The sequence below is a fragment of the Pan paniscus genome, chromosome 4 (assembly GCF_029289425.2).
Source record: "Pan paniscus chromosome 4, NHGRI_mPanPan1-v2.0_pri, whole genome shotgun sequence".
Lineage (NCBI taxonomy): Eukaryota > Metazoa > Chordata > Mammalia > Primates > Hominidae > Pan > Pan paniscus.
In genome coordinates, this window is record NC_073253.2 from 73242152 (window position 1) to 73530509 (window position 288358).

A 288358-nucleotide genomic window follows, 5' to 3' on the forward strand; every position below is an offset into this window, starting at 1 on the left:
TTCCCCAGAGGTGTTGTTTCACCTCATCCCAACTATGCATTGATTGATTCCATGGTAGAGAAGTGACACAGATATGCTTATGCTCCCAGTTGCAGCTTAATTGCTGTTGGAATGCCAGTGCATCTTGTGGCTCCCCCACATATTTTAAAGCAGCCTCAAGGGCTTGCAGACGTGCAAGAATTTTTTGATCTATACTCTGCTATAAGAGAAGTTCATTAGACACGTTTTTGGCCAGATTATCTACAAAGGCAGCTGTTTATACTGACTCAGTAATAGATGCCACAGCAATGCTAGCAGTTGCTAGGATGACTATGGCTGAGACTATAAAGGCCATAAATGTAACTATGAATCTTTTGTGTCTGACCTGGGACAGGGTACGCTCTAAGGTGGCAAGGGCAGAGGATCCTTGCCAATCACATGTCAAATTGACTGGTAGGAATGCCTCAGATTATCTCCTTAGTACCATGACACTAGTAATATTTAGATCAGATATATTGTAATTAGTGATACATGAGGTGAACCAAGTCTGTCCCTGCACCCGGGTCACAAATGTGGAGTTTTGGGGTGAAATAGAAATATTGGTTCCCATAAGGAAAACATGGATGGGTAGTGCAAATCAGTTACTAATCAGCGTAACTGATCAGTATGAATAAAGGTTATAGTATAGTTGTTACCGGAATTATGATATGTTCCATGCCAGGTGTCAAGGGAGGTGCCAAGATGTCCCAGGTGCCATAAAGTGTCTTGGGGTGGCATGGAATTTACTTGGGGTCTGGGATATTGCATCGCCCCATTGGCCCAAATCATAGGGGAATGGGACATGGCTACAAAACTGTGATTGATGCCTTGACAGAGGAGGACATTAGTAAGGCTGCCCTGCAAATGGCCATGGGGACTCCAGTCTAAGATGTTATAATTGCCTAACTGGAGGCTATGGGCTTGTCCCCTGTGACAGACCTCCCAGCTGAAGTAAAATCCAGTACTTTCCCAGTTTTGTCCTTTAGCACAGGAAGGAATGTTTGGGAAAGTGGCATTGATTGCATTACCTGGTTTGAGGCTACCTGTAGCTAAGGCTGTTAAGGCATTTTCTTTGCCATGATATGGTCATAATTGTGTTTGGGCAGATACACAGTAAGTGTTAGAACCTTTATAACTTACACACAGTGGGAAGATAGTGGAGTGATATGTAGTGTTATCTGGCACCTTAGTCCAATGTATGCCATTACTGAGGGACCCCACTGGGGGTAAATCTATCCCTCCTAGCCAAGCACTTATGTTATTATAGGCTGGGAAGGGGATGTCTGCCCAGGTGACAGGGCGAAAGAAAGGCGGGTCTAAGATAAGAGCCAGTAGAGTGTAGCAGGTACAGTTTGCAGACAAAGCAAGAGCATAAAAAGGATCAATACCCTATGTGAGTTGCAATGTACAACAGAGAGCATAGGAAGGAACAAATTATCTGAAGTAAATGGTGTCTGTGTCTGGAGCAGAATTCATTCAGCCTCCTGAGTTGTCCTCTTCAGCATCCCCCAGGTGACGTCCGGGGCTTGTGTCATCCATGGAAGCCTCATCGTCTGGGGCTGTGGATCCTGTAGGGTCAGTTCCTTCATCTCCGGTACCAGGTTGGATCCTAGCCACACCATGGTATGGTTTAATGCATCATGCTGGAATTCAAAGAGGACCTGAGGGGGTATGGACACAAGCCTACCCTCTTCCCCACATTAACAATTCATTTGGATCACACCATTCATTACTGTTTACATCTTTCCATAAAACTGCAGGCTTTATGTCTTGAGAGGTTTTAGCAAAGTGCTTTTCTACAGCTGATTGAAATTTGTCATCTAAATTTAGAAAATTAAGGGTAAATAAGGCTTGTGCCAATAGTGTTGGAGGGTGTTTACTCATACTCCCCCTCTTCTGGCTGTTTTCTGAGCATATTTTTAAGGGTGGAGTGGGCACGTTCTACTATGGCTTGTCCTTGGGGGTTATATGGGATGCCTGTGGAATGTTGGATATTCCACCTGTGACAAAATTGTTGAAATTGTGAGCTGGCATAAGCTGGACCATTTTCAGTTTTAATTTTTTAATTTTTTAATTTTTGTGGGCTGCCCCATAAATGCAAAAGTTAAAAGATGTTTAATGATATACCAAGTGGACTCTCTAGGAAGGGTGTGTGCACTAATTAGATGAGTGTTGGTATCAACAGATACATGTACATATCTAAGTTTTCCAAATTCAGGGACGTGTGTAACATCTGTTTGCCATAACTGATGAGGTTCTAATCCTCTAGGGTTAACACCTGTGGAAGGAGGCCAGGGAGCTGACAATCTGGGCATTGTGGGATAATTTGTTTAGCCAGCCCCTGAGTAAGTTGAAATTGTTTAGATAAATTTCTCCAATTTTGGTGGAAAGATTGATGCAATTGGGTGGCTTGGTCAAGCAGTGATGTCATAACTTGTAGGTCTTGTTCATTGCCATAAGCCAATGGGCCAGGCAGAAAGCTGTGGCCTGGAATGTGTGTGATAAAAATAGGATGTGTACATTGATCTAGGAATTGCTGAAATCAAGGAAAAGAGCACACAGGGTGGGCTCAAGAGCGGACTTAATTAAGGCTGTTTTGAGGGTTCTGCAATAAATAAACAGTGTAAGCCAAGTCATTTACAATATTTATGGGCTGAGTGGAAAAAGTTTCTAAGGCTAGTATCAGGGCCCCAGTCTCAGCTCTCTAAGTGCTAGTAAACCCAGATCAAGTGATTGAATTATGTGGTCTCTACCAAACTGCTGCTTTTCCATGTTTACCAGAACCATCAGTAAACAATGTTAAAGCATTAGGTATGGGGGAGTGAACTATTTTTGTGGGTAAGATTACCAGGGTATGAGATAAGAAATAAAGGAGTTTATCAGCAGGAAGTATGTGCTCTATTTGTCCTGTGTAATCAGAGAAAGCTATTTGCAGATTAATAGATACTGGCAATACTGCTTTGAATTGCTTTTTACTTAAAGGAATCCTGATGACATCAGGGTCATAACCTAGTGACTGATTGCATTGTTTGTGGCCTGAATAGATGACTTTAGTAAGTAACTGACTATAGGGAGATAGTGTTTTAGTCCCGGTATGTGAGCAAAAAACCCATTCTAGGAAGCATAGCCCGGGGGCCATCTGTCCTATTAACCCTGTAGGGGAGTGTTTGGTGAGAAAGATAAAACAATTGGATTGAATAACGTGGATCAATGCGATCTAGCTGCCCCTGAGAGACGGCTTGTTCTATTTCCTCAATTTCCCTTTTTGCTGCAGGGGTTAAATATCTGGGAGAATACCGGGCTGGTTTGCCTTTTAAGATAGAAAACAGGTTTTGTAGTTTATCAGTAGGAATCCCCAAAGTGAGGTGGAGCCAGTTAATATTGCCCAGTAATTTCTGATAATCATTTAAGGTGTGTAAGTTGCTAGTCTTTAATTTAACCTTCTGAGGTCTTACTGACTGGAAAGTTAATACGTACCCAAGATATTTCCAAGGAGAGGACATTTTTACTTTTTCAGGTAAATGATTAAATCTCTTAGCTGTGTATTTCTTTACGACAGAGGAATGTAAATTTAAAAGTATTGGCTCCGTTGGGGCTGCTAGTAGAGTATCATCCATAAAATGAATAATCTTGCAATCAGGAAATTATTTTCTACTAGGGAGCAAGGCTTGATTTACATGATACTGACACATGGCAGGACTATTTAGCATTCCTTGAGGAAGCACTTTCCAATGAATTCGACAAGCTGGCTTTTCTTTATTGATAGCTGATATTGTAAATGAATTTTTTCTCTGTCCTGTTCTGCTAGGGGAATCATATAAAAACAATCTTTTAAGTCAATAATGATTATAGGCTAATCTTGAGGAATTGCCGTGGGGGAAGGGAGCCGCTGCTGAAGTGGTCCCATAGGTTGCAAATTGGCATTAATAGCACGTAGGTCATGCAAAAGTCTTCATTTCCCAGACTTTTTGGGAATGACAAAAATGGGCTGTTAGATAATTCGACATGCCCAGCTTTCAATTACTCTTCAACTAATTCATGGGCCCTCTGTAATTTCTCTCCCTTCAGAGGCCACTGTTCTACCCAAATTGGATCTTGAGAGAGCCACATCAGGGGTAGGGGAGGAATAATAACAGTGGCCATTGTTTGAAAGGGGTCTGCAGAGTAACCCCCCATTGGGCTAATAGGTCCCATCCCCAAAGATGAACAGGGATGGCCATGATTAGAGGTTGTATAACTGCCTTTCTTCCTTCTGAATCATAGCATGTTAAGGGGGCGTGTGCTCTGCTTGGCTGTGTGTGCTCTGCTTGGCTGTGTGTGCTTCCATGATGCTGACAATTTTCTGTTTATGACTGACCCAAAGCCAAGTTTCTGGCCAGTTTTGATCACTAATGATTGAAATGTCCGCCCCTGTGCCCAGTAAGCCAGTAAAATTCTTATTTCCAATTTCTTCATGGGTCCTTGATCAGTGATTAATTGATTCCAATATACTCCTGTGGCTCCTGTGCTCCCAAAACTTCCCTTTCCCCTTTCCTTTCCATACAGACTGGGGACCCAGTATGATAAAATCAGTAACTGAGCTATCTTTGATCCAGGGGGAAGAATATGCAGACCTTTACAGTCCATCATAACCAATATCTCTCTGTGATAATCACTATCAATTACCACGGTGAGCACATTAATTCCTTTACTAGATAGGCTAGACCACCCTAGGACTAATCCCACTGTTCCTGGAGGCAGCAGGCCCCAGATCCCGGTTGCAACCCTTTTAGGGCCTTCTCCTTCTTTTAGCATTAATTTGTTGAGGCAGAGTAAGTCCAGTCCTGTGCTCCCTGTGGTGGCTGCTCCGAGAGAGAGGACTGTGGGCTTCCCATCTGATCGAGGAAAGCTGCTGGCATTGCCCCAGTTGCGAGCAGGGCCTGGGGCTTGCTCCTACTGAAGTTGCCTGACTGGTTTTTTATGGGGTTGGCGTTTTTATCAAATTTACACATGCACTGATTTGCCCAGTGTTTCCCCTTCCTACATTGGGGACATATAGAAGAGGGTTCTTTCCCTGAATTACCTTGGTCTCTACTATGGGAGCATTCCCTCTTCATATGACCTGGATCTCCGCATAGAAAACAATTTGGGTTTCTCTCCCTTTTCACTTTAGGAGGCCTTAATGCCATAGCCAATATTTTGGCTTTGTTTGTCTCAGTTCCTACCAGCTGACACGCTCATAGAAGCTCCCCAACTGTGGCTGCCTTTCCTTTGATTGCCTGCATTGCCTGCTGCACATTAGCGTTTTCAAAAGACAGTTGCAACGATAAGATATCAGCAGCTTGGGTGTGACTAGTATGTCTCTTAATTGCCTGGGTTAACCGATTGATAAACTCAACAAATGGCTCTTGAGGCCCTTGTCAAACATTTACGAAAGATCCCTGTTGAACTCCACTTTTGGGAATTCCGTCCCAAGCCCTGAGAGCACACAAAGACACTTGAGCATAGGCCTGGGGATCAAAATCTAGTTGTTGTACATTGGCATGAGGACCCCTCCCTTGGAGCATATCAGCTGTTATGTCTTGGCCGGCCACCTGATTCTGGTTGGCTTGTTCGTACAACTCATTGTATTCTGCCTTCCAGAGGAGGTATTGGCTAGGCTACAAAGTTGTTTTAGCTAGCATTGACTAGTCCCATGGGGTCATATGCAAGTGGCCTGCCAAGGCCTTAATCATTCCTTTCGTAAATGGGCTAGCGGCTCCATTTTCTTTAACGCTTTTTCTTGGCTCTTTATAAGGTTAAAAGAAACAAGTTGTGGCCAGGTGCGGTGGCTCATGCCTGTAATCCCAGCACTTTTGGAGGCTGAGGCGGGTGGATCACGAGGTCAGGAGATTGAGACCATCCTGGCTAACATGGTGAAACCCCATCTCTACTAAAAATACAAAAAATTAGCCGGGCGTGGTGGTGGGCACCTGTAGTCCCAGCTACTCGGGAGGCTGAGGCAGGAGAATGGTTTGAACCCAGGAGGCGGAGCTTGCAGTGAGCCGAGATCGCGCCACTGCACTCCAGTCTGGGCAACAGAATGAAACTCCGTCTCAAAAAACAAACAAACAAACAAACAAACAAAAAAACGAGTTTATGTACCTGATTGCTATGTCGGTCTTGCATTACCGGGCAGGCTAAAAGCTCCCCCTCTAATCTAATGCTGCTTGCTTAAGACAAGGCCCCATAGCTGGAGTGTGTTTCTTGTCTTTTTTCTTACTTATTGGAGGAGGGGGCTCAGGCAAAACCTCCATTTCCTCTTTGTTATTTTGGCCCGGTGATGGTGGGGCTGAGGGAAAAGGAGGCAGTAAGGTAGGCGACATTTCCTCCTCCTTCCCCTTTTTAGGCTTTTCTGTGTATAATGGGACCAAAGCTGTCCTTACTAGAGCCCATAGTGTTAAAGATGATGCTGGGACCTGTTGCCCCTGTGCATAATGCTGTTCAAGATTTCTCCCCACTTGTTCCCAGCATTCTACATCTAGCGTGCCTTCTTTCGGGAACCATGTGTTATGGTTTACTACAGTTTGCATTAGGTCTCTTAACTGAGCCTGTGAAACGGGCTCCACTAGCCTTAAGCAGCTGTTTCAACACTTTTATATACTGTTTCTGTTGAGCTAATAACTGTTGTCCCATGATGAAACCTCAGCCTGAACTTGGAGATCCCAAGCGGGCACCAATGACTTACTGATTACTCACTTGACCACATGGTCCTTTTCACTTTCATTTCAAGGGGTCCGTCATGCTTCCTTTGCAGTGTTGGTCACATCGGGGTCACCACCTGTGGGGGTCTGTCCTGCAGACCCTGACTTAATGACAGATGAATAACGTACACTGACACAGATATTATGCTTGTCATTCCAGCTTGAAGGTCCAGGCCACTTACAGACTCTAAGAAGAGTGCTGTCAGCCCCGGCCCTGACTCGCTGGCCCTCCCAGTATTTATTCAGTACACATTAAATGACAAAAGTCTCAAGTAAACACCATTAGAGAGTAATCAACCTGGTCGCCTTCCTCCACTCCCCTCCCCACAGAGCGTTATCCTGCCCACAAATGATCAAAGGTTAGTTTTAGAACCACATGAGTAAACAAGCTATTTAGATAAACTACTCTACATTCCTGTTAATTACCCTTGCTATAGCTCAAAGAGGATTAGGCTGCCTTCAGCCATAACTCTATAACCATAACCTTTTGGCCTTCCAAGAAGGTTTGTGTTTTATTTTATAATTTTCCCCACCATCCTGACTGAACCCCTGCAGATTTCCAGTTTTATTCCACTGTGGTCTGAGAGAGTGCTTCATATAATTTCAATTTTCTTAAATTTATTGAGGCTCGTTTTGTGGCCTATCAATCATATGGTCTATCTTGGAGAAAGTTCCATGCACTGTTGAATAGAATGTTTATTCTGTGGTTGTTGGATGGAATGTTCTGTATGTATCTCTAAGTCCATTTGTTCCAGGGTATAGTTTAAATCCATTGTTTCTTTGTTAACTGTCTTGATGACCTGTCTAGTGCTGTCAGTGGAGTATTGAAGTCCCCCACTATTATTGTGTTGCTGTCTATCTCATTTCTTAGATCTATTAGTAATTATTTTATAAATTTGGGAGCTCCAGTGTAGGTGCATATATGTTTAGGATTGTGATATTTTCCTGTTGGACAAGTCCTTTTATCATTATATAATGTCCCTCTTTGTCCTTTTAAACTGCTGTTGCTTTTTTTTTCCTATTAATTCCTGCCACATTATTTTTAATTATGTACAAAGATTTAAGACGTCACCCAGGGACCATTTCACCCACTGCTCTGTTTGGCCCCCAGTCTTTTGTCTCTCTCTTCAGCAATAGTGAGGCAGATACCCTTTCCTTGGGGAAGAGAAATCCATGGTTTGTTGCCCTTGCCAATAACAAAAATGTTGGAAAGTTGAGTAGCGAAGCTGTTGCCATTGACATCTTTCATGTGAACCACGTCAAAAGATCCAGGGTGCCTCTCTCTGTTGGTGATCACACCAGTTATTCCCAGGTTAGCACCTCCAGTCACCATACACAGGTTACCAGTGTACCAGTGTTGAACTTGATGAAAACAGTAATCTTACCAGTCTCCAAATCAGTCTGAATGGTATCATTTACCTTGATGAGGGGATCAAGGTAGCGGATGCTGTGAGCATCATGAGTCACCAGATGAGGGATTCCTTTTGTGCCCACAAAGATTTTTCTCACTTTGCCCAATTTGTACTTAGCCTCCTCGGGTGTAATACGATGTACAGCAAAGCGACCCTTGGTGTCATAGATCAGATGGAAATTATCTCCCGTCTTGTCAATGCTGATGACATCCATGAATCCAGCAGGGTAGGTTATATCAGTTCGTACCTTGCCATCAACCTTAATGAACCCCTGCATGCAAATCTTTACTTTATCTCCTGTCAGGGCATACTTAAGTCTGTTCCTTAGGAAAATGATGAGGGGGAGACACTCTCTCAACTTGTGAGGACTGGTGGATGGACAAGGAGCAAACACACTGGTCAATTTATCCAGCATCCAATGCTTTGGAGTTGCTACCTACTTCAGATGCTTCTTGGGACCACCAGCCATGGCTGCATTAGGCAAGGAAAGAGGACCTCTCTTCCGGTGTGTGTAAGAATTCTAAACTGCTGTTGCTTTAAAGTTGGTTTTGTCTGATATAAAAATAGCTACTCCTTCTCACTTTTGGTGTCCATTTGCATGAAATGTCTTTTTCCACCCCTTTACCTTAAGTTTATATGAGTCCTTATGTGTTAGGTGAGTCTCTTGAAGGCAGCAGGTGATTGGTTTGTGAATTCTTATCCATTCTGCCATTTTGTATCTTTTTTTTTTTTAAAGACGGAGTCTCGCTCTGTTGCCCAGGCTGGAGTGCAATGGCATGATCTCAGCTCACTGCAACCTCTGCCTCCTGGGTTCAAGCAATTCTCCTGTTCAGCCTCCTGAGTAGCTGGGATTACAGGCGCTTGCCACCACGCCTGGCTAATTTTTGTATTTTTAGTAGAGACGGGGTTTCATTATGTTGGTCAGGCTGGTCTCACAAACTCCTGACCTCGTGATCTGCCCGACTCGGCCTCCCAAAGTGCTGGGATTACAGGTGTGAGCCACCACACCTGGCCCATTCTGTATCTTTTAAGTGGAGCATTTAGGCCATTTACATTCACTGTTAGTATTGCGATGTGAGATACCATTCCATTCATTGTGTTATTTGTTGCTTGTATGCCTTGGTTTTTTGTTTTTGTTTTTTAAGTTGTATTTTGTTTTATAGGTCCTGTGAGATTTATGCTTTAAAGAGGTTCTGTTTTGATGGGTTTCCTGGATTTGTTTCAAGATTTACAGCTCCTTTTAGCTGTTCTTGTAATGGTGGCTTGGTAGTGGTGAATTCTCTCAGCATTTGTTTGTATGGAAAAGACTATCTTTCCTTCATATATGAAGCTCAGTTTCACTGAATACAGAATTCTTGGCTGCTAATTGTTTTGTTTGAGGAGGCTGAAAATAGGCCCCAATCCTTTCTAGCTTGCAGGATTTCTGCTGAGAAATCTGCTGTTAATCTGATAGGTTTTCCTTTATAGGTTACCTGGTGCTTTTGTCTCACAGCTCTTAAGATTCTTTCCTTCATCTTAAATTTAGATAACCTGATGGCAGTGTGCCTAGGTGATGATCTTTTTGCGATGAATTTCCCAGGTGTTCTTTGTGCTTCTTGTGTTTGAATATCTAGGTCTCTAGAAAGGCCAGGGAAATTTTCCTCGATTATTCCCCCAAATATGTTTTCCAAACTTTTAGATTTATTTTCTTCCTCAGGAATGCTGATTATTCTTAACTGTAGACTTCTTGGAGGCTTTGTTCACATTTCTTATTTTTTCTTTGTCTTTGTTGGATTGGGTTAATTTGAAGACATTGCCTTCGAGCTCTGAATTAATTTCTTCTACTTATTCGATTTTATTGTTGAGACTTTCCAGAGCATTTTGCATTTCTGTGTTTCCATTGTTTCCCTGCAGTTTTGATTATTTTTTATTTATGCTATCTATGTCACTGAATATTTCTCCCTTCACTTCTTGTATCATTTTTTTGGTTTCCTTACATTGGGCTTTGCCTTTCTCAGGTGCCTCCCTGATTGGCTCAAAAACTAAACTTCTTAATTCTTTTTCAGGTAAATCAGGGATTCCTTCTTGGTTTGTGCCCATTGCTGGTGAGCTAGTGTGATTTTCTGGGGGTGTTAATGAACCTTGTTATGTCATAGTACCAGAGTTGGTTTTCTGATTCCTTCTCATTTGGGTAGGCTCTGTCAGAGGGAAGGTCTAGGGCTGAAGGCTGTTGTTCAGATTCTTTTGTCCTGCAGGGTGTTCTCTTGATGTAGTACTCTCCCCCTTTTCCTATGGATGTGGCTTCCTGAGAGCCGAGCTGAAGTGATTGTTATCTTTCTTCTGGATCTAGCCACCCAGCAAGTCTGCCAGGCTCCAGGCCGGTACTGGGGGTTGTCTGCACAGAGTCCTGTGATGTGAACTGTCTGTGGGTCTCTCAGCCAGGGATACCAGCACAGTATTTGGGGTGTCTCCTGGGTCCTGCAGGAGTAATCCGCTTCCTTCAGAGAGTCTGTGGGTCCCCTTGGGTTTCCTGATTTAGTTCTGCAGTTGTTCTGGAGCAAAAATTAATAATCCAAGCCTCCACATGCTGCTCTGTCCATCTGATCGGAGCTGCAGTCTAGTGCTACCTCCCATCTGCCACAATTCCACAACTCCACCCTTTGTTTCTTTTTAAAGTTTTTGACTTAATGTCTATTTCATCTAAGTATAGCTACTCCTGCTTTTTTCTTTTTTTTTGGTTTCCATGTACATGGAATTTCTCTTTCCATCCCTTCACTTTCAGTCTGTGTGTCATTATAGGTGAAATAAGTTTCTTATAGGTAACATATAGTTATGTTGTAAAAGTTATTAAGAAATTATTTTAGGCAGATAGAGAGGAAAAGAGGTCCTTGGGAAGTTTTCATTTTTTATTAAGGAGATTATCCTTTCCTAGTGGTGTCTTCTTGGTTGAAAATTAGTTGACTGTTATATACTTGGGTTTACATCTGGGTTCTGTTTTGTTCCATTGGTCTTTGTGTATGTTTTTATGTCACTATCACATTGTTTTGAATTACTCTGGCTTTATAATGGATCTTGGGATCGGGTAGTGTGATGCCTCCAGCTTTGTTGTTTTGCTTAGATTTGCCTTGGCTATTTGTGGTCTTTTGTGACTCCATATGAAATTTTTGATTTTTTTCTATTTGAAAAATGTCATTGGAATTTTGACAGATTGCATTGAATGTGTAGTCATCCATTTTTGAATGGTATTTTTGCTTGATGTAAAATTTGAGGTTTTTATTTCAGTATTTGAAAAATGCTGTTACATTGTCTTCTTGCTCCCATTGTTTCTAACTGGAAAGTCAGCCATTACCTCTGTTATTTCTCTACATTTAATACATTGCATGTCACTTTTTTTTTTTTTTGATACGGAGTTTCACTCTTGTTGCCCAGGCTGGAGTGCAATGGCGCGATCTTGGCTCACTGCAACCTCCGCCTCCCAGGTACAAGTGATTCACCACGCCCTGCTCATTTTTTTGTATTTAGTAGAGACAGGAATTCACCATGTTAGGCTGGTCGCAAACTCCAGACCTCAGGTGATCCACCCGCCTCGGCCTCCCAAAGTGCTGGGATTACAGGCGTGCGCCACTGTGCCCGGCCAATGTCACTTTCTTCTGAGTATTTTGAGTATTTTCTATCTTTGATTTTCAGCAGTTTGACTATGATGTGTGTAGGTTTGAGTTCCTTTTGATGTATTCTTGTGGAAGTTCCCTAAGCTTCTTGGATTTGTAGGTTGATGTTTTTCATGAAATACAGGAAAATTTCAGGCACCATTTCTTAAAGAACTTTTTTTTCTGCCCTATTGTCTTTCCATTCTCCTTAAAACCGCATTTTCAGGCCGGACACAGTGGCTCACACCTGTAATCCCAGCGCTTTGGGAGGCTGAGGTGGGTGGATCACTTGAGGTCAGGAGTTCGAGACCAGCCTGGCCAACATGGTGAAACCCCATCTCTACTAAAAATACAAAAATTAGCCAGGTGTGATGGTACGTGCCTGTAGTCCCAGCTACTCCGGAGGCTGAACAAGGAGAATCACTTGAACTCGGGAGGTGGAGGTTGCAGTGAGCCGAGATCGCACCACTGCACTCCAGCCTGGGTGACAGAGAGAGAGAGAGACTCTGTCTCAAAACAAACAGAACCATACATTTTCCTTTAATTCTGTAAACACTTTTGTTTCTTTGTACATATTTAAAATAGCTGCTTTAAAGTCTTTGGGGCATCTCAAGGTTAGTTTTTGTTGACTTTTTTCTCTGGACTCTGGGTCATAGTTTCCTTTCTTTGCATGTCTAGTGGTTATTTATTTATTTATTTACTTATGAGACAGGATCTAGCTCTGTTTTCCAGGCTTGTCTTGAACTCTTAGCCTCAAGTGATCCTCAGGAGTAGCTGGGATTACAGGCATGAGCCATCACACCCAGCTTGTAATTTTTTACTGTATTCTTTATATAGTGGGTGAATTGTAACAGATTGTGAATTCTGTTGGCTTGTTCTGAAAAGTTGATAGTTTTTATTCATGTAGGCAGTTCAAAGATAATCATCTTGAATATGTGGTAAGTGCGTGCCAGGTTTATTCTGAGTCTAATTTAGTAGAACATAACCTCCATAATTTCCCCCTGTGCATCGTATGGGTTTAGTTTTATGCTTTGTGGGCCTTACTCTAGGGCACAATTCTTCATTCTCAGGGGGCCTTTCTGGTGTCTAAGCTGGATGTCTGGAGTATCAGGTGTTGGTGCTCCACTCTAGCTGGGCTGGGACTCCAGCATCCTTCAGCACTTCTTAGCTTCTAGTATCTCTGTTCTCTTTCAACTTAGTAGCTACTGCTTTCTGGCAAATTGCATCTAGTGTTGCACTGTACATAAGCCCTTGGCAAAGACCTCACAGGGAACTCTCTCACATGGGCTTTTGCAAGATAATGTCAAGCCTGACAAGAAAAAAATGTGTCTCTTTTAAGACCCAATTTCAGTGTATCTGCATCTACCATGCTTTGAGTTATTATGAAAAAGTGTTGGAAAAAAAAACCCCAAATTATGAGCTAGCCTCTGTACAGCTTTTTCCCTCTTGATCTTGTAGATTCCAGCCATTGTGACTGCCCAGAACTCTGATCTCTCCCTGCTCAGCTCAGTGGGAGCACTGTGGTCTGCCTGGATGCCACTCACTGTGCTAGAGTCAGGGTAATGTCCTTAGGCAGACAGCCAGGCATTCATGTGACTTACATCAGGAACTTTCCCTCTATTGGGGGTGACTGTCTTGTGCTGCATTTTGTCTAATGTCTAAAAGAAATTGCCTTACATATATTTTGTCCAATTTTACGGTTAAGGCAGGTAAGCTAGTCAGGTAGTAGTTACTCTGTTATATCAGCAGAAAGCTGACAATCCTAGGAGGTACCTAGCCTCTAGCTTGAATATCCGCTCATCTTCAAGACACGAAGATCTGCTAGCTTTGCTCAAAGTATCTGAATACAGAGGAAACATCCAGTGAGTGCTTTTTAGATGCAATGTTTATAAAGTATAAATATATATTTAGTAAATATTTGATAAACTAATGATAAGCCATTATAGCTTATACCATTTTCCATTTCTCAACAATTCAAATAATCACCGTATACTATGCTTTATGTCTTGCTTTGCTTTTCTGTAGGAAAACTTTGGACCTTATTGAGAAGAGGAAAACACTTAATTGGGCAGAAGTCCTAGTGGCACCCACCAGAGCTCTACTGCATTCAGACACTGTTCACACACTGACCATTCATGTGTGTTCAGCATCTGAACTTGGCCTTGTGACGTAGAGACCCTGATGAAAGCTAATGTTTCTGTTTTCATGAAAATATTCAATCTAGGGAACACCTTAGAGGAAAAAAGACTTTTAGGTAAGATTGGTTTGGAAATTGGGAATGACCCAGCTTGTGCCTATATATGTGGGCCTGCAATCAACTTCTGTGGTAGGAGTTGCCTACCTGAAGGGAAACTTTTTACATAGGATTTAAAAAAATGATACTAATTTAAAAACAAACATTTTAAATATGTTCAAAGCTAGTGAAAGTAAAAATAAACTAATTAATATTACCCCAGTATTAAGAATTTAGCACACCTACAACCATCTGATCTTCAACAAACCTGACAAAAACAAGCAATGGGGAGAGGACTCCCTATTTAATCAATGGTGCTGGGAGAACTGGCTAGCTGTATGCAGAAAATTGAAACTGAACCCTTTCCTTACACCTTCATACAAAAATTAGTTCCAGATGGATTAAAGACTTAAATGTAAAACCCAAAACTATAAAATCCCTAGAAGAAAATCTAGGCAATACTATCTGGGACATAGGCACAGGCAAAGATTTTATAATGAAAATACCAAAATCACTTGCAACACAAGCAAAAATTGACGACTGGGATCTAATTGAACTAAAGAGCTTCTGCACAGCAAAAGAAACTATCACCAGAGCAAATAGACAACTTACAGAATGGGAGAACATTTTTGCAATCTGTCCATCTGACAAAAGTCTAATATCCAGAGTCTACAAATAACTTAAACAAATTTACAAGAAAAAACCCCATTAAAAAGTGGGCAAAGGACATGAACAGACACTTCTCAAAAGAAGACATGCATATGGCCAACAAACCTATGAAAAGAAGCTCAACATCACTGATCATTAGAGAAATCCTAATCAAAACCACAATGAAATACCATCTCACACCAGTCAGAATGGCAATTATTAAAATGTCAAAAAAAAATAACAGATGGTGGCGAGGTTGTGGAGGAAAAGGAACACCTTTACACTGTTGCTGGGAGTGTAAATTAGTTTAATCATTGTGGAAGACAGTGTGGCAATTCCCCAAAGATCTAAAAGCAGAAATACCATTTGACCCAGCGATACCATTGCTGGGTATATATCCAAAGGAATATAAATCATTCTATTATAAAGATACATGGATGCGTATGTTCACTGCAGCACTATTCACAATAGCAAATACGTGGAATCCATCCAAATGTCCATCAATGATAGACTGGACAAATAAAATACTGTACACACATATATATATATACACACCATGAAATACTATGCAGCCATAAAAAAGAACAAGATCTTGTCATTTGCATGGATATGCATGGAGCTGGAGGCCGTTATCCTTAGCAAACTAAGGCAGGAACGGAAAACCAAACAGTGCATATTCTCACTTATAAGTGGGAGCTGAATGGTGAGAACACATGGACACATAGGGGGAACAACACGCCACTGGGGCCTGTTGAGGAGGGGAGGGAGAGAATCAGGAAGAATAGCTAATGGATGCTGGGCTTAACATCTAGGTGATGGGATGATCTGTACAGCAAACCACCACACCACACATTTACCTATGTAACAAACCTGCACATCCTGCATATGTACCCCTTAAAAGCTGAAGATAAAAAATTGTTTTTTAATGGTTTCTACCTGTAATCTCACTTTGGGAGGCTGACGCAGGAGGATCGCTTGAGCCCAGGAGTTTGAGACCAGCTTGGGCAACAAACAAAGGGAGATCCCATCTCTACAAAAAATTAAAAATTGCTGGGCACGGCGGTTTACACCTGTAATCCCAGCACTTTGGGAGGCCAAGGTGGGAGGATCGCTTGAGTCCAGGAGATCAAGATCAGTTTAGGCAATATAGTGAGACCCTGTCTCTACAAAAAAAATTTAAAAATTAGCCAGGTGTGTTGGTGTGTGCCTGTAGTCCCAGCTACTTGGGAGGCTGAGGTGGGAGGATCACTTGAGCCTGAGAGGTCAAGGTTGCAGTGAGCCATGATCATGCCACTTCACCCCAGCCTGGGTAACAGAGCGAGACCCTGTCTCCAAAAAAAAAAAAAAAAAAAGACACACACACACAAAGTTTCTTGATATAGTGTATTCATAAATATTTTTTATTCTGTCTCTTAAGACCCAAGTGAAAGGATAATAAATTTTAAAAATATATAAATCAATGCAAACAAAGAGAATTGGAAAAGAGACAATTCTAGATGAAAGATTTCAACAAATTTTCAGAAGACAGAAGACAAAAGCAGCAGCAACAGACGTAACAGGGTGGAGAAAGCCATGATATAATTTATGCAAAAGAGGATAGTGATGAAAAGTGAACTTGAGACTCAGAGCTGATAAGCACAAAAAGGGGCATACCAGCTTTTTGAACAGCGGCATGCAGCTGTTCTACATATGCACTAATAAACCATGAGACAACCATGGTTTATTAGTCCATATGTAGACTAGCTGCAACTCTTCATCTCTGCAAACTTCTGCAAAGAATTCCTAGCACCTATACCCCAAGCAAGGGTCCAACTTCTCATCTGATTCGCCTTAGAGCAGAGGTCTGCAAAGTGGCTCAATCCCTCTTCTTACAAATAAGGTTTTATTGAAATGCATCCTGTCTATTCATTTACATATTATCTATGGTAGAATTGCAAAGTTGCAACATAGACCTTATGGCCTGGAAAGCCTAAAATATTTTCTGGCCCTTTACAGAAAAAAGTTTGCTGGCCACTGCCCAGAGTAGAGCCTACCAGAGGAGCTTCACCTACACTCTCAGAGCTTCTTCAATAAATGTTTTAGTATCATCTTTCCCTAAAACTAAATAGACCATTAGGCATCCTAGATGCATGGAGAAAATCATTATGAAAGGGAAAATCCAAATTAAATAGGCAAAATAATTAATAGAGAAAATAACTCAAGAAAAAATAAGAAATGTTTTTTAAAACTAATTGGTATGCTCAATGACAAAGGGAACTCTATTCTCACATTTCTATAAGGTTATTATTTCTTTGGAAAAAAGAGAATTTATGTTTGTTTCTGATTGGTGAGTGGCAAGAGTTCAACATCGCCAGGTGTGGTGGCTCATGCCTGTAATTCCAGCACTTTGGGAGATTGAGGTGAGTGGATCACTTGAGGTCAGGAGTTTGAGACCAGCCTGGCCAACATGGTGAAACCTTGTCTCTACCAAAAATACAAAAATTAGCCAGGCGTAGTGGCATGTGCCTGTAATCCCAGCTATTCGGGAGGCTAAGGCATGAGAATCACTTGAATCTGGGAGGCGAAGGTTGCGGTGAGCAGAGATTGCACCTGGGTAACAGAGTGAGACCTTGTCTCAAAAAAACAGAAACAAAAGAAAAAAAAAGTTTGACATCAGTTGCTCCCCCCAGCCCAAATTTTCTCTTTTCCTTTTTTTTTTTTTTGAGACAGGGTCTTGCTCTGTCGCCTAGGCTAGAGTGCAGTGGTGTGATCATTGCCCACTGCAGCCTCTACCTCTTGTTCAAGTGATCCTCCTGCCTTGGCCTCCTGAGTAGCTGGGACCACAGGTAAACACCACCATGCCTGGCTAATTTTTGTTTTTGTTTTTGTTTTTTTTTGTAGTGATTGATAGGGGTTTCACTATGTTGCCTCAGCTGGTCTCTAACTCCTTGGCTCAAGCAATCCTCCCATCTCAGCCTCCCAAAGTGCTGGGATTGCAGGTGTGAGCCACCGTGCCCAGCCTGTTTCCATTTCTTAAGTGAGTGCAATACCTGTATTAAAAACCAATTGCATGTGACACTATTCTTTCCCAACACTTGAGGCTTGACAAGTGAGGGGTAAGCAATTTTTCTTTTGGTAGGCTGCCTAAGTAGATAAGTAAGTATCTGCCTTGCCAAATACTCGACCCAGCAGATGCATTGCAAGGTCTAGATTCCGGGAAGAAGGCAGCAAGCTTGATTGTGATTGCAGGTCCAGGTTACAATGTGTTCTGTATTCTGGCTCTACTGACAATAAAGCTGTTAATGTTACCTCCATCTATCTGGCTGCAGTTTATAATTTGAATCAGATCTCTAAGGAATACGGCATGTGATTTCTCAGCCTACTTAATCCTGAACACATGCTATGTTGGCTGTGACTTGAGCTCAGGCCCCCAGATGGCAAGTGAGAATTCTATTTTCTTTCTTTCTTTCTTTTTTGAGATGGAGTCTTGCTCTGTCACCAGGCTGGAGTGTAGTGGTGCAATCTCAGCCCACTGCAACCTCTGCATCCCAGGTTCAAGCAATTCCCCTGCCTTAGCCTCCTGAGTAGCTGGGACTACAGGCGTGCACCACCGCACCTGGCTAATTTTTTGTATTTTAGTAGAGACGGGGTTTCACCATGTTGGCCAGGATGGTCTCGATCTCCTAACCTCATGATCCACCCACCTTGGCCTCCCAAAGTGCTGGGATTACGGGCGTGAGCCACCACACCCAGCTGAAAATTCTACTTTCTAATCTAACAAATAGATGATATGAGAAGGCGGTATATTTATTCATAAAATAAAAGTTGCTATATGAAGGGAGCAATCAGAGAACAAGAAAAAACCTTCAAAATTTAAAATATAGTTGTAATGAATTATTTAATATTAGAGTTAAAAGATATAATGTTGGAAAACTCTCAAAGAAGACAAAGCCAAAAAGGAAAGAAAGGGGGGGGGGGGGGAAGAGCAAAAAACATAGCTGAGAAAATTAGTCTAAAAGGAACAGTATCTACAGATTTAAGAGGACAAATAAACTAAAGGGGAGAAAATTAGTAAAGAAAATTCTCCAGAGCTAAGGACACAGATTAAATAAGCCTACAACACACCCTGCAAAATGAATTTTATTAATTTTTATTAAAACAATAGAGATGGGATCTTGCTTTGTTGTCCAGGCTGGTTTTGAACTCTTGGCCTCAAGCAATCCTCCCACCTCAGCCTCACAAAGGGCTAGGATAACAAGTGTGAGCCATGGTGCCCAGCTGCAAAATGAGTTTTTTAAAAAAGATTCACATTAAGGGACATCGCTATGAAATTTTAGAATACCAGAAATACAAAAAATATCCTAAAGTCTTCTAGAGGGGAAACACAGATCGTATACAAAAGAACAAAAATCATAATTGTATCAGTCCACTTAACAGCAACAGCACAGGCTAGGAGACTATGAGAAGCTTTCAAAGGGAAACTTTTCAACTTAGAATTCTAGACCCGGCTATCAATCATGAGACTAAAGACGTTTTCAGACATCCAATAATTCGAAAACTTTGTCCCCATGCACCTATTCTTAGGAAGTTATGGCAGGATATGCTCAAGCAAACCGAGAATTTTAAGCTAAAAGGAGAAAAGTATGGATGCCAGAGATGGACTCTGGATCCAGCCAGAAATGGGGAAGGAAAAGTCTGGAACAACTTTGCAGCAGCCCTGGAAAACGAATCCACTTTGATACAAAACTAATGGGGAGGAGGGGCTGGGATAGAGGAAGAGGGTGGGGGAAGACTCCAAAGAGCGAATGATATAAAAGAACATTCCAAAGGAATTAAAGTACACAAGAAAACATCATATACAGGAACATGTATTTATAGTACACTAAGTATTGGCTCTGATTAAACAATATTTACATAGTTTTATATTATATAAATGCTCATTAAATATATCCATATTGGGAGGAGAGGGGAAGGACATGAAAGCCAAGTCCTTACCTATCATAAAAAAGTCAACAGACATAATATAATTCAATATGTAAGGTCTAGTGTTAACAAATTGTAACAGTATATTCTTTAGAAATATAAATGACCCAAAGAAAGAGCTAAGAATTTAAAGTGGTTGCCTCTACAAAGGACTAGATGGAGAGAGGTGGGATAAGGTATTCTTTCTTTAATTAGCAAAATCAAACTATTAAGTAACAAACTTTATTGAGTTAAAACCTTCATTAATTGTCTTGAAATTACTTTGAATTGTATAAATGGTAAAATGTTAAAGATTCAGTTGACTTTTTACAGTTATGCAGGAATCCACCTAGACTACTTTTCTCCTTTCTGGATAATGTAATATATTTAGATTCTTCACTTAAAATCATGGTTGTTCCCTCATGGGCCATTCTCCAGAAGAACGAGGAGTAAGTCATGTTTTCTCCTATGTGGATGCAACCCAGGAAGGCTGGCTTCACTCATCTGATTTTACTAAGGAAGTTCATACTTGTTATCTCCTTATTACAATTTAAATTATAATAACCAAAGATACGTGACTGACTTAACTTTCCAAACAAATGAGGCCACTACCCTCCCTCCACTACTACCACCCCCCAGCCCAAGTTATCGTCATCTCTCACATGGAACACTATGACCCTGCTCCAATCATTCTATAGGTCATAGTCAGTGATCTTTTAGAAACACAAATTGAATTCTACAAATACAAATCCCTATTCCAGCCCCAGGTATCTTAATCTCTTTAATGGTGCTCTGTTGTTCATAGGACATCCTTAACACGGCCTACAGAAGCATGAATCAGCCCCTATTTCATTGCCTTCATCATTCTCTCATTTGTTCTCCGCCATTCGTAGGAACTGTGAAGCTTCTGAGGGCCACATGCTACTTTATCCAGGGCCTTTGTAAGTGCTTGGTCATCTGTTTGGGACACTCTCCTTGCTTCCCCCTCCCTTCAACTTTTTCCCCTTCATACTTTAAAGCTCAACCACCATGTCCCTAAGGAATAAAATGTGGGAGCAATTTTTTTTTTTTTTTTTTTTTTGAGACAGGCTGGAGTGCAGTGGCACATCACAGCTCGCTGCAGACTCAACCTCTCTGGCTCCAGTGATCTTCCTACCTCAGCTTCTTGAGTAGATGGGACCACAGGTGCATATCACCATGCCCAGCTAATTTTTGTATTTTTTTGTAGAGAAAGAGATTTGCTATGTTGCTCAGGCTGGTCTTGAACTCCTGAGCTCAAGTGATCTGCCCGCCGTAGCCTCCCAAAGTGTTGGGATTATAGGCATGAGCCACTGCACCCAGCCTGCAATTTAAAACAAAAATCATTTCCTATTTCTCAATAGTTCAGACATTATTTGGTATCTGTTATGTCCGTTGCATGTCCTGCTTTATCTGAGAATGTTTCACTTGGAGAAGGAAGCCTTTCTGATCTCCCTCAACCAACCAGACTATGTCAGTGCTACATACTCTCCTGGCTTCTATTACTTTTCCTTTCAAGCACACATCTCAGTTGTTATTAAATTGTGTACTTTGTGGTCATTTCCTGTCTCCACTACTGGAATGCAAACTTACTGCCAATGGGTGCAGCACAGCTCATAGTAGGCACTCAGCAAATACTTGTCAAATGATGGAATCTGCAAAAACTAAAGATAATAAACCAGTGTCAATACCAAAGAAAGAATAAGCCATTGTTTTAGCTCAGGAAAGGAGTATAGAATGTACCATGTGATTCCTTGATCTCCACAATGCAACTCTTCACTTTACTAATTAATTCCCAAGGCCACACTCTATACCTTGCACCCAGAACTGCTCTCAGGAATCTCTTACATCCCTTTCTCTGACCATATCATCCAATTATTCCACATCTGCTGCTCACACTCATACTTGCTCTCCCACTTCATGGAGACTTCTGAGCTTGGATTCTTCCATTTTCTCTGAATCTAGCTCTTCAACTAGAGCTATCCCTGCATCCTGGCTTGATGCCATACTCAATTCTTTGTTGGGAGCTGAGTACTACTGGAGAAAAACAATACAATCATGCAGTTTGGCATCACCACAATTTCTCTACATTGTAGCCAATTACTGATCTTTCTGAACTACAGCCCTTAGTATTATCTTACCCCATTTAAAGCTCTTCCAAATTCCTAAACGTGACATTTTAAATGCTTTATTATTTGCTTCCCTCCCCAGCTTCCCTTCTCAGAATTTCAGTACTCTATATAGTTATAGCTTAGCCGTTGGTAGCCTCCAAGATCCTCCCCTTGCTCTGTGCTGCTCCTACTCTACAGCTTAAATGCTGTTGACTCCAATAGGGTCCCCACCCTGGCTACCCAAGTGTCATGCTTGTGTATATTCCCACCTCTGAACATCACCATCACCTGAATGTCCCACAGGCACTATCAACATATTTAAAATTGAACCTGGTGACTTAAGCCAAAGAAATCTGATAGCTATCCTTGTCCTGATGTTTTTATTTCCTAAATACATTTGCAGATCACTCCAATCTTCATCCCTACTGCCATCATCCTCCTAGTTCAGTCTCTATTTCTGAGACTATTGCATTAGTGTCCTCTTCTTGACATCCTTGTCTTTCCCCTATGTAGCAGAGTGAGCGTTCATCAATCCCTTGAGCCCTTCAACTGCCTATACATTAAAATGATCAAATTATATTACTACATTACTAAAGTTATCAAAATTTCATACTTCTCTCTCCTTTCTATAGCTTCATCTTTTGACATTGTACTACACGCACGCCAGCTCCTCTACTCACTATGCTGCTCCCACTTTCAGAATTCCATCCCCCATCTCCCCACTTAACCCAGCATTCTGATTCACTCTCTCTAATGTGTCTACACAAAACCTAAGTATAGATTTCTTTAAATAAGCTTCCACAAAATAAGCTAAGTGATTTTGTTTACATTTCATTTCACACTTGTTTCAGAAACCCATGGCTTTGTCTATGGCTATGACTATGTCTTCTGACTTCAAAGTTAATACTCTTTTTCACTAACCTAAGTTTTAGTCTTCTACATCAAGCCAGGTGATGTAGAAATAATTAAAACACAATAAAATATCACATTTTCCCTTTTCTACCCAATAGGATGGTAGGCATCACAAAATCTGAGAACACAAAACGTGGATCTTTTGAAAAGGTATAGAAAAAAAATCAGTAAAATTTAGTCATTAAGTAGCCTACATTCAGATCTTAACAGGAGACTGAATAAGAACTTCCCAAGATTAAATCTTCCTTATGGGAGATAAGAACCCAGTTTTGCTTTTGACTCTAGCAATAAGTAGGTATGCAGCTTGGTGATATCAATTCACCTCTTTGAGCCTTAATTTCACCTTCTTAAACCGGTAGTCAGTCCATAGATTCCCAAGATAGGCCAAAGACGGAAATGGGATGGGGCTGTCCATGAACCCCTTGAAATTTTATGCACAATTCTGAATATGAACTTATTCTATTTTCTAAGGAGAGAGATTTCTCGGCTTTCATTATATTCTCAAAGGGGTTAGTAAATTCCAAAGTGATTAAAAACTTCAGATTATTTGTCATCTCTCATATGACTGTATAAATATTTTTAAAACTATGGAATTGGAGATCCATTATTGGTTTAAATTTTATAACAAACTTAGACCATAATAACCTTTTTCTGTTCTTTGCTCCAGGATCTAAATCTAGTAAGGTTAAGGCTAAATTACAATTCTAGGCATGTTATAATCAAGAAAAGCTTACTCTGCTATTTCTTAGCAGAAGAAAGGTCAATGTAAAGGGTTTGATAAAGCAACACTAACTTTTCATTTCAAGTTCTATGTGATTGAGATTTAAACGACTGAAAAAAGTCACAAAAGGGCAAAATTCCATTCAACAAAAACTGTAACACCCTGAAAGCTGTATCATTAAAAAAATCATAGCCTGCAGTCAACTTATTTCAAGCAGTATGTATTACAAAATTACTGACCAACAAAAGGAACTCTGATTATAGGGCATCCTCTGGCATCTAGTTCAACTTCCATTTCCTTACTTTAAATCTCTATCTCCAACTGCCTGCTTGGTTATTTGCCTGAAAAGTGGACCTATCTCCGTACTTCATTATCTCTGTAGTGGTACTCTGTTCTAGTTATACAGGCTCAAGCTACTTATGAATTTGAAAGAGATCCAATATCTCTCAAGCCTACAATAACTTCAGGTAAGAAAACTGATTAAAAATCAGAAAACAACTAGACTCTCCATTTAGAATCAACTACTTATTTATTTTTTTTTTTTTGAGACGGAGTTTCGCTGTGTCGCCAGGCTGGAATGCAATGGCGAAATCTCGGCTCACTGCAACCTCCGCCTCCTGGGTTCAAGTGATTCTCCTGCCTCAGCCTCCCAAGTAGCTGGGACTACAGGTGCGTGCCACCACGCCCAGCTAATTTTTGTATTTTTAGTAGAGAGAGGGTTTCACCATGTTGGCCAGGCTGGTCTTGAACTCCTGATCTCTTGATCCGCCCGCCTTGGCCTCCCAAAATGCTGGGATTACAGGCATGAGCCACCGCGCCCAGCCCCTAGAATCTACTTAAGAACCCAAGGAAAAATACTTGTGTTTTCAATATAAGAAATTTGCAAGGAATAAAAAGACATGAGAAAGCCTACAGAAAGGACCTAAAAAATGACATTTATGAGAAAATAAAAAATTTAAACACTTACTGGATATTTGATATCAAGGAAGAATATTTAAAGATAACCTATTTATGGGGCTGGGCACGGTGGCTCACGCCTGTAATCCCAGCACTTTGGGAGGCTGACGTGGGTAGATCGTGAGGTCAGGAGATTGAGACCATCCTGGCTAACATGGTGAAACCCCGTCTCTACCAAAAATACAAAAAATTAGCCGGGTATGGTGGCGGGCGCCTGTAGTCCCAGCTACTGGTGAGGCTGAGGCAGAATGGCGTGAACATGGGAGGCGGAGCTTGCAGTGAGCTGAGATGGGGCCACTGCACTCCAGCCTGGACGACAGAGCAAGACTCCGTCTCAAAAAAAAAAAAAAAAAGATAACCTATTTATGGATAAAATAAAATGATGCCTGAGACTTGTTTCAAAAAGAGTGGAAAGGGGTGCATGGAGTACAGCTCAAATAAATTTGGTCAGAAATTCAGAATGACTGAAACAGAGGAATGGGTAAATGGAGATTCTCTTAAAGTAAAAATAATTTACAAAATTCTTATAAGAAAAATAATTGTGTACACCGTACCACTCTCAGCAGTGAAGCCATATACAATTGGGGTCTTAAAAACGAAGGGTGGCTTGGTACTCACATCATCATGCAAAACACACAGGAACTTTATGACCACTTAGTCAACAGAGTACCAAACTGAATTTGTTTGGTCAGTGACTTTCTATTACACTAAATTTGCATGTAATTGTTTCTCGGCTAGCACCAATAGGACAGACTGTATTTCAGAAAAAAATTCAAGTGAAAAATTAGTAAAATCAATTTGTAACAAATGCTGCCTATGACAAACATTAGCTATAGGACTAAACAAACTTTGGTTTTAAAATGAGCAAGGCAAACAGCAAAAGGTTCAAACACGTAGGATTTTTATGGGGCAAAAATTACTATCAAGTGTTTCAAATTACATTATTTCAAGTGGGTAATCTGATGAGTTTTATATTTGCAAAAGTAATCTTATTCCAATTATCCATATCCACAGTTCTGAAGATGCAGACCACCTGGACACAGGTAGTGACAAGGATGAATTTTTCTGTGCAACTAAAAGTGGTGTGTAGGGGAGGGAGAACCACATACTTCCCTGGTTAATTTATTTCTAAATAAAAATACGGTAAATTTGCTTGCTGATCATGAAATCTGTATTGAACAAACATCAGCTTGACTTACCTGTTTTCATGAGACAGACTATGGTCATAAAAATCACCTGTGTGCTTCAGTTACCTGAATAATTCAAATACTCAACCTATCAACAGAGTAAGCTACATATTTCTCTCAAAAAAACTCAGCATTTCTTCCATTAGAGATTACTACATCTAGAAAATTCTAGAGATCACTGAATTTTCTGCCATGTGTATTTTGGTATGAACATATTTTTAAAACCAGCCATTCTTTCTTAATAAACAATTTCAATAAGGCTAAAATTTCATATTAACGTACTTAAAAAGTGAAGAGATACTTGAAAATTTTTATATCAAATATAACCTATCTTTTCAAGTCAATATAACAAGATTAATCTATGGTAATTAATCAACACACTATAGAGTAAGACTGAACTTTCTAAATAATAGAACTTTGTAAATCCCCAATATACTTAAAGTTTGATTTTGTATATTTGACTGCCAAAGCTTTAATAGTGTTAAGACCTAACAATTCATCTTGAAGAATCTTCAACTTTCTGAAAATTTTGGTTTGTATATTTAAGAGTTAAGGCTTATATTAACATTTGGCTTCTATTAATAGATAAAATAGGAGCTTAGAATATATAAAAAATTTCAAAACTGATTCCTAAAATTCCTAAATTTCTTTTTCTTTTTTGAGATGGAGTTTCGCTCTTGTTGCCCAGGCTGGAGTGCTATGGCGTGATCTCGGCTCACCGCAACCTCCGCCTCCTGGGTTCAAACGATTCTCCTGCCTCAGCCTCTTGAGTAGCTGGGATTACAGGTATGCACCACCACGCCCGGCTAATTTTGTATTTTTAGTAGAGACGGGGTTTCCCCATGTTGGTCAGGCTGGTCTTGAACTCCTGACTTCAGGTGATCTGCCTGCCTCGGCCTCCCAAAGTGCTGGGATTTCAGGTGTGAGCCACCGTGCCCTGCCTAAAATTCCTAAATTTCTAATGAATGGCAAGCACAGAATTCCATCTATGGCCAACTGAGGCAACAGAAGACTTACTACTGTGTACCTACTTCCTAAAAATTACTCTAAACAGGATTCCCAAGTATGTATACTACAAGGATCCTTTAGGAACTGGTTTACTTCAATAAGGATCATCTCTCTTAATGTCTGATGTTCAATTAGCTTAGAGTAGTGAGACACAATTACTTCAATTCCAGATTTAAATCCCTATCATGACATTAGTAAATTACCAAATCCTTCTAAGCCTGCTATCCTCATCTACAAAATGAGGATAAAATATATAACGAGAGTTTTTGTGAGAATTAAATGACAGCATGCATCACTGTCACGTAAATAGCATTCAAAACTGGCTTTTTACTCACATTTACATTCTTAGTACTCTCTCTGGGCTGGATTTTATTCTTATATTTTCTCTAACCAGTACCCTTTTTGATATATTATTCTCAGAAGTGACCTCAAATCCTTTGTTGATATACATAAACTCCAAGAAGAACCAACCAACCAACCAACCCAATCTAGTTTTGTTCCAGAGTTCACAGTATAAGGAAAAGAGAAACATGTAAGTAAGGGGAACAAAACGAAGAGTGAGAAAACATTTCCGTGAAGAAAGCATTTGAAAGAATTCCACATAGGAAATAGATCCTGAAAAGTTATTTTCATAGTGGTTTAATAGGTGTCACAAAAAGGTATTTTGTGGCAATGTCATTCTTCCTCAAAAATTGAATACCTTCATTTATTTGCCAATTTCATAAAACAGCATTCTGGAGGTCAATTTTTTCAAAGTGATTTAAAAATAAGTAAAACATTTTAAAAAAGAATTAAACTTGAAACAGACCTCATCCACTGTAAATTTTAGGCATTACTATTCCTGAGTGTCAACTATACATATTAAATGATTAAACACCTCCCTCCTGATTTAGTCAAGATATCTGCAGTAAGTAATGTGTAAATGACAACTGTTCCCAAGACTTATGATAAAAGCTTTTAGCATAGAATTATTAGAAAATGAATAAACATCTCAACAAGTAAAATTACTCTTTTCAGCATTAAAAAATAATTTGTGAAAAATGTAGTGAGTGTAATTATGAAGTGTCATATTCATCTCAACTCTAGTTCTAAAATAACCGGACATCATTTTAACCAAGAGAAATGCTGGTTTTCCAAATAACAGGTTACCTTTACCCGAGGTTTAAAGAATAAATATCAGCATCATGACATCACTAGAAAGAAATTGAAGCATACAAGGAATAAACTATAGTTTCTTTTTATATCAAAATGTACTCTTGAAAATGTGTTTGGCACAGTGCTAAATCATATATAGTTAATACTAAATATTGCAGGATACAATAAAACCCTGGAGTTAATTGTTTACACCCTCTTATGGGAATGAAAATAATAGATACCAATTATTCAGAAGTCAGCCTATACAAACTGTATAAACAATATTTTATGTTTTGCTTTGAAAACCAGTGATATAATAAATTTTACATAAAAGACTGTAAAATAATATAAATGGATTTAAACAGATTTTTACAATAAGAAATTCAAATGGAAACAGACAAGTAACAAAGAGAAGTAAAAAAATTTATTGCAGTATTCGCTCCACCAGATTACCTGGGGACCCCTTTTCTTGTATTGTTTTCAGGGTGACCTAATACATCAAAATCTACATTTACAAAAACTCCTTCTGCAGATAGGTCATAGATACTGCATGCTTTTTTTTTTTTCAACAGAATAAATTATATATCCAGGAGATTCTGCCATTTTACAGCCTGGAAAAAACAATGCTTCCCTGGAAACTGGGCTAAGCTAAAGAAAGCCATCCGCTGCTAGGTTAAACTCCAAGAACACTTTATTAAGAACATTAACAGACTAATTTCCAACATTCACTTGTTTATTTTTTTTAAACAGAAAGTTTTTTTTCCAAGATATAAACAATTTTTGTTAAACTATAATACAGTGGGAGTAAAAATGAACTGAGAATCTGTTTCTGCTGCACAACAGCGAAGGGAGCTCCCACAAAAATGTTTGCCCAACATTTCCTTCTTTTGTTCCTGCATCCCAGGTTCCACTTACTCTTCATAAAACTGATTTTTTTTTGCCAGAATGTTGGTATTTCAAGTTTTTCTGCCTTTTAAAAAAATTCCTGTAAATTTGGCTGCATGTACAAATTCATTAGCTGGAAGTCCCATCCTTGGCGGCATACAGGGATCGTAAAGTCTGAACAACTTTATTAGTCAGCTTATTAGCACTCGTTAGAGCAATTTTTTTGTAAATAATGTCTGACTCTTTAATAGTGTCTACCCAAGGCACCAGTTTGCGGCCATCACGGCGCTTAGCCTCAGTCCAGGAGCCACTGTAGGAGCCTGCCATCCACTGAACACTGAAGCCACTGCTGGTTTTCTGCACTACTCTTGCAATTTGTGGTCGATCTTTGTACTTTGGACAGCAAATAGCGATGACATCCATGACGTCAACACTTTCATTCATCTGTGCTGCCAACTCCGTAGAGTCTGAATTTCGTTTTGACCTTCTCAATGACTAAAACATTGGGAGGGGGGAAAAAAGACCAAGTGTTACACAAAAGAATTTTAGTGAAATTATTGTTTTTATTGCTTTTAATCCCTTGACGCCGGGAGTTGGGATTTCCCGGCACACTTCCATTGCCGGCAATGAGACGCACCGTGACCGCCAGCGCCAAGGGGTTAACATATACTTGTAAAACCATATAACTCTTAATTTGTACCCGTGTCTTTACTCTTGTTGATATATAAAATTATATATACATATGAACCATATAGCTACATAAAACTTAGCAACAATAAAAATAACACACATTAATACAATTCAAAGAAAAATTAACCCTTTATGCTGGATAAATCTCATTTCTGTTTTTTTATTGTCTTTTATGTTAAACTTTCTACAAAAGGATGTATAAATGGGTAAGTAGAGAATCTCTATCTACAAAATGTTTTCTCTTTTAAGTATTACATTACTTGGTGTACATTTAATAGACTGACATATATAAGCACATAAAAATCATTTTACGTAATACGCTGCGAAATACGTTGACTCCTCCTCCGCCTCACCCCTGAAGTGCCTCCTCCTCTATCCTCCCCATCACTTTCATCATCTTCTGTCTCTGCTGCTGTATTATTTTTAGGGCTGCCTCCTCCAAGCAGTGAGGTAATTGCTTTGTTCCGAGCATTTGTGCTAGCTGAAACCTCCCCTTCTTCTTCTTCTTCATCAGGGTCCAGATGTTCCATGAGAAGTTTGAACTACAAAAAACAGATATTATTTCAGAATTTTAAGTAAATATTTCAAGCAAGATTGTCAAATTCCTAACTGTTTTCTATGGCAGTAGTTTGGTGTGGGTGAAACAGACGTTAGCCATCATCTAAATTAGGGGCTAGTAAACATTTTCTGTAAACAGCCAGGTGGTAAATATTTTTCATTTTGAAGGTCAAATAGTCTGTCACAACTACCCAACTCTGCCACTGTAGTATGAAAGCAGCTACAGAAAAATAAATGAGTGGGCATGAATGTTTTCAATAAAACTTTGTTTGCAAAAACAGGCAATGGGTTAGATACAAAAACAGCCAGAGTTTTCAGACCCTTGGTCCAAGTCATCAAGCAACCAGGTGATAATTACTGATAGACATTTTCTAGTTATCTCCCCTCTTTGCTCTCTGCTAAGAGGATACAAGAGAAAGCAAAGAATGTTGAAAAATTTTAAATAAGAACTAAAATATTTTTAAATTTTAGAGTAAGGTTTGCAGTCAATGAATAATATGAAAAGCCACTGTGTAGATTGTATTCTTAGTTCAAAAAACCTTATTTTATGTTCAGCTACTTGCTTTAAAGTAGATTTTTAAAAATTTTTTTAAGAAAAATAGAAATGGGGTTTTGCAATGTTGGCCAAACTGGTGTCAAACCTCTGGCCTCGAGTGATCTGCCCACCTCAGCCTCCCAAAGTGCTTGGGAGCCACTACACCTGAAATTAAGTAGATTAAAATATAAAACTTTATTTTTATTTTTTAGGATAGTCCTCTAATTTCAAAAACATTTTAAAAAACTTTTATATTGTGGTAAAATAGAAATATCATAAAATTTGCCAGCTTAACCCTTTTTTTTTTTCTTTTTAAATTGAGACAGGGTCTCACTCTGTCACTCAGGCTGAAGTGCAGTGGCACGATCATGGCTCACTGTAGCCTCCACCTCCCAGGCTTAGGTGGTCCTCCCACCTCAGCCTCCCCAGCAGTTGGGACTACAGGTGCACACCGCCATGTCTGGCTAATGTTTGTATTTTTTGTAGAGACAGGGTCTCACCCTGTTGCTCAGGCTGGCCTGGACTTCCTGGACTCAAGCAAACCTCCTACATAGGCCTCCCAAAGTGCTAAGATTACAGGTATAAGCCAGCATGTCCAGCCTACCAGTTTAACCATTTTAAATGTATAATTCATTGGCATATTGTACAACTATCACCACTGTCCATTTCCAGAGCTGTTTCTTTTTTTTTTTAATCACTGGAAACCACAGCTGTCCTCATTAAACAATAACTCCCCATTCTTTCCTTCCCCGGTCCTTGGTAACCTCTAGTCTATTATCTGTCTCTATTTTTAAAGCACATTTTATATACATACATTTGCATACTTGATAAGTGAGAAAATCTACAAATATATATATTGGCATTACTCATATAAGAACATACGAAAAAGTAATAATATTGGTTATCAGAAAAGAAAGGAACAGAATAGCCAAACACGGTAAGAGAATGACTGCTTGCAGTTTTACCTTTTATGACATATAAGCCATGTATTTTTCTGAATTAAAAACATAGCCCTCTGTATTCCCGGATTCCGCACCTGCGGATTCAACCCACAGTGGATCAAAAACTATTTGGAAAATGCCACAATAAAAAATAACAGCACTGGCCAGGTAAGGTGGCTCATGCCTGTAATCCCAGCACTTTGGGAGGCCGGCGGATCACCTGAGGTCAGGAGTTTGAGACCAGCCTGGCCAACATGGTGAAACCCCATCTCTACTAAAAATACAAAAATTAGCTGGGCGTGGTGGCTGGCGCCTGTAATCCCAGCTATGCGGGAGGCTGAGGCAGGAGACTTGCTTGAACCCGGGAGGCAGAAGTTGTGGTGAGCCGAGATCGCGCCATTGCACTCCAGCCTGGGCAACAAGAGTGAAACTCCGTCTCAAAACAAAACAAACAGCATTACAATAAAAAATACAACTTAAAAAAAATGCAGTATAACAACTATGTATATAGCATTTACATTGTATTAGGTATTATAAGTAATCTAGAAATGACTTAAAGTATATGGGAGGATGTATGTAGGTTATATGCAAATACTATGCTTTTTAAATAATTTTTTTGAGACAGGGTTTCACTCCTGTCACCCAGTATGGGGTGTAATGGTGCAATCTCAGGTCACTGTAACCTCTGCCTCTCAGGCTCAAGCACTTCTCCTGCCTCAGCCTCCTGAGTAGCTGGGACTACAGGTGCACACCACTGCCCCCAGGTAATTTTTTGTATTTTTTATAGATATGGGGATTTGCCACGTTGCCCAGGCTGGTCTCAAACTCCTGAGCTCAAGTGATCCACCTGCCATGGCCTCCCAAAGCATTGGAATGACAGGTGTGAGCCACCTCACGCAGCCTACTATGCCATTTTTTATCAGGCCCTTGAATATCGGAGGATTTGGGTATCCATTGGGGGACTGGAACCAATTTCCCGTGGATACCAGGGGACAACTACAAAACACACACAGGTTTTCCTATAATCTTTCATTTTTGCTAAAATAAAATTATTCGTGGGCTGCTGTTTCCTAAGAAAAAATAATTAGGATGCCATGGGTGCAATGGGAAAGACAAGCTTAAAGTAACTCATTAAAACAAGATAGAGAAAAATTATCTTGATAGTTCATGAAGCTTATATTCAATGTGAAGGAGATAGTTATCTCCCCACCGGCCCCCCACATTTACTTGTCAAAAAAGCCCTTATGAGAAGTAAAAACTTTTGGTTTTACTACTCACATCTAGATACTGTTTTACTATACTCCTTTTCACCTCTTCTGTGATTTTGGAATTAGCCATGTCACTCCGCAGGAAGTCCAGTGTTTGTTTTGGATGAAAATGAACTCCTGTTTTTCGGTTTATCGCTTTATCATATACTTTTGCAGATTCAGATGGAGAGTACTTCTGAATTTTACTGTTTTGGGAAAACAAAACCAAAAACTTTAAAACTATGGAAACAACATATTTGGAGAAATCCAATTATAGGTAGGAAGCACCATATTAATGAAATTAGTTTCTCATATCTATTTTTAATACTATTGTGATCCTAGGACAGCTTCAATACAATTACTTAATACCACCTAACTGGTTTACCTCTTTCTACTAGTTGCTCCCCCACCCCCAACCTATCCATCCTCTATATAGTGGCCAGAATGATTGTTTATAAACCTGTTTCAGGTTATTAACAACTCTGCTTAAAAATCTTTCCAACTCCTTAGCATTGCCTCAAAACCTTACAAGGTTTTAAATTATTTTGCATCTTGCCAACATTTAACATCAAGATATTCCTTATAAGGCCAGGAGCAGTGGCTCATGCCTATAATCTCAGAGTTTTGGGAGGCCAGTGTGGGAGGATCACTTGAGGCCAGGAGTTCAAGACTACCATGAGCAACACAACTAGACATCATCTCTACAAGTAAAAAATAAAAAAAATTAGCTGGGTGTGGTGGCATGCATCTGTACTCCCAGCTACTCAGGTGGCTGAAGTAGGAGGATTACTCGAGCCCAGGAGTTTATGATTGCATAACTGCACTCCACCTGGGCATCAGAGCGAGACCCTGTTGCAAATACAGATATTCCTCTTAAAAATCTGGATTTCTAGTGTCTCCTGAAAAAGTGGGAGCTCTAGCCACATTATGCCCACCCTCTCCTTTGGCAACAAGCTTATGGAAACTTGAGACAGGTCCACTTAAATGACCTCTTTACATGCAACACACTCTTTCCAGTTGGCCATTGACCAGGTAGCCTATTAACATTTGATTTTGTGATTCCTAATCTTAGATTTCAATGAATGTAAAAAATGACCAAAATTCCATGGTTACAGGCAGAAAAGAGGTATCTTTAATGACTACTGGTGGGTAAAACTACAGGGTGTTTATAATAGCTGTACCTTTTCTCTCTCTTACTTTATAGAGTACTTTAAATACTATTTGAGTTCTACTGGAGCTCTGTTTAGTTGGTTTACATCTGTTACTTCAGAGCTCTTTAAAAACTTAAACTTGTAATCTATTTTAAGGTTAGCTTGAGTCTTTTTAAGGAAATCAACAAAATAAGTCCTTCAATTTGTAATGCATTATCACCAAGTATAGGAATATGTTTTTTTCCCTTTAATAAAAATAAATTATGGCATATTACACAATAGAATACTATCCAGCAATAGAAGAGAATAAACTCCTTTTTAAAAAAGGAACATTTCTAACATTAAAGTAAGCATGCAAACAAAACTGGGTTTCATATTTATTATTATTTTTTTAGACAGAGTCTCGCTCTGTTGCCCAGGCTGGAGTGCAGTGGCGTAATCTCAGCTCACTGCAATCTCCGCCTCCCAGGTTTAAGCGATTTTCCTGCCTCAGTCTCCTGAGTAGCTGGGGTCACAGGCGTGCACCACCACACTAGGCTAATTTTTGTATTTTTAATAGAGATGGCGTTTCACCATGTTGGCCAGGCTGGTCTCGAACTCCTGACCTCAGGGGATCTGCCCGCCTCAGCCTCCCAAAATGTTGGGATTACAGGCATGAGCCACCACACCCAGCCCAAATATTTATTATTTGAACAGAGTGAAGTTTTTTCTCTCACTGCTTATGTAACCTTACCTATCAGAAAATCCACAAAGATTCTTCAAATGTTGTTTTAACATTAGAAGTAATAAAATACCCTGGGACACATTTGCAAATTCGATTAAAGGAGCTGAATTTTCTGGCAAACATTTCATCACTGAATTTATATCGTCTTCTGAATCTGAATCTGAATCTGAATCTACACGTTTCCGTGACTTCCGAGGCCTGGAAACTTCTTCTTCACTGTCGCTTGACTCATTTTCCTTACTAGGTGATGATTTTCTCTCTTTCCTTTTGTCCTTTACCATAGACTGAAAGAAAAAATTGTTTGATAAACAATAAAAACAAAATGCCACTAGTAAATATAAGTATGCTCCATTCAACAGCTTGAAAAAGCTTCCTTAAACTAATATTTTATAAACCTCTTGACTTTATATCAACAACTGGATATGTAATCTTAGGGGATAGTTTCTAAAACTAAATAAAATTATATATAATATCCACCCCCTCCCCTACAACCACTCCTTCAAAAAAATCCTTCTGAAATATCATTCAAAGGGAAACAATTTTCTTCTAAGGACAGTAATAAAAGATAGTTATTAAAAGTATCAATTTGGTGCATAGGTAAGTCATTATGAGGAAAAGCAGTAATTATAATTTAACTGAGGAGAATAAAGTAATCTTGGACATCCCAGCTTCGAGCAAACTCTCCTTTTCAAGAACATTTCGGCAAGATAATAAGCAATTTTCTCTGAAGACTTAAATCCTGTTTCTTTGTACTTTATGAAAATGTTAGCTCTTAGAAACAAAGTCAACTGGACTTAAGCAGGTTGTGTGGTGTGTGTGTGTGTGGGGCACATTATAACAAATTTCTTCAAAAGTGGAAGAAACATTTACAAAGATAGCCATACCAGTAAGTAGGTAAAATAAGAGAACATGAGGGCTAAAGCTCCTGGGAAATTATTAACTTCTCAAACTTAAATGTGCATATTAACATCTGTGGATTTTGTTGAAGATGCAGATTCTGTTTCAGCAAATCTGGGTGGGGCCTGAGGTTCTACAGCTTTAATAAGCTCTCAGGTGAAACCACTGCTGCTGGTGTGTGGTCCATACTTCAAGTAGTAAGGGTTTAAGACACCTCTGTAATTCCAGCCCTCAGGAGGCATCTAAAATAATCTGTCTGATTTACTAGTCTGACAAGGCTGAGTTGTGAGCAATACAATTTTATAAAATGAGATCTACTTGGATCATTAGATACATGAGAATATTCAATTTGTAAAGAATTTACTGAGTGCTTACTATATGCCTAGTGCTACACCAGGTACTTTTATAATTAAATAAATTACATTCCTCCTAAAAGTCATGACAGAAACGATGGAAGGTTCAACAAGAAATTTAGCAAAGATTTTGGGCACACATATGCAAACTCTATTACGGTGCTGTAGTTGAGGGATAAGAAAGTCAATGGTGTCATAAATTTTCTGTTTAAGTGTAAATAAGCTATATATTTTCATGTGTAATGTTGTGATTACAGCATTACAAGATTTACAGAATAATGTTTTAAAATGGGGTTTAAATGAATGTATGAATGGATGCAAACACTTAAGGTCAGTGCTTAAAGTGAGAGAAATAAATGTGATGGCTTATCAACAGAACAATCCATATATCTATTTTAGATGTTTCTAAATAGAGGTAAAGTGGCAATGTACATCCTCTCCCAAGTCAAGTATTGCCCAGATTTCATTAAGTTCACTTAGAAAGATTTTATATACTCGTGAAGAGGATAAAAAGAATAATGAGAAACAAAACAGTGAAAACAGCATGCCTGCACTTTGACAGATGGATTAAGAATAGTAATGTGTGTAACTTACCTCCTTGAATGACTGCAGTAGGTTACTACCAGAAACTGAGAGTGTAATGTCTATATGATGCATTATAAACAACGGCTCTTCCTGTGTCTGGTATGGAAAACAGGCTAGATTGTCTGCTATATACAAGAGCATAGTCACGTCTGTTTTCTGTAAATTTTAAGAAAAAGCACACATGTTTAGCGGATAATCTAGAAACCCAACCAAAAAACCTTTTTAAGAAAAAATACAGGGCACTTTCACCTCACTTAATGTTAGACAGAGATAAGCAGACACACACGGAGAGAGTGGGGAGAGACACAGAGAGACAGAGGGAGAGGAGGAGGGAGAGAAATATAGAGGGGGGAAAAAGGGAAAGGGAGACAGGTGTAACGAAAAGGGAAAAGGGGGAACAGAAATGGAATTTTATAAAATAATCTTAGGCCCATTTTGTTTTATTTTATAATGACTTACACTATGCTATCTCAAGAGAAGAGGTGAAATTTTTTATTGCATCCATGTGAAATTCCTTGAAGTTTTCTTAGAGTATATGGAATCTTTATGATAAATCCATACCATATCAGAAAGTATACATGAAAGTTCTAGTTATATCATTGTGCTACTAAGAGTTTAACCTATATGGAGATCAGTTACACACAGTTACTATTCTGCCCTCAAAATAACTAGTAATTATAGTACTAATACATAGGTTAAAAGAAAAAACCCAAACCCCATGTACTCATAAACATTTGTCAGTTTCCTGTGTATATGTAATTCAGAATGTCAGAGTTGTTTTGACAATGCTATCAGTTTCACACTGTAAAAACTGTGAGGCAGGCAAAATTTAAGAGAAAAATTATGATTATTTAGTTGCTTGCTTTAAAAAGAAGTAATAGAGAATTCAAGCATTTCATGATCATAAACAGAAAGGCATATTAATATTCAAATTTCTTTTAAATATTTATAGCTCAAGGAAAAAAAAAGCTCACAACTGAAAAACACTCACTCCTACCATCTACCTTCCCCTGCCATGGAAACAACATAAAACCCAACAGCAGCAGCAGCAAGATCCCATAGCACAGATGGAATAACCTTGCTATTAATATTCATAAGAGTATCACTCTCACTCTGTTTTTACTTTACAATATGTATCAACACCCACGTTACAGATGAAAAAATGTAGACATAAAACCCTACCTCATCTATTAGTTTTAACACTATAATTCATATATATATTTTCAAAACTCATATAATATTGAAAATATACATATTTTCTTCAACAATCATAAAGGCCCTGTATTTCTCTTTCCTTTCAAAGTTCTTCAAAGAATAGTTTAGACTCCTCCTCCCATGTCTTCCCCACTATTTTTTTTTAAAGGAGACATGATACCACTCACTGCCACCTTGAACTCCTGGGCTCAAGCAATCCCTTTGCCTCGGTCTCTTCAGTAGCTAGGTAGCTAGGAGTATAGGTGCATACCACCAGGCCTGGCCAGTTTTTATTTTTTAATTTTTGTAGAGATAGGGTCTCACTATGTTGCCCAGGCTGGTATGGAACTCCTGGGCTCAAGCTATCATCTGCCTTGGGTGCTGGGATTACAAGCATGAGTCATCTCACCTGGCCCTCCCTCTTCAATTACAATCTGCTTTTGTCCCTCACTGCTTGACTGTTTTTGTCCACGAAGTTCACCATTCTACTCTATTTTTCACTTCTTACTCTCCTTGACTTCTCAGTAGCATCTGACTATTACCCACACTTTCCTTCATGAAATCTTCTTCCTAAGTTTTCTCTTCCTACCTCTTTGACTACTCCCTTTTTATGTACTCCTCAAGCCAACTCCTTTGCAATCTGACTTTGGCAACAATCCTATTATTATTGTTTCAGGTGCTCAAGATAAAAATATTCCAGTTGTCCACTAACTATTCTTTTCACATAGTCTCATTTAATTCTTTCCTCAACTTTCTTTTCTTTTCTACTATCCATTCTTTTTTTTTTTTTTTAATATTGAGATGGAGTCTCGCTCTGTCACTCAGCTGGAGTGCAGTGGTGCGATCTCAGCTCACTGCCAATCTCTGCTGCCCAGGTTCAAGTGATTCTCATGCCTCAGCCTCCCAAGTAGCTGGGACTACAGGTGCGCGCCATCATGCCTGGCTAATTTTTTTGTATTTTTAGTAGAGATAGGATTTTGCCATGTTGGCTAGGCTGTTCTCGAACTCCTGACCTCAGGTGATCCATCTGCCTCGGCCTCCCCAAATGCTGGGGTTACAGGCATGAGGCACCACACCCAGCCTCTACTATCCATTCTTTTTCTCCCCTACTGTTATCATAATAATTTATTATTACCTCCAGTGTGACCACAATGCTAAAAAAATTCATCTTCCTAAACTGCTCTTTGGCAATTGTCCTCATTATTTTATTCACACACTTACAATGTTTTTTTTTTTTTGCCATCTACAGGATCCTCTATATACTATTCCTCATTATGACCTTTCTGCCCCAGTCAAATAACAAACTATTCATTATTTCCCACACATTCTTATCTTTGTATTTTTAATTAATTTTTTGGCCCTGACTGGAACATCTTCCTTCCCTGGTTTATATAGCAGATCCCTCTCATTCTATCCCTCTGGGCCTTCAGGCATTTGTTCCTTCTCTGACATTCTTTGTTGGAGGTAGTCAGAAGAAAGCATTGCATTGTGAGAGCTGGGTTTCCAGTTTAGCATTTCAAATGCTGAGATGACAAAACATCTAGTCAATGACATAAAGCAGGCAGTGAAATCACATAGAAATGAAGTTCTTTTGGACAGAAACAAGGACTGGAACAATATTATCAATACAAACCATCAGGGCACTCAGGATATACTAACCGTAATCACTATTAATTTTGTATCCTATCCCCACAGCTGGAGGGAAAATCCTTTCAGGGCAAAAGCGCTACATTATATCATCTGGCACTCCTCGTATAGTGTCCTATACACAATGCAAACTTAATACTGATAATGATATGATGATAATGTTGATGATAAATTTCATGTAGTACTTGAAGAGGTCTAGTAAGATATCTACACTATGGTAATTATAATTTTGCTTTATTGCAAAAATCTGCTGTCAGGCTAACAAGTAATTAAAGTATTTCTTTTGTTCTTTTTTTTTTTTTTTTGAGACGGAGTCTCGCTCTGTCGGCCAGGCTGGAATGCAGTGGCGTGATCTCAGCTCACTGCAACCTCTGCCTCCTGGGTTCAAGCAATTCTCCTGCCTCAGCCTCCTGAGTAGCTGGGATTACAGGCGCGTGCCACCACGCCCGGCTAATTTTTATATTTTTAGTAGAGATGGGGTTTCACCATGTTGGTCAGGCTGGTCTCGAACTCCTGACCTTGTGATCCACCTGCCTTGGCCTCCCAAAGCACTGGGATTACAGGCGTGAGTCACCACTCCTGGCCTCTTTTGTTCTTTTAAAAGTTGCTATACACACAGATTCATGTGTGCTCTGTGTGGGCAGAAACCATATCTGTTTTTACTATTTTATGCTCGTTAAACTTCTTAGCGCAATGGCTGGTACATAGCAGATGCAGAATAAATACTGTGTGAAATAAATAAATTAAAAGGTAAACTTAAAAGAATATTCAGTTTTCTTGGCCTATGGTCCTGGCCAATGCAACTAGTGCAACAGCCAGAAGTGTCAAAATTGTAATTATGGTAATCTCCCCAATTGCTGTTTTGCTTTCCATAGTTTCAGTTACCCTTGGTCAACCATAGTCCAAAAATAGGTGAGTAAACTACAACAGGGTATTTTGAGAGAGAAAAGCAAGATCCCATTCACATAACTTTTATTACAGTATATTGTTTTAATTGTTCTATTTTATTATGTTAATCTCTTACTGTGACTAATTTATAAATTAAAACTTTAACATAGGTTTGTATGTATTGGAAAAACCAGTACAGTCATGTGCCACATAACATGTTTCAGTCAATTACAAACTACATATATGATGATGGTCCCATAAGATTATCCTATCATATTTTTACTGTACCTTTTCTATGTTTAGATATGTTTAGGTACATGAATACTTACCATTGTGTTATAGTTATCTACAGTATTCAGTACAGTAACATGCTGTACAGGTTTGTAGCCCAGGAACAATATAGCCTAGGTAGGCTACAACATCTAGGTTTGTGTAAGTAAGATGTTCACCCCACAAAGAAATCGCCTAACTATGCATTTCTCCAAATGTATCCCTGTCATTAAGTGATGCATGACTGTATATATAATAATTAGTACCATCCATGGTTTCATGCATCCACTGGGGGTCATGAAATGTATCTTTAATGATAAGGGAGGACTACTATACACAAAAGTGGACTACTATACAGAAAAGTGACTTCCTTTCATTAAGGGAAATCAAGTTGAACAACTAGGGATCTCAATAGCCAAAAACCTAGAACAGTTATTCTCTAACAATATTTGAGGTAATCGGTTCCCAAAGCGATTAGTTTAGTGATGTTGCTTATTTAAAGATACGCTTACAGAAACTGTTATCAAAGTTTATAGGATATTCAGTATGGAGGCAAAATTATACATTATTCCTCATTACACTTATTCTCATACAAAATTTCCCCTTCACTTCTGACTGTGTACTTTGTAAATAACTTAGAAGATTAAGAAAACACTTAATGAAGTTACTATCATATACTAATAAAATGGTAATATTTAAAAAATGACTACTTTATCCATAAAATTTCTAGAGCATTTATTTTCTTAAAATAATAAGTTTTTGTGCTTACTGCTGTGTCATCAAAGAGGTTGAGTAAAGAAATAAGAAAGGCTCGTCTGTGTTGGCGGTTTCCACGGATCATGGAGTAAAGGTGTGAACACAAAGCGCTAGAGGACTCGTCTTGTCTGAAACCCCTTACAGGATCTTTTAGGCATGTGTTGATTGCCTGTTGTACCTGGTAAGACATCTTCATACCAGCCACTGCTTTCATCTGAAATCAATAAAAGTCTCATTTTTGTCAGGGAAATTAAAAGACACAAATTAAAAATATACTTAGAGCATTACATTCTGAGGCTAGCTTCATTGTTTTTTTTTAATTAAAATAATACGAATCACAGAATGAAGTGCTAGAAGGAACATTAGAGATTATCTCTTACAATTCCCTCATTTCAAAGAAGAAAAAAAAAATGAGGCCCAGGAGAGTCACTGCAGCCAAGTTCACATAGTAAGATATAAAATCCAGGTTTCCTGATTTTTAGTCTGGTGTGCTTGGTACTGTCACCTCTAGCCCAATCTTAACTTTAGACTAGAATAAACACCTTGGAAGACTAACTTAGTTGCATGTTTAGAAGACAGGTACTAAGTAAGACATTTTATTCCAATTATGAATGTGGGCAGGGCATTTATCAAAGAAATGCTTTACTCAAGAAAAATGTTTAAATTTAGGTTATAAAATGTTAAAATACATACATGAATGAATCCAGCATATTTTTTGTCTATTTCCACAAGTTGCTGATCAGCCTTGTTCCGCATAGCAGGTTCTGGGTCTGTGCCCATAGCAATTAAATATGGCACACACTGGAAATAAAAAAAAAAAATTACGAGATATCACGGTAGTAAAAATTCTCTATTTAGACATATGTCAAAACTTTTCGTATATCTGAGATATATGAATTTAACCTTATAGGCCTTCCTATAAAGTCTATGTTTTAGTGTTCTTTTTAAAATGACAGATCTTTTGAGATTCAGCTTAAATCCAGAAAGCACTGGAGCACCAGCAAAAATACTGACGTGATAAAATTTAAACAATTTCATTGTAAAGTTTAGGTTCTTTAAACATAAAGCATTCTCACACTAAGAATATCTATTTAAGATTATGATATAGACTACAAATGTATAATCCAGTAGTTTTTAAAGCTTGACTGAATTTGCCTTGTAAAGATAATATAGGGCAAACAGTAATTTGTTTTCCATACTCAAAGCTACGAAAATATAATTGTTTTTCAAAGTTGATTTCAGATGTGGCTTTGAGGAACAGAGAGTTGATAACAGTCATATTCACTGTACTTCTAGAGTCAAAAAACAGTACTACTATGTTAAGTGAGTCTGAATTAAAAAGCAATGTGAAGGCCAGAAAAACAACAACAAACCTAACTTTAAAATACAGACATGGCACTAAATGAAAGAAATGATCATGTTAAATCTCGAATCAGGAAAGAAAAAAGGCTGTAAGGTGGGTGCGGTGGCTCATGCCTGTAATCCCAGCACTTTGGGACACTGAGGCAGGCAGATTACTTGAGCTCAGAAGTTTGAGACCAGCCTGGCCAACATGGTAAAACCCCGTCTCTACAAAAACACAAAAATTAGCCAGGTGGTGGCGCACACCCGTAGTCTCAGCTACTTGGGAGGCAGAGGTGGGAAGAGTGCTTGAATCCAGGAGGCAGAGACTCCAGCCTGGGAAACAGAGCAAGATCTTGCCTCAAAAAAAAAAAAAAAAAAAAAAAGAAAAGGAAAAAGGCTATAGAGAACGCCCTTGGTTAACTAGCAGAATCTGCAAATGAACTGTATATTAGATAATATTGTATCAGTGTTAAACTTCCCAAATTTAATGATTATATTACGGTTTTGTAAGACAATGTCCTTGTTCTTAGAAAATATATGCTGAAGTGTTTAGTGGTAAAGAATCATAATTACTTGAAACTTCCTACCAAATGATTCAGAAAAAAGCAGATGTATAAAGGGAGAGAGAGAAAGCAATTGTGGCAAAATGTCAACAAATGGTGAATAGAGGTGAAGAGAATAAAGGAATTCATCGTATCACTTTTGCAATTTCTTTGTGTGAATTTTTTTTTTTTTTTTTTTTTTTTTGAGATGGAGTCTCCCTCTGTTGGCCAGGCTGGAGTGCAATGGCACGGTCTCGGCTCACTGCAACCTCTGCTTCCTGGGTTCTCTGCTTCCTGGGTTCAAGCAATTTTCCTGCCTCAGCCTCCCATGTAGCTGGGACCACAGGCATGTGCCACCACACCTGGCTAATTTTTGTATTTTTAGTAGAGATGGGGTTTTGCCATGTTGGCTATGCTGGTTTTGAACTCCTGACTCAAGTGATCCGCCCACCTCTGCCTCCCAAAGTGCTGGGATTACACGTGTGAGCCACTGCACCTGACTCCTTTGTGTGAAATTAAAAAAAAAAGTTTAAAAGGCATATATAATAAAAAGCACCCAACAAAGAACCCTCGGTAGTTTAAAAAGGTGACAGTCTCAATGTACTACTGTTTCATTATAATGTATGATTCTTTATGATAATAGCCCGGAGTCATGAAGAACAGGATAAATATTTGTTAACATGTTTTGTTTCAGGACACAGGGAAGACCACAGTATGTTTAAATATATCATATTTTTAAAACGTTCCATGAAAAATACCCAAAATAAAAATCTTGAAGGGTATAGACTCTGCTTAATTAATACATACACTTTTGTAGCCTATGGTGCTCTCTTGACCATCAGATGGTATATACTACTACATCAGCATTGGCTGCCAATCTTCAGTAACACTAATGTCTTTATTACGTCGTTGTGTCCTCATATTAATGCTATGAGGTGTCGAGTAGTTGGTGTTATACCCAACTTAAAGATGAAGGAATTGAGTTTACATAATTTACTTTTCTGTGGACTAAGACTCCACCCTGTTGAACAGATTATACTTTTAAACCCAGTTAACTCTCTTCACATTATAGATTGTTGGATCTTAGGGACAAAAGTAAATATGAATTAAAACAAATATATTATCCCTACTTAGAAAAATAATTTGAGTATATGTTCTGCCAATAGAAATTACAAGTTTATAACAGAGACAATATTATGAATATATGGGTATTTTGCAGTAATCATAACCCAAGAGATTATCTAAAACTGCCAGATTCTTAAGAGTTTAGTACAAAGAAGAGTAAGAGGAACAAAGAACTACTTATTCTCTATAATCACAATGTATCAAATTACAACTAATCTTGCTCTTTTAGTAAGTGCTGCTGCCATAAAACATGCTTACCTGAACTGGATGAATAAGACCTTGATTTAGAGTCAATGCAATGACATTTAGGGCAAAGTGGCGTACACTTGACTGGGTGTGAAAAAATGCCTCAAGCACCTGTTTGAGATAAAGCTGCATGATGGAACTACTCATCCCTGAGGAAACATCACCCATTTCTTTTAAGTCTTCCTGTTTTGCAACTTTCTTCCCTACAAAAGCAAGCAAAGGATAAACACACATTAAGAGCACCTATACTAACTTTACTAAATATTTCAAAATTAGGCCATAACCAAAATCACAAAACGTTACAGCTAGTGTTCTGGCTCAATGGTTCTTAATCTGTGTGTGAGAGTGTGTGTGTGTGTGTGTGTCTGTGTCAGAGGCCCCTTTGAGAACCCAATGAGAACTATAATCTCTTTCCTCCCTCAAAATGTTAATGTTTACACACATATACAATTTTAAAACTATTTTAGAGAATTTAAGAATATGCTAAAGCCCAGCTATAGACCTCAGCATAAGGACTGCTATTTAACTGAATTTCTTCATCTAACAAATAAGGAAATTTAGATATTTAGATTAAAGAAGATAAAGCCATTATAATATAAATGTAGCTATGAAATTTAAAAATATATTTTCACTTACAGTCTCTATCTGCCTGCTGCATACGTGTATCTTCTTCTTGTAGGTAGGTCTGGAGGTTTTTTAACACTTGTATTTTTAAATTGACTGAGGAGTTCTTATCAGATAAAATATTATTATATAGATTCTTCACTTCTTGCTCGAACATTAGACTTGGATGCTGAATAAAGGCAAACCCTATGGGAGAGGGGAAAAATCTCATCATATATTCATATTAAAATTAAATAAAACATTTAATAAATATGTTAATAAATTATATAAACGGCTCCTTATTTCAAAAAATTAAAACTTAAAATGACTGGAAGAATATGCTGGTGGCCTTACCTAGAGAAGCATTACAGCAGGTACTTCTTTCCCCATGAATTAAAAACAAGAAATTGCATTTCAAAGGAGAATTTCACACAAGAGGAAACCTTGAGGAGGGAGCAGGGCCTAGTGGCTAGGGGAGTGGATTAGGAGTCAGGAGTCTTGGGTTCTATTCCTGGCTCCACCACTGACTTGTAGTGTGACCTTGGGTGAGTCACATAATCTCTCTGTGCCTCAATTCTCCATCTGTAAAATGGGGATAATAATATTTACCACCCACCTACCTCACAGGGATGTTTTCAGGATTTAAGAAATAATGTCTGCAAACATTTTTCAGATCCCCAGCAGAAGGTACTACATTGACATTATTTTTTAAAAAAAATTAAAATATATTCATTTGATGAAACAATATAATAAACCAGAGCTAAAAATATCTTCCATTTCTTTCTCATATGGCATTATAATAAGGCCACAATGCTGAATCCTATAACCACGGGTTAATAAGTAGCAATATATCATCCATGTTTATTTGTATATAATGTTTATTTGAGGAAAAAATGAAGATCTCTGGTGATAGCAAGTATTATTGGTAACAAACAACAAACTAAACTCAAAGCATAGAGTGATCAGATAACTAGCCCAAGGTCACTCAGGATAACTATGGCCCAGGCAAGATGTCTTTTATTAACTGGTCTAGAGGCAATATTTTCTGAATAGCACTGCTTAAGTTAAAACTTCATCTTTTTGTACTCTGAAATACTTGTAACACTGTATTCATATTAAAATTATATGAATTTTAATAGTTTTGCCACTCTGTATAAATTATGTCCAGACTGAATATTTGAAGGTACACATTGGCTTGAAGTTAATATTGCACCAATTTAACTCCTTAGTAAATGATGTCTGAATTTTTACTCTATGTGCTATACGTAATTTTCAAAAAGGGATGGAGGAGGAATAAAATGATAAGGTTTCAATTTATTTACAGAAATCATAAACATGATTTAATAAGGTATGGGTAAGTTAGAATCTTTTCTTACTCATTTTTGTTCAAAAGACTAATATAAATAACTACTCATGCATATTAAAGTATAAACCTTAATCATAACACCAAAATAAAATTTCCAAATAAGTTTTTAATCTCATTGGGTAGCTTTACGTGTACAGTCATTGCTCGGTATCCATGGGGGATTGGCTCCAGAACCTCCCAGGGATACCAAAATCTGTGGATTCTCAAGTCCCTGATATAAAATGGGGTAGTATTTGCATATAATCTACTCATATCCTCTCGTATACTTTAAATCATCTCTAGATTATTTATATCTAATACAATGTAAATGCTATGTAAATTGCTGTTGTATTGTTTAGAGAATAATGACAAAAAAAGTCTGTACATATTTAGTACAGGTGTAATTTTTTTTTTCTCAGTATTTTTGATCCTTGGTGGTTAAATCCACAGATGTGAAACCCATGGATATGGAAGGCCAACCGTATTTGTACCGAAAAAAACAACAACAAAAACCAAAAACCTGGACAGACTGTTCTTGTATTTTTTTGAAGTGCATTCAATTCAGGTACTTTAATGCCATTCACCTCCTATTTCCTCATATTCTAATTCCTTCCTAGATATAAGCCACATAGACCTGCCTAACAATTGCAAAACATGTTTTTATTACATCAATCCTTCCTGGAAAAACATTATAAAACAGGTATATATCCAAATTGTTCCTTCTGGGTTGCTTACTATTTGCTTTTATATAAATAAGTCAGTGTAGACTGATCATTGTTTTAACCAGATGTGGCAGCTTCCTGTAGTGACAAAGCTTTGCAATGAAAAAGAACAATTAAAAAAATGCAAAGAGCACAGAATTCTTCTACATTATTTTTCTTTACCAAAGGGCTTTAATAAATGTTCTTAAGATACCCTATGGAGGAGGGGTAGAAGAAAGTATTGTTATCTCTATTTTACTAATGAAGAAACTGATGAACAGACAAATGGCTTGCTCAAGGTTACCCAGGAAGTCAATGGCCATGACAAGAATGCAACCCAGTTGTTTTAATCCTCAGACCTACATTCTATACACCAAATCCTACTGCTAATAGAAACATATTAAAGTAAATCAACAATTTAGATTCACAATATTTAAAAATATGCTCTATCCCTCTCAAATAGCTACAAATTATAAAGAAATTTAGACTTACCTAGACCAATGATAGCTTTTGTTTGTACTTCTTCATCTGAGTGTTTTGTAAAATACATCAATAGTTCAAGTACTTTATCTTTTATGTTAACCTAAGGGGAGGAAAACACATTAAAGTGTTCATGAACTGTAACTTAGATTAATTTTCAACTATAAAGGAAAAAAATACCTAAAGACAATGAGAATTTGTGTGAACTTTATTAAAAAAATAAGTAACCAATTCCATTTATTTTAGAACAGTGGCATTCAAAGTATCAGTCTGTGACAAAGAAGCTTGTTTCGGAATGTAAATCAGTGCATTGTTTCCTTCATTGAAAAAAATTTTTTTTAAAAAGTCAGCTGTTGATGTCAACAGTGTGCTACTGTTACAAAGCTGATATAACTTGTCAGGGAAATTTCATTATCTGGTTACACACCAGTAACAAAAAGTTGATGGATTAGCAGCCAGTCTGAGGACCATGCTTTGAGCAGCACTGTTTTCAGAATTTTCATTAAGCCAGACTACTCTAATGTTGCCTTCATCCTGGGTCACTACTGTCATTCTCAGATCACAGTGCCATATAGTTCTATGTTTTATAGCATTTTAAGTATTACTATCTTTACCTTGCTGTTGCCTTTAAAATCTTCCAGATCAAAATCAAAATGCCGACATAGTGCTCCAACGGTGAAAAGGGATCTAAGAAGTGCTGGTTTGTTTGTTAGAAGTGAAGTGTTATTTGGGTCCTCTTGGTGTTGACTTTTTAATTTTGAAATGGCACCTAATAAAGATAAGTAATATTTACTTATAATATTTATCTTTGAATTACTAAGTTCAAGTAATTACTACTAATGAATTACAATTTTTTTTTTGAGATGGAGTCTCACTCTGTCACCCAGGCTGGAGTGCAGTGACGTGATCTTGGCTCACTGCAACCTCCGCCTCCCGTGTTCAAGTGATTCTCCTGCCTCAACTTCCCAAGTAGCTGGGATTACAGTCGTGTGCCACCACGCCTGGCAAATTTTTGTATTTTTAGTAGAGAGACAGGGTTTCACCATGTTGGCCAGGCTGATCTCGAACTCTCGACCTCAGGTAATCCACCCGCCGTGGCCTCCCAAAGTGCTGGGATTACAGGCATGAGCCACTGTCCCCAGCCAATTAATTTTTACTAATGGTTCTAAATATTAAATATGTCTAGAATTATGAGAGTGCTCTTCAGAGTCTAACTAATGTAAGAAAATTTAAATTTTACTTTTCACAGTGCGCAAAAAATTTACCAATCTTTACTTATCAGGAGATAAATTTCTGAAGTAATCACAGTGGGTTCTTCAGGAAATACAAAAGACACTAGAAAATATTGTTTCTGAGAGGACCACGGTGGATAATCACACCTCATAATTTCCTCGAGTCTAGCCTTTTATCAAATGTGTTTAAAATGAGCTGACCCCCTGCAGGACCTAGCAGAATAATTTTAAAACCCTGGTATTGAACTTACCATAGTATCTATTGAAACAAGCCCACACAAATTTAAAATTTTGTGTCACTTTATTTACAACAGCTCCAAGACAGCTCACACAATGTTGCACTACCTAAAAGATATAGAAAATGTTTAGATAAAAGTTAAAAATATACTATTTTAAAAACTTAGCTTTTTACAAATATTTGCTTTAAAAATTTTAATAAAATACATTAGAACTTTACACTAATGAATAAAGAAATGGTAAACTGAGTGCTTACAGTCATGCCATATTTGATGATGAGCTTCATTAGATCTTCCTCAATAGTGGCAAGAAAAGTTTCACTTGGATGCTCCATCAGTGGTACAACTAGCTCTAGGATTTTTGCAACATTGCAGATAACCATGAAATCATTTTGCGTCTATAAGAATAAAATTAATGCTTTATGAATATCCAAAACCTGAAGAGAAACTATATACAGCTTTACGTATTTGGGGGCAGAAATAGGGCATTTTGCACGTAAAGGTCCAGTTAAAAAAAAAAGTCTGTTAGAGTTTTTTTTTCAAGGTATGGAAGGAGAAGCACCAGCATGTCAGGAATATGGACCGACAACTAACTTACCAAAATGTGACTTTGGGGTCACTTAATCACAATGTTATATTTTTTCCCTAAAATGTAACACAAGTCAATTCTAAACAAAGGTATTTACATATTGACAGCATTATACAAAGACTGGTACAGTTTTTACGATTAGTATTTTCCAAACTGTGTATATTAACCCAGTAGTTCTCAATCAGGAATGAGCTTTCTTCCCCCGTATCCTGACACAGGAGTATTTGGCAGTATCTGGAGACATTTTTGGTTGTCACAATGGGAGCCACTACTGGCATCTAGTGGATAGAGGCCAGTGATGCTGCTTAACAACCTGCAATGCACAGAACAATCCTTGACAACAAAGAATCATCTAGTCCTGTCAATAGTGCTGAGGTTGAGAAACCCTGTGTTAAAATTTTCTAGGACAGATAAACATGTAGAATCCCAGAACCAGGCAAAAGGCTTATTTCTAAGAAACACAGTCTTGCTCAATTGCCCAGGTTGGAGTGCAGTGGCACAATCACAGCTCAATGCAATCCTGCTCCTGAGCTTGAGCGATTTTCCTGACAGTCTCTCGAGCAGCTAGGACTACAGGTGCATAATACCACACCCGGTTAATTTTTTAATTGTCTTTTTTTTTTTTTAGACAGAGTCTTGCTCTGTTGCCCAGGCTGGAGTGCAGTGGCACGATCTTGGCTCACTGCAACCTCTGCCTCCCGGGTTCAAGCAACCCCCTGACTCAGCCACCCGAGTAGCTGGGATTACAGGCGCCCACCACCATGCCTGGCTAATTTTTGTATTTTTAGTAGAGACGGGGTTTCACCATCTTGGCCAGGCTGGTCTAGGACTCATGACCTCGTGATCCACCTGCCTCGGCCTCCCAAAGTGCTGGGATTACAGGTGTGAGAAACTGCGTCTGGCCTTAATTTTCATTTTTGTAGAGACAGGGTCTCACTATGTTGCCCAGGCTGGTTTTGAATTTCTGGCCTCAAGTGATCCTCCTGCCTTGGCCACCCAAAGTACTGGGATTACAGGTGTGGGCCACCATGCTCAGCCTAGGACTTCTTTATTTTAAATTTAAATGTGTATTTCTTTGATTAGAAAAACTAATAAGCATGTTTAAAAAAACAGGTAGAGACTTTTTAAAAAAAACCAAAAGGTAGAAAAGGATTTACAATAAAAAGTCTTGTTTCTATCTATCCTCCAGCCACCCAGTTCATTTCCCCAAAGGCAATCAAAGTTATATATGTGTGTGTGTGTGTGTGTGTGTGCGCACGTGTGTGTGTAGTAAGGCTTTCAATGCATGTTTTTAATCTAGTTTTTTTTTTTTCCTTTCTTTTTTTTTTTTTGAGACGGAGTCTCGCTCTGTCATCCAGGCTGGAATGCAGTGGTGCGATCTTGGCTCACTGCAACCTCCGCCTCCTGAGTTCAAGTGATTCTCCTCAGCCTCCAGAGTAGCTGGAGGCATGGAAGGAGAAGCACCAGCATGTCGGGAATATGGATCGACAACTAGCCTGCCACCACGCCTGGCTAATTTTTGTATTTTTAGTAGAGATGGGGTTTCACCATATTGGCCAGGCTGGTCTTAAACTCCACACTTTGTGATCTGCCTGCCTCGGCCTCCCAAAGTGCTGGGATTACAGGTGTGAGCCATGATGTCCAGCCTTAATCTAGTTTTTAAGCTACTAATCCTCATTGTTAGTAATGGATTACCGGCATAGATTTTGGACTTTTTTTTTTTGACACAGAGCCTCGTTCTGTCACCCAGGCGGAAGTGCAGTAGCGCAATCTCGGCTCACTGCAACCTCCGCCTCCAAGGTTCAAGCGATTCTCCTGCTTTAGCCTGTCGAGGAGCTGTGACTATAGATGTGCACCACCATGCTTGGCTAATTTTTGTATTTTTAGTAGAGACAGGGTTTCACCATGCTGGCCAGGCTGGTCTTGAACTCCTGACCTCGTGATCCGCCCGCCTCGGCCTCCCAAAGTGCTGGGATTACAGGCGTGAGCCACCGTGCCCAGCCCATTTTGGACTTTTTGAGTGCATTAACACACTAGTTAAAAACATTCCCACCACTTGGCTTGTAGGAGTATTAACTACAAAAAAAAGAAATTCCCACATCATATTCATCCTTCCTTTTAGGATCCCCACAGGATTAAAAAGAAAAGATAAATTCTTTTTAAGTAGCATAGAAATCCTGTTGTTTCCCATAATGAGTTAAAGTGGGTCTAGGGATAGAAGAATTTTTGTTGGGTAAGATATTCATTTGAGAACCAGTGCTAGCATTTTACTTAAAAAAAAAAAAAATGTAGTGGCTGGGCACAGTGGCTCACGCCTATAATCCCGGCTCTTTGGGAGGCCACAGTGGGCAGATCACTTGAGGCCAGGAGTTCAAGACCAGCCTGGCCAACATGGCAATTCCCTGTCTCTACTAAAAATACAAAAATTAGCCGGGTGTGGTGGTGCACACCTGTAAAATCCCAGCTACTTGGGTGGCTAAGGCATGAGAATCGCTTGAACCTGGGAGGCGAAGGTTGCAGTCAGCCAGAAGTGCAGGACTGTACTCCAGCCTGGGCAACAGAGCAAGACTGTGTCTTAAAAAAAAAAAAAAAGGCCGGGCACAGTGGCTCATGCCTGTAATCCCAGTACTTTGGGAGGCCAAGGCGGGGCAGATCAATAAGGTCTGGAGTTCAAGACCAGTCTGGCCAACATAGAGAAACCCCGTCTCTACTAAAAATACAAAAAATTAGCCAGGTGTGGTGGTGTGCACCTGTAATCTCAGCTACTTGGGAGGCTGAGGAAGGAGAATCGCTTGAAGCCAGGAGGCAGAGGTTGCAGTGAGCCAAGATTGCACCATTGCACTCCAGCCTGGGTGACAGTGTGAGCCTCAGTCTCAAAAAAAAAAAAAAAAAAAACCACCACATAACAACAAAAAAGTAGCATTTTCTGAACCTTCCCTTAACATCCTGGCCTGGAAAATCAAGTAAAAGAAATATCTTAAATTCTAGAAGAAAAATTTAGAGAAAGATGGAAACCATTAAGTAAAAGAGCAACAGAACAGAATAGGAAAAAATATTTGTAATGAATATACTATAAGATGGTTTAATATCTAAAATAAAGAGCTCTCCTAAAAAAAAAGCCTATTATTCAAAGGTAAAATGAACGAATGATACGAAAATGATATAAATAGTGAATTAACAGAAAAGCAAGCCCCACTGGTCAGTACCAAGAAAAGATGCTCAACCTTCTTTGCAGTCAGGGAAGGAAACTGAAGCAATAACGAATTATTCCTTACCACCTGTTAGACTGGCAAGGAATACTAAATAATGACAATGATTGTCACATACAGCTTTCCAAAAGGTTGCATAAAACACATCCACTGCAAAATGGCAAGATCAATTAAAAATGAAAACCAAAATAACCATTGTTTCAACCTAGCAAGTCCACTTCTCAGAAACTGTTCCAACAAAATAAAGTCACCAGTACTTAGGTATTTAAATTGGAATGTTTATTTAAAAATTGTTTGTAGTGGTGATCCAAAGGAAATATGTAAACACCTGCCAAATAGGGAAATGATTAAATAAATCATAGGACATCTATAAAATGGATAATATATAGCCACCTAAAACAAGGAATTAGATATATACCAGGTAATGTGAGATTACCAAATATGCCTAACAAATATCTATATAATATGATTCAATTTTTACAAAACCCGGTCAACCATTTATATATACCTCTGTGTCCACAACTATAAAAGTATGTTAAGGATACTCTAAGATGTTTATTCTGAAGGGAAGATGAATAAAGATGGAGATAGGATATAAAAACAAAAATCAAAACCACAAAACATTAAAAAAAAGTTTACCATGTATGAGATACTCTTATTTATATACAACTTTATATTTGTGTACATACATACATAAAAAATGCACAAGACATTTTAAAAGTGATTTTGTTTTAAAAAAATCACTGGTTCAAAATCTTGCAAGGACTATTTATGATATAAATAATATATAACAGGTTTCATTATAGTCCAGACTCTACTGGCAGACATGGGGCTGAATTCTAACTTTGGGACTGCTTAGCTATGTGACATTGGGCCAGTTATTTATATTCTTTAAGCTTTCATTTCCTTATCTGTAAAACTGAGATCATAATAGTACTTACTTCACAAAGTTAATGAGATAATACATGTAAAATTTTCACAGTGCTTGGTACTGTGCTAAAAAATTATTAGCTATTATTAGCCACAATATTAAACAATTTATTTCTGGATCTAATACGAACCCTAAAGATAGAATTAGTGTCTCAGAAGTAAATGCATGTTGTTTTTAGGTATTTATTATCCTTTACTACTCTCCTCAGTTCTTAAAGTTTTCTCAGGAAGTCCTGAGGTTTTCACCTAGAGCTTGTAATTTAGATAATCAAAAAAACTGACCACAGCAGCAAAACAAATGCAGCAGAGAAAACAGTTAAAATTAGCTCCTTAGGAACATTAGGAACACAGTATGTGAGAAACCTTTATATTTGTTAAGTTTTTAGAGTATTTTAAAATTTCAAATTTTTAGCAGTTACTTATACTCTTTAAGCTTCAGTTTCCTTATCTGTAAAACAGAGATAATAGTACCTACTTCATAAAGTAAATGACATTATACACGTAAACCACGTAACTCACTATGCTGTCATATATACTTTAAAATCTTTATTTGATGGATAATTTTACTTAAGCAATGTCTTACTACTCACACCTTATTTTAGAAAAACATAGTGTATGTTAATATTAACAGCCTAACATCTCTGGTATGATATTATAGATTTTCCATATTTAATATATTGTTCTATTATAAAAATAAAATATATTTATAAAATATAAAAAATTAAAAAAGACTGTATGAAAAATATAAAGCATATCAACAATTTCCTTAGGTGCCATAAATGGACCTCTGTTAGAGGCTACTGGCTCTCAATTTTGGAGAATGACCGAGGTTGACTACTGTTCCTTATTAATGTGCATTAGATGGGAAGTAATGCTAGTCTTTGTGTGCTTCAAGCAATGGGTATCAATTTTTATATTTATTATATTATAAATGACAGACAAATGAAAAGTAAATTCAGGACCCAAAAGATAGTAAATTTCTCAAAGAGAGGAACTCTGCTTCATTCATTTTGAGATCTTAACAATAGCTATAACATTTAGTAAGCATCTACTGAGGGTTTGGCTTGAGGAGTTTACAGCAAAATGGAACCTGAACTTTATTTATGTCAGACTTGATGTTTATAGATCACTTGCTACAAATAGTACATATATCTAAGTAAATGACACAGTTGATCTGTCAGTGAGAATGTGGTTGACGCATGTGAACTCTAAATTTAAAGCACTTAATGTTTTATGTAAGATACAAGAATAAGACAGCTCTATACTTACACTACATTTAGTGGTAAGGTATGGTTGCATAGTCATTGCATGTTTAACCATGAGCTGGGGTCTTATTTTGCTGAATAAGAACAAAGTGGTTATGCAAGCTACCAATCTTCCAGAATTCACACCTTTATTGTCAGAGTCTGGAAAAACAAACAGAGAAATAAGACACTAAAATATGACAAGGTAGTGGAAATTATACAGAATATTATTTAAATTACTTAATACTATCCCCTAAATAGGTCCAGTATAGGCCTCAATATAATGAATTAGTAGTTCTTATGATACTAGACTTTCTCCATCTCATTTTTTCTTTGATATAGAAATAACATATACTCAAGATAAAGAACAAGAGGCCATGCTCTCTATAGAAGGCAAGTTTTATACTAATGGAAATTGGGAAGCTTAGGAATGGGCTTTTGGGAATAAATGTCGTATTGGTTTTATCTAAAATCAATGGGCTGGGTGTGATGGCTCACACCTGTAATCCCAGCACTTTGGGAGGCCATCACAGGAAGAAGGCTTGAGTCTAGGAATCTGAGATCAGCCTGGACAACACGCAAAAACTGCATCTCTACAGAAAAATAAAAAATTAGCCCGGTGTGGTGATGTGCACTTGTAGTCTCAGTTACTCGGGAGGCCGAGGTGGGAGGATTGCTTCAGCCCAGGAGTTCTAGGCTGCATTGAGCTATGATTGCGCCACTACGACCCCAGCCTGGGTGACAGAGTGAGACCCTGTCTTTAAAAAAAAAAAAAAGGAAGTGAATATGGGAAAAAAAGCAATTTAGCTGAGGTGAAACTGTGTTTAAGGGTACTGGTACAAAAAGACATGTTGCTGCAGTAGAAGAATGTTAAAAAATGGGAGCAACAAACAAATTGGAACAATGCTATAAGACAGCTCTAAACAAAATGCTGTTCAGGTGGGAAGAAAATGTTGCTAATCAGGAAATACACTGGTTCTTAGGAAACAAATTTTTGGAGGAAATTAGCAACTTTTTAACATTAAGGGACATCAGTATCACCCCTAAATTCCAGGATGGGGAAAAATAAAAAAACGGAACAAGGAGATAAAAAGAAAAAAAAGAGGTACACATGGAAAAAAAAAAAAGACTGCATAAAAAATATAAAGCATATCAACAACTTCCGTAGGTGCCATAAATGGACGGCTGTTAGAGGCTATTGGCTCCCAATTTTGGAGAACAACTGAGGCTGACGTTGTTCCTCATTAATGTGCATTAGATGGGAAGTAATGCTAGTCTTTGTGCGCTTCAAGCAATGGGTATCTATAACTATATCTATCTATGTATCTATATATACATATATATATATATATATATATATATATATGTTTTTTTTTTTTTTTGAGATGGAGTCTCGCTCTGTCACCCAGGCTGGAGTGCAGTGGCGTGATCTTGGCTCACTGCAAGCTCTGCCTCCCGGGTTCATGCCATTCTCCTGCCTCAGCCTCCCAAGTAGCTGGGACTACAGGCGCCCGAAACCATGCCTGGCTAATTTTTTTGTATTTTCAGTAGAGACGGGGTTTCATCGTGTTAGCCAGGATGGTCTCAATCTCCTGACCTCATGATCCGCCCGCCTTGGCCCCCCAAAGTGCTGGGATTACAGGTGTGAGCCACCACGCCTGGCCCAATTTTTATATTTCTTAAGTAATCATTTATTTATAATTGATTTAAAAATTTCAGATTTGTGATTGGTAAATAATGTGAGATAATATAAAATATTAAGTACTTAAATAATTTGTGATTTTAAACATTTTAATAAATTTCTAGCTCAAGATTAAGCAAACTTTATGTAACAATTATAAATAATAAATATTAGGAATGTAATATAAATCTTTAAAAAACATTTTTATAATAGCTAAAACAATTTCATTTTGAGAGATAATTTTATATGACTTAGAAGATATCAGTTTTGTGATGAGTATCATTAGCTAGATACATATTAGCCCCTGGATTTTTACTCCTATTCAATATGACATCTAAAATTATAACATGCTATTAAAAGATATGTGGAAGAGGTGAGGCCCATGCTTTTATTACAATGCTCTAGATAATCTTAGTCAATCTTAATATAATCTAGGATGCAACATCAAACAGATATCTATATAACAAAAATGTATTTCATTTAAAAGTGAAGTAATCATTAGACAAGCAGAGCCAGAGGCAAAAATGAGAAATTTGCTCAAAATATTTAAAAATATCTTATAAAATCAACTAAAGATCAATATATATATAAAATGGTCTTACCAGCTAGAGATTCCTCATATTTAAGAATGTGCTCAACTAGGTTATCAACAAGTTGAGTACAAGCTTTCTTCACAGGTTTATATGAGGAATCCTCTTCGGACTTCAACAACTATATATATATATATATATATATATATATATATACACAAAAAAGAAAAAAAAATCCCGGTATAATTATTCATTAGGCAATAATAATATAAACACATTAAAAGTGTCCATAAGTAACATACTTTTCAATTTGTCATTAACAATTTAATACTCAAAGTGCAAATTAATAAAACAAAAATATATATGTTTAAAAATATCTTATAAACCAGTAATTTACCAATACTTTCAAACAATTTTACTACAAAGTACTTAAATTGCTGTGTAAGACCTAAGGTAATATGTGAAAGATGTAGAAAAGATGACCTTCCCTTTCTCCCTATTCCAGTCAAAAACACAGTATCACATAATACTAGTTGAATTATTTTAAATAATTAATAACTGCATCTGAATTGCACCTTAAAAGGCAATTATAAAACATAATGGTAGATTTCTTTTCTGCATTATCCTTTGCAAAATCACAAACAATGCTAGAAAAGTGTTATGAATAATGAGATGAGGATAGAGCTCATTCTAAATAAAGCTAAAAAGTAAAACCAATCTAATCTTTCATAATCAAAGGTCAACAGAAAAGTCATAAGGTATATCTGTTTTCCTAAGAAAAGCTAGCTAATCTAATTCTGGGGATATTGAAGGAATCTAAATGTGTATTTGATTTCTGTGAAGAGTTCCACTGCTGTTAAATATAACTTTCTCTGCAATAATGGAAATGTTCTATATCTTTGCTGTCCAATATGGTTTCCAAGAGTCACATGCAGTTATTAAGCACTTGCAATGTACCTACTGTGACTGAGAAATTAAAATTAAATAAAATAAAAATTGAAATTAAGTTAACATTTAAAAAAATGCATGTGGCTTACAGTTGGGCACAAGCTTGGGCAGCACAAGCTTAAACTTTCCCCATAAGATGCATAAATGACTAAAACAACTGACAGCAACCAGAGTAACATAACACACACACTGCCCCTTTTCCTCCAATTTGAAGAAATAAATAAAGCAGACAGCTTCAATGTACTAGGTTTCAACTATGAACCGCAAATTCTTCCTGCCCCATTCTCTAATTTCCTTAAAGCAGCTATTAATATCACATTCTAGTTTGGTCTTTTCTGAGACAGGGTCTCATTGTCACTCAGGCTGGAGTGCAGTGGCACAATCAAAGCTCACTGCAGCCTTGCCCTCCCAGGCTCAGCCTCCCACACAGCTGGGACCACAGGCGTGAGCCATCGTGCCCAGCTTATTTTTGTACAGTTTGTAGAGATGGGGTTCTCTATGTTGCCCAAGCTGGTCTCAAACTCTTGGGCTCAAGTGATCCGCCTGCCTTAGCCTCCCAAAGTGCTGGGATTATAGGCATGAGCCACCATGCCCGGCCTAGCTTAGCTTGGTCTTTTATTTAACGGCAGGAGTAGAAAACTATCCTCTCTCATCCTTGGTTTTTCCTTTTTCATTTCCAAGGCTTCAGGTACACACAAAAGAATTAATCATAAATTTTGACTCATGACACACTGTTGCCACTCGTATATGCCCTTTTAATTTACTAATAAATAATGACATACTTTGAATCCAAATCAAGAACACGAATAATTTTAATATCTTGTAGCTCCCAATGTGCTCCTTCCCTTATCCCATTTTCCTGTTTCACACTTGAGGTAACCACTATCAGAAATTTATCATCTCCTTGTTTTTAAAAAAAGTATAAGCTGTATGCTATTTATATTTTTCTTTGATTTTCCACTTTCTAAAAAGGTAGTATACTTGACGTAGTCTTCTGAGATTTGCTTTTTTCACTCAACATTATGCCACTATGATCTAGGTTGCTGCATACAGCTGTATTTTACTGATTTTCTCTGCTGTACAACACCCCACTGTGTGCCTATACCTTAATTCATTTATCCACTCTTTTGTAGATAGGTTAATCCCAATTTTAGTACAATAAGCACTCTTGTATATGCCTCCTGATGCAAATATGCAAGATTCTTTTGTGTGTATATATACTTGAAGTCAAATTGCTGGGTCATTGGATACATGCATTGTTCAACTTCACAAAATAATGCTTTTATGAGATAATTTTATGAAATCATTTTTCAAGTGGCTGTAATACTTTCTCAATTATTATATGTATTAAAAGACACTACCTGATCCCTCTTTTCCATTACTTGTGATTGTCTGACTTCTCCATTTTTGTCAATAAAATGGTGTAGAATGTGGTCTTGATTTGTATTTCTTACTTTACTAACGGGGTTGAACACAGTATAGGTCCTATACTGTGTTTTGCTATTTTCTCCATGAAATGCCTATTAATGAACTTTATCTATTTTTCTACTGGGACTCTTGACTTACACTGGTTTTGTAGGAGAGGAGTTCTTATGTATTTATTCTCAGTATGAATTGTTGGTTATATATGTGCCAAATATCTTCTCCCATTTTGTGACTTGTATTTTCACTTTCTTCAATCTTTTAAGGTTAATGGTTTTTGTGACTTGTTTAAGGCATCCTTTCCTACCCAGAGATCAAAAATATATTCAGGCTGGGCATGGTGGTGCATGCTTGTAGTCCCAGCTACTCAAGAGGCTGAGGTAGGAGGATCACTTGAGCCTAGGAGTTTGAGTCCAGCCTGGGCAACACAGCAAGACCAAGCCATTAAAAAAAAAAAAAATATATATATATATATATATGTGTGTGTGTGTGTGTGTGTGCGTGTGTGTGTATATGTATATATACACACACATATGTAATTAAAAATTTTTTTTCTCCTATATTTTCTAAAAGTTTTAAAGTTCTCCTTTAATCTATATGGAGTTGATTTTTGAGCTGAAGTAGGAATCTTTTTTTTTTTTTAATTCTTATGGACAGTCAAATATCCCAACCCCATTTACTAAACAGTCTATCTTTTCTCCATCATCTGCAGTGCCACTTCTGTTTTATAGCGTAAGCCTGTTTTCTGGGATCTCTAACCTGTTCCATTGTTCTATTTAGTACTAATCTACTTATTACTGCTCTTAATTATGTAATGTATCTTTGAAAATAAGTCCCAATATTTTGTAAGGCAAGTCAGTGCTTCAGCTTTTTTCAGAAATTGGTTATTTTTACCTTTTCTCTGCTTTTCCATATACATTTTACAATCACCTTGATATATTTAAATTTTTTTATTCATGATTTGAAGAAAGCTCACAGTTTCCCATTTTGCATTATTTTCATTTTAGGTTTTGTAGTTTTATCTGTCAGATTAAGGAATTTACATTGTATCCTTGTTTATTATAAGTAATCATTCAAGGATATTGAATTTTATAAAAATTTTTTGTTGCCTACTCTGAAATGATTTCTTCTACTTTAATGTTAACCTACACACATATATTAGCCATGCACTTATAATATAAATAAGAACTAATCAAGGTGCATAACATTTTTTTAAAGTATAATTTAGTTTGCTCATTTAAAAAATATCTTTTAAAGGTACCAACATTCTCAGTGATACAGGTACATTTTTTACACCATCTTAATATTACGAAAAATTTCAGCCAAACAAAAGAGTTGAAAAAAGTTTTATCATGAACACTCTCTAACGACCATCATCTAGATTCTACCATTAAAAACATTTTTGGTGAGTGAGATAGAGTCTCACTCTGTTCCCCAGAAGAAAGGGCAGTGGCACAATCATAGTTCACTGCAGCCTAAAACTCCTGGGCTCAAGTGATCCTCCTGCCTCTGCCTCCCACGTAGCTGAATCTACAGGCACAGGCCACAATGCCCAGTTAATTTTATTTATTTATGTTTTTCAGAGATGGGGTCTCAGTACATTGTCCAGGTTGGTCTAAAACTCCAGGCTTCAAATGATCCTCCTGCCTCAACCTTCTAAGAGGCTGGGATTCTGGGTGCAAGCTACTGAGCCTGGCTCCTGGATCCTACCTTTAAGATTTTTTCTGCTGGGATGAACACACACACTACACACACACACACACACACACACACACACACACACACACACACACACGTATACATGTATGCATATGCATACACACACACCTATATCCATTTTACTTTCAATGCATTTCAAGGTAAACTGGAGACTTCAGTATACTCCCCGTTTTTTCCTTGAGATAAAATGTACATGCAATAAAATGCACAAATTTTTAGTGTACATTTGCTCAGTTTTGTCAAATGCATTCACCACTGTAACTCAAGTCCCTACACCAATATACAGAACAGTTGTTCTCAATCGTCAACTTATATCTGAATCATCTGGAGAGAGACTGTTAAAATACAGAATGATGGGCTCTACCCTCAGAGTTACTGATGAATTAAGTCTGGAGTAGGGCCTAAGAATTTGCATTTCTAATAAAACTCCAGGTAATGCTGGTAACCTTTAGAACCACTGATAGGGACCATTACTATCATCCCTGAAAGTTCCCTCATGTCCTTTCCCAGTCAATCCCCAGCTCCCTGCAGCCACTCTTCTGATTTTTTCCAGTATAGATTAGTTTTACCTCTCCTAGAATTTTGTATAAATGGAATTATAATATGTACTCTTCTACGTAAGGCTTCTTTTACTCTGCACAATGTTTTCATTATTTATCTATGTTGCTGTATGTATTAATACCCTGTTCCTTTTTGATGTGGAGTACTATTAAATTGCATGGGATTGTCATAGTTTATTTATCCATTCACTGGTTGATAAAATATTTTATTGTAAACTCGGAAAGATCTTGCTCTGGATTACAAAGGACAGGAAGAGATGAAACAGGTTACTCTTAACTGTTTTTCATTGCCTGTATTTTCCTTACAAACTAGAAAATGGTCAGTCTTAGATCTTAAGTAATTGAAATGAATGGCACTGTAAAATCTATTTAATTTTTGTGTACCCATCACATGGCTATCAATGTGTTTTTTGAAGAAGACTGTCATAAAGGGCTACTCAATTTATGGTAGTGGTTTAAACTAACTGGAGTACATTTTGGAAATAAAAAAAATGTGAGGACCTTCAGGACAGAAGTTAATCTTCCACATCCTACTGAAAAATGCCAAAAAACTATGAATTGTTAAAGGTTATAAAGGAATGATAGCACCATACATTTAAAAATGACATACTGGCCAGGCACGGCGGCTTGCGCCTATAATCCCAGCACTTTGGGAGGCCAAGGTGGGCAGATCACCTGAGGTCAGGAGTTCAAGACCAGCCTGGCCAACATGGTGAAACCCCGTCTCTACTAAAGATATAAAAAAATTAGCCAGGCATGGTGGTGGGTGCCTGTAATTCCAGCTACTCGGGAGGCTGAGGCAAGAGAATCACTTGAACCCAGGAGGCGGAGGTTGCAGTGAGCGGAGATCGTGCCACTGCACTCCACCCTGGGCGACAAGAGTGAAACTCTGCCTCAAAAACAAAAACAAAAGATATACTAAAAGCTTGAGTAATATAGTGACATCCTGTCTCAAAAAAAAAAAAAAAAAAAAAAAAAAAGGCTAAACATGGTGGTGCATGCCTGTGGTTCCAGCTACTTGGGAGGCTGAGGAAAGAGGACTGCTTGAGCCAGGGAGGTTGAGGCCACAGTGGGCCATAATGGTGCCACTGCACTCCAGCCTGCACGACACAGCGAGACCCTGTCTCCAAAAAAAAAAAAAAAAAAAAAAGATATACTAACATAATTATTTAGACAATGAACAGAGTTTAGTACATGTGGGAATTTGAAGCTATTTTAGTAGTACTTCAAGTTTCCCTAAAAAAAAATTCAATAAATGGGGAGAGTCAATGATCTACAACAAACAAACAACAACAACAAACCCCAAAAACCCAATCCAAAAATAAAAATTAGAAATATCTGAAATTGGACTGAATGCAATGCATGCATATGTGCTCATGTAAAAACAGTAAGCATGTTAATTATTCTGGACTCAAGAGTTTGTAATAACTCCAGCAGTCCATTCTTTATATCCTTCCTAGCTTTTCTTAACATTTATGCATACATGTTATAATTGCTCAGAGTAGTTATGTCTCTGTCACATATATATATATATGAGTTTGCTTTCTTTCACTAAACCAAACTCTGCTAGTATAAGGAAATATATCACAAAGTCACAATATCATTGGTAAACTAAGTTGCTGGCAGAAACTAAAGTAGGAAAGCATAGAATAGAGAGCATGAATAGGATGGATAAACTAACTTACTAACTAAATAAATGGGACTAGAGAATAAAGATACAAAGAATATACAAGTAAAACTATCATTGTTAAGAGAGTATAAATCTGGTCACGTCCCTTCTGCTTCTAATTTGCTAATACAAGATGACATTATTGTAGATTCTTTTTAGTAATCCTAAATAGTGACATTTCTGATAATTACATTGAATTCTTACTTGATCATTTATAATAACTATCAAATGAAATATATGATTTAGAGCCTTTTAGAAATCATGATGTACCTTTTGGGATGGCTGACATAAACTTAACTAAGGTGGTCATAAGGTTCTATGATATAGAGCTAACTATTTGATTTAGGAAAGAAATGATGCCAAATATATCATGTAAAAATATGAAATGAAAGATGATTTAAGAAGACAGTCTAAGATTACACACTGAAAACACCATGAAGGTTTTTAAAAAAAGACATCTTAAGAAAGTAATGTACTACTTTTACCACCACACCAAAATGGCTAAAGTTTTTAAAAAAGTGACAATAATGAGAACTGGTGAGGATGTGGAGCAACCGGAACTTTCATACACTGATGGTGGAAATGAAAAATGGTTTAGCAATTTTGGAAAAACATTTTGGCAGTTTCTCACTCACCATATGACCCTGTAATCACATTCCTGGGAATTTACCCAAGATAAATGAAAACATACATCTACACAAAACCTTACACACCAATATTCACAGAAGCATTATTCATAACACCCCAAACTGGAAAGAACCCCAAAGTCCACAAAATGGTGAATGATAAAGAAATTATGATATATCCACACTACTGAAACTACTCAGTAATAAAAAGATATATTAATATATTAGCAACAAGAATGAATCAACATTCTAAGTTTAAAAAGTCAAACACAAGATTACATACTGTATGACTCCATTGATAGGAACAATGTACATGAAAAGGTACAACTACAGTGAGAAAAAGTAGATCAATAGTTTTCTAGGGCCAGGAAGAGAGGATCAACTGCAAAAAGGCATTTTAGGGTGAAATCCTGTATGTTCATTGTGTTGGACGTTACATGACTGTATATCATCACTTAAATTCATCAAAGATCAATCACTGAAAATGAGACAACTAGATATGTGCTTCCTGCTGTGATGCAATAATATTCAACACCACCTATGAGGTATTTGTCTCCTAGATTAAAAATTGAACTTTAATCATATTAAGCCTCTAGATTTCACTAAGAGTTTACTTGAAAACTGGTGGATAGAGGAACAACTTAAATGACACCAGAAAAAAAGTGGACTATTAAATCCAGAATGTGGGAGATTCTACAGAAAAACATACAAGTCGCATGAGAAAAGGGAGGTAAGGGGCAAACTAACATAAGAGACTTAAGAGTATATCAACCAAAGCAACTGCAAACCAACTATAAAAATACATTTTTGAGACAGGAAAATATGAACACTGAATAGGTATTAGTTATGGAATAATGCATTATTATTTTGGTATAAATGATAATTTTTTTTAAAAGTCATCTGCTACAGATAGATAGATGCTAAAGTATTTATGAATGAGATAATATAAAGTTTGGCCTTTGTTTTAAAAGTATTACAGGCTGGGCATGGTGGCCCACACCTGTATCTCAGCACTTTGGGAGGCCGAGGTGGGCAGATCACCTGAGGTCAGGAGTTTGAGACCAGCCTGGCCAACATGGCGAAACTTCATCTCTACTAAAAATACAAAAATAAGCTGGGTGTGGTGGCAAGTGCCTGTAACCCCAGCTACTTGGGAGGCTGAGGTAGGAGAAACCCTTGAACCCAGGAGGCGGAGGTTGCAGTGAGCCGGCCAAGATGGCGCCACTGCACTCCAGTTTGGGCAACAGAGTGAGACTCTATCTCCAAAAAAAAAAAAAAAAGTATTATGGAAAACAAAAGAAGAAAGAAAGAAAAGGAGAAAACCAGATAGGGGAAGGATAGCTATAACAAGACTAGGAAAATGCTGATAATTTTTGAAGCTGGGTGATGGATATTTCTGCCTATGTGAAATTTTCTAAAATAAAAAATTTAACAATTCATAGGGAGATAGACATTTCTATTTATGAAACTTAAAAAAAACCCACTAGTTGTGGTTTGACTCTGTACTACTAAAGGAAATTCTATGCATAACATACTAAATCATGTAATTATATTTTTAATGCAATATATTGATCCATTTATAAATCTTGTATCTATTAATCACAGAGATTAAAGAAAAAATAATTATCTGGAAAGAAAGTAAGATAGAATTTTAGTTAATGATTCAGAAAACTTACTTGTACAATAGACAACTGAAGGCCAGGCGCAGTGGCTCATGCCTATAATCCCAGCACTTTGGGAGGCCGAGGCATGCAGGTCACCTGAGGTCAGGAGTTTGAGACCAGCCTGGCCAACATGGTAAAACCCCGTCTCTACCAAAAATACAAAAATTAGCCAAGTGTGGTGGTGGACACCTGTAATCCTAGCTACTCTGGAGGCTGAGGCAGGAGAATTGCTTGAACCCAGGAGGCAGAGGTTGAAGTGAACCAAGATTGTGCCACTGCACTCCAGCCTGGGCGACAGAGTGAGAGAGCGAGACTCCATCTCAAAAAAAAAAAAAAAAAAAACCCACAACCAGGCAACTGAATTAATTATAGAAATTAACAAAATCATCCAGCCTAACATATTGAAATAAATTTTCCCTACCAAAAGAACTAAAAAGGTTCTTTTAAATCATACAGTCCAAAAAAAAAAAACACCAACAACAAAAAACTAACCTATTAAATTTTAGGTTATCAGGAGTCAAAAGAACACTCACGTTTTGAAGCAGTTGCTCAAACCAGTCATATCCAGTATCTCTGCATGCTGCAACCTAAGGGTGATGAAAAGAATCAAAGTTAGAAGTATATTTAAAAATCTGAATAAAATATACTTTTGTTATGCTTTAGCCTGAAACATGTTTCAATTTTCTCAATTCAAAAGTTTATTTTTAAAGTAAACTATTCTTTCAGTAACACAACCATTTACCAACGTTACAGAACTTTATTCTAAAAAATATCTTGGAAAACATTGAAGAAATTAGTTTAATGTATTGAGGTTTAATATGGCACTAAATGTTTAAAGGGCATAAGTTTAAAATGGCACAATAACTTGAACTACACTCTGTGAGGAAAATCTGTAATATCTTAAACATTAAGAACAAAAATATTTTTCTTATTACGCTTCTAGATGGCACATTTTAAAGACATCAATAGAAATGTAGAAGATGATGTAATTGAATATACAGAATTTTTCTTTCTTTTTTTTTTGAGAAGGGATCTTGCTATTATATTGCCCAGGCTGGAGTGTAGTGCCTATTCACAGGCATGATTACAGTATACTGCAGCTTTGAACTCCTGGTTCAAAGATCTCCTGATCCCCCATCTCAGACTCCTGAGCAGCTGGGATTATAGGCATATGCCACTGTGACTGGCAAAAATTTCTTATATTAAAAACACAAAATGTATAGCTTATGCATAATAAAAAATGTAGCTAATCCATATTCATAATTTCTGAAAAAAGTAGGCATTACTATCTTTGCAGATTATTACCCTTGGGCGATTGTATCTGTTCTTCCATTTCTCCTTTCCCTCCCTGTTTTTAATTGCTGGAGGAATAGGAAAATCTCAGTATCAGTGTTTACATCAATTAATGCCAAGAAGTAGGGCTATATGGAAGCATCAACGACATGTTACTTGCATCCCTTCAGCATCTCCAGAAATATAAAGTAAAGGCAGCAGTACGAAATGTCAAGATTAATGAAATATCTCATTATTGTCTCTTCCTTCATAAGACATGTAGGCCTCAGTTAGGTCTGGATCAACAGTGACCACACCCTTGTTCCAGTCCTTCTTACCACATCGGTAATGTTTAAAATTTTCCTTGTCATTGCTTCTTTGTCATTGTGTGGAGTTGGAGTAAACCAGAGTTTCTGGAATGTTTCATTTACTAATTTCTAGAAGGAAGAGAAATTTCAAATTAACTAATTATAACAAATACGGCAATTTCACAATTCCAAATTCTCATTAGGCCCAACACAAAGCTATAAATAACTAATCAAAACACAAATTGCCAGGAATTTCTGGTATTAATTTCCTCAGTTTTTTCTAAAACTACTAATTTCTCAAAACTATAAAAATTTTCAATTTGGTAAAGATTTTAAACAATACGAATGGGTGATACTATCCCTAGCCTAGAACTTCTTCATACTATACACTCAAATGTTTATGATCAAACTAAAAAATATATTTACTGCTTTTGGAGAAGAAGTTGTTACAGTGTTTGCTAAACTTAAAAAGGGACAATTATACATATTATTATATAAAATGTAAATTTACTAATGAATTTAGGACTAAACTTAAAATTTTTTTTTTATGGATACATAATAGCTGTACACATTTATGAAGTATATTTGAACTTTTGATACAAGCATACAATGTATAATGATCAAATCAGGGTAACTGGGGTATCCATCGCCTCAAGCACTTACCATTTCTTTGTGTTAGGAACATCCTATTTCCATTCTTCTAGTTATTTTGAAATGTACAATAAGTTATTGTTAACTATAGTCACCCTATTGTGCTACTGAACACTAAATTTTATTCCTTCTAGGTGTATTTTTGATAACTGTGAACCAACCCCTCTTTATTCAACCCCTCACAACCCTTCCCTCCCTCTGCTAACCATCTTTCTATTCTCTATCTCTATGAGATAAATTTTTTTTAAGCTTCCACGCATGAGTGAAAATATGTGCTATTTTCTGTGTCTGGCTTATTTCACTTAACATAATGAAACAAAGTATTTATTTAATAATTTAGAAAACTAAAAACATTTGAAAATTAAAATAATCCCATGAGAAACCTTTGAATATAATGCAATCTCTTATAATAACAATCAATAAATCAATCAACACACACATGCACATTTTTTGAGATGGAGTCTCACCCTTGCCCAGGCAGGAATGCAGTGGCAAGATTACAGCTCACTGCAGCCTTGAATTCCTGGGCTCAAGTAATCTTCCTGTGTCAGTCTGTAGAGTAGCTGGAACTATAGGCATGCTCTACTATGTTTGGTGAAATTTTTAAAAATTATTTTCATCATTTTATTTTTTATAGAAATAGGATTCTTACTATGTTGCCCAGGCTGATCTCCAACTCCTGGCCTCAAGCCATTCTCCTGCCTTGGCCTCCCAAAGTGCTGGGATTATAGGCATGAGCTACTATGGCCAGTCTTAAATAAATATTACCACTGAGGAATTGGTTGGTTAAAATCAGATTATAATAATTAATATAAAAATATAGAAACAAAAAAAATTAAAGTATGTATTTTTCTTCAGTTTATAAACTATAAACGATTCATTGTAAAGTGTTTGGATATATTTAAAATCAACATTTAGGTGCAATAAACATTTAACTTATTTTAAACATTAATGAAAAATAAATTTAAAACAGTCAACACTACCTTAATGCCCTCTTCATCATTGACTCTGCGAATCATTTTTACACACATTTCTGTGATTTTTGGAAATGTTGGTTGTTCAATACAAATGTCTCTGAGAATCTTTATTACTCTTTTCCTGACACTGATACCAGTATCCTAAAAACAGAAAGGTATTTTTAAGTGTCAGAAAAATTGAGATGCCTAGTGTGTGAAATTAGAAAATAAGTATCCATACGCAGTATATTCACTATTTGTTAACATGATAAACACATTTGACATATTTGCTTTTTACATGCTTTCTTACTGCTACTATAAATGTGTTATTTTATTATGTTGTCTTTACTTTTAAAGTATGATATCTAAGACATAGAAACATATTTTATAGTTAAGCCCTGGACACAAGACTAGAAGTATACGCTTGTCAAAATTAAATGAGAAAACAAACATAAGCTTTAGAATAGTGTCTGGCACTTAAACAGCACATGAAGTATCACTTAAAAGTAGACTTCATAAAAATGTTTAACCTGAATCTAATCAAACCTTTGGCACTATCTTATGGTTACTTCTTTTTTTTTTGGGGATGGAGTTTTGCTCTTCTCGCCCAGGCTGGGGTACAATGGTGCGATCTCAGCTCACTGCAACCTCTGCCTCCCAGGCTCAAGCGATTCTCCTGTCTCAGCCTCCCGAGTAGCTGGGATTACAGGTGCATACCACCACGCCTGGCTAATTTTTGTATTTTTAGTAGAAACAGTGTTTCACCATGTTGTCAGGCTGGTCTTGAACTCCTGACCTTGGGTGATTCACCCGCCTCAGCCTCCCAAAGTGCTGGAATTACAGGCATGAGGCACTGCGCCTGGCCTATCTTATGGTTTATAAGAGATACAAAACACAAGTTAAATTAAACGAAGTATGGGAAGATAACAAAACCGATCAGGCCTTTTTAATCAGTCAATGTCATATGGGATGTAAAAAAAAAAAAAAAAAAAGAATAAGAAAATAGTCTTCAATTTTAAGACATGACCCCCAAATGCAATGTATTGCCTTTGACTGAATTCTGGTTCTTAAAAAAGAAGAATGAAAAAACATTTTTAGGACAACGGAGGATCTAAGAACTAGTATTCAGATGATACTAGAGGCTAATTTGGGTGAGATAATGGTTTTGTTTATATAGCACAGTATCTTTTTTTGGTGTTACAAACTGAAGTGTTCACAAGAAAAGAAGTAAAAAATGTTTGACTTAAAATAATTTAGCAGAAAGTACAGATGAAGTATGGAGGTAGGTACAAGGGTGTTCACTGTACTATTTTTAACAAACTTTCATATTAAAGAGTTTTAAAAATAAAAAGCATCATACATGAAGTGTGCAAAATTATTAATCTCCATTATGTGATTTTAGCAATCCCCAAAATATTTTAGGATATTTTACTAGGGTTACAAATATCAGAGTTTATCAGATACGTGGGAATCCTGTTGATTTTACCCTTCAAAAGATGGAAGCCCTAAGAAGGAAAAAAATTTTTCCAGCTTTTCTTTAAATTATTTGTTTCTCAACCAAGATTTATGCCTAGTTGAAGCTAAAAATGACTCTATACTTCTGTCACACAATGTTCTGATATTAGGCCAAGGGTGACAAAATAAACTCTTGTCATTGAGGTAATACTTAATTTTGTGCACTAGTGCATCTATGTTGAGTTCTACAATAAGTCAATATGCCTGCAATGGATAGTGTGGAGATTCCACAGATATTTCCTAATGCCAATGTTTCCTTTCATTTTTCAGAAAAATGCTTCAGAGCCAGAGAATTCCATGATGTATGTAGAACCTCTTTAGTTTGCTCTTAAACCTCAACGGACTTTTGGGCTTAACTTGTAGGTATCTGAGCTCATCATTAATCAGCTTTAAGGAAACAAGAAGATGCACCTAAGGGATCCAAAAATATTGTCAGGTACCAACGTTCTGTACGTGTCTCTCACTGAAATAATTCTTCCTGTTTATATATATACATACATAAATATATACATAAAATCACTCTAGATTCTTGTTCAAAAACATTTAACTATCCCATGTGGTTCCTATCATCTACTCATTGTAAACTGGTATAATTAAAAAGAAACAGCAACTGAAAAAAGGAATCCAATTATTACCAATGATTTGTTTTATGATATTGCAAGGGCTATTCTTGAAAATATGTACTTGTTTAGAAAGTGGCAATATTTCATAAATTAGACAATATAAATATATAATTGGTACATTTATTTTTCTAACTTAACACTTTAAAACAAAACATGATGCTTGAAAGGCAAAATTATATTCACGAATCATTATAAAAATGACAAACATACCAATATTCTTTCAATCAGCATATCATAATACTGTTCAGCAAGCTGAGGTCGACAAAGGACAAATCGACCTAGTAATTCTACTGCTGCTTCTCGGACACTAGTCGAATTATCCATCAATCGTCCATGAACACCTCGTTGCATATCAAGCTAAAGAAAAATGAAGAGAAAAAAACAATTTATACCTAAATAGAGTGAATATTCCAATTCGAGTAGAAAAGAAAGAATCATTTTTGCTCTTTACCCTTGCTAGAATACTGGGGTCTACAGCAACAACCTCAGACAAACACTTCATGGCTTTTGTTCGAACAGCAATTGCATTTTCACCAAGAACTCGTAGGATCTGCCAAGCAAACATTGACATTTTTGTAAATTTTAGAATACATAAAATTTAATTAAAAATAGCATGAAAACATGCAAAAGAAAACAAATCTATTATTTACCTCTCTTTAATCTGTATATAAATGAGTAAAGGATCTTTCCTAATGATTCAAAGTTTAACTTAAAGATCAGTACAGGTGTTAAGCGTATAGTCCATACTTTGGAGCCTTTCGTTTATCCAATTAAACCTGTTTTTTAATTGTTATGCTTCATTTGCAGAACCTGTAGCCCCACTAAAACCTTGCTATGTGTAACTTGAATCAAAGATATTTAGTATCATTCAAATCATAATTTGGTAGTTGAATGTTTTGTATTTTATTACTTTATTTTTTGGGATGGAGTCTCGCTCTGTCGCCCAGGCTGGAGTGCAGTGGCGCAATCTCGGCTCCCTGCAACCTCCATCTCCCGGGTTCAAGCGATTCTCCTGCCTCAGCCTCCTGAGTAGCTGGGACTACAGGCACATGCCACCATGGCAGCTAATTTTTTGTATTTTTAGTAGAGACGGGGTTTCACTGTGTTAGCCAGGATGGTCTTGATCTCCTGACCTCGTAATCTGCCTGCCTTGGCTTCCCAAAGTGCTGGGATTTAGTTGAATGTTTTTATAATGTCACTTACTCTACTGATACTGTATGTGTGTGCATTCATACAAATATATATTTGTAAAACAAGAATATGTAAAAGGGATGTAGAACAAGGACTTTTTTTTTTTGAGATGGAGTTTCCCTCTTGTTGCCCAGGCTGGAGTGCAATGGCACGATCTTGGCTCATTGCAACTTCCACCTCCCAGGTTCAAGCGATTCTCCGGCCTCAGCCTCCCGAGTAGCTGGGATTACAGGTGTGTGCCACCACGCCCTGCTAATTTTTGTATTTTTAGTAGAGACGGGGTTTCACCATGTTGGTCAGGCTGGTCTCGAACTCTTGACCTCAGGTGATCCACCTGCCTTGGCTTCCCAAAGTGTTGGGATTACAGGCGTGAGCCACTACACCCGGCCGGAGAACCTAAAAACAAATACTACATCTATGATCTTTTAAGTATCTGTACTCAACAATGAATTATATTATATACTGCTCACAAGCATCCAGAATCAGAAAAATCAATATCACTGTATAAGGAATTCTTATCCAGTTTACCTGTGTCAAATAAATATCAAAGCTCTGGGCAAACGGCCTCATGGAGGCCAAGTATCGAACAATCAAGCAAGCATCATCATAGTCCACAGTATCAGAGTTCATCCTGCAACAAAAAGTCATTAAAAATTTATTTTTCTTTTTTTGTAACTTAGGGAAATAGATATCAAGGAGATAAATGTAAACTGTTTTCTCTTTGGATCTTACTTTAATGTGCTAAACTGAGAAGGTGTGGTTTTGATAATGCTTCTAAGAAACTTTTTTCGGTTTTCAGCTCGATGCATAATTTGGCCAGTTGTCTCAATTTCCTTTGCATGATGTGTTCCTTCAGATGATTCTTCATCTTTTTGTGATTTCATTGCTTTTTCTGTTTCCAGAGTTGTGTCTCGAAACCACTGGGCTATATAGAATTTACGAGAAAACTGGAAAGAAATTAGACAGACTTGAGCTTGATGAAATTAGCAACAAGATTTCCAAGTTAATAAAGTTAGAGTGCTCACATTACAGGAATACAAATATTAAAGTTTACTTTAAAACAACTTCCACGTGATAAAAACAGATTTTAAGAAAGCCAGAAAATATAGAATATCCTAAATGTTAGAAAACTTATTATTTTACTATGTTCCAATACTTAATGAAGTCAAGATAATTTGATAAACACAACTGTATTAAATATAGAATACTATTATCAACTACTTAATCAAGGACAATATCATGACAAAGTTAAACAGATGATGGGTCAACTAGGAAAGTTTAAAACAAATTGATAAAATGCTGAAGGTAGAAGACTTCATCTGTTTTCAAATTTTGCCTTAGTTCTCCAAGAAACACACAAGACAATTGTCACTGAAATAGTTTAACACTGAGACACACCTGTAAATCTGTTCCTTTGAATACAAACTGAAAACCTACAGTATTTGGCTGAAGAGCTTAGTAGTATCCCATTTCTTTCAATTGCATATCCCACCAGTTAAAAAATAAAATAAAATATCTCTATGTATAATGTTCTCAAATAATAGTTTATAAATTTTGTACATGAACCTCTCATACTAATATTTTGGTTACGTTGTGTAACATACATGAAATAGAAGTAAAATTATATTTAAAAATATACATATAAAAATCCAATAGTTTATTTTTACAGGCTTATAGATCATCTCATGTACCACTCGGCCCATACTCACTCTGAGAACCAATGACCTAGCCTAGTCTCAAAGATCACTTACGGAGAGACTTCCAAATATTTCTCTTGTCACACAATTTTAGTACAGTACAGTATCTGTAACCAGAATTCCATATAAGACAAATCAACCCAAAGCATTCTTTTCTGTTTAGATTATCAAGTATCCCTTTGTTTTGAAAATCAATATTCCAAACAACTTAAGTTTTCCTCTTCATCATGCTACCTCCCAATTTTCTTAAACCCAATTTAAATAAACATGTAGTATCTCCAAAACAGGGGAAAAGAATCCTACCACTAGGGAAGGATCAGTCTCAGTGTTTTCATCCAAGTAATCAAGCAATGCTTTTTGTAATTGTTGGATTTCATCTTCCCCTCCTGAAACCTATAGAATAAACCAAATAAGAACAAAAAAGATATTACTGGTGTGCTTTAATAAATCATCTAATTGTAAACACAAATCTGAAAGAAAAACTGATATTAAAAATGAAAATACAACCACAGTAACTAAAAGGAAAAAACAGAAAAATATTATTTCCGAAAAATATTATATATTGATAGCTGAAGTTTGCCTTTTTTGTTTTACTTTTTTTGAGATGGAGTTTCACTCTGTCGCCCAGGCTGGAGTCCAGTGGCACTATCTCGGCTCACTGCAATCTTTGCCTCCTGGGTTCAAGCAATTCTCCTGCCTCAGCCTCTCTAGTAGCTGGGACTATAGGCATGGTCCACCATGCCTGGCTAATTTTTGTATTTTTAGTAGAGACAGGGTTTCACCATGTTGGCTAAGCTGATCTCGAACTCCTGACCTCAAATAATCCACCCTTCTGAGATTACATGTGTAAGCCACTGCACCCGGCCATTATTTTTATGAACCATATGTCATTTTTTAAAAAAAGAGCTCATAGGTAGTTGACATAAAAATGATCAGAAAAATGTGTTAAATCTTCAGAGGTAGGAAGAATTTCCTTTTGGAAATATGTGTTGAGAGCCATAAAAATTTACAAATGATCCTTCCCCTTGAGCTGCACAATGTATAATCAACATAGCCATACATGGCAATAAGAGGTTCCAGGCCCACTTTAAGAAATACAGAAAGTCATCCAGTAACTAGATCTTGGTTTCTACATTACAATTCACCAACAAAAGGAACCAAGATTCCTAGGAGAAACAACTGATCCCAGGGCAGGGGTAGGGAAGGTAAAAGATCTGCCTGAAATACCTTTTTGTTCTAGAAAGCCCTCAAATTATGATGGGAATATATCAAAATGATATAAAAGCCAGCTTCAAAGGGTTCTCATTGATCAAATCTAGGATGATTTGAGCATTAAAATAATGATGGCAACAAATTATAATTTACCAGAGTAGGTATTGTATTACATCAGATGTTAATATTGTATTAATGATAATTTTTTGCTTTTGATAATTGTACTATAGATATTTAAGTGAGAGCTCTTGTTTGCAGAAATATACACTAAGCAGTGGCTCCCAAGTTTCAGCATTCATTCATTCATTAGAATCACCTGGAGGGCTTGTTAAACCAAGAGTTTTTGATTCAGTAGGTCCAGGGAGGGTCCTAAGAATTTGTACTTTTGTTAGAAATGTACTTGTTAGTTCCCAGATGATTTCAATGTTGGTGTTACTTGTCAAGGGGATCATACTTGGAAAATCACTGCATTAGAGAATTCAGGGGTAATGAGGGAATCATGTCTGCAACTTAACTTCAAGTGGTTCGAAACAAAATTAAAAAAAAATGCATATACAGACACACATACATCTATATTTTGAAAGATGAGAAAGGAAATTTTGTAAATTGTCAATAATTGAGGAATTTGCAAGAAGCTTTTATGGGAGTTCTTTGTACTATTCCTACAATTTTTCTCTAAGGTTGAAATTATTTCAAAACACGAACTATAGCTAAAAAAAAATTAGAGGCATTTCTACCAACATGGATATGATTATGAGCATAAAAAAGGACTAGAAAAAAATGAAAACAGAAGTTGTATATAGTAGGATTAGAAATCATTTCTTCACCAGTTTTCTCAAGTAACTTTATTACTACCACTTCATCCACATTAAAAAAAAAAAAGCAATAAAACACTTTTTCCCCCAAGATGAAAACTCTCTAATGTAATAAAGTATAAAAAAGCTCTCCTCACACCTCCTTGGTATGAGAAGATACATAACATTCAAAAGTACAAAACAATCTTATTGGGTATGCTAAATCACCATTCAGTAAATTAAAAACTTAAATAAAATTTATGTTAAATCAAATATTAAACAGCATTATACATTATTAAGAGTACTTCACAAAAAGAAAGTAAATGATTTATATGAACCATTCAGAAGTCCCTGTTAGACTAAATAATTCATTCTCGGGTCTTAAAATTTCTCACTGGGGCTTTGAAAAGCCCACTTTTAGAAGTAAAAATCTTATTTTGAATCCACACAAAATGAAATGCAAAACTAATGTAAGGACATGCAAAGAAAATAACTATTATTCATTCCCATAATTTTAATCTTTTATCTTAGTACCTGTTTTAAAATGCGTTCTATAGATCCTTGATCCATTTTGCTCGTAACAGCATCTTTTCTTAGCCGTGCAGCAACAGTTCCAAGGTAATCAAGAGACGCCACTCTTAAAGCCATCTCTGTTGACTTGTTACTGAACTGATGAACCTAAATATCAAAAGTTTTTGATTGAATAGATTTATAACAATATATTTTAAATAGCAATTTATCATATAAATTCCCAATCTAAATTGTATAATTTAAAATTTAAACTTTTTTTTTTCCTGTGATATTGTCCCATAAAGTCATTTTTGCCTTTTGATTTTCTGGAATCTGAACATTTTCATGTGACTAAAAAATTACAGATTAAACTTCCTTAAGAACAACACAACTCATTAAATATGCAGGCTCAACTGTATTATTTGCACAAAATGTGGTATTACTGAGTAAGAATTTCTTAGGGTGGAATTCTGATGCCTATGAAAAGTTATTATAGTTTCCGAATAATATTAACATATTTTCCCATTCACAAAAAGGTCCCAGAAGCTTTGTAACAATGTGTATTGTGCAAGTTCAAATGTAGTTTAAAAATAGAGTCACAACATTTCTTTGCATTTACCTACTGCGTTACATGACGACTACAAAATGCCATACATTTGTAGAAATACTCTTAAAGATGATAAGGAGTCTATATTAATCATTTTCTTGCTTTGAAATGAGTAACTTACGACTCAGTGTTGAGATGCTTTTAACAATATAACATTTCCAAAAAAAAAAAAATTGTTAAAGCACTGTTATCTTATGTAATGAAATGAAAGCACCAAACTTCACAACATTTGAAAATTTTCTACAAGGTACTGACAATATTGTGTACAGTTATGCACATGCAAAAAGAGATGCAATGTTCATATTTCCTTACACATTTTTAAAGAATTCATCATCTGTGAATCAGAGTACATCCTCATTATGTTGTCTTCTAGTAATCTAATAATCTTTAAATGCTATACTCTTACCAACAGTCTCCCTAACAAACTAAGGAGTAGTTCAGCAGCTGGCCATTCAGGCTTATTGACTGTTGAAAGAAGGTCTTGAACAAAATTTTCAAACAGTGGTCTGTAATCTTCTTCACCTTGCTTACTACCACATCTGTTCAAAGACAAATAATGAAAAGGATGTCAATTTAGGTGACACATGTCAGTCATCTGTCTACCAACATGATTGAAATTGTTAGCTAAGTTTTCTTTTTTCTATGTTTAGTAACAAAATATATAAATGTACATTAAATAAAATATGGTTTAAAATGAGTCTATTTCACAAACTCCACTTTCTCCTTAATTATAGGGAATTCATTTATTAAGCAATACTAATACTACTTTCTTGCAAGTGAAACACATTTAAAAAAATGATCACTGTTTTTCTACCTAAAAGATCACCATAAATTCTTTATTTTTTTGAGATGGAGTCTCACCCTGTCACCCAGGCTGGAGTGCAGTGGCATGATCTTGGCTTACGGCAACCCTCCACCTCCCGGGTTCCAGCGATTCTCCTGCCTCAGCCTCTCAAGTAGCTGGGACTACAGGCGTGCACCACCATGCCTGGCTAATTTTTGTATTTTTAGTAGAGACGGGGTTTCACCACGCTGGTCAGGCTGGTCTCGAACTGACCTTGTAATCCACCTGCCTTGGTCTTCCAAAGTGCTGGGATTACAGGTGTGAGCCACCACACCTGGCCAAGGTCATCATAAATTCTTATGGAGGCTGGGCTGGGCGCAGTGGCTCACGCCTGTAATCCCAGCACTTTGGGAGGTCAGGGCAGGCAGATCACCAGAGGTTGGGAGTTCGAGACCAGCCTGACCAACACGGGGAAACCCCGTCTCTACTGAAAATACAAAAATTAGCTGGCCATGGTGGTGCATGCCTGTAATCCCGGCTACTTGGGAGGCTGAGGCAGGAGAATCGCTTGAAGCTGGGAGGCGGAGGTTGCAGTTAGCTGAGATCGCGCCATTGCACTCCAGCCTGGGCAACAAGAGCGAAACTCTGTCTCATTAAAAAAAAAAAAAATTCGTATGGAGGCTAAATAACATCTCTTCACAAACTTTCCTATTCAGGTACAATAGGATAATTCTCCAAAATTTACTGAAGACAAATTACAGAATTTCAATCTGGTACTTTAATTTCTGGAGTCTAACATATAAGCAAATTCACAAAATTTTAGATTTTTTTCCCCCGTGTAGTCCCATCCCAATTTTAGATTTTTAATACTCCAATTGCCTCATTTTAAAGATCAAGAAACCAAGTGTCAGGAAGATGTATTCAAGGTTCAGATTATGGCAGGAAATTGGATTCATCTTTTTAAAAAAATGAACTATTCTCTATACTGTGGAAAAGAAAAACCAGATTTATATTAATTTTACTCACTTTTTAAGGAAGATGGAGAGGAAGTTTTGGGCTGTTCGCATAGCTGTTTCATAAGAGTTAGTAATGACAACATCCTGGTCAATCTAGAATGAAAAAAATGAGTTTATAAAGATACAAGAAATAATAAGTTAGCCCTGTTGCTATTGTCATGTTATTACTGAAGAGGGGTAATATATTTAAATACTAAAATGCTTAAACTATTACATTATATATAATAAGAGAAGCCAAAATTAGCACACTAAGCATATTTTAAAACTTTATAGAAACAAATAAAAATACAGATAGAGTGTTATTAAAATAATGTAAGAGTAACATATGTGGTTAACAAATTTAATATCAATAGTTGTTTATCATAATCCTGGTCAGAACAGAAAGAAATGGATTGAAAATAAAAAAAGAATTTAGAAAAAATATGTCAACCTCAAAGTTTAAGAAACATATAATCTATACAATCAAAAAAAAAAATTCAAAGCCTTCATCAGAAATTTAAAGATTAAGATATAAACAGTCAATTCACAGTTATAAAAATACAACAGACAAATAACTATAGGAAAAGGGGCTCAAGCTCACTAATAACCAGGAAAATGCAAAATAAGATGGGTATTTCTCAATGACCATAATTTTAAGTAAGAAGTAGGGCTATAAACTGAAACACCACTTTAGTAAGCAAATTGACAACTTCCAGTAAATTTAATGCATGTATACTATCTTAATTTTACTTCTAAGTGTATCTAGAGAAACTTTTGCTTTAAGTTGTGATTCTATGATATGGTGTTTTTAACTCAAGTAAAAAACAATCTAGTATGAGTTGTATGTATTAAAAGCGATGTTGAGTGAAAAAATTAGCTGTAAATATGTCACTGTCCTTTACGTAAAAATGAAATAACTGTATATCAAATTTACATAAAAATAATTAAAAGAAAGAAATAAACATATTCATGATACTTGTCACCAATGGTTAGGAAAGGAAGACTAGAGACAAACAATGGGATTGGGATGGGAGAAATAAAGAGGATCTGAACTTTTCAGAGAGTGTTTGACTTTCTTTCTTTCATTCATTCATTTTTAGACAGGTTCTCAGTCTGTCATCCAGGCCAGGGTGCAGTGGCACAATCTCGGCTCACTGAGTCTCGATCTCTCAAGGTTCAATCGACCCTCCTGTTTCAGCCTCCTGAGTAGCTGGGATGACAGGTGCACAACACCATGACCAGCTAATTTGTGTATTTTTTGTAGAGACAGAGTTTTGTCATGTTGCCCAACTGGTCTTGAACTCCTGGCCTCAAGCAATCTGCCCACCTTGACCTCGCAAAGTGCTGGGATTATGGGCATGAGCCAAAGTGCCTGTCCAGTTATTAATAATTATTACATATTTATTATTATTCCCAAAAAGATACACACATATGCTTGGCTCTAACAGTAGATAAACAAAATTATTTGTTTCTCTTAAACTTTTGTTGAGATAAAAGTATACACTTGGAAAAATTCTAAACATCTCCAAAAGCTATAAAACCAAACGCAAATCGTCGGCATGAGCTACCTATTAGGGAGGGAATAAACTCATTTTCCACATGAATTTAATGTTAATTATAATCCTATGTTATGTATTTATATATGGGTTTAGTACCCCTAATCTGAAAATATGAAATGCAAAATGCCCTAATGAATATTTCCTTTGAATATCATTTTGGTACTCAAAAAGTTTCAGATTTTAGAGCATTTCCGATTTTAGATTTTTGGATCAGGGATACTCAACATGCATATATATTACATATTGTATTATTCACTTTCACATTTAATATCTCACTGACCCTTACAACCTGGTATAGCAGTTTTGATAAGTATTATCACCTCCATTTTACAGCTGAAGAATAAACTCAGAAAGATTAAAATGATTTATATGTTTTATGACTGATAGATACAACAGAATCAGAACTCAACTCTTCCAACACCATGTCTAGTGCTCTAAAAGGACCTTAAAGCCCAGCCATGAACCTCTAATTAAGAACATCAGCTTTGGCCAGGCGCAGTGGCTCCCACCTGAAACCCCAGCACTTTGGGAGGCTGAGGAGGGTGGATCATGAATTCGAGACCAGCCTGACCAACATGGCGAAACCCCATCTCTACTAAAAATACATAAATTAGCCGGGCGTGGTGGTGCGTGCCTGTAATCCCAGCTACTCAGCAGGCTGAGGCAGGAGAATCACTTGAACCCGGGAGGTGGAGGTTGCAGTGAGCCGAGATCGCGCCACTGCACTCCAGCCTGGGTGACAGAGCGAGACTCCGTCTCAAAAAAAAGAAAAAAAAAAAAAAGAACTTCAGTTTTATAAGAATGACAGAGAATATAGGTATTTCCTTCAATAAAAGTACAGTTGTAAAACCTTTAATAGATTCCTTACTTTTTTATTTGAATCTTCTTCTGCATTAGAGTCCTTCTCTGATGATGGTAAGTGTACCACACACTGAATAAGTTGTAAAACCAGTGCTGTAACCATCTGAATATACATAGGTTCTCCATCCATATCACTACTGTTTAACCTTTAATGAAGAAAAAAAATTTGTATGGAGTATCAAGATAATCTCATTTAAATGTCGTCTATTGTCTGAAAGTTTCACGATACTGTGTTTGCCAATATTTCTAGGCATGATCTTAGTGCTTATAGTGTTCTTATGTGTAATTATTTGTTGTAAGTTAGCAAAAACATCAAGTAAATGCCTATGCATGCTGAGATAATTAAAATAGTCAAAGGAAAAATACAGTATTTAATACAAATTTGTATGCTTTACATACATTGCAGATAAAAATTCATACTACTACTAAACATTTCTCAAAATGATTTTGAAAATGATAAAAGTCTTCAAAGTTTCCAAATGCCCATATATTTTGCTATTCATCTGCTGAATCTGTTATTCATTTGGTATTAAAATCTGCTACACAGCTCTTGATCATCTGTGCTAGTGTTGGTAGCACAGATTATAAAAAATCAATTTCCACATCTTTTGTTCTATAGATATTGTAAAAAATCTAAGGATTCTTTTATGTGTTGATAGTTTTTCTTCATAGTTTTTCTTCAGGTTTAACAGACAATAAATGTTTATCAGTATACAATTAGTCCAAAAAATGATTAAGATAAAATAATTATTTTAGAGAAGAAAGAAGCCTTCAAAGCAATCTTAAAAACAATCCTATATGCCACGTCAACACTTTTAATCACTCAGGAATATTAAGATAATTCCGGTGATTATCTATGATGGCAAAGACAATAATGCTGACCATAGCAGTGGGTAACATTCCTTATTAACAGTGTGCTTAGTGATTAAAGAGCATTTAATCCCCATGTTTATTCTCCATACTGCCATTAGAGTAATCTTTCTGTTTTTTATTTTTTTTTGAGACACAAAAATCTTATAAAATCCTCTTTGAACTGATCTGATTATTTTGAGCCATATTTCCAACAGGATCAACAAGATCTTCTCACTGACTAGTGGTTCGTATTAAGGAATGATTTTGCTCTCCAGTGCCTGGAAATAATTTTGGTTGTCACAACTGGAAGGAGGAAGGGTGTCTATTGGTATCTAATGGGTAGAGGTCAGGGATGCCGCTGAGCATGCTATATTGCACTAGACAGCTATGCATAACAAAGTGTTATATGGCCTAAAATGTCAACAGTGCCAAGACTGAAAAACCCTGCCACAGATCTTTACCTTTGAGAATCAGTGAAGTTTTCTAAGCCCCCTAAATATGCCATGTTATTTCACACATCTATTTTTCATGCTGTTCTGATGTAACTGCCTAGTTTTTAATTATTAAAATATAAATCAGACAGAAATGAAGAATAAATGTATGACGGTTCAATATAATGGTGGTTCTTCATTAAACTTGACCTCTGTTATAATTAATTACCTGAAGTTCCTTAAACTCCTCTTGCTGGTTGGTAATCTTGCAAGTGAAGTAAAAATTTCTTCCAAAATTAACTGCCTATGTTTTTCATATCTTGAGAATACCTGTTTAGTAATTATAAGATTCCAAGTTAAACTTATAATAGAAAACAAACCAAAAAATAATATCATGTGATTAAAAAAATTACCTGCCATTTAGAATGAAAATGTTTTCAGTATCTAAGGTAAGCTGCTCTATTTTCCTATCATTAATTATAACATTCTTATAGAAGTCAAAGAGTACACTAGTTTCATTTAAAGGACTATGAAATCTTGGCTATAGGCAGTCAGACAAGAATTTAAATGATTTTAAACCATTCTAACTTTATTATAAATATCAAGGAATTATTAGCTGAAATATTTGCAAATATTTGGAAGTGTTTTAAATGTGACAAAAACAGAATAACCCAACAAATTAACCAAACAGAAAAATAAATCCTCAATTAATAAAGTCTAATAAGACTTAGTAAAATAGTCCTTAGATTGAAATGAATGTACTGAAAACCAGGTATCTTCATTATTTTTTGGAAATTTGGATTAAATGACATCAATATTGTTTTATTTGTGGGGTAACTAAAAATACAAATTGATTATACTTACTGCAGTGACTAACTTGATGGCACACAACTGTAGTTCACTGACATTTTCCACAAAAAATGGTGTTATTCCCATAGATGAAACCTGTTTAAAAAAGAAGAGTAAGTAGTATACACCTTTAGTTGATTTCAGTAACATTCTATCTTACTAAATCCCAATACATTCATAAGCTTACTGGAAAACACTAAGAAAGCATTTTTTCTTTTCCCCACCTAATCAGCATCTATTCTTTTCTCTGTTTCCCTTCATCCTCAAAGCACGTTAGCATATACAACAGGTACATTGTATTATAGCTATCAGTCCTCTAATCTCTACTTTTTGAGTTTACAAATGTCACAGGAATATAAAGAAATAACAAACATTTAATATCTGCATGAAAATATAACCCATCTTTCAAAGAATTTAGAGTTTGGAATTTACACTACATTTGTCTGTCTCCTGATAAAATGTCTTTTTAAAACTCCTGAAGTTTTATTTCTTCGATTTAGATATAACATACTCTTAACAGGAAAAATTCTTGATAATATAGTGCTGGTCTTATTACTGAGTGAGCTAGGTTATACTGGACTTAATCATTTAGTTTAGAAATATACAAAATGCTTACCAAAAAAACTTACCTGAAGAATTGTTGTGTCTGTAAGAAGTTGTATCTCTAGCAATTCTGATAAGCTGCTAACAATGTCACAAACTTTGTTATAAAGCATTACTATTACTCTCTGCTTATGGGTAGAACATTTAGCCCGTTTTGCTTTTGAACTTAACAAGCCTCCTAAAATGAAACAAATTCAAGATAAGGAAAACATCAACTTTTAATAATTTTTAATAAACAGTACTCAAACTGTTTTTTGAATTAAGAGAACACAATTTTCTAGCTACAGAACCTGGAAGATAAAGCTTTTTATTTATTAAAATAGAAAATTACTCTCTAGAGATATTCTATTAGAAACATTCTTGCATCAGATAATCTTCAGCAGCTATTAAATCCCTGTATCTAAAATATTATTTTATCTTGATTTCTACTTTTCTCCATTGGAGCAGGATAGTAAGATTATATTTCCCTTTAAATTAATTTGCAGTTATACAATAGATCGTCAAGTTCATTATTCAGGAACTATACTTAGGTATGACCTTACTCCCTTCAAATGTATACATTTCATTGCTCATTTATAAAGGTTAAGAACAAGAGAAGGTGTATTTATCTTGAATCAATCCATTTTGTAGACAACTGCTATTTTGGGTAAAATTAGGGCAAAGTGATAAATGCAACCAGAAGGTAGTATTTTCTGAGATTTTCCCTGACAAGTAGAAATAACTTCTATTATATATAAATGTTCCTAAAGAAATTATAATTGAACAAGTACTATATTCTAGTCAAATCCATAATCAAAATCAGTGTTTATTACAAGTTATATGATTCAAAAATTTTGGTGCCATTTTAAGTCCTATTTTGACTCATCTAACATGGCAAAAATTTACAATAATTTTGATATTATACGAACTAACCTCCATGAGGATCTAATCTGTAAACAGGATCATACTGAGGATAAAGTGTATTCTGCAAATGAAATTTAGTGTACTGTATAACTCTTTCAATTACATCCTCAATGTACACAGCTTTTGGCATGTTAGGGGATGTCATAATGTTGATAGTTGTAAGACAAGCATCCGCTGATTTTGTAACTCTCTCCATAATAAGGTCTCTCCATAACCTTTCTTCTTCTTCAGTATCGTTATTCTGTAAAACAGTATTGTTAATGAAATGGAAATAAACACATTTATAGGTTTAAAATATACATTAAAATTATGATTTGATTTTCACTGGTGGAAAAGTGTTATGATGTGTGTTAATTCTTTTAAGAATATCCAGAATGAGGTACAAATACTGATACTACTTTGAGCACGATTTGTGTTTCAATGTTTTCAAATGTGATATACTCTACCTCATTTCACCACTAGATGACACCCTACTGACAAAGTTATAATTATCTTTATCCTTTGTGTGCTTTATCCGAATCTAAGATTTAGCTTATGACTTTAACTGTATATAAATTAATTTTGTGTTTTGGGTATAAACATTATGATAGTTTAAAGACTTTATAAATTGTGCTTGCTGCTGTGATAACAAAGCAAAAATTAATGACCAAGGGTAAAATCTTACTTAGTACTAAAATTGACAATCATTCCTAACACCTGTTTTTCGACAACACAGTTTCTGAAACTGAGATTAAAAAGTAGTAATATGCAGACTAATGAAGACTTTTTTTAAACGGATAATTTAAGAACTGACAGAAGACTTTATTTTAATTTACACATCAGCAACTTGACATTGCAAATTAGGAGTAATCTCACTGTTAAAGTAAAAATCCTTCTATCACATCTTTAGTTATGAAATATAAACTATATTACAGGACTACTTCCAATTCAAAGCTTATACCCTAGGAAAACGAACAAAAACACGATATATAATATGTAAAGCAGACAGGGCTTTCTGTTCAGTAATGCCTAAAACCTCACAAAGGAAAGACAAAGTAGCTTGTCTTTGATGCGAACATTGCTGTTTGTTTGGAAGAGTCAGTTAACGAGGCTCATGATTCATGCCAAACGTTAAGGCTATCCACAACATATTAAATACTGTTACGGTTTTTAGGGATGAAAGTAATTTCCTTAAGACTGAGTCAGCCAGCTCTCCAGAACTCTAGATTTCTGATGATGATTATCACAATTTCTTGGTGAAGTATTTAAGTAACTTGTAGACTAACAATGGAGTAGATTGTTACTTTAGGTTTCTCTAAGCCTTTGTTTCTGTGATGCAAAAAGTAAAGAAAGGGCACTTAAAAATACAAATATATTTAATAATCCAGAAAACAACCACCTGAGATTATTTTTCTACATATTTTATTCCAGAAGTGTCCAATCTTTTGGCTTCCCTGGGCCACAGTGGAAGAAGAATTGTCTGGGACTACATATAAAATACACTAACAATTACGATAGCTGATGAGCGTAAAAAGAAATTGCAAAAAATCCTCATGTTTCAAGAAAGTTTACGAATTTGTGTTGGGCTGCATTCAAATCTGTCCTGGGCCACATGGGCCAGTGGGCCACAGGTTGGACAAGCTTGTTTTATTCCATGTAGATCCCCTAGCAATCCTGTGGCTTTTGTAAACACCAAGAGCATTTCCCTCATAAGATAAAATAAAATCTAGTGCTTGTATATTAAATATATATACTACATATGTATACATGAGAAGTATATATATCAAAAGTGTTCAAAATGGTTATTGCTGGATTAGAATATAGCTTTTTTGGTGCTTTCTGTGTTTTGGAAATTTTCTACAATAAATATGTTACTTTTATAATCAGGCTTTTAAAAATAAAGAAAATTTGGCCAGGTGTAGTGCCTCACATCTGTGGTCCCAGAGCTTTGGGAGGACAAGGCAGGAGGATTGTTTGTTGCCAGCAGTTTGAGATCAGTCTGAGGAACAGAGTGAGCGCTTGGCTCTACAAAACATTTTAAATAATTGGCCAGGCATTGTGGTGCATGCCTGTAGTTCCGGCAGCTTGGGAGGCTGAGGTGGGAGGATCACCTGAGCCCAGTAGTTCCAGACTACAATGAGCTATGACTGTAGCACTGCACTCCAGCCCAGGGGACAGAGCAAGACCCTGGCTCTATCAGGGGAGAAAAAAAAAAAAGGAGAGAAAGAAAATTTATCAACTCAGAACTTACTAAATGCCTATAAGCATTAGTGTTTGCATTCATTAATGTCAGAGATATCAAGATCAATTTGAATGCACATATAATTTATAGTCTACTACAATGCTAGGAAGGCAAATCCCAGGAAATTTGCTTCACTCAATTAATAAACCATTGCAACCATGTTGCTACTGCTTTTGATATAAGCATATTAAAATATAGTAACAGCTGGAGTTAACATTTACTGAGAAGTTAAAGTGTGCCAGACACTGTTATAAGTGCTTTACATGAATTAATTCTTTAATCCTTTGAACAACCCTTTGAGGTAGGTATAAAAACGGTATATAAGGAGTAATGTATATTAATTAGTATATATTAGGAAATCATAAGGTTTCTAACTATGTTATTTCTTCAGGGAAGCTCAACAAAAAGAATTACTACCTACTATCATCTCATAACTCACAACAAAATTTAAACATTCATACACTTACATAAGGAAGAGCATAAACTAAAGAACTGCCCCTTAAATTGACAAACATTTTCATGTCTTTATTATTCTTACTTTATGGCAAAGCTGTGAATTGACAACGTGTAACATTAATTCTGAATTACTAAAAGTGAAGTTCTATTAGCAATGCTAATGAATGTAACTAGTAATTCATGGTAACATGCTCGAATTAACGAAATGTGAAATTTCCCCCACATGAGAGTCATTTGTGAAAAAATTCACATTAGTCCCTCCCTAATGCACAGATGATAGATTCCAAGACCTCGAGTGCATGCCACGGATACTATCAAACCCGATATACACTATGTTTTTTCCTATACGTACATACCTAAAACTTAATTTATAAATTAGGCATGGGAAGAGATTAATGACAATAAAAAACAGAACAATAGACTGTAATAAAAATTATTCACCTACTTTCAGATCACAGTTGACTGTAGGTAACTGAGAAAATGGAAAATGAAACAATAGAGAAGTGGGGGACTACTATAGATCTTAATAACATTAAGGGTAAAATTAACAGTATGGATCTTAAACTTACATGATTTAACAAAGTGGAAAGCTTTGACCCATCCTGAATATTCTTCTCCAAGATATTTAAGACTTTCACAGTTTTGTCAGTTGAAAGCTAAAATAGCAATATAAATTCTTTATCAATCGTTGGTAAAAGTTATATATTATTCAAGAAACAATCTGTACAATTATTCCCTTTGAGCTATGGAGGAAATAGCATTGTCACCCTCTTAAAGAGTAAGAAAACTTCCCCACTTAGAACTTCTACTCAACGACCCTAAATGACTAAAGTAAATGTCAAAGAAAACTTTAATATATTTCTGCATTTAAATAATCTAAATATTTGAGAAAATGAAAAAAAAAAAAACTCTGGAAAAAATTAAAGTCCATGCCTCTTTCAATGCAGTAATATGATTCTCTTTAGAATAATCTGCAGAATACTTGTTTTTTTCTTTTGTAAAAAAACAAAAAAACTCATTTAGACTCTCAGAAGTCAACAATGAGTTTTCTTTTTACTATTTACTTTACATAAATTTTATAATTGACCCTGAAAACCTTAAATTAATTTCAAATGTTTCTATGAAGTAAATTTATAAATTTTACTTTGGTGAGATACCTTATCCATTATACCCATTGCTTTTATTTTAGCAGATTCACTGCCAAGTTCATTAAGCTGATGTTTTCCTAAGAGCAGTTCCTGAGGAATTTCATCATCATCACCTGCAAAATCAAGCCAAACAAACACAAACAAAGTTTAGGTAAATAAAATAGTTCAAAATGTCAAGCTTAACTTTCTAATAAAATTTTTAGACATGCAAACTAAACAAATAACCTAAGACGCCTCTATATATAAACCTCAAGTAAACCCTGAATGAAAAAGGACAGAAATTGAAGTCAGATTTATGACTGAAATGGGAAGATGAGATAGATATCTTATCTTTACTACTTTAGATATACTCTTGACTCTTTCTCAACCACATTCTCTGCCTCAGGAGGCTGACCTGAATGGACTACATCAAGAGTCTCCCATGCCCTCTGGCTTTTGTTTGGGTTTGGCCAGTAGGGTGCCCCGTTAGAAGATCAAAGAGGAGTGTAAGGTCAAAGTATTTATATCTCTTACTCTTTGCTTACAAGGTCTCCTCAGGCTGGCTCAGTCCCCTGACCAAAAGGTATTGCTTCTTTCAAGGCAGCCTACTCTACTTTTTTTCCTGCAGAATGAGTTCTGGTGACTTTTCGGTATCCTCACTCTTTTGGTTTAAGGCTGTTAACCCTGGGTTCTGGTACTATTTTGCCTCCATTTTTTAACTGGTCTCTTTGTAAATAACTCCTCCTCATATTATCCTAATTTGAGAGTGCCCTTTGTACTTTTGGACCCTAAATGATACAGAAGACAATTTCTCAGCACAGAATTGTAAAGTTTTAAAAAAGATGAAACTGACATTCTAAATAATCAGCAAACACAATGATACTCAGGCAAGTAATTCTCACAAAACAAATACTTACTTTACCAGCTGAAGGTGGCATAAGATTGTTAAGAATAGCTCTATACATTGCAAGCAGTGTTTTTATAAACATATTTTAATATTTATAAATGTAATCTTTATGTCATTGTAAAAGTAATACATGAATATAACATTAATCCTACTGTATTCTAACTGGTTTACTATTTTGTTTTCCATATTAGAATCTGTATTCCCTAAAGCCAGGTGTTTGGGTTTTAGTTATTTTTACATCTCCAGCACTTAACATACTACTGGCATACAGTAAGTATTCAATAAATATTGGTCATTAGAATAAATGAACAGAAGAATAGATGCTTATTTCTGCATATATGCTCCTATCAGTACCTTCATTATACAGGGCCTTTTCAAGCCTCCTCACCTGCATAAAGACTTTTTAAATTACTCTCACTTACTCATGATTCTTTAGATACTATCCAGACTTGATTAATATATACTTGAGTTTTGTACTAAAGTTTTTAATTTCTTGGTAACAGACTAGATTTGACTTTACAACTAGATTTCAAGTTTCTCGATAGCACAGAGTATGCCTCTGTATCCTCTGGAGTAACTGAGTTAAGTCTTAAGTATTTGTGTATTTATCATAGTTAGGGATTCAGAAAAGAGCAGTTGCCAGTCAAATAACAGACTAGAAAGTTTATCATTGTCAGCAACAAGTGATCACAACAACAACCAGTATATGATTTCAAGGTAGGACACATCACTAGAGTAACTGAGTTACTCTAGAGGATACAGTTAAGACACTTAGAGTATGTGTAAATGTATTTTAAGTTGATTTTACCAAACGCAGTAAAATCCATATCTTCCAAATTATCCAAAATATTCTCTATTGAGGCTGTGAATCTCTTAAAAGTTGAAGAGTCCATCATTTCTGCAAGAGAGAAAAATATATTCATTATTCTCACATTACAAGTAGACATGTGAAGCTGAAGAATATGAATAAAGACAAATTAAATAAACTAACGTGTTACCTTCAGGTGTTAGTTTTGGTTCATATGCTTTCCTTTTCTTCTGTTTTTCTTTTTTCTTCATTTTCCTAGCAACTAAAACGAACAAAAAGAAGTACTGAAATGTAGGACTGACAACTTAAAATAATTCCATTTTTGTTTCTAGTTTTTTTCCTGAACGTTAAAGACTTAAACAATAATCACTGCACATAGAAACTAAGTATTTTTGTCTTAATTGAAAATTAGTTATTAACTCATAAAAAGATATAAAATATTCTTCAAAGTTAAAGCCCTAAATTTAAATTGGTTTATGTAAGAAATCCGTTGACACTGATGAATTACCCTCACTAAGGCTGGGAGGAGGAGAATAATCTTCCATGTCAGAATCTGACGGACTTCGGTTTCGATAACGACCACCACCTGAACTCCTTCTTCCTTCATGAGAGTGGCCACTTCTCCTATGATCCCCAGAGCTTCTTCTGTCACGCTCTTCATATTCCCAAGCTTTATCATCATCTTTTTTATGTCGTTTCCTAGAGGCTAGAAGCAAATCCCCATGACAAATAATTTACCTCATTTAAAAAGATGATTAAAACTTGTACTTTACAAATGAATCACATGGGGAAAAAAAATCTTCATTCCATAGGGTCTAGGAAATTCAGTGATTTTGTCTATCCAGAAGTTTAAGTTATGATATAGAAAAAGTATCACTAATTTTAGCACAATCTACCCAGATTTAAAGATCTTTACATGAACTCAGTATTTACTGCTAATAAATACAGATAGGAAGGTTCTTGAAATTAAACTACAGTGTTCACTTCAAGGACAGTTATTCAGTAAGTCAGTAAGGGTTATACCTAAACTTCAAGATTAATTGAGGCTGTAAAACAAACTATATTTAGGAATTAGATGAAAAACAGAACCACCTTAAAGCACTTAGATTACTGATGGGAAGCAGGGTTTGGAGGAAAAGTCAACTTTTGAGAAAGTGTTACAGAATATGGGTAACCATGTACACCATCAATTAATAGCTAAGTTAAACCCACAACTCAGCGATAAATTCCATAAGCCCTGGTGACCTAACATGACAAGCCTACTGAGACAGAAAAAACCTGTACAGTTGTAAATACTCACATAATGAATTCAGTTCTTCAACAAAAGTCTTGCTTAAACCCAAGAAAAGTTTCTAAGCTTATGCACGCTTCATAAGCATGATTATGTATGTTACCTTCAATCTTTTCCCCATCATTTTAGCATTCTGCTAAAATCACCCGTACTGACAGGAGCCTTTAGGCAGACCTGGCAAACAGATTTCATCTAACACATCAACTCTCATCAACTGGCAATAGCTGCCTAGAACATTATGTTGAAAATAACCCCAAGCCCTGAGAAAGCATCATAGTTCAGCAAGAAAGACTGATTAGAAATGTCTGCAGTAAGAGCTGGGGGCCACTATAAGTGACAAATATTTATCATGTCTGTTCTAGGATGCAGTAGGTACCACCAAGTTAAAACCAGGGCAGAGAAGTGATGTGTCCTACCTTGAAATCATATACTGGTGGTTGTTGTGATCACTTGTTGCTGACAATGATAAACTTTCTAGTCTGTTATTTGACTAGCAACTGCTCTTTTCTGAATCCCTAACTATGATAAATACACAAATACTTAAGACAAATGTTTTGCTTAAGTCCCCTACTTGGCTTAGATGTAAGGATGCCAACCTCTGGCCCAGGCACTCTATGCTTGTGCCAGTGTCTTCATGTGTGGGTAACAAATGTCTATACTCTGTCTAATCTTATTCTTAAATGCTACCCTAACTACTCCTGTTCAAGAATCTAGGTTGGTTTCTGGTTCTGGACTCTTCTAGCTAATCTATGGACAACATGGCAGGAAAAGGTCATTTTGTTTCCTCTTCTTTACAGTCACAGGCTTGGATAGCAAAAAGGTTCATGTAAAGCACAAATGTAAATGGATATAAATATCTGAGATTTTCTTCATAATTAGGTATGAATTTGGTTATGACGTATGTGAAGAGTGATAGGACTGTTCCTCTTTTATGATTACAGTATGCTCTAGTACATTCCTTTAGTGACAACTTGTTTCATACACTAATATAAGTAGGGTGTGTGTATGTGTGACAGAGAAACAGGTCATTTCTATATATAATTCCTTAGATTTTTTTTCACAAGTACTGAAATGCCTACATTACAAGGGATGACAACTAATAAGCAAACTTCTTCAGAAAGCACTATTTTCTTATGTGGGCAGAGAAGGGGTCTTGCTATGTTGCTCAGGCTGGTCTCAAACTCCTGGGCTCAAACAATCCTCCCACCTCGGCCTCCCAAAGTGTTGGTATTACAGGCATGAGCTACTGCGCCAGAAATTAGTATTTTACAACCTCGAATATGACCTGCTTTAGTCTTTGTACATTTTAATTAATTTCATAACAAATCTGTTTCAAGCATTCAATCCTATGAGTAGAAAATGCTTGAAGAATCTTATAGTGGTTTGTAATTACATAGAATATGCTGTATTGGTGGTAACTATCCACAGATCTTGTAAATCTTTATTTCACATTCATCAAATTTTAGACAATTTAGATAAAAATGGGGTGACAAATTAAAAAAAAAACAACTTCCATAACACATTGTGTTATAATGAGGTTATTAGGATACCAACTCATTGTGGTTAGCTTATTCTTTCTCCATTTCTCTCATTACCCTGGAATAAGCAGGGGAGGGGAAAGGACTCAAAAGAGAGGTATGTAAAACATGACTTGGGTGTTCTCTATCTTCTCTTTCCAAATTTCACCTATATATCTCTTGAGCTTCTTACATCGCCCCTCTCTCCATTTTCCCCAGGCACCCAGTGACCTTATATTTGTGCTATGGCCATCCAAATCTGTGTACCCCAACTTTCAAAATTATCCTTCAACATTTTCCCCTAACCTTCAACAAAACTATTTCCTTGGTTTTAGATTTTGAGAAACCAATTTGATTAAACTGCTAAGTTTCAAAAATTTTTTTTTCTCTCTCTCAGCAGCATAATACTTGCAACTTAACGTTCTCATAATAGTTTCACATTTTGTATTGTGCTATATTTTCAATACACTGTTTCTGTTGTGGTGTTACCATTTGGTTGTTTATGTGAACAATCATTTGGACTTCTTTCACCATTCAAATCGGTGGCTCCAGTGTCCACTTTTCTGTAGTTACTTGTATAGAAATAAGTGAAGAAAAACAGGAAGCTACTCTTGACATCTCTTTAAAAATCCAGAGAAACTTTCCTTTCTTCTAGCAGTGTGTGAAGCTTAGGTTCTTTAAAATAAATATTACCTTTCGATATAGTTGGGCATAGATATAACAGGATCCATGGCTTTATAACGAAGCTATGTGCCTCCATAAGATGAGACAATAGCTTTCATGATAGAAAGCAAGGGGAAAAGAATGGTGGCTGCATTGGTGACAAACATGAGGGATGTGTGGCTCTACTCTCCACTATTTTACACTTGGTGGAAATTTTTGATTATGTTATCCTTTCCACTTAACTGTGAGACAGCTTCAGAAATCTTTGCAATTTAGTAATGGAGGCAGTCACTTTCAGTCAACTGGATTTGAAATGTCATTTGAAATCAAACTGGAATTCAGGGACTCCTCCTTCTCGGCTGTTCTAGATATGGGTGATATGTTTATTAGAGGGAAAGAGGCAGAGTGGTAAGGCATGTATATTAAAGGGAATGAGTTCCTGGGCCCCATGTTTCTTTTATCTTCTCATCTTCCAGAGCTAACCACGTCCCCATATGACCAAAATATCTGATTGTAATAAAAAAAAATTAACTTTAGCCATTTTAATATACTGTGTGTCAATACATTTCATAATACAATTATAACAATTATACATGATTAAATGTTAAGTTTGCTGTATATTTTATTTCAATTTTAAAACTTTTTTCAGATTTGTTCAGTATTCATAGTCTACTGCTCATAGCTCAAGAGCTCACAATTAAAAAAAAATCAGTAAATTAACATTAAAAACTTTGGAGGAGGTGAAGGGCTTCCATCAGCAATATACATTTAAAAATGGCAGCATGCATCTGTCCTTCCTGCCCTTGCTTGTCACACCTCAATCTATGGACACTAGGTGGAAAAAGTAGAACACTGGTGGTCTTCCCACTTCTTTTGGTCATTATGACTAAGTCAGTTGGCACACAAGTGAAGATCTCCCATAGTCTGTTTCCACTGAATGCCGTTTAAGTCAAACAAGGTTGCTGACCCCTCTTGGCTAGGCTCAATTCTCTTGCTCCAGAAGAAGGAAGATAGGGATAAAAGAGAAGAACTTTTTCAGTGGACCAGTAGGAAGACAGGCGAGGTATAGCAAGTCTAGTGCAAAGACAGGTGATCACAGTGTTGTAGAGAGGTAGCTGTGTAGTGAAGAAGCCAGCTCTGGAAAACAGTGAAACAAGGGAGGAATTCCAGGACACAGCTGGGCAAAAAGGAGAAGCCAGGTCCAAACCACACAGATAATCTGCAATGTGGCTAATCCATTCATAATTTAGTGATAGTATGGTTTTAAATATTTCTTCATCTGGCTATCTCCTACGTGTCCTTCAAGACTCAACTCAAGTGTCACCTCTTCCAGTAAGCATTCCCTGAGCCCCCACTCTGATTCTGATGCCAATCCAATGTGTTCCCATAGCACCCTGGATTTACTGTTATCATTGTACTTTTATCAGCATACTGCAATTATTTATTTACATATTTCCCCCATTAGACTGAAGGCTCTTTGAAGACAGGGACCATATCTTATTTGCATTTTTACTCTCAGTGTCTAGCATATAATAGGAGCTCAATAAATGTTTGCTGAATGCATACAGACACATACCTACCTGTGTTTTAAAATTAATTGTAGCTTATTTAATATTTTTTTCTTGGTGCCAACTGATCTCATCTTTCACACATTTTTAAAGTATAGAGAAAAAAACTTACTATACTGTGTTATTAAGAATTAAGGTGACTGTGCTTTTGCTAAACCCCCAAATTATAAATGAGAAAAATACATCAACCTGCTTTTAAACTCTAAAATAATAACAAAGAGTTCTGTGATACTTACATTCAAAAGCTTCATCACTATCATTATCTTCATCTGAACTGATTTCAGCATATTTTGGCTTTTCATTAACTGTGCTACGCTTGCGTTTGTTCATTTTCACACGTTCACAAAGTGGCATGGTGGACTCAATTTCTGCCAGGAGTTCAGGGGGTAATTCTTTTAACACTGATTGATCTATACTACCTATTAATGAAAGGTAAATTTAAAAAAAAAAGTAAATCTGAAGATAAAAGGAAAATTTTAACTAAGTTAGCATAATAAAAATATTAGTATTTGTTTTCTAAATCAACTGTTTATTTTAATAAAACACAACTATAATACTCTTAACCCTAAAGTGACAATATAGTTAATATATACGTATGTGTACATATATACATATAATTATGTAATGACTTTAAAAACATGACACCACCATAAAAATGAAGGGTAATTATGTAATACATTTTTGATATAATGCCTTCAATTTGCACTGACTAAAAACTTTCTGAAACTAGAGATTCACTGACATTAGCAAGTGGATTTGTGGTAAGAGGTACACTTGACATTCTTGGTAGTACATAAATTTTGTTTTGTGTAGGTCTGAAGTAGTTTGAATCTAATGTTACCCCTCAATACAAGTGAGAAGTGTTGGAAGACACTTACCACTCCTCCTCCTTCTCTATGATCTTGGCAGTTGTGTATGGTGGCTGAGACAAGAGCTTTACATATGCTTTTACCTACTACTGTCTATTTGAGGGCATGGTAATGCCTTTAGCATTACGGAGAACTTCTTCAAACAGACAAATCAATATATACAATTTAACTGAAGACGAGAGAAACATGTAACACAGGATAAATAGATGACAAATCTTTTAAAATATAAATGTTTGTAACTGAAAAGTATATTTCAAGTTAGAAATTCAAGTTCATATCTTCCCACAAAAGAGTCAAGGCAATAAAAAAGAAGACAAGACAATAAGAGCCATTATACTACTTAATCCTACACACATACACACAAACACATACACAAATAGTTCTTATGAAGAAATAAACTGGGACTATCTTCCTGATAGTTTAAAAAATAAAGTAGAAGTAGCAAAAGCTACTTATTCAGGATAATTTGTCTTTAATGATTACTAAAGATGGCAATTTTAGCTTCCTTTACTTACTTTGAGTGGAAGTATAAAAAGAAAAATCTTACCTGATAAATTTTATGAATTGGAAGCAAAGAGTACCTTTGTGGTTTATAGCAGGAAATATTAGTAACTTACAATCAACATTAACACTATCCTTTATAACATGCAAATGATAATAGTGTTTACGTAAAGAATAAAAATCATGACAGAAAAGTAAATAGCTATCAAGAATATTAAGACGATACAATCAAATAACTCAAGATGGAGATATAAAATATTAATCTTAATGAAAGAATAACCCTTTTTTTATTCTTCTGAAACTTTTATTCAGTATCACAAAGGAGTTATTTCAGTAACTTTTAGGCTTCTGTTCTTCTAAGGACATGCATAGGAACAATTTTACCCAACAAACATGAAATACTCATGACTGGTAATATCCCAAAGACTTCATTGCTAAGAATTCTAACTAACGTTGAGTTTAACTTCTGTGTCATTTTGAAATCAGGTAATATTTCTCTGTATTGGCTTTCTTAATTTAACTAGTTAAGTTTTATCAGTGAGGGCCTTCTTTTTTAGAATACTGGTAGAAGTAAAAGAAGTCAACTTTAGCTTTGCATTGCGTATCTTCAGCCCCAAACTGAACACGTTCTGCACCTCACTATAAAGTCTTTGAATATCTCTACTTTAATATGTGTCTTTTTGATGGAAAATCATGTTTTAGAGTATACATCTTCCCTTTTCCACATGACCTACATAATATTGAGTACATATATATGGATAGTCAATAGATGCTTCTTGATTGCCTAACTCTGTGGTTCACAGTTTCTCATGTTCACTTACAGATGTACTTCCTGGATAGTTTCTGAGTTGCTGTATTTGATAGACAAATGAGTACATTTCCAAAATTTCTAAGAATAGAAAATTTTTTTTTGCAGTATATTGGAAACATTATAATCTTCATGGGTTTATAAATACAGATAACCCAAAGTATTTGGCCTTTCATCCATCACGGGATTTTTTTTTTTTAAAGCAAATGTACCTAAGTGTTTTGCTTAGATTAAGTTCACATCACAGACACACTGACTCAACACTAATATCCCAGAATTAATATTTTCCTTGTTAATTAACACAATAATCAAAGGTTAAAATATGTACTAGTTCTTGTGCTCTCTCTGCAATGGATTATGTTCCCAGAGCAAGGACTCTGCTTCTTCTTTTTAAAAAAATTACTCACAATAGCCAAACACAGATAACCTATGCCTTATATCCAATAAAGCAGGTATCAACATTTATCAACAGTAGTTTACCCTTTCTTATTCCCTACATTAACAAGAATACTATCAATTAAGACCTCTCTAGTATTCTCTGGATCATTTTAACTTCTGTAAAACTTTGAAAGTCTAAACAATATAATTCAAAGGCCAAATGTTTTATTTCTGAAGGTGCTCCAACTTTAAAGAAAAAAAATCCAGGAATCAATGTCTCTACATGTATCATCCTCCAAAAGTGAACGCTGTTTCATTTTGAACAGAATTGTCTATTCCACAGGTTTCACACATTTTCTGAATTAACCACATCCTTTCTTCCATTTCATGAAGCTCTTTATAAATGGACTCTGCCAGGTTCCTTGATTACAAAGATAAGAAATAAAGGGGCCGGGCGTAGTGGCTCACACCTGTAATCCCAGCACTTTGGGAGGCCGAGGTGGGTGGATCACGAGGTCAGGAGATCGAGACCATCCTGGCTAACACAGTGAAACCCCGTCTCTACTAAAAATACAAAAATTAGCCAGGCGTGGTGGCGGGCGCCTGTAGTCCCAGCTACTCGGGAGGCTGAGGCAGGAGAATGGCATGAGCCCGGAAGGCGGAGTCTGCAGTGAGCCAAGATCATGCCACTGCACTCCAGCCTGGGCAACACAGCGAGACTCCATCTCAAAAAATAAATAAATAAATAAATAAAATGCATGACTTTCCCATATTCAGGCCTGAGATCTTCAATATGACATCAAGGATCTGGATAACTCAGCCATTTGGAGGCTGAGATGGGAGGATCATTTCAGCTCAGGAGTTCCAGGTTGCAGTGAGCTATATTAGCACCACCGTACTTCAGCCTGGGTAAGAGAATGAGACCCCGTCTTTAAAAAAACAAAAGGATCCTGATCTGGATAACTAACTCAGTTTAACAGAAATGAATAAACAGCAAGTACTTAAAATTATCTGTATGACATAATTGGTTATGTTATTTCCCCTGAATTTGTTAATAATCCATTAAATGCAAACATAAAGTCTTGCTATCTCTTAGTATATGATGATGTATTTTAGGGATTGATGATTTTAGGGATTATTGTTGCTTGCCAAGTTATTTGTTCCTAAAACTTCAGATTACTAGTGCTTTATGATTATCTCTCACCTAATTTCTTTTGTCCTAACTACTTTATTCTTTAAATCAGCATGTCTGAATTCCCATAAAACTTTATGTTACTGGCTTGATGAATAATGTCATTTAGTCACAATTTTGTGAGATATCAAATTTTCAGCTTCTGTACATATATTCCATTAGATACAGTGCACTCTATACTCTGGCTTTAATATGGCTAAAGAATACATTTACTCCTAGATATGCTACATTTAAGCAATCTTTGATTTCCATTATAAATCACTCAAATCAGCACTTGCCAGATTATTAAAACCAGAAATCATCAAAAAACTTAAAAGAATCATTGATTTGATAACTAACAATGTGTTCTGTTTTCTTTTTAAAACAGGAAAACAACTCTGAGATAGAAATAAATCACGTAAACTAACAAAATCTTTGGGACTGAAGTGAAGCTTTGGTCAATGGAAACAAGTCACGTTCAGAAACAAAACTAAGAGCCTCACATAAACTTCCAAATTTTATAAATCCTAAAAAAAAAAAAAAAACTTGGGCAGGCATAATGGAACAGTTCAGTGACAATTCTTCCACTAACCTACCCATATAACACAGAAGCACCAAATGGATCTTCAACTTCAATTAGAGGTAAGTGGGGGCAAAAAAAAAATTTCAATACTGCATGTAAATGACAATTTACTACTCATTATGTAAGTAACAACTTACTACTCATTACAGAAAAGTAGGGGGCAGGGATCAAATGATTCTTTCCTTGATATGTATACACGGTGACAAAAATAAATTGTGGCAGTAATATCTTTAAATCTACACTGAATATAAAGTACAGATACATAAAAAGATTTATTTTAAAAAATTACTTTCTTCATTAGATAAATTCAATTCAATTAGAAATTGAATGACTGTACTTTCCTTTATATAAAAAAATCGGACAAACTTTAGCTTTTACTATAACAACATTCATTTTTGTCTTTATAACTGTATAAAGTAGGAGGGAAATTGGTTTCTTTATTTTAAAAGCGAATGAACCAAGCTTTGAAAGGTTAAGACTTATTCAGGGTTTTGATACTAGTTCTCTTTGTACTATAATTTGTAATAAGTTTAAAAGAGAATTTTAAAAAATTGATACATTAGAAGCCAGAAAACGCTAATATTTTTATAGGCAAGACAGAGAGATCCATATTAAAAAACCCATTTTATTGGTGGTGTAATACTAGTAGGTATTCATACTCTTAATTTCACATCAGGCCCTTGTAAAGAAGGGTTTCATTAATTTTTTTTTTTTAGAATATAAAAGGGAATTTAGCATGTCAAAGATTATTTCTTCATAAATAGGCACAGGGTCTTACAGAATTAATATTTGCTAGCTCCTTAGCTGTTAAATCATATACCTATTTCTACAGACACAAGAACCCTATAGAAACTATGTTTTTGGGCTGGCTTAAGAGACGGAATGGAAAGGAGAGAGAATACCTCCAGCAAACTTTAGTTTTTATAAAAAGATTTCTACTTAATGCATTTCTTTTAAGCAATATTTGTATGAACAATCTATTAAGCATACTTTGGAAAATTTCTACAAATGGAAATCATGAGTACAAATTTTCAAAATACTGCTCTAAAGTCACAAGAGCTAGATACAGATTATGCCAACTTCTGTAATAAACTTTCTCCAAACATTTCCTAAAGATATCACTGATATCAATATCTTTACAGAAACTGAAAATTTGAGTTTTTAAGAAAGGTATTTTATAAAACTGTACAAATGAAACAAAATAAATTTCCACTGCATCATTAAATATTATTCAATATTACAATCTACTTTAAAGAAAACACACCGAAAATTCCTCAATTTAGGAATAAACTGTGCTATAAATTCACTGTCAGAAACAATACTTTCAAACTTGCAGAAGCTGAGGATCCTAAACACCATCTAACTAGACTGGTTCAGTGCTAAGTAAAAGGCAACCAGCTGATGATAGTTATCAGCATTTAGTAGTGTAACTGTAACAGTAGATAACTGAAGTGTGATCACTGTCGCTAGTAAGGCCTGCAATCATTAGCTCATCAAGTGAGCAATATAGGCTAATCGCTATTGACTATTAAAGCTGCTAGATACATTCCCAGTGAAGACTACTTTCAGAAACTGCTTTACTCTTCAGTTTAAAGGATGATGTCAAATAACAAATAATACGGATATTTCTTGAAAGCACTGAGTCCACACAATGGAGAATGATATACTAGTTGGAAAGAAGTAGGGGGAGAGAGAAGAAAAAATGGTTTCCTTAGACATAAAGCAAAGATATTTTGAGACACTCTGGAGTTAAAAAAAACAAAACAAAACAAAATCAAATATGTTTGTAATTACTGATAATAAGCTGTTAATAACACTGAAGGCACGTGTTAGTTGATGATTATGCCTATTTTTTTTTTTTTTGAGACAGAGTCTCGCTCTGTCACCCAGGCTGTAGTGCAGTGGCACAATCTCAGCTCACTGTAATCTCCTCCTCCTGGGTTCAAGCGATTCTCCTGCTTCAGCCTCCTGAGTAGCTGGGGCTACCAAGTGCCTGCCACAGTGCCTAACTAATTTTTGTATTTTTAGTAGAGGTGGGGTTTCACCATGTTGGCCAGGCTGGTCTCTAACTCTTGACCTCAAATGATCCACCCACCTTGGCCTCCCAAATGCTGGGAGATTATGCCAATCTTAAAGGATCTCATAACTTTATTATTTTAATTTAGAGACACTATACATTAGGGTAATAGTCTAATAAAATTTTTAACAACATATTTTTTGGCATGTAACATACTGATTGAAGTATATTTTAGTAGAAGATATTTGAAGAACTTAAAAAGAATTCTACAAACAGTTACATTGCCTGACTGCCCCCTCCACCCCTCCCAGGCAAGGAATAAACATGGTGATGGAAAGATAGGGAAGTTAACAATGCAGGATAAGAATGGGAATAATATTAATCCCAGTATAGATCAAAATAAGTGTGACAGAAAAATTAAACATATTACTATAAGCAGGTTTTCTTTGGATCTTAACAAAAAAACTTGGTAGTTGACAGGGTGAAGAGTTATTAACAATGTTTAGGAAGCAGGATTTGAAAAATAAGTAGCTCTTGAGCTAGGGTGTATTGATGGGAACATAAAAGACGATTATCTAATTTTAATCTGTACACAAAAGCTTTTCCTGAAAATGGTGGCAACATCATCTCCATTCAATAGGCATTAAATATGATTTATTATGTATGAAGTATTTTGTTAGGTACTAGGGATATAGATATAGTGCCACAGAAATCAAATCAAATGTAACAATGCCACTTTACATTTATCATGCTCATACAAAAGACAAAAATAAGTAATCTAAATTAGGAGTAATAAATCTATACCTCTATCACACAATCAAAATTTATCAGCTTAAAATATATCCTAAAGAATGAATATTTTCTATATGAACATCAGGTAAAATATTTAAAAGATGGAAATTTATGGCTCTTCAATTTTGGCCCTAGGAACCAACCATACAAGTATCCCAGCAGTATTCAGACTAACTCCTTTACTCAGAAAATCATCAACACATCAAAATGTGATTTTCTGTGAATCTCCAAAGAAAATCCCGGTATATACTGCAAAGGGTCAGTAATCTACAACTGTGCTTCATATACATGCAATTTTAAAAAATCCACAATTACCCAACTCTGCTATTTAAACTGAGTAGCAAAAATCTAAAACAAAACCAAAATTGGATCATTACTAAAAAAAAAAGATATGGATCCTAAGACATAAATAAATTAATCCAAAAGATAGCTACACGGCATCCTGAAATGCATCTAAGCACTGACATAGTATTTTTTGATGAAAAGGACTGTTATTGTAATTGCAGTTACATTAATATATGTGTATATATACACAAACATGCACATGTACACATACACACACATCACTCTAATAGGCAGACACCCAGATAGCTTACTTACATACTAACATGACCATATCAGGTATATACATCTGCATTAAAAGTATACTATCAGAAACACATTTTGGTGCTAAAAACATATTCATAGGCAATATTATTGCATGTGAAAAACCCAGGTGAAATAATATACCAATTACTAACTAAAAGCTATATTCACTTCTGGATGTTCTTTAAGGAGTTTTAAAAGACTCTTTGTTAGAACAGAGTTTAGAAAGCAAGGCTAGGGTAAGCTGAGAGGGGAGGAAGAGAAAGATGGTCCAGATCAAAGGAACAAGAGGGTACCACTTTCCATCTTTCACCTGACTCTTCTAAAATTGTATAGCCATACTCTTTAGTTTATAAATATAAGCTACTCCCAAACTTTCACTAAAAAATTTTAAAGAAAATTTTTACCTAAAAGAAAACAATTGTGGTGTTAACCCCCACATTCTACAACCTCTTTTATATTAACAAGTAACTCTGAAAAGATGCATTCAAGTTAAATAAAAAAGCCTACTTATTAATTAAGGCTGATGTCTTAACTGACTTTTGGTAAGTCTAATTGCCATAATTTAAAATTTAAAAGCTTCACTCAAAGAACACAAATATTAGCGACTCAGAAGGCAATCTTTTTTCATTATTGTAAGACAAAAGGAAATAAATTAATAGTGAAAAAATGAATGTTGACGAAGACCAAGCAAGAATAACAACATATTAGCCACAAGTCATTCTTTGAATAAAGAGTTCTTTATAATATGTTTTCAAAGAGCTTTCTTGGTAGACAAGCTACAACAGCATGTTATGAAAAACAATAACCACACACTTTTTGTATCTCCTAATACACTGCAGTGCTATACAACTTTGTGATGATGCAAATGTTCTGTTTTGTCCAATATGGTAGCCAACAGCCACATGTGACTACTAATGAAATGAACTTCCAATTTTAGTTAACTTAAATTTAAATAGCCAAAAAAGGCAATGGCTACCCTCTTGGCCAACGCAATTCCAGATTTCATATACTTGGTTATATATAAGTATAAATCTAAATTCTTAATAATTCTCTTTCACAGAAGGAAAACTTAAATAAACTCTCAGTTCTATTGCCTTCACTACACCTCAGTATATTTAGACTGTATGGACACGGTGGCTCACGCCTGTAATCCCAGCACTTTGGGAGGCTGAGAGGAGAGGATCACTTGAGGCCAGGAGTTCGAAACCAGCCTGGTCAACAAAGCAAGACCCCATCTCTATTTAAAAATAAAAAAAGTTATTTTAAATACTTGTGTACAAAGGGATACAGAAGTATATCTTCTGCACAAATGGCCATTATCTTTTGGCACTTAAGACATTCTTCTCCCTTTGGAAATAATTTTACTCGAGTAACCAGAGAATTTAATTCAGAAACCATGCAAAAATAACACCAGTCCCCTGCCTCCCACAAACTTACAATTTAACCAAATTTTAAAAGTAAGTACCATTCCCTATTACCTTTGCATAAACAAGGACAAAAAGATATGTTTTAAAAATATAAAACATATTTAACTAACCATCTCCCCAACAAAATGAAAAATAACCTTTTATATAACTTTCTAAACTATACAAATTATTCATCAATAATTGGCTCAGACACAGGTCTGTAAGAATGTAGTATTGTAAGACATTTTTAAATAGAGAATTTTTAAAGACAGCTATTTTAATACAACATTCACTTAAGCATATTTCAGAAATATAAGAAATAACTAAACAGCAAAATAACTTATCTCTGTGTAACCAAATAGCAGTAACATTCATAACTACCTTGAGTAGTGGGTGGGAAGAAAAAAACTGTGGGGAAAAAAAAATTCACTGGAAACTTTTTATCTATACTCCTGAAAAAAATTTCCTGTTGTTTGACATAAATGTTATATTTTCATGTAGTAGCTTTCTAATTTTTGTAAATTTCCTTTTTAATACTTAGTAATCTTAACACTTAAAATCGATTATATTATAAATGACATCAGTAGAAGTATCCTTACCTTTATTTGACTTTGATGGTTTATTCTTGATAGGTTTAAGGGAACTTCTTGATTTGTCCTCTCTATCTTTAATAAGTTTCTGAACATCATCCAAAGACAGTTTTTGTAGCACAACTACAGGCTTAGCTCCTTTATTTAGATCTTCAACTAATCCTATTTTTTCTACTTTGTCTTTCGGCTCTCCTTTCATTTCCATTTTCTTTGTCTCCTGAGTAACATTGCCATCTTTATCCCTCTTGATTTTCGGAATGACAAAATTTTTCAACGCACCAGACCTGCCCCCCAACAAATAACTTGGAAATTCTGCCTTATTGTCAGGGTGTGCTTTATTAGTGTCTACTTTACTCTTGTTACCCTCTGTCCTTTTGTCATCTTTACTAGTTGGTGATTTAAAACCAAGTTTATCAGATCTTGATTTATTAGAATCTCCTTGTTTAACACGAGGACTGTCAGGTCTTGATTTTTGTTCCCCAGAAGATGGTCTTTCCCTTGAGTCCCCTGATTCATGCCTGTGTTTTCGTTCTAGTTTATCAGTTTTTGAACTATCAGATTTAATGCCGTGTTCATTTCTACTAGAGGATCTCAATGTTTCTGGTCTTCGAACCCTAGACTGATCCCCTCGATGTCGCTCTGATTCACCCCTGTCATCTGATTTTTGTTTATTATCATGGTCACGTCTTAGTGACTCAGAAACAGATCGCCCATCAGGTCTCTGCTTTAAGGCTTCAGCTCGTTCTGATTTTAACCGAGGTGAGTCAGATTTAGTATCTTGTTTATGTTTAGACACTTCAGGTTTTTTCTCTGTAGATGGCTTTCCAGAATCCCTCCTATTGTCATGCCTGTGTTTTGGTGTTTCAGGTCGCCCTTCATTTTTTTGCTTTGGAGTTTCAGGGCGGCTCTCACCTTTTTGCTTTGGAGTTTCAGGCCTTCCATCACCCTTCTGTTTTGGGGTTTCAGGATGCCCATCACTCTTTTGTTTTGGAGTCTCAGGCCGGCTTTCACCCTTTTGCTTTGGGGTTTCAGGCCTTGATTTTGTTGTTTCTGATCTGCCATTATTTTGTTTGTTGTCATTTGGTTTTGTGTCAGACAGTCTATTTTCATTTTGTTTAGGCTCAACTATGGTGCTCTCGTTTTGTTTGCATTCAGTTGTTCTGCTTTCATTCTGTTTAATTTCTTCTGTTTGGGTCTCAACTTTAGTTTCTAACTTATTTTCACTTGATTTTGTCTCCACCAATCGGTTTTCATTTGGTTTAGATTCTGCTAATCTACTTTCACTTTGTTTCATTTCACTCTTTGAAAGCTCAGGATCAGACTTTTTTTTAGGTGTCTCAGGATGGTTTTCTGGTGTAGATTTAAGACTTCCAACAATATCTTCCTGAAGAACAGAAACAGGTGCATCATTACATTGTTTGATTTCTTCAGGCTTTTTTATGGAGTCTGAATCCTGAGTTATAGAAGCCTGAGAGTCCACTCTTCCTGCCTGATGAAGATCAATGCTAACCATTAATGCTGGCCTTGACCCATTTCCCGTAGAACCCGTCTCCTGAGAAGCTGGTCTATTACCTCCTGTAGCACCCCCAGCCTCCTGTGGGTAAGAATCTTGTTTTCTTTTTTTCAAAGGCTTATCTGAAATTTAAAGATAAATATCAATATCAGTAATAGACATGTATTCTTATCTTATTAAAAACCCTATGGACGTTGTTTATCTTTTTAAGGTTATGTTTTTAAAATGGAGTAAAATGCAAATGCAAATATGTACACATAAAATAGTAAGCATGAATGACACAATACTTTGAAAACCAAGGTTTGAAGAAATATGCTTGAGAGATCTCAATAAATATAGTAAAAAGAATTTAACTGCATACTCTTTAAGGATATAAATAAGTGTAAGAATATAAAATGAATAGAACTTATAATGTACCAAATACAAACATATATTTATGTTCATAGATGTCACGGATAAATCAGATTCTCTTCCTAATAATAAAGCAACCAGTTATAAATCATAAAGTCTCACTCAGGTTAATTTTAACTGTTAGCCAAAAACCATAAAGAGCTCCAAATCTGCCAATATACCAAACAGGAAATATAAGTTTTTACTGTATCTAAGATAAGTATGGAAAAAAAAGAAAGAAAATATATACCATGCCATTGGGAAAAAATGAATTTAAAAAAAGAATTTAATAATTTGTCATTTAACTTTAATCAATAATTCAAATTCTTTAAAGTGTTAAAAGTGTGAAAGGAGTTTAAAAGTTAACCACAATGTTAGATAGAAGTAAATTTAAAATAAGGAAGCAACAGATTTCATAGGTATAGAAAATTTAAAATCAGGGAGCAATAGGTATAAATTAGAATCCTGTCTTAAGCAACTTCCACTGAAGAAAACAGTTCCTACTCTTCGATATAAAGTTATAATGTTCTGGGATCCATTCTGGTCTCAGAAAGAAATAATTTACAGTATTATGAAATGTAAAGACAAACACACACACAAACACAAATTCACCATTACAATAAAATGTGAAGGTATTTTTAACATCTATATATTTCTGTGTATGATTCCATTTCTGACTTAAGAGGGAGCTAGTCATTTTCTATAAATTAAATCTCCAGTTAGGTCTTGGGAATGGTTACATTATAGCACCTTGAGGTTTGGCTTCCTTTTGTTTATTTGCTGAATTGCTTGAGTATGTTTTAAAAGTCACTCTTATTTCTTTTAACAAGACAATCTCTAGATTCTCTTGCAATATTCACTAATGTGATATATCATATAAGGAAGATGGTATTACAAGGTTAAAAGTCAAACTGACAACTGAAAAATGGCTCCTTATTGTTAGAGAACCAAGTTGTGATTTTTTTTTCCTAATGGTAATGCTTCTTCTATATAGCAAAGTTCCACTGTTTTCTTTTTAAAGTGGGAAGTAGCAGTTCTTGCCAGTTTAAAATCTAATCAAATATAACTGCAATTTACTTAAGATATTTGTTAGTTATATTTTGTAAAACTAAGTCCTTCTGCTCCTTCAGTTGTCCAGTCAAATCTATCACCACACATGCTCCATTTGCAAAACACTACCATTTTAATTCTAAAGTATAATATATTATCATTAGATTGTTTCCACCAGTTAAAACTAACATGGTAAGAATTTATAGGAAGTTTTCTACATCAATACCTTAAAAAGGAAATCAGAATACTAAATTTATGTTTATAGAATCCTCTTTTAGAATGTTCTGCCATTCAAAAATCATCTTTATGTTCTGCCACAGGGCAAACCAATTGATATCTCATGAATAAGATGCTTTATCAATTTATGCTTATCCCTTAAACTTTTATAAGAATCTAGAAATTCAAAAAGTATAACCTAAGATTTCTATATTTTTGAGGAAATATGCTTTGTAAAAATAATTAAAATGGTAGACTAATCATACTTAAGATACACAACGACATAGGTCTCAGGCATCTGAAGATTTAAGATATCTATGGCTCACTCTTTTATGCACAGTCTTCAGAAAAACATTAACATAGCTTAGAGGGCTGATTTTTAAAGGATTACAAAATACTCAAGAGTTTATATATTATTAACCTCAATCCAATTTACGTAAAGACATTAAAATGAAAATTTAGCAAATACAGTAAGTTAATTTCAAAGAAATGATATATTTTATTTAAACTATGAATCCTATGATTATTTATAATAAAAAATGTATGAAAGTATTTGCACACAAGTAATTAAGATTGGGAAACATCTTACCATTGTTTTTCAGTATATACAAAATGCTGTTAAATACAAAATTTTAATCATTCAACTACTGAAAAGTACTTTACTCCTGTAAAACCTGGAAAATTTTCATTACTGTGGCAAGGATTCTTAGGTATGTTAAGAGCATGTATGTTCTGATTCACTTGGTCTGATTCAATTCCACCATGAACTTACTCCTTATAAAGCAGCTCTGAATCTGTACAGGTCACTTTTGTCCACCCACTTTTGTTATGAGTCTTCATTACATCATAACCACCTAATAATCATGGAAAGCCATCTCTATTAAGAATCACTTTGGTATTTAGGACAGTGATTACCTGTAAGCCCTCTTCAGCACTGGGAACCATAAGATTAGCTATCAGAATACATATATTCCTAAAGAAAATGCATACAAAAGGATTATCGTAATCTCAAAACCAACACTTGTCATCCAGATGCTGATATTCTCAAAATAAGATGCAGCCCTTACAGAAATTCTAAACTCAATTACGCTTACAAGAAAAACAAACTATACCACTTACTTAAATGTACAAGTGATAAATGAAAACACTTAAAGCAGAAAGCACAATAATTGTGTATACATGGTAGCCAATTATGTAAAATGAAAACACACCACCCCTCAACCACAATACAGGCTGAGTGGCTATATTCCTTGTACCAAAATCCCGGTCTCTTATTCCAAATGACAGTAGGTAATCATTGACTTTTAACAAGGGCTATAGTGCAAGAATATTGTAACATTATAAAAACATTAGTGAAGCTGAGCCATTCCTTATACTTGCTAACATGGAAAGTGGACCTTGGGAAAAGATGAAATAGGCAAAGATGAACAAAGGAACCCTCTCTTTGACAAAAGAAAGCAGAAATTTTCAGCACATGAAAAAGGTATTAATATCTAATGACAGGTCATCCCAGAAGCAAAGAAAGATGAATAGCCTTTTAAAATTAATTTATGTAATTAGAGACACTAAAAGTATGAGCAAAAAGATTGAGAAAAGGGTCCTTTTGGAATATTATAAAATATTAGGTTACAAAGTTGCCTTATCAACGTATATACAGAACTGCTCAAAGAAGAGAGAACAGGACAAAGGGACATAAATACCTAGCGGCTAGAAAAATGTCTTTCTTCTGCGGAACAAGGGTACAATAGGGTCTACCACAGCCTAGGTAAAACATTTCTTAAGATTATTCTATCCCTTTACTTGAATTCCACAAATATTCTACATTTGTTGAACTTTCTAATCTTACTTATAAGGTACAGTGTTTTTGATTTCTGGTTATTGAGTGGAATATTTCTCTCACAGTAAACGAATATATTGGCAAACAAACTCATATCCTAAAGTACAACTAGTAGGCCAGACAAATAGTCCTGCCTGCTCCATATCACCAGTAGTAATACAACAGTTGTAAAAAAGTCCTCAGTGCCAAATGTTTGAATATATTAAATGTCCACTTTAACATTTAGTCTTTAATAAGTAAAAATAATGGTAACTAGGGACAAATTAATTTCAAGGAAGTATTTCATCTCTTAAGGGCTCTAAAACCACCACTTCAGAAGAATTTTGCTTTTATTTATGACCTCACCTACACCCTTGGACCAATATACACACCTTTAATCATCTCAAAATCTCAAGGTAACTTCTTATATAACAAATACCATCCCATCACACAATGCAGAAACTGAATGCAATATGCCAAGTTCAAATCAAAAGGGTTAGGTGGCATCTAAGTTCCAAAAGTTTTCAAATGCGGTCATGTATTTCATGTATTGCTTAACAACAGGATACATTCTGCGAAATGCATTGTTAGGAGGTTTCTCTATTATGTGAACATCATATAGTATATTCACATAAACCTAGATGATATAGCCTACTATGTACCTAGGCTATATGGTATAGCTTATTGCTCCCAGGCTATAAACCTGTACAGCATGTTACTATACTGAATACTGTAGGCAACTGTAACACAATGGTAAGCATCTGTGTATCTAAAACATATCTAAACATAAAAAAGGTAGAGTAAATATACAATATTATATTTTTATGGGACCACCATTGTATATAAAGTCTGGTGTGAAATGAAATATCATTACGTGATACGTGACTATAAATCCACGAAATAAGAGGAAAGTGGCTTTCAGGAAACAAGTTAGAAATGACAACAATAATATGAAATCAGCAAAACCTACTTTAATCCTCAGGTTGTCACCGCATACCTGTATTTTCACCAAAATTGAATGTCAACTCTGCTCATTCAACTTTTCAGTTATCTGTTAACTATGCCATCACAGATTACAGAAAAAACTATTTAGATAATTGAAAATAAAATATACAAGTTTCTACAAGAACAGTATGTTGTATCTGTTGACTTTGTTCTATTTTTCCAAAGGAAAGTTCGCAGTATAAAATAAGTTTGCTAATATGCAATTAGAACTATATATGACCCTTATTTTAATTCCATTTTTATAAGTAGAAACTTTGGATTCAACAAACATGATACATAAAAAAAGGTCACCATTCCTCCTCTGTTTTTGTTACTATCAACAACTATTAAAATTCACTTAAAAAGTACATTCTTTTTCAAGAACACATTTTTCCATAATACAGATTTAACGTCATGCAAAAAATTCAGTTATCAGGGCAACTAATATTTCTTGGTCAGGGAATTGTGATATTGTATGTTTCCTGCAAAACTGGCTATCCTAAGATTCAGGAATTTTGAACAGGTTAATAAGAAAAGCTGAGTAATATTACTTTTTTCATTTGATATGCGTATACTTTTATAACAGGTTAGAGGAAGAGATATAATTTGGCACCTATGTATTTATTTCCTGAACCTCATACTGCAAACTAAAGAGAAGAGGTACAAGCAACATTTCACCCTTAATATCAAAACTTTACCAGTTTAAAAAAAAATTCCAGAAGTCCTACCCAGAGCAATCAGGCAAGACAAAGGAATATTAGGCATCCAAATAGGAAAAGAGGAAGTCAAATTATCTCTGTTCACTGATGACATGATTCAATACTTAGAAAACCCCAAAAATTCCTCCAAAAGATTCATAGACCTGATAACTTCAATAAAGCTTTAGGATACAAAATAACTGTACCAAAATCAGTAGCATGTCTATACACCAATAACGTTCGAGCTGAGAACCAAATCAAGAACTCAATCTCATTTACAATAGCCACACACACAAAATAAAATACCTAGGAATACATTTAAACAAGGAGTTGCAAGAGCTTTACAAGGACAACTACAAAACACTGATAAAATAAATCATAGATAACACAAACAAATCAAAAACATTCCATGCTCATGGATAGGAAGAATCAATATTGTTAAAACTGACTATACTGCCCAAAGTAATCTACAGATTCAACACTATTCCTATCAAACTACCAACGTAATTTTTCAAAGAACTGGAAAAACTATCCTAAAATTTATATAAAACCAACAAAGAACCTGAATAGCCAAAGCAATCCTCAGCAAAAAGAATAAAGCTGGTGGCATCATATTAGGAAACTTCAAACTACACTGCAAGACTAGAGTAAGCAAAACAGCATGGTACTGGTATAAAAATAGGCACACAGATCAATGGAACAGAATAGAGAACCCAGAAATAAAGCCACATACCTAAAAACAACTGATCTCCAACAAAGTTGACAAAAATAAACAATGGAAAAAGTACACGCTATTCAATAAATGGTGCTGGGAAAACTGGCTAGCCATATGCAGAAGAATGAGACGGGACTCCTGCCTCTCACCTATACAAAAATTAACTCAAGATGAATTAAATATGTAACTGTAAGACCTCAAACAATAAAAATCCTAGAAGAAAACCTGCAAAAAACTCTTTTGGGACATTGTCCTAATTAAAGAATTTATGACTAAGACCTAAAAAGCAAAAACAACACAAAGAAAAATTGACAAATGGGACTTAATTAAACTAAAGAGTTTCTGTACAGCAAAAGAAACCATAGCAGAGTAAACAGACAACCTAGAGAATGAGAGAAAGTATTTACAAACTATGCATCCAACAAAGGTCTAATACTGAGAATCTATAAAGAACTCAAATCAACAAGAAAAAAACAACCCACTAAAAAGTGGGCAAAAGACATGAACAGACACTTCTCAAAAGAAGATGTACACACAGCCAACAAACATTTAAAAAAATGCTCAATATCATTAATCATCAGAGAAATGCAAATTAAACCACAATGAGATACAATCTTACACCAGTCAGAATGGCTATTATTAAAAAGTCAAAAAATAACAGAGGTTGCAGAGAAAAGGGAACACTTACACACTGTTGGTGGGAATGTAAATTAGTTCAACCCTTATGAAAAACAGTATGGAGATTTCTCAAAGAACAAAAAATAGAACTACCATTTGACCTAGTAATCCCACTACTGGGTTTCTATCCATAGGGAAAAAAATTACTTTATAAAAAAGACACCTGCACTCATATGTTTATCACAGCACTATTTACAATAGCAAAGTTACAGAATCAACCTAAGTGTCCATCAGGAGTGGACTGGATAAACAAAATGTGGTATTTATACACCATGGTACACAATCATAAAGAAGAATGAAATCATGTCCTCTGCAGCAACATGGATGCAGTTTGAGGCCATTATCTACCCTAAGTGAAATAATGCAGAAACAGAAAATGAAACACTACAGGTTCTCACTTATAAGTGGGAATTCAACAATGGGTACACACGGACATAAAGTTAGAAACAACAGACACAGGGGACTCAAAAATGGGGGAAAAAAGGACGAAGCCAAGGTTGAAAAACTATCTAATGGGTACTATGATCACTATTTGGGTGACGGGTTCACTACAAGCCCAAATCTCACCACCACACAATATACCCATGTAACAAACCCCTGTACATATAGCCCCTGAATCTATATTAAAAAAAAAAAAAGACAAAGAAAAAAAAAACCCAGCTCCCTAGCCAGTAAAATGAAGACTTCTAGCAATCTCTTTATTTGCATCTATTTCTGATTTACATATGTTGCAAACATTGTAGTACAACAATTACTAAATACAGTCCATTTTTTTTCAATAACATTAAAATGAGCCATCATGACAGGCAGGAGATATAATACTAATCTTCAGCATGTTTCTTAGCATAGAAACACAATTATCTTGTCATGATCCTGTCAAACACTGAACACATCATATATAAAAATCAGCTCTACCCAATATCAAGAAGTTTTATCATTACCAAGAAATAAAATATAAGAACTGAAAATCAACCTAAAATATTTTAATCATAAAATTAAATCATAAAGCATGCTTTTGGTCTGATCAAATGTGTATATGCATTTATATAGCAATCAAATTCATCAATTATATTGCTAATTTGAATCACTGATTCATCAGTCTCTTAAAACATGAAAGAAATTTTGTATACAGTGTATACCAAATTACTAAGAACTTACTAGGAATTTATTTTTGTTTGATTATGAAGCACAAGGAAAGCTCATAAACTCATAGACCAGGTATGTCTTGAAACTCCATCCTAACATACTAGTCAGACAAAAGGGAACACTTCACTGTAATTACCACCAAAAGACTCTTAATTTCTAAGGTTTGCTATTTAATATTAACTCTTTCCATGATTTGTTTACTAAAAAAAATTGACATTATTAAGCCAGTAGGATCATAAACCAAGTGAAATATCTAACTGCCTAATAAGCATACACACGAGCTTTTCTTAAATGTACCTGTTCGAAATAATTCTACAGTGGTTAACCTTGTTTTAGCAGAAAAAAATTTGAAGGTGCACAACAATATTAATGTAACTTGTGAAATATACATGTTATATAGAAATGCTAATGTTCATTTTAGCAGAAAAGCACAAATAAGTAAAATCATATAGTACATAATGAGTAATAGACCTGTAGTAGAGAATTACCAAATCTCATATAGTTGTTTCAGACAATAAATGAAATTGTTACGAATTTAACTTCTGCATTATGAGTATTAGTAATAAAAATATGTACTTGAGTAGACATAAATTATACAAAATATTCAGGAAAAAAGTAATGTGAAAAAAATTTTTGACACTATAATTACATATTTGCCCAGATGATGAAGTGGTAATAATGAGATTATTTTACCTTTATCTTGAACTTCTTTTGAGAAGCGCTCCCTTTCAATAGCTGATTCTCTCTCTATTCGCTCAATTTCAGCCAATGCATCCAATTCCACTTCATCATATATAGGTCCCTGTTGTGATATCTGTTGTTGATTCTGTACCACAGAAGTCTGGGGTTGTTTTGCAGCAACTGAAGTGTTCTGTTGTAAAACAGGCACTTGATTTGCTGGAAGGAATGCTGTTTGTTCTTGCTGCGACAAACATTGAGCAGCATTTAGTGGGCGGTTTATATCTTGTGGAGTAATGGGTGTTTTTGAAGTCTGTCCTGGGTACTGCACATTAAAAGGAATATCATTTTCTGAAACATTGCTATTTTCCACACCAGAAATCATATCCTCTTGCTGGTCCATGTCTGAAGACCTTACACGAGAAAGTCTTAATGTAAGTTTAGTAGAGTCCTTGGATGGAGAACTAATTATATCATACATTGCCGCTTTCTCACTCTGCTCTTTTTCATCCTTGCCTAATTTCATTTTCTTCTGCTTCTTTTGTTTTCTTTCTGGAGAATCTAGCAAGATATCTGGTGGAACATCTCGAGGTGATGAACAAGGTAGAGACTGAGATTGTAGGATTAAAGGTGGTCTTGAGCCTAGAAAAATAATTCGATAGAAGTAACAGTTGTGGTGGTTTCACATTTTCTTACAATGTGATAGAAATATTAATAAGTGACAATATAGTAATGCTAGAAAAAAATAAGAAATTATATAATCCAAGCTACTTATTTACGAAAGATGAAAAGAAAGCTTAAAAACTTGTCCCACACAGTTGTTTAGCTTGCTAGTAGTTAATCTAAAATCTAGGTTTGAATCTAAGTATGAGTATTCAACTTTTCAGACCAGTATTATTTCTATATTTTTGTGCCTATAAAGTATACATATTTAGCTTTATAGGGGTAAAAAGTTCATTGCTTCTAAAGATGATACAACACAAATATTTTGGGTATGACCATCTCTGTTCTTTCATGGACTATCTGGGAAAACAGATATATCCTGATTAAAGTAAGAATAAGTACGCTTTTGTTAAATTACACAAAAATAACAATTTAATCCTAGAGACTATCTTACATGAATACTACTGAGATGATAACAAAAAGCAAGCGGTCAATTTACAATTACTAGAGCCTTTACTTACTTCAAAAACTGGTGGTAAAATATTGATTTATACTTTTATGTGGTCTTCTCTTTCTCCCTTAACATCATTCACATACTCTCTTCAGCTTGCTAATCCTCTTTTTATTAGAAAAATAAATAAGTTCAGTAAATTTCAAGGCCCAATAAAATATATTGAGCCCAGAGTCCATTAAATCAACCAATGTTATATGAAACAGGAAAGTGTTAAAAATAATCAGATGGAAAAATTATCCTAGTTAATAAGCCTTCAGACAAAAATTCTCCTTCAGACATGAAGGAAAAAGTGCATTGATATGCTTCAGAAATAATAGTATAACTGCATCTGAATAATGTATACATTTCTTATCACTACACTATAAAATATTTAAAAACTTGTAAGAAATTCTAAAAATTGGTCAAGATAAAAGTTTTTTTACAGACAGAACTTAAACCTAGAACTGCCTTCAATTAAGCTTTCAGTCTTTTTCCATGATACATAAATCTGGACTTTCAATTAGCAAGGTTAATGTATTTTAAATGTTATATATAAACATACAACTTTATTGACTCAAGTGTGATAAAGATGATATGGGAGCAATTAAGTATAAATGTTAGTCTAACATTTTGTGTCAGAGTTGTGAAAGGTGCTTTACATATCAATTCACTTGATTTTTACAACATTCTTGAGTATTATCTTTAAAATTTTTCACAAATGGAACATGAAGCCTACAGAGGTTAAGAAATTTGCCCAAGGTTATGTAGTTAACAAACCTGAAGATTTAAAACAAGATTTGTCTAAGTCTGAATTGTAATATACCATTATGCCTTTGTATTTAAATTCTATGTGGCAAATTATATATACTTTAGAACAAACTTCAAATTCTAATAATTAATCTAAAAATCAAGATAGACTGACAATGCACTTACCCTTCAAAACTAGTTAGAAAACAACTTCATGACAGAAGTTCAAGCTTTTGGTGAATAATATATTAGTGAGGTTATTTGTTTTAAAGTTTTCCATTTCTATCTAAAGTTCATCTACTATTTATCTATCTAATCTCAAGAGTCAGAAGAAAAAAAGCTAGTTATCTAGATCAATCACCTATCTCCCTGTTCTCTTTCCCCGGCAATCTAAATAACTTCTCACCTTGACAACACTTGTGGGATATGTATCTAACCTACAAATAGTTACTCTGGAAGTTTTTCTCTCTTTCAGAAGCCGGGTTTTTATCCCTGAAAATTCATACAATTTACAGAATTGAAATGGCTCATAACAGCTCAACTTTCACTCTATGAAAAATGTCCTTGATAGAAAACCAAACACCGCAGGTTCTCACTCTTAAGTGGGAGTTGAACAATGAAAACACATGGACCCAGGGAGGGGAAAATCACACACCAGGGCCTGTTGGAGGGTAGGGGGCAAGAAGTGGGAGAGCATTAGGACAAATACATAATGCAGGCGGGGCTTAAAACCTAGACGACAAGCCTGGTGTGGTGGCTCACGCCTGTAATCCCAGCACTTTGGGAGGCCGAGGCGGGCAGATCACGAGGTCAGGAGTTTGAGACCAGCCTGACCAACATGGTGAAACCCTGTCTCTACTAAAAATACAAAAAAAATCACCCGGGCGTGGTGGCATGTGCCTGTAATCCCAGCTACTCAGGAGGCTGAGGCAGGAGAATCGTTTGAACCCGGGAGGTGGAGATTGCAGTGAGCTGAGATCCTGCCACTGCACTCCAGCCTGGGTGACAGTGCGAGACTCTGTCTCAAAAGAAAGAAAGAAAAAAAATCTAGATGACGGGTTGATAGGTGCAGCAAATCACTATGGCACATGTATACCTATGTAACAAACCTGCACATTCTGCGCATGTATCCCAGAACTTAAAGTAAAATAAAATAAAATTTTTAAAAAATTTTTGAAAAAAAAAAAGAAAAATGTCCTTGATAAATAGTACGAACACAATCAGTGAAAAAAAGATCTTTACCATATGAAGCAGATACGAGGTAAAATATCTTTATGTTTCAGATGGCTATAATTAGAAATTCTCATTACTTGAGAGAATATCTTACCAGCTATGTTAAAATTAATTATAAGCTAATTTTAAAAAGTAGAAGACAGTTTTCTCTTCCAACAAACTGATAATTAAAACTATTTGACTACAATTTTAAGTATTTTAAAAACTGGCTCAAACCTGGACTTAAATTCACAATTTTGTGAATCTGTTACAGATAGAAGACCATGCAAGGTTCTTTGAAAATTCAAAGATAAACTGAAATTCGTGTGCATAAAGTAGTAAAAGTTCTTACAAAAAATATAAACTAATAGCTTGAGGAGATTAGGGGAGGGCCCATGGAAGATCACCCATTTAACTTAGATCTGGAATAAAAGAATTTTAAAAGGCAGAGATAAAAGTAGATGTGAGAGATTTAAAAATTAACATAGAACAGGTTAGATTTGATAAATGACTAAATAGTTGAGAAGAGGCTTTATGATAACTTAAAATTTTTAAGTTACAATGATTCAGGACTGGAATAGCATTAAGACAGATGGGATGGCAGAAAGAACAGTGAAAACCATTTTGAACATGAATTGGAAATATCCGCTAGGTATGAAGGAAGTTTTGTCTGGAAATGAAGAATTAGAACTTGGGAGACAAGACTGGAGCCAAAGATTGATTTAGGAGTCTTATGCATGAAAATAATCAATGCTGTTAATGAAACTTAATAAAACGGCCAGGGAAAAAAGTACAATGAGTGATAAAAGGTCTAATAATAGAAATCTTGAGAAGAATAAGAATAAGGAGAGGAGCTAATGAAGAAAAAAAGTATCAATGAAAGAAGTGGGAGAAAAACAGATAGGCTCATATGAAATAAGTCTTTTTGGAGGAAAGAGGAAAGCTGATCAAAATTTTCAAATGTTTAAGAGAAGAACGTTGTGGTTTGAAAAGACCACTGGATTTATCAGAGAGAATGGATACTGGATGTATCCGAGAATACTATCAACAGATTACTGGGTAAGTGGAAGATAAATGAATCAATGAATAGGGACAGATTTAAATCCCATGATCCAGACCTGCTTGTACAGGTTTATTTTTTTTTTCTACAATGAAAAAAAAAATACAGAATAACTTTTTAATATCTGCTTTAGGAAGTCTGAGTTCTTTATTCAACTTCAAATATAAAATATACAGAAGGAAATTTTAGTTACAGTAGTACCTTTAGGAGTTCCTTCACTTCCAGCAGGGGAGCATACTGGCTGTGGAGATCTCAAGGGAAAAGATGCAGCATTCCTCATTGTTGAAGAATCTCCATCCTAAAAATAGAGTATACAATTTATCTTTTGAATGACAGGAGAGGCTTTATAGAAATCTTAAAAGAGAACCAATAAGAGACATAAATTACTGACAGGTAAAGTGTTGGAATTCAAAAGCATAATTCTTCTGCACTTTCCTGTTTTCTTCTTGGTATATCTTAGAAGAATTGAAATTGTATCCAAAAGAATCAACAGCCTAAGCATGGCAATGAATAAGAAAATTTGTATTACTAGTATGCTCCATTTTTGTTTGCTTTTTTCTACAAAAGGAGCTATGAATACTCTACCAGGTGGTAAATGTCTTGAGGGCAGAGTTTATTGTCATCTGTGTTATCCTTAGACACATGCAGCTTACATAAAATACAATCAAATCAATAACAAGGCAAATTTCCAGAATGTGGAATATTTTAATAACATCAAGGCAATATTAAATTTCAGACACAAAACTTTGTACAAGTATTAGAGGGAAAAAGAGTCAAGTACTAATAAATACAGGCTTATTATCTTAAAAAAAAAAAATTTTAGTGTGAGCAGTATTAACCTAAAACTGAAATATTTCATTAAGAACCTAAACCTCGAGGTCAGGGGTCAGCCAACTTTTCATTATAAAGGAACAGAGAATAAATATTTTAGGCTCTGTGGGCCACACACAGTCTCTATCACATTTTTTTTTTTAAATAACTCTTTATAAATGTAAAAACCATTCTCACTTTGTGGTTCAGGCTACTGGTCACACTTGACCAATCCTGCTCTAGACTAAGCTCTGTATGTGCAGGAGCCATGTTGTACTCAGTACCTAGTATAATGATATACGGTAGGTATCATTCAAATTTTGAAATGGAAATACTAGGTTATATGACAAATATTAGAACTATTTTATCACCTTAATGATAATATATTACATACGTCACTACTTAGCCTGTGCACCATGTGTAGGTAGTCCTCACTTGAACCATGTCTAGGATTATCAGCATGATGATTAGCTGAATTGCCAGACAACGGACCAGAAACTTTATTATCATGTATGTTTCTCAAACCACCTGCAACAATGGGACTTGATACCGATGCTGAAATTAATAAGAATAAAAAAAGGTTTAATAAAAGATTCTTAACAGTCTTGGAGAATAGTAATTATTCACAAATATTTTAAGCATATAGAAATTACAGAGAATAATATAACAGATACTCATGTACTGACTAGTTTCATCAAATCTTAACACTCTGCCAGATTCCAATCTATTTTTGAAAAGAACTAAAACATTACAAATACAGTTGAAGATCTCCATTTATCTGTTATTTCTCTCCTCTATTCCTTTCCGTTTACTCCCTAGAGGTAACCACTATTTTGATCTGAGTTTATTCTGCCTATGTGTTATCTTTATACCTTTGCTATGCATGAATATATTCCTAAGTAATTCATTGTGTTGTTTTTACATTATAATTTTATATAGATGATATATGTATCTATCCTTATATAACTTGTTTTTCCATTTAATATTATACTGAGATTTTATATATATATATGTGTATATATATAGTTTTAAATTCTTTTATTTATTTATTTTTTTTACAGACAGCTCTGTTACCTAGACTGGAGTTCACTGGCATGATCATAGCTCACTGTAACCTCAAACTCCTGGGTTCAAGTGATCCTCTTGCCTTAGCCTTCTGAGTAGCTAGGACTACAGGAAACTGCCACCACATCTGGCTTTTTCTTTTTTTGGTAGAGATAGGGTCTTGCTATGTTGCCCAGGCTGCTCTCAAACTCCTGGCTTCAAATGATCCTTCTGCCTTAGCCTCCCAAAGCACTGGGATTACAGGTAGATGTGAGCCACTGTGCCTGGTGTAAATTCATTTATTTTAAATAATTACACATACTCTGCTGTATGATGTACACTATTTATTTGTTCATTCTTATGTGGATGTTCAAATCGCTTAAAATGCTTGCTGCCATAAACAATGCTGCAATGTATGTTCTTGTACATGAGGACTGTTTTTATAAATGTGTAAGAGCTCTAGGTGCCAATACCTAGGAGTGAAATTGCCAGATATGCATATTTTAACCTTACTAAATAACAGATTACTTATGACCATTTGTATTCATTGGTAGCGTATGAGAGTTCCCACTGTTCTATATCCTTGCCAATAATTTTTATCATTCTAAGGGTAGGAAATGTTTCTGACAGTCACTTTAATTTGGATTTCCTTGATTACTAGTGAAGCCAAGCATCTTCTCTTGTGTACTGGCCATTCAGATCCCCTCCTTTACACAAAGTCATAAAAAGACAGCCTCCTGTATCTTCTAAAAGCCTTACAGTTTTGGTTTTTCAGTTAGGTCTTTAACCCATGTAAAACTTATTTTTAAGTGTGAGATAGGGATCCAATGTTACTTGTTTCCATATGAAGAACTGCATCATTAATTAAAGAAATCATTCTTTCCCCCATTAAGATATAATGCCATATGGACCAAGTTTACATTTGTCCATGGGTATGTTCCTAAGCTCTTCATCATGTTCTACTTCACTATATGTTATTTTTTCCATGTGCACCAATATTACAATAAATCTTGACTGTTGTTAGACTGAGCTGCTACACTTCATTCCTTATTATTTTGTCTATTCTTGAACAACTTCTACCTGAATTTTTAGAAGCAGGTTAAATTCCACAAAAACCTTCCTTGAGATTTTTTATCAGTGTTATACTGAATTTATAGATACGGGTGTAATAATAATCTTTACCCTATTGAGTCTTCCTATCCATGAAGATGGCATAACTCTTCATTTTCTTAAGTTTTCTTCTATCTCTTTCAAAAGTTTTGTAATTTGCTCCACAAAAGTCTTTTACATCTTTCATTAAATTTATTCCTAGGTATCTTGTGGTGCTCTTTTAAACTGTTAATGCTATCAAAAAAGATTATAACTGCTTATTTCTGTATATAAAAATGCAATTGATTTCATTATAATGATGCTGTATCCAGTAACTAAGTGGAATGCTTTTATTAATTCTAGTATCTTGTCTGTAGCTTATCTCGGATTTTCTGTGAAGACAATTATGTCACCTGAAAATGACACTTTTTTCTTCCTTACCAATAATTATACATAGTTTAACGCTTCTTATCTTCCTGTATTGGCTGGGACACCCACTAAATAAATGTCATTATAGGCGTTCATGTCCTGTTCCTGAATTGAAACAAAATGTTTCTAATTTTTTCTACCACTAGGTAAGATTAAATCAACCTCTTCTCCTTTTTTTTCCATACAGATGGGGTCTTGCTGTATTGCACAGGCTAGACTTAAACTCCTGGGCTTAAGTGATCCTCCTGCCTTGGCCACTTGAGTAGCTGGGACTACAGATGTGCACCATCACACCCAGCTTAATGTATTTTTCTTCTTTTTTTTTTGAGACGGAGTCTTGCTCAGTTGCCCAGGCGATCTCGGCTCACTGCAAGCTCCGCCTCCCAGGCTAACCCCATTCTCCTGCCTCAGCCTTCGGAGTAGCTGGGACTACAGGCGCCCGCCACTACGCCTAGCTAACTTTTTTGTATTTTTAGTATACACGGGTTTCACTGTGTTAGCGAGGATGGTCTCAATCTGCTGACCTCGTGATCCACCAGTCTCGGCCTCCCAAAGTGCTTAATGTATTCTTATTCAGTGAAAAGTTTTAAATGTCATGAATGGAAGTTGAATCTTTCTGAATGCTCTTTTGAGACCTGTTAAAAGGCTCACAGGACCCCAGGCCCATAATCTGAATTATATTGTCGTCTTCTAACCAATTCATATATATATCCAATTTTGTCATATAGGTTGATAACACTGCTTATTCGTTTTTTTTTTTTTTGAGACAGAGTCTCACTCTGTTGTCCAGGCTAGAGTGCAGTGGCGTGATCTCAGCTCACTGCAACCTCTGCCTCCCAGGCTCAAGCCATCCTCCCACCTCAGCCTCCGAATAGCTGGGACTACAGGCGCACACCACCTTGCCTGGCTAATTTTTTGTGGAGAGAGATGGAGTTTCACCATGTTGCCCAGGCTGGTCTTGAGTTCCTAAGCTTCAAGCAATCTGCCCGTTCTGGCCTCCCAAAGTGATAGGATTACAAGAGTGAGCAATCATGCCTGGCCTGGTTTCTTAATATTTGTTTAAAAAATTTGTTTCACCTTAAGGCTTAAGGATCACTTAAGCCCAGGAGTTTGAGTCTAGCCTGTGCAATACAGCAAGACCCCATCTGTATGGAAGAAAGAAAAAGAGATTGATTTAATCTTACCTAGTGGTAGAAAAAATTAGAAACATTTTGTTTCAATTCGGGAACAGGACATGAATATTCATATGTGATGACTGATTTATAATTTTCCTTTCTCATACTCCCCTCACTTCACCTGATTTTGGTATCCAGATTGTAATTTAACTTTATAAAAAGAGTTAAGAAAGTGTTGCTGTTTTTCTTTTTTCTGGAATGGATTAAGATTAGCATATCTCTTCATTTAATGTTTGGTAGAACTTGTTAGAACAGTCTGAGTATGTTTTTATCCCTTTCCCCTTCTTTTAAGGGAGGTAGATTTTGGACTACTGAGTGAGGTATATGAATTTTAAATTATATGATAGATACTGTCAAACACACGGTTCTCTAAAAAAGTTGCACCAATTTATATCACTATGAAGACTGAAATGTTTATCAATCTGATATAAAATTTTATTTCATCTTAATTTTGAATGCATCTCTATTAGCTAAGGTGACCACAATTTCATATATTTATTAAATCTTTCTGTATCGACTTGGCTATTCTTTTCCAGTAAATTGCCTGTTTACTTCTTTAGTTCATTTTTGTCTTGTTCTTATCGATCTGTATGAGATTTCGGTATATTAAATCAATACTTTGTGTTTATAATAAATGTTGCATATATCCCCCATATTTGTTTTATATTTATGTAATTTATATATTTCTGTTCTCTTATATACAAATTTATAATTAATCTTTTTTTTTCATTTCTACAATCGAGGTTTTTGGTCTGCTTAGAAATAATGCCTTCTCAACTCTTAGAATACCAAAAATTTGCCCACGTTTTTCTTATAATTTTATGACTTAAAAAATACAAACAGCTTATTAATCTAGAACACTTTTGCTTTCAGTGATCCAGGAATCCAGCTAAAATTGCAAAATACCTAGACAATCACCAACATCATTTATTAAACAATCCATTCTTATATGCTGATTTTAAAATGTAATCTTTAGAATGATAAAATTTTTAAAAATCATCGTTTTTCCAATGACTTTGTAAAAACTGATAAAATGAGATTCACTGAATGCTACCCCCTTTAAGTAAAAGATTAATGGGAAATTGTATATTTACATGATCTCAAAGTATCATCCCACAGATTATTTACTAATTGCAAAGGGAAAAATATGTACTTTTACAATAAACAGAGGTTCACCACCTAAACACCACCGATACTGAGACCATTTTATGATAATGATAAGATACAATGTAAAGTGCACAACACTGCTTACCAAGTACTCTTGCCAAAAATGTGTAACTGGAAACTAGTAAAACCTTAAAGCTAACTTCTACTTGATAGGAAATACAGAAAACAAATTAAACAACACCAGCAGAAAAGAGTGGAGTTTAGAATATGAAATATTCTACAACAAAAGTGGCCAAACTCTTCAAAAACCAAAAATTAGTGTCATGGGGTGAAAAAGGTGTAAGATTGCTTTAGATTAAAATAGCCTCCATAAGAGATGTAAAAATCAAATGCAATGTGTGAAAACCTAGATTTGAACATGCTTTGAAAAGATATTAAAAATATATTTAGGACAACTGGATTGGTAAAAGTCAAATGTATTCTGGATATTAGATGATACCACAGAACTGACCTTAATTTTTTATATAGGAGAATATTCTTAGCAGATGTACTTAAGGACAAAGTGGCAGGATACCTGTTGGTGAAGGGGTTCATTGTGCTAATCTTAGAATTTTTCTGCATGGTTAAATTTTTGTAATATAAAGTTGAAAAAAAATGCAACCTTTCTCAATAGTCTAAACTGTCTCACGTCTGCATTCTCTCTGTCCTACTGACCTATCCACTTTTTCCCTGCCAGACTTTCTTCTTTTTCAAATAAAATTATGTTTTATTATTGACAGATAATAGAGGCACGTATTTCTGGGATACATGTGATAAATACATTCATATAATTTGTAAAGATTGCATCAGTGTAATTCAGATATCCACCACCTTAATATTTGTCTTTTCTGTATGGTAAAAACATTCAAATTATCTTCTTCCAGCTATTTTGAAATATAAAATAGATTGCTGTCAACTACAGTCACCCTACTGAGCTATTAAACACTGTGTGTTATTTCTCCTATCAGACAGTATATTTGTCCCCATTAATCAAGCTCTCTTCAACACCTCCCCTCCTCTACCCTTCCCAGCCTCTGGTAACCACCAATCTATTCTCTATCTTCTTAAAATCCACTTTAATTGCCACATATGAGTGAGAATATATAATATTTGTCTGTGTTTTGCTTATTTCACTTAACATAATGACCTCCAGTTCCCTCTATGTTGCTGAAAATGACAGGACTTTATTCTTTTTTATGGCTGAGTAATATTCCATTGTGTATACATACACCTTTTCTCTATTCATCCACTGATGGGGGACTTAGGTTGATTCCATATTTTGGCTATTTTGTGAATAGTACTGCAATAAACATGGGCGTGCATCTCTTCAGTATACTGATTCCCTTTCTTTTGGATACATACCTACTAGTGGAATTGCTGGATCATACAGTAGCTCTATTTTTAGTATTCTGAGAAACCACCATACAGTGTTCCATAAAGGCTGTACTAATTTACATTCCCACCAACGGTATATGAGGATTCCCTTTTCTTCACATCCTCACCAGTATTCACTATTACCTGTCTTTTTGAAAAAGGCCATTTTAATTAAGGCAAGATAATATTTCACTGTGCTTTTTGTTTGTATTTCTCTGATGATGAGTGATGTTCGGCATTTTTTGCTGTATCTGCTGGCCATTTATGTCTTCATTTGAGAATGTCTACTCACATCTTTTGGCTTTTAATCAGTTTCTGTTGTTATTGTTTTGCTATTGAGTTCCTTATATATTCCTGATATTCTAGTTATTAATCACTTGTCAAACAGATAGTTTGCAAATATTTTCTCCCATTCTGTAGGTTGTCTCTTCATTTTGTTGATTGTTTCTTTTGCTGTACAGAAGCTTTTTAGCGTGACGTAATCCCATTTGTCTATTTCTTCCTTTGGTTGCCTATGCTTTGAAATCTTAAACAGAAAGTATTTTGCACAGACCAACATCCTGGAGTGTTTCTTCAATGTTTTCTTCTAGTAGTTTCATGTCTCAGATTTAAGTATTTAATCCATTTTGAGTTTATTTTTCACAGCATTATTTATTGAAGAGACTGTCCTTTCCTCATTTTATGTTCTTGGTGCCTTTGTCAAAAGTAAGTTGCCTGTAAATATCTGTATTTATATCTGGATTCTCTATTCTGGGATTGGTCTATGTGTTTTTATGCTAGTATCAAGCTGATTTGGTTACTACAGCTTTGTAATGTATTTTTAAGTCAGGTAGTGTGATGCCTCCAGCTTTTTTCTTTTTCCTCAGGATTGCTTTGGAAATTTGGGGTCTTTTTTGGTTCCATATAAATTTTTTCTGTTTATGTGAAGAATGTCATTGGTATTTTGATAGGGATTACATTGAATATAGAAACTGTTTTGGGTAGTACTGACTAAATTTTTTTATTTAGAATAACTTTAATATCTGGGTGAGGCTAATCCCTGAGTATGGTTTTTAGTTCTTTATCTGAGCATTTCTAAGAAATGACACAATACTGAATAGGTCCTCAAACTACATTAAAAAGCTAAGTTAATTTTGTGAAAACACATCACATTTCTTAGAGATAAAATTTACATTCTGTTTTACACACATTCATGTGTATATGGACATTTACATAAGAAACAGATGTGCTCTTTTGACATTTTTCCTCCATTACATATAAAATGTCCCTCAGACTTTTGTGTACTTGAGTATAATAGTATTTTACATATATTAAGAATCTGCATATACACATAGATATGTATGTTTGGCACTCACACTCAATTCAGTAATTTTCTAAGTGTCTATTTCTTTTCTTTGAGATAGGTCTCAATCTGTCACCCAGGCTGGACTGCAATGGTGTGATCATGACTCACTGCAGTCTTGACCTTCTGGGTTCAAGCAATCCTCCTGAGTAGCTGGGACTACAAGTAAGTGCCACCATGCCTGGCTAATTTTTTTTTTTTGTAGAGACAGGGTCCCACTATGTTGCGCAGGCTGGTCTTGAGCTCCTGGGCTCAAATGATTCCTCTGCCCCAGCCTCCTACAGTGCTGGGATTACAAGTGCATACCACCACACCTGGCTGTGTCTATTTCAAATGTATCAAATTTGCTTCCCAGTTTCTCCTTGAGTTCGTGTGTAAAAAAGCTCAACCTAATATTTCATAATCTGGTTTTGGGAAACCAGAGTTAGCTGTTTTGATGGATGACAAAGTTAAAAGTTTATACATTAATAAGTTTATTAATGAATAAAGTTTCAACTTCATGCATAATAAACAAGAATACACATGTAGAAACTAGTGACTGAAAGCAAGTTTTTAAAATTTGCTGTTAATTAAGGAGGACAAAAATAAAGATGTTTTTTATATTATCCTTTGCACTTTTCTGCTTTAAAAAATTTCTTTAAAACATACAATTTATACTAATAATAAATCAATTATTTAGTAACCATGAAATATATCTCCAGGCAATATAACCTTAAAAAGACATCATAATATCAACATTATGACATTAAGAACTAGTAATCAAGTAAGAACTGGTAATTTAATCTCAGATTTTTGCATCTAAGATTAATTTTCCTTTACTGTACTACAGTAAATTTTTACTACAAATTATTACAGTATAGTAAATTTTTCATAGTAGTCATCCCTCAGTATCCATGAGGGATTGGTTCCAATACCTTCTGTGGATACCAAAATCTGCAAATGCTTAAAAGTCCCTGATATAAAATGCATAGTACTTGCATATAGCCCTATGCACTATACAGTACTTTAAATCATCTCTAGATTACTTACAATGCCTATACAATGTAAGTACTATGTAAACAGTTGCTATACTATATTGTTTATGTAATAACGACAAGAAAACACGCCTGTACATGTTCACTACAGACTCAATTTTTTTTCCAAATATTTTCACTCCGTGTTTGGTTGAATCCATGATGCAGAACCCATGTATGTGAAAGGCTGACTGTATCTACTTTACCAATTAAAATGTAATTGTCCCTTGGCTTAGTGCTAATGTAAGAAGAAGGAGCAATTTTTAAAAACGCAGTTCTTCTTAATTTCACACCTAAATATACTTAGTTATATAATAACTGAACCCAAAAAGCCAAAATGACACTGCTCCTTTCACCTCCTAAAATGGCAAATTTTCAAATGGTAAGTGTAACATTGTTTTAATGACTTAAGCCATATCTTTAAAAAGGTTCACTGACAAATAAGTATACAGTATAGTATTTTAGTTTGTGTTTAATAATTATATTTTAAAAAACAAATTTGCTTGGAATTAAAGCACTTAGACATTCCCAGTAAAGTTACAAACAACTTTCTTACCTTGTTGCATCTGTGGATGTGTTGTGTAACTTGAAGGATGGGAATATGGCATGTATCCTGCAGGGCTTTGTGGGGCGTATGGACTAGGCACTGGGCTATTTTGCTGTGGCATAAATCTGTTCCCAGAGCTTGTCTGTGGTGGCACAAACCGGCTAAAACCCAAAACCCAAATAAAAAATATAAGGAAATAAAATAAACATGCTATTCCTTGAAATCTGACTGTCACAAAGTCCTCTGAACTCTTAGTTTATATATGTAAAATCTATGCAAACAGAAGAATCTTGCAAAATAGTCAAATAACATACAAAAATTGTTCACAATTCATAATCAAAGAGTTACAATAAAAAAGTTTTTAAAAACAGGTAATTTGTTTACTTATATAAAAGTACCAATCTGTTTAAGGTACTTAAAGCCATGCTCCGTAAATCTTATCTCAAACACATTAGTTATTTTAACATTTTTTGTCTGTATGAAATTACGTTACTAAGATGGTAGCTACTTCAATTAGCATATCAGACTATTTCCATATACAACATTTTAAGGCAAATGCAAAGTGGATTACTATTTAAGTATTTCAACTATTTAAACTCTAAATAATCCACCATTACCTAAATGTATGAACCATATATTCACCAGCATATTCACCATACAAGACAATATTTAATAAACGATATATACATATATTACCTGGAGGGGCTATGTGAGATAGTGGTTTGTTGATAATTGGAAGATGCAGGACTACTGTGCATGGAATTCTGAGAAAGTTTATACTGAGACATCATCATTCCTATGCAAAACACAAAAATACAGAACGTTATTTTCTTCTAACAGTAAAGTGTCCTTTAAATAACTGAAATCAGTTATTCTTTCAAACATTCCAGAGATTTTTTTGATCAATGTTTTCATTTCAAAGAGCAAAATATAGACACTGTAAAACTGTAAATTTCAAGAACAATTTTATTACAACACCATTTTCCATAAAACTAATCCAGGACTAGAAACAGAGATTATAATATTTTTAAAAAATTTACTTGCTTACTCAATATTCTATTATTTAGCCTTAGAATTGAAAAGATTTTTTAAAAAGTTGTCTTATCTAACCTCGCACCTAACACAATACACTTCCTTCTACAACAGGACTCAGGGTAGTTTTTATTACATGAATATTTTATCATATACATCTCTCATGCTTGGGAACTTAATTTCACAAAACTATTTGTATTATCATGGTTCAGACACAGGTTTTAAAAAGTACTTTATTTATGGGCTGAAAGTTTGAATTCCTGCAATTTCCATCTGAATGTCTTCTGAAGCAAAACAGAATGTACCTATTCCTTCTTTCACAATAACTCTTTGTCACATAGTAGGGATTAACGGAATATTTTATTAAAAAATAAAAACCTGTGAAGAGCATTCTGGTTCTTACATTTATTTCCAAGCTAGACATTATTTCTCAATTATTCACATGACATTTCATTATATGGGAGACACAGAAAAATTCACTTATTTAGACATTTCAAAATCAGATAAAAATCTACAAATAACACCCTGAATTTTCTTATGATTTCTATAGCCAATCTCTTTTTTGGCAGCTGCAAGCATCAAATTGTATTTCCAAATTTCATTTCCTGCTGTTGTTATAAAAAGTGGCTTTCACTAGAAATATTCAAACAGAAGTTGATTTGCTAAGAGTACTACAAAAGAGATTGTAGCTGAATGAAATTAGGTTTCAAAATCGCCTCTAAGTCTACCATTGAAGGGTGTTTTCTTAAGTATGTAGTCTAAATTTCAACTTCTGACTTTTCTTTTCCAACTCAAACTCAGCACAGAATTGTTTTGCTCCATAGCTTAATAGCTTAATTACTATAATTATTGTTGCTGGAGGTTTTTTTTTTTTTTCTTTTGGAGGGAGATGAACACTCAATGAGACAGGAGTTAAAAAGCTTTTCCCCCCTGAATTAACAGCCATCACTGGGGACAAACTGGAATTACTAGTTTGAAAGCAATGGCTTTCTAAATAAAACGGGTAAATGAAATTCTAACAGTCCTTTTCAATTAATTCTAAGTTCCAAAGAACTATGATTAAACTGATTTGCATTTTATTACAATTTTCTCCACATGCATGACTCATATTTAAACTTAACAACCCCAAAATCAACTTTTAAAATTTCTATTTTATTTTTATTTTTTATTTTTCAATGAGACAGGGTCTCTCTGCATTGCCCAGGCTGGTCTTGAACTCCTGGGCTCAAGCAATCCTCCTACCTTGGCCTCCCAAGTGCCAGGATTACAGGCGTGAGCCACCACGCCCAGCCAACTTTTAAAATTTCAAAGCCATATATCACCAGGAAAATGCTTTAAAAAAAAAAAATAACATGCAATTAATTGATTAATTTTAAATGCTAGTTTATGCTTTTACAAAGTAGGGTATATAGAAATCAAACAATATTTTGGACTAAAAAACAAGTATATGTAGTATAAAACACAAAATATGTGACTGAGAGGTGAACACTCTAAAAGTTTTTATCAGGGTGATTTACTACCCAAATACTCAAAAATGTAAGTTGCAAAAATGTAGTATTAGTAGCCTTAGATTCATTTATCCAATATTAGATTTACTCACATTCTCATAAAACTAATACTCCTACTCTTATTAGTCTTTCTTCCACACAACTCTTTCCACATTTTCTTTCAATTCCAACATTTTTCCAGAAAGCCGTCATAACTCTAGCTTCCTTCATTATTTATATCTGTCTCCTACTACTGCAATCTAACTTATTAGTTCTGGTGAAGTCAGGGCCCTGTCGTGCATACCTACCTTCAACTTGCTAAAAGGCAAGTCAGTCAGAAGCATCCCCATTATGCATTTTGAGGAATCAATAGTAACTATGCAATTGCTTTCAAAATACCATTCAAACAACACAAGTACACAGAATCAGCAAAGCAATATTATTTAAAGGAAACAGAATGGGAAGCATCATGGAAGTGCTGCCAACAAAGTAAACCAAAACCAAAATGAATTTGGCAAAATTATTTTATTTATTTTTTCTTTTTGTTTGGAGACAGGGTCTCGCTCTGTTGCCCAGGCTGGAGGGCAGTGGTGCAATCTCAGCTCACTGCAGCCTTGACCTCCTGAGCTCAAGCGATCTTCCCACTTCAACCTCCCAAGTAGCTGGGACTACAGGCGCACACCATAATGCCTGGCTAGTTGTTGTATTTTTTTGTAGAGACAGGGTTTCACCATGTTGCCCAGGCTGGTCTTAACTCCTGGCCTGAGGCAATCCACCTGCCTCAGCTTCCAAAAGTGCTGGGATTACAGGCGTGAGTCACCATGCCCGGCTGATAAAATTCTTAAATACAATTATTTAATTAACAAAGTTGAACTTTCTGAAGTTGTCCAAGCTATTCCTGCCCTGACTATTTTAATCTTGAGAGCCAAACAGGCACTTGGGCTTGTCAAATTCAGTAAGCTTGAACAGAACAATGCTCTTAACCCAAAGGTACTCCATGACTACATAAAAATTATATCTGTGTTGGATGTAATATTTTTATTATTTTATAATACCATGAATCAATTTTTCTTTAATAATAATACTTAACCAATTTTTCTGTTGCTAAGGCAACAGGAGTATTAAATCAATTACTAGAAAACCATGAATATAATCACAATCAGTATTAAAACTCTATATACCTGCTACAATGTACATGTTCAAAAGCTTTGCAAATATTTATTTAATTAATGAAATACTTATTTCAAATTAATTCTGATTTTCTAAAACAAAAAAATTTTTAAGCTGAGTAAACTGATATATTCCAACATATTTAACAAAATACACTTAAAGCTTTGTCTAATTCTCAAGGAATTTAGTTACATATTAAACTACAAGAATCTTATCAGTTTAGTTTCCTTCTTGTTCTTGGCTTGACTGAAGGCATAAACATCACATTCCTGATAGGCCAGCTTGTTAAAGAAGACACCTGGATTTAAATATGTATAAAACAAGTTTGATATGGGAATTCAGTTATTAAGAAACTCACCACTTTGTACATATCTGTTCTGCATGCTTTTCTCCCTGAAAACATTAGGACTCCTTGCCAGGATGGCCTGCAACAAGACTGGTATGTCACCTTCTGGGTCATCACTGCCAAGGTTATCTTTCAACTCTCTGGCATTGAGAAAATAAGTATCAAAAATTAAAATGGTGACTGATTCTTAAGAAGACTTATCATATAAAAGTAAATCACACTGGTATGGCCAACAATATGAATTTTTTTTTTTTTTGAGACGAAGTCTCACTCTTGTCCCCCAGGCTGGAGTGCAATGGTACAATCTCAGCTCACTGCAACCTCCGTCTCCCAGGTTCAAGTGATTCTCTTGCCTCAGCCTCCCGAGTAGCTGGGATTACAGGTGCCTGCCACCACGCCCAGCTAATTTTTGTATTTTTAGTAGAGACAGGGTTTCACCATGTTGGCCAGGCTGGTCTCTAACTTCTGACCTCAGATGGTCTGCCCGCCTCGGCCTCCCAAAGTGCTGGGATTACAGGTGTGAGCCACTGTGGCTGACCCAACAGTTATGAATTTTCAAATATGCTATCCCTGGGAGAAATATAATTATCAAAAATAACAGAGAGGGATTCTTCTAAGGACAATCTTTTTCTTCATTTTACTTTACACAGTCAAGAGAAAAAAAGCCCAAAACACTATTTTATTGAACTATGAGTTTAATAATTTCCAAGTAGTTCTAAAATAGAAAAGAAATACATTCTATTCTAAACTATTCAAAATAATGGAAGGGTAGACAAGTGAAAGTTACACAAAAAGTTGATATTTGGTATTGGAATATATTTTCTTACAACTGAATATGAGTCTGACTTTCTGGGAATGTCTTACAAATAAGATACTGTTGCCACACTGATAAAGACAAGACCCAGAGGTTATGTAATTTTTCCATCTTACATTGCTTTCTCAAATAATGTCATGGTGTGGGAGAAGCGGAAACCAAACAGCAAATTTCAATACACTTCACAGCAGCAATTTTCAATAAACTTCAATGTAAGTAGCAAATTAAATTCATAACCATGGGAGATGATGGTAAAATTAATTATAGGCAGTGTTTTAACTTTACATTATACATGTCAATGTTCTACTCATTGGATCTAACCATGAAGACCTATAAAGATGGTGTCCAATGATAAGACTCACTACATTTCCAGGGCAATCTTACAGGAGCTCTCCATAAAATAAGTCCTTATTTTACGTGTGCTATTTCCTTTACATCTTTAAATATTTGGTGAAAACTACTGAATAAGTATGTACAAGCATAAGAAGTGATTTAGAGGCTGGGCACAGTGGCTCACCCCTATAATCCTAGCACTTTGGGAGGCCGAGGTGGGTGGATCACCTGAAGTCGGGAATTTGAGACCAGCCTGGCCAATATGGTGAAAACCTGTCTCTACTAAAAATACAAAAATTAGCCAGGCATGGTGGTGGGGGCCTGTAATCCCAGCTACTTGGGAGGTTGAGACAGAACAATCACTTGAACCCAGGAGGTGGAGGTTGCAGTGAGCCGAGATTGCACCACTGCACTCCAGCCTGGGCAACAGAGCAAGACTCCATCTCAAAAAAAAAAAAAAAAAAAAAAAAAAAGAAGTGATTTAGATATTGCTGAATTTTTGGAGTGACAAAATATTAGTAGTAGTATACTTCTTTCTGATTTTAACCAATCATTTCTTAGCTTCTCCATTAGAAAATCCATTTAGTAAGTATCTCACCTTAGAGTCATCAGCTTTAAAAATGCCCCAAAAATATGTACCGCATCTAATGCAGATATCTCTCCATTATAATGTGTTTATCCTCATTCCCCTACATGATGAATTTTTAAATTAAAAAAATAAAGAATGCCAGGTTACATGAGTAACATTGTGTGGTGGAATACGAAGGGATAAGAATGAGAGATTTTACTTTTTACACATTTTTGTGTTGTTGTTATAAATATGTATTGGTTTTGCAGTGAAAAATAATTTTTTTTTTCCCCAGACGGAGTCTTACTCTGTTGCCAGGCTGGAGTGCAGTGGCGTGATCTCGGCTCACTGCAACCTCTGCCTCCCGGGTTCAAGTGATTCTCCTGCCTCAGCCTCCCGAGTAGCTGGGACTACAGGCGCCCGCCACCACGCCTGGCTAATTTTTTTTTTCTTTTGTATTTTTAGTAGAGATGGGGTTTCACCATGTTGGCCAGGATGGTCTCAATCTCTTGATCTCGTGATCCGCCTGCCTCGGCCTCCCAAAGTGCTGGGATTACAGGTGTGAGCCACCGCGCCCAGACAGGGATATAGTTTCATGACCAGATCTCTGCACAAATGATGGATCCCCCAAGATAAGTTCAAAAGAGCTGAAAAAATATCCATAGAGCTACATGGGTCAGAATTATTATCTAAAAATAAATATTGCCTACTTAAATCTCATTAATCTATTATTGCAATAAGACTATATTCTCCCTCGGATATGGATATTTTTAAAAAATAAACTATGTATCTAAAAATTTCTGAAATAAAACCAGGAATACGGATTCTCTTAGTAAGGCCAAAACTTTTCACTTATAGTAGATATAAAATTGATCATACTTACATGTGATCTGTTGATACCTGGTTGAGGCTATGGACAAGCTGTGAAACCAAATTGTCATCCCTACAAGCCAAAAGGCAGTTCACCTCTTCTGCTATTCGTGCATTAAAGAGAAGGCTCTTTGTAGTTGTAGCAGGTAAAGGAGATGGAAGAGGCAGCTGGTTCAGGACTATTTGGAATAAAATCAGATTATTAGAAATTGAGTGACTGTAGAAGTCTCTTTAGTGCTTATCTGTATTTTGGGATTAAAAGTAAGTTATAAATATCAATGTGACAAATTATTAAAAGGCATTCCTCCTCTTCCTAACAAACCTCAATCAACCCTACAAAACTTCCAAAACATCACTTGGACCATAATAGATTATACTAGTCTCTAGGAATAAAATTCAGCTCCCTTATATTCATCCTTGCTTTTCATTTCTTAAATTTTATTAACAAATGACTAGTGAAAAGGGCATGGTTACAAACTAACTTCCAATGTAGCAATTCATTAATCTCATTTGTTCTTGTTTATAAGATTTTTCAGAATCAATAGTATGCTCATACAAATAAATAACAATATCTGACTCTTCATAAAGTAGACAAGTAACGTTTTTTAAAAGCTTAAGAATATACAAATAAATACCTCACTTTAGCAAGGAAGCATTCATAGCATAGAATTCTGTAAGAATATTAAAATATTCTTCTAAATTCCAAATCCCTAGTTGTCTCCTACTTATTCTCTTCTAATAGCAAACAAAAGAACATAAATGTTTTATAGTTGCTTAAATTCAGCCGTTTAATCTCTGTTCACCTAACAAATTTGTTCATTTGTCTAAAGGTTAAGAAAGCTCACTAAAATATCAGGTGTCTTTGTTTTTGGCTTAATTTCTAATCACCTATACAGTATAATTATCATGGTGCTCAGCCTCAATAGGTACCAACAGGATTTTCATTAATAAAAACACAGAAAATAAATTATTACTTAATGAACAGGGCTTCCTGGAAAGACAAAATATTTAGGTATAGCAAAGATCATGGGGAGAAAAACCAAAAAGAAATTCCTGACAGTATATCTGATTTTGAACTCCTATTTATGCCTTACCTACACCAAAGTGATAATAAAAACTAATGCCAGTTTCAAAAAGTTTTCTTACCTGAGTAATGCTGACCCAATCACCTACAGCACTCTCCTGTTAATTTAGACCTCATAAACTAGTTACGCTTATTTCCTAAGCTCAAAGCTAACAGGCTGTTATCTATTTTACCCCACTAAAACCAACTGGAAATTCACAAAACAAAACAAAAGCCAGAAAAGTTGTATTTGGAGGATACTGAAAATGGACAAAAACATTTCTTGAAGATACTTTCTCCTAGCTCCCTTATTATGAAGTCCCAAATCTTGCATAATGCTATCCAAAGAAAAGTATGCCATCCTCTCACTTTCTACCCTTCCCTCTCATATCTTTTTCCTTTTATTTATTCAGGTAGGATGACACAGTAACTAAAATTGTAGGTAGCTTTTCGTATCATAATTCAAGGACTAAGAATTATAGTTACAAATGCCTAACAAAAGAATAAATCTGTGAAAAATTGAGTTACATTAAATAAATCTCAAAAGACTGGCAATGTTCTTTAAAATTCTTAAGTCCTTAGAGTAAAATAGGCTGCTGATACCTCCAACAAGCTCCAACAGATTACTGAACATGACAACCAAAATAAACATCACTAAGAAGTTAGATAAATTAGGCTATCAATTTTTTTTTTCTTTAAAGGGCAGTTTCAGTTGCTATTTCTGTAAATGTGTTTTAAAGAACCTATAATAATTTTTAGAACAGTCACTGTAAAAATTATTGTTAACACACAGTAGAACTTAAATTAGATAAATTAACCAAACTTACGGTCTGTGAGACTAGCAATCCCCGCAAGAGTAGTAATGGGGACATGGGGCATATCCCCATTCATCCTGAATTTCTGGAATGGTGTTGCCTATAAAAGTACTTAGTTCAGGTGCCAGCTGTCATTACTTCCCATTTCCCAAACACTGCAACACACAAAACAGACAATTATTTGTAGAAATATGTCAGATATATTACTATGAGGAAAATGCTTAATCACTATAAAAAAAAGTTACTGCTTTGGTTTGTTCAACCTATATAATAATCATTTTCACATACCACTTATTACATGTTAAGCAATTGCAAAGTGCTTTGCACACATTAATTCAGTTCTCACAACAACCCAGTACAGTAGCTACTATTGTTTTTTGCATTTTACTAAGAGGAAATTAATTTACAGTGAGTTTAAAGTAACTAGTGGAGCAAGAATTAGAACCAAAGCAATCTGGTTCCAGAGTTTGTTTCTTAACTGCTAGGCTGGATTGCTAGAAAGGAATACTTGATCAACCTCGACAAGCACTGCAATTCATTTCCACATTATAAGCACGTTAAACATTTAACCTCATAATCTAGCTTCAACTTGCCTTTCTAGCTGTGTCTTTTATCACTATCCTACATAAACCACCCTCTCCAACCAACCTGATCTAATCAGATTCTCCCAAATCTCCCTTGTGTATTCCCATCTTTATACATTTCCTTAAGACATTCTTCCTACCTAGGGAGCCCATTCCTACTTTGGTCCAAATCCTATAATTCTTCAAGATCCAAAGCACGTTCCCACGATTTCATGAAACCTCAAATTCATCCAAATGAGTATCTTAATCTACTCTGAACTTATGACATTTATTGCCCAATATTATTTTGGTAAATAATTATATATTCCTTTGTGACATCTTTTGAAACTTGTCTTGTTTCAATCTTGCACGATTACTTAATGTTCATGTACTTAGCTTGTCTTTCCAACTATCACTACATGTTTCTTACAAGTCACATAATCAATATGCAACCACATAAAGGACAAAGACGTGTTAACATTTTTAATGTTCCCCATACAAATGACTTAATTGACTTTAATGTTCAGTATTTATCATGATGGAATTCTCTCTCTCTTCACACACAGAAAAATATATGAAGACATTCTGTAAAACTGAACACTTTGTTATTCTGTTCCAAGCCCCCACATTTTTCTCTTATTTTCAACATATGGCTTGTAAAACATTTATCTTTCCTTTAACAGTACTTGGTAAGTCCTTTTTTGTAAGTAGATAATATTTTAACAATGTACGCATTAATCAAAGATATGCTCTCATTAAGTGACTTTTACTTTATAAATTAATCAGCAAATGGAAGTCTACATCAACTAAACCATAGAGCTAAGATTAAAAACGGAATTGTAATTTCCAGTTTAAAAAACTTAAATATTTATCTTTTTAAGGTTGTATTTGCTAGTCAGTCACTTTTAAGAGAACCTCTTAAGTTTTTGAGTTGTAAATGTCAAACATTCAAATGACATAATACTAATAATTTCCCTTACTCATATGTCTGAATGCAACATTGCAAATAGAATTATTTAACGTATAATTATACGGGTAGTTAAAACTAAGAATTTCCTTCACCCCAAAAATTATTATTATAAATATAAGACCTATTGCACAAAGGTACATTAAACTGGTACACACACACATGCGCGCACACACACACACACACACACACACACAGTTTAACAGAGTTATAAAGTAAGCATCCATAGAATCATCATCCAAAAGGCTAGCATTCTGGTTCCTTCTAGGGGTATTAACTATCTTGTCTTTGTGGTAATCATTTCCTCTTTTTTCTTTACAGTTTAAAGACCTTTATATGTACATTCTTTACTAATTGCCAGCTAAGGGAAAAAACATTACTTTCCTTTGGTGAATGACTGACAAAATTTCTAGCAGAAGCCCACTGAAAGGAAAAGGCATAGGAAATAATATAGGAAAGCTATAATCACTACTAGCTATTCTATATTTGTCCATTTGCTACACTGTGAAATTACTAATTTCTACTCTTTGAAATTATTAATTTGATTATTTAACAATTACTAAAGAAATTTAATGCAACACTGCATAGTTAGTAGTCACATCAAGCACTTTAAAAAGTTGGTTGGAATTTAAAATCTGATAAAGGTCACCAAAACACAATGAATTTTTCCTAAATTTATGCTAATAAGAAAGTTCCAACTTATGCTCAGTAATTAATGGAAAGAAACCATTGAATGAAAATTACAGATCACAAAAATATCTTGTTATTCATATACAACTCACTGTTGTACACGTACACTGCCATATTCAAGCAGATTAAGTAACAAATGACTGTATTTAATTATTTAACTCAGAGAATAGGAACCTAAAGAGAGTAATATGCTAGAGGATTCTACTGTGGGCTATCTGACTGTTTTCTTAAGTCCCAGGTGAGTAACAAATAGAGCAGATCCAACCCCAGGCTAGGATTTTTAGCCTAAAAATGACTATGTATTTAGTTACCCATATATGAACTAGAAGATTAATAAACCTAACCACAAGATTGCGCTTTTCACAGTGACATAAAAATGCACTGAAATGATGTCAACTAAACACTGGGAGTAAAGGGGAAAGGGCGGGAGAGCAACAATACTTACTTGGTTTAAAGTGCTTTAATTACACGTTGATAGATGATTACTGACAAAAATATTTGATCTTCACTGCTGAACTATGGCTAATTCCACTGGAATCCAAGATTTTGAAGAACAGCAGAGGAATTTGGTAGAAATGAGGTTACAATTTTAGCTAAAGTCACAGCTTTTAATAAATGTAAGTAATCTGTGGAAATGTTGCTACTTTACGTTGGAAGGTGACCAGGGTCCATCAAGAAATAGCGTTCCTAGGATTCTAAACATGAACAAACACAACCCTAACTAACTAGCTATGACATTTTTGGCTCTGGATTGAATAATGTTTTGGACTGCTTGGCTCTGTGAAAGTATATTGTTTTTCGTAAAACTGAAGCTGACATGTGTCTAGAATGAAACTGCAACTAAACTGTAAAGAAGATTTTAATGAGGGCTTTAAAACTGTCACTTAAGGTAGTGCTTTACAATCTGTGATTGGTGACTGATTAGTAGATTATAAAATAAATTTAGTGGGTTGAACACTGAAAGGGATGGAGGGAATAGAACTATAAGAGTATACTGCACAGTGCTTTGTGAGTTCAGGTAAAATGTCTTTAAAATTGTGGGTAAATTTTAAACCAGGCAAAGCCATCTGAGAGTTGCTGATTTGAAAAAATGGAAGAGTGAGGAAAGTAGCCCACCTCATAAGTGGTGATGAGAATAAAATAAAATAATGCACATATATCATTTGACATACCACCTGGCACATAGTAAGTGATCCAGAAAGTTAACAGCATTACTAAACAGATTTGGGAGAACAGATGAAGAACAGGAGTCTTTTCAAAACAAATAGAGGGAAAGGCATCTTTTCAATACAAATAATTCCTACTTCTAAAAGATCTATTATAAATAATTATTTGGCATTCCAGTATATATTTCACCACAGTGTTAAAAGTCATAGTCTTGGGCCTGCTCACCTACAATTATTTAAATCATAAGGTAGGAGAAATAAATACTGGCAACAGAAAGCAGAAAAAAATTTAACTGTTGTAATACTAAGAACTAAATCGAACAAAATACATTGAGAAATCATTTATAAACTAAATTTAAGAATGGCTGGAGGTTTAATTAAAAGAATGCTTAATTAGGGGAAGATATTATAGTAAATTATCAATTTAGTCCATTCTAATGAGTCTGAAGGGAACTTTTAAGCATTTGCCAAGATTTTTAAAGACTCCACTTCTTCATTTAATTTCACAACAAAATTTACAACTTCCTCAAGCAAACAAAAGAAATGCAAATAAAACAGTATCAGTAGGGATTATAATAATACTAAAATTGGGACAGATTTGGAATAAAAGGCATTCTTATTATCTGATGGTAGATAAACTTTCTGGAGGGCCACTTTGCACCCTATAACCAACGCCTTAAAAAAATGCATCATTTTTTCTCAACAATTTCACTTTTAGAAATATATCCTAAAGAAATAATCATATACATGTTAACATACACATGTAGATATTCCCACATTTTTACTTTTAGTGATTAAAAAATAGAAATGGTAACTCATGTTTGCTCAGCACTTACTATGTAATAAATTTAATCCTCATTTAATCCTCATATGAACCTGAGGTGCTAATATTACAGTTCTATTTGATGAAGAATGTGATGTACAGAGAAGATAAATAATTTGCCTAAGGCCATACAGCTGGAGTCAAGATCAGGCTATCTGGCACATGGACACTTAAACTAACAGCTAAAATGTATAACAATATTATTAGTATAACAAATGATGGTACATCCATGAGAGATTACTATGCATACACAATCAATGTACTCAAAATATATAGCCAAGAAGAAAGAGATTAATTAGGCTGTGTGTTTGAATCCAAGCTCCCCCACTTACTACATAACCTTGGACAACTTATTTAATCTCTGCACCTCAGTTTCCTCATCTCTGATATACGAGGTAGGTAATTATTATTAAATTTTGTTGTGAGGATGAAATAATATGTGTAAAGTTCTTAGAATTGTGCTGGGCATGTACTAAGTGTTCGTTAAATGCAAGCTGTTATTTGTTATATATTCTTCTGCATCTTGCTTTTGCCATGTATATTATCTTAGAAATCTTTCATTTATATAGATGTCTCATTCTTTTTTAAATATTATTTTATGGGTTGATTGAAACATCCAGTTTAAAAGACTGTTAGTCAGTATACTACACCATGTGACAGTAAAGTATGGTGACTCTGGCTTTATGGAGTTAGGATCCTTACTTTATAACCACATTTAGTATGTGATTCACATTTCTATGGCACTTCAATTACTCTTACTTCCTTCTTGATCTGAACTATTGAGCAGAAAGCAAAATTCACTTTGAGGAAAATCAGTTTTGGATACAAGATTACAACGAGTAAGTAAACACCATGGTATTTTTTATGTTAAGTTCATAACCTTTCTTTTCAAAATTTGTACAATGACATTTTAGCAAATGAATCTTACCAAGCACAAACCCCTTATTTCCTCCATCTTTGAATACACTAAAAATGAGCTAAATACATGATGGATGTAAGATACGATTTTGGTAACTTTTCTCATAATAACTATTCAATCTGTCTTAGTAATTTAATAAATTGCTTTAAACTCTACTTTGTGTTGTTTTCCAGAAAAATCTGCTTCATCTTGTCTTTAACATAACTAAAGCATTTTCCTTTTACTATGCTTAATAGTTAACAGTTTAAAATGCCGTATCAGGTTACATAACAGTTCATTCAAACCTGTAAGTACCTCCTGAGTTATAAGTGGCACCCAACACAACATACTATTTCTAAAATATTTAGTCCTTCATGACGCATCCAATTAATATTTATCTTATGTTACTGTGTCAGACACTATGCTAGGCAAGCAAAGTACAATGGTTAACAAGATGGAACATCCTCTGCCCTTTAAAATTTGAGTTTGGCCACAAGAATGTGGTAAAGGGGGGTACATATTTCAGAGGGAGAAAAGAGAAAGAATCATTGAATTAAAGCCTGAACCAACTTTACAGTGATGATTCTATATTTTAATCTCTCAACAAATTGGCACTAAAATAAAGAAGAATGGCAAAGATTCTTGAAATTCATGAAAAGATATTAAAGATATATTGCTAACTGAAAATATCAATGTGCACATCATAAGCTCATCAACCAAGCTAAATACTTCTGCTTAAAACACATTTTCATAAAAATGATGGTCTAGGCATGAAAAAAAAGAACATTATTAAACCTTTAACAATGATTAGGGGTCGGGTATATGCTGAGATGCTGGGGAATTCTTATTTTGGTGGTATTTCTATCTGTACTCCTTGGGACTTTTATTATGATTAGAATATTACTTTATGATTCAGGAAAATACTAATATAAACTATGATAAAATAAAAAAATTAGTAAGTCTCCTGTTGCTGCTATATGTACACAGATTTCTCTGAATATTTAAATAATTACCTATGTTAAGCATCTTCTATGAAGTATACTGAGCTAGGTACTAAAGACTAATATAATATGCAAGGTATATTCATAAACGCTTTAGACAGAGCATATGGCCAGAAAAGTCAATTGGAGCCTGCAAGGGAGTTTCTTACATAATGTTGATATCTTTTTCCACATCCTTAAGCTTTCAGTTAAGACTAATTTAATGGTGATAAGGAAGATAGGGTGGGGGAGAAAGAGACAGAGGATGGAAGCAGAAAGTTCTGTTAGAATACTGCAGTACTTACATGTAACCATGGTGTAATTTTGGACTTGTTCAGATTAAAATGCCAGTGTAATATCTAGTTGGAGATGTCTAAAGCAGGAAGTTGGAAATTCACAATCTGACAAAAGTAGTCTGAACTATAGCTATAGTTATGGAAGCCACTTATTGAGGGTTGATAACAGTTACATTAAAATAGATCAGATAGGCAAGAAATAAAGTAATGCTGTAAGGGAAATTTTTTTTGGCACTTCTTATGTGTCAGATATTTATATATTCCTTTCCTTAAACATTCCAATATCAAAGGATTGTAAAGATTATCACTATTTCACAGATGCAAAAATTAAGTTTCAGGGCGTAAATACTCTCTCTACAGCTAAACAGGCAGCATGCAGCAGAAATAGGATTTGAACTCAGGTGTTTCTAATCAAATCTTACATTCTTATGTTTGTCTAAAGGACATAAAACTGAGAAACATCTACACTGCTATGGAAAAAAGATAAACCTACAGCAAACAGTAAAAGTTCTTCAAAGAACATAAGTGTCTGTTCAAGGTCTCTGAGCTAGTAATTCACTAGCCAAGACTAGAATATAAGTGTTTGATCTCTAGGTCAGTATTCTTTATACTATATTGTCACCTTGTGTGATTATAACATTATTTTGAATAAACTGAAATTTCATATATGTGGAATATTTAGCTAATTAACACCTTTGCTAATGTTAATTTTTTTGGTGGTGGGGGAAAGGCTTAAAACTAAGTACATATATGTGTGTGTGTGTGTGTATATATATACACACACACACATATACACACACAGATACATGCATATATATACACACACACACTGTTTTTGAGCAGGAAAAATTTAATATATAGAATTATTAAGTAGTAAAAAAATGGTTAACTAGAAGGTATAAAAAGGATTCTACAAAATACAGGAATGGCAAATACAGGAAACAGCTACCATCCACATGTTTAAGGGAGGAAAATATCTGAGGAAAATAAGAATTTGGAAAAGCATACTCATCTCACAAGGCTGAGATTCAGACCTTGTTATAGTGTGGCTGCAGCCCAGCCTGTTGGGCAACAGAAAGTCTGCTGGAGTCTTGGTGGGCCAGAAAACTAAGGGTAAATCTGTTAACATACTATGCTAAGAACTAAGGTCAGACCTTAGAATTGCCCTGCCACCACTTGGAGAGATGATTGAAAGCTTTAGTAAAAGAGGAGCAAGATTTCTGGGGGGAGAATGAAAAGGTTCTCCTTGCCCTGTGCTCAGCCTTCTCACACTAAAGAATTTTTTAAAAAGTTTAAACTAGTATATTTTTATTGTCCTGGTTTATATTACATTTAACATTATAAAACACCTAAAATCCTTTTAGGAAATAGGTGGGATATAAATGCTAAATAGCTACACAGGTTAAGTAAATAAATACATCAATCTATGTGGTACTACTTACTATTTTAAATAGGTCAGTGAGTCCCTAGAGAGTGGCACCTCTCCAGCAGAATCCTTTCACTTCAGTCAAGCCACCTTCAGATTCCTTTTCCCTGCCTGCTATTCAAGAACAGATTTTTCACATGCTATTTAAGATACTTCTGAAAGGATCTTCCTCAAATCCTACCTCAAAAACAAAAAGTTCCCAATAAGCTGCACTGTAAAAATTCTCACTTTCTTTAAAACATTTCTGCTTTTCTAAAGTTTCAAATTACTTCCAATAAATTTTTAAAATGCAAAATAAAGCAAAGTTCTAAAACTCTCTTCAGACACTTGCTTTGCTTCTGGAACCCTGAGCTCTCTGCAGCTACCGCTGGATACCAATAATGTATATGCGTGTCCCAATAGTGTAGCTATATCACATATTTATAACGTGTATTAGAAGGATATATTTACACTACTGAGTACTATTATGCAGAGAAAGAAAAGTTACCACTAAGTAAATAAGGTTGAGATTTAGGGTTTCTCAAAAGCAGTTTATAAAATATGTGTATGTTTGCTGAGAAATAAAACAATAAGCAAAACTATACACATCTATGAACTGACTTTAATAAAACTTCACATAACTTTAAATAGTCCCAGTTTGTTATACAGTTAAATGGATTTGCAGAGGCCTGTAGTTAGTTATGCAAAGTTTAATTGTACCAAACTATACAAAACTACAAACTACCTCAGGAAAAAAATAGTCCTGTGTCCTGGAATTTGATTATTAAAAATTTATTTTTACATAGAGGCTACGGAGGAAATTTCCAAGCGCGTCTATGAATTGTTTGGATTTCTAGTCCACTCCCAACACACCAAAACAAAATTTATTTCTCATCTTCTTTTATATTGCAAAAGAAATAGCCTGTCTCCAAGTCCCTTATATAGGTTGAAACTGTTATAAGAATGTTTCATACACAATTGTATTAGAAATGCAAAATCAAACAATGACTGTTTGTTTCCAAATGAGGTTTAGGTTTTAAAGAACTTAACATTAAGATCTAGATCTCAACATCTGACCAAAACATATGTGATGATATACAATTAATTTAGTCTGCAATATACAAGGAAAAGGCTTTTATGTGAAAATTACTGAATAGTCCACAAGAGGGCACACTTTCAACTTATGTAAATAAGTGAGAAAATTAAAAATTCAGCTTTGGTTTTTTTTTTTTACTAGCACATCAAAGATTGGCCAGATTCTTCTGAATTGATTATTCAACAATATTAGAAAGCAAAAGATCCTGAAGTGTGTGGTTTTTTGTTTAAATACTGAAATGGAAACTTTTTGAGATGTACATGTGAAATATAAGAAAAATTTGTGAACAAGACTTCTATATTAATATTAAATTATAAAAGTATGTAATAGTCTTTGCCATTTTGGTTCTGTTAGCCATTTGGAATCTGGCTGCCTTAAGAATCTTTTCAAGAAACTCTGGCTACTTTGATTTTTGATCCTCAGTTCTTCAAGACAATCTAGTACGAGAACATGGAATATGCTTCAGATACTTTAGGAAACTCTCCCAATAGGTAAGATCATTAATAAAGCACATGAAAGAGCAATCAAGAAAAGGTATACGTGGAAGAGATGCAAAAAACCATGGATCACTTATGTGTCATCTGCATACTGATCTCTATCCTGCTCTAACTCATTCAAAAATACCGTTTCAGCAATTCTCCTCTCTCCTGCATCATCAATTTTTCCACATATTGAATAATTCCAATCAGCATAAAACATATATATGCAAATAATTGTCCCTACTTCCAATAAAAACAAAACACAAAAAAACCCCACCCTTTATCTTGACCCCTATGATCTCTCTCCAACAATGGCTTATTTTTTCTGTTCCCTTTCACAGCAAAATTCCCTCAGTTGTTTATATTCATCCCTAATTCTTCTCCTACTTTCTCTTGGAACCCATAACCATATGTGTTTTTATTCTCCATTCCACCAAATATCTTGCCACAGTTAGCAATTACACTAAAATTGCTAGATTCAGTGGGCAAGCCTCTCACCTCATATGATTTGACCTAGAAATCAACAAAGTTGATCATTCTCTCCTCCTTGAATAATTCTTTGTCTTCCAGAACAACACATTCTCCTAGTTTTTCTGCTGACTAAACTGGCCACTCCAGGATCCTCTTCTGGTTCTTTTTATCTTCCTCTCCGTACTCTACTGTTGAACTCATTCAGTGGCATGATTTTAAAATAGTGCTTCTGTGCTTCTGGCTCCCAAATTTGTATCTCTAAATCTGACTTTTCTCCCATATACCAGACTCATATCCAATTATCTAATCAATATCTCTGCTTTAATACAAATTTATTCCCTCTTCCCAAACTGTTCTGATGCTAGGGTTTTTTTTTTATAGTTACATATGGATTTTAGAATCATCTTGTCAGTTTCTACAAAGCTGCTTGGAATATGATAGATATAGCATTCAATCTATGTAACAATTTGAGAACTGATAACCATATTGAGCATTATGATCTACAAACAATTTATATGTCTCCACTAATTTAGATATTCTTTAATTTCACTCAGCAATGTTTACTAGTTTTTGGTCTACAGTGCTTTCACATACTTTTTCAGATTCATTCCTAAGTAGTTCACATTTTTGATGTTATTATAATTGACAAATTTTTGATTTCCAATTGTTAATTGTTAGGATGCAGAAATACAATAGAATATTGTATATTAATTCTGTATCCCGAAAGCTTACTAAACCTTACTTATTAATTCTGGGATCTTTTTTGTACAGTTGGCCTTCCGTATTCACAGGTTCCACATCCATGGATTCAACAAATTGTGGACTGAAAATATTTGAGAAAAAACAATATGACAATAAAAAATACAACAAAAATTTGAAGTTACAGTATAACAACTATATAGTTTTCTATAATAGAAGGGTTTTTTTTTTAACTAAAGATTACTGCGGAAAATTTTTTGTTAGGTACAAAATACTACAGTCTCACAGTGAGGTTAGCAAGAATTAAAACTTTTTTTCAGTCCTACTACTGCTAAACCATGTTTCCCTTGGGCTGTATTTGTGCAATTGGTTTCAAAAACTCAGAAAACAGTTCAAGAGAACCAAATATAACCACTAAATAATATAACTAATGAATGTGAAAAAAGATACTGGAATAGCTTTTTAGGGAGGATAATTTTTTTTTTTTTTTTTTTGAGACAGAGTCTGTCACCCAGGCTGAAGTGCAGTGGTGCGATCTCGGCTCATTACAGCCTCTGCCTCCAAGGTTCATGTGATTCTCGTGCCTCAGCCCCCCAAGTAGCTGGGGCTACAGGTGTGCACCACCACCCCCCAGCTAATTTTTTTATTTTTAGTAGAGATGGGGTTTCACCATCTTGGCCAGACTGGTCTCGAACTCCTGACCTCAAGTGATCTGCCTGCTTTGGCCTCCCAAAGTGCTGGATTTCAAGGCGTTAGCCACCGCACCTGGCCTTTTTTTTTTTTTTTTTTTAAAGACAGAGTCTCACTCTGTCACCCAGGCTGGCATGCAGTGGCACGATCTTAGCTCACTGCAACCTCCGACTCCTGGGTTCAAGCCATTCTTGTGCCTCAGTCTCCTGAGTAGCTCGGATTACAGGCATGCACCACCCCACCTGGTTAATTTTTGTATTTTTAGTAGAGCCGGGCTCTACCATGTTGGCCAGGCTGGTCTCAAACTCCTGACCTGAGGTGATCCGCCCCACTCCGCCTCCCAAAGAGCTGGGATTATAGGCATGAGCCACTGCACCTGGCCAGGGAAAATAAATTTTTAAAAAGTCAACTTAAACCAATAAAAAACAGCTTTTTACTAAGGATCTAAGTTTTTAAATTATTTTAAATAGTTCGATTTACAGAAAAAGAAGCTATCAATGGAGAAAAGTGACTTGTGACTCATTACCTACAGTAACCTTTCTATGATTTCCACTGGACCCCTGCACTATATGACAAGTATACAAATTAAGGATGATGTAAATTAGGGATGTATTTTTTTCTAAATTAATATACTCATGGTCAATGAACTAATCATAACATGTAAGTTTTGATAACATCAAATACTATATCCTTTCTGTACATAAACTTTTAAAAATTTAGTTCTGTAATATCAATTTTTCATCAGAAAAATAATTTTTTAAATTTTAAGTGAGATTTCTGATTTATTTAATAATAGAGTTCCACAAAAGTAAACTTACTGTGAAACACAGATTATTAAAAAGAAAATGTAGTAGCCATATATCCCAGGGTAGAAGGCTAATGGGAACAGAATCAAATGACCATGTGTTATAGCATAATTTCTCAGATAATGATTCCAAACAGTAAAAACACCTGAACAAACTCTTTAATTAAACCTGAAACTCTCCAAACAGCATTTTTGGTGGTTTTTTTTTTTTTTTTTTTTGGTTCTGGGTTTTGAACGTCTTAGGATATTAACTCAATAGTGATTCCCCTTGTCCAGAACATGTGATAGCTGATTGATTTTTTTTAAAGTACCTAAAGAAGATAATTAGGAAGAAAAGCTTTCTTATGTTACAGGAGACTTTTATTGTTGTTTAAGAAAGTGAAGTAAAATTGGGGGGTATAGAAAAGAGGGATATAGAAAGATCGGTTTCTAAAATTATGTTTTAACACAATTAATTATGACATACAAACACAAAAGCAAAACTAGACTTAAAAAGGAAACACAACACTTTCAATTAGAATACTGAATTGCCTGAACTTGAAGGAGTAGTTTAATCTCTCTTTACCTAAGTTTTCTTATCCCTGGGAGATGAAACTTATTAAGTGATTAATTTCTTTCTTTTTGATTATCTGGTTTCCTGAATTTTTTTAAAAAAGTAAACCTTTATGTATTCACTATCATGCACTTAATACCTAACACCTACAATAGGGACAATCAGCAGTTGTTGAGGATACAGTGGTAAACCAAATAGACATATCCTCACAGACCTTAGAGTCCAGTAGGGGTGATGAATAATCACTACGAAACATATAATTACATATTTGTGATAAATTCCATAACAGTAACAACAACATTTGATGATACTAACATAGTGCTTAACATATGCCTAGCATTGTTATCTAAGGGATTTATATATTTTAATTCATTTAATCCTTATCTTATGAATTAGGTACTACTTTTATGTTCATTTTAAGACAATAATTACAGAGGCACATAAAGATTAAGTAACTTGCCCAAGTCTGATTCCAGAATCCCCACTCTTAACATTCCAGAGTCCTAGCTGTTTTTTATATGAAAAACAAAACAAAACAAAGTGCTGCAAGAGAAAAAAAGAAGGTAACTAAACTTACGTTTGGGGAGGGAGGAAATGTCTCATTAAGGAAATCTCATAAGTAAGAGTTAAACAGGCAAAGGCGGAAGAAGAAATGAGGATCCGTAATGATTAACATGTTCAAGTCCCTGAAGAAGGACAGAGCCTAGCTAAGGAAAGAAGATTATGTAACTGGTACATAGTGAAGGACTGACACAAGATGAGGGAGAAAAGGTACGTACAAATTAGTTCATTCCTGACCTGACAGACAAGCTGAAGGGGCTCTCAATTTGATTTATTTTGACTCATGCTACTTCAAAAAATAATCTACTGGTTATTTACATACATATCTTAGTTAATAAACATGGCACACTTAAAAGCTGCTTAGTTTTGAATCCATTTCTCTCTTTTCACACAAGGCTGTATATACTCCTTAAAAATATTAACCTGAAATTACAATAACTGTGTTTACAGAATTAGTCATAGCTTTAAGGCCTTGGAAAGAACAATAGTTTCTCACAAATAGAGTATGAAAACAATTGCCTCAGAATAAACTTTAAAGGAAAAATCTAAATGCTAAGTAAAAGGGCAATTGTACATTCTTGGGTATTTATGAAATGAAAACTGTGTTCATGCAAAAACCTGCAAATGAATGTTCACAGCTGCTTTATTCGTGCTATGGTTTGACCGTGTCCCCCAAAGTTCATTTGTTGGAAACTTAATCCCCAATACAACAGTGTTGAGAGATGGGACCTTTAAGAGGTGATTAGTTCACAAGGACTCTGCCCTCATAAATGGATTAATGTTGTTGTCTCAGGAGTGGGTTCCTGATAAAAAGAAGAGTTCTGTCCCCTTCTATTTCTCCCCACTAATGTCTTGTGCTCTCTTGCTCCTCCACTTTCCATGATGGGATGACACAGCAAGAAGGTCCTCGTCAGATGTGGGCCCCTCAATCTTGAACTTTCCAGACTCCAGAACTATAAGAAATAAATCTGTTTTTTATAAATTACCCAGTCTCAGATATTCTGTTATAGCAGCACAAAATGGACTAAGACAATTTCATAATAGCGAAAAGCTGGAAACAAATGTCCTTCAATGCAGAATGGTTAAACCAACGATGGTAGAGCCATACTACAGACTGCCAGAACAATAAAAGGGAAAAACTATTGGTAAAAACATCAACTTGGATGATATAAAGGAAATTACACTAAGTAGAAAAAATACCAATTTCAAAAGCCTACAAACCACATGATTCCATTTTTGTAACATTCTTGAAATAATAACATTGTAGAGATGGTGAAAAGATTAGTGGTTGCCAGGGGCTGAAAACTCCCAAGTGGGCCAGGCGCAGTGGCTCAAGCCTGTAATACCAACTTCAGGAGGCCGAGGCAGATGGATAGTTTGAGCCCAAGAGTTCAAGAATAGTCTGGGCAATATGGCAAAAGCCCATCTCTACAAAAAATACAAAAATTAGTCAAGTGTGGTGGTATGCACCTGTAGTCCCAGCTATTTGGGAGGCTGAGGTGTAAGGATCACTTGAGCCAGGGAGGTTGAGGGTGCAATAAGCTATGACTACACTACTGTATTCCAGCCTGGGTGACAGAGCAAGACCCTGTGAAAAAACAAACAACAAGAGCGCAGGTGTGGTTATGAAGAGATACCACCTGAAGTAGTGTTTACAGTGATAGAATAGTAAGTTGAGTGTGGTACTGTTACACATAACTATATGTACACACAACTGTACACACACACACCTGCTGTACACGCACACAACAGTACATATCCAGCTGGTTAAATATGAACAAGCTCCCGGATTGTATCAACGTCAGTTTCCTGGTTTTGAAGCTGTAATACAGTTATGTAAAATTGTATTATTGTGAGAAGCTGGGTGACGACCTCCTTGTATACTTTTTCCCAACTTCCTATGGATTTACATTATTTCAAAATTAAAAATTTTAAAAAACAGTAATAGTCTGTGTATTCTGGACAGTACCTAGTTCATTAGTATAGATTTTTATCACTGAACAAAGTTTAATGTTCAAACTAGCTGATTTAGAAACTTTGCAGAACAATTTTCTTAAGGTTTTAAATGTTTTTACATTTTTAGGTGGAAGAGATAACTTTTACTTTTGATATAATTTCAAACTCAAAAAATTACATAACTAGTCAAGAAACTACCATAATCTTTAACCAGATTCACCAGTTGTTTACATTTTGCTCCATCTGCTTAAATAATCACACTCTTTCCTCGTCTTTCCCTTCCTCACTCGTGGTGTGGTGGTGGTGGTCGGGGGTGTGTGTGTGTGTGTGTGGTGTGTGTCTCCCTGAACCACTTAAGAGGTGACAACATCAAAGTTCATTCCCCTAAATACTTCAATACGTACTGGCCTAAAACTACAGTCTCTCAACCCTTCTCCCGGAACCAGTGGGCCAGGCTGGACATGGTCTTTTGGAGACAATAGAGGCACAAAAGTACAAGCCTAATCCTGCCAGTGCTATTCAAGCCTTTGGTCATGTCACGCCCACTAAAACCAAAGTAAGTCCTATGAGCAAATCCAAAGTCGGGGGCAAGGAAATATAATCTGCCCCTTTAGGAGCAGGGGGTAAATGGTGTGGTCACATGGCAAACAACCGGTGCTATTAATGCAATCTATTATACCCGCTGAACCCAAGGTTTTCAGGGATGGGAGCTGGTATTTAATAAGTGCTTCAGATAATTCTGATGCATACATATGACTAAAAATAAACAGGGGAAAGATTCAGGGCAAACGATATATTTTGATATCGAAAATAAAAATGGCACATAGGAACACACATTGTTCTCCAAACTCCAAGAGTTGGTCCTAAAATAAGGCTTAAGTCTCCTTGTTAGTAAGGCAAAGAAGAAAATATGTGTATAAAATAAAAGTGAATTAGTAGTTGTTCAGAAGTACAGCATTTCCAAGATGCAGAAATCTGAGAGTAATTTCACTAGTAAGTCCTCAGAAAGACGTTGGATGACATAATGGAGAAGGTCCTTAATAGCATTCCTAAAAAAACTAAAGATCTGTTTTAGGCAACTTCTCCTTTTCTTCTCTTTTCTTGGGGGAAAAAAAAAAATCACATCCTGAAAGTACAATCCAGCAAATGCAAAGTTAACAAGAGGTCAAAATCATGCAATCCATGCACACAGATTTCCAACGGTATGGTTTAACCTAAAAGGAAAATTTGAAATATTCAGAGGAATGCAGAGAATGCCAACCTTTAGTCAGTCCTCTATTAATACATTTTCTCAAAATTGGGTGTTAGAAAAATTTAGAATGTCAAGAGTATATGGCTGAAGGTCATTAAGAGCAGAAGTACATGTTTTATTAATTAAGGCAAGGAATAAATGAGAAGGTGATTTTATGAAGTTTAAGAAGCTTACCCAAAATACATTCCACTTCTAGACAGAAGCCTCAGGCAGGTTAGAATTGTTTTTAAAATAAGTCTGACTCTGCTCTAATACATAAATGAATGAGAGGATCAAGATTCCAAATTTTAAAACTAGTGCTACTAACTATAGATAAATGCTATCTATAGTTTCAGGAGCTGAAAGCCAAAAAATTGATAAAACTTCTGGGTAATATTTTATAATGCCTGTTTAATATATCACAAATTCTCCTTTATAGAAAGAAAAGGCTATATGTGAACAAACTGATTAGCCTCCCTGATTGTAGGCAATACATAGCCTATATTATGAGGTACAGAAGGGAAAAAAGGAAATTATATCTACTATGTGCCAGGCACTGTGCTAGTTGTTTTACTTTTTTTTTTTTCCATTTAATCTTCAATATAATCCAATGAGTTAAGTCTCGTTATCACCATTTTAAATATAGGAACTTTGAGGAGTTTGCTTGTTTTTGTCCCATGATTAAGATGAGGTTAATCAATCAGACTTACTTGTTAGGTCAAGATAAACTTGAAAGTAGTCATGAAATGGTTATCCACAAGGAAAGTAAAATGGGATGGTAGTGAGAATTCTGGGCATATCCTCCTAATATAACTTTGACCTCTGAGCTACACACAGTTATGGGTCACATAATGACAGGGACAAACGTTCTGAGAAATGTACCATTAGGCAATTTCATCACTGTGCAAATATAATAGAATGTACCTACACAAACCTAGATGGTATAGCCTACTACGCACCTATTGCTACTGGTATAGCCTATTGCTCCTAGGCTACAAACCTATACAGCATGTTATTGTACTGTATACGTAGCCAACTGTAACACAACAGTATTTGTGTATCTAAACATAGAAAAGGTACAGTAAAAATATGGTATTAAAATCCTGTAGGACCTGTAGGTCATTATGGTCTGTTGTTGACCAAATGTCATCATATGGTGCATGACTGTGTATGTTATATATACTCAAAAATCAGTATTATGATTATTGGATGAAAAAGCAAATCCTAAAACTGAACACAAACAGCAACAAACAAACCCAACTATATATCAAATAATACCATAATCACACAGAAAAATTTAATTCAAGTAACTTTGATGACAGGACTATAACTATGCAATTACTGAATAGTTTATTGAAATGTGAAACCCTCAACCCCCTGCAAATAAGTCCACTGGGAGCCCATAAATGTCACCTTATTTGGAAAAAGCGTCTTTGCCAATGTAATAAAGGATCTCAAGATGAGATCATTTTGGATGGTCCCTAAATCTAATGACACACATCCTTATATAAGATAGAAGAAAGAGACAGACACACAAAGGGAGCCACATAGGGATAGAGTCAGAGACTGGGGTTTTAGGTAGCCACAAGTTAAGGAATCCCTGGAGCCACTACCATAGCTGGAAGAGGCAAGGAAAGACTCTTTCCTAGAGCCTTTGGAAGGTGAATAGGCATGCTGACATTTTGGTTTGGACTTCTGGCCCCTTGAACCGTGAGAGAATACATCTCTGTTGTTTTAAGTCACCAGCTTTATGGTATTATAAGTTGTTATAGCAGCCCTAGGAAACTAATATACTGGAATATATTCTAAGAACAAAAAGAACTGAAAAGAAACCTTGGATATTGTGTGTTCTGTGTTGGCACTGGTATTGATACAGCAATTCTAATACAATATGGTACCTTAGAAGCACAACGAAGAGAGCCCTCAATACCAAAGGAGTCATCAACTGGTCACTGAATCTTGAAGTCTGAGAACTGATCACTAGACTTGATGCAAGTTACTGGTGACATAGAGAAGACCCATTTTGAAAACGGTGGGAAAGAAGAGCAGAAACCTGTTTAGAGTAGGTTTAACAAAGAATAGGAGGACAAATGTGATGTCAGGTACTTGTGAAAACTTTTCTGATTGCCTTGATGAAGAAGAGATGTTGGAGGTTTTCAGGAGAGGAAAAAGAATGAAACAATCATCTAGGAGAGTGAATGGATCAAAGAAGTGTGGTACAATTGCTGGGTAACATTAAGAGCCCACTGCCTTTAAAGTGAGACCAGTCATTATGTTTTTTGAATTATTTTCCAGTCCCACTTAGCTGCAAGGGTGAGATTTAACCAAAGCTGTGGTTTTGCCAAAACAGAGGGGAGCGAAGGAACTGAAGGTATTTGTATGCAAGGAAATGATTAAATGACCTTTGAATTTAAGCTACAAGGAGGAAAAGAGGGACACTGAAGAGAAGAGAAACAGTATTGCAACATTCAACGCGCATGGTGAGTGTGAGTCCTTCTATCTGGTAACTCATTCTTTGGTTTCTGTGACTCAATCTTCTTTCTTGTACCTTAGATTGACTCTACTGACTCCACTTTCTCCAGTGGTTCATTATCTTTGATAATTTCTTAACTCTAGCTACTTAGGTCTACCTGTAGCTCTTCAAAAATTCATTTATTTCCATGGCCTCTGAAAGTTCTTCATAGCTTCATTATGTGGGAATTCATTCATGATTCTTTTCTGGCACTACAAATTCTTATAGTACGAATGTATGAATGTGTCAATGTGACAATCATTTCCCCTTAAAATGTTAGTGCTCAAATATTTCTAAAATGAAAAGCCACTATCTGTAATCTTATAATTTCTACCATTGCTCCCATTCATTAGTAATCTAAACTGTAAAGTTGACCCACTGTAAATCAAGGACTGTCTATGTTACTATTTTATCATGACACCTAGACAAAATCTATCTATCCTCTATTCCTCTATCATTTCACTTACCATCCTTCAAGTTCCAACTCTTCCTGGAAACCATCCTCTACCTACCATTTTACTTTACAATCTTTTCCTTTAATGAATTTCTGTATTAGATGCACACAAAGTCAGCATCCAGTCATGCATAATTACATTCTATCAAATCATTTCACTGGCACCTTAGGTACAGAATCTTGTCTCATTAATTTTTAAAAATTAATTTTTGAAATCTTTCCATAATACCTAGCACAATGCTGGTCATATGGTTACCAGGTTGAAATAAAATATAAAACTGCTAGAGAATGTATTAGATGAAAAACACAACACCTTACACAATCAAACACTAAGTTAAAGAGTGTGAAATCTGGATGCTGAGCAAGTTCATGTAGTTAAAATGATGACACCAGGTGGTCATATACAAACATAAATCAAGTGATCTTAATACCATGATCTTTACATGTTAAACTTACATTAGCCACGTCACATTTGTTTTTTATTAGAAAGAGAACCTCATTTTAACAGAGACCTATCAGTTAATTATAGAAACTGCCCACCCCCCCCATACTCTTATTAAGAAAAATAAGAGTTGAAGTTTTACACAGACTGAAAATGTAAAAATCCTTGGGAAAATTGAGAATAAAATCCAAAACAGACCCACAAAAAGCTAGCAATATGAGTAACTTTTTACTTATAAAATATAAATATGGTATAGTTGATGAAGGAGCAAGGAAGATTAATCAATAAAAGCCAACTGGTATCTTACTGCTACCGAATTAAATGGAATTGGGTAATTTTCACTACTGGTGTCTGAAACCATACAGAAAAATCTGCTCAGCCTTAGATTTAATTAAATTAAAAAATTAAATGATCAAAAATTACCATTAGATTGACATTAAAAACAAACTTCTTTTACCATGTTATGGATTCTAATTTATAATCCTTTTCTTTCCTGAAATCAGATCAAATTTTCATCCATCCAAGACTAAAGTCCAGAAATAAAAAATGTCTCTAGAACTATATCTCATCAGATGTCAGCAAATAATATATGAGTAAGTTTTGAATAACCGCTATATAAACATATCAAATTAAGTATTATTTCCACAGACCCTTTTGACCAAACAGAATCACAGAATTTTAAAGGTAGAAGAAAATTTAAAATTAAGAGTTCAAATTGGAAAAATACCATTCTACTATGTAATGAGGAAACTGGTTATTATAAGTAACCATGAAACTCGTAACAGAATTCAATATGACACTGCTAAAAATAACTAAGTATAGAAATTAGGATTTTAAAAACAGTACATTTTTAAAAAACAGTATGTTTTTAAAAACTTATCTACTTTAAACTTTATTAAAGGAAGAGTTTTTCTACTACTATACTGGAATAAAAATTTAACTATACAAGTAGATTGTGATAAATTAAGAAGCATATTGTAATCCCTACAGTAACCTCCAAGGAAATAACTCTAAAAAGTTGTTTTAAAAAAAATCAAGAGAGCTGCATGCAGTAGCGTACACCTGTACTCCAATGTACTCCTATATGCCTGTACTCCCAGCTACTCACAAGGCTGAAGTGAAAGGATCACTTGAGCAGAGAGTGTGAGTCTGTAGTATGCTATGATGGCAGTTGTGAATAGCCACTACACTTCAGCCTGGGCAACAGAATGAGACCCTGTTCTTTTAAAAAACAACAACAACAACAACAAAAAAAACAAAACAAAAATCAGCAGAGGAATTTAAATAGTACACTAAAAGAATATTTAACACAAAAGAAGGCAGTAAAGGAAGAATGGCATAAGTAAATTCACCCATATCAAAAATCACATTAAATGGGAATAGGCTAAATATGACAATCAAAAGCCAAAAACTATCATATTGGTTCAAATAACAAGACCCAATTATATACTTCTACAAAAGACACTCTTTGATTCAAAGATACAAATAGGTTGAAAGTAAAATAATAGAAAATATACTCCATACAAACAGAAACAATAAAAAAGCTGGAATGGCTATTAACAGCAGATGAAACAGACTTGAAGATAAATAGTAATAAAGAAAAAGAGGGATATTTCATAATGATAGAGTCAGTACATAAGGAAGATATAACGTTTATACCTAACAACGAAGTTGCCACATATATGAAGCACAAACCGACAGAACTGAATGATAAATATAACTAGAGAGAAAATTAACAATGATGTAAAAAACTTCAGCAACACTATCAACCAAAATGACCTAACTTAAGTTTACAGAACACTCCACCCAAAGACCACAGAATACTCAATGCCTTTTAAGCATACAAGAACATTCTCCAAAATTGATCACATGCTGGACCATGAAATAAATCTCATTAAATTTACAACAAATCATATAAAGGGTGTTCTCTGACAACAAAAGAATAAAATTAAAACCCATAACCGAAAGAAATCTGAGAAAATCAATGGGTCAAAGAAGAAATCATGAGAGAAATTAAATACTTAAAACTGCATGAAAATGAAAACGCAACATATTAAACTTCATGGGATACACCTAAAGCAGTTTTATAGGAATATTTATAGCTTTAAATGCCCATATTAGAAAGAACAGCCTCAAATCAGTATTTATGCTTCCATACCTTAAGAAAGTAGAAAAAGTATAAACAAAATCAAAAACAGGAAGAAGAAAAAAATAAAGATAAAAGTAAAAATAAACAAACAAAAAACAGAGACATACGAATGAATTCAAAAATTACTTCTTAAAAAATAATCAACAAAATTGACAATGTCTTAAATAGAATGATCAGGAAAGTAAGAGAGAACAGACACAAATTACCAAAATCAGAAATGAAGGAGAGGAAATCACTACCAATCCTTTAGAAATTAAAAGGGAAGGCCCGGTGTGATGGCTCATGCCTATAATCCCAGCACTTTCCAGGCCAAGGTGGGCAGATCATTTGAGTCCAGGAGTTCGAGAGCAACCTGGGCAACAAGGAAAAACCTCGTCTCTATAGAAAATACAAAAATTAGCCAGGCATGGTGGCATGCACCTGTGGTCTTAGTTTCTCAGGAGGGTTAGGTGGGAAGATCACTTGAGCCTAGGAGGCAGAGGCTGCAGTGAGCCGAGATCACACCACTGCACTCCAGCCTGGGTGACAGAGTGAGACTCCTTTTCAAAAAAATAAAAAAAGAAAGAATTAAAAGGGAATATTAACTTTAAGCCAACAAATTACACAACTTATATTTTAAAAAAAAAGGAAATTCTTCAAAAGACAAATTACCAGAACAGACTCAACAAGAAATAGAAACTCTGAATAGATCCCTAACAAATAAGAAAATTGAACTACTTATTAAAAATCTTCACACTAAGAAAGCCGAGGCACAGATGATCTCACCAATGATTTTTATGAAATATATAAGAAAGAATAGCAAACTTTTATAAACTGTTTTATAAACTAGAGAATATTTCCCAGCTGAGTCTGGTATCACCAAAGCCAGACAGAGACAATGCAAGAAAACTACAGACCAATATCCCTCATGAACACACATACAAAAATTATTTTTTAAAAACTGGCAAACCAAATTCATCAACATATAAAAATGACTACACATTATGACCAAATGGGATTTATCCTGTGAATGCAAGGGTGGTTAACCATCTAAAAATAAATTAATGTAAAACATCTTATTAATAGAAATAACAACTAAAGCTACATGACCATTTCGAAAGACACAGAAAAACACTTGACAAAATCCAACAACCACTATTTTTTAAAACTCTCAAAAATTAGAAATAAAAAGGCTCTTCTTCAACCTAATAAAGAGCATCTATGAAAATTCTACAGCTAACTTCCCTATCAGGAGAAAAACAAAAATGCCTGTTCTTATTCCTTCCACTGAATATTGTCCTGTAGGTTTTAGTTAGTACAGTAAAACACCAAAAAGTAACACATCGTAAGAAAAAAACTTAAAAAGATATTAAATGCATTCAGATTAGACATGAAGAAATGAAACTGCATTATCAGATGACACCGTCCAGTATGTAGAAAATCCTAAGAAACCACTAACGAACAACTAGAATCAAAAAAAAGCTCAGCTAGATCACAAGATAGAAAATCAACATACAAAAATCAGTTGTATTTCTATATTCTAGCAAAAATGCAAAAATGAAATTAAGAAAACAATTCCATTCAAACTAGGACCATGAAGAATATTTGGGAATAAATTTTTAAAAATCAGTATAAGATTTGTATTTGCACACTGTTATAAGACACTGCTGAGCCAAAAAGATCTAAAACATTCCATGCTCATAAATTAGAAGACTCAAAATTGTTAATATGGTAATTCTCTTCAAATTGATCTATAGATTCAACATAATCTTTTTCAAAATCCCAGCTGTTTTTTTTTCCATAGAAATAAGCTGATCCTAACTTTATAGGAAAATACAAAGGATCTAGAATAGCCAAAATAATTTAGTGAAGAAAAAAGTTGGAGAACTTATACTACCCAATTTCAAAACTTACTATGAAGCTACAGTAATCAAGATTGTGTGCTATTAATATAAGGACAGGTATACGGATTGATCAATGAAGAGAATCTAGAGTCCAGAAATAAATCTTTGTATTTATGTTAGATTTTTCACAAAGATGCCCACAAAATTCAATGGAATAAAAGACAGTCTTGTCAACAAATGATTTTTAGATAACTGGACATTTACATGCAAAAATAAATTTAAAAACAGACCATTAACTTATACCATACACAAAAATTAATTCAAATGGATCAAATACCTAAATGTATGAGCTTAAACTATAAACCATCTAAAGGAAAATATAGGAGAAAACATCTGTGACCTTAGGTCAGGCAGAGTTCTTAGATGACAAAAACAAGGCAGAGTTCTTAGATAACAAAAACATGAGCCATAAAAGATAAAACTGATAAACTGGATTTCATTAAAGTTAACAACTTTCATAGTTCAAATGATATCAATAAGAAAATGAAAAGACAAGCCATAGACTGGGAGAAAATATTGCCAAATCACAAATCTGATGAAGCTCTTGTATTCAGAATTTAAATGAACTCTCACTAGTGAACAAGAAGATAACACAACTTTGAAAATGGGCAAAGAACTTAAGACACTTCACCAAATAACACATAGGAATGGCTTATAAACATACAAAAAAAAGTGCTCAATATCACTTCACCAAAGAACACATATGAATGGCTTATAAACATATAAAAAAAAGTGCTCAGTATCATTAGTCATTAGGTATATTCTCACTGAAACCACAATGATACCATGACACATCCATTAAATTGTCATAATGTTATAAAAAAGACACTATTAACTGTTGGTGAAGATGTAGAGAAACTTGAACCCTTACACACTGCTGGTAGAAATGTAAAATGATACAGCCACACTGGAATACAGTTTGGCTGTTTCTTAAAAAGTTAATTTATCATATGACCCAGCAATTCCATTCTTAGAAATGTATCCAAGATAAATAAAAACGTATGTCTACACAAAGATTTCTCCATGAATGCTCAAAAAAGTATTACTCATAAAAGTAAAAAACTGGAAATTATATAAGTATCTACCAACTAGTGTATAGACAAACAAAATATCATAATACAATGAACTACCATTCAGCAATAAAAAAGAACAAAATACTGATACGTTATGTCATAAATGAACCTCAAAACATGCAAAGTGAAAGAAGCCAGATGCAAAATACTACATATAATTCTTTTTAGATGAAATGTCCAGAAAAATTTATAGAAACAAAGAGCAGATCAGTAGTTGCCAGGACTGGAGAGGGCTGTGGGAGTTGGGAACTCACTGCAAATACGCTTGAGGAAAATTTGGGGACTGATGAAAAGGTTCTAAAACTAGAAACCATTAAATTGTATACTTAAACAGGTGAACTTTATATTAAGCGGATCATACCTCAATAACGCTGTAAAGTAAAATTGCATCTAGATATATTAATCTCCTTTATCTAGCTCTAAACATTTCTCCTTAGGTCAATATTTTTTTCCTTAAGAAATTTTTTTAGTTAGTAAAAACATTTATTGTACATACTGATCATATACAGTACTAACAATTTCTGGGAATGCAAAAACAAACACTGTGATTTGTTTGTATTAATTAGCTCTAACTTGCACTTGACTAAAATTTCTTGAGAAGAATAGGCAAAGCAATCATGTTTTTAAGCAAGCTTACAAACTGTCACCTGCATGTAGTTAAAGACTACTTCACTTACCCTAGGATGACAGTTACATTCAATATAATTACCCTGTTTTGAAAAGATTCACTGATATATTAAAGTAGGAAGGCATCTTACAAATAATCTAGTCCAATCTCTTCGTTTTACAGATAAGAAAAAGATGAAATTACGTGTTCAAGACCACACATTCAAAGTTAGTTGCAAAGCTTCCCAGTCTCCTGACTTTCCTGCTCTTTTTGTGCATCGAGTATGGTTTTATTGAAAGAAAGTGGTAGAAAATTAAAAAAAAAAAATCACTGCAGCCGGGCATGGTGGCTCATGGCTGTAATCCACTTTGGGAGGCTGAGGCAGGTGGATCACCTGAGGCCAGGATTTTGAGACTAGCCTGGCCAACATGGCAAAACCCGTCTCCTTTACCACTTTATTCTCCCTTGGTGATTTCCATGTCTCAAGGATTTTAAACACTATATATATTAAAGACTCCAGCCTGGACCTCTCTCCTGAACTCCAGACTGGTATATCCAACTGCCTATTTGATATCTCCATTTGGATGTCTAACAACCATCTCAAACTTACTTCCAAAATAAATTCCTTATACTGTTCTTTGTGCTTCTTCTACAATACTCCTAATTTTGATTAAAGACAACTCATTTGTCCAGTTCCTTTGGCCAAAAATCTTATTATCCTTGACTCCTATCTTTTTTACACAACTTTTGGATCGTGAGTCTCTACCTTCAAAATATATCCAAAATTCGACCATTTCCAAGCCACCATGCTCCCTTCCCAGACTCTTAATTGGTCTTTTTCACTCTTGCACTCCTTGGCAGTTAAACATAGCAATCAGAGATTCTATTAAAATACAGGTTGGATCATGTCACTCTTTTGGAAATCCTTCAATGACTTTTTCAGAGCAAAGGCAAAATCCTTATAATGATCTACAAGTTTAGAATATGAATAACATTTTAAACCAAAAATCCGCCTTGATATTCTTTTCTCCTCTCAGTAAAATATGCCTGTATCCTCCTTGAGAAAACAATACTTATAATATGTAAGTGTTATATAAATTGGTGAGAATATAACATTAAATGAAATGGAGTGGAGGATTCTTTCTTTTCTCAGATCTCATACACCTACAACTCTTGAACTCAAGTCGTGATACAAAAGCAGATGATAGTATACTGTTAATCATAAAGCAAATATTAGAGGGAGAATATACATATTTATAGGAAAAAGTGTTTATAGTTCTAACATCAACAAAACCAACTTCTCCTTTCAAATCAAACCAATAAACATTTTGGTTCAGCTTCAGGAAAAACTGACTCCAATTATAGGTGCTCTGATTCTAATAACTGTTTAAATTTGTTCTCGGTAAAAAAATACATGAAACCATTTGCCCTATTACCAATTTTTTTCACTTGAATTTACACAATCTAAAATAATTGGTTTAATTCAATGTGGCAGATTAAAAACCACATGATTAGTACTCATGGCATGCCTATACCAAAATATCTCACATACCCCATAAATATATATACTTACTATGAACCCACAAAAATAAAAAATAAAAACCACAAATTATTTGCTAGTCCTCATATTGAGGTAATGGCTAATTCCTCTCCTTTGAATCTGGGCTGACCTTTGTGACATGCATGGTGAATAAAATGCAGCAGAAAGCGGCTAGGTGATAAGAAATCTTACAGCTTTCAAATAAGCATGTTGACAATACTTTTTGGAAACCCTGATCCACTATGTTAAATGTCACATGACCATGAAAAAGCCATGCTGATGATGCTGTATGCAGATGCTACACATGATGTCTCCGTTGAATCGAGACTTCTGGCTGTCTCTACCAAGGCGGCACTTATATAGGTAAAGCCATCTGGAACTATTCTGGCCAGCCCATCTACCAGCTGAATACCTCCAAGTAACCTCCATCACCACCACATGAACAAAGCCAAGCCCTGCCTAAATTCCTGACCCACAAAATCGTGAGACATAGGAAAATGGCTGTTATTTTAAAACCACACTAAGTATGGGGAGTAGTTTGTTACACAGCAACAGATAACTGGAACAGTCAGTAACATTTTTTTGTTTTGTTTTTAAATCAAACTGGCAACAAAGAAGTTCTCAAAGGTACATTTACAGTGTTCAAAAGTGGTAAAGAATTCACAGAGTGAGCCAAAGGAATTAAGTCAGGATATATGTTTATTCTCATATTCAGGAAGGTATTGCCATGGTAATGGAGAAACTACTGACGTGACTGAGTCATCAATGAATTAGACTTGAGAATGGGTACGAAAATGAGAAGAAAATATTCATAAATGATACCTAACTAAATGAGCATAGCAGGAGGTTAAAACAAATCCATGACTTAGAAGTTTGGGAGACAGGGTATAGAATATTATGTTCTTGGTCTAGTTGGACAGAAATAAGTAAGAATGGAAAGCAGGAAATGTGAGTAGAATATAGGCAAATGAACAGACAATGGGAACTGTAAGTTACGTAGGATGGATATATGTTCTCTTAGCTCAGCCTCAAGAAGAAACAGCCTTCTAACAATATGCAATAGTGGCAAAAACAGGTTTTTAATTATAATTCTGCCACGTACTAGTTGAAAGACTTTAAGTTATTTACTTAGTCTCTTTGAAGGTTTCCTCAAATATAAAGTGAGGATAATAGTGCCTACCTCACAGAGTTATTTTAAAAATTAATGAACTGGCCGGGCGCAGTGGCTCATGCCTTTAATCCCAGAACTTTGGGAGGCCGAGGTGGATGGATCACCTGAGGTCGGGAGTTCGAGACCAACCTGACAAACATGGTGAAACTCCGTCTCTACTAAAATACAAAATTAGCCGGTGTGGTGGTACATGCCTGTAATCCCAGCTACTCAGGAGGCAAACGCAGGAGAATCACTTGAACCCAGGAGGCGGAGGTTGCAGTGCGCCGAGATCACGCCATTGCACACCAGCCTGGGCAACAAGAGTGAAAATCCATCTCAAAAAAAAAAATTAATGAATTAATGTATGTAAAATAAGTGTAAAAGACAATAAATATTAAATTTGGAGATATGATATATTAGAAAAGAGTGTTTTAAAGTATTACTATCAATGCTATTAATAGGTAGCATCACTTATTTGAGTACCTTCTATATGCCAGGCATTCTGCTAGATAACATTAATCTTCAGCAGATTCCTGTCAGACAGATATTGACCTCCCTACTTCATACTTATGAAATACCTGCATAAGTGGACAAAGTAACTGCTTAGTAGCATCGTAAAATATTTTCCTTTAAAAATACAATTATTGTTTCTTAACCCGATGACAGAATAAAAGATATATAAAATTTTACTGACAAAGATACTGGTATAATGGATGTAAGTAGTCAAAGAAAAAGGCCTTTAATAGAGGCCCCCAGGAATTATTATAGAAAATAAAAGCAAAATGGAAACATCTGGGGTGGGGATAGGACAAGGAAATCTTAAAAGGGAATGTGAGATGAAAGTCTGAGGAAAAATCTATTTCTTGTATTAGCTAGACTGGAGATTTTCTGTCACTGTTGATAATAAGAGCAGTTAGTGTCAGCTATGTACATTACTAGCTGCTTTACATTCATATCATCATTTAATTTTCATGGCAATCATCCAAAGCAGTTATCATTCATTTCATTAAAAATTTAGTGAGTACCTACAAGGTGCCAGACATTGTGGATACACCTATACACAAGACAATACAGTGTTCCTGACCAAACCAGCTGGCAAACTATTACAGAAATGGAAGCCTTTTCAAAGAGGTTACAGTAATTTGCCTAAGTTCACACAGCTAATAAAGACCACAATCAGAATATGAATTCAAATCTTACTCCAGGCCTATGTTCTTAACCACTACACTTAATGACACAATAAAAAAATAAAAAATTCTGTAATGCTGACAAGCTACAAAACTATTTAAACTGATATAAAATTTTCTCAAGAAACATTCAGTAACACACTAAACATTTTATTAATCATCCATAATTAATAATTTATTAGTTATATTTAAATTTATTTCAATAATATTCCATGCTTACTGCAGTTGTAACATTTAAAGATTAAAAATTTGGATATTAGTTCAAGAGGAAAATAGCTGTTATCCAAAGTTAAGAGCTATATTCATTGAGTTCTACGTTATCTGATTTAGTTTGATTAATCACCTAAGCAACCATGTTAACAAATAAGAAAATCCTAAAGATAATAATAACAGATCTTAGTGGAAAGCAACAATGTGAGTGAACAAATTATAACAATGTCATCTATAGGACAATTAGTAGAATACAGATAACTTGGAACTTGCAAATATAATCCTTAACCACTTTAAAATAGGAATTCATTCACTCAAAAGTGCATCTTGCTCTATCCATTTATAAGACTAGATATTGCCAGGACTCAATTTGCAATTTTTACATCATATTATATATGAACTTTCTACAAATAGTAGTGAACATTTTCACAGCCTTAGGGTGTTGATTGGGCCTTAACACTTATTATTATCCCCTTAGAGTCTCATTTATATCAATCAGTTGGTATCTAATACAGACATTACACAGAAAGCCAAAACAGGTCAACCAAGACTACTTCTGTGACTACAGAAAAAGATCCTTCTGGATATAAAATTTTTAAAGTAAGAGTATTTATCAGAATAACTAAATTGTAAAGTAAATAACCAAAGACCACATAATGTTTCAGGCCACAGAAAGAAGAATGTATATAAAAGCAAGAAACTGGTCACTTTCCATAAAGGACCTTAATGGGTGTTTTTAATAATAACTAACTACCAACAATATTCAAAGATTACTCTAGTTATCAGATCAAGAGATATCAAGATAATGTCCTCAACTTATCCATGAAAGGAAAAAATATATATATATCTCAGAGAATAACATCATTGGCCCTGAGAAGTCAGCATTTTTTTGTTGTTGTTGTTTGTTTTTGTTTTTTGTTTTGAGATGGAGTCTCGCTCTGTCATCTACGCTGGAGTGCAGTGGTGTGATCTCAGCTCACTGCAACCTCCACCTCCTGGGTTCAAGCGATTCTCCTGCCTCAGCCTCCCAAGTAGCTGGGACTACAGGCGCACGCCACCACACCCAGCTAATTTTTGTATTTTGTATTTTTAGTACAAAATTACAAAAATTTTGTAATTTTGTATGTTGGCCAGGATGGTTTTGATCTCTTGACCTCGTGATCCACCCGCCTCGGCCTCCCAAAGTTCTGGGATTACAGGTGTGAGCCACCAGCCCTGGCCTAGAAGCCAGCTTTAATTGGTTTAGTTACAACAAATCTTTTCTTTCAAATGTATTTTTCTTTAACTTTGTTTACAGAGATAATACTGGAAAGGACCTTAAAGGTGGTAGAAAAGAAATCTGTAGTTCAAATCAGTTACCCTTTAACACTCCCTTTATCAAAGGTAAGGTAAAGAAAGGTAAACTAATTTTCCAAGGGTTTGCTTTTTGGCATTTATCTTCTCAACAAAATTGCGATGGTACATAAAATCATCAAGTTTAGGCATAACAACCCTAACAATTTAAATGTTTTATAAGTAATATAAGTACATGAACCTCAGAGTTCATCACTGCACAACTTCATAAAATGAGTAAGATAGTCAAATCCAGGACTTTCTAAAACAAAACCTGTGCTTTCTGCAGTAATACCAAATACCACCATTAGACAGCCAGAGTGATTCCAGAGAAATAAGTATCCAGTATGCTGGACATTTCCTACATTTCATACTAAGTTAAAAGTATAATACTCGACAATGGCCAAAAGAAAACTGACCCCTCAGTTTTGTTTTCTTCATGGCTCTTAAGGACTCAAAATACTTTTTCTATGAATATACTACTCAAGTGGGTAACCTCAGATGAGATTTCACCTATACTATGAATAGCATGATTTTTCTTATTGAAAAATCAAACTAACAGGTTCAGGGTAAGAGTATAAAAATTATGATAAAAATCCAATTTTTAAGAAATGGGTCAAAATTCAAGGTCATTATACAAAAAATAAGGAGGTGGAAAATGGGCAGTGATAGAAACTGGTAACATATTTTTAAGAAAAACATTGAAGGGGCCAGGTGCTGTCGCTCATGCCTGTAATCTCAGCACTTTGGGAGGCCGAGGCGGGCAGATCGCCTGAGATCAGGAGTTCAAGACCAGACTGGCCAACATGGTGAAACCCCGCCTCTACTAAAAATAACAAAAACTAACCAGGCGTGGTGGTGGGAGCCTGTAATCCCAGCTACTTGGGAGGCTGGGGCAGGAGAACCACTTGAACCCGGGAGGCAGAGGTTGCAGTGAGCTGAGATCACGCCACTGAACTCCAGCCTGGGTGACAGAGCAAGACTTCGTTTCAAAAAAAAAAAAAAAACAAAAAAAACCCAAAACCAAAAAAACACTTTGAGGAAAATGTATTTCAACAATAAAAAGTTAGTAATTTCTTGTCCCCCTGCATTTTATTTTTGAATTACGATTTACCAAAACTCAATACAGTTAAAGTTTTTAAGCAACAATCAATTCTGTGTTGGTCCCATTCATTTTGGAAAGCTGGTATTTTCATTAAAATAGCTTTATAAAACGTAGGATTTTACTCCTGTGGCAAATGAATTCTCCTTTCCCTAACTGAAGGCAAACTAAAATCCTGCCTACTTTTTTTTGTAAGCTTCAAAATTGGGAAAGTGGTGACAATATGAACTTATCTCGACAAATGCCCAAGTCCTAAATCATCACTTTTGATTTTGACCTGGCAAGAACATAAATTAAAGAAAAAGTAAGCCAAGAAGAACAATTAATATTTTCATGAAATGGTGAAGGCAGGCACAGAATTATAAGACAACAGTTCCAAGTGAAGACAGTACTTTTTATTTTGCTTTAGTGTGAGTAGTATAACAGACTATGCTACCAGACTAATAGTTCCATGTATAATACTAGTTCTAATGATAATTTTACTAGTTTTAAGATTTCATCATACATTTTTACATCCACTCTATTTCAAAATAGTAGTCAAACCAGAATCAATATGTACTCATGGAAATATCAGTAATTTTTTTTTTTCAGGAGATGAAATTTTCCTGTTCAAGAACATATAATACACTTTAGGTCCAGGGGTAAAAATGTGGTGTAGGATGAATTTTTCTTGGTGGATCTGGAGGAATGGGGAGACGCTTAAAAATTAGCTAAGAAAACTAGAGTATATTATTTGGTATTGAGGAGAGAATAAGGTAATCTGAAGTTTTTTGAAGATAGGTAAACCTAACCCATGGTAAAATGTAATTTATAGTACAGTCCTGAATGACAAGATCAAAATAGTAAAAGCAAAAGATAATTACAGCAGCCAAAGCAGAGAATGGGAATGTAGAAGAAAGTGACAACTATAGCAGCAATACAGAGGAGAGAATAAGAGAGTAGGTCCAGGCAGTCTTTGAAAAAAAAAAAAAATTAAGGAACAAAGAAGAAGATATGTAAGGTGCCAGACACAGGTTAAAGATGCCACATAAAGTATATAAGGTGGTCAAGCTACTGAGAGGAGGAGCACAGTACTTAGTGGTGGGTGATCGCAGCAGCAGACAACATTTTTCTTTGCTGAAAGACATTTATAAAATGATTCCATTTTAATAGCCACTAAGTAGCAAAGAACATAATATGCCACGTACATTTTTTGAAATAGATATGAACAGAAAGTGGAAGTCTGATAATTTTCATTTCAGAACACTGTTTCTTGCTCTATATTAGTGCTTTCTTATCAAAAATACTATCAGTCATTAGATTCCCAAGTTTGACCTATTAAAAAATTAAAGCATCAACTTTAAACTTACACAGTCAAATATCAAAAGTTGAGAGTCACATCTGTCCTAAAGCAATGTGCTCATTACTCATTCAAGGTCTACCTGTATGATTTCACCATATCTGAATATCATCAGTGTACTATTATTTACTTTATGTTTTTCTTTAAAATGGCTATTTGTTGAAATACACAAATTGACAAGATGCTTGTAACAAGTGCTTTTCAAGTGACACAAATCTAAATGCGTTACAAGTTCTGTCATCATCAATTTATGCTTTCTTAGTCTCTGAAAACATATGCATTTGTGTCACTTGAGAAGCCTTTTCTTTTTTTAATCCCATGAAATCAGAAGTATAACATGTAGTTATATTTCTCTGATATTCATATCACCTTACAAAAAAGCTGCCTACTGTAATAGCTTCAAAAATGAGTATTTCTATCCTGAAAATGGCAAAATACTATTGCCATAAAAAATACAAAAGAAACTTCAGTGAGTCTCAAATGTTACAACCCATTTTAGAAATCACAAGATAAAACAGAATACCTGACAACAAGTTTAAAAGATATTTTAAAAGGCATCCAAGATAGTTCTATTAAAGTCTGTATTTAGCTTACTGAGTCATCTGGTATTGACAGCTGCAGACACCTATTTGTGTATTTAAATTCTAATCCTGTGAACACTGCAATTAATAAGAATCTCTATGTTCAATATCAGAGGTTTTTCATCATGCATATGGATCAATTTGCTGTGTTAGAAAAAAAGTAGAGGATTATTTGCTTACTTTTAAATGAAAATATCTTCTTTCTCAGTCAGGGATCTGGCACACAAAAACTTTGCCTACAAAATTGAAAGCTCCTTTTCTATTGCAATATTGCAATAAGCATTGTAACCTTCATCACAGGGTGTGTTCAAAATCATGCTTTTCAAGTAAGGATTAAAATAAAGTTCACAGAAGCACATGGTAAAGAGAAAAAAAGTAATACTCGGTGCAGTGGTACATGCCGGTAGTCCCAGCCACTAGGGAGGATGAGGTGGAAGGATCACTCAAGCCCAGGTGTTCAAGGCCAGCCTGGGCAGTTTCATGAGACCCTATCTCTCAAAAAAAAAGAGAGGTAGGAGAGAAATAAAGATAATGGGAGACATACTATATCAGCATAATAATGTCAACTGAAATATATGGAAGGGCAGTCTTTTATTCTGAAGATACACCTTTCCTACTTTACCTTCTGGTAGTAAAATGCCCTCTCTTTTATTAAACTAATTTTTTGGGGGAATAATTTTTACAAAAATGTCCTTAGCAGCATAAAAACCTGGTAATCCTATATTAAAATGTAAATGGATTCGAATAATACCAGAGGTACAAGGAGGAGCTGGTACCATTCCTTCTGAAACTATTCCAATCAAGAGAAAAAGAGGGACTCCTCCCTAACTTATTTTAGGAGGCCAGCATCATCCTGATACCAAAGCCTGGCAGAGACACAACAAAAAAAGAGAATTTTACACCAATACCCCTGATGAACATTGATGCAAAAATCCTCAATAAAATATTGGCAAAGCGAATCCAGCAGCACATCAAAAAGCTTATCCACCATGATCAAGTGGGTTTCGTCCCTGGGATGCAAGGCTGGTTCAACATACAAAAATCAATAAACGTAATCCATCATATAAACAGAACCAAAGACAAAAACCACATGATTATCTCAGTAGATGCAGAAAAGGCCTTTGACAAAATTCAACAGCCCTTCATGCTAAAAACTCTCAATAAATTAGGTATTGATGGAACGTATCTCAAAGTAACAAGAGCTATCTATGACAAACCCACAGCCAATATCATACTGAATGGGCAAAAACTGGAAGCATTCCTTTTGAAAACTGGCACAAGACAGGGACGCCCTCTCTCACCACTCCTATTCAACATAGTGTTGGAAGTTCTGGCCAGGGCAATCAGGGAGGAGAAAAAAATAAAGGGTATTCAATTAGGAAAAGAGGAAGTCAAATTGTCCCTGTTTGCAGATGACATGATTGTATATTTAGAAAACCCCATCATCTCAGCCCAAAATCTCCTTAGGCTGATAAACAACTTCAGCAAAGTCTCAGGATACAAAATCAATGTGCAAAAATCACAAGCATTCTTATACACCAATAACAGACAAACAGAGAGCCAAATCATGAGTGAACTCCCACTCACAGTTGCTTCAAAGAGAATAAAATACCTAGGAATCCAACTTAAAAGGGATGTGAAGGACCTCTTCAAGGAGAACTACATACCACTGCTCAATGAAATAAAAGAGGATACAAACAAATGGAAGAACATTCCATGCTCATGGGTAGGAAGAATCAATATCGTGAAAATGGCCATACTGCCCAAGGTAATTTATAGATTCAATGCCATCTCCATCAAGCTACCAATGACTTTCTTCACAGAATTGGAAAAAACTACTTTAAAGTTCATATGGAACCAAAAAAGAGCCCACATTGCCAAGACAATCCTAAGCCAAAAGAACAAAGCTGGAGGCATCATGCTACCTGACTTCAAACTATACTACAAGGCTACAGTAACCCAAACAGCATGGTACTGGTACCAAAACAGAGATATAGACCAATGGAACAGAACAGAGCCCTCAGAAATAATACCACACATCTACAACCATCTGATTTTTGACAAACCTGACAAAAACAAGAAATGGGGAAAGGATTCCCTATTTAATAAATGGTGCTGGGAAAACTGGCTAGCCATATGTAGAAAGTTGAAACTGAATCCCTTCCTTACACCTTATACAAAAATTAATTCAAGAAGGATTAAAGACTTAAATGTTAGACCTAAAACCATAAAAACCCTAGAAGAAAACCTAGGCAATACCATTCAGGACATAGGCATGGGCAAGGACTTCATGTCATTACTAAATGACATGTCATTTACCGAATGTAAATGATGAGTAATGCCATTTAGCAATGGCAACAAAAGCCAAAATTGACAAATAGGATCTAATTAAACTAAAGAGCTTCTGCACAGCAAAAGAAACTACCATCAGAGTGAAGAGGCAACCTACAGAATGGGAGAAAATTTTTGCAATCCACTCATCTGACAAAGGGCTAATATCCAGAATCTACAAAGAACTCAAACAAACTTACAAGAAAAAAACAACCCCATCAAAAAGGGGGCGAAGGATATGAACAGACACTTCTCAAAAGAAGACATTTATGCAGCCAACAGACACATGAAAAAATGCTCATCATCACTGGTCATCAGAGAAATGCAAATCAAAACCACGAGATACCAGTTAGAATGGCGATCCACTAAAAAGTCAGAAGACAACAGGTGCTAGAGAGGATGTGGAGAAATAGGAACACTTTCACACTGTTGGTGGGACTGTACACTAGTTCAATCATTGTGGAAGACAGTGTGGCAATTCTTCAAGGATCTAGAATTAGAAATACCAGTGGATCCAGCCATCCCATTACTGGGTATATACCCAAAGGATTATAAATCATGCTGCTATAAAGACACATGCACACGTATGTTTATTGCGGCACTATTCACAATAGCAAAGACTTGGAACCAACCCAAATGTCCAACAACGATAGACTGGATTAAGAAAATGTGGCACATATACACCATGGAATACTATGCAGCCATAAAAAAGGATGAGTTCATGTCCTTTGTAGGGACATGGATGAAGCTGGAAACCATCATTCTCAGGAAACTATTGCAATGACAAAAAACCAAACACTGCATGTTCTCACTCATAAGTGGGAATTGAACAATGGGAACCCTTGGACACGGGAAGGGGAACATCACACACCGGGGCCTGTTGTGGGGTGGGGGGAGTGGGGAGGGATAGCATTAGGAGATATACCTAATGTAAATGACGAGTTAATGGGTGCAGCACACCAACATGGCACATGTATACATATGTAACAAACCTGCACGTTGTGCACATGTACCCTAGAACTTAAAGTATAATTTTTAAAAAATGTAAATGGTTGGTAAAATTCACTCAAAAAACAAAATGCTGTAAAAATTGAGGGCACTTCTGTGGTTTTAGTAAAACAACTGATATTAAACAACCTGACATGTCCAATTTAAAAACCCAAAGAGATACTTTATTTTAGTCAGATGCTTAATTAATTGTATTGTTAAAAAGTTTCAGAAAAAACATTGTCAGTTTCTTTCAAACTAAAGCAGTAAGTTAGTAAGTAACTGTGAAAATAGGTATCATCTTCTGCCTCTTATAAATAAGAAAAACAAACTCAAACACCTACATGAACTTGTAATAAAGAGGAAACTTGCCAAAAGGCAATTATCTACTTTTATTAGGAAACTTCAAATTTGGATAAAGTATAATGAGAAAACAAATTTCACTAACTTTCCTTTTCTTCAAGAAATAGCTTTTTGAAGAAAGGACAACTACCACAAATGAAATGACAAAGACAGTTCATTTCCAATGAGTGATGTTGTTCCTCATATCTTTTTCCACTGAAGATAATGATGAATTAAAGAAATGGACTTCAGATGTATTTCCTTTTAGTCTGTGTTCTATCAATGATAATAAATGATAAAATATAATTTCACTGACTTATAAGCTAACAGCTGGGTTCTTAGGCAGTTTGATACAAATGCCTAAGACTTCCTGGTATGTTCAGTTGGCATCACTTTCACAAAAGATGAAGTCAGTTTTGGAGATACTTGGGCATGTGTTACAATGTATCACTATGATAAAATTTATCATTTTTACATGTCAAACCAAAGGTCAGAGATTAAACATGAAAGCTATTTTTTGATTATAATTGAACAAAAGTTAAAGCTACTAAGCTAATAAACCTGCTTCAAACATGTAAAGCTTTAAACATTTTAAATATTAAAATGTAACTCTCTCCCCTTCATTCCATAGTTATGATATAGCTTTGGCGTTTGTTCATAAGAGTATGATTTTGAGAACAAAACTCCAATCAGGAATTACAGGGGTATAACAGACTGTTGAATCTGTAATGACCTGAGAACTTCATCTAGTAAGAGCTTTTGGTTTACAATTTACCTAATTCAATAAAAAGAAGTGTGCAGGAAAGGTTGGTACAGGGATCAAGTCAATTGAAGAATCTGGTTAACTGACTTTGTTTATAACTAGATTTAAAATAAATATCCTAAAATTAAATACAATTTAAAATGTTTTCTATTGTTTGTGGTTCTATTAAAATTTTTAATATTAGAAATTAATTGTAGTGCCATATCTTAGAGACATGTTACTAAAGTTTATATAGATTTCATCAATCTATTATATGTAGACATTTCAAATGTGTTTAAGATAAACTATGATATAGGACATTTTGGATATTTTTTAAGAACTACATTAGAATTTATACCTTTGAGAAATGTCTAACTAATTAAGTGCCCAAGAAAAAAAGAATGATTATATACAGGGCTGATAGACTTCATTCTGAAAACACTATCTAATGTTATTTTTTAAATGTAAATAATATAAATTTTAAGAAGAAAAATAAAAATCTGAGGAAAAAACTCCTTTTTAAAGATATTTTAAAAAGTTTCAGGTTAAAATAGTATTTAAATGTAGCTATCATTAAATTTAAAGGGAAAAGCAAAATCTCAAAACTCTACAAGCTCTCCAAGTGACAGACTCTGTAACTCTGGGCAAATCACTAAACTCTCAAAATCAGTTTACATTTATTATATAGTTTTGAAAGTAATAAATAAAAATGGATTATGTGAGAAATAGTCAATATATAAGAGGAAAGCCACTGTTTGTCACTGAAAGTGATTCAGGTTGAGTGTCAATTCTTGGAACCAGAAGTGTTTCAAATTTCGGATTTTCAAATTTTGGCACATGGGCATATACGTAATGAGATATCTTGTAGATGGCACCCAAGTCTAAACACAAAATTCATTTATGTTTCATATACACCCCATACACATAGCCCAGAGGTAATTTTATACAATATCTCTAATACTTTTGTGCATTAAAGTTTTGACTGCAACCTGTCATGAGGTCAGGTGTGGAATTTTCTACTTGTGGCACCACGTCGGCACTCAAAAAGTTTTGGATTTTGGATTATTTTGGATTTCAGATTTTTGGATTAGGGATACTCGGCCTGTAACACTTTTTTAGTACAATTTAATAGGCAGAATTATGGCAACAATGGCCATTATCCATAGGTTTAAAGGCTACGCATATTTCTTGAGATGAAGTACAATATGTGACAGACACATTTACAGTTCACCAAACAACCTGTGCTTCCCACATGTCCCAGACACTTACCAGTAGGGTAAGGTAACTAGTTCTGGTTACTAGGTTGTGAGTGCCTGAATGACCTGGGTGTCATTTCATGGCTGAAATATTTAACGGCCAACAGAAGACCTTCTAGCTCTTTATTTCCATGTGGTGGTCACCGTGGAGGACTAATGTTCCAGGTGTACAGATATACACTGTCAGAAATTCCATCAGTGTGGTTTCTGGAGCTACTGTATGGAGTAGATCTATTTCCTGACAAACTGTTGGATAAGTAATGTGAGCAAGAATAAACCCTAGTTGTATTAAATAACTGAGATTATATCCTATTCTGACTAATACAGGGTTTAATAATAATAGATTATGAAAATAATTTATTCTGGTCCATTTACTTAGTAAGTTTGCCTGCAAAAAGAACCACAGGATAAACCAGCTGCTATACAGTGAATGCGATTTTTGTCTTAACAATTTCCCATAATCAACAGAGAAAAGCACAAACATGTAATAAATACAATTGTATTCAACCTCTAATATGCTACCACATGCAAAAATATATTAAGAAAACTAAGCTGGGCACAGTGGCTCACACCTGAAATTCCAGCACTTTGGGAGGCTGAGGCAGAAGGACTGCTTGAGCCCAGGAGTTCAAGACCAGAAAAATTGGGAGTTTCTCTACAGAAAAATTAGCCAGCTGTGGTGGCACACATCTGTAGTCCCAAGTATTCAGGAGGCTGAGACAGGTGGGTGGCTTGAGCCCAGGAAGTAGAAGATGCAGTAGCTGTAATCATGCCACTGCACTCCAGCCTGGGAGACAGAGCAAGACAGTCTGTCTTTAAAAAAAAAAAAAAAAAAAGAAGGAAATAAGAAAACTAGGCACTTTTATAAAAATACATTTTTACATAAGAAGAAGCACTTACAATGCAAACTACATTTGCTTTATCACTTTACACATACTTTTTTGTGTGTGCTGAACCACTGCAGTTGTTGCATTATGGCACTTTACCCTACGTAAAAGGACATTCTCCTATACAACAACAAATTATCACATTTTAACATTGTTACTATTATCTAAAATACAATCCATATTCAAATTTCTCCAATTATTCCAATAATGTCCTCTAAAAAGATTATCTGGAATCAATCAATCAAATCAGGTTGCATTTGGTTATCACGTCTCTTTTAGTCTCCTTTAACGTTGAACAATTCCACAACCTATATTTTTAATATTTCAAGACACACATTGTTGAAAACTTAACGCCAATTGTTTTTCACAGTGTTCCTCAACTTGGATTGCTTTGATTTTTTTCCCCTCATGATTAAATTCAGGTTGAAAGACACTGTTTCTATAATAAAAACAATAATAGAAAGTAAACCATAACAAATACTTGCTAATGGAAACACCAGAGAAAACAGTGAAAAAAAGGTTCTAAAAATCAACAACACACTGGGCGCGGTGGCTCACATCTGTAATCCCAGCACTCTGGGAGGCCGAGGCGGGTGGATCACCTGAGGTCAGGAGTTTGAGACCAGCCCGACAAAATGGAGAAACCCCATCTCTACTAAAAATACAAAATTAGCCAGGAGTGGTGGCACATGCCTGTAATCCCAGCTACTCAGGAGGCTGAGGCAGGAGAATCGCTTGAATCCGGGAGGCGGAGCTTGCAGTGAGCCAAGATTGCTGCCACTGCACTCCAGCCTGGGCGACAGTGAGATTCCATCCCCCCCCCAAAAAAAAAAAAAATCAGTAATACATGTTCTCTAGGACAAACTCTAGCCACTCTTACTCTGAATCTATGTGCTGATGATTCTCAGACTTGACCGCTCCATAAACCTGAGTCTTATATAACCAACTGACTGCTGGACATCTTCAACTGGCTCTCTTACAGACAATCCAATATCGCCACACTCAAAACTCATCTCAGCCACTAAAGTTACTGCTATTCTCCCTCCTCCCTATATTCCTTCTCTAACTTAGGTGTCAGCACTTCAATCTCTAAAGCCTCATCAAGATGCTTCCATCTGCCTTACTTCACATCAAATAAGGCACCAAGCCTATCAATTTTATCTGTATTTCTTAAATCTATTCTCTTTTATCCTACTATACTGCCTCTGCTCTAAGATTTTAGGATTTATTCTTTCCTAGATTCTTGCAATAACCTAATTGGGTTCCCATCTTCTGGTGTTACTATCTGTACAGTTAGCTTCCTCATTGTATCAGACTAATTTATTTAAAACACGAATTTGATCAAATGACTCCCCTCTTAAAAGTCTTCAAATGGCTCTCTTCAAGTACGGAAAAAGGTCAAACTCTTTGCATTACCCACAAGGTTTTATAAAATTCACTGCTTATCTACATCTCTACTCACTTCTAGATTTACACTAGCTCCTTCTTCAATACATTGCTTTCCTAATTTCAGTTATTGGAGATCAGCTTTATAATTTTTGCTAATTTTTCTCTGTGGTAAAAGACATTTTAAAGGGGTAGAAGAGCAATGACATTTGAAGTTCATTAACTTTTGCCTAGCAAACTTCACAATTAATAATATGATCAGGAAATATTTGCTGAGCCTCTATATTATGTGCAAGATGTTCTATTAAGTACTGTGAGAATACAAGAGGCGTTAGACATGTACTCTGCTCTAGGAAGAGTTTCTAGTATAGAATATAGATTTTTTAATAAGCACACACATAATTTATAGTACAATGTAGAAAATAACAAGGGTCATAAACAAGATTCAAGTAAGATCAGAAGAGGGACAAATTAAATAGGAAAGGCCAGAAGGAAAGCAGGGAATATTTCCTACAGGAAGTGGCAGTTTTCAGCCTTAAAGAGTATGAAAGATTTGGGCATGGGAGTGAAGGAAATAATCACTGTTACTGCCAACTCACTTTCTTTAAGGTAACTGTTCCAAATTAATTTTCTGCCCCTGCACATGAGAAATAAAACACATTCCCTTAGTAATAATGACTCATTAAAACTGATTCTCCAAGGGAGAAAGGTGATAAGTGGGATGCCATCTCAGAATGTGATGACTGTCACTTAGGAAAAACCTCTCCAGATGCTATGACCTCCCTACTACATCCTCCATATGAGAAATTGCTATCAAGGGGATACACCTTACTAACTGACCAGTTTCTAGCAGGTTTCTACAGATTTCTGCAGTCTTCATTCATACAATGCTAGTCTAGATATTTTTTTAAATGATCTTTTTTCCTCTTAATTCAACTGAGGATTTCTAAAAGGGAAGATAAAAGACATGGAATAAAATAGCCCCAAACTTAACAGATATTAGAAAAAGAGCAGACATGCTTACTCATTCAGAATTCCTACCCTAAAACACAATTCACTAAGCAGGCTTCTCCCATAAATATATCCATTTTAAACCTTGGCTACAATCTCTCTCCTAGTTTTGTTAACACTCTCCCTTCTAGAAGAGTTGGGTCAGTATGCAAGCTTATATAATTATTTAGCAATAGATCACCAGTACTGAAACACAATAGTATCAGCTCCTATATCTCCCTTTACCTTTACCTTCTTACTCCACCACTAAAAAAAGGTAAGATAAAAAATAAATTATAGAGTAAAGAGGTACAAATTGCTACAGCAATATTTTCATTGAGGTATACTCTCCACAGCTGGAAATACTTAAGCCGAAAAGAGACCAGCTTCACAGGCTACTATAATAATCTAGGTATGAAGTGAACTAGGATAAAGACAGGAAGAACAATAAAGGTATATGGAAAAGATGTGCAAGTTGGACCCAACAACTGAAGATGACACGGGAGCAAAGACAGAGAAACAGTTAAAACATGACAAATTCTGAGCCTAAGGTGCCCATGATGATAGTGCTGCTTATTGCCCCATTAGTTACTAGATCCTTTTCAAAATATCTTTGGGTAGGGATTCAAGAGGAAGGGTTTACTGCAAGTGCAACTGTGCAGTCTAAAGGAAGAAATGAAGGAAAATGATGGGAGGACCAATCATGTTCTAGAAAAACAAAGGAAGTATTATTCCCTTTCTCAACCTTTGAAAGCCTTGGTTCTACTTTTTTATTTATTTGTTTCAACAATATAAGAAGTCACCTTCCAGGCCTTACTTATCCATACACACACATTTTATTTCAAAACTGAAGATCATACTAATCATAACATTCTTTTTTTTTTTTTTTTTTTTAGACTGAGTCTCACTCTGTCACCAGGCTGGAATGCAGTGGCGTGATCTCCGCTCACTGTACCCTCTGCCTCCCGGGTTCAAGTGATTCTCCTGCCTCAGCCTCCCGAGTAGCTGGGACTACAGGCGTGCACCACCATGCCCAGCTAATTTTTGTATTTTCAGTAAAGGCGGGGTTTCACCACATTGGCCAGGATAGTCTCGATCTCTTGACCTTGTGATCTGCCCACCTTGGCCTCCCAAAGTGCTGGGATCACTGGTGTGAGCCACTGTGCATGGCCCATACTGTTCTTTTTTTCCTTTAATAATACATTGTTAAAAATTTATTCAGGATATAGAGTCCTGGTTCCTTTTAAATAATAAACGTATAGCATGTACTATATGCCCATTTAACCTTTTCTCTATAACACTCATTTAGGTAGGTGGGGTTATATTGTTGTTGGTTATTTCGTTCTTTTTTTTTAGTTTTTACTATTTTTGTGATTACCAATAATACTGCAAATGAACATCCTGGCAAATAATTTTTTATGCCCTCCAAGATTCCTACAGGCTAGATTCCTAGAAGTGGGGTTAATGACAAATGCGTAATTTAAAATTTTGATTCAAACAGTAGTGCAAAATTACCCTCCAAAAACACTGTAGCAAGTCCTCTCCTGAATTTCATCAATCTTGGAACAAAATAAGAAGATTCAAAGATCTTATATTAGTTTCCTGAATACACTGAACTCTAATCCTTTTAATTCATGTCCAATGTGAAGCTTTTACCTAAACACTATGACAGGAAATTAACCTATTTTAGAAAGAGCTACCTAGCATTCTTCAAAGGACTAGACCAATTCTCAACAGAAGGTACTTGCTCACCAACCCCATGAAAACTGTGAGGGTGTTTCTAGTACTCAATTCCTGAGGGTTGCAACTGGTAGTAATGAGTGGGACACAAAATCACAGGGCAGTCCAGCACAAGAAGTGTCTTGTCCAAAATGCCAACAGCTCTCACCCAACATATGGCTGGGAAATACTCAACTAGATAATTAGGGTATGCTATTTGGTTTCAGTTTTAAGAAGTCTGGAAAAACAGTCAACAAGGTTCAAGTGGAGACAAATCATTTCAGACAAGGATATACATAAAATAATAGCTCTGTAAAGTATTTGCAATATTAAATATTATGTTCATGTAACATGGTATATGTTATACATTCCTTTACCTTGTTCCTTAGGTAAGACTTCAAGTTTCTACAGAACCTGCACCTGACCGATTACTTCTGAAAGTCTCTGCTTAAACTTTTTAATACTGTGGCTTACTGGTACAGACCATTTCTCTTTTTGCTTTCCAAGATTTAATGCACATGTTTGGCAGTGGCTGTGCTATTTTGGATGCAATTTTGGACACTGAAGAGAAGAAACTGAAACCAGAACTTACAGATTTTTTTTTAATGCCTAAAGTTCTCCAGTCATTTCTGAAATAATATCTTTAAATCTTTCTATTTCTTAAAATCATTATTTCCTTGTGGTACCAATTCTACGTTCCCTGTATGATAACTAGATAATAATTGTACCACATACAGGTGAATTCAATAAATTTGGAATAAGTGGTTGACTTTAGTACTAGGAAAGTTAAAAACAAATCTCAAGACTTGTTTCTAATTTAGGAAAATTCTATAGGAATTAGTCTAAAGAGGGCTAAAAACAAACAAAAAAGCATAAACATCCATAATATGCAAAATGTGGTTTACTTACTTGATAGAGGGCTATCATATGTAAAGTTAACTTTGGTTATTTGCTTTTTTTAAGTTAAGAAGACTTAAAGAATGTTTAAGCAAACACTAAAGCACTCGGTAATCTCATCTCTTTATCCTCAAAAAAGAGTTTTTTCCCCAAAAGATTGTCTTTCAGCATGTAAACATGTTACATAGTGACAGATGGAGTGTGTATAGTATTTTTGTATTCTATTGCCATTAAATATTTATGAATCTTTGTGTTAATCACATTACCTTTCAAAAGGATGCATACTACTACCAGAAATGAACAAATATATTGGTTTTGCTGTGCCTTGTCAGCATTGGTTGTTAGCTCTAAAATACTTCCTTTTGGAAAAGATAGATACCTGCTTAGCTGCATGTTTTTTTACTATTGTGTAAAGCTGTTTACTATTTTACTAAAGCTGTATTTGATTTATTCTTTTCAGTTGTTCATTTACCATTTTTCACTTGTGTGAATTATTCTTTGTCCATCTTGATGATTTTCATTTAAATTGTAAAGTATTTATTTAGTTTAGTTATTATTAACTTTCAGACCTTTTCCTCAGTGGCATTTCTGAGAAGACTAAGGTTTTTAAATTTTTATTGTAAAGGTAACATATGCACATTATAAATATTGTGGACTGCAGATAAAAGGAAAAAGTGCCTGTTATAATCCTATCACCCTAATGCAACTACTGTATGCTCTGACATTTTCTTCTGGTCTTTTCTAAGTAAATACATTTTAGTTTCAGTCATATTACTCCCACAATGTTTGTTTTCTTTACTTAAGGTGGGAAAATGCATATAATACTTCCGAAGCTATAACTTTAGTTCCTTTTAGAGCTTTAATCTTCACTTGGAGTCTTAAACTTATAAATAAATATTATTTTAATTTCTGGTATCTACGTAACTTTTATTTTTCTTCTTTTTGCTTATCTGAATTTTCCATAATGAACATGTATTACAGTCTTGCAGGGGTGTTGTGAAGATTAAGTGAGAAAAAATATATGGGACTCACCTAACAAAATATCTTACAATTATAAGACCAAGAACAAAGCAGTTCTTTTTGAATAAAGACATCGCAACAACTAAGTCTATATAGGAAATTTAGCAGTCTAGAACCTTGCTGAGAGCATAACATCACCTTTGGGTTTGTTAGAAATGCAGACTCTCAAACCCTACTCCAGATCTACTGGTTCATAATCGCCATCTAACAAGATGTGGAGTAAGAATCTCAGAGCATTGCTTTTAAAACTTGGCTATATATTCACCCGGAAAAACTAAACAAGTATGATGGGATGAGAAGCGGAATCCACATTCTACTAGTCACCACCTGTGCAAAGACATACACCTATGCAAAGACAGCACTACATTGAAAAATTCAGTCAAGTCTAAAGTTACAATGTAGTGTATCTTTAGGGGCTGGGAAGAAGAAACTCCTGTTTCTTGTGGATCTATTTTCCCACATCAAGACAGTGCTTAACAATAATTCCCCTTGAGGAACATATAGATTAAAGTTCTAGAAAATATTTAAAATCTAGCATTCTTCAATTTGGTGCCCTTTTCTCCAATATTCAGATTTAGAAATCACCAAGTATTAATTATATCTTCTACTGAAGACTTAATAAGATAACTAGACTTTGACAAAATAAAAGCTCAGATTGCAACGAAGTCAAGTAAATTCTTTTACTTGATTAAGGTAGTTAGGACAGTCTACACAGTTGATTAAATTTTTACTTCACTTCGTTTTGCAAGTTAACAATCTTAAGCAATAAGTAAAACAAAATCTGTCCTGGTAGCAGAAATAATTTCTAAAAGACATTAGTAGTTTGATAGAAAAAAGGACATATCACTCTTAATGAAAAGACTAATAAAGACAACAAAATGATTTTAACAGGATGATAAATTATGTAACCCCAGCAACCAAGATTATACTTAACACAAAATACATTCTTGTTAAAATTAATGTTAAAACAGAGTCCCAAAATAATCATAATATTATTCGTATCACTGTCACTATTTAAAATTGTTGTGGGAGGTCTAAAAATGCAGAATTCCTTTACACATCTTATGTATATTCATTACATGTTATATACTACATATTACATATTAGCTATATTAGATAATGATTATATACTTCATTCGCAGAAATGGTAGGGTTTTATTTTCGGGTTGTTCTCATCCACTGATTTATCATGATGTATTGATGTTTTAGCTACTACTGCTTGAAATGACATTTTAATATGTAGTAAGGCGTGTCTGTTTTTCCTTCCCCATTAATATAGTTTTCAGGGCCGGGTGCAGTGGCTCACGCCTGTAATCCCAGCACTTTGGGAGGCCGAGGTGGGCGGATCACGAGGTCAGGAGATCGAGACCATCCTGGCTAACACGGTGAAACCCCATCTCTACTAAAAATACAAAAAAAATTAGCCAGGTGTGGTGGCGTGTGCCTGTAGTCCCAGCTACTTGAGAGGCTGAGGCAGGAGAATGGCGTGAACCCAGGAGGCGGAGCTTGCAGTGAGCCAAGATCGCGCCACTGCACTTCAGCCTGGGTGACAGAGTGAGACTCCATCTCAAAAAAAAAAACCACAAAAACAAAAACATAGTTTTCAGAATTTTCTTTGACTTTCTTATTTTTTAGATAAATTTCAGAAATATTGCACCTACCTAACATCTCACTGAAATTTTTATTGAAAATAAATTAAACCAATAAATAATTTATGAATAGGCATCTTCAAAATATTTTCTCTATCTTAAAGTTTTGAAGTTTTTGGTACATGTCACACGCATTCCTCATTAAGATTGGTTCAGGAAGGAGAAGTGCAAGGAAAAACTGCACAGGGGAAACTGCCTCACTCACACATGTAAAACTAAATTTAAGAAGGTAGTATATTCCATATTCAAAACACCGATTATGATCTTACAAGCCAACAGTAGTGTTTTCTGCTCAATCCCAAGTCCTAGTCATCAAATAACAATCCTCCATTAGTGGATCTCACTCAAACAGGAAAAAACTCCTGCGTCAGAACCAACACAGAAATGAGAAATACATAGGAAGAGATGAACTGATCCCATGAACACACACATTACAGTAATATTATCTCTTAGTAAATTATTCAAATTCATTGCTTATTACCCCTTTCCAACTAACTGCTGACAAGCTACATATTTCTGTTCTTGACTAATTTTTTTTGGCCAATTTACCCTCTATGCATTAAAAGTTGTAAAACAAACCAACCAACCAACCAACCTCAACTTGCTTCCTGTACTTGTTTTTGTCGAATTTTTTCACTTTTGCATCACTGGAATTCTCATACTAATGCCATACTAATTGCACTGTGATAGGCAGCCTTTAAGACAGCCTTCAATTACGCCATCCACCTTGTGTAATTCCCTCCTATTGTGTGTTTGCTTCTAACAAATATAGAATATGGCAAAAGGGATGGCATGTCACTTCTGAGATTAGGTTACAAAAAGACTGGCTTCTGTTGTGGTACCCTCTCTTAGTCACTTTAAGGGAAGTCAGCTGCCATGTTGTGAGCTGCTTTAAGGTGAGACACAGGTGACAAGAAACTGAAGTATCCAGCCAACAGCTATAGGCAACCTATGGCTCACCAAGAGCCAAGTGATTAAGCTTGGAACAGATTCTCTGCCAGTCAAACCTTGTGATGACTGCAGCTTCAACTGACCCTAACTATAGGAAGACTATAGCCTCCTGAGATACCATGAGTAAAAGGGCATTCAACTAAACTGTAGCCATATTCCTGGCCCATAGGAATACTAAGATAATAAATATTTATTGCTCTAAACTGCTAAATTTTGGTGTAATTTGTTACATGGCAATACATAACTGCTTGTTTGTTTTTGAGAGGAAATCTTGCTCTTGTCACACAGGCTGGAGTGCAATGGCACAATCTTGACTCACTGCAACCTCCGCCTCTCGGGTTCAAGTGATTCTCCTGCCTCAGCCTCCCAAGTAGCTGGGATTACAGGCACACGCCACCATGCCCGGCTAATTTTTTGAATTTTTAGCAGAGATGGGGTTTCGCCACATTGGCCAGGCTGGGCTCAAACTCCTGACCTTGTGATCAGCCCAACTCGGCCTCCCAAAGTGCTGGGATTAGAGGCGCGAGCCACCGCACCTGGCCCAGTTTTTAAAAATTCTTAAGAATCACTTTATCTACAGTACACTAAATATTTAATAAAATTCATTTTGCAGAAACAAACATCCTACTTACGAGCACTTCTATTTATATTATCTCAACTGAACCTCATAAACAATCCTATACAGTATGTGGTATGTGTAAGAGCACATGTAATTCTGGTTTACACTCTACTTTAGGACTCTATAATTTAATCTAATATATACCTTTCTATATTTCTATATTCAAATTCTTAACCTGTTTATTCCTATAAATCTGTCTGCTTATTTATGATCACATCTTTCACTGATTAGGTTCTTCCCTCCATTCTTAATTTTTTCCCTAAAAAACATCTTAGAAAATACTAGCGGCAATCTTTGGATGGTGTAGTATCTCCTCAAATATTAATATTTCTTAAAGAATGCAGCCTTGAGAAATGGTGCTCATAAACTAAGAAGTAGCCTAAAATCACAAAGCAAATGACAGTAATTCAGAGAAGACAAAGTTTAAATAAAGTTCTCCATCATTTATCTACAAGTCTATTTTTAGCTTGTTTATATGAATTCATTCAGCCCAAACATTTAGTGAGCACCCACCAAGTGCCAGAAATCATACTTGAGACTGACAATAACTGAGATGAGTTAGATAAAGCCTACCACTGTCCCCCCACCGACCTATAAAGAATTCCCAGGCTAGAGGAAGTAGATAATTACAATATGAAAATAATAGGTATTACTAATATATTAAAGTTTAAAAAGAGGGGCAAAATAGTAAGAGCCATCTATAGCAAACCCACAGCCAACATCATATTGAATGAGCAAAAGCTGGGAGCATTCCCCTTAAGAACTGGAACAAGACAAGGATGCCCTCTCTCACTATTCCTACTCAACATAGTACTAGAAGCCCTAGCCAGAGCAATCAGGCAAGAGAAAGAAATAAAAGGCATCTGAATAGGAAGAGAGAAAGTCAAACTATCTTTCCTCATAGATGATAATGATCCTATTCCTAGAAAACCCCACAGTCTCTATTCAAGAGCTCCTAGATCTGATAAACCACGTCAGCACAGTTTCAGGATACAAAACGAAGTGCAAAAATCAGTAGCATTTCTATAAACCAATAACATCCAAGCTGAGAGTCAAATCAAGAATGTAATCCCATTTACAATAGCCACAAAGGAATAAGATACCTAGGAATACAGCTAACCAGGGATGTGAAAGATCTCTACAATGAGAATTAGAAAACACTGCTGAAAAAAATCAGAGTTTACAAAAACGGGTGGAAAAACATTCCATGATCATGGATAGAAAGAATCAATATTGTTAAAATGGTCATACTGCCCAAAATAATTTACAGATTCATTGCTGTTCCTATCAAACTACCAGTGACAGTTTTCACAGAATTAGGAAAACAAACAAACAAACAAACAAAAAAACTTCTAAAATTCACATGGAACCAAAAAAGAGCCCGAATAGCCAAAGAAATCCTAAGCAAAAAGAACAAAGCCAGAGGCATCACACCATCCAACTTCAAACTATACTAAAAGGCTACAGTAACCAAAACAGCACAGTACTGGTACAAAAACAGATACATAGACAAATGGAACAGGTGAGAGCCCAGAAATAAAGCCACACACCTAAAACATCTAATCTCTGACAAAGTTGAAAATAACAAGCAATGGGGAAAGGACTCTCTATTCAATAATAACTGGCTAACCATATGCACAAGACTGAAACTGGACCTCTTCCTTTCACCACATGCAAAAATCAACCCAAGATGGATTAAAGACTGAAATGTAAAATTTAAACTATAAAAACCCTAGAAGAAAACCTAGGAAAAACTCTTCTGGACATCAGCCCTGGCAAAGATTTCATGATGAAGACTTCAAAAGCAACTGCAACAAAAACAAAAATTGGCAAGCTGGATCTAATTAAATTAAAGAGGTTCTGTACAGCCAAAGAAACTATCAACAGAGTGAACAGACAACCTACAGAATGGAAGAACATGTTTGCAAACGATACATCCAACAAAGGTCTAGTATCCAGAATCTGTAAGGAATCTAAACAAAGTAACAAGCAGAGAACAACTCTATTAAAAAAAAAAACGGGCAAAGGACATGAACAGACACTTCTCAAAAGAAAACATACATACCGCCAATAAGCATATCAAAAAAAGTTCAACATCACTAATCATTAGAGAAATGCAAATCAAAACCACAATGAGACACCACTGCACACCAGTCAGAATGGCTATTCTAAAAAGTCAAAAAATAACAGATGCTAGTGAGGCAAAGGAGAAAAGGGAATGCTTATACACTGCTGGTGGGAATGTAAACTAGTTCAGCCACTGTGGAAAACAGTTCAGCAATTTCTCAGAGAACTTAGGGTTGGGTGCAGTGGCTCACCCCTGTAATCCTAGCACTTTGGGAGGCAGAGGGGGGTGGATCACTTGAGGTCAGGAGTTCGAGACCAGCCTGACCAACATGGGGAAACCCCCTCTCTACTAAAAATACAAAATTAGTTGGGTGTGGTGGTGCACGCCTGTAATCCCCGCTACTTGGGAGATTGAGGCAGGACAATCACTTGAACCTGGGAGGTAGAGGTTGCAGTGAGCCAAGATCGCGCCATTGCACTCCAGCTTGGGCAACAAGAGCAAATCTCCGACTCAAAAAAAAAGAAAAAAAAAAAAAGGACTTAGAAGGACCATGCAACCCAGCAATCCTACTGCTGAGTATATACTCAAAGCAATATAAATCCTTCTACCATAAAGACACATGGAAGTGTATGTTCACTACAGCACTATTCACAATAGCAAAGACATGGAATCAACCTAGATGCCCACCAACAGTGGACTGGATAAAGAAAATATGGTACATATACACCATGGAATACTATGTAGCCATAAAAAAGGATGAAATCATGTCCTTTGCAGCAACATGGAGGCAGCTGGAGGCCATTATCTTAAGCAAATTAATACAGAAACAAAAAAATCAAATACTGCATGTTATCTCTTGTAAGTGGGAGCTAAACATAGACCACAGACAGACACAAAGAAGGAAACAAGAGACACCAAAGCCTACTTGAGGGTGGGAGAAGGGTGGAGATCAAAAACTACCTGTCAGGTACTATGCTCATTACCTGGGTCACAAAATAATCTATACAACAAACCCCCTGCGACTCGCAATTTACCCATGTAACAAACCTGCACACGTACCCCCTGGAATCTAAAATAAAGGCTGGGGGAAAAAAGGGAGTGGATAGAAAAGGGAACAATTAATTCTGCCTAAAAGAGACAAGGAAGGCATCAAAGAAAAGATGGAATTACGCTGGAACTTGAAGAATGAACAGGAACTTACTAGGTCCCCTGCCAAGTGGTATTCCAAGGCAAAGGAAAAAAAATCATGCAATGTAAATGAAATTGGTATGGATTCCCTCCAGAAGACTTACAGCTAAAGCTAATGAATCAGCCTCTCACAACTTCATTTCTTTATTAAAAAAACAAAACAAAACAAAATAAAAAAAACCCGAGCATATGCCATATGCTGGGTGCTGTGCTTGGTACTAGAATTAAAAGAAATAAACATATTAAGTCCCTGACCTCAAGGAGGTCAGGAGTCTAACTAAACTTAAGGAGAGCATACATTCATTGTAATTATGTTGACTGAATTGCTCATGGGACTTCCTTCTCTCATCACTTGAGCAAGTCACATTCTTTGTAAGCATCAGTTTCCTAATTTGGAAAGTAGAGATATTATAGCTAGACAGTCCCCTTTGGCCCTGAGGGGACTGGTTCCAGGATCCCTGCAGATATGAAATTCATGGACGCTAAAGTCTCTAATTTAAAATGGTGTAGTATTTGCATATAAAATGCACACCTTCCTGTATACTTTACATCATTAATAGAATACTTATAATACCAAATACAATGTAAATGCTACATAGTTTTTATACTGCACTTTAAATGTTTTTGTATTTTTTTTATTGGTTTCTTTTCCTGAATATTTCCAATCTGTGCTTGGCGGAATCTGCAAATGTGTGACTCTCAAATATGAAGGGCTGATTATACCTCAAGAACTGTAGTGAAGATTAAATAATGCCAGTCAAATATTCAAAATAGTGAGCTCATGACAAATACTGGCCATCATTGCTATTAATATAATCATCATCATCACTAAGAATAAGGCTATTAAAGGCTTTAGCGAAGACTTTTTCTATTTTCTAAATCATAAGGAAGGAACAGAAAAATACTTTTCTGTTTAACTCCTTCTAGATTCTATAAACAAAGTGTAAGAAGTAATAATGTGATTATCAACTAAGGCATTAAGTACCCCTAGTCTGTCATAAAGTCCAAGAACAGTATACTGAAAACAACACCTGATCCATCAGCAGGCAAATCTCTGTACAATACAGGACTGATTTTTGAGTACTAGCAGGTTTTTAACTCTGTGTATATACATGTACTTAAGTAATATTCACCAACTCAAGCAGGAAAGCTTAATTCACTTTGGGGCTAAAATACAAAATCAGGAGGCAAGCATGTCTCTAACACAAAATTTAGAAAGCAATCCTTTGGAGGCAGTCATTTATTTTAAACCTATTTAAAAATTCACTTTTGAAAGGGCACAACAGCCAAAGTTCTGAATGCTTTAAGCTGAATTTCCTTTTACAAAATCCTACTGCTCACCAGGTCAACAAACCAAACTCATTACAACAGTCTGCACTGAATATGAGATTCCCAAAGAAAGGTATAAAACAAAGAAAGCAAATGATATAAAAATTCCACAGAGATGCAATTAAAGATACAATACATATTAATTTGTAAGTACATAAGACAATCACATTACACTTTTTTTTAATGCAGGCAAGACTTAATGCAAAAACAAAAGTCTTCAACATAGAGAAAACAAGAGGTATTAAGTTTTCTTCAACATTTACCCATCCTTCTCTTTAAACTGTAACTTTTTGTCCTAAAACTATTTAAGGGGTTCTCCCATGACTGTCTCTTTCACTGAGTCTATTTGCTTCTGGACCCAAAACTGGATTTCATGAATTTCAAGACCCCATTTCCCAAAGTGAGAATCAAAGAAATTTTGGAAATCACAATTGGGAAATACAGCAGCATTACAACTATGGGCAAATGTTTTGTTTGATTTCCCAAAGCAAAGACTTGAGAGTTTTCTGAAGTAAAATCAAAATCCAATTTTAAAATTCTACTTTAAATCTTATTTAATACAATTTAAAACTCCAAGGAATACTATTAATTATATAATCCACCTAGGAATAAGTTCAAAGGTAGTGGAGAAGCAATATAGTATGCCAATTAAAAGTTAAAGACTAAATTTTAAAAAAAGTTTAAAACTAAGTTTTAGAATCAGAAAAACAGGCCAGGTGTGGTGGTTCACACCTATACCCAGCACTTTGGGAGGCTGAGGTGGGTGGATCGCCTGAGGTCGGGAGTTTGAGACCAGCCTGACCAACATGGAGAAACCCCATCTCTGCTAAAAATACAAAATTGGGTGGGCGTGATGGCGCATGCCTGTAATCCCAGCTATTCGGGAGGCTGAGGCCAGAGAATCACTTGAACCTGGGAGGTGGAGGTTGTGGTGAGCTGAGATCGTGCCACTGCACTCCAGCCTGGGCAATGAGAGCGAAAACTCTGTCTCAAAAAAAAAAAAAAAAAAAAAAAGGAATCAGAAAAACATAGGTTTGATCTCTTCTTCCTCGTTTCAAGCTGTGTAAGCTTGGGCAAATTATTTAACTTCCTACGCCTCAACTGTCTCAAAAATATCTCATGGGTTTCTTCAACAGTATTAAATATGACCATGAATAAGACATAAAGCATTTGATGAATTTTTTTTTAAAGGCAGGATTACACTACCCTTCTCTACATCTATTTTAAGACCTAAAGGTCAGTGATAAGAACAATATTAATGATAATACAGGATACAACTTATTAAACAAGCATACTTTATAGTATATGAAGCATACTTTCAACACTTTATCCTTACTGATCAACAAAATACATAATAAGCTAGCTAGATTTTTACTCTTTATTTCTCTAACTGCTAGTAAGTTTGGGCATCTTTTTATATGTGTATTTGACATTTTAGGTTTGATTCTGGCATTAAGAAACACAGAAGTTTGAACTTGAGGAATAATACTGTAATCTGTTATTTTTTCCTCTTTTGTTCCTAATCAATAGATTTATTTAAATCACAATATTATCTGTATTAACAAAATTCAAATTATTAATCTTACTTCCTTTTGTTTCTTCCTTCCTTGCTTTTTTTTTTTTTTTTTTTTCCCTGTATGACTCAAGCTTTCCAGATGCACTACTGAAAATCACTTACTGACTAGTGGAGTAAAGACTTCAGAAATTACTGACCAATAGAATTTATTTTGCATCCCTATATACACATTGTTAGCAGGCATTTATTTATTTCCGCAACAAATACTCAAGATGCCTCACTATAGGCAAAGCTTACTGCTTTAACTACTGAACCACAATCCTCAAATTTTTAATCCTATGTTACAGCCAGAGCGCTAAATGAAAATGTTGACATAGTTTTTAGTGGATATCGTTTTTCTTCTGAGTTGTCTGATCTTACTTTTCATATGTGCACAAGTTTGTTTAAGTCACAAAGCAGGATTGAGAAAATAAGAAATTTCTTTCTTATAACACTGTTGACATGTATTATTTGGAAAACTGGAGGAGGGCACAATGAACCAAACTAAAGAACATAAACTGTCCCTAGAAAGAAGAGCATGAGTTACAATTAATAAACAAGTTCAGCAAGGTTGCAGGATACAAGATCAATATATAAAAATCAACTGCACTTCCATACCCTAGCAGTGAACAATCTGGAAGTAAAATTAAGAAAGCAATTTCAGGCCGGATGCGGTGGCTCATGCTTGTAATCCCAGCACTTTGGGAGGCTAAAGCAGGTGGATCACGAGGTCAGGAGTTCAAGACTAGTCTGGCCAACATAGTGAAACCCCATCTCTACTAAAAAAACAAAAAATTAGCCAGGTGTGCTGGTGTGCACCTGTAATCCCAGCTACTCGGGAGGCTGAGGCAGGAGAATCGCCTGAACCTGGGAAGTGGAGGTTGAAGTGAGCCAAGATCGTGCCATTGCACTGCAGCCCGGGTGACAGTGCAAGACTCCTTCTCAAAAAAAAAAATATATATATATATATATAAAAGTCTATTCCATTTACAATAGCATTAAAAAGAACACAATGCACAGGAACAAATTTAACAAAAGAAATGCAATATTTGTACATTTAAATCTACAAAACACTGGCCAGGTGTGGTGGGTCAAGCCTGTAATCCCAGCACTTTGGGAGGCTAAGGCAGGCAGATCACTTGAGGCCAGGAGTCCGAGACAAGCCTGGCCAACATGGCGAAACCGCACCTTCTCCTAAAAATACAAAAATTAGCCAGGCATGGTGGCAAAGGACTGTAATCCCAGCTACTCGGAGGCTAAGGAACAATAATCACTTGAACCAGGGAGGCGGACTTTACAGTGAGCCAAGATCATGCCACTGTTCTCCAGCCTGGGCCATATAGTGAGAGTTTGTCTCAAAACAAACAAACAAAACACTAAAGGAAATTAGGGCTTTAAAAAAATGGAACGTCTTCCCATGCCCTTGGATTGTTAAGATTTAATATTATTGTAAAGGCAATACTCCCCAAAATCATCTACAGATTTAATACGACCCCTATCAAAATTGCAGCTGCCTATTTTGCAGAAAATGACAAACATCCTAAACTTCATATGAAAATGAGAGATCCAGAATAGTCAAAACAATCTTGAAAAAGAACAAAGTTGGAGGACTCACACATTTCACTTTCAAACCTTACTACAAAGCCACAGTAATCAAGACAGTGTAGTACTGGCATAAGGACAGACATATGGACTGATGGAATAAAATTGAGAGCCAAAAATAAACTCTTAAATTTACATTCAACTGATTTTTGACAGGGATGCCAAGACCATTCAATGGGAAAGAATAGTCTTTTCAACAAATGGTAATGGAAAATTGGATAAACACATACATAATAATGAAGCTGGATCCCTACCTCATACCTTATGAAAAAGATTAACTCAAAATGGATCAGAGTATTAAATGTAAGTGCTAAAACTAAACACAGGTGTAACTTTTCCTGTCCTTGGATTAGGCAATGGTTTCTTATGACACCCAAAGCATAAGCAACCAAAGGAAAACAATAGAGATCTTTAAAATTAAAAATGTATGTGCTTCAAAGGACACTATCAAGAAAGTGAAAAGACAATCCACAGAATGGGAGCAAATATTGCAAATCACGTATCTGATAAGGAACTTGTATCTAGAATATGTCTAACAACTTATAATTCAACAATAAAAAGGCAGATAACCCAATTTAAAAATGGGCAAAAGAGTTGGATGAATGTTGCTCCAAAGAAGATACACAAATGACCAATAAGCACATAAAAAGGTGTTTAATATCATCAGTCATTAGGAAAATGCAAATCAAAGCCACATAGAGATACCACTTCACACCCTCTAGGACCAATACAATCAGACAGACAATAACAAGTGTTGGTGAGGATGTAAAGACAGTCTAACCTTCATACATTGCTACTACAAATGTAAAATCATGCACCTCTTTGGAAAACAGTCTGACAGTTCCTCAGAGTTAAACATAGTTACCACATGACGTAAAAATTTTACCCCTTTGTACCTACTCAGGAGAAGTAAAAACATGTCCACACGGAAACTTACAAATGAATGCTTATAACAGCATTATTCATAATAGCCAAAAGTTGAAAACAATCCATGCGTCCATCAAGCGACAAAGCAAAAGTAAAATGTGGTATATCCATACAATGGAGTATATTCAGTCCTAAAAAGAAATGAAGTACTGATACATGCTGCAATATAGATGAGCAATTAAAAGAAGCCAGACACAAAAGGGCACATTATTTGATTCCACTTATATGAATACAGAAATCCATAGCAACAGAAGGTAAATTAATGGTTGCCAAGGACTGACTGGAGACAACAGGGTGTGACCACTAACGGAAACGTGGTTTTTTGGGGGGTGATGAAAATGCTCTGGAACTAGAAAGTAATGATGAATGCATAACTTTGTGAATATACTAAAAATCACTGAGTTTTACACTTTAAAAGGGTGAATTTTACGGTTTATAAGAGTGTGAGATATTTTCCAAACCTCTTCAAACCAGTCCAGATGAGCTACACCAGTTATCAGCAAACACTTGCTACAAGCCTGTTGCAGGTAAGACACCAAGCACCACAGGCAGACTGTGTCCTCTAAGAGTTTATAATCTGACTGAGAAGACAAATAAGGTAAAAATAAAACAAAATAAAGTTTAGCTTGATATACAGTAAGAAAATGTGACAAGCTAACATATAATTTCTATAACTCCTACACACAGGTACTGCTAGAAAAGATCAAGTGAACTGGGGCAGGAGAAAAGGTGGAAAGGATTTTAAGCTTGAAAATAATCCACAGAGGATTCTGATATGCCACCTCCCCGCAGTGGGGGGAAAAAAACCATAAGATCATGATAGAAAGAAAGTATGATTTGGATAGATGGATAAAAAAGGAGGTAAATGTTTTGATCAAAAGGTGTGAGGTAGGAAAATACAAAACAAGTTATCAAAATAGAGCTATCAAAGTGCATAGGATATATTTGTATATATGATTATATGTATATATGTATTTTTATATACATGTATTTTTGAAAGTACATACATGACAGTATAGTATAGTACAATACCTTTGGACACATAATTAACTTTAGATATTAGACAAAGGTTAAATCAAACTTCTCATATAAATAGAGTTTTTTTTGGATACTTCACTTTATCTGCGGTTTCTAGCTAAGCTGTGTTACTAAGGAGTACTTATCATATTTCAATATCAGATGAACTTGAGCTAATTTGATTACTTTTTCTTTGCTTCTTATCAAATACCTTCCTTCCTAATAATCCATTAGAAATGTCACAAATTAGCAGATTTTCATTTGGAAATATATTTGAGAAGGATATATTTTCCATCAAATCAGTAGAAAGGCAACTATGAACTAATAAAGAAGAAGTATTTGCTGAGGACTTAGTGTGAACACATAGGCATGGTTTATATTTTTAAGTAGTGTGTTTCTAACAAGATTCAATTTGACTTTTGAGCAAACTTTTAAAATATAAGACACCTTTAGGAACAGATAGGTCAGTTCACAATTTCTAATTTTACTTGAAGTACTGCTGGTAGGCTGTACTGAATTTTTTCTACCAAATTCATTTACACTATCTCCTACCCTAACTTCTTTCCTCAATTCTACGTCCTCGCTAGTATCCAGCAACTCCTCCTCCATTCTTCAGAACTAAACACATCTCACCATTCTCATTTTTTTAAAAATCTAATTCGCTAACTCTGCTCACAGGATTCCTTGCTCCTTTATGCCTCACAGATGATGTTTTTATAGAATACAAAAAAGAGAGAGATCTTTTAGGTAGCCATGTAAAATTCAGGAGGAAGACTCAAAAAAAGTCCATATCAAATATCTAGTATTCATTGCTGAACACACTGCAGTTATTCAATTCTTACTGAATGATTGAGAAGTCTAAGGGAACACAGCTAAAAGAGAAACTTAAAAATTTACATCTCCAAAAAAGGATTAAAGTTTGAAAAAAAAAATCCCTAGGTGATTCTGATATGCTACCTCTTAAGCCAAAAAACAAAATGAAGTACATTTGTTTAAGTATACTTAGAACCTTGGAAAGTACTAATTTTCATTTTGGCAGTATGTCACCTGGTCAGTTATTTTGGATACATCAGTTTGACTGCTTTATAACTGTTCCTGCATGTAACAATTCTAAAAAGCTACTGCCATTTTAAAATTTATTTTAAAAGCATCCCTTTAATTATATTTGTAAAGATAATCCCTTCATGAACAAAGTAACATAGTTCTCACTACAAGATTTCATTATAGTGTATGTATGGATTTAGTATAAAACTAACTGAAGAGGCAGTCTTCAGATGAGGCTGGATAAACAAATGCACCAGAAAGGCCCTAAGAGAACTTTGCACAATAGAAAATAGTTATTAAAGAACATTCATTATGTTATTCTAAGCTCACAAGAATATAGTCAATATACTAGAAAACAAAGCATTAAAAAGAGATAGTATTATAGTAATTTAATCAAGTAAGATTATAATCCACCATGCTACTTTTTTATATTATACTTTAAAGTTCTAGGGTACACGTGCACAACGTGCAGGTTTGTTACATATGTATACATGTGCCATGTTGGTGTGCTGCACCCATTAACTCGTCATTTAGCATTAGGTATATCTCCTAATGCTATCCCTCCCCACTTCCCCCACCCCACAACAGTCCCTGGTGTGTGATGTTCCCCTTCCTGTGTCCAAGGGTTCTCACTGTTCAATTCCCACCTATGAGTGAGAACATGTGGTGTTTGGTTTTTTGTCCTTGCAATAGTTCACTGAGAATGATGGTTTCCAGCTTCATCCATGTCCCTACAAAAGACATGAACTCATCCTTTTTTATGGCTGCATAGTATTCCATGGTGTATATGTGCCACATTTTCTTAATGCAGTCTATCGTTGTTGGATATTTGGGTTGGTTCCAAGTCTTTGCTATTGTGAATAGTGCCGCAATAAACATACGTGTGCATGTGTCTTTATAGCAGCATGATTTATAATCCTTTGGGTATATAGCCAGTAATGGGATGGCTGGGTCAAATGGTATTTCTAGTTCTAGATCCCTGAGGAAATCGCCACACTGACTTCCACAATGGTTGAACTAGTTTACAGTCCAACAACAATGTAAAAGTGTTCCTATTTCTCCACATCCTCTCCAGCACCTGTTGTTTCCTGACTTTTTAATGATCGCCATTCTAACTGGTGTGAGATGGTATCTTATTGCAGTTTTGATTTGCATTTCTCTGATGGCCAGTGATGAGCATTTTTTCATCCACCGTGCTACTTTTAACCCTGATTTAACACTGGAGAGATCTTCTAGGTCAGCTGTAAAAGTCATTTCCAAATAATCATTAGTACAATTTGACCAAGCCACTAAATTTTTCAATATCCATTCCTTTTAAAATGTGAAAGGTGATACAGGTTTTGGTACACTATATTTTTACTCACAGGCAGCCAAAACTGATTTAACTTATATTCTACTCTCATATGCCCACATGAAACTTGGGAATCAAGGATATATCCTTGACTGTTTTCATTCTCTCTTACCCAATCTACCTACATAGAATCACTAAACTATAACCAGATTAACTCTTTAATATTTGTTATGGGTTTCCTTCGCTACAATCCCCCTATCTTAATTGAGGACCTCAACACCTACTGGCCTCCTGAGCCTCCCTTTTCCTGCCTACTATCCAAAAATTTTTTTGCATATGCATAAAACATACTCCATTACTAAATAACTTCCTGGCTTCTCGACTTTAAAATAAAACACAGAATTCTTAGTAAGGCATATCCACTCCTTCATAATCTGTAGCCTGCCCCTCTCTGTAGCTTCAGACCTTTTTGGCATGCCCCTTTTCCAGCCTATGTTCTAATAATCTAAGCCATCATCAGTTTCCAAAAATCAAATTGTTGGCCCAGACTCCACAGTATGACTAACAGCCTTCAAAACTTAGTTTGCATATCTACTAACCATCACACCTAGGAGGGCTCCTGACTTACTGCACCTCACCACACTAGTCTAAATTAGGTGACCACCCCTACCACCAGTGCTCCAACTGCACCTTGTTTATCCTGATCATAGCACTTAGATATTGTAACATCATCTCTGTTTACCTGTCTATAAACTGTATTAGACTATAATATGGGTGGGCTGAAGTCTTTTATTTCTTTTTCTTTTTTTGTTTTTTGAGATGGAGTCTCGCTCTTTGCCCAGGCCAGAGTGCAGTGGCGCTATCTTGGCTCACTGCAAGCTCTGCCTCCCGGGTTCATGCCGTTCTCCTGCCTCAGCCTCCCAAGCAGCTGGAACTACAGGCGCCCGCCACCGTGCCTGGCTAATTTTTTGTATTTTTAGTAGAGACGAGGTTTCACTGTGTTAGCTAGGATGGTCTCCATCTCCTGACTTCGTGATCCGCCCGCCTCGGCCTCCCAAAGTGCTGGGATTACAGGCGTGAGCCACCGCGCCCGGCCTGACGTCTTTTATTTCACCATCTGCAATGCCTTAATAGCTCCTGAGAAAAGACATAGGAATCACTCAGTGTTTGATGTACAAGAGAATGAATATGAGATTATGACCATGCTCACATCACACTGGGTATTTCACATTTCAAATATTAAGACTAAGTAATGGGTCTTACCTAGACATTACTTTTCTTTTTACATTCCAATCTACAATATCCTTACCACTTTATTTCTGCAGAAAAGCACTTTCTTGCTTTGTTCTGACTAGTCCATGAAATCTCAAAAGCTGAGAACCTCTTCAGTTTACAGTTGAAGACATGGGCTTGGGTTAAGAATTGGCCTAAATGCCACTTGGCTAATAGCAGTTTAGATCCCATGCTAATTTTACTACATAATACCTCGAAATGATATACACCGTTTGAAAAGCCACAACTGTTTATCATCAAGAGGTTAAAAATATATAGTAAAAAGAGACCATAGGCACAATAGTGGGAAAAGGGAGCATTTAAATGACCTAATAATATTCATAGGAAGTGTGTATTCTATATGAAAAATACAATGAATCTACTGAATGAATTAAGATGTGAATGAAAATAAAGATTATAGCAGAATAAAATTAGTTTTGGAAATATATATTAAAGGCCATAAAAATGTTCAAACCTTTTGACCCAACTTCCACTTACAGGATTACTTCCACTTAAGAGATTCTACTCTAAGTGAATAAAGCCCCTAAAGGGGGAAAAAACTACATATAAAGATGTTCACTGCCTCATTATTTATATAGAAAAAAAGTAAAAGCAAAACATACGCAAGAATAGAATGAATAAATTATGGTTCATCCACTGACAAAATACTGGGCAACATTTTAAACAATTATGAACATTATATAGAAAACTAGGAAAATCTTTATGATCCAACGTTAAAAGAGGAATAAATTTATAGCATTAATATATGTATTTAACCGTAATTACATTCATTATAAATATTTTTATGTAAAAATTTAATAGGAAACTTAGTAGGAAAAACTTAAAATTTGATATTTTTCCCATTTCCCAAACAGCATGTAGTTTTTTTTTTTTCACATTGGTTCTACAATTGAAAAAAAATTAAGAAAAGTCTTCAACTTTGAAGCTCTTGAAAATTTTTAAGTTCTAAATTCCACAGCTTAAGCTTAACATATCAGGAAACTATATGTAGTTTTGGCTTCCAAGAAAATAAAGGAATGGATTGTTACTGAATTATAAAATTTTTATAAAACACACTAAAACTGTGGTGTTTATCTTCCAGTTTAAAATATCAGAATCATAAGAACCATATGATAATCAGAGTAGATGGCAATGTGGCTCAACAGCTAGGTAACTAATTATTAGAGATTCAGATACTGAACTTCATACTAGGACAGTTACAAGCTTATTGTAAATTATATGTGATTTTAAATTCTAGTTTTTAGACATCCTCATATGAATACGGAGGACAGTGCAGTGGCACCCTGACATATACTAAGAAACATGAGTAATTGGAAAGATTGAAGAACTGTAAGAAATACCTCTTTCCCAACACCTCCTCCCAGTTCTTAATATGAGTATCTGGATTATGCAGATCATTTTAGCCCCAAGCCAACAATTAGTTCTTTAGCAGTGAACATGGGGGTTCAGAAGTAGAGCCAGAGTGGAAATAAGAGTAGAAAGAACTCAAAACACTTCTGTATACAGATCTTTCTCTTATCCAACTAAACAAACCTTATTGTCCAGATAAAAATAGTTAACTAAATTACACCAATTCTTTGCTGTCAATGTTGTCCACCATTTCTGGGTTTCATGTTTTCTTTCCTCTATAAAACTTGCTCAGTATTTAGCAAGCCCCACCCATCTTCTGTCACTCTAATTAGTCCTATGTCCCCAAACTGAAAATATATTCAAATTCATTTATTCAACAATTGTTTGTTGAGTGCTTACTATGTGCAAGCCACCAAAGGGATCCAATGACTACCAAACTGGGTCTCCCTTCAGCCTTTGTAAACTGCCTTTAGATTGATTCTATTCATTCCAAAATATGGTACTTGGCACTAGAGCAAAATATAGCACATATTACTTCTTTAGTTATAAACTCTAGATATAGCGAAGAAAATGCTTGCTTTGTTTTTCAAGGCAGCATTACATTTTAAAATGCCCTTTACAAAAGATGCGCTCAGGATTATTTAAACTAATAATTTCAAGCAGACCCTTTGGCTCAAACTGTGGGCTGGAAGGGTAATTTCTTATTTTAAGGAAGAAATATCATAAAGTTATACAAAACCATGAACATTAATTTCCAAACTCACAAACAAGCAATACTGTACAACACATCTAACTCCTGTCATTAAAAATATGTGCATGCCTAGCACCTGAATGGTATCATATCCCACAGCATTTCTTTAGTTTTCTGTTGTTTGCAATAAAAGTGAAAATGTTATTTAAGTAAACTTGTTTCCACAGTATAGGAAAGTCAATTCAAAAGTCCTTCCTTTAACTTTCCTTATACATTCCCATTTTCTCCTCTACCCTGCTCCAAAACACATAAACACGAAGTATTGAAATGAATATACAACTCCATGAAATGCAGTATTCTAAAAGCAAGAATGAAAAGATAAAAAATGAGTTAAAAAATGAGTTCAAGTCTTCCAGCTGATAAGCTGGGCTGTAAGTCAAAAGTCCTAAATTTTAGATATAACAGAACACAGTGACATTTAGGCTATATAGTATCACTGTTACTAAAGATTACACCTTAATTTTAAATACCAGAGCCCAAGCATAGAAGCAAAAAGTATCCAATACTAAATACATATTACTTTCACAATTACTGCTAAATCTTTCTTAAAATACTAGAAGTTATTAAATCTGAGAAAACTGTATGTTCAGGACCTCTCACAGAATCAAAACATTGGGGGAGGGGTAGATTCAAGTGATAATTCAGGGAAGTGTTACAAATGTCAGAACTGGGTGAATAACTGAACTGGAAGTATGGTAAAGAAGTGTCAAGGATTATCCCAAATTTCTACTTTAGGTAAATGAGTTGATAGTGAAAACATTAACCTACTTCATGTATTTTTTAATAGTTTTCTTTCTTTGGGTGACAGGTCAGAGTAAGGAAGAATTAAGGGATGAGTTCAGACTTACATACTATCGAATTTCTGTTATTCGTGGGACATCAGGAGGTACCTGGTAGACAGCTGGATCTGGCTCAGAAGAGAAATATATTCTGGAGATAGATTTGTGAGTCATCAGCATACAGGTAGCATGTAACAAGTCATGTGAATAAATGAGATCAACAGGAAGAACAGAAATAAGTTTGAAGCACCTCCTGGAGAATACAAATATTTAAAGGGGTAGGTAGAGGAGCAAGACCTAGCAAAAGACTTAAAAAATGGGAGGTCAAAGACATAAGCAAACAACAAGAGAATATCCCAGAGATGAAGCTGTTTCAAAAAGGAAAGGGTTGGGGGAAAGGTGGTCGAATAAAATGTCCAGAAAATTACTCTTTTCTCATTATCTGCCCCCAATTTTCAGTAAAGGGCACTGCTTTTCTAACTTTAATCATTGGAAGAGAGGCTGTGACTGTTATTCACTATAATCTATGCTCTTTTTTTTTAGCACAAACTTACAAACACTAAACCTAAAGCAAATGTAAACTCAAGTTTTTGGTGTTACTGCACCATCCCTCATTTTTTATTCTAGTTTCTATGTGCTATATGTTCAAAATGCAAGATGCTACCTATTTTAATTATGAAAAAGAGAGTAGGTCTATTTCACATGCTTGGTAGAGAATTAAACAGCATTTACTAATATAAATAAATGCCATATAATAATGTCAATTAGACTAGATTTGGGGGGTGAGGGTTAAACAGGTAAGTAAAATTTGGGGGGCGAGGGGTAAAAATGAGCAAGTAAAATGTTCAATAATAAGGCAGCTGCCAAAATCTGAGAGAAATATCTACCACTGTTCAAAGTACTATTTTTTGATAATACTCTTTCGTAAGAGCTTCACCAAAGTTAACAATTTTAAACTTCAGTCATTGACAAACTACTGATACATAGAACATGAATGAATCTCAGCTTTCTGCTAAATTAAAAAAAAAGACATAAAAGGCTATATATGATTCCATTTTTATATTCTAGAAAAGGAAAAACTATAGAGACAGAAACCAGATCTAGTTGCCTCGGGCTGCAGTAGGGGCAGGAAACTGATTACAAAGGGATACATGGGAACTTTTGGGGGTAATGGAAATATTCTGATTGTGGTGGTGGTTTTAAGACTGTGTATGTTTGTCAAAACTCATCAAACTGTACACCCAAAAGACTGAGTTTTACTGTATAAATTATACCTCAATACACCTGACATATTAAAAAAATATTTCAGTCATCAGATAACTATTTTAACTGAATAGCCTATTTTCCCCCAATGACCTCTGAACATTTTATGGGCCTCCTGCTCCCCAAAGGGTACCCTGCTTCTGCTGACTTAATGTCTCAGAACTTTGGTGTCACTGGTCTCAGACACCACTCTGCCATCCACTATCCAGCGGGTGGTGGTCTTTTGGATAGTTTGCATGGAGTTGCTGCTGTCCAGGGCATCATCAAGACTGAAGTTCTTGCCATCTTCAAGCAGGCGGTGGTAGGTGGCGCTCTCAGCCTGCAGCTTGACCTTGATGTTCAGCATGGTCTCGTACTCCTGGGCCTGGTGCTGCCCCTCTGCCTGGGTCTGTGCCAGCTCTGACTCCAGGTGCAGCAGGATTCTGTTGAGCTGCTCCACCTGCAGAGCATAGCAGGTCTCCACCTCCCTCAGGCTGTTCTCCAGAAGCTGGCCTTCAGATTTCTTATCAAGTCCAGATGGATCTCCAAGGACTGGACCGTATGTCTCAGCTCCGTGAGTGTCATCTCAGCAGCTCCGACCTGCGCGGACTGAGTGGTGACCACTGTGGTGCTCTCCTCAATCTGCTGAGACCAGTACTTGTCTAGCTCCTCTTGGTTCTTCTGAGCTAGCTCGTCGTATTGGGCCTGTATGTCTGCCATGATCTTGGCGAGGTCCTGAGATTTGGGAGCATCTACCTTCACGGTCAACCCAGAGCTGGTGAGCTGGGCTTGTAGGCCTTTTACTTCCTCTTCGTGGTTCTCCTTCATTAAGAGCAGCTCCTCCCTGAGAGCCTCGATGTCTGTCTCTAGCTACAGCCAAGTGACACTGGTGTCATCAATGACCTTGCAGAGCCCACGGATGTCGTTCTCTACAGACTGGCACATGGCCAGCTCTGTCTCACACTTGACTCTAAAGCCATCAGCAGCAAGACAGGCATTGTCAATCTGCACAACAATGCAGGCATTGTCCACAGTATTTGCAAAGATCTGAGCCCTCAGATCCTCGATGGTCTTGAAGTAATGGCCCCAGTCTCTGACCTGGGGTCCCTTCTTCTCCAGGTGCTCCCGGGTGTTGCTCTCCAGTCTCTGGCTCTTGGTCTCTAGGCTCCTCACTCTGTCCAGGTAGGAGGCCAGGTGGTTGTTCAGGCTTTGGAGGGTCTCCTTGTTCTGGATGCCTCCCATTCCTGCCAGACCCTGGGCCATCCACTTGGCCAGGCCCCTGGACCCCAAGCCGCCGCGGAAGCTGGTGGAACAGGACACGGAGATCCGCGAACCAGAGCCCCTGGCGCCTGCATAGACGCTGGCTGCACTGCTGACCAGTCAGGCACCATAGCTGGGTGGCTGGACGGAGCCCAGGAACCAGCAGTTGGTGGAGAAGGTGGAGCAAGTGGTGAAGCTCATGCTGTCCAGGGAGGAGAGCGAGAGGACAGGACTCAGGCTTTGCTGACCCTGAATAGCATTTTTTATGTGCTGTAACGTATTTCTCATTATTTAACTTATCTGATTATATATAATACTTAAATTGGCAAAAAAAAAAAATTAAAACTGCAATAAATCCAAAGATTAAAACAAGAAAGTATTTAGATACTTCACCTCTTGCAATACTCCAGTATCTTACTCCAATTATACTGCCTAAGGAATCAGAACGAAAAACCCTTCCTGTACTTCACGATCCTCATTAACAGCTTAAAAAGGAACTTTAAATTTTTCTTTATTTTTATAAAGTTACGTATGTATTGTTAGGGATATATGTAAATAAAATATTCCTACCCCCAAAGCAAGAAGCCCTCAAGGACACAGCTCTACCTAAGAAAATTATATTTTGAAAATAAGAGAAATGTACTTGCCATTCACTAATCTTAGATTTAAAAACATACCTTTAAGAAATACCACATGGCTCAATTCTAACTAAACAACAAATATATATTGAATACCTAAAACAGGAGCAGCACTGTGATGATGTTATAGACATATAGATGAAGATAATACAAAATCTCTTTGCTTTCACAGAGCTGATGGTTTAGTATGGCTGACGAATATAGGAACAAATTACTTTATCAAGAGATACAAGTAAAAAACTGTACAAATGCTATGAAATGGAATGATCAGGGAAACTTTTGTAAAGGCAATGCTTTCTCTTTCTCCTCAGAAAAAATTTCTGGTCCTTGAGCTGACATTTTGAAAAGTAATATATGTCTATAGAAGTGGGAACAATACACAAATATATATTTTCATGGTTAATGTCAATGCTTTTCTACCAGCAATCTATTTTGAACTTAGGAAGATCTCAGAATTTGAGGCCTCTGAAACTGCTCTGGGTTTCATCAGGGAAAGTAACACATTACAAGATCAACCACATTAACAACAAATACCTGTATTAGCCACAGTATGTAAAAATTTGCTTTGGGGGAGATGAAATGGACATTGATAGTGAAAGGAAGAGATACATAAAAAAAAGGAAAGAGAAAATAGTAAAAAGATTAGTAGAGTTAAATAAAAGCGTATGTCATGTGTGTCTTTCAGGATAACTTGAAGGTAACGTTATGGAATAAATACTAGTTTCCAAATTCTTTTCTTAAAGGGGAAAGAATCAGTAGTTTTCAGGTCATGACATTTCAGCTTTCAATCTTAGAGCTTTCTGAGGTATACGCAGAACCCTAGGAAGAAATTTTTTCATGTGCATCAATTTTAAAGAATAGTATTAATAAAAAATAAATAAATAATAAATGGAGTTATGCCCAACTTAAAACCATGTAAAACTTCAACTTGGTCATTACCAAAAAAAAAAACTGAATTACATAGAGCATACACTCAGCCGATCGATGTCTTTAGCTCAAAACTGGCAACCCACAATCTGATTCAAATAAAGACAACTAAAGGCAGGTTTTAAAATACTGAAAGGGTTGACAAGTAGCAGTGTTGAGAAAACTCTGTAATGTATTTCCTCACCAGGATTAAAGGACATTTTTGCTTTACAAATACCAAATTAAATATCATAAATATCAATCATAAAGACTAATATTTTAAAAGTATAGTCAGAATTTAATAATTTATTAGTGTTTTAGACATTTGTTAGTTTTAATGTATCTAGAATAGTATTTTTTCAATAGTGCTCATATAAAAATAACTGTGCATTTCACCTGCATAAGTGACCCAAATATGTTAATTCTAACAAAAGGAAATCCAGCATTTTAAAATTATGTCACAGCTTCTGCATTTCTCAGGAGAGGCAAAAGTATATATATAATTATTTTAATAAATTAATATTGCTAATTTCTGAAAAAGTTTTTCTTTTCTGTCAAAGGAGAAATATGTACAAAAGAGAACTCAAAGGAAATTGGTATATCCATGTTAAGAGATATGTCACACATGTAAGATGGCAAAGCAATTTACCTACATGAATTATTTTGAAAATTCAATGCATTCTTGGGAATTTTTTTAATGCTTAATATTATTAAAAGTAACAAGAGTCACAATAAAATCATAAAAATACAGTTAATCTATAAATTAGCATGACTGATCTTTTTTTAAAATTTCAGTATTGTTATAGCCTGAGAATAGCTTTTGCCAAATTTTCTAAAGCTACTTATTCCACAGATACCTACATTTAATATATTCCACAGTACCTGCATTTAAAAATCAATATCCTATTTATATGCATATTTGAATATACAAACATTTTGTGTACTATACATGAAGTAAAGTAACAAGGTGGTTTTTTTTTAAAAAAAGACTATAATCAAATAATGAATCAGCTATAACTGATCAAAACATTTTAGAATTACTCTTGTAAGCTCCACAAGAAAAACAGTGTCACTAACTTCATAATCAAGGCTACCCTTTCACCAAAAATTGTATTATAAATTTTGAAGAGCCAGGGTGGTAGAATGTAAAGAATAGAGGTTTTAGAATTAGATACATTTTAGCTGGAATCCTACTTCTAACACTTGCTTGGTTTGCTACCCTGAATAAGTTTCTTAAGCATGATGAACCTCAATTTCCTCTGTAAAAAGAGAACAGTATCACTAACTTCACTGAGTAGTTGGGTGGTTCAAATCATGATACACAGTATCGTGGTTAAGGCTTATGGGTAAAGTATCAACTCTGAAATCCTTTCTCCACTGTCTTGAACTTATTAGTTGTGTGATCTTGGGCTAGTCACGTAATCATTCTATATCTCAGTTTTCTCATACAACTAACTTCAATTTCATATTCAACTTTTCAATACCTTGAGGAACTGAAAAACCTTTTCCCTCGCACAGTTTCTGTCACATGGAAACATTCAATAATACTACATATTACAAACATAAAGCACTCAACATAGTGCCAGACACAAAAAAAATCCCTAAACTAAGTTTCAAGTGATGTTGTACAGTATCTAAAACTCAAATTCACCCCAGAAAATAAAGATTTGTCATAAAGATGAGAAAAAGACTATTTCAAACGTGTTAAAGGTATTCACAAAAGGAATTCCTATAAGGTTGTATGTAATGGCAACAGTTCTGGAATAAGCGCACAACCTCCCAAGTTGATGACTATAATGATCAACATTCTCTGGCTATAAAAATACTGAAACTTTACAAAATGATCAGTCATACTAATTTATAGATCTAGCTACTATCCTACAATTGGTCATATACATTTCTATGAATGAAATGACTCTCTAAAGCTGAACTTTGTCTAACAACAGATGCTTTGACAAACATCTTCAACTCAATATAAAATACTTCAAAGAACTAAAAGCTTCACAGACTGCTTAACAAAAATTGTTTTAAATACAAGATGGTAAAGAGTTATTGATTTTTAAAAGTATTATAAATACAGAATATATAGCCTGAATTCTATTTCAGCTTCTTTGCCTGAAGTACACAATTTTCTTGACTAAGTGACTGGCAAGTATCACATCAACTAACACCCAAAAGATAATATTAAAATTTCATTGAAACTAGATACATAGAATCCTGAATCCATAAGAACAAATGTAAATCAGACTGATCATTTACTAATTGTAGGACCATGGGCAGTTTTCTAAACCTTTCCAGCCTCAGGTTCCTCATCTGTACATTGTAGATAATTATTGTTTCTACTTTTGGGCATGTTAAAAGATTAAATGAGATATTATGGGGACAGACTTAACTCCTGGCAAATAAGTCCTCAAAATCTTAGCTGGCAATGCTACATCAAGCAATGATCTCTCCTAATGATATAACTTTGGGAATAGAAAAAAATATGCCTTAAAACATAATGCAACTTGACAAAACTCAATTCAACAAAACTGACTCCAGATTTACACCAAAAAAAAAAAAAAAAAAAAAGAATTACAAGACAAATACCTAAAATTACTTTTATTACTTAATTTATTTGGGCAAAATATTCTAAGCACATAAAATACCCTTTAAAATTACAATGATGGCCTTAAGAGACATGGAGTTTAAAATTCCTTTTAAATCAACCAGAAACACTAAAATCCCACTCTATTTTCATACCAGGAAAATACAACCAAGAAACAGGTATCCTCTCTCTCAAAGACAAGAAAAATGCACTTTGAACTTAGATAATTGAAAAAGTAACAAATGGTATCAGTGTCAGCACTGAGCAATACCTAGCTTCAAGACCAGAGCTCACACATTTCTTAAAGCAACATAATCTAAGAAAACACTAGTGTCAGGGAATCCCTTATCCTCCGGCTGACTTACTACATGAATCTACACAAATCATATGGTCTCTTAAGTGTCAAGTATTTCATCATTAAACGGAAATCATGCTGGTCACTTCTCTCACAGGGATATCAGAATATTTTTAAATGAACTCAGGTCACCTTGAAAAAGGACTAGTTTTAAAATACAAAGAATTATTATAAATGACAACTGCTGAAAAAACGAAAAACTTTGCTTAAAAAGTCCATCTTAAAACAATTTTTAAAGGCTATATAAGACCATAAATTACCACCAAACCTAACCTAGTATGCTCAGGATATTAAAATAAGCATGTTCAACTGAACAGTTAATTGTCAGGCTTCTATAAAGGTTCCTAGTCAATTATTTCCCATTCATTTTTATGGCAAGTAAATGTGATAAACAGAATTAAAGTTACATTTCTCTAAAAGGAATTACTGTTTACCTCACACTCCCTAATCACTTCACATAAAACTGAAATCTTAATTTAAAATTTTAGAATTTCTTCCAAATTATGCTTTTCCTAATAAGCACCAGAAAGGAGGATTAAATGAAATTAAATAAAACTCAAACTCCTGGTTTTTATTTACTCTTATATTATTAATTACTACATCTTATTTTGAGAAAGTAAAAATACCACAACGGGGTATATCAAACATGTAACACAGATATGTTCAAATATTTCTATGACAGTTTGATGATGGATTGGTACCAAAAAATTAAATATGAAATTAGTTGAAGAAGCCTTAGAAAATACATTTTTCGGCTGCAAGTAAAGAAAATTTTGTATTGGTATAGCTTTGCTCATATTTTTGAAATTTAATAATGATTACTATGAAGAACCAAGTTTACTGCCATAGTAAAAACTTTCACTTTTCATCCCTAAAAAGAATCTCAAGTAGACAGTTTTTCTTTTTTCAAGTAATGTATAACTTTTCCTTAAAAGCAGAAAATATTATAATGATCTCTAGAACAGGTTCAAAAATGTTCTCAAATAACTTTAGTAAACAAATTGTTGAATAACTTTAAAAAGGAAGCATCCTATATACACTTCTCAAACATTGAAAATTATCTATTTAATGTTCAACTCTGATTTACTTTCATTACTTGAAATCTCTTTTCAAGTAACAAAAGTTATTGACAACTCTTCAGAGTTAAGAGAAACAATAAGCGACATTGTTGAAATTTCCTTTAGGTGTATGAGAAAATATTTCTCCAAATAATATAACTAGGATTATAAGGTTACTGGAACACTTCTGATTTCTCCTTTCACTGAATTTTAATTTTTAATGGAAATAGATGATTAGCCACTAGTGAATATTCCAACCAACAGAGGGGAAACAGAACACTCTACACTCTTTAGGGAAACAAACTATTCTCTCCAACTAGGTTATCAGAGATTTAAAGTTCAAGTTTAAATTTTACAATTTGAATTTTACACAATGTTTTCTCCTTTAAAAATGACGTATTTAATTGGTTTGGACCAAACAAAACATATTTTTAAATTTAAAGAAATGTTTATGCTATCATAATGAAAGCTATCACACAACCTATATTACTCACAAATTACTAAATATGTAGAATTGGGAAAATAAGTTGGGAAGAACTAATTCACTATAACAATTCCAAAGTCTCAGGAAAAAAAAGAATCAATCACATAAACCCATCTCTAACACACTTATTCAAACATCTGCATAAGACAATCTCTAAAAATAAGTTGCTTCAGTTCGTGAAAATTAAGCAAGCACAACTCCTCTATTATCTTTAGTAAAAATATGTTTATCCCTTGAAATAAAAGTTGTAGAGACAATCACAGGAATATATGAAGGCCTTTTAAACATTTATAATGAAGCCCTTACCACCTCCATCCCCCAAAAAGCAAACCCTCTGCTTTCTTAAGATGTGAACTATTCCTCCCGTCTGCATTCCCTCCCTGGCATGCCCCCCACTCGCACACCCCCCCACCCGCAGTAGGCCTGAGGCCCCGTAGCAAACAGTGTCTAACAGGAGCAGGCAGCACAAAGACAGGAATGGGAGATTAGTGGGAGGGAGGGAGGCCGGGATTGGGGCTCAGCAGGAGCTTCAGGCTTTTTAAAATTCAAACTGCTCCCTGACCAATACAAATCACGGACACGCTACTGACTACTACACGGATTTATAGCATTAAAAACAAGCCTAGTACGTGACAGCTATATTAACTTCATTCTTTTAAACATTCATCCGTACGTTTGCAGGAAATGTGAAACAATTTATTGTAACCAGGACGCTAAACTCAAAAATAACCTCCACAAAATAACTTATTCTACAGTGACAATAATTTAATGACACAAAAAATATGAACCAATGTAACAAACACTAGTAAAACAAGGGATTTCGCTGAGCAGTGCTGCTTCATTTTAACCAATGAAAGTTTTCCTTCAGCGAATATGAAACAAAATATCAAAACGTGTAACCCAGGTACTCTTTTCTAGCAATTTGCCTGACTGAGGAATTTTAAATTGGTGTTTCCCCCTTATACCAACCTACATTACGAACGCCTCCATAAACAAGCTCGAAACACTTAACTTACTCATGAACTAGAACTTGTCAAGTTAGAACTGATATTTTTCTCCAGCATTTACAGATACATTTGACCTATTAAAATGACACCTCTCTCATTACACAGTCAAACATCATGGCACAAACAGCCAATGACAATCCTGGGACCTCAAGAAGAACTGCCCTGACATAAAAGGATGGCACCTTCTACAATTTTTTAACCTCCCAAGGATTTTAAGTATAACTTAATTTCTTTTTTGGAAAAAGAAAAGAAAAGAAAAGAAAATTGGTTTTACCCGTATCTCAGCACAATTCTCAGAACACTTAAAATTCTTTGTATGCTCCTACACGTTTTGGTCAGGAAGTACCTGAGTGTTTTACGTATAGTCGCTTAAAACTGCCCTTACATAACGCATACAAATAGAAAGTGGCAGAGTAAACCTGTCAAGTACTTTATACTTGTCTTTGAATAAAAAGTCCATGTGCAACAACACACTGTCAAAAACAACAAGATAAAAGCTCTTGGGGAGGGGGAGATGTGCAGTGTCTACCACAGTATGTTTTTCTGTATTAAATATTCATGTGGACGATTTAATTCTTTAAAAAAGAAAATGAGTCTTTATGAACTTTCCAACGTCCAAACAAGTTTTAGAAAGAGAAAGAATTACCACTGGATCCGCGTCTGAGTATTTACGTTTGTCTCACTAACTGAAACTACTTCCTCCCTTCATGGGGTCACAGGGGGAAGAAGGGGGGTTGTTTGTTTCACTGGGACGTTCCCCACTCCCGGACCGGGAAAGTTGTAAATATGGGGACGATCAGGGCACATTTGCTGTTAGTTGTATTGTTTCCGCCTCCCCACTAGCTACGGCTCCACTCCCGGGCGAGGCCTGTCACCGACCAGCAGTCGCTCCGCTCAGCCCGGAGCTCTCCTAATCCCCGAGCTCAAGTAGATTCCGCTGGCCCGCGGCCTGCACTCTCCGCCGGGCCTACGCCTCCCCGGCCGCCCGGCAGCAGCCCAGTCCCCGCCACCGGAGCCGGCCGGGAGAGGGTACAAAACCACCGCTACCCAAGGCGGCTGCCACCAGAGAGGAGCGAACTCTAGACTCGCCTGTGGAAGAGACCTGGGGCCGCTAAGGAAACGGCGGGGAGGGGAGCGAGGAGGAGAGACGCTGAGGACCTGGCGCCGCCGCCGCCGCCGCCGCCGAAATAAAGAGCAGGAATTTACCTGGGCGAATCGGCGTCTGAATCCAAGGGGAGGCCGAGGCCGCTGTGGCGAGAGACTATAATCCGGGCCGGGAGGAGGGGTGGCTACGGCTCCTCTTCCGTCTCCTCAGTGCGGGGAACATGTAGAGCCGGGGGGAGACCAGCCGAGAAGACAAATCGTTGCTTCTTCTTCCTCCTCCTCCTCCTTCTCCCACATAGAAACACTCACAAACACCCGACCACGGGCCCGAGCTACCGGGGGGGCATCGCCGCGGGCCCGGGAACCAATTCTCCTGTCGGCGGGGGCGTCCCTCCCTGCGGCTTGGTGGTGTCGAGTGAGTCGGTACCGACGGAGGGGGGGGAGGGCGGGGGGAAGGAGCCCTGTGTGTGTCTCTCTCTCGTTCCGTCTCTCCCTCTCAGAACAAAATGCCGACCGGAAGTGCAGCTGCAGGAATGACTCCCTCCGCCGGCGCCAAACACTAACAACCACCCCCTCTTCCCCACTCCACTTCCGCCACCGCCGCAGCCGCCGCTGCCGCCACTTGGGCTCGCGTCCTCGGCCGCGCCGCGCGGCACCCGGGCCCAGCAGCCGGGAGGCGGCAGCTCTCCTCTACGCCCGTCCCCTCAGGGCGGCTGTGGATGTTGCCAGTATTGTCGATGCTTCAGAGCGACGTTTGCCCTGCGACACAGGCGGGCCGGCTCTCCTCTGTCTTTATTTTCCTGGAGGCCGACAGGAGCGGGGCCCGAGTTCGGTGGTGGTCGTGAGCGTGGGGGGCACTCAGGCCCGGACGGGCTCTCAGGTCGCCGACGGCGGCGGCTGGAGGCCGCGCTGGCTGTCCCAGGTCGTCGTTAGCTTTAGGGAGCCGATCTCCGGGCGGCCCCACAGAGGACGCCCGCGATTCGACGGCGATGATGCCCGTTTTAAATGGTGTCCCTGCAGCCGGGTGGATGGATGGATCGTACACCTTGCCTTTTGAGAGCCGGGACCTTACGCCCGACTGCGTGTTATTTCTGCGGAATAAGAACGCAACCTTTGGAGGTGAAGACGACTGTCGGCTGGATTGAATTGGAATCGTGTTTGTGATGCGTTTATTTCTGGAAATACGCGGTCTCCGCTGCTTTTGCTTTTTGTCGGCAGAGGTTTGGGTTCTTCTCTAACCGTCAGGATAAAGGCCTGTAGGCGACGCTGCGCGAGCGAGAAGCTCGCCCGCGGCGGCCCGGGCGCCCCCCTCTAGGTGTGGGTGGAGCCGAGCGCGCGGGGAGAACCGCCGGCCGCGACTCAGCCACCGGTGACTGCGGGCGACCCGCGGGCCTGCGGCCAGCTGATTTCAAACATCGTTTTCCTCTTTAGGTTCGGAAAACTGAGGCGCTGGACAAGGCTGGAATACAATATGTGATTATACGTACAGTACTATGGTTGTTGTAGTTTTTAAATTGTAAAACAAGAAGTAACCATCGTTCCACAGTTCTCTATTAAGTTTGTGTAAATTAAAAAGGGGCTATTTTCGGTAAAAAGTGCAGTAGGTAAGCGGAATTTTACTCAACCGGGACGAAATTCGTGTTATATGAATTGTATTGTGTATTTGTGTGCGTACCAGTGCGCTAAAAGTAAGTAGGAAAACTTGCTTAGATTATTCCTTTTGCCTCAGGCCACTCAGGGGGCCAAGATCCTGTCACTCCTTTTCTCTAGGCCCTGCGAATGGCTTCCCGTCTTGAGGGGAGTGAGCCAAAGCCTTGACTGCGGCAGAAGTCCCCGCGCGCCGTTGAGGGTGGGGGCGGGCCTGCCCTGGCATCCTTGCGAGTAGGACTCTTCCCTGAGCGTCGTCCACAGGGCTTGCTCCTTCACCTTCAGGATTTTGCTCGTGTCACTCGGTGCTTCCGCGGCTACTTTTAAACTGAAAGTTCCCTAGCCCCCTTCTCATTTTATCCTTTGGACAGTCTACATATCCATACTTGTTTATCTTCTTATCTCTCCTTCCCCAGTGCAATGTAAGCTCTAAGAGGACAAGAGGTTGTGTTTTTCTGCACTGGTGTTACGGCCCCCGCCTAGAATGCCACACAGTAGATGCGTAGTATGTGGTTAAGGAATGAATGACGATTATAAGGGCCTTGATGCTCCATTTCTGTCTTTAATATGTACTTATATGCTACAGAGAGCTTTATAAAAGATTTAAAACACGTTTATTACAGAATTCTATAAAAATATATTGCTTCTAAACATTGGAAAGCCCTCCACAACACCAGAAACCCACAAACGAGGGATAAAATTTGTTTTTAGGCTTCTGTAAATGAGCATGCCCGAGGACAGTGCATCAAATGATCATATCCATACTGGGCCGATTATGTTTGCTCTTCTGAGTCTCAAACTGCATTCTTCATCTTGTCGTCCTCTGTCTTGCAAAATACATTAAAAGTGAGAATTTGGTTGGCTCAGAGCAAATCCAGCACTATTGGAAAAGTTCATTCAGCAAGTATTTATTGGGCACAAATGGGTACCAGGCACGCTAATTCAAAAGGTTTGTGTTTCTGAGGCTAGAAGGCCTTACATAAAGGACCACATATGGCTACTTTGGTTGCTACTCAATTATGCTGTCAAGCAAAGCAAATGCTAGTGAAATTTATTTTTAGTTTTCTTCTGAAGAAAAGGTTCAATGAAAGCTGAGGTCAGGCTTGGTGTGGATATTTTAATTCACCATTTAGTTTGCTGTTTGCTTACACTTAGGTTAGCATTAGATATACTTAATCATGATTTTTGAGTACTATAAAACGTGAGAAATCTTATTTCCTAGTGGCTGGAAAAACAGGCTTTTTAAATTAAAATAAGTAAATATATCAGTAAGCTAGAAGCTATGCAATAAGGCTTTGGCTATGGTATTACAAATTTTCATATTTCATGTATTGAATTTTTGGACAAGAAAAGACAGCCTTGATAGGTATTTTATAACCGTTAATACAATTAATCAAACATTGTTTAGTAAATCCAATCGTCTGTTCATTATTATTTTTCCCATTAATCTTCAGAACAGCTTTAAGTTAATACAGATGACTCAGAATGTGTTTTTCACTCAGTTTCAAAATACCATTATTTCAATTCGCTAATAGAAGCACAATTATCTTCTTGTCTGCTTTCTTAAATGTTACTGGTAAACTAGTAATTTTGCATGTCCAGGTAACTGCAGCTGCTACAGTCAATCTGCTTTGGAAAGTCTTGGCATTATTGTGTCATTTAATTTAAAATTTTTAAGTTTTTTTAGTTTCTTCCCTTATTGAGGACTTATTAGGCGCTAATTAGCTTTATGCTAGACATCTCATGCATGGCAGTGAATGAAAACAACACTGCCTTTGAGGGTTTTAACTTGTATATAGTTTATACCATTTTTTTTCCAGGTTATAGAATCAAAGAAATTGTTTCAATTCATATCACAGTATTTTTCTATTAAATCAAATGGTATTTTGCTTGCATAAATTTAAGTATCCAAGTTGAGATCTTACATAGAATCTGTTAATCTAATATTAGTGTTTTCTTCATTTCATTGTCTTGGGTTTTTTTTTCTTAATAATTATTTTTCCCAATACCATCCATTTGTTTTGCTCTTACATTTTTAAGTCTTTTATGTTCCAAATCAGGTGACTTACATCCTCCACTTGTCCATTGAGGATAGCCCAGTAAACCTTTATTCTGACTTTAAATTGCCTCCTTGCTTCAAGAACTGAGTTGCATGACTCAGTTTTCTTTGCTAGAAATATCCCTGGATAGTCTCGTATGTATTCTTGATCAATGAATTGCAGAAGATTTGATTAAAAATTTTAAATGGATTTCAGGGATAAACTATTTGTATCAAATGTCATCACCAGGAATTTCTACAACTGAAAAATTTGAATTGTTATTTTTATTGAAGAATATTTATCTTTAAGATAAATGCAACTTGCTATAAAATGATAAAAATGAAAAATTTTAGAAAATCATTTTCTACTCACTATTTTATGCCTGCCAGTTATCCTTTGTTAGTGATAAAATTGTCTCTTATGGGAACGAATTTGTTAAAGGTAGAAAAAAAAACTGGTAGTGTATGTATGTTTTATAGATTAGACACTACCAAAATTATTTAACATTTAGAATAATTAAATTGCTTTCAGGATGACAGATGACTTAAGAAACTGATGAAGAGTTAATTAAGGATATTGATTTTTAGGGCAGAACTACAAAATTATCAAATCACTTAACACTGTAAATATGTTCCTGTTTCAGGTTTTCAAAGTAAATACCTTAATCAAATTTGGAAATAGTATTTATGGATTTTATTCAACATAGATTATCTTGTTAAAATTATAGAAATGAACAGTTCTTTTCCCATGGATGCCTTTTTTCATCTTGGCCTATTCTGATCCTTTAAGAACAAGCTTTGTCCTTTCATTAATACTTCTCACCTATAATTACAAATTTTCTCTAAACTTGTAGACTTTATTATCCATGCCATCTATTTATAATCCTATGACACTCCTATATTGTTTATGGGTTTGTTTTTTTTTTTTTTTTTTTTTTAGACGATGTCTTGCTCTGTCACCCAGGCTGGAGTGCAGTGGTGCAATCTCGGCTCACTGCAAGCTCCGCCTCCCGGTTCACGCCATGCTTCTGCCTCAGCCTCCCCAGTACCTGGGACTACAGGCGCCCACCACCACGCCCGGCTAATTTTTTGTACTTTTAGTAGAGATGGGGTTTCACCGTGTTAGCCAGGATGGTCTCCATCTCCTGACCTCGTGATCCCCTGGCCTCGGCCTCCCAAAGTGTTGGGATTACAGGCGTGAGCCACTGTGCCTGGTCTTACTGTTTATGTTTTCATGCATCTATACCTTATGTTACTAAATCAAAGTGACCAGTTCCACATTATACTGCAAGTTTCACTGTGTAATGCATAAGAATTACACAGAGGGAAGGGCCTCAAAAAATGCACTTCTGAAGTATTTTAATGTAAAATTATTTAAGACCATAAAGTTTCATGAAAGCCTAATCTTTCTGGAACCTACACATACTCTGCATGTGAACCAGAGTTAAACTAGTCAAGTATTTTAATACTGAACTAATCTAAAAACATCATTTAAAAAATTACTGTATTTATGAAGGAAGAATATAAAATCTGTTAAAAACTTAAAACATCTAAAATAGGTATGAAGAGAGGCTTATGGTGCTCATTTTAACAGCATTCTTGAGTAGGTTAGCTTGCAGTCAAAGCATCTGCTCCAGACCAGTGTTTTAAACTGTGGATTATGGTACCACTATGGGTCATGAAATTAATTTATTGCATTATGACTAGCATTTTTTATTTAAAATAGAGAAAAGAATAGAAAATAAAAGCGTACATCACAGATGGTAAGGGTATGTGTTTTTAAGTAAACATTTGTTCATGTGTATATGTGTTAGATTACCTTGTAAAACATATTCCTTATTGTGGGTTACAGGCCAAAAAAAGTGTTTGTTTTTGTTTTTAAAAATCTACAGTTCAGATTTTCCTTAGAAAATGGAGAAAAAAGGAATGTTAGAAAGATCTGACTGCCTATGAACTAGTGAAGGATTTTAGAGGAAGTACCAGGCTATTTTAGAGATCTGATACTGGTTTCAGAAAGGTAATCTTAAGGCAAAGGGTAGGAAATAAAGTATGTTGTTAGTAGAAATGTCAAATACGGTTAAAGTTGTGAGGAGGAATTATTTTCCTAGTGGACCTACATTTGTTGTGTGTAGATCTGTGACTCTTATTGATCTGTTGTAGCACATTTTCCAATCTAAAATGTCCGATACAGCACAATAATAAACATGGGGCAAAATATATGTTTGTTTCTATTTCTTCCCACCTTCCCTTCAATCTTAAAACAAGTGTTTATTAATAAGTCAGACCAAAGCAAATTTCTATCTTTCACAGAGTAATTATCATAGGAACAAATTACTCCCTGAAAATGGTGGAAACTTCTTTCTCCCTCCGAAAAATAAACTTTCAATAAGTGTTTTCTCTCTAGCCAAAGTAAATAAGTTCTTAAATAGGTAACTCTCATTTGCCATCCAACTCATTCTATATATTTAAATAAATGTACTTACACTTGTGTATAGGATTTAAAAGGGGGAAACTTAGGAAGGAAGAAATTGTGTATAGAATTTAAAAAGGAGGCATTATATTGCATGAGTAGAATGAAAAGTATCTAACCAGAAAGCAAATAAGTTAAGGATTATATTATACTGAAATATTTTAATACAATTTAAATATTTCATTACTCTTTCACTTTATTTGCTATTTGTAGATTTCAGTATTGTAATGTTGGCAAGTATATTTAAGACGGCATTAATAAAAATTTTGTTTTTCAGGCATGTGATACCAAGTCCCTTTCCATTATAGATAAGTAAGGCCTAGGTTGGTTAAAACCTTAGCTAAACACAAAATTTGCTAGAGAATCAACATATAAGAAGCTCTAACTCCAAGCTTATTCACCCCAAATATTTCACCAATGTTAACACATACCCTGTTGAACTAAGAAAGGAATTATATTACTAACCAGCAGAGGGAGCCAAGTCAATCATGAAAGGTAGGAGTATAAAGGAACATCATATGACTTCCTGTTTTGAATTTAACTGTATGGCCCCTGCTCACTTTTTGAGTTTACCAAAAAGACAGTCATAAGGAGAGAAAGGCGACCAATGTATCAAATAAGGATACAGTGACAATTATAACTTAGAATTACCTTGCATGAAATAAATTGGAAGAAAAATTGAATGCAGAACTATACAAGTGAAATGTCTCAGTATTATAACCCAAGATGGAAAAACCATGGAAAACAGTACCTTAATGCCATGATGAATTGCTAGCCAAATGTAACAGTGAATATTTCTTAATAATTCCATTTTCACTTAAAGTTGAAATTAGGCCATAAATAGACACATTTTAAAACTATAAAGTTGTACATCAAATTTATGTGCATTTAATCTAAGAAATAAGGGATAAAATTTAATAAAAAATTATTACAGTGAATTAATAAGGACATGATTTTTCAGCTTAAAATTAGAGAACAGAATTGTTTCCACTACTGTTTATAAACACAACAAATAAAGTAATATCTGTTTTGTGAGAGATGTTTGGAGGAATCTAGTAGCTAAGTGATTATGTCAGTTTATTTAATTTTGTCTAAGAACTTCAAAATGCCTGATAGAATGGGTGCATATTGAATGAATAGATGTGATCTATATATTATTTGAAGTAAAAGTGTAAGAGCTGAGCGTTAGCTAACTGCATCAAAATAAATGTAAAGACCCAAACATTTTTAGTTGAATGACCAAATGAATTAGCTAGTCTAGCCCCTTACTCGTTTCAAGGTTTGTGGAAACATACCATATATACTTTTACTCATGTGTTTATTCCTTTCAAAAATATACTTCTTAAGCACTATCTCCATAGGACGTGGAGCATATCTTCATTATGAAGTAGACAAACTTCTTAAATTTTATTGAAAGATTTAATTTCATTGATATATGAACAATCATACAAATTCAGTATGCCACCAGTGATTTCAAGAAAGTGATACTTAGAAGCAAATCATTTATGGGACTAGACTGCCTTTGTAGGACTAACAAATTAGGCACAAGATTAGAAATTATAGTTTAATAGTCATGCAGCTGGAGGCTACAAGATTCTGACCCTCCCTAACCTGCTCCTAAGATCAGTGCTTGAGATATTCTGCAGACCCTGCACTTGATGGATCAGCTGGCACCACCCAGATCAATAAACTGGCTCATCTGATCTTGTGGCCACCCACCCAGGAACTGATTCAGAGCAAGAGGACTGCTTCAATTCCCTATGATTTCATCTCCAACCCAATCAATCAGCACTCTCTATTCACTTGCCTTACCCCACCCACCAAATTATCCTTAAAAACTGATCCCCAAATGCTCCAGGAGACTGATTTGAGTTATAATAAAACTCCGATCTCCAGCCAAAAAAATAAAAAGCAAATTATTCGATTTTGAGTACTAGAAAGTAGACTGTAAACTTCTTGAAGGGTATATTCTTTTATAATGCTATATTATACTGGCATTATTTTATAAATTGGCATTTGGTGTCAAGTCAGTTAATCACAGCGATAATATCCAAGATGTACAGCTCATCAGTCCTAGAGACTTTTTTTTGTTTGTTTAAGACAGAGTCTCACTCTGTCACCCAGGCTGGAGTGCTGCAGTGGCGCGATCTCGCCTGCCTCGGCCTCCCAAAGTGCTGAGATTACAGGCGTGAGCCACTGCGCCCAGCCTAGAGACATTTTAATGCCAAAAAACCCTCAATGCCACCAGTATTACTACTTCTAATTATTTGTTTCCTGTACACACGAGTTGTGATGAATATGGGCTATTAGAATTGCATAAACAGCCTAAGCTTTTAAATGTTTCCACTCATGAAAAATAGCTATTATGAACTTTTAAACATTAAATTAATAAAGTGGCAATAGCTTTACCATGAACTATTCCTTATTGATAAACATAGTAATGGGTTAACTCATGTCAAAGTCCAATAAAAACTAGTAACTTTGTCACCAAAGTCAACATTTCAGCATCTATGATATGTAGTATAGGTATTTCTGTTTTATCTAGTTTTCATTTAATAATCTAAAAGATTCTGGCCGGGCACGGTAGCTCACGGCTGTAATCCCAGCACTTTGAGAGGCCGAGGCAGGCAGATCACGAAGTCAGGAGATAGAGACCATCCTGGCTAACATGGTGAAACCCCGTCTCTACTAAAAATACAAAAAATTAGCCGGGCGTGGTGGTGGGCGCCTGTAGTCCCAGCTACTAGGGAGGCTGAGGCAGGAGAATGGCGTGAACCCGAAAGGTGGAGCTTGCAGTGAGCCGAGATTGCACCACTGCACTCCAGCCTGGGCGACAGAGCGAAACTCCGTCTCAAAAAAATAAATAAATAATAAATAAATAAACTCAAAAACCAAACAAAGGCTGGTGAGAAAATAGCTCATTTCTTGTCTTATTCCAGAGTAAGGAGTGGTGACAGATTAGGAAAAGCATCAAAAAAGTGACTTCCAGTGAACAAAATCAGGAAGTTTGAGTAAAGAATTTCTCTTTTGCTAAAAAATTAAATATAAAAGTTTAGTCAGGAATTTGTACCCACACATGAATACTGCTTTTAACATTTTTCTTTAGACATTTGAAATATTTTATTTTCTCTTTAAAAAAGCAGCACCAAAACCTAAATTTAATAGTAATGTTTCTGATTTATCAGCTTCTTTCCATCTTACACTGTTGAATTCTGTACTGCTTCTAAAGCACCTACAATTAACTCTACAAAAACTGCACAATTAACACTCGACATTGCCTTCTTCCTAATTCTAACATCGACATTCATCAGCTTTCTCCAATACAGTCAGATGATTCCTTATAATCATATCTAGCCAAATGATGTAACTTTTGCTTGATGTATGGGAAAATAGCTTACATTATGAATTTAGAAGAGCTATAGTAGTATTTGACAATATAGATGGAAAAGTATTTTTAATTTAAAGAACATATTGCACATCTTTCAGAATTTCTGTAAAAACTTTTGAATGTCCATTTTGGCTAGGAGCTTAGAAATGATCATGCTTAAGTTTAATTTTGTGTTTACATTAAATCTTTTGGATTTTCATTCTGTATACAATATTGCTGTAAAACATCATAGTTGTGAAATCTGGCTCTTTAGGAGATGCTTACCATAAAACTGGTTTGAAAACTATTCTGACTACAATGTAGCTATTACATTCACTAATAAGAATTTAGTATGCCTCTGAATATAAGTAAGTCTCTAATTCCCTATTTTTTTGGAATATTACTGTATTCTAAGAATATCAGAATATGAGCTTCTTAAAGATTTTGAATTAGCATATCCAAATTGACAGATAACATTCTTAGGTGGGGCGTGGTGGCTCATGCCTATAATTTCAGCACGTTGGGAGGCCGAGGTGGGCGGATCACTTGAGGTCACGAGTTTGAGACCGGGCTACAAGGTGAAACCCCATCTCTACTAACAATACGATAATTAGCCAGGTGTGGTGGCACATGCCTGTAATCCCAGCTACTTGGGAGGCTGAGGAACAAGAATTGCTTGAACCTGGGAGGCAGATATTACCCCACACTCAAAAAATAAATATGAAAGAACTTTACTTACAGGATAACATCATGATAAAATTTGCATTTTAGAATAACTCTACAATTAACAATAAAAAGAAGTACCTATAACATTACCCCACAAAAGGGATAAGGTGTGGTGAACTTGGAAATTTCATACAATTTAGAAATATGTATTGAGCTGTAAAAATGTTCATATTCATTGACATAAAACTTTCACATCTGAACTCTTGAGGTGGCTATATATTGCTTTTGTAATTTCAATGAAAACAGAAGCTTGGGCAACTGAATGAAGGAAGGATGGAATGTAAGAGAGGTTGGAGAAAGGTGAATCAATGAGAAAGTTAATGTAACCAGTCAAATGATTTAATAATTTATTTTTTAGCAGCAAATCTCCTTAACAATAATACTTTCAACTTAATAATACTTTCATCCCACATCTAGAAAGCTTACAGCAAACTTTCCAAGTAGTTTGTCTGTTCTCACCCCAAGGTGCAACTCCAATGCAACCCACGCTTGCTGACCATTCTTGCTGCTTCACTTTCATCACTCCTTCATAACACGTTTATCTTACTACCAACCTTCTCATAATATCTATCCACTCACCATTGGTTCCCACCATCCCCACACATTTTGGTTCCTTTAAATCAAGGGTAAATATAGTCTTGATTGTTCATGTCACCTAGTGGTAAGACTAAAACTAGCATGACAGGGTGGAAGTGAAGATTATGCCATATTTCAGAGGTTTACATGTTTTCCAGTAGTGAATCACAACTATCAGAAATCCATATGTATGTGGGCCACATACATTTTAAATTCTAACAATAGTAGAATTATAACCTATTAGCTATTCAAAAGTATTTAGTTTTTGGCTGAGGACAGTGGCTCATGCCTGTAATCCCAGCAGTTTGGGAGGCTGAGGTGGGAGGATTGCTTGAGTCTGGCAGTTCAAGACCAGACTGGGCAACACAGTGAGACCCCCATCTCTAAAAACAATTTTTTTTTTATTGGCCAGGTGTGGTGGTGTCGACCTGTCATCCCAGCTACTTGAGAGGCTGAAGTGGGAGGATCGCTTGAGCCCAGGAGGTAGAGGCTGCAGTGAGTCATGATGGCACCACTGCACTCCAGCCTGGGTGACAGAGTGAGAGCCTGTCTCAACAACCAGAAAAAAATTATTTAGTTTTACAGTATTACAAAGTAGTGTCACATTAGTTTAATGAGGTTTATTTATACAAAGGTGTAAAATTATGGGCCAAGTACTAGCCTTCAAGTAATTTCGAAGTCAGCGAGAATACTGGTATATAACGGATCAAACTTTGTTCAAGAACCAAAGGCTATTGTTCAATGAATGGTGCTGAGACAACTGCAAAAGACTAGGACCCTTACCTCACATGCAAAAGACTGGGACCCTTACCTCACACCATTTTGCAAAAATTAGCTCAAAATGGATCAATGACCTAAATGTAAGAGAAAAACTATAAAATTCTCAGAAAAAAACAGAAGGATAAATTTGTATAACCTTGGATTTGACAGGATTCTTAGCTATGACACCAAAAACACAAGCCTCCAGAAGCAAGCAAACAAAAACACCATAAACTGGACTTCATCAAAATTGAAAACTTTAGTGGTTCAACAGACACCATCAAGAAAGTGAAAAAATCCACAGAATAGGAAAGATATTTGCAAATCATGTATCTGATAAGGGATCTATGTCTATAATATGTAACGAACTCTTAATAAAAAATAACCCCACTTAAAATGGGCAATGAATCTAAATAGACATTTCTCCAAAGAAGAAATGCAAATGGCCAATAAGTACATGAAAAGATGCTTGACATCACCAGAGAAAAGCAAATAAAGAAACTGCAAGGTTTTCATTCTTCACTTACAAGGCTTCATTCTCACTATGATAGCCAGAATAAAAAAGTCAGATAACAACAATTATTGGCAAAGATATAGAGGAAAACTGCAAACCTTATACATTCTGATAGGAGTGTAAAGTGGTGCAGCCACTTTGGAAAACAGTCTGGCAGTTCCTCAAGTGATTAAACATCTAGTTTACTATATGACCCAGCAATTCTACTACTAGGTATATACCCAAGAGAAATGAAAACATATGTCCACACAGAAACTTGTACACATTTGTTTATAGAAGCATTATTCAGAATCACCAAAAGGTGGAAACAACTCAAATGTCCATCAACTGACACATGCAAAAACAAAATATGGTATCCATATAATGGTATATTATGGTATATAAAAGAATGAAGTACTGATACATGCTGCAACATGAATGGATCCTGAAATCATTATGTTAAGTGAAGGAAGCTAGTCACAAAAGACCATATGTTATATGATTGCATTCAAATGAATGGAATATGGAAATCTATGCAGACAGAAAGTAGATTACTGGCTGTTTAAAGCTGAGGGTGGGAGCATGGGTGGGCAGGGGAATAGCTAAAGGGTACAGAGTTTCTTTCCAAGGTAATGAAAATGCTCTAAAATTGACTGTAGTGATGATTGCACATATCTGTGAATATACTAAAAACCACTGAATTGTACACTTTAAATGGGCGAATTGTATGGTATGTGAATTCTATTTCAATGAAACTGTTAAAAAAAAAAAAGCGGGGGGGAACTGAATATAGACAGGGCCCATCTCAATTCCCAGTCCAGGTTTACATTATTGAAAGTGGCCCTTAGATTTTATTTCCATAGTTTCAGGAAAGAAAATATACATTAAAAGAGTTGGAAGACTCTAATGTTGCAAGAATTTGACTACAGAGCCAGAAATTTCAGAATGGTAATATATGATGTATATGTTCATTAAAAAAAATCCTAGAGATTATATGGGTTTGCTTTCAGCTCAATCAATTCCTCTTGAAGTAGAGCCATGTTGACAAGGCAGATGCTTACAAAATTCAAACACATCTCTCTAGTCAGCTGCAGAAACTTAAAGCATAATTCACGCTAATGAAAACTAGTGAATTTCTTCTGAAATTCAGATTTTATTTCTACCAAATAGCTCAGCCGTTCTTCAAATTCTGTGATTCCATTTAGCACAGGACAGTTCTGATATGGGACATGAATGCACGCTCCAAGTAACATCTACCCACTCCCCAGGTACTGGTATTAATATTAATAACTATAGTTCCTTCACAGACTCATCTATTTTCTTACTTTTTTCTCTACAGTCTCAAGTTCAGTGTATTCAGATATCTTGCTTGCAACATCAAACAGAAAATATAATCATGTTAGGTATTTGAGCTCGGACAAAGAGGGATCCCTTTAATTACCAAAAGTTTTACATCTGAGATAGCATCATTGTGGCTTTCTTCAACAAGCTTCCATAATCTTGTCACCTTATTGCATTAAAATAAACTAAATCCATTGCATTTACAATAACAATATTAATAACAAAATACTTAGAATAATTCTTACAAGAGCCCTGGCATGGTGGTTCACGCCTGTAATCCCAGCACTTTGGGAGGCCCAGGCAGGCAGATTGAGGTCAGTGTTCTAGACCAGCCTGGCCAACATGGTGAAACCCTGTCTCTACTAAAAATACAAAAATTAGCTGGGTGTGGTGGCACACGCCTGTAATCCCAGCTACTCAGGAGGCTGAGGCATGAGAATTGCTTGAATTCGGGAGGCAGTGAGCTGAGATTGCTCCATCTTAAAAAAAAAAAAAAGAATAATTCTAACAAGAAATATGTGAAATCTATACAAAGAAATAAATAAAACTTCATACTGAGCTATAAAAATTAAAAGAGAACTTCTCAATTTCTAGGGTTTTTTCTTAGCAATTGAAAAAAGATTCTAAACTTCATATGGAATAATAGGTGGAAACAGACAAATATTTTGTTTGTTTGTTTCAGAGACAGGGTCTTGCTCTGTTGCCCATGCTGAAGTGCAGTGGCATGATCATAGCTCACTGTAACCTTGAAATCTTGGGCTCAAGCAATCTTCCTGCCTCCACCTCCTGAATAGCTAGGACTACAGGCACATAACACCACCCCTGGATAACTTTTTTTTGGTAGATATGGGTCTTGCTATGTTGCCCAAGCTTGTCTTGAACTCCTGGCCTCAAGTAGTTCTCCTGACTCAGCCTCCCAAAGTGCTAGGATTACAGGCATGAGCCACAATGCCCAGCCAACAAAGATATTTTTAAAAAGAAGAGTTTTGGTGGAGTGTATTCGTCTCTCTAAATATTGAAATACATTGTAAAACTAAAATGGTTGCAACATATTTGCCATAGAAATGTACAGATAGTTGGAAGAAACTCCAATATGTCATAACCCAAGAAGGAATGATAGCCTATTTAACAAATGATATTGGGAAACGGCTTTTTGTGAATCCAGTTTTGTTCAAGCCAGAAATCTAGAGGTCTTCCTTAATACCTCTCTCCCTTATCCCCTGACCAGTACCCCACCCATTCAATCAATCACCAAATCTTACTCATTTTGTTTTCTAAATATCCATCAAATCTGTCTACTTCTCTCTGTCTCCAGCAACACCAACTTAGTCATCAATTATTATTCGTAGCCAGAAATGGCTACCATCATTTCTTGCCTGTGTTACTATAATAGCTTACGGGCTTCTGCCATCCACAAAGACACTCATCCCCTCAACTCTTTCTTCTGCTTCCATAGTGATAAATTTGATCATGTTAACCTGCTGTTAAAATCTTTAAATAGTTCTCACTACTCTTAAGATAAAGATTAAAATTCTTAATAAGTCACAAGGCTCTACATGGCATATCCTTGCCTGCTTCTCCAGTCTCGTCTCTTAGTTATCTCCACCTTGCAGCCCAACACCAGCCACTCTGGCCCTCTTTCTAATACTTTAAATGATATCATGCTCCCTGCTGCCAAGGAACCCATATTTCCTTTCATTTTGGGCACTTATCTCAGTTTATATTTGTATGTTATTGGTGTGATTATTTGATTTATGTCTGTCTTCACTCCCTAAACTGTAAATTCCACTAGAGCTAGGACTATGTTTGGTTTATCAGCACCTAATAGAATATGTACTTGATAAATATCCACTGAATTAATCATTGGATAAATAAATGAATGCAAAACTGCAATCTCACATTACATCCACTAAAGCAAAGTGCAGATGAAATTCTAAATTTTAAATGTAAAAGCAAAATTAATCCATCATTAAAAATTATAGGTTATTCAGGTAAGTTAATAGAACTCAGGATGTGAACAGACTTTTAAAATATTTTAGAGTGACTCATAGAAAAATGATGTACTACTTATAATTGCAAAGAAATAAAAACTTAAATGTCTACCAATTGAATGCTTGTTTTTAAATATGTATGTTTTAAAGGATATTAGACTATAGGAGAAAAAGCACATATGGTATCGAAAATCAGAAAAAAATACATCATAATGCCAATTTTGTTATTTAAAAATTGGTTAGAAAGAAATACACCAAAATGTTATCTCTGAAAGATGGGCTTGAAAGTAATTAATTTCTCTTCCTCATACTTTCTTTTATCCAAACTTTTTATAGTTGATCAAGAACAACCAACTAAAAGATACATATTTTTAATATTATTAAAGAATTACTCTGAAATATTGCTAAGTCCAGACAGATCATTTCATCAAACTTTTATGGAATGGCATTTTCCTCTGCTTTATAAGCTATTCAGAAGTTAAACATGGTTAAAAATTATCCAATTCATTTTATTAGCCTAATAGAATTCTGAGACTAAAATGTAACCAAAAAATTATTAAAATGAAAACTAAAGAAAATCTTCAATTAAATACTAAAAATCTTAATTCAACAGTAACTTAAGGATTATACCATAATAATTAAGTTCATAACATAATTGCAAACATGTGAACCCATTACTATAATACAAATACATCATATCAGCCAGTGAAATCAGAAAACACATATGATCATTTCGACAGATGCCCAAAAGGTGTGCAACATTCATCTCATATAAAATCTCTCAGAAAGAAAGATGGTGGGATGGAAAATTATTCAATAAATGGTGCTGTGAAAACTAACTGAATATTTGAGAAAATCTATTTAGTGTCTCACTCATCATCTACCAAATCCCAAACACTTTAAAGAGTTAGAGTTAAAAATCAGCAGTACACATCTAGAAGAAAATATAAGGGATTTATATCAAATTGTTGAATGACTAAGGATTTCAAAGCTTTAAAAAATATGAAAAGTTTTATAAAGAGAAAATATAAATTAAGTTATAATCACAATTATAGACCAAAGAATCCAGCATTTCTTCAACTAATTATCAAATATAATCTAAATTCTAACTGGAAAATTGATCCTAGTGGGATAAAATATGCAGACTTTTATAAGAAGTAATAACTGGAGACTTTCTTCACTTGTTCCTTAGTTTGTGTAGGAATTAATATGTACTGTATATTTACAGTACATATTAAATATATTAATATATTTTACACTTAAAAAAATCCATTCCCCTAACTATTCTTGTAGTTTCAGCAGCAACACAGTGCTTGGCTAGGCACTCTATAAATGAGTGTTGAATGAATGACACTCTCCTCCCCACAAAATGTTCATATTTCATTAAAAATGTAAGGTTTCTGGTTTTTATTTTCCTCTCATATACTATCAGGGCAAGAAATATCCTATAGATTGGAATAAAACTTAGGGATAAACCCGTGGACTGTAAAATGAGATAGGACTTACCGACATTACACTTTTTGGCAAATCACTAACTTTTGTACAAACAAATTGACAACACGATATTGTGTGTACCAAATCTACTTTAAGATGATTTAACTAGACTGAGTCACTATACCACTATTTCCCAAATTATCTCACAGAACATTAGTCTTGCAAAATGATCCAGAAATAAAGAATTCTTTGGCCATATTCTTCCACTTGAAGATTTATCATGCATATCAACATATTAAAGGCTCTGAACGTTCCTTAATGAAAAAATCTGTTAAATTTTGTTTAGCCCATTTTTTATCATGAAATCCTGTTATCACATAACCTCTATTAATATCCTATGGAAATGCCTTTCTGTGGAAAATCACATTACCTAATTTCAAATTGAACTGATAATTAATTGTTCAAATGTTTTGGTTATGGAATGAATAGACATTGTTCAAAATTTGTTTTCTAACTAAACCCAAACAGGCCCACATTCTCTACATATTCTCTGAGTTTACATTCTTTGAGTTTTTGTTATGCGAAGAAGTTCCTATTTTATAAGTCAACATATTTAACAATTACCTTTATCTTTTCAATACTTTCAACAATTTAAACCTTTAAGTTTTAAAAGTAACGTTCGAAGTAAGTCATTTATTTGGGTAAAATCAACAAGATTTTTAAAAACCATGAAGTGGCAGGATTTATATGGAAGAAGAAATACAATATTGCAGGAGTGGGTCAAACAGAAGCAAATTTTACACCTAAAATATTACATTATTTTTATGTGTAGCCTTTGCTATTGTTAATTTGAAATTTCATTTCTATATAAAATAGAGAATTTCACAAAAAACAAATATTGAAAATGTAGATTTAAATAAGTAATTGATATGACTTGGGATGGTAATCAGGAGTATTAGCACTTAATCATAAAACTACTTGTACTAGAAGAGTAGACACCCTACTGTAAAATGAGATATCTCTGAGTAATTTTAAGTTATTATGTTAATTTTAATGTTGTCATAATGAGTATTTTATTTTTATTTTTATTTTTTGACTATTTGTATTTTCTAACTTCTCTGTAATAAATATAAATCACATTGATAATAAGGAAAAAATTACAAGTTTTCATTTAAAAAATCCTTTATGTAGAAAGCTAAAACAGAAAGGTTGCAAACATTTCAGGCAAAAAGAGCAAGGCTGGCTATAGACCAAATTGTGAGAAAGGCAGTTTACCTCCAGCACTCTCTCTTTCTCCATCCTGTTCCTTCCTTCTTCCTCCAGTTACTGTGTGCCTTCATGACTAACCTAACTACTAACCAGCCCCACTCCTTCTTGCCACCACCATCTCAATTTGGCCCCTCAGGCATAAAACATTCAATGCTGTCTTCCCCAATCTGACACTACCTCTTCTGCTAATTGCCAATTGATAAATGAACTTAGAACAATTGTAAGCAGAATTAAAATTCCTTCCTATTAGTTTGTTATCCTTGACATAAGAAACCAATATAAACTAGCATCAAATACAGATTGACATGAATCACACACACCCACATATACACACACACACACACACACACACTATCAATAGACCTTACAGAATCATCTGGTGAAAAGAAAGAAAGATCTGGACAGTATTAGAACAGTATTATTGCTCTTAATCATCTTTGATGAAGGCTTCACCAGTTCCCCAGTGAGAAGTAATTGAGATTAACATGAAAACCACACTCTGTATTATTTGTACTTTGCATATTTATATATACACATATTAACTATTTTTTTAATCATAGAGTTTACTATGGAGTTCACTCATTCCCAATTACATCATTGTATTTTATTACAAAGGTTGAAGTTAAAAGAACCCCTTCAGGCACTATTAAAGATAGGGTAAATCCAAAGATTGTGATAGCCTGGGATGGCACCTCACATGGATATTTGCCTCTTTGTATATGTTGCCTACTCCAAAACCAGTACTTCTGGATTAGACATGTCACTTTTACTGGGTGTTGGGCTGCTTGAAAGTATCAGATAAGAGTACTGAGAGGAGGAAATTTTACTTTTTCACTTACTCAGAGATACTTGGGAGACAATGCACATAACGGTTAAGAACCTGGATCTCACTTAACTTTCTAAATCCCAGTTCCCTCATCTATAAATTAGAAATTATAGTTGTGGATCAGGAGTGGTGGCCTCATGCCTATAATCCCAGCACTTTGTGGGGACCAAGGTGGGAAGATTGCTTGAGGCCAGGAGTTCAAGATGAGCCTGGGCAATATAGCCAGATCCTGTCTCTAAAAATAAAAATAAAAAAAACTAGCTGGGCATGGTGGCACATACCTGTAGTCTTAGCTACTTGGGAGGCTGAGGTGGGAGGACTGCTTGAGTCCAGGAGTTCAAGGATATGATCTTGCCACTGCATTCCACCCTGGGCAACTGAAAGACCCCATCTCTAAAAAGATAAATGAATGAAATAAACATTTTCAAAAGGAAATTATAGTTGTGGCTAACTCATATGACTAAGGGTAAGAATTAAAGGAGATAATACTTGTAAAGTTTTACCACAGTGCCTGGCACATAATTAATTCTAAATAAATATTTGTTATTATTGGGAAATTTTAATTCTGACTCTGATGGTAGGCACATTACCCAAAATAATCCAGTGTGCACAGTTTTAAAACACTACCTCATAGGACTGTTGTAAATATTTTACAATGATAGACAACAGTTTTATTTTATTTTATTTTTTTAAAAGACAGGGTCTCGCTCTTTTGCTCAGGCTGGAGTGCAGTAGTGCAATCATGGCTCACTGCAGCCTCAACCTCCTGGGTTCGAGGAATCCCCCTGCCTCAGCCTCCGAAGTAGCTGGGACCACAGGCATGTGCCACCACACCCGGCTAATTTTTTAAAAATTGTTTTTGTAGAGATAGGATCTCACTGTGTTACCAACAGTATTTTTAAAAATGCCTAGGTACTAATTGAACATGTAATAAAAGTTTTCCCTCTTTAATTTGTGCCTTCCTCCAAAACATAAAGATTACTAGTTAATTTTTCACAAAATTTTCTGAAACTTTCCATGTTACCCAAATTAGAACCTAAGAAACATCCTTGGCTTTACTAAGAAATGAATATTTTGTGACTAAGGCATTATAACATTGTACCTATTTCACTGATGAATAAACTATTTGAAAATAATTGGTCTAAGTCACAGAGAATTTGTGAGAAAAGCAAAAATAGGCTGTGCAAGACCTAATTCACCATCACGTGAAACAAAAAGCCCAGGCTCTGTATGGTGATTTACACCCAAGTTATTGCAGAAATAGTACATATGCTATAGCATTATAGGCTATTGCTTATTATATGTGCTATCAAAAACAAGGACTAATATTCTTAAGCCCTTAGCTGCTTTAAGAAAAATAATTTTAAAAATATTTTTCTCATCTTTAATTCTACATTGGTTAAAAGCCAAAGACAAAATGGCATAATCACTACAGTGAGAAAGCAGCTGAATCCCAAAGTCTACCTTTTCATTTTGGTTCTACCACAAACCAGTAAGGTGACCATTTTAAGTGTTATCTTTCTGGTTAAATGGTTTCAACTGAAAGTGAGGGAGATGACCTAAGTAACTAGCAAAGTCCTTTACTTTAGAAGCAGCATGGGACTGCAGAAAAAGCATGGATTTACGAGTCCCATCTGGGCTCACATCCTCTAATTTCGACTAGTTCTATTATCTTTGAGCAAATTGATTTCCCAAAATAAAATGTCCTTCGGTTTTCCAGTGAAAAGTAAATGGGTAAAAAAGTAAATCAAGCCTGTAATCCCAGCACTTTGGGAGGCTGAGGCGTGCGGATGACCTGAGAGGTCAGGAGTTCGAGACTAGCCTGACCAACATGGTGAAACCCCATCTGTACTAAAAATACAAAAATTAGGCGGGCATGGTGGTGCGCCTACTCGGCTACTCGGGAGGCTGAGGCAGGAGAATCGCTTGATCCTAGGGGGCCGAGGTTGCAGTCAGCCGAGATCACGCCACTGCACTCCAACCTGGGTGACAGAGTGCGACTCCGTCTCAAAAAACAAAAAGTAAATGAGATAAGGCATGTAAAGTCCCAGCTCAACTAGTGGCTCTGCAGGTGGCTCCCCGGCGGCACCAGGGCTGCCTGTGCCGTGCGTTAGGGAAGAAGGGCGAGGGGCTGTAGATTACAGTCAAGCGAAGACAATCTCGTTATTTAAAGACCTGGCTCGCCCTAATAGAGACTTTTTCTTTTACTGTAAGTAATGAAAAAGGAGGGAAAATATTTGAAAAGAAATCGTATTCGTATTGAGATACTCAAACTACAACGGATCCGTTTTGCTTTTTACATAATTGATACAAATTAAGTGGAGTTCAACCATTACTTTTCTAAATATAAAGATTGTGAGAAATAATACGTGTTCATTTCTCCCTCGCAAACCTGCATTTCTCCTGTGTTCCTTGTAAAAAGCTCAGCTTTCCATCTGAGCTGGCTTCAACTATAATGACCCGAAAATCTGGGCACGTCGATTCTTTTTTTCTGTTTATGTTAAACATTGAACATTATAAAAAATTAAGTTACATTTAGCTGAATTTAATTACACTTAATGAGTGACCCTCATTGAAAACAACACATTGGCCGGGCGCGGTGGCTCACGCCTGTAATCCAACACTTTGGGAGGCCGAGGCGGGCAGATGGCCTGAGATCCAGAGTTCGAGACCAGCATGGCCAACATGGTGAAAGCCCGTCTCTACTAAAAACACAAACATTAGCCGGGCATGGTGGCATGCACCTGTATCCCACCTACTCGGGAGGCTGAGACAGAATCGCTTGAACCTGGGAGGCGGAGGTTGGAGTGAGCCGAGATCACGCCATTTCACTTCAGCCTGGGCGACAGAGTGAGACTCTGTCTCAAAACAAAACAAAACAAACCCAAAAAACAAACAAAAAAACCCAAACAATACATTGACATGAAATTAGGACTGTACTGGTAAATCCAAGGGCGTGTGGTTTCCCTCCCACTACTGGCCAAGGCCGCCCTGTCAGGCGTCTGAAATATTCCGGGTATGAAGCTTAAATGCAGATTCTATTTATAGGATTCGGCCAAGTCCCACGTGCCCTCCCAGCCCTGACCTTCTGTACCCCGGAGGAACCAGACCCAGAATTCAAATTTTTGATTAATCGCTGTAGTTCAGGGGAATTCATGAAAAGGGACAAAATGAGTGCTTATATTTCTGGAAGGAGACACACTAATAAGGACTTGGTGCTGTTACAGAATTACCTAATTATTAAGGAGTGTAAAAACAAACCAACAGTGAGCTTCTTACTTGCGCGGGATACCTCGGATTAAGCGAAGCTTGTCCAACCCACGGCCCACAGGCCCATGCAGCCCAGGACGGCTTTGGATGTGGCCCAACACAAGTTCGTGAACTTTCTTAAAACATTATGAGAACTTTTTTTTTTTTTTTTTTTTGCTTTTTTTCTTTTAACCTCATCCGCTATCCTTAGTGTATTTCATGTGTTGCCTGAGACAATTCTTTTTCTAATGTGGCCCAGGGAAGCCAAAAGATTGGACACTCCTGGATTAAACCATTCTCCCTAGTGAGTTCCTATTGGAGAGACAAAGAGAAGCTCAGGTTCAAAATTCTACCTCAGATTAACTTATATTATTACACATGTTTGTTTATTGTGATTTGTTCTGTTGATTGGATTGGGAAGATTGAGGTTCTTTTATTGAATTTGGGCCTAAATAAGTTATATTTCTAAGAAAATCCCCCCCTACTCCTGGAAAGTGGAACAGTCCACTGGCGATGCTTGGGGTCTCGGATGTGTTCAACTGGTGGCTAGGCAGGTGGCTCCGCACGTAGCTTCCTGGCTGCACCCGGCACTGCATGTGCCTATGTCTGTGCTTTAGGGAGGAAGGGCGAGGGGCCATAAGTTACAGTACAGCGAAGGCAATCCTCTTATTAAAGAGATGGCTCACCCTAACAGAGATTTTTTTTTAATTGAAATAATGAAAAAAGGAGAGACAATATTTAAAAAAAATTGTATTCGTATTGAGGTAAACTACAACGAATCCATTTTATTATTACTTTTTACATAATTGATGTAAATTGAATGGAGTGCAATGATTACTTTTCTAAATATAAAGATTGTGAAAAATAAAATGTGAAGTTTATTTTTTCTAATGAAGATAGCTTTGTATTTTTCTAATTTTAATTATAGTACATGATAATTGTTTAAAAAATCAAAACAGTATACAAAAGCATAAAAGGAGAAAATAAAATCACCTGAAATCTCACCACTTTGAGATAATCACTGCTAAAATTTTGCTGAGCAATTTTCTAATCATCTTATAATGCATACACACACACATATACATATAATTTTACATAGCTGGATACTTCTGTAGACATAGTGTTTTGTATGCTGCTTTCTAATGAAATAGTATGTGGTATATATTTTCTTATGTCATTAAATATAGGTCGACATTATTTTTTCTATGACTGGGTAGTATGATTGAACATAAAGTTATTTAATCCCTGTTAAAGGATAATTCGATTGTTTCCCATTTATTTAATAGCAAGTAAGTGGTACTGTAGAGAATATTCTTGTATATACAAATCTGAGTACTTGCAGGGTTATCTTCTAAGGATAAATTTCTAGAAGTAGAATTGCTGGATCAAAAAAATATATCTACTGTATTGAAAATTTTGGTACATATTTTCGAATTGTCCTCCAGAAACATGATATCAATGTACAATCCCAGGTACCAGAGAATGTCCATTTCTTTTTTTTATCTACATTATTTTATTGTGAAAAACTCAGAATATAATAATTTTATGAGAATATTTTAAAACTACAAGGCACCCTATAAACATCTGATGAAACAGGGATTGACAGCTGTATTTCTGAAGCATTATATTTCTCATGGGGTATATTAGCTAGGCCTCTTTTTTTTATTATTATACTTAAAGTTCTAGGGTACATGTGCACAACGTGCAGGTTTGATGCATAGGTATACATGTGCCATGTTGGTTTCCTGCACCCATCAACTCATTTACATTAGGTATTTCTCCTAATGCTATCCCTCCTCTAGCCCCCCACCCTCCGACAGGCCCAGGTGTGATGTTCCCTGCCCTGTGTCCAAGTGATCTCATTGTTCAGTTCCCACCGATGAGTGAGAACATGTGGTGTTTGGTTCTCTGTCCTTGTGATAGTTAGCTCAGAATGATGGTTTCCAGCTTCATCCATGTCCCTGCAAAGGACATGAACGCATCCTTTTTATGGCTGCATAGTATTCCATGGTGTATACGTGCCACATTTTCTTAATCCAGTCTATCATTGATGGACATTTGGGTTGGTTCCAAGTCTTAGCTATTGTGAATAGTGCCGCAATAAACATACGTGTGCATGATTTATAATCCTTTGGGTATATACCCAGTAATGGGAATGCTGCATCAAATGGTAATTCTAGTTCTAGATCCTTGAGGAATTGCCACACTGTCTTCCACAATCGAACTAATTTACACTCCCACCAACAGTGTAAAAGCATTCTTATTTCTCCACATCCTCTCCAGTACCTGTTGTTTCCTGACTTTTTAATGATTGCCATTCTAACTGGTGTGAGATGGTATCTCATTGTGGTTTTGATTTGCATTTCTCTGATGACTAGCGATGATGAGCATTTTTCCATGTTTTTGGCTGCATAGATGTCTTCTTTTGAGAAGTGTCTGTTCATATCCTTTGCCCACTTTTTGATGGGGTTGTTTGTTTTTTCCTTGTAAATTTGTTTGAGTTCTTTGTAGATTCTGGATATTAGCCCTTTGTCAGATGAGTAGATTGCAAAAATTTTCTCCCATTCTGTAGGTTGCCTGTTCACTCTGATGGTAGTTTCTTTTGCCATGCAGAAGCTCTTTAGCTTAATTAGATCCCATTTGTCTATTTTGGCTTTTGTTGCCATTGCTTTTGGTGTTTTACTCATGAAGTCCTTGCCCATGCCTATGTCCTGAATGGTATTGCCTATGTTTTCTTCTAGAGTTTTTATGGTTTTAGGTCTAACGTTTAAGTCTTTAATCCATCTTGAATTAATTTTTGTATAAGGTGTAAGGAAGGGATCCAGTTTCAGCTTTCTACATATGGCTAGCCAGTTTTCCCAGCACCATTTATTAAATAGGGAATCCTTTCCCTATTTCTTGTTTTTCTCAGGTTTGTCAAAGATCAGATGGTTGTAGATGTGTGGTGTTATTTCGGAGGGCTCTGTTCTGTTCCATTGGTCTATATCTCTGTTTTGGTACCGGTACCATGCTGTTTTGGTTACTGTAGCCTTGTAGTATAGTTTGAAGTCAGGTAGCATGATGCCTCCAGCTTTGTTCTTTTGGCTTAGGATTGTCTTGGCGATGCGGGCTTTTTTTTGGTTCCATATGAACTTTAAAGTAGTTTTTTCCAATTCTGTGAAGAAAGTTATTGGTAGCTTGTTGGGGATGACATTGAATCTATGAATTACTTTGGGCAATATGGCCATTTTCATGATCTTGATTCTTCCTATCCATGAGCATGGAATATTCTTCCATTTATTTGTGTCTTCTTTTATTTCGTTGACCAGTGGTTTGCAGTTCTCCTTGAAGAGGCCCTTCACATCCCTTGTAAGTTGGATTCCTAAGTATTTTATTCTCTTTGAAGCAATTGTGAATGAGAGTTCACTCATGATTTGGCTCTCTGATTGTCTGTTAATGGTGTATAGGAATGCTTGTGATTTTTGCACATTGATTTTGTATCCTGAGACTTTGCTGAAGTTGTTTATCAGCTTAAGGAGATTTTGGGCTGAGATGATGGGGTTTTCTAAATATACAATCATGTCATCTGCAAACAGGGACAATTTGACTTCCTCTTTTCCTAATTGAATACCCTTTATTTTTTTCTCTTGCCTGATTCCCCTGGCCAGAACTTCCAACACTATGTTGAATAGGAGTGGTGAGAGAGGGCATCCCTGTCTTGTGCCAGTTTTCAAAAGGAATGCTTCCAGTTTTTGCCCATTCAGTATGATATTGGCTGTGGGTTTGTAATAAATAGCTCTTATTATTTTGATATAGGTTCCATCAATACCTAGTTTATTGAGAGTTTTTAGCATGAAGGACTGTTGAATTTTGTCAAAGGCCTTTTCTGCATCTATTGAGATAATCATGTGGTTTTTGTCTTTGGTTCTGTTTATGTGATGGATTACGTTTATTGATTTGCATATGTTGAACGAGCCTTGCATCCCAGGGATGAAGCTGATTTGATCATGGTGGATAACTTTGCGATGTGCTGCTGGATTCGGTTTGCCAGTATTTTATTGAGCATTTTCACATCCATGTTCATCAGGGATGTTGGTATAAAATTCTTTTTCGGTTGTGTCTCCACCAGGCTTTGGTATCAGGATGATTTTGGACTCATAAAATGAGTTAGGGAGGATTCCCTCTTTTTCTATTGATTGGAATAGTTTCAGAAGGAATGGTACCAGCTCCTCTTTGTACCTCTGGTAAAATTCGGCTGTGAATCCATCTGGTCCTGGACTTTTTTGGTTGGTAGGCTATTAATTATTGCCTCAATTTCAGAGCCTGTTATTGGTCTATTCAGAGATTCAACTTCTTCCTGGTTTAGTCTTGGGAGGGTGTTTGTGTCCAGGAATTTATCCATTCCTTCTAGATTTTGTAGTTTGTTTGTGTAGATGTGGTTGTATTATTCTCTGTTGGTAGTTTGTGTTTCTGTGGGATCGGTGGTGATATCCCCTTTATCATTTTTTACTGCGTCTATTTGATTCTTCTCTCTTTTCTTCTTTATTAGTCTTGCTAGTGGTCTATCAATTTTGTTGATCTTTTCAAAAAACCAGCTCCTAGATTCATTGATTTTTTGAAGGGTTTTTGTGGCTCTATCTCTTTCAGTTCTGCTATGATCTTAGTTATTTCTTGCCTTCTGCTACCTTTTGAATTTGTTTGCTCTTGCTTCTGTAGTTCTTTTAATTGTGATGTTAGGATGTCAATTTTAGATCTTTCCTGCTTTCTATTATGGGCATGTAGTGCTACAAATTTCCCTCTACACACTGCTTTAAATGTGTCCCAGAGATTCTGGTATGTTGTGTCTTTGTTCTCATTGGTTTCAAGGAACATCTTTATTTCTACCTTCATTTTGTTATTTATCCAGTAGTCATTCAGGAGCAAGTTGTTCAGTTTCCTTGTAGTTGTGCGGTTTTGAGTGAGTTTCTTAATCCTGCATTCTAATTTGATTGCAGTGTGGTCTGAGAGACAGTTTCTTGTGATTTTTGTTCTTTTACATTTGCTGAAGAGTGCTTTACTTCCAATTATGTGGCCAATATTAGAATACGTGCGATGTGGTGCTGAGAAGAATGTACATTCTTTTGATTTGGGGTGGAGAGTTCTATAGATGTCTATTAGGTCTGCTTGTTGCAGAGCTGAGTTCACGTCCTGGATATCCTTGTTAACCTGTCTGGTTGATCTGTCTAATATTGACAGAGGGGTATTAAAGTCTCCCATTATTATTGTGTGGGAGTCTAAGTCTCTTTGTAGATATCTAAAGACTTGCTTTATGAATCTGGGTGCTCCTGTATTGGGTGCATCTATATTTAGGATAGTTAACTCTTCTTGTGGAATTGATCTCATTACCATTATGTAATGGCCTACTTTGTCTCTTTTGGTCTTTGTTGGTTTAAAGTCTGGTTTATCAGAGACTAGGATTGCAACCCCTGCTTTTGTTTGCTTTCCATTTGCTTGGTAGTTCTTCCTCCATCCCTTTATTTTAGCCTATGGGCATCTTTGCACATGAGATGGGTCTCCTGAATACAGCACACTGATGGGTCTTGACTCTTTATCCAATTTGCCAGTCTGTGTCTTTTAATTGGGGCATTTAGCCCATTTACATTTAAGGATAATATTGTTATATGTGAATTTGATCCTGTCATTATGATGTTCACTGGTTAGTTTGCCCGTTAATTGGTGCAGTTTCTTCATAGCATTGATGGTCTTTACAATTTGGCCTGTTTTTGCGGTGTCTGGTACCACTTGTTTCTTTCCATGTTTAGTGCTTCCTTCAGGAACTGTTGTAAGGCAGGCCTGGTGGTAACAAAATCTCTCAGCATTTGCTTGTCTGTAAAGGATTTTATTTCTCTTTTACTTATGAAACTAAGTTTGCCTGGATATGAAATTCTGGGTTGAAAATTCTTTTCTTTAAGAATGTTGAATATTGGCCCCCACTGTCTTCTGGCTTGTAGGTTTTCTGCTGAGAGATCCGCTGTTAGTCTGATGGGCTTCCCTTTGTGGGTAACCTTACCTTTCTCTCTGGCTGCCCTTAACACTTTTTCCTTCATTTCAACCTTGGTGAATCTGACAATTATGTGTCTTGGGGTTGCTCTTCTCGAGGAGTATCTTTGTGGTGTTCTCTGTATTTCCTAAATTTGAATGCCGGCCTGCCTTGCTATGTTGGGGAAGTTCTCCTGGATAATATTCTGAAGAGTGTTTTCCAACCTGGTTCCATTCTCCCCATCACTTTCAGGTACACCAATCAAACTTAGATTTGGTCTTTTCACGTAGTCCCATATTTCTTGGAGGCTTTAATCATTTCTTTTTACTCTTTTTTCTCTAACCTTGTTTTCTTGCTTTATTTCGTTACTTTGATCTTCAATCACTGATACCCTTTCTTCCACTTGATTGAATCAGCTGTTGAAGCTTGTGCATGCATCATGAAGTTCTCATGCCATGGTTTTCAGCTCCATCAGGTCATTTAAGGTCTTCTCTACACTGTTTATTCTAGTTAGCCATTTGTCTAATCTTTTTTCAAGGTTTTTAGATTCCTTGCAATGGGTTCGAACAGGGGAATGTCCCCGAGAATGTCCATTTCTAACACACACAATGTCATTGTTACCAATCCTTTCCAGCTTTGACAAGCCAAAACATTTTTCTTTTCTTTATTATTAAGTTGAATATCTTTTCTTACACTTACTGTCCATTTGCATTTCATCTTCTGACTTTGTTCATGTCATTTACATTTTTTTCTATTGTGGCAGCCATCTATCTATTAATTATTTATAAGAACAATTTGTATGTTAAGAATATTAACCTTTTGTTTATAACAAACATATTAATAATTAACATTATTAATAAACATATTTTCCCAATTTATTATCTGACTTTTAATTTTCCTTATTGTGTATTTTATACATATATTCATTTAAAGTGAACAAATCTATCTTTTTTATAAACCTTACTACTTAAGTATGGAATTTTATTTTACAGTATAGGAATACAAAGAATTATAAAGTAGGTGCCTTTTCTCAGGTTGTCAGCTCCACTATTTTCTGAGGTATGTCAGTAATACGTTTGATTGACTTGTCACTTGCCCTTCCAAAAGCAGTTTTACAAAAGTAAAATGTCACAGCCTAGCAATACTGTAACCAGAAAGTAACCCTAATTCAAACCTAATCTAAGAGTTTGTACACATACAATAAGAGACAATTCAATTTCCCATTATTCTATTTTTTTCAGATACCAAGAACTTTCACACAGATTCTAGACTGCCCAAGGAAGGCATCTCACCTTGAAGCCTAGAATACCAGAAAAGAACACATCAGGCTCTAGAACCTTTCCTGACAAACTTAATTTGTAATAACTATTACCAAGTATGTGACTTATTGCCTTAGGATGATAATAGTCACTATCAACTACCACTGTTTTAGATAAAACCTCCATGAACATTGTTTTATGAAAAGTTTTTTATTCTTTTAAATTGTCTTTGAAAATTTTTCAAAAGTGGGATTATTGGATCAAAGGATATAAACATTTATATAACTCTTGGTACTTAGCACCATATTGTTCTCCAAATGAGCAATACCACTAACACTATTTCTATATTTATTCCATCTCAGCTTTACTAATTCTGAGTGTTATTAATAATTATTTTTGGCCAGGTGTGGTGGCTCATGCCTGTGATCCCAACACTTTGGGAGGCCGAGTTGGGCAGATTGCTTGAGCCCAGGAGTTTGAGATCAACCTGGGCAACATGGCGAAACCCCATCTCTACAAAAAAATACCATCATTAGCCAGGTGTGGTGGTATGCACCTGTATTCCCAGCTACTGGGAGGCTAAGGTGGGAGGGTTGCTTGAGTCCAGGAGGTGGAGGCTGCAGTGAGCCATGATCTCGACACTGCACTCCTGCCCAGAGACAGAGTGAGATCCTGTCTCAATTAAAATAATAATAATAATAATAATAAATAATTATTATTGTTGTTATGAGCTTGCTAAACATAGAAGGGACATTTATTGTACTTTTAATACTTTAAAAAAATTTTCCACATGCGTTAGGTTGCCTGGGTTTTGGGATATATTTTGTATTAATTAAAAAATTAATCATGATAAAATTTGCTCCATATTTCTAGATATTTTTAAAGGTAGGAACAACTAGAACAATCCCACTTTTTAAAATAAGGAAAATATATCTTTTTTAGCAGAAAAATAAGTAAGAATGTAAAATAATACATTGTGTCCTAGATCTTTAGATTCACTTTCCCTTAATCTCTGAAGGCATTTCACATGTAATCAAATTTATAATTGGGCCAAAAGTATACTTTCTTTCCACATTGCAGTTAGAATGATCTTTTTAAAATACAATCTTAAAACAGTTTTCATAAAAGTCCCAAATTCTTAACATTACTGTTCAGCCCTTCCATGATCTGACATCTGTCTCCTCCTTCAGTGAGGATCCAGCATGTAGCCCTCACTCTTAATGCTGGTCTTCTCTTAGTTCAGAGAATCTCTTGTCTTTAGTACCCAGTATGGTGTTTCCTTTGACTTAAGGGTTTTTCTGCACCTACCTCACCCAACAGGTCTTCATTTATCAGGGGTCTCTTGGAACATCATGTATTTTCAACTAGATGGCCAGGAAAGAATTTCTAAAACATGGCAATCACACAAAGATCATGTTAGGAAGAATAATACAGCAACACATGACTAGGTCTCACCCAGGAGTCTCAGGTAAATCAGGGGTCTTGAAACTTAGCTCCACAATGTCTACTTCTTGCTATAATAATACCTGCTTAACCTGCATCATAGGTCATGAGGATCAAGAGATAATATATCTGGAAACAAGTTGAAATTTAAAGTAGTACCCAGTTACCATTTTTTATTGATGTTTTGCTTGTTGTGAGAACAATAATAAATGTTTGACTTCAATTAATTGACAAATATTACCTAAGTTGAACAAACAAATCTAATCAATTGTTCATTTAATTTACGGACTATTCTACTCTTTTGAGGCTGTTAGCTTATCTGTACTATGCATTAAATTGGCCAGAAAAATACATTTTCTTGAATTAATACAATTTTCCTCAAGGCTAGTAATTGTATTTAAAAACATCTTTTAATGGGAACATGACATCCTTCAATAAAAGCAGTTAAATGAGTATATGTGAGAAGAAGGATCATTAAGACTAATTTTCTGGTTATTAATAGATAACCAGAAAATAGATAATTAGATACTCACTACCACATATACTTGTTAAAAAGATTCAATTGATCAGTGACAGAGAAGAGACATAAAGGAAGTGGGGTGAGCCAAAGGCAGGAAGATAGGTTTTTGCAGAGGAAATGGAAGAAAGATGACAAATTTCGTTTACTTTGCAGTTTGTCTCTGGGCTATTCTGGGACCAAAGGTCATAATGATGAACATCATTTTTCTATACTCTTATGGAATATTTTTCTTATTTTACTTTTCAGTTGCTTTAATTGTATGCAAGTGGAGAGTTATTCTAACTTTTTTGTAGTTCAAAGTAAAACAAAGCTCTAATGGGCATTCATCTTGAGAATCTATAAAAACTTGTGATAACTATGTATTATACCTATGACTCCAAAAATTTCAAAGTATTTCTTATATTCATTTATTTATTTGACAAACGTTTATTGAACACCTGACAAATATTTATTGGGGAACCATTTTAAATGCTAAGGATGCAGTGGTGAACAAGAGTCTATATTTTAGTGGGTGGAAACAGCCAATACATAAAAGAATAAATATCGAATATAGAAGTGCAATAAGTGCTGTTGAGAAAAATAAAAAGGATGGTTAATGATGGCGGTTGGTCAGGGGAAGGCCTGTTTGTGGAGATAGCATTTGAGGCGAGACATGAATGAAATGAAGGGTGAGCCATGTGAATGTCTGAGCAAAAGTTTCCAAACAGAGGAAAAACAAGGATTAGGCCAAGGTGGGTTGGAGCTTTGCATGTTGTAGAATAGCAAGAAGGCTCTTTTGTTTCTGGAAGAATGAAGTTTCTTGAAGAGCAAATCAAACAGCAAATCCCTGTTCTTTGGAACTTACATTATACTAGGGGGAGGGAGACAAATAAAATGAATCAACCATCACATAAATACATGTCTGGTGGTGATAAGGTCTATGAAAGAAAGAGCAGATCAGGAGAAGGGGTAGGGGAGAAAAAGGAGCACTATTTTAGGTAGACTAGTGAGAGAAGTCTCCTTAGAGGAGATAACATTGAGCAGAATTCTCAATGAAAAGATGAGGGGCAGTGAACCATGCAGACATGTAGGAAATAGTGTCATGGGCAGTGAGTGCAAAGGCTCTGAGATGCTTAGAGAGATGCAAGGTGTCTGGGGAATTAGCTAGGAGAAAAGTGGTAAAAGATGAGGTCAGATGTGTAGCCAAGGGCAGAACTGCTTGGGGCTTGTATGTCTTTAAATTTATTCTCAGTGAGATGGGATGCCAGTAGAGAGTTCTGAGCTTTGATATGACAACGTTTTAGAAAGATCACTCTTTCTGCTGTGTTTAGGGGACGAGGGTGGAAGCTGGGAGGCCAGTCAGGAAGTTAACTGTGGTAGCCCAGGTGAGAGGCAAAGCCCTTTGAAGTAGCGGAGGTGTAGTAGAAAGGGGTAGGCGTTTGGATATCTTTTGAATGTAGAACTGACAGAATTTAAAAAATTGATTAGCTGTGGGATATAAGAAAATAAGTACCAATTGGAACGCATTTGCAAAACTTCAGACAGGATTGTGTAGTATTTATAGATGTAATTATTTGAAATGCTTACATCTTAATTATTCAAAGATGTTATTAATAACACGAATATAGATATGATGAATTCACTTAAGTAAGTTCTTTTAAATGTGAAGATCTGATTGAAAGGAAAATGCAAAAAATAATTGTCTTGTTTTGGCTTTTATTTAGCATCTGGCCATATGAGTAACACTTATAATTAAACCATTTGGCAACAAATTCACCAATTACTTGTTGTGCTGGGCACTTGAGTTTATCATAACAATTAGCTAAGTGGCACTAACAGGTGTTCACTGAGGTATCATACAACTCTTTTTGTTTGTTTGCTTGGTTGGTGTTTTTTTTGTTTTTTGTTTTTTGTTTTGAGACGGAGTTTAGCTTTTGCTGCCCCGGACACAGATCAATAAAGTTCAATCTGGAGTAATGTTTAATTATTTTTTGGTAGGTACTCTTACAATAATATCCATGCTAGTGTCAGAAACATAGAATCACATAATATTATAGTATTTTTCCTTTTTTAGATACAGGAGAAGGGATGAGGAGGGCGGGTCTCACTATGTTCCCCAGGCTGGAGAATAGTGGCTATTCACAGGCAGGCTCATCGTCCACTATGGCCTTGGATCTCCTGGGCTCAAATGATCCTCCAGCCTCAGCCTCCCAAGCAGCTGGGACTACAGGCATGCACCACTGTGCCTGACTACACAGTATATATTTTTAGAAATAAAAACATTCCCTATTATAATGCTGTTGTGGGGAAATAGGAAATAGGGCTTCCTTACAGGGTGACTTAGTTGTTACAACCTTTATTTATAAGTTATTTTAATTTTCATGTGACAGAGTTTGACTCCTTGAATTACTATAAAATCTATGTTAGGTAATAATGAGCTATGATAAAAGAGTTTTGGTGTACATTTGATTCAAGTTAATGATGCTTGATTTAGGTGTTTTCTTCAGTGACCAAATATGTATACGATTCTAAAGAATCCATTACTAGGCGGGGGCAGTGGTACACCTGTAATCCCAGCACTTTGGGAGGCCAAGGCGGGTGGATCACCTGAGGTCAGGAATTCGAGACCAGCCTGGCCAACATGATGAAACCCCATCTCTACTAAAAATACAAAAAATTAGCTGGGCATGGTGGCGCACGCCTATAATCTCAGCCACTTGGGAGGCTGAGGCAGGAGAATTGCTTGAACCTGGGAGGTGGAGGTTGCAGTGAGCCGAGATCACGCCTTTGCACTCCATCCTGGGCAGCAAAAGCTAAACTCCGTCTCAAAACAAAAAACAAAAAAAAAACACCAACCAAGCAAACAAACAAAAAGAATTGTATGATACCTCAGTGAATACCTGTTAGTGCCACTTAGCTAATTGTTATGATAAACTCAAGTCTAATTTTAGTTTATTTTACCAAATTACAGATGAAGGTTAACATATTTTTAATGAATTGATTTTTAAAACATTAAACTGTCCTTTATTCTTGTTGTTGGCCTGTACTAATCAATGAACAATTGTTTTTTTTAATGCTGATTCAGGGATCAAAAGATAGAGTTACACTTATAATGTATGCCTGTTATGCTTCTAAATCATATTTTGTGCATTATTTTTACATATATTTTTAAACAAATTAATATTGGGGGAGTGACCATTGTCTTGTTCATAGGACTCGTGCAATTCTTTTTTTTAAGCAGATCTGGAAGTATTTTATTATTCTGATAGAATTACTGTAAATTCTTGCCTACCCAGCATCCATTTTTAACAACTCTGAATCTTCAAGAACAAGTCTGGAATCATAATTAAATGAAATAAATATTGCAGAGAAAGGCTTCAGACACTTCAGTTTGAGGTTAAGAAAGGCAGAGGCTTATGATGGTTGTGTTAACCAAAACAAAACAGTGCCTTAATTGGTGAATACTATTCATAAAAATCATCTTGCTAACTTTTGTTTGTTAAATCCATGAAGCAGGGAATAAGTGAAAGGAACTAGAAAACAGAAGAAGAAAGAGGAGTGGTTAGTAAAGGAAGTGGTATAATTGCAGAAGTAGCAGAGGTTAGAAATGGTAGAAATGATGAGAAGCTGCAGGGATGAGTGGCAGCAGAGACCCCTTGAGGAGTAGATGGGAAAGTGGTCAGCTCTGCAGCCCACCTGCTCTGGAGCTCGTGAAAGCATAGGACAACCCCCTGGTGAGTCTATTAGCAAAAGAAAATTGACACCCAGGTAGACCCTTTCTAAAAGCATATGTTATATATCTATAAAACACGTGTAGTAAGTTTCTTTTAAGCTAACATGAAAGAGAGCCATACCTTCTTCTGTTGTTCTGTTGCTGAGAAATGCTACATAATAAACAGTTTAATATTTCATGAATAATTATTTATGCCACACTTTTTGGTGAAAGAAAACATCTGTAAATGCCTTTCTTATCTGTTCAAATGCTATTTCAAGAAGTAAAAGGCATCCAGATTGGAAAAGAGGAAGTCAAATTGTCCCTCTTTGCAGATGACATGATCTTATATTTAAAAAAATCTAAAAACTCCACCAAGTAACTCTTAGATCTGATAAACAAATTCACTAAAGTTGCAGGATACAAAATCAACATACAAAAATGAGTGACATTTCTATACATTTATATTAAACTGGGTGAAAAATAAATCAAGAAGGCAATCCCATTTACAATAGCTACAAAAAAATTCTAGAAATAAGTTTTACCAAGGAGGTGAATGACCTGTATAAGGAAAGCTACAAAACACTGATGAAAGTAATTGAAGAAGACACAAACAAATGGAAAAACATCCCATGCTCATGGATTGAAAGGATTAACATTGTTAAAATGACCATACTACCCAAAGCAATCTATAGATTCAATACAATCCCTATGGAGATACCAACAACATTCTTCACAGAAATAGAAAAAAAAATCCTAAAGTTTGCACTGAACCAAAAAGAGCCCAAATAGCCAAAGCAATCCTGAGCAAAAAGAACAAAGCTGGAGGCATCACACTACCTGTCTTCAAAATATATTACAAGGTTATAATAACCAAAACAGCATGGTATTGGTATAAACAGACACATAGACCAATGGAAGAGAATAGAAAACCCAGAAATAAATCGATGTATTTACTGCCAGCTGATTTTTTTTTTAATTTGATTTTTTTTTTTTTGTAGAGATGGGGTCTTTCTCTGTCACTCAGGTTGAATTGCAGTGGCACAGTCATAGCTCACTGCAGGCTTGAACTCCTGGGCTCAAGTAATCCTCCCACTTCAGCCTTCCACATAACTGGGATTACAGGTCTGAGCTACCAAGCCTGGTTTACAGCCAACTAACTTTTGACAAAGGCACCTAGGACATCCATTCAAGTCTTTTTAATAAATGTGCTGGGAAAACTCTATATCCATATGCATAACAATGAAACTAGATCCCTTTCACTATATATAAAAATCAACTCAAAATAGATCAAAGACTTTAATATAGAACCTGAAACTATAAAATGACTGGAAGAAAACATAGGAGAAACACTCCAAGACATTGGTCTAGGTAAAGATTTTATGGCAAAGACCTCAAAAGCAGAGGCAACAAAAGCAAAGATAGACAAATGCAACTGATATGGTTTGGGTCTGTGCCTCCACCCAAATCTCATGTCAAATTGTAATCCCCTACGTTGGAGGTGGAGCCTGGTGGGAGGCGATTGGATTATGGTGGCGATTTCCCTTTTGGTGCTGTTCTCATGATAGTGAGTTGTCACAAGATCTGCTGGTTTAAAAGTGTGTAGCTCTTACTACCTCTCCCTCTTCCTCCTGCTCCGGCCATGTAAGAGACTACTCCTGCTTTGCCTTCTGCCGTGAGTAAAAGTTTCCTGAGGCCTCTCCAGGAGCCACTATGCATCCTGTATATCCTGCGGAACCATGAGCCAATTAAACCTCCTTTCTTTATAAATTACCCAGCCTCAGGTATTTCTTTATTGCAATGTGAGAATGAACTAATGTGGTGACTGTATTAAACCAAAAAGCTTTTGCACAGCAAATAAAACAATCAACACAGTGAAGAGACAACCTGTTGAATAGGAGAAAATATTTGCAAGCTGCTCATTTGACAAGGGAATAATATCCAGTATGTACAAGGAACTTAACCGCAAAAAAAAAAAACCCCAAATAACCCCATTAAAAATTGGGCAAGGATATTAATAGATATTTCTCAAAAGAAGACAAATGACCAACAGCTATATGAAAAAATGTTCAACATTACTAATCATCGGGGAAATGTAAATCAACAAAACCACAAAGAGATATTATCGTATCCCAGTTAGAATGCTAATTACAAAAAGACAGATGCTGGTGGGGATATGGAGAAAAAGGAACTCATACAGTGTTGGTAATAATGTAAATTAGTATAGCCATTATGGAAAATAGCATGAAGATTTCTCAAAAAACTAAAAATAGAATTACCATATGATCCAGCAATCCCACTACTGGGTATTTATCCAAAGAAAAGTAGATCAGTATATCAAAGGGATACCTACACCCCCATGTTCATTTCAGCATTAAGGAAATGAAGCCTCAGAGAGGTTAAGTGCCTGGCCTCAGTGTCACCCAGCCAGGAAAAAACAGAACTGAGAATTTACTTGTGATTGCTCTATTCCAAAGACTAAGCTTTTGACCAATTTATTACACAATGTTAGGTCAGCAGAGATTGAAAGTTGCTAATCAGTGTGTTCCTCATTCTCTCATTCCCATCCCAGGATTTGGGCAAATATTAATAAATGTGATGACTGAGCAAGGCCTGTGAAGTCTGAATCCCAAGAATCCCTAAAATATATCTCCCACTTTCCTGCTAGTGTCTGACCAGATTTTGGGGTCCTAATTAATGTCTGGTTTGATAAGCTTCTTTAAAACATCTGAACTTAGCCAGGCAAGTTCAAGTGCAACAGGATTTTTCCAAGCAGCATCAGTCTAGAAACTGAGCAGTTGTGGTCTCAGTTCTGAACCACCAATCTTCTCTTACTGGAGTCTTGCAGGGAATTATTGTGAAGTTTGAATCTTGTCTCTGCCACCTACTAGCTGTGAGAACGAATGTAATTATTTACATTTCTGAGAATGATATTTGCCTCATCTGAAAACTAGTGTATAAATACCTTCCACAAAGTGATAAAAGGATTAACGTGAGATCATGAATTTGAAAGTGGCTGGTATGATAAATGCTAAGTAAAAAAATTTAAATGAAATAAAATGGATTAAGTGAAATAAAATGGTCTCCTTGTTTCCAGCTTCCAACTGTCTCTTCAACCTCTCTCTGCCAACGTCTGCTCTGACTTACCATGATTGCTCCTGGTTCTAGACTTCTGGCACCACCTGCCAATTCTCTTTCCCTCTGGCAAGCTCTGGCACTACCTTCCTAGGCAACATGAGGGAGGGCCTGGACTCGAGAACAGAGTCCCCCGAGTCCTGAGCAGAATTTATGTCTTCAAAACCTATTTATGGCATATGTAATTGTTGTACTGTCTTCAAAAACACAATGTATTTCCATTATTTTTCCAATTAAAACTTTAATAAAAACTCAGTGAGAAAAATTAGAAAATGTCAGAAACTTTAGAAGGAAAAAACCCACCATAATCTAATAACCTCTCAATAAACAATGTTAACAGCTGGATATATACTTTCAAGTGTTTTTCACTGATGTATCTTGAGAAAGGGAGCCTGGTTCCTTTTAAAGATTTCATTCTGAATCAGAAATTCAGTTACTAAAAAAAGCGAATCATCTCAAATTAGCATTTGATATTGAGGACCTATTATAGGCTGGACAGTTGACAGTTGCCTAGAGAATTGAAAGTAGAAATATCAGTCTGTCTCCACAACAACATATAGTAGAAGCGCAGGCAGGGGCACACTATAAAAAGTTAGATGTAAATTTAGGTGCTAGATGGGAATAAATACAAAAGTAGGGGAAATTTCATATGTCAACTCATAAAAAAATTCCCAAATGAATGATATCTGTAATGAGTACTATGAGTTCAAACCTGCCAAGATCTTGTGGCTCTTAGCAAGAACAATTATAAAGAGATTAAATTTTCGGTAAGAAAATGAAAAGCATACGTGTCTTGGGTTAGGTTGGGAGTAATAGCTGAAGGGCAGGGTTTTCCAAACGAGAATAAACAGGGTCAAATGTAACATAGATGCCAGAGAATTTGTTGCTTTGAAAAAGACTTGAAAAGAATTTTACCTATACTAGAACCTATTTTTTTTCTATATCAATATTTCAATCTTATCCTCTTGGGTCACAAATGAACAAAAGGAGCTGAAGAAAACTGGGGAAACTTGAAGGACAAAGGCAGCTTTTCATTCACTTACTGGATTTTTATTGAGCACCTATATGTGGCAGGCACCTAGAGAGCAGGCCACCATGTATGTATACACATAGACTATGATACAATTGTGCAGTGCATAATCAATGCCACTGTCTGTGATGACCCTGCAATAAAGACACAACAGTGAATAGGTTCCTCACATTTGGGAAAGCGGGGGTGGGGGAGACTAGTAATAAATAAGGAAAAAATAAGGCAATTTCAGGCAGCAGTAATTGCTATGAAGAAAATAAAATAGCACAATGAGATAGAAAGAGATGTTGGGGGCAGGATCACAAAGAATGACTAGGGAAAGCCTCTTTAAATAAGGAGGAAACCACACAAAGATTTGGCAAATGCGTAGTTCAGGTAGAGGAAAAAGGAAGGGCAAAGTTCGTGCATGGGAATGATTATGCATTCATTCCAGTGTGTCAGTGGTCTAATGTGCAAGTGGCGAACATCGAGGCGGTAGAGCTAGACAGGGGCTAGATTATGTAAACTATGGTGAAAATGTCTGGATTTTATTCTAAAGGAAATATTGAATCTTTAATAGCATACAGTAGGAAAGAGTCAGGTGCTTCTTGTTGGCATGAAGATCTGGTTGAACAAAAATCCTAGCTGAAGGCTGGCTACAACAGTTTTTTTTAAACTTTGAACAAGCATGGTTAGAAATCTTGAAGTCAGGAATAAGCTGGGAACAAACAAAGTATGGAAGCCTTGGCATTAGTTAGTTCTAATAATGATTTGGTAGTGTACAAGACTGGTGAAACAGGTATCTGATTATACTTATGTGTTTACATTTCTTTTCATCTTGCTTTAGTTAAAACAATTTTTAAAAAACATCTTTATTATCTTAGCTCTCTTACCATTTTAGTAAACATCAGCAGGTCTAGTTATTCCCAGAGTTCTCTATTTCTCTAACTTCCTTTTTCGTGTGTGCAGACCTAAAGCTGCCCTACCACATCCCATTCCCCATCTCCTCACTTCATCAGGAAGTGCAGAAGAATGTGAACTGCATGCTTTGCCATCAGGATGTTCCTGGGGTCCTGATTTTCCTCTTAGCTTAATAGTTTATGTCCTGGACCAGTGGAAATATAATATGACATACATTTGCTCTTTTAAGTTTTCTAGTAGCCACATTAAAAAAGTAAAAAGAATTAGGTGCAATAAATTTTAGGAATATATTATATTTAACCCAATATATCTAAAATACTATCGTTTCAACATGTAATCAAAATTTAAAATTTTAATGAGACATTTTATGTTCTTTTAAAATAATGTCTTCTAAATCCATTGTAGGTTTTACACTTACAATACATCTCAATTCAAACAAGACACATTTCAAGTTCTCACTAGCCACATGTGGCTGGAGACTACCATATTGAACTGGGAAGTTCTAGATCTTACCCCCATTGACTTTTGAGACCTGGCAATCCTAATCTACCTTGTTCTGTAGTGACTGCGCTGCAAGTACCTTGTCTAGACTCTGACATGACTTCCCATTTCTAGACCACCGTTCACTTTGAACTTTTAACTCCTGAATTGCTGATTCCAGAAATGGACATTTTGCTTGGCTCTCTCCATACTTACTCCCTGTCTGACTAACATTGTCCTGCTGTTACATATTTGGCATGACATCAAGTAATTATTCAGGCTTCTCTGCATTAGAAGAGAGTTCTATTTTATAGAAAAATTATCATTGAGTGGAAGAACATGCTGAATTCTCTGTGGATCCTTTAAATTTACCTATGGGAAACTCAACTATTTGGAAAATAGTACTATTATCTGGTTTCCAGATCCACTTATGGCTACTTACTGCTTGCTGACATAGTACACAGAAGAAAATAAGTTTTAAACATCAGAAGCTAAATATTATCTTAGTCTTTCTCTTTAATTTTTTCAGTGAAAAATTCCTAATTTGTTTTTCCAAAGCCAATGGATGTTTCAATGTTTCAAGTAGAATGGGGCCAATGTCATGCACTCAGAAAGGCAGAGAAAAAAAAATTAATAATTTTCAAAATATACCTAACCCTGTCCTCCCCAGTTAGCTTGGAAACCTTAATAGTCTTTTAACTTTTCTATTTTACCTTTGAGGGCAAACCTCTGTGGTTGCAAGTGTATGCTTGCAGGCCAAATTCAACCTTGAAGATGTGTTTTGTTGGCTCACACAGTGTTTAAAATTTTTCTGAACCAACATTTAGAAATTGGGAGCTTTCATGTAAACATTCAGCTTTCTAGCTTCTTTTAAAAAATTGGAAGACTTGTCCACACTGGGCAATCTTCCTACATAGTACTTTTTGGCTGAGCTGGACTTGAGAAGGGCCATGCTCTTGCTATTTTGATATAGTCAATTACCCCGGCCCGTTTCTTTCATGTAATAGATAAGTCTGTTCTCATCTGGGCACTTGCATCTGCAATATCTAGAACTCATCACACCTGTCTGCCCTTTGTCTTTCACCACTCTCTGGGGGACAGGTGTCTCTTATTTTTGAGAGGCCTTCTTTTTAGCTCCTGAATCTTCTAAAGATTTTAGCTCCTGAATCTTCTAAAGATTCAGGTGGGGCAGAACAGTGGAGGTAAGCTGATTAAGTATTCAAGTACCTCTTAAGTCTCAGGTGAAACACAACCAAATTCATTGATGGTCATCAGTTTTAGGGGAATTCTTGGCTAGTAATCTGGGAAACTCCCTTTCCTTGTGAGCTCCTGGAAATAATAGGTCATTTTATAAGCCGGTGAATGAAAAGTTCAGATGTCAGTGAGAAATACTTTTCAGCAAAGTCTCTTTATTCTCTACTCAAAATAATATTGATAAATAATGAAATGTTACTTATACTAATTACTCAAACCACTGGTAGTGTAGTGTCTTTCCTAAATAGTTGAATGATTTCAAAGGTCCAAACAGGAATTAGAGATCCCCTGCCCTCTATTCCACTCCAGCTATCTTTCTTAAGGAAGGCAGAATAAAAAGGGATTTGTCTGGGTGGAATGCAATATCCAGAAACTGGTCATTGCTTCCATCCCTTAATGGGTCTGATCTCCTTTAATACTCAAGGTGATGGACAGTGATGATCTCTGATTAATACTTTTACTTTCTCACATGCGGGTATTAAAAACCAATTTTTAGCAGAGATTTTTCTATCAGAGATAACTCAGTGTAAGCCAAAAAAATTAGTAGTCCATGGACTTTGTTATTGCTGTCAATTACATAAATGATTTCATTAGAAGGGGAAGCCTCACTGTGCCTGATCAAAGTTTAGAAGTTTGTATGTTCACTGACAAGGAAGCGTTGTAACATGGCAAATGGCCAAGAGAGTCCCCAGCTGTCCCACTTCTTCAGGATGATTTAAGGGTCTGACTTACCCTAACTCAAAGTCTCCTTTACCTCCAACCAACTCTACAAAAAATAAGTCACCTTAAGCCTGTGGCTCTCGATCCTTAATGAGGGAGCTTATACAATGCAGATTCCTGGGTCCTACCTTTAGAGACTCCAGTTTCACCAGTTCTGGGATGGGGTTGAGGATTCTGCATTTTTAAGAAACCCTTGCAGGTAACTCTGATGCAGGTGATATGTATATATACATTGAAAAATCACTGCCTAAGGGCATTCTAGCATCTTGATGTTAAAATCATACTAAGGATATAACTCTCTAACATCCTCTCCTGAAAACACATTCTAATGTTGATGGTGGGATTTGGGAGGAAATCGTATACGTTAAAAGTTGACACATCATAAAGATGGGACCAAGGTACATAAAATTGGGACTTTTTGCAAACCTAATTCTTTATAATTTCATAAAGCTTCTTGCATAGTAATAAAATTTTAGAATAGGCATACAGCACAAGACAGAATAAATGATGGAAGAGAAAAACATTTATCTTCTAAAGAGGTATCTTTTTTTTTTTTTGACAGGTCTCACTCTGTCACCCAGACTGGAGTGCAGTGGCACAATATTGGCTCACTGCAACCTCTGCCTCCCAGGTTCAAGTGATTCTCCTGCTTCAGCCTCCTGAGTAGCTGGGATTACAGGATGCTCCACTACCGCCTGGCTAATTTTTTTTTTTTGTATTTTTAGTAGAGACGGGGTTTCACCATGTTGGCCAGGCTGGTCTCAAACTCCTGGCCTCAAATGATCTACCCACCTCAGCCTCCCAAAGTGCTAGGATTACAGACATGAGCCACTGCACCCGGCCTTGTTTTTTTTTTTTTTTTTTTTTTTTTTTGTAGAGACAGGTCTTGCCATGTTGGCCAGGCTGATCTCGAACTCCTGAGCTCAAGCGATGAGCCTCCCCTCGGCTTCCCAAAGTGCTGGGATTACAGGTGTGAGCCTCTATGCTCCTCCCAAAAGGGGCATCATTAAAAGGCTTTAGATAGTGCTTGAAGTTGAATGGAATGGGGAAACTATCAACTTTTACTTTTCTGAAAATTAGTTAAGAAGATTTTCTATTACAAGTAACAGATTATCTAATCATTAATTACATAATCCACAAAGACATCCAAATATCTCAGCAAACAAGTAGTCTGCAAGTAGGGGGTTCCAGATGACCCAGGTACCCTCTTCTCTGCCTTCCTCAGACTGTTGGCCTATTGTTCTAGACTTAACCACCTCACAGTGACAAGATTGTTGCATCCTTATATATTTAAAGCAGAAAGAAAGGATTATTTTACTTTGAGTAAGACCCTCCTAGAAGTCTACTCAGCAGACTTCCCCTTAATCTCATTGGTCAAAATTAGGCAAAACTAAGTCACATTAACCATTAACAAAGCAGGATGAGATTACACTCTTCATTTAGACCAATTATGGTTCATTTCCTCGTCTGGAGGGAAAACCCACCTTCTCTGAAATGCTACTGCTAGAAATAATTCAAGGTTCCTTAAATTGCTATATAAACAATGAAAAATTAGGGAATGTTAGGCAACCAACCATATCTACCTCAGTTTTGAAATTATCCTTTGGATTTTAGTGGTTGCAGAATCCTAGGAATGCATTGAGAATGGGGTGGTAGGTTGAGTAAGTGAAAGGTTATGGTCAGAATTACTTCTGGGAATGGTGGTAGGGTAGGGTAGAGTGGGAGTGGGTATATGGGAGAGATAATTTGGGGGAAGAGTTGGCCTGTTTTGGTCCTTGGTAAGAACTTAAAGGGTTTGTAAAACTCATATTATCACAAGGAATAATAAATACAAGTGACAGAAAGCTTGTTACATCTTCTAATGATCTTTTGGTTATTTCTGGAACCTATCTGTAAGATTGCTTATGGCAATAACTCAGTATCTTACTGCTTCTATTTGAATATAAAACAAAGTATAATTTCACCTTCTTACAACTCACTTACATAAAAGACGACAGTAAATAGTACTGTATAGTGTTTGATTTTTATCATCAATCATGGAGATCACATAGATATTCAGATATGCTAGAAAAAGAAATGTCAACAAACATAATGCATTTGTTTATTTTGTGTTTTGCTTTGTTCCAAAAATACTTGAAGTAGCTTAAAAGAATGTGTCTAATATAAACAGAGTCAGAAGTGGAAATGTCAGCCTAACACCTAAGGAGTACAAATTTGCTTTTGTTTAATTATACATAACACAAAATGGTGAAAAATAAATTTAACCCTTTCTGTGACTAATGTTAGACTTTTAAAGATTATTATTTCGAAATTAAAATCCAAATTATTGCAATTGAGAAGTTTTTGTTTTCAACTATGTCCTCATTAAAATTGTTTAAAGCAAAGGAATTTGTTCTTTTGTAAAAGTTTCAAAACACTAAACTTGAACATTGATTTACATGTCAACACACTTAATGATTACTTAAATTTTTACTTCACGAAAATTGAATTTCTATTTCAGAAGTAGAGTTTATATTTAATAGTTATTGACATTTTAAACATTTAAAGACAATTGATATGAACAATATTGAAGAAATGGGTGTCCATTGACATTTTATGAGGAAGTTAAATTTTACTGAAGTGAATTGGAAATTGCTGCTGTTTCAAAATAATTAATGCAATGCAATGCTCTTCAACTTTAATAAAGGATCATCCTTTCTTGAAATATGAAGGGAATTGACAACAACATGTAATATTGTCTTTTTAAATTAAAACCTTAAACTTTGGAAAATAAATCCTGCAGAGTGGCTTAATAATAGGGATCCTCTTGATTTTTTTTTTCAGTTAAGCAATTAGAAAACAGCAAAGATTTTAATCTCCTTTTCCCTCAAAAATGAAAAACATTCCATCTGTGTTAATGGCATAAAAAATTTAACCTTAAACATTTGTAATAGAATATAAAATTCTTCATACCAGACTTTATAATAGAAAATAAGCTTAATCTAAATTATATTTTTTTGTTTTGCCAATTATGTATGTACGTGTATACATATATGTCTATGTGTGTGTATCTGTGTATGATCTGAGAAACTTTTCACAATCACTTAAAATATAATTTTTTTTTTTTTTGAGATGGAGTCTCCCTCTGTTGTCCAGGCTGGAGTGCAGTGGCGAGATCTTGGCTCACTGCAACCTCTGCCTCCCGGGTTCAAGTGATTTTCCTGCTTCGGCCTCCTGAGTAGCTGGGATTACAGGCACGTGCCACCACACCCGGCTAATTTTTGTATTTTTAGTGGAGACGGGGTTTCTCCATGTTGGTCAGGCTGGTCTCAAACTCCTGACCTCGTGATCCACCCGCCTCGGCCTCCCCAAGTGCTGGGATTACAGGTGTGAGCCACCACACCTGGCCAAAATATAATTTTTAAGAACTGCAAAGTGAGTTAATTGAAATAGTTATCTGACTTAGTCCTCATTTATTCAAGAGTTTTCGAATTACTTAGGTTAATGATGGCAAAACCAAAAGCACATAAATCAAATAGTATAAAAAGTTAACCTAGAGGGATTGAGTTAAAAAGGAGCATTCTAATCCAGTCTGGGCAAATGAAGGTTAGATTAAGCAGTGATTGTTGAGAGTTAAATGTTAGTGAGAAATGCACTAAAGTGTACCATCTGCTTTTTTTTCCTTCAAAATTGGCTTTATGCGTATCACATTTATCATTACACTGTAGTGTTATTGAAATACAACTGTTTCATAAGAAGTTTTATATATATATATATTTATTTTTTTATTTTTATTTTTATTTTTATTTTGAGGCAGAGTCTCACGCTGTTGCCCAGGCTGGAGTGCAGTGGTACGATCTCGGCTCACTGCAACCTTTGCCTCCTGGGTTCAAGCGATTCGCCTGCCTCAGCTTCCTAAGCAGCTGGGACTACAGGCACCTGCCACCACACCCAGCTAACTTTTGTATTTTTAGTGTAGACGGAGTTTTACTATGTTGGCCAGGCTGGTCTCGAACTCCTGACCTCAAGTGATCCACCTGCCTCGGCCTCCCAAAGTGCTGGGATTACAAGCGTGAGCCACCATGCCCAGCCCAGAAGTTATATTTTTGAAAAGAGAAAAAAACCTGAAAACTTCATGATCTAACGTGACTCTCAGGCAAATATACTTAGGGTAAAAATACCATTGTGGTTGGCACAACATAGTAGGCAGTGAATAAAAACTTACTGAAAATGAGGCCAGGTGCAGTGGCTTATACCTGTAATCCCAGCACTTTGGGAGGCCAAGGCAGGCAGATTGCCTGAGGCCAGGAGTTTGAGACTAGCATGGGCAACATGGCAAAACCCCATCTCTACTAAAAAAAAATTAGCAGGGTGTGGTGGCACATGCCTGTAGTCCCAGGTACTCGGGAGGCTAAGGCACGAGAATCGCTTGATCCTGGGAGGCAGAGGATGCAGTGGGCCGAGCTCATGCCACTGCACTCCAGCCTGGGTGACAGACTGAGACTCTGCCTCAAAATAAATAAATAAATAAATACATACATAAGTACTTATTGGAAATGAGTTAATAAGGTGATTTAATTGGGGCAGCAGAGCAGAGCCATATGCAGATTCAGTTCTTCTGGGTTATGGATACACATGTTGAACATTGTTGATGATAGCAATATTTCTATTACCAAAGAACAGCTATTTTTTATTAGTTATTTGACAGTGCTATACTTTAAGGAAATGAGAAAAAACACTTGGAAAACAGAGTGTATTAGTCCATTTTCACACTGCTACTAAGAACTACCTGAGACTGGGTAATTCATGAAGAAAAGAGGTTGAATTGATTCACCGTTCCATATGGCTGGGGAGGCCTCAGGAAACTTACAATCATGGTGGAAGGTGAAGGGGAAGCAAGGTATGTCTTCCCATGGTGAAGCAAGAGAGAGAGAGAGAAGAGGAAAGCATCACACACTTAACAAACAATGAGATTTTGTGAGAACTCGCTATCATGAGAACAGCAAGGGGAAAGTCCGCCCCCATGATTCAATCACCTCCCACCCAGCCCCTCCTCTGACATGTGGGGATTATAATTCGAGATGAAATTTGGGTGAAGAGACAGAGCCAAACTATATCATGAGCTTGTTGAAGAGGGGTTTGCCCAGCATGCCAGAAGTAACAGTTTTATTATTATTCTATCTAATGTTTGACATGATTAAATCAGTCATATAGCAAAGGCTAGTTATACATGAAGTTTAATATTATAATCACACTAATTTTATGACAAAGCCTATCTGATATACATGTAATAGTAACCATAATTGTACTATGCCACTTGGTCTTTAGGCAACAGGAATAACATGATCAGAAAAATAGATGTTATGAATTAGTATTCATTTTATATGAGTGGGTAAGGGTTAATGGAGATAAATGGGGAAGGCTATAGGAGATAAACAGACAGGAAAGCAGTTGGGGTCAGTGAGGAAAGATTGAACAGTTCAGAGTACCAGGAAGGCTTCTCAGAGCATCTGGAGTGCTACATTCACTGCCTTCTGCTACAGGCATTGCCTGTGGCCTGGTGTTCTACAAAATTCTGGCTAATGGGCTTCACAAATAGCTTCATAAACCCAGGAACTCAGACAGCAAAGACACGGGATGCAATATAAGTTATGTATCTTCCCTGGTGAGAAAAAACTTGATGGACAGCTTGGTTCTTAAGTTCCTGACTGAGGATAGTGATGAACAAATAAAGCAGGAAGAGCAGTGACTACTATCCAACTTTCTCATGAAAAAGGACTGGGAAATCTCAAAAATCTCCTTTCCTCTCCTCTCAGAGTTACGTTACACTTAAAGGAGAGATTTGTTTGGTAAAATGAAGGGCTGTCCATCTGCTCACAAATCTCTGAATCCTCCAGGGAGAGAGAAAGAGACTCCAAGGATGGTAAGGACAGAGGAGTGGCTTTTGGGAAAGCGCTGAAATATCTGATGGTGTAAATATGCTAACACTCCTGGGAGGTTGAAATGAAGGCTATCATTCATGTTTCACTTATTCATTCAGACAGCATTTATTGAGCACCTAGTATTTTCTTCAAGCCATTCTATAAATACAATGCAATTCTAATATAAAGCTCATTGGGTTTTTTTCATGGAACTTGACTCCAGGGCTAATTCTGGACATACGCTCTAATGCAGAGACCTACTTCCAGCCTCTTTAGGCCTTTTCAACTCCATCAACAGGGGCTAGAAAGAAGCTGTTACATAGTTGGAGGAAGATCTGGCCTCCCCTGATCAGCTTGCCTTCATCAGCCAAGGGTCAAGTGAGAGCCCCATATACTTGTAGAAAGACTTTTCTCCTGTCAGGAGTCAAGAATCATCCAAGGACATTGGATCTAATTGCTGTTGTCAGGACCAAGAGGGGACTCCTTGAGCCTGAGGAAGACTCTGCCTTCCTACATGTCTTTGCCTCCTTCTGTAGGATCAAGAGGAATTCCTGGAAAACCACTATTCCTTGTTCCTCAATGCTTACAGCCTTACCACTAGTCTCTGCCTCCAGCCCACTAAAATTAGTCTGAGATTAAATCTGCAAATAGCACAATACTCTCTTTCCTATTCATTTCCCATTCTAATTTCTACTCTGTGCATATCTCCTATTTTATTCATTTTTCCCACCACTCCCTAATTTCCAAAACCTTTAACACTGTGTCCTTTGCAACTCATGATCCAGCATCAACAAACAGTTCTATATCTTCAACCCTCTCTAAAGGTTCCCCTCACTTGCTCTAATTGAAACCTAGCTCTCTCCTGAGCCTACTCCTACACTGTCAAGTGGTAAGATATTTCTTCTTCCATACAACTGGGGCCAGGTGGGAGTATGTGTCCTCTTTGCTCCTTGTTACCAGTTTCAGAGCATTCTCACTTCTTTCTCCCTAAAAAAATTACTCAGATGTGAGGCTCAGGTCATCAGACTATATCATCCACTGTCTCCATTATTGCTTCTGTCTCCTAGCCCCCTGGGTTACTGTTCTTCATTTCTTTTATTTTCATTTTCTTCTTGGTAGGATCTGGGAATTTTGCTTTTTTTTTTAAATTCAGCCTTATTGAGGTATAATTGGCAAATGAAAATATATATTCAAAGTGTGCAATATGATGTTTTGAGACACATACACATTATAAAATTATTACCACAGTCAAGCTAATTAACATATCCATCACTTCACATATTTATAGTTTTGTATGTTAAGAATACTCAATATCTACTCTCTTAGCAAATTTCAAGTATACAATACATTATTACTAACTATAGTCACAGTGTTGTACATTAGGTCTCCAGAAATTACTAATCTTATAACTTCAAGTTTGTACCCTTTTGACCAACATCTCCTCATTTTCCCCTCCCTTGTCCTTCATTTCTTGGTTTTATTTCCTGACCCACTGTTTACTACTCCTGTCTTAATTCTTGGTAATGTTAATAAACACATGGGAGAACCTTCCAAAAACCTGGCCATTTAGTTCCCTGGATATCTCTTCTCCAATAATCTTGTCTTCCACCATACCTCAGCTCATCATTCTCGTAATTATATCCTAGATCTTCTCGTTGCCAATAATTGCAATAGCTTCATAATCTCAATTTGCTGCATACTATTCTCTGACAACCACTTTTCTTTCTTTCTCTTCTTCCTTCCTTCCTTTCCTCCTTCTTTCCCTCTTTTCCTTCCCTCCCTCCCTTCCTCCCTTTCTTTCTTCCTTCCTTCCTCTCTTCCTTCCTTCTTTCCTCCCTTCTTTCCTTCCTTCCCTCCTTCTTTCCCTCCTTCTTTCCTTCCCCCTCTCCCTTCCTCCCTCCCTCCATTCCTTCCTTCCTTCCTCCCTTCCTCCCTTCCTCCCTTCCTCTCTCTCCCTTTCTTTCTTTTTCTTTTTCTTTCTTTTCTCTCTTTCTTTCCTTCTTTCTCTCTTTCTCTTTCTCTTTTTTTCCCTCTCTCTCCTTTCTCCTCTCTTTCCCTCTTTCTTTCTTTTTTTCCTTCTGACAGAGTCTTTCTCTGCTGCCCAGGCTGGAGTGCAGTGTCCTGATCACGGCTCACCACAGACTCAACCTCCTGGGCTCATTGGATCCTCTCGCCTCAGCCTCCCAAGTAGCTGGAATTATCACCATGCCCAGCTAATTTTTGTATTTTTTGTGGACACAGAGCTTTGCCATGTTGCCTAGGCTGGTCTCAAACTTCTGGGCTCAAGCAGTCCACCTGTCTCAGCCTCCCAAAGTGCTAGGATTACAGGCATAAGCCATGGGCGACAACCACTTTTCTAACTCGTCTGTCTATATTGTAACTCTAACAAGCCTTGGATCCAACTAGAACCTACAGTCTACTGATCCTACCATGTTTTTTTAGCTATCTCACCTCTTCCTGTTGGCCACTTTTCCCTCCTTCCTCAGTTTAAATTCCATAGTCAAACACTATAATCATTCACTTTATTTCATCCTCAAATCCTTTGCCTTTCTCTCTTACCTCATCATATTGCCTTGGCAAAACCACAACCCTGATTAATTCAGCTATTGCCTGGTGGGTGTCTACATCTGCATAACCAAACATAGCTTGGAAAGAACACATAGTTGTACTTATTGGTATCAATGTAAATTAATGTTCATTATCCTCATGTGGGGCCTTAATGACTTTTGAGAATTGTTCTGTATTCTTCTAGTCCATTTACTTTCCCACTCTCTTAAATGACAGTTTCATACCTTCTCTTATCTCCTCAAATCTCCAACATCTCCTTTGAAGTGATCTCACTCAAGGGAGTGTTATTTTTAGATGAACAATCTGGGTGCCTGTTACAGGCCAATCTCAGTCTCTCCTGTTTACTAAAGTACATCTCTAGCAATTATTCCCTCTTTTTCCTACTGCTATGGTTTGAAGGTTTGTCTCCTCAAAAACTCATATTGAAATCTAAATGCCATTGTAACCATACATACAGGTGGAACATTTAAAAGGTGATTAGGCCACAAGGGCTCTGCTCTCACAGGTGGGCATGGTGCTGTTATAAAAGGACAAGTTTGACAATAATAGTGGGAGACTTCAGTACTCCACTGACAGCACTAGACAGGTCTTCAAGACAGAAAGTCAGCAAAGAAACAGTGGACTTAAACTATACACTAGAATAAATGTACTTAACAGATATTTATAGAATATTCTGCCCAATAACTGCAGAATATACATTCTTCTCATCAGTACATGGAACATTCTCCAAGATAGACTATATGATAGGCCACAAAACAAGTCTCAATAAACTTAAGAAAGTGAAAATCATATCAAGTATTTTCTCAGACCACAATGAACTAAAACTGGAAATTAACTCCAAAGTGAACCCTCAAAACTACACAAGTACATGGAAATTAAATAATCTGCTCTTGAATGGTCTTTGGGTTGACAATGAAATCAAGATGGAAATTAAAAAATTCTGTGAAATGAATGATAATAGTGATACACTTATCAAAAACCTGTGGAATACAGCAAAAGCAGTGCTAAGAGGGGAGTTACAGCATTAAATGCCTACATCGAAAAGTCTGAAAGAGCACAAATAGACAACCTAATGTCAACCTAAATTACCCAGTTCTCAAGGAACTAGAGAAACATGAACTAATCCCAAATCCAGCAGAAAAAATATATAACAAAGATCAGAACAGAACTAAATGAAATTAAAACAAAAAATTCAAAAGATAAATGAAACAAAAGCTGATTCTTTGAAAAGATAAACAAAATTGATAGACTTTTAGTGAGATTAACCAAGGAAAGAAGAGAAAGAAGAGAGAAAATCCAAATAAGCTCAATTAGAAATGAAATGGGAGATCTTACAACTGATACCACAGAAATACAAAAGATCATTCAAGGATACTATAAACACCTTTATGCATATAAACTAGCAAATATACAGGAGATGAATAAATTCCTGGAAATATACAATCCTTCTAGATTAAATGAGGAAGAAATAGAAACTCTGAACACACCAATAACAAGCAGTGAGATTAAATCAGTAATAAAAAAAATTGCCCGCAAAAAAAGTCCAGGACCAAATGGGTTTGCAGCTGAATTCTATCAGACATTCAACGAATTGGTACCAATCCTAATGAAACTATTTCAAAAGATAGGGAAAGAGGGAATACTTCCTAAATCATTCTATGAAGCCAGTATTACCCTAATACCAAAACCAGGAAAAGACATAACAAAAAAGGAGAATGACAGACTGATATCCCTGATGAACATAGATGCAAAAATCCTCAACAAAATATCAGCTAACTGAATCCAACAGCATATAAAAAAAATACATCATGATCAAGTGGGTTACATACCAGGGATGCAGGGATGTTTTAACATATGCAAATCAGTAAGTATGATACATTACATAAGCAGAATTAAAAACAAAAATCACATAATCATCTCGATAGATGCAGAAAAAGCATTTGACAAAATCCAGCATTGCTTTGTGATAGAAACCTTCCACAAAATTGGCATAAATGTTCATACCTCAAAGTAATAAAAGCCATCTATGACAAACCCACAGCCAACATCATACTGAATGGGGAAAAGTTGAAAGCATTCCCCTGAGAGCTGGAAGAAGACAAGGATGACCACTTTCACCACTTCTATTCAACACAGTACTGGGAATCCTAGCTGGAGCAATTAGACAGGCAGAAGAAATTAAGGGCATCCAAACTGGAAAAGAAGAAGTCAAACTGTCGTTGTTCACCAATGATATGATCGTAAACTTAGAAAACCCTAAAGACTATCCAAAAAGCTCCCAGATCTGATAAATGAAATCAGCAAAGTTTCAGGATAGAAAATCAATGTGCATAAATCAGTAGCTCTGCTCTACACCAAGAATGACCAAACTGAGAATCAAATCAAGAACCCAATCCCTTTTATAATAGCTGCAAAAAACAAAACAACAACAACAAAAAACCTTAGGAATACACTTAACTGGTGAGGTGAAAGATCTCTACAAGGAAAACTACAAAACTGCTGAAAGAAATCATAGATGACCCAAACAAATAGAAACACATCCCATGTTCATGGATGAGTAGAATCAATATTGTAAATATGACCATACTGCCAAAAGCAATCTACAAATTCAATACAATTCCCATCAAATTACCACCACCATTCTTCACAGAAAAAGAAAAAACAATCCTACAATTCATGTGGAACAAAAAAAGAGCCCACATAGCCAAAGCAAGACTAAGCAAAAAGAACAAATCTGGGAGCATGTCATTACCAAAACAACATGGTACCGATATAGAAATAGGCACATAGACCAATGGAACAGAATAGAGAACCCAGAAATAAAGCCAAATACTTACATCCAATTGATCTTTCACAAAGCATACAAAAACATAAAGTCAGGGAAATGATACCCTGTTTTAACAAATGGTACTGGGATAACTGGAAATCCACATGCAGAAGAATGAAACTGGATCCTCGTCTCCTACCGTATACAAAAATTAACTCAAGATGGACCAAAGACTTAAATCTAAGATCTGAAACCATAAAAATTCTAGAAGATAACATCAGAAAAATTCTTCTAGACATTGACTTAGGCAAAGAATTCATGACTAAGAACCCCAAAGCAAATGCAACAACAACAAAAATAAATAGATGGAATGTAATGAAATTAAAAACTTCTGCACAACAAAATAAATTATCAGCAGAATAAACAGTCAACCCATAGAATGGGAGAAAATATTCTTAAACTATGCATCTGACAAAGGAGTAATATCCAAAATATACAAGAAACTCAAAGAAATCAGCAAGAAAAAACAAATAGTCTCATCAAAAAGTGCACAAAGGACATGAACAGACAATTCTCAAAAGAAGATACACAGCCAACAAACATGAAAAAATGCTCAACATCACTAGTTATCAGGGAAATACAAATCAAAACTACAATGAGATAGCACCTTACTCCTGCAAGAATGGCCATAATTTAAAAGATAAAAAAATAAAAGATGTTGACATGGATATGGTGAAAAGGAACACTTTTACACTGCTGGTGGGAATGTAAACAAGTACAACCACTATGGAAAACAGTATGGAGATTCCTTAAAGAGCTAAAAGTAGAACTACCATTTGATCCAGGAATCCCACTGCTGAGTATCTACCCGGAGGAAAAGAGGATATTATATGAAAAAGACACATGCACACCCATGTTGATAGCAGCACAATTTGCAATTGCAAAAATATGGAACCAACTTAAATATCCATCAACCAATGAGTAGATAAAGAAAATGTGGTATGTATACACCATGGAATACTAATCAGCCATAAAATGGAATAAAATGATGGCATTTGCAGCAACTTGGATGGAGTTGGAGGACATTATTCTAAGTGAAGTTAGTCAGGAATGGAAAACCAATTATCGTTTGTTCTCATTTATAAGTGGGAACTCACTTATAAGCTTAGCTTATAACCTAAGCTGTGAGGATACAGAGGTATAAGAATGATAGAATGGACTTTGGGGACTTGGAGGGGAGGGTGAAAGGGGGTGAGAAAAAAAGGCTACATATCGGGCACAGTGTACACTGCTCAGGTGATGGGTGAACCAAAATCTCAGAAATCACCACTAAAAAACTTATCCATGTAAGCAAAAACCACCTCTACCCCCAAAACTTCTGAAGTAAAATAAAATATTTAAAAGGTGTGTTTGGACCCCTCTTGTTCTTTCTCACCCTCTTTCCATCTTCCAAAATGGTATGATGCTGCAAGAAGGCCCTTGCCAGATGCTGGTACTTTTATATTGGACTTCCAAGCCTCCAGAACTGTGAGCCAATGAATTCTGTTTATTATAAATTACCCATTCTTAGGTATTATGATAGCAGCACAAAAATGCTAGAGGCATAAAAAGGAAAAAGAATCATTGCATACTACCTCTATAGGATACAGGAAAACTTCTCTAACACAGATTCTCTAAGGACTAAAGACTTTAGGTATAATGAGTTATAATACTTTAATATTATCTGTGAATTTCCATAATACTAGCCTTTGATTGACCAGGTTACATCTATAATAGAGGTTATTTTGCTCAGAGTAGAACATTTTTAAGGCTTTTCACACTTTCACAAGAAATGACAAATTTGATCTTAATTATATATTCTTACATATAGTACCTGGCTATTTTCCTCAAAAAAAAAAAAAACAAATAAGAATCTTCTTCTTAAATTAAGGTTAGGGTAATAATAATTGCTACAATTTATTGAATATCAATAAATTTATTGAATGCCAGATTCTGGGCTGAATGTTTTCATACATTTGTTCACTTAATCCTGACAGCAATCCTATGAGGCAGGTAGTGTTCTCTTAATTTACAGGTAGAAAACTGAGAAACAGAGAATTTTTTTATTTTAAATAAAGTCCCTCTCCATGAGCTTTATATAATTTTTATTTTAATTAGAATAACATACAAATTCTGGTTTGAATACTCGAAGACAAAAAAAGCATGCATGCAGATGGTCTGAACTAAATAAATCATGTGCACTTGAGAATGCACGCCATCTTATGACAGTGAATGTGTCAACGGTTACAGTAGATTTACCGTGTGAGTGGTTTCTGCGTGACACTGCAGACCAAGAGCAATGACAGGGCAATTTCGCCCCTCTAGAGTGCATATGGGTAGAGGGCATGGGTGAGAAAGCAGGAAGGAACGCTCACTTATTGTTAGATACAGTATACTTTAAAAATTATGTAGTTTAGATTTCTTTCTCTCAATTTTATATTTTTAAACTTACAGAATGGTTGAAAGGATAGTACAATGAACAACCACGTATTACTCACATAGATTCAAAAATTGTTACCACTTTGACGTAATTGCTTCTTTCTGTATATTTATAGTTTTTTCTTTGGCTGGTCTTTATTTTTTTTTTTGTTTTTGTTTTTTTGTTTTTGAGACGGAGTCTCACTCTGTCGCCCAGGCTGAAGTGCAGTGGGGCAATCTCAGCTCACTGTAACTTCTGCCTCCCGGGTTCAAGTGACTCTCCTGCCTCAGCCTCTTGCATAGCTGGGATTACAGGTGTGTGCCACCATACCAAACTAATTTTTTGTATTTTTTGTAGAGACGGGGTGTCACTGTGTTGGCCAGGCTGGTATCGAACTCCTGACCTCGGGTGATCTGCCCACCTCGGCCTCTCAAAGTGCTGGGATTACAAGTGTGAGCCACCACGCCCAGCTGGCTGGTCCATTTTTAAAGTAGTTAGAGACATATTAATGCTTCTGTGTGTATCTGTCAAGAACAAGGACATTCTAGATAATAAACAATCAAATTTTCCACTTAAATTTAACACGAATCCATTATTATTGTCTAATATGCAGTCAATTTTCAAATTCTCCCAATTGTCCCAGTAATATCTTATATATATGGTTCATTTTCCTCTATGATTCAGGATCCAATCACAGATCTTCTCTTGCATTTAGTTATCAAGTCTCTTTAGTCTTCTCTAATCTGGAACATTTGCTCATCCATTTTTGTCTGTCATGACATAAAAGAGTCTAGGCCAATTATTTTCTAGGCTGTCCTTCAACTTCAATTAACTTTTTTTTCTCTTATGGTTAGATTCACATTAAACATTTTTGGCAGGAGTACTATATAGATGATGTTGAGATTAGCTTTAACAGATATTAGTTTTTCTTGATAATGTATTAATATACATTTTTTCATTTCAGTAAATCACATGTACATTTCAAATATTTATTTTCTTTGCTTATAATGTAATTTTACACAAAACTGTTAAATATGAGATGAAATGTTGTACTGTACTAATTGTCATGAGTAAGAAATTTTTTGATTAGATTACATATTTTTATAGACAAATTTTAAAATTAAGAATGATGTAAACTAAAATGTGTGAAAGTAATTGGTTTAAAATATTTGTGTATTTTCTGTTTACAGGGCTAATAAATGTACTATATTATTTTTGTCTAGGTGATACTGAAGTTCTAGTAATATGAACCGTTTTCAGTAAGTCTTAATAAGGTTTTGCTAGAAAGTGGAATAAAACTACAAGGTGTTTTGTGATAATTGCCAATATTGTTAGTTATTAAAACAGGAATTAGAGAAAATCTCCTGAAATAGGCCATTTGTTTACAATCTTTATTTATAATTTTTAAACGCATGCTTTAAAATAATAATGGCTGCTGTTTATTATGTGCCAGATCTTTCACAAGTATCTCCTGTAATTAACACAACAACTTTAGGAGGCAGGTATAATTATTAACATTTATAAACCAGAAACAAAGGAGCTTTTAACCATTTATTAAAACCTCCTGGCTTTATAAGTCTACAAAAATGCTATATTTTATTGCCATGTTTGATTCTGTAGTATATTGTAAACTCCAGGTGAGTGTGAGTGTGTGTGCGTGCGCACTTTTCTTATGAGAAAAGAGAATAAACTTAAATTTACATCTTCGTAAAACTAGTTTGTGCTGTTTTCACCTGGCAGAGTCTTTCATGTTCTGGATAGAACTCTGAGGATAGTCTTATTTTTCCTATTTTTTTAAAATAAAAAGTATTAATTTGGTGTAATATAAACAATTATACCAACAGCCAAGATGCCTAAGAAAGGAAACTGCTTTTTATATTTTCTTCCTTAATTAGCGTTATGTTTGCTTTGGCTAAATAGCTACTTTGGCAGATGATCATGTTTTCAATGTTACATTTTTCCATGTAAAAAGTGATGTATATGTAAATTTAAAGAAGTGAAAATTTCATTTTACTTCCCCTAAATTTTAAGTCCACTTCTGAAATGAACATTCAACTGTATTTCTTTAGTTTAGTATATAAATACCTTCAAAATAACCTATGGTTAAATTAATAATATTAAAGTAGACATTTAGAGTAGGAAATCCAAACAGTAAACTCTCTTATCATTAGTGCTTAATTGTCAAAAGGCTCTCAGAAGGAAGCCTTTATAATAGGAATAATTTTTAGTTCAAATCATTACCCAGTATCTGATTTTAATTTCTGCATGTTCCTAGGTCTAACTTTTCTATGCCTGATGTGTTAGAGCAACCAGGCTTGTAGAATGAAAAAAAAAAATGGAGTATGTGAATAAGGTTTTCTTGAATATCGTCACCAGACAGGATTTCCCCAAATGTCTGGCTAAGCAGTCTGACAGATGTAGGTCTGAAGAGAAAAGGACTTCTGGACATACACACATGCTCAAGGGATCACAGAGGAAACCAGAGTCAAACATGTAATGTAAGTGCTATGATTTGACTCACTTATTTAATGTGATGATTTAAAACTGTGATAAGAGGCAGGCAAAATGTGGTGTTAAATTCAAAACAAAGTGTGGTGATCTTCCTTGTTTTCAACTTGTTGCTATCTGATGAAAACACTTTTCTACAAGCAAGACTGATGAGCAGATGGTGCTAATAAGGCCAATTAAGTGCTAAGCTTCTGGAAATGTTTCTGTTGAGTGACATCTTAAGACTGGTTTCTGCTAACACGCATCTTAAGCCATGTGTTTGTAAAGTGCAATGGCATTAATACTTATGGTCACTAGATTTTCATTTTCAAGAATACAGACTCAGACAAGACAAATAAAAATCCTTTGCACCAATTCCAAAGACAATATATAAAGTCGAATGATAAGATTTGAACCCTTTGACTACTTGGTGAGGCTCAGTGTAGGTCGCTGGTGTCCAGTAGCTAGTGCATGAAGAAAATTTCTCTAATCTGCAATGAAAAGAGAAATATACCAGAAAAAACAAAGGAATAGATTTTTGTGGTGCCTTTTCCCTCTTAACTTTAACTTTTTCCCGGTAGTTTGGAAGCTATTCCTATACTGATTTTTATCTACATATTATATTATGTTTACATCACAGGTAAACAAAATTGAATTAATCATAATACATTGTTAACATTTGTTCATGGGTAATCTGTATTATTTACTTTCACTTCTATTTTATTTTGAAAATTTATATTCACTTACTCCCCGACAAAAGTTATGAATACCCACCCAAGCCAAGAATCAAAAAGTACCAATAATTTATATCTACCTATAGATACTTCCTTTATTCCATCTCTGATATGGTTTGGCTGTGTCCCCCCTCAAATCTCATCCTGAATTGTACTCCCATAATTCCCATGTGTTTTGGGAGGGACCCAGTGGGAGATAATTGAATCATTGGGGGCAGTTTCACCCATACTGTTTCATGATAGTGAATAAGTCTCATGAGATCTGATGATTTTATAAGAGGTTTCCCCTTTCCTTTGGCTCTTATTCTCTCTTGCCTGCCGCCACATGAGACGTGGCTTTCACCTTCTCCCATGATCGTGAGGTCTCCCCAGCCACGTGGAACTGTGAATCCATTAAACCTTTTTCTTTATAAATTACCCAGTCTTGGGTATGTCTTTATTAGCAGCATGAAAAGGAACTAATACAATCTCCCTCTCTGCCTCTCCTCCACCAAGCCCCGTAGGTAACCATTATCTCGAAGTCTGTATTTATCATTCCTTACTTTTAAAAAACATACAAATATATTTTATAATTATATTTTAAAACATTGAAAATAATTTTATCACAAACATATGCATAATTAAATGTTACATATTTTAGTTTTGCATTTTCTTGGACTTTATACAGAAAGAGAGCTTTATAGAAAGGAAATCATATAAAAGGAGCAACATATTTTATAAAGAGGGCATTAAAAGGGACTTACTTTTTTCTGTTCAACATTATGTTACTAATATTAATCCATGTTGTACAGGGAGCTGAGGTTCAATCATTTCCATTGCTATAAGAATAAACTATAACGTATTTACCCACGGACATCTAAGTTGTTTCTAGTGTTTTGCTATTACAGACATTGCTTCTATGAACATTCTAACACATTTCTTGCAGCATAGATAGAATTTACCTGAAATATACTCAGGAGTAAAAGTACTGCATTGTAAGATAAGCATGTTTAACTCTACAAGATTATACCAAATTGTTTTCTAGAGTGGTTCTGCGGTTTCATAAAATAATGCCAGATTGTTTTTCAAGTAGTTGTATTGAGTTACATTCCCACCAGCATTGAATAAGAGATCTTACTGACTCACATATTCTCCTATACACTTAACTTTGTATTTTCTAGAACTATTTAATAAAATAGGAACCTTAGCACTCTAACCATCCACAATGTATCTTTTACATTGCCTTCATTATAGTTTTCTATTTTTGTTTCTCAACATAAACAAATGGCATTAAATTTTTTGGTCAATAGTTAATTAGCTTTACCAAAATGATACCAACTTCTTTGCTTATCATTTCTCCTTGCATCCCCTCCTTTCTTCTTGATTGCTTTTTCTTCTTTCTCTATGTGTCCTTTAATAGTTTTCTCAGTGAAGGTTTGCAGGTAGTAAATTATCTGTGTTGCATGTGTTCCAGTTATCTATTGCTGCATAACAAACCACTCAACATTTAGTGGCTTGAAACAACAACGTTTTGCTCACAAATCTGTAGTTTGGACTTGGTGGTGAGGGTTTATCTCTGCTGCATATAGTGTTAGCTAGGGTAGCTTAACTGAGTGATGAGGGGACTGAGTCCCGAATGGTTCACTCATGTGGCTGGCCAGTTGGTGCTGGCAGTCAGCTGGGAGCTCAGATGGGGCTTAAGTCTGGAGGCCTGGGTTCCACTTCATATTGGTCTCTCCATGGTCAACTCACAGCGTGATGTCTGTATTTCAAGGGCAAACATCTCAAGAGAGAATTAGGTGGCAAATGATTGCCTTTTATGACCTGGTCTCAGAAGTCACATAGCACTACTTCTACTGCACTCTTCTAACCAAGGAAGAGTCACAAAGGCCCACCCAGTTTTAAGGGGAGGGACCATAGATTCCACCTACTAATGGGATTGGAAACAGTTACAGGGCAAGAAACTTTATTGCAGCTATTAAAAATGCACTATGAGGATTCATGCTTTGTATTTATTTATTTTAATTCTGAGAAATTCTCAGTTACTTTCTCTAGTCTATATTTCTAGAGCTTCTATTAATGTGTAAAGGAAATTATCAATCCATCCACTCACATATCTTAATTTCTCTTATATTTTCATCCCTTTATTTACCTGTGCTGTGTTCTGAGTTGATTCTCCAATATTTTTCCATTTAAAAGAAAATATAGTGGCTATGTTTTTTTTTTAACTTCTGGGATTTCTAATTGGTACTTTTAAATTATCCATCTATTTATGTTTGACTTCTTTCTATTTTTGTTTCATTTTTTCTTTTATTGGTGCTATTCCTTCCATGATCACTTTGAAGATATCAAACACTGATTGTGCTATTATTTCAGTTTCTTTGGAAGTGAATTATTCAATTTGTTGAGTTTGTGGTTGTTCTTTCTCAGTAACAGTTTTCCTTGCAGTTTTGATTTTTTTCATCATTACAGGTTTATCTTCATTGGGAATCTTATTTTCCCTCTTTTGCTGAGTTAATCTTTCTCTAACAGTTTTGGCATTGACACCACCTCTCACCTATCATAGGTTTTCTAGTTCAGAGCATGGTTTTGTGTTGGTAAACCAGGGCTCTCTTTCCTCAAAAAAAATCTACCACTGAGCAGGCCTTGGCCTGGTCCCTAAATTTTTGGCTCCAGCTGTTATAACTTCTGGCTATAGTTCTGAAGTGTTATGTTTCATACAGTGTGTCTGGCTAACATTTTCAGAAATAAGTAGGGCACTTTTAATTCTCATCCACTTATACCATTTGAATTCCCTGAAGTCACTTGTTTCCAGTGCTAGAACCCAGCAGTCCCAAAGTTTCAGAACCTGCTTATTTTCATTCCAGTTTGAAAATTTTACATAATATTTCATTTGTTTAACCCTTGCTTAAATTAAAGATAGTGTACTATTACCACTTGAAGACATCGCATCAGCTTCTGTAGTGAGTTTTTTGTTAAATGAAATTATATGCATTTAAGTTTAAAGGATTGTCATTTATTCTGGGATACATATCCTTTATATTACTTTTGTGTTAAAACATCTTTCAAAGATAATGGTAGTCATATTTCTTAACATTTTTTCTTGCCAGTTAAGAAGTTGACAATATTGTGATTGACCCAAAAATAGTTCTCAAATTTTACCAGTCTGTTATATCCAAAATTTGGAAATCATTGATTGAGCATTCACAGTTTCTTTGGAGCAAAGGTATATTGTGTGGCTATCATTCATCAAAGTGCTTTAATACTGTCCATAAATTGTACATAGTCCTGTTCTAGATGCTGAGAATGATACAATAAAACAGACACGTTCCTTCTCCTTCTGGAATTGAAAGTCTACTTATGTGCTTTCCATTTGCTGCATACCCCAGAGTATGTCCACAGGCTCTGGTACTGAAGATCAAGTACCATGTCTAATTCATACCCTAAATGTCATATTGAATAATGTGCTGTGGCTATATTTACTTCATCATACTTTTTCTTCCTTATCATCATAAAACTAAAAAGCACCATAAAACAGTTATAACGAAGACTAAGAATTAGTCCCTGCCCTCAAGGAACTCATAATCCAATGAGCTCTTCTCCAGCTCAGACCCCACTCAGTAATGCAAAGACTCAGCACTTGGATCCATCTTCCTTTGGAGTTTGGAAAGTTTCTGTTCTTCTAAGAGAATAATGCTTATTCTAAGCTGTTTATCAAAATACTTCTTCCCAACATAGTATTCTACCAGAGATAATTTTAGTGCCTCTATGGTGTTTTAGCATGCCTTATAGATTGGCAATACTACAAACGTGCTCTAATGAAAGGAGAATAGGATTTTAATAAGTAGAAGAACAGTGGAAGCATTTCAGGAAGGGGGAATCACATAAGTAAATGTGTAGATAAAAAATATCTTAAGAGTATACTAGTATTTATAATTAATCATTAATTTTTTTATTATTATTATACTTTAAGTTTAGGATACATGTGCACAACGTGCAGGTTTGTTACATATGTATACATGTGGCAAGTTGGTGTGCTGCACCCATTAACCCATCATTTACATTAGGTATATCTCCTAATGCTATCCCTCCCCCCTCCCCCCACCACACAACAGTCCCCAGTGTGTGATGTTCCCCTTCCTGTGTCCATGTGTTCTCATTGTTCAATTCCCACCTATGAGTGAGAACATGCGATGTTTGGTTTTTGGTCCTTGTGATAGTTTGCTGAGAATGATGGTTTCCAGCTTCATCCGTGTCCCTACAAAGGACATGAACTCATCCTTTTTTATGGCTGCATAGTATTCTATGGTGTATATGTGCCACATTTTCTTAACCAGTCTTATCATTGTTGGACATTTGGGTTGGTTCCAAGTCTTTGCTATTGTGAATAGTGCCGCAATAAACATACGTGTGCGTGTGTCTTTATAGCACATGATTTATAATTCTTTGGATATATACCCAGTAATGGGATGGCTGGGTCAAATGGTATTTCTAGTTCTAATCCCTGAGGAATCACCACACCAACTTCCACAATGGTTGAACTAGTTTACAGTCCCACCAATAGTGTAAAAGTGTTCCTATTTCTCCACATCCTCTCCAGCACCTGTTGTTTCCTGACTTTTTAATGATCGCCATCCTAACTGGTGTGAGATGGTATCTCATTGTGGTTTTGATTTGCATTTCTCTGATGGCCAGTGATGATGAGCATTTTTTCATGTGTTTTTTGGCTGCATAAATGTCTTCTTTTGAGAAGTGTCTGTTCATATCCTTCACCCACTTTTTGATGTGGTTGTTTGTTTTTTTTTTTGTAAATTTGTTTGAGTTCATTGTAGATTCTGGATATTAACCCTTTGTCAGATGAGTAGGTTGCAAAAATTTTCTCCCATTCTGTAGGTTGCCTGTTCACTCTGATGGTGGTTTCTTTTGCTGTGCAGAAGCTCTTTAGTTTAATTAGATCCCATTTGTCAATTTTGGCTTTTGTTGCCATTGCTTTTAGTGTTTTAGACATGAAGTCCTTGCCCATGCCTATGTCCTGAATGGTATTGCCTAGGTTTTCTTCTAGGGTTTTTATGGTTTTAGGTCTAACGTTTAAGTCTTTAATCCATCTTGAATTAATTTTTGTGTAAGGTATAAGGAAGGGATCCAGTTTCAGCTTTCTACATATGGCTAGCCAGTTTTCCAAGCACTATTTATTAAATAGGGAATCCTTTCCCCATTTCTTGTTTTTGTCAGGTTTGTCAAAGATCTGTTAGTTGTAGATATGCGGCATTATTTCTGAGGGCTCTGTTTTGGTTACTGTAGCCTTGTAGTATAGTTTGAAGTCAGGTAGCGTGATGCCTCCAGCTTTGTTCTTTTGGCTTAGGATTGACTTGGCAATGAGGGCTCTTTTTTGGTTCCGTATGAACTTTAAAGTAGTTTTTTCCAATTCTGTGAAGAAAGTCATTGGTAGCTTGATGGGGATGGCATTGAATCTATAAATTACCTTGGGCAGTATGGCCATTTTCACGATATTGATTCTTCCTACCCATGAACATGGAATATTCTTCCATTTGTTTGTATCCTCTTTTATTTAATTGAGCAGTGGTTTGTAGTTCTCCTTGAAGAGGTCCTTCACATCCCTTGTAAGTTGGATTCCTAGGTATTTTATTCTCTTTGAAGCAGTTGTGAATGGGAGTTCACTCATGATTTGGCTCTCTGTTTGTCTGTTATTGATGTATAAGAATGCTTGTGATTTTTGCATATTGATTTTGTATCCTGAGAGTTTGCTGAAGTTGCTTAACACCTTAAGGAGATTTTGGGCTGAGACGATGGGGTTTTCTAAATATACAATCATGTCATCTGCAAAGAGGGACAATTTGACTTCCTCTTTTCCTAATTGAATACCCTTTATTTCCTTCTCCTGCCTGATTGCCCTGGCCAGAACTTCCAACACTATGTTGAATAGGAGTGGTGAGAGAGGGCATCCCTGTCTTGTGCCAGTTTTCAAAGGGGATGCTTCCAGTTTTTGTCCATTCAGTATGATATTGACTGTGGGTTTGTCATAAATAGCTCTTATTATTTTGAGATACATCCTATCAATACTTAGTTTATTGAGAGTTTTTAGCATGAAGGACTGTTGAATTTTGTCAAAGGCCTTTTCTGCATCTATTGAGATAATCATGTGGTTTTTGTCTTTGGTTCTGTTTATATGCTAGATTAGGTTTATTGATTTTTGTATGTTGAACCAGCCTTGCATCCCAGGGGTGAAGCCCACTTGATCATGGTGGATAAGCTTTTTGATGTGTTGCTGGTTTTGGTTTGCCAATATTTTATTGAGGACTTTTGCATCAATGTTCATCAAGGATATTGGTGTAAAATTATCTTTTTTTGTTGTGCTTCTGCCAGGCTTTGGTATCAGGGTGTTGCTGGCCTCATAAAAATCATTAATTTTTTCATCTAAAAAGGTTTTGTGGGCAAATGTTAAGAACATTGAGTTCAGTCAGAAAGCTAGTTATTAATTTTAGTCTATTACTACAACTTTATCATATTGAGCTATACTTCTGAAGTTTTTTTAGATGTATTAGTTTGCTAGGGCTGTTGTGACAGAGTACTACAAACTGGTGGCTTAAACAACAGTAATATATTGTCTCACAGTGCTGGAGGTTAGAAGTCCAAAATCAAGGTGCTAGCAAGGGTTAGGGTCAGGTTCCTTCTGAGGGCTGTGAAGGAACGATCTCTTCCAGGCCTTTTTCATTGGCTTGTAGATGACCCTCTTCACATACAGTCCCGTGTCACATAACAACATTTTGGTCAGTGATGGACCGACCACATATATGACAGTGGCTCCATAACATTATCATACCATACTTTTACTGTACCTTTTCTATGTTTAGATATACAAATACATAGTATTGCCTTCAATATTCAGTACAGTAATATGCTGTTCAGGTTTGTAGCCAGGAGCAATAGGCTATACCATATAGCCTAGATGTGTAGTAGGCTATACTATCAGGTTCGTGCAAATCCACTCTATTATGTTTGCACAATGATGAAATTGTCTAATGACACATTTTTTAGAATGTGTCCCTGTTGTTAAGTGACACATGACTGTATACGTGGCATTCTCCCCATATGTATGTGTGCATCTCCAAATTTCCTTTTTTAATGAAGACATCAGTCACATTTGATTAGGGCCCACCCTAATAGTTTCATCACCTCTGTAAAGACCTATCTCCTTACAAGGTCATTCTGATGTACTAGGACTTCAACATACAAATTGTGGGGAGACAAAATTCAACCCATAACAACAGAGAACTTACTTTTTTGCTTAGTAGTATCAAGGTTAACAGTGAGCCACTCAGAAATGTTCAAAGAGTACTTGGCTCAAATCCTTTCCTAGAAAGGAAACTTAGGGAAGGTGGGGAAAGGAGTAATTGGAAAAAAGAAGTTAAATGGTGAACATCTACATTTTTTTACCACCCAGAGTGTTGTCTCCTTTTTTGGAAATATCACCTTGATTGTGCTCATATGTGTTAGTTTGCTAGGACTGTTGTAAATCGCCTTGATTTTGTCACATTGAATGATGTGCTGTGGCTGTATCTACTTCATCATACCTTTTCTTCCTTATCATCATAAAACTACAAAGCTTGTGCTCCTTGTGGTTTAAATAGGGTCTGAAACAGAATATTCCAGGCTCCTATGCTGAGTTATTAGAGCAGAGATTACTATATGACCTCAGATGGGCCAATGTTAACATCTGGAAACGTTATATGGGACTTTTGTTGGAGCTCTTGAGAGAATTGTATGCTCTGTCTCCTGGACTTGCTGATGGTTAACTCTGCCACATCTTGAAGAGAGCCTAAGTCAACATGGGGTCAAGTACAACTGAAAGATGGAGAGAGGCAGAAGTATAACAACATCATTTTGAGTTCTTACATTCATGCCTACAATTCACCCTTTGAACTTCCAACTTACATGAGCTGATAGATTTCCTTTTCAGGTTAGGTCAGGCTCCTGTTACTTGTAATGAAATTGATCATTCAGATTTTGAAAAAAGATAATAGGAAATAGGCAGTTACAGAAGTGAAATAATTTGTTACATGCTTCAAGCAAGTGCACAAATAAAAAGAGGATTCTAAGTCTTCCTAAGATGAACTAATGTATTGTCTCTTTTCATTTTCTCTTTCATTGATTGCTTAAGAACCTTGCTTTTGGCTGGGCATGGTGGCTTATGCCTGTAATCCCAGCACTCTGGGAGGCCGAGGTGGGCGGATCACTTGAGGTTGGGAGTTGGAGACCAGCCTGACCAACATGGAGAGACCCCGTCTCTACTAAAAACACAAAATTAGCTGGGCAAGGTGGTGCATGCCTGTAATCCCAGCTACTTGGGAGGCTGAGGCAGGAGAATCGCTTGAACCTGGGAGGCGGAGGTTGCGGTGAGCCGAGATCACACCATTGCACTCCAGCCTGGGCAACAAGTGTGAGACTCTGTCTCAAAAAAACCAAAAAACAAAAAAAAAAAAAACAAAAAAAACTTGCTTTTTAAGTCTTTTTTGATTAGAGAGGTTTGTATTTTGTTACTCTTTAAGTGTGCTTTCATGTACAGTTGGCCCTCTGTATCCTTGGGTTCTGCATCCGTGAATTCAACCAACCAGGGATTGAAATTATTTGAAGAAAAAAATGGATGGCTGTGTCTGTTCTGCATGTGTACAAATTTTTTTTCTCGTCATTGTTTCCTAAATAATGCAATATAACAACTATTTGCATAGCATTTACATTGTCTTAGGTATAAATAATCTAGAGGTGATTTAAAGTATGCAGGAGGATGTGCATAGGTTCTATGCAAATACTATGCCATATTATATAAGAGCCTTGAATGTCCATGAATTTTGGTATCCACAATGGGTTCTGAAACCAATCCCCAATGGATAATAAGGGATAGCTGTACTTATCCCTTCTTCCTTTTCCAAAGTAATCAAATGAGAAGAAAAACATGCGTATTGTCTGTAAGTGACTGGGTCTAAGCATCATTGATGAGCATTAACTCATGTGTAGCTATTAAATATTTTATAATTGAAACATATTTCTAATAAAGCTATTATTTTATTATTAGTAGCCCCTGTGCATATATGCTCAGAAATTTCTTATTTACTGGTGAAAGTGTACTAATGTGTGAGTATTTATCAACTTATGTACAGGATATATTATAAGGCAGCTAAACATCTATGGAGAAAGGCAGTATAATGTGTCTGGATAAGAACTTGGCTCCTGGACCCAGACTGTCAGGGTTTAAATCTGAGCTCTGCCACTTATAAGTTTGTCCTTGTGCAAGTTACTTGACTTCTTCGTATATGAATAACACAATGATATCTGGAAAATCTCCAACATTTGCAAACGAAATAACAAACTTCTAAATAGTCCAGAGCTTAATGTTAGGGCTGATGGAGGCTTTGGCCATTTGAAGTATCAGATAAAGGAAGTAGCATTTATATGTGTGGGAGATTTTAAAGTCATGCTTTAAATGTTAGTATATAAATCTTTGCACGTATTTAACAAAAAATTTTGTTTTACATATTTATATTTTAAATTTTCATATGTTTGATGCTATTGTAGATGGCATTTTTATTTGAATTTCTAATAGCTTATTAAAACTATATAATGAAATTATGTTTCTTTATATTTACATTCAGGTAAAAACTGTTATCTAAGGATGTTTTTCCCAGGAGAAAGTGCATTGGAAGAAATTACCTCTGCAATTTCTCAATGTATGTAAAATTTAACTACAAAAATCTTTGTCATTCGTAGATTAGAGAAGTTTAGAGATGATCTAATCCTGATTTTATAGATGAGGAAAACTAGACTCACAGCCAAGTTGCACCAAAACTGAAACCAGGACCTAAATACCCAGACTCCTATACCCACTCCAAATACACAAACTTTATATTATATAAATAATTTGGCCTTAAGGAGTCTTTTAAAGGGATTTGTTCATCAAGAGGACTTAACAATCCTAATTGCACATGCATATAACGGAGCTTGAAAATACATGAAGCAAAAAGTAACAGAACTGAAAAGAGAAATAGATGAATTCATAATTATAGTCAGTGATTTCCACACTCTTTCAATAATCGACAGAACAGGTAGTTATAAAACTAGAAAGGATATAGAAGATTTGATCCATCCTGACCTAAGTGACATATATAATATAGAAAGCAGAAAACAATAGGGAAAAAATCAATAAAAGCAAAAATTAGACCTATGAGAAGATCAATAAAACCATAAATCTTTAGACTCATAAGAAAAAAAAGAAAAAATGAATTATTAGGAATAAAAGAGGAGACGTTACTACAGACATTAATAGAATAATAATAGAATATTATGAAGAACTTTATACAAATAAATCTGATAATCAAGATAAAGTGGACACATTTTAAAAAATATATAAATACCAAATGTCACTCAAGAAGAAATAGATCATCTGAATAATCATATATTAATTATTAAATTTATAGATAAAGACCTGTCTACAGAGAAGATTCCAGGTACAGATGACTTCATTAGTTAATTTTATCAAACATTTAAAAAATAAAAAAATATCAATTCTACATATACTCTTCCAGAAAACAGAAGAGAAAAAACAATTTAAAATTTATTTTATAAGGCCGGTATTACACTGCTATCACAGCTAAAAAAATGTTGCAAGAAAAAAAAAAACTGCAGACCAGTATCCCTCAGGAACATAGGCACAAAAATTCTTAACAAAATGTTAGTAAATGATAAATAAAAAGATTTATATATTATAACCAAGTGAAATTTATCCCAGGAATAAAAAGTTGGGTCAGCATTTGAAAAAAATCAATCAATGTAACTTACCATAGTAACAAATCAAGAAAGAAAATCATACGATTGTCTCAATAGAGGCAAAAAACCATTCGATAAACTTCAACATCCAATTATGGTAAAACAAAACAAAGTAAAAGTCTCATAAAACTAAGAATAGAAGAAAACTTTCTCACCTTGATAAAGGGCATCTACAAAAAATCCTACAGCTAACATCATACTTTGTGAAAAAGTGAATGCATTCCCTCTAAACTAGGAACAAAGCTAGAACGTCTATGCTCATTACTTGTATTTAACATTGTTCTGGATGATTTTATCAGTGCAATAAGGCAAGAAAAGAAATAAAAGGCATACAGTTTGAAGAGGAAAACTGAAAACTCCTTATTCTCAGATGATTTGATTTTCTATGAAGAAAATCCTAAGTAATCTCAAGAAAGCAACCAGAACTAATAAATGAATTTGGCAGGGTTGGGAATACAAAGCCAATATTAAAAAATCAATTATATTTCTTTATACTTTAACAAACTATTAGAAATTCAAATAAAAATGCCATTTACAGTAGCATCAAAAACTATGAAAATTTAAAATATAAAATATAAAAATTTAATTTTTATATGTAATATTAAAAAGATGTGCAAGTCCTGTAGACTGAAAACTACAAAATATTGCTGAGAAGCCAAGTGCAGTGCCACATACCTATAATCCTAGCACTTTGCAGGGCTGACGTGGAAGGATTATTTGAGCTCAGGAGCTCAAGACCAGCCTGGGACAAGAGATGGCCATGACCCATCTCTACAAAAAATTAAAAATTAGCCAGGTGTGGTGCACATGCCTGTAGTCCCAGCTACTCCGGAGGCTGAGGTGGGAAGATCGCTTGAGCCCAGAAAGTCAAGGCTGCAGTGAGCTGTGGTCACACCAAATTCATGCAATTCCAATAAAAATATCAATAGACTTTTTTTTGGTAGAAATTAGCAGGCTAATTTTACAATTTACATGGAAATATGAAGGCTCTAGAATACCCAAAACAACTTTGAAAAATAACAAAATTGGCAACCTTACAAAACTGGATGTCAAGAATGATTACAAAGTGCGAGTTATCAAGTCAGTATGCTATTGATATAAAGGTAGACATATACACCAATGGAATGGAATAGAGAATTTGGAAATTGACTCAGATATACATGATCAATTGATTTTCACAAAGTTGCTAAGGCAATGCAATGGGGAAAGGACAATCTTTTCATTAACAATGATAAAACAAACGGACAGCAATATAAAGCAAAAAAAAAAAAAAAAGAATCTTACCTCTTACCTCATACATACAAAAATTTACTTTAGATGGATTACAGTCTTAAATCCAAGAGCTAAAACTATAAAACTTCTAGAAGAAACATTATATGAAATCTTAGAAACATTAGATTTGGCAAATATTTATTTAAAAGGTCACAAAACAACAAATGTAAAAGAAAAAATCTAACATATTGGACTTTATCAAAATTAGTAAACCTCCCTATTTAAAAGACACTGTAATAAAAATGAAAATGCAAGCCACAACCTGGAAGAAAATATTTGCAAAACATATATCCGACAAAGAACTTTTATTTAGTATATATGAACTCTTACATCTTAATAAGACTAACAATCCAATAAAAAATGGGCAAAAGACTTGAAGAAAATACATTGGTAACAAATAAGCACAGGGAAAGATGCTCAACATCATTGGTAACTGGGAAATGCAAATTAACCTGACAATGAAATACACCAACTAGAATACACCTGCTTTTTTTTTTTTTTTTGAGACGGAGTTTCTCTCTTATTGCCCAGGCTGGAGTGCAATGGCACAATCTCGGCTCATTGCAACCTCCGCCTCCCGGGTTCAAGCGATTCTCCTGCCTCAGCCTCCTGAGTAGCTGGGATTACAGGCATGCGCCACCACGTCCAGCTAATTTTGTATTTTTGGTAGAGACGGGGTCTCTCCATGTTGGTCAGGCTGGTCTAGAACTCCCAGCCTCAGGTGATCCGCCTACCTCAGCCTCCCAAAGTGCTGGGATTACAGGCATGAGCCACCGTGCCTGGCCCACCTGCTTTAATTTAAAAGACTGACTTAGTCTGTATTCTATTGCTATAACTGAATACTTGAGACTGGGCAATTTGTACAGAAAATGAATTTATTTCTTACACTTCTGGAGGATGAGAAGTCCAAGGTTAAGGAGGCATGTCTGGTGAGGTCCTTCTTGCTGGTAGGGACTCGGGGGAGTCCCAGGGCGAGGTGCTATAGGGCATTGCATGGCAAGGGGGCTGAGCATCTTAGCTTAGGTCTCTCCTTCTCCTCTTATAAAGTCACTAATGTCCCATTCTCATGACCTCATCTGATCCTAATTACTCCCTAAAAGTCCCACCTCTCAAATAGCATAGTCAGATTTTCCACCCTCTTAATACTTTTACAATGAGAATTAAGTTTTAACATGAGCTTCAGAGGGGACAAACATTCAAACCACAGAACTGATCATACCAACTGTTAGCAAGGAGGTGGACCAATACAAACTCTGATGTACTGATGGTGGAAATGTAAAATGTATAACCACTTTGGAAACGTGCTAGTTTCTTGGTGTATTCATATGTCAAAACATATCAAATGATACACTTCAATAGGTTCTGTTTGTTATATATCAATTATACCTCAATAAAGCTGTAAAATGTGTTTTTGAAAGATTATTTTGCTGGTATTTATATTCTCTAACTCCTGAAAAGCCTGAAAAACAAAAGTGTTACCTTTGCATTCCCCTCCTCCATCTTTTATTAAAACAACAATAACAACAACAACCCTCAAATTTGAATAAAACAGATAAGAAGACAAAACCCCAATTTATTCTATTTCAAAAATTTATTTTATAAATCATGTCTGCTTACGCCAATATTATTTTAGATGCAACAAATTAAGTTATTAGGCATTGTTATTTTGTACTTAACCATGCTACAAAATCACTTAAATCTTGTTCTATTAAAATTTTCAGGTTTTTATGACATATTAGAATATTTAGACAGGCCCTTCTAGACTATAATCTAATACCGGGAACACTCTTTGCTGACACGTTAGCTGCTGGTGGTTAGTTAGTCAAAAAAGTGGTTAAAGGGGGAAAAACAATACAAAAATTACATGTTTTAAAATTAAAGCTTGTATTTTATGCATTCATTCACCAAATGTTCAGGGGAGTCTATTTCTTTCATTTGAGTTTTAGCCCCTGATCAGAGTTTTACGCTTTGTTTTAATAAGGCACAATCTCATTTGCATTATCTTCAATTTCATGGTTTCCATTTTATTAACATGGAGATAGAATATAAGACATTGCAGAGCAGTCTGAAGGCAGAATCTTTCTGGATTTTTGCAATTAAATTTTTTTTTTTTTACAATTGCTTCACCTCCATGCAATTTGCGAATATTTTTAAGCAACTCACTTTTTAAGCATTTTGAAGCCTTTGACTAAGTCTCCATCAAATTAAAGCTTAACGTTTCTGCATTCATATTTCTCATTTTATGTAATATTTAATTAAATTCTGCAGTTGTAACAACTACTATAACTGGCATCAACAGATCTGGGGATAAACAATTGACCCTTGGTTAGCTTAAAACTCAAATACAGAAGCAGAAGCTCCCAGGTCTATCCTGGAGCATTCAGAGTCTTGTGATTAAACTATTGTTTACAGAACTCATTTGAAACACATTAATTTTATACTCTATGTATTTTATATAAAAAGTAAAGTAAAAAAGGTAGTACAATCACAGAAAAAACAAAGGATGGCAGTAATTCTGAAGTAAAATTGCACAGAATAATATGACAAAGCAACGTGCTAAAAAGAGTGATTTATTTGAGTTATAATTGTGTAAGAAATAAGTATTAACTTTGGTGAAATATTAACCACATCAGCATATTAAAATGATTTATACTATCCCA

The 288358-nt window shown here is 35.8% G+C and overlaps 1 protein-coding gene and 2 pseudogenes across 3 annotated transcripts; all 3 read right to left on the reverse strand.

The window, feature by feature from the left end:
- Nucleotides 1–7824: 7824 nt before the first annotated feature.
- Nucleotides 7825–24327, reverse strand: LOC129397787 (small ribosomal subunit protein eS4, X isoform-like; annotated as a pseudogene).
- A 3723-nt stretch (nt 24328–28050) lies between these two features.
- Nucleotides 28051–215391, reverse strand: NIPBL (NIPBL cohesin loading factor). 3 transcript variants are annotated; one of them, XM_003806649.5, is made up of 47 exons: nt 214181–215391; nt 137587–137729; nt 135710–135875; nt 133124–133251; nt 129773–129872; nt 129086–129237; nt 120312–120472; nt 119309–119405; nt 114948–115574; nt 105058–106683; nt 95582–95764; nt 90815–91012; nt 90497–90568; nt 90307–90396; nt 88622–88725; nt 88034–88120; nt 84797–85028; nt 83911–84062; nt 83297–83377; nt 82662–82762; nt 81157–81295; nt 78761–78843; nt 77357–77489; nt 76368–76511; nt 74131–74220; nt 72863–73077; nt 72659–72761; nt 71391–71489; nt 71150–71296; nt 68829–68963; nt 67225–67323; nt 66148–66201; nt 57079–57187; nt 54821–54957; nt 49081–49221; nt 48839–48932; nt 47970–48124; nt 47368–47458; nt 44863–45036; nt 44239–44429; nt 41663–41770; nt 40983–41183; nt 36224–36370; nt 34389–34663; nt 32536–32710; nt 29577–29765; nt 28051–29028 (listed from the first exon to the last, which is right to left on the reverse strand). In XM_003806649.5, exons 2-47 carry the CDS (start codon nt 137648–137650, stop codon nt 28663–28665), a joined length of 8415 nt encoding a protein of 2804 aa, XP_003806697.1. In that variant the 5' UTR covers nt 137651–137729; nt 214181–215391; the 3' UTR covers nt 28051–28662. The 3 variants fall into 3 exon arrangements, with proteins under 3 accessions (XP_003806697.1, XP_008954267.1, XP_063460577.1); XM_008956019.4 differs by having other exon boundaries at nt 29536–29765; XM_063604507.1 differs by lacking the exon at nt 90815–91012 and having other exon boundaries at nt 214181–214793.
- LOC100976943 (keratin, type I cytoskeletal 18-like) lies at nt 203446–205942 on the reverse strand (annotated as a pseudogene).
- Nucleotides 215392–288358: the final 72967 nt, after the last annotated feature.

Excerpts from the sequence above, each read along its gene's own strand:
- NIPBL (XM_003806649.5), bottom strand. The coding sequence starts at position 137,650 with ATGAATGGGGATATGCCCCATGTCCCCATTACTACTCTTGCGGGGATT. Across the intron at positions 133,252-135,709 it reads CAGGTATCAACAGATCACAT|AGAGTTGAAAGATAACCTTG; the intron begins GTAAGTATGATC and ends TCTCAATGCCAG. Across the intron at positions 67,324-68,828 it reads ATGATGAAGAGGGCATTAAG|AAATTAGTAAATGAAACATT; the intron begins GTAGTGTTGACT and ends TCTTCCTTCTAG.